Below are 216763 nucleotides of genomic sequence, written 5' to 3'. Positions count from 1 at the left end.
GTACTCCCAGACCACAGAGAGCATCATCTACAGATTCCCCTCCAGTTGTGGACTATCCTAGGCCTCTTCTGTTGCTGGGTCTGAATCCTGGAGCAACCCCCCCCCCCAACCTGCTATGGGAGCGCCCTCACCAGAACAACTCTCTTCAAGGCAGATAATCGTCACTTTTCCACCATGATGCCCGAAACCTGTTGGCCTTTCAGCACATGGCGATGTCAGTGTGGGAATCCTGCCACTGGCACACTCTAGGCTACCGGATTATGTGCTGAGGGACCCACTGAAGCTTGGCACAGCCAATGTGAGGGCTCTGTGGGAAAGGACCGCAGCCAACAGTCGTCCCATTACTGGGCATTGAGGGGCTGAGACTGGGGGTGGGGGGGGGGGGGGTGGTAGAGTAACAACAAGGTGCCACAGTGGTGGTAATAGTGAAAATAGAGTCAAAGAACACTTCAGCACAGAAACAGGCCCTTTTGGCCCTTCTAGTCTGTGCTGAACCATTTTTAACCTTCCCTTGCAATTCAGATCCTGAAGTCCAAGCAACATCTTAGTAAGTCTCTACACTCTATCTTATTGAGATCTTTCCTATTGTTCAGTGACCAAACCTGCACACAATACTCCAAATTTGGCCACACCAGTGTCTTTATTTTGGAAATGAATGTAAGTGTACAGTGATATGAAACTGAGGGCGGGAAGAGACTTTGAATGTTTTTTGTAAAGTTCGTGTGAATAAAGTTATTTTGGGGGGAAAATGAATAATTAAAATGAGGATGGCTGATTTGAGATCACTTCAAGGACTTGGCCACAGAGATGCGATGTTCCATCAGCATTGCTGCATTATACCCCATGCCTACAGCACAGGTTTGGTTGATATTGAGCCAATCTAGCCCAGGGAGTCTTGTCAACAAGCCAAGCCCAGGAGTTCCCTCACACAGGAGTCTGCACGATCAGAGTTTGCTCACAATGCAAGTGAATTATTTGGGGGTAAACTAATATCATGTGGGTTTTGTTTATACAATACCTTGGCTGAGATTGTCGAGCTTTGATTCTGTTGGGTAAGGGTGGATTAGAACTGCAAAAATGAATCCTCTGCCCTACCTACTCCACACTTACAGCCAGTGGGGTTCCTCACGGGCCCAGTAAATAGACTCTTGGTCTTTGGAATATGAATCATTTGGACATGTGGGAGTCGTGGAGAGTTCGCTTGTTGTATAAACAGAAAGTTGTTAAACAGGAGGATAGAGAAAATAGTTAAATGGTTGTAATCTCCCCAAGTGTCAGGTGGTGTATCTGGGGAGATCTATGATAAATGAGATATTAAGAGTTGTGGTGGAACTTCTTAAAACCTACACTCCATTTAAATCCAGCCTCGTCCAGGCACCGTGACTGGGATTACGTTGCTACCCATTACCATTTGAAAACTTGAGACGACTGCTTCCACCTTTCTCCTTTTTAATGGTAAAGGCGATGGGGTCCTTTTCATTTCCCTTCCAGTATTTGTGTATATTTGGTTAGGAGTCATGTAAATATTGAATGTAGCCTTGAAACGAGAACAAAGCTGTGATTGGTGAACAACGAGGCAGCAACTTATCTGTGCTATCTCAATGCCCATCCATGGGAAAGCCTTTGCTCGCATTTTTGATCCGTGGACAATTTGCATTCTGAAGTCCAAATGCTCTTCTCTGGGTAGTGGGGGCAGGACATGCAGCCAAAGTACAGGCTGGGGAGGCCATATATGGGCTGGGGTCCTGGGTTCATCACACCCTGTACCTCGCTGAGCAGAGGGCCAAGCCCCAGATGGGCATTACCTTTCTCTTTAAAATTGAGAGATTGGGTGCTGGGTGAAAGATGGACTCCTCTTGTGTATCCCGGAGGCTGCTACAGAGAGCTGCCTGCCTCCTTTAGATGGTCTTTTGAACAGTTTGTAAAGTCCCTGATCATTTTCAAAACTTCAAATGGATTAATTAGAAAAAAAAATTGGTCAATAATGAATAATTCATACAACATAGCCCAGGCCTCCCCATCTCCCCTGTCCAAGGGTGGGTGGTTTGGTTAGTGTAGCAGTTAGCGCAATGCTGTTACAGCACCAGAGATCAGGACTGGGGTTTGAATCCCACGTTGTCTGTAAGGAGTTTGTACATTCTCCCTGTGTCTGTGGGGGTTTTCTCTGGGAGTTGTTCAAAACTTATCGGGGTTGTAGGTTAATTGGGCAGTATGGACTTGTGGACTAAAGTGGCCTGTTTCTGGGCTGTATGTCTAAATTTTAAAAAAATTAAATGCAAACTTTATTCCAGTGGATGGGTTTACTGGTCCTCCCTGGTGAAAAGCTATGGGCCAATGCTTTGTTACCAGGCTTGATGGTCACCCATTAGGAGCAGATCTGCTGACATCTGTCTTCCATCCTGTATTTCACACACCCCAACTGGGCGACATGGTTGGCGAAGCAGTTAACAGTACCAGCGATCGGGACCAGAGTTTGAATCCTGTGCAGTCTGTAAGGATTTGGTATGTTCTCCCTGTGTCTTTGTGGGTTTCCCCAGGGGATCCAGTTTCCTCGGGAATTGTAGGTCAATTTGGTGGCACGGGTCTCATGGGCTGGAATGGCCTGTAACTTCTGTTTCTAAATCTTATTTTAAAACCTGCAGCCAGAACCATTGGTGTTTCAAGCCCCCCCCCCCCCCCCCCCCCCACTGCAAGTGTTTCAGTGAAAGCCGGGTGAACTTCTGCTGCACTCGTGACGTAAATTCCACTCTGGGGTAGTAAATCCCCCAAAATGTGGCTCTACTGGCATGGTGGAAATTTGAAACTATGCAATCTATCCACAAAGCTGAGCTGTTGCCTCAAACCCTCCGCACATAGGAGCTCTCCTCAGTTTGATGTGCCGAGGCTGCTATTCAAGAAAGCTTAGGCATTTACTGTCTAGTTCAAGTTTATCGGATGACATTAATATAGACCTCCGGTTTCTGCTAGCCCTCTCCCTGTCCTAATTTTCCCCATCCCTTTATTTCCTTTCCTCATGGTCTCCAGCCCCTCCCTCTCCATTTCAGAGCTGTCCCCCTGCTTGTGGATGTCCCCTCCCTCCCTTATCCACCCATTACCTCCTGCGGTAGGACTGTGCCCCTCCCACCATTTTGTTCAGACATTTGCCTACGTTTCTCATACTTTGATGAGGGGCTCAAGCCTGAGACACCAGTTCTGTATCTTTACCTTCTCCAGCATCTTGTTTTTAGACTTTCATGTTTCACTCAAGCTTATTGTCATCTGATTCTACATGAACAGTCTGATGAGAGTGCGTCTCCACACACCCAGTACACACAAATGATGCAAAGTAAATGTGTATAAAAATAATTTACAGGTCAAGTAAGGCCAGATGGTGAGGAAATGTTCCCAGTGGAGCAGCGGAGGTGAATTTGGGGACAAAATGAATGGAATTGTTAAAAGCAGTGCTGGGAAGACGTGCTTGTACTGAACAGTTGGTATCTGCAATGCCCTTTGAGAGGGAGGATTGAAAGCAGGTTCTCTGGAACGTTGGACAGGTGGATGAAAGGAAAGGAGTTTGTGAGGGAACGCTGCTGACTGCAACGTTCCAGGCCGTAGGAATCTGCTGAGGGGCGCACTGAGGCTTGGTGCAGCCAACGCGAGGGCTCTGTGGGAGAGGACCACAAGTCTAGAATCGCCCCGTTACCAAACACTGAGGGGCTGAGACTCCTCTTAAACAATAGGGGAGTAATGGCAAGGTGCCACGGTGGACATGATGGTGTAAATGGAATTGACTAACAATGTACAGTGTTGGGGACAGACTCTGCACGGTTTTCCATTTGTAAATAATTGTGAATAATTTTTTGATTTCAGAAAACATTTGTGTGGTGGGAATTGTATGGTGGATGCTTGTACTCGAGCTAGGATACATGTGCCCCCCTTCCTTTGTGCTGTAATCATTCTGAACCTGATCTTACTTTCACTTTGAGGGATATGTTTGCCAATGGATGAAAGAGGAAATGAGCTGTTAGCTCTCACCGTAATTGTTTTTGTGAAGGTTCTGTTTTGACACGAGCATTAGTTCCTCCGTGTTTGAAATGTGACCCTGGATTCCCCAGAGAGACACGGGAATCTGAAGCTGAACATGATGAGTAGGAGGAACTCTGCGGCATTGGTGGGAGAAAACCAGTGGTTGACCTTTTTTTAATTTATTTTTCACACTATGAACCACATTAACCAAAGTACACACAAACCTTTCCCTCTTGAATATACAGTGTCATTTTCTCCCCTTTTTCCTCCCTCCCTTCCCACCCCCTCCCCACCCACTAAACATCCAACATATACAATACATTAAACCCATTAAACAATGTCATCACACAATGAAAATAAACAAGAAAATTGTGTCCTCTACTTTTACCCACTGGGTCAGTTCATTTCGTCTTCTCCTTCTGTCATTTTAGGGGGGTGGAGGTCCGCGGTAGGACTTCTCTGTTGTGTTCCATGTACGGTTCCAAAATTTGTTCGAATACTGTGATGTTATTTCTTAAATTATATATTATTTTTTCCAATGGAATACATTTATTCATTTCCATGTACCATTGCTGTATTCTCAGGCTCTCTTCTGATTTCCAGGTTGACATTATATATTTTTTTGCTACAGCTGAGGCTATCATAATAAATCTTTTTTTGCACTTTATCCAATTTGAGACCTAATTCTTTACTTCTTATATTACTTAGAAGAAAGATCTCTGCATTTTTTGGGATGTTGCCTTTTCGTGATTTTATTTAATACCTGATTTAGATCTTCCCAAAACGTTTCCACTTTCTCACATGCCCAAATTGCATGTACTGTTGTTCCCGTTTCCTTCTTACAGCGAAAACATCTGTCTGATAATGTTGGGTCCCATCTATTTAACTTTTGGGCCGTGATATATAACCTGTGTAACCAATTATATTGTATCATACGTAACCTCGTGTTTATTGTATTTCTCATAGTTCCGGAGCATAGCTTTTCCCATGTTTCATTTTTTATCTTTATGTTTAGATCTTGTTCCCACTTTTGTTTGGGTTTATAGTTTATTTCATCATTTTCTTTCTCTTGCAGTTTGATGTACATGTTTGTTATAAATCTTTTAATTATCATTGTGTCTGTAATCACATATTCAAAACTGCTTCCTTCTGGTAACCTCAGTCTGTTCCCCAATTTGTCCTTTAAATAAGTTTTCAGTTGATGATATGCAAACATTGTACCATGAGTTATTCCATATTTGTACTTCATTTATTCAAAAGATAATAAATTATTTCCCAAAAAAAAATTCTATTCTTTGATCCCTTTTCTCTCCCATTCTCTAAAGGAAAGGTTATCTATTGTAAAAGGGATTAGTTGACTTTGCGTCAATAATAATTTTGGTAGTTGGTAATTTGTTTTTTTCCTTTCTACGTGAATCTTCTTCCAAATGTTGAGCAGATGGTGCAGTACTGGTGAACTTCTAAGTTGCACCAGCTTTTCACAGTGGTTGACCTTTTGAAGCTTCTTTCCCTCTGCCATCAGATTTCTGATTGGACCATACCTCACTTGTTCTCTTTCTTCGCACGAATTTAGTTTTAAATCTTGTATTTATGGAATTGTGATTTATAGCAGTTTTACACCTGCTGCCACAAAACTAATCTTGTAAAGTTCCTGACCATAAACCTGATCCTGAACCCCTCATCGAGACTTGAAATTTCTTATCCCCACTCAGCTGTTGACACCCCCCCCCCCTCAGAATTTCCCCAGTGGATTTTTCCACCATGGTTCACCAAGCTTTCAGTAACTATTATTAAAACTTTGAAGAGAATTGGGGTGAACACTGTTGTTTGTCCAGAATGAATTTAACATTTTTCCCCACAGGAATCTTCCAAAACTGGTTTAAATTTTAATCCACAATCAATATTTACAGAAAGGGGAAAGGGCGCTATAACTAGTGAGTAATTAGTAAAACCGAGCCTCGCCCTGAGCTACTCTGTCTTGATGCAAGTGCCTGAAGCAGCTCAGAGTTTGGAACTGGTAATGTCTGAAAACTTCAGAGAAAAGCTGGAGTTTTGATATAGAACAGGAATCCTTTCATGTTCCTTTGGATTTCATTCATACAGATTATTTGGTATAAATAACAGTGGAGTGAGGGGAAGATGAGAAGGATGAAGCTGTCCAACTCTGCAAAAATTAAACCAAAGTCCTTGCTTTTGAGGTTTTTGCTTGCCACGTGTTGGAGGTCACACTGAAATCAGTTAATGGTTTATCTCTTGACCTGTCTCTCAGGCACGGCCAGACTGAGCCCACCCATAAATTGGAGGAACAACACCTCATCTTCTGACTGGGCCTCCTCCAACTGGATGGCATTAATATCAACCTCCAGCTTTCGTTACCACCCCCCACCCCCTACCCTGTCCTCTCTCCATTCCCTGTCTCCTCTTGCGCAGACATGGTAAATTCCACCTGGACCCTTATCACATCCAGTTCACACCTGTTGCTGGTCTGGATCCTCCCCCATTGTTTGAATTCCGATACATCCGGCTTCTGCCTTTTCTGAATTTCCTTGAAGGGCTCAGGCCCGAAACGTCAGGAACGTATCTTTGTCTCTTATAGATACTGAAAAGACCAGCTGAGTTCCTCTAGCATTTCGCTGTGTTTTCTCCACCTCCCACATCTCATCACTGGGACCATTCCCCCATCTCCTCTTCTTCTTCCCCCCCCCGCCCCCCCAAAAATGTATGTAATTTAACCTTTTCTATTTTAGTCTTTGTAAAGGGTCCATACCTTGAAACATTGACCATTTCTGCCTGTGGATACTGTCTGATCTGCAGGATCCTTCCACCAACTCTGGCTGTCCATCAGCTACCCTCCAATCCAGCTGTAACATCTGGACTTGGCCGTTTCAGTGCCAGAAATGGAAACAAATCTCTGGGGGTGAGGGGCTGTCTGAAACAGGCACCTCTGATGTGGGAAAGTGAAAATGCAGCATTTTCTTTGGAATGTATGAGCCCTGATTTCAGGTTGTCAGTGTTGCTTTTTCTCCCATTGATACACAACCACCTTGTCTACTTGAAAGTGAGAATCGGGACTGCATCTGAAATAAGTGAAACACAAAAGTCTGCAGACTCTATGATGGTAGTAAAAACATCGAAATGCTGGAGGACCTCAGCCAGTCTCACAGCATCCACACGAGTTGAAGATGTAGATGTTTCCTTGAGGAAAGGCTCAGGCCCAAAGTGTTGGTAACATCTCTACCTCTGATGGACACTGGGAGACCAGCTGAGTTCCTCCAGCATTTCTGTGCATCTAAAATAAAATCAGAACACCATTTTTAAAAAAAAGTCTTATCAAATTGTTAATAGTTCAGCTTGGAATCTTTATTGTGTAAATAAAAGCTTTATAATTTCATTTAACATTCTTTCACCAATTACAATCTAAAATGGAATGTTTATTGATGTCTGTTGTCGAGGGAACTGAGCACCCAGTCCAGTTACACCCAGTCCAGTTACCTCCAGTCCTCTGCTTGGTCAGGACCATGATGGTCATATATTTATCTTTTGCAATGCTCTTCTTTCTGTTTATTCGCAAAGTTAAACTCTTGCAGCAAAAGTTAGCTTTGCGCGCAGTTCCGAGGCAAAAGTTACAAGTTGAATGAGACACCAAGCTGCTGAGATTCACAGTGATGGGAGTGCGATGAATCTCAGCAACATTGTGAGTGAGAGAGCAAAAGAATTGGCGAGGAGCAAGTCCACGAGGTTCGGGTTAGCAGTGAATCACATCAAAGGCCTCTCGAGTTGGAGATTAACAATCAAAGCATACAGACTGTCCAAGGAATCGGGCTGCATGTGAGATGAAAGCTGCGTGTTTTGGGGAGTGAAAGATTTTCTGCCACACCAACTTCTCTGTCGCCAGGCAGGAGCCGCTAATGAAAATTGCCTGAGAGACTGTTGTATTTCAACAATTGTTCAGCCTTTGTTCCAGTTTGTGGCCTTGATTATAAAGCAGGGTGGGTCTGGAGAATCAGCTGAATGCACCCTGGTGTTTCTCCAGACCACGTTGATCAAAGGACAGCTGAAGTTGGATGGTGAATCTCCAATGACATTGGTTGCCTTCACCGTTGAGAGTTTGGAGCTCTGACCATGGTGAACTTTTTGCTGTGTGAATCCACCTTCCTGTAACCATCCAACACTGGCGAGTTCCTGGACAGAGGGCGAACCATGCTTTCGAGGATCCTCGTGCACCTTGGCTGGGTGGGACCCAGGCTCAATCCTGGACGGTGATGCTGGCTCTGTGTAGAATGTGGGTTCTCCCTGTAATTAGCTCATGCAAATAGACCTTGTGCAGGTGCCTGGAGGGAGAACCACTGAGGAGTCCACAAATGCATTCACCTATTTAAGATTTTTGTCAACACATTTGATGTTTCACTGCATCTAACAGGGAAGCTTTGTACTTGACGTGGTCTCAGCTCTTTCAATAAAGGTTATTCAAAATGAAAAGGGGTGTTTGAAAACTTCCTGTCCTACTTTGGAAGAATTGTAGAATGATGTTTATCTCAGTGTAGAAGCTGACTGGAGTGTTGGGCTGAATTCAAACTATGTAAGACTTTAGCAGAAAGATGGAATGTCAAACGGACCAGCAGAGGAATGAGCTGTGCTGAACACAACGCCAAATTAAACTGAACCTCTAGTCTACATACCCCTGTCCATCCATGTAGAAGCCTCTTAAACATTCCGATTGTATTTTCTTCCACCACTGCTCCTGCCAGCCCATTCCAGACACCTACCACTCTGTGTAAAATATTTTCCTGCACATGTCAACTCCATCACCTGAACTCTGGTTTCCTTCTGTCTCCCATGCTCCAGAGAAAATAACCTAAGTTTGTCTACGTCTGCACCTTCTTCACCTTCCTCTCCTGAGAACCTTCTGCACATCAATTCCCTCGAGAGTCTGTCCTGCCATTAACTGCATGTGACCTCCCAAAGTGCGCTACCTCACTTGTCTAAATTAAACTCCATTGGCCATATCTCTGCCTGGATCTGCAACTGGTCTATAGCTTGTATTTTCTTTGATACCCATCTCCACTGGACGACGACACCAATTTTTGTGCAATCTGCAAATTTCCAAACCCACCCACCGCGGGCAACACATTGCACGTGCAGGGAAACATCAGAACTCCATCAAAAGTACAGATTCTGGCCACCGTAACCTTGAAATATGTCAGAATGTTGTAAATTGGGGTCTTTCTGTAAGATTCATTGTGGATCCCATGCATCTGTCCCTTCTGAGTCAGTCTTTGATGTGGAATCCTGTCAAATGCAAATAGATCATTATAATTATGAATTGAGTGAACCTGTGACAGATTTGCATATAATATGTAAAGTAGAAATGGAATTAACTGCCATCATCTGCAGGGTGATATCACATCTTGTTCTGGGTTATTCACAATGGGAGACTATTTCTACATTGCAGCTTCAGGGATCAGTGCAGTTCCATCAAAAGAGACCATGTGCAGTTCCTCGTTCGTTTGGAACATTCCAAAAATCACGAGTACTGGAAATCAGCGCAAAATAAAACAGGTGGAAGGAGTGGATCGGATTAAGTGGGGAAAAGCCATCCCCAGAAGCCTTCAAGGAGCATAAGGCCAATGTTAAGGTCGGGCAGCCGCTGTGGCGAGAGAACTGAGCCGATGGGTCTGCTCGATGGATTCCTACAAATTCAAAGCTGGCCCTTCAGCCCTCCATGACCATTCTCATCGGAATTGGCAGGTGTAGGGGTGGAGAATACGATGGAAGCCAAGTGTGAGAGGCCAGAAGGCAGAGAGATTAAGTGACAGAAAGGGGTGGTGACAGATTGTAAAGAAACTGGTTGGTGGGAACAGCAGAACCAATGGTGAAATCTCTCCTGTTTCTTTCAGTGAACACATTCAGGAAACCTAGTGTCAATATTTGTGTTCCATCGAACAGCCTTGATAAGGCAGGGGGTGTCCTGCTGGTTCTCTCTGGGAGGTACTTGATATTTTACAAGTGACTGGCATAATATTTTTGTTGCTGCCTTCTGACTTGTTAATAATGAACTAAACTTCCTGACATGCGTTTGTGGTGAAATCCCAGTGCCCACTCTCATCGATGGGATGGGGCGGGGGGGGAGGGAGACTCCAGTGATCCTGTCTACCACTCTTATGGTCCTGTGGATTGATCTCCGATCCAATTTTTGATAGTAATCGCACCGCACTGTGATGCTGCCGGCTAGGATGCTCTCAGTAGAACTCCTGTAGAAGGTTAACGTGATGGTGGCCGGTAGCCTTGCCCGCTTCAGTCTTCTCAGGAAGTGCAGTAGCTGTTGCACCTTCCTGACTTGTGAGGAGAGGCTGAGCGTCTACGATAGGTCACTAGTTAAGTTGCCCTGCCGCTGACCAGAGAATTTATAAATAGCTGTGACATTTTACATTCTACCATGTGTTGCATCCAGTTCCAAACTTCCAGATTTATTGCATTACAAGTAGATATTTCAGATGTCCATGAGGACAAGCTGGCTGCCCAGAGATCAAGGGTCCATACCTTTGTATGCACTTGACAAATGGTAACAGATAAAACAAAGGTAATTAAAGAACCAAACCGTCACCATGGAAAGCAGACACAAACTCACTCCTGAACCTCACACGTGTGCACACACTCTCGTGCACACACTCTTTACACAAATGCACGTACACACACACACACACACACACACACACATTGAAATAAGACTTGTTGCCTACACATGATCCACATCCCTCCTTCCCCTGTGCATCCATGTGCGCCTCTGAAGCACCACTATTGTATCTGCTTCCACCACTATGGCAGGCAGGCCCAGTCCAGACACCCAGCACTCACTGTGTAAAAAGGCCCACGTCTCCCTCCTTAAACACGCAAACTCTAATTTTTAACATGTTTACCTTGTGGAAAGGTCCCTGACTGTTGAATTTATCTCTGATTCTCAGAATTTTATAACCCTACCAGGTTTCCCCTCGACCTTCAATGGCAACAAACTAGATCAATTAGCTTCCCCGATCCATACATCAAGGAATCTGGGATTCAGCACATCTGGATACCATTTGGCCCATCCTGTGCATTCAGACCAATGGCTCTCAGTCCACAGGGTGAAGGTAATGGTCCAAAGTCCCTCCAGAGACCTGGAAGAGGATGACCACTTCAGAGGCTGTTTGGGAGTTGAGGTATTTCATTCCTATTTTTTAAACACCAGTCATCAAACTTGCACCTTTCAATGATCCAGGAGATGGTAAATGGGCAGGTTTGAAGAGTGTTCCACAGGATGGCCAGGGCTGACGGCTATGCACCAGAGGTCAGAATGGCTGCAGGGGTGGTTCTGAAGAAGGGGAAGGGCAGATAACACAAGGCTCAGCTTGGATCTGAGCCATTAGCGTAGCAGTTAGCTAATGCTGTTAGACCGCTAGTGACATGGTTTAGAATTCTGCACTGTCTGTAAGGAGTTTGTACATTCTCCCCATGTCTACGTGGGTTTCCTCTGGGGACTCTGGTTTCCTCCCACCATTCAAAACGTACGGGAGTTGCAGGCAATTGGGTGGCACAGACAAGTGACCGGAAGGATCTTTTACTGTCTAAATTGTTAAAAATTTAAAATAAAAAAAACACTGGCAAAGTTCATTCTGTAGCATGGAGGGTCACAAAAGGGTTGAACCATGTCTTTCTATGTGCTTAACCTGCCCAAACCACGTTCAAACAGGTTTTCCCACCCTCAAACTGGCTAACTGATTTGCAGTAATAGTTCGTGGTTATAAACATGACGGCTTCTTCCTGTTGAAATGTCAGAATTGTTATCAGGACAGGTACGTGGGGCAAACGGGTGTCAGACGCCCAATCTCTGCTGGCTGTGCCCAAGTACTTCCCTGTCCAGTGGCCTGACAGGGAGTCACTGAAAACTTTCACTCTTTGAGAATGATCCAGGTTCCAGAACAGGCCAGCCGTCAGTCTGGAAGGAAATCCGACTGATCCCAACAAGCAGGAAACTCTCCGTAAGATATCAGAGTAGAAATAGGCCATTCAGCCCGTCGAATCTGCCCTGCCATTATATCATGAGCTGATGCGAGAGGATGCCGAGGGCACTGAAGGCTTCCTGATCACGTCAGAGGGGCACATCTGGAGTTTGGCTTGCTGCTGGTTCGGACTAAAAACTGTGTAACTGCGGAGGGTGCAGGAGCACTGGAGGTGAATCCACGAACACTCAGTGACTCGGGAAAATTTTGGCTGATAACAGATCTCTATCTGCCTTACAGTCAACCGAAGGAAATTTCATGTAAAATCACGGATTCCTCCCTCTATTCAAAATGTACCAGGTTAATTGGGTGCTCGGGCTCATGGGCTGTGAGGAGCCCCTGTTACTGTGCTGTGGGTCTAGATTAAAAAATAAATAACATTTTGTGAAAATGAGAGTCTCGAACGGTCAGTGTGAGAGGTTCCTTTGGTCGTTCAACATTCTCACTGCCCACGGGAAGAAACTGTTCCTCAGCCTGGTGGGGCTGGCTCTGATCCTCCTGGATCTCTTCCCCGCCAGGAGCAGCTGAAAGATGCTGCGTGCGGGGTGGAAGGGGTCCTCGATGATTTTGTGGGCCCTCTTCAGACAACGATCCCTGTCAATCACATTGATGGGGAGGGGGGAAATGAGACCCCAGTGATCCTCTCTGCCGCTCTTATGATCCTGTGGATTGACCTCACTGCCGGCCAGGATGCTCTTAATGGAGCTCCTGGAGAAGGTTGACATGATGGTGGCCGGGAGCCTTGCCCACGTCAGTCTTCTCGGGAAGTTCAGTCGCTGTTGCGTCTTCCTGACAAGTGAGGAGAAATGTGGTGACGTACCCACACCTGACACTCCCAGAGGAATCCATAAACATCAGCTAAAAATATGTGACCTCCACCCTGTTAAATCTCTTTTATAATTCAATTACGCTGGATGAAGCAATGTCACATGGGTGTTTGGATTAGCTGGTGAGTTGTTAAATTTAGAAACCTGAAAATGCTTGTGCGTTGGGAAGAATCTAGCTCATTCCTTTGATGCCACTAAAAAAGACAGGGTCTGGAGAAAATACATGAAACATTTTGCAGTGGTTTTTGTTTCTGTTTTGGATACAACAGACACCGCCTGCCCGGATTCCTCCAGGATACAACTCCTGGCGAGTTTCTGCCTCAAGCAAGGAAATCAGACGGACAAATCACAAATTAGGAACTCCAACAGAAAATGCTGGAAACACTCAGCAGGTCGAGATGAACTCCAAGTTCAAGTTGATTGTACAAGTACAACCTGATGAAACAGTGTTCTCTGGTCCTCAGTACAATACAACAGGCACACAAGCAGACAGAACACACAGACAAATCATACATATGCAGGATGTATATACATCTATAAAAGTTTTAAAAATTGTTTAATAAACAGAGGGTTTGTAGAAGCAGTCTGCCCATGGGAAGAAGCTGTTCCTCAGCCTGGTGGGGCTGGCTCTGGTACCCCTGTATCTCTTCCCCGACGGGGAAAGATGCTGTGTGCGGGATGGAAGGGATCCTCAATGATTTTACGTTGCGGGTGGGGAGGGAGACTCCAGTGATCTTCTTTGCCACTCTTATGGCCCTCTGGATTGAAGGTACTTGCCCAAAACATCTACAATCCTTTTCTCCCACTGATGCTGCCAGACCCACTTACAAAATTTCATCACAAATGGAGAATTTATGGCGTTTGGTATCTGCTTTAATACAAGCATGTTCCTGCATTTGGCCCAAACCCCTCTATAAGACAGAGAAGCAGAACTAGGCCATTCAGGCCCTTGAGTCTGCCCACCATTCCATCATGAGCTGATCCATTTTCCCACTCAGCCCCACTGCCCAGTCTTTTCCCCGTAACCTTTGATGCCCTGGCTAATCAAGAACCCATCAATCTCTGCCTTAAATACACCCAATGACCCGGCCTCCACAACCACCTGTGGCAGCAAATTCCACAGATTCACCACCCTTGGGCTGAAGAAATCCCTCCATGTTCTAATGGGTGCCCTTCAATCCTGAAGTTGTGCCCTCTTGTCCTGGACTCCCCAAGCCCCTCCAATCTATAAACATGTTGTTATTGTGTTCATTTCTCTAGCTCAGTAACTCATTCCAGACACGGACCACCTCCAGGGTGAAATAATTTACCCTCACATTCTTCTTAAACCACCCCCCACTTTAAACTCATGCCCTCTACTTCTAGAATCTAGAACTTTTCCTGGGGGAAAGACTATGAGCATTCACATTATCCATGATTTTATAAGCCTCTATAAAGTGTCTCCTCAGCCTCCTTCACTCCAGGGAATACTGACCCATCTTTCCCGGGAAACTCAACCCCTGCAGTCCCGGCAACATCCAGGAGAAACTAATGCAGATCCCCAGCCCAACACCACGGTGCAGAGCATGGAATGAGTGGAATTTGACACACCTCACATTCCTCAGTCAGTGGCCCTGGAGCAGACAGCCACCACCTACACCCAGCTTAGGAGGGGACATAGAAGTTGACAGATACCCTATCTGGGTGTGTGCAGAGACCACTGCAGGTTTAAACCAGGGGCTGAGAGCTAGCCAAACTGCTGCCCAGTGTAAAATCATTTAAACCATCAGAATGGAATTCTGGAATTTTAAACACTCAAAGAGAGAGATTATATCCATTTGGGGATGGGTGGGGACATAAAAGAACCATTAAAGATCTGAAAGGCTGAAAGATTATTTTAATCGACACTGGAAAGAGTTTGTGGAGGTTTGGTATGACACCGGAAACCCTGGAAAATTTCGACAGAGGTGTGGTGGAAAGTGTGCTGACCAGCTGCATCATTGTCTGGTATGGGGACACCAATACACCTGAGTGTAAAGCCCTGCAAAAGGTAGTGGACACAGTCCAGGACAGCGCAGGAAATACCCTCCCCACCATTGAGAACATCTACAGTCAACACTGCCATTGGAGAGCAGCAGCAATCATCAAGGATCCACCCCACCCAGCACATGCTCTGTTCTCGCTGCTGCCATCAGGAAAGAGGTCTCGGTGCCACAAGACTCGCACCACCAGGTTCAGGAACAGCTGCTTCCCCTCCACCCTCAGACTCCTTAACAACAAACTCAATCAGGGACTCATTTAAGGACTTACTTTGTATGTTATTGACTTTTTTTCTCTCTATATTGCACAGTTTGTTTACATTTATTTATTTACATGTGTACATTGTGTAGTTTTTTGCACATTGCCATTAAGTGGTAATTCTGCATGGCCTGCAGGAAAAAGGAGCTCAGGGTTGTATGTGATACTGTAGTGTGCTGTCCAAGAGTGGTAGAATAGACTGGGGACGCAGGCTGTTGGCTTGAGTCTCCCAGCAGAGTGTTTATTTAAACTTCACGCACTCACTTATCAGGTCGGCAGTCGGACCGCACATCCGCCCCTCCCCCGCTTGCGTCACACTAGCACAAGCGCACCAACTTGTGTTCTGGAGGAGAAGAGATGGGTAGGCGGCGCCATCTTTGTCGTGACTGCCCCGCTGACTGTGCGTAACAAGCGTGCCCAGTTTGTCCTGACAGAGTTGCTTGCTGCTGCTATATCATGTATGTACTCTGACAATAAATCTAATCGAAGTGAAGGGAGCTAATGACTGTAGGCTCAGGTGGCATCTCTGCAAGGCCGCTGAAGATTTCCTTTCCCTCTAAATCCGTCCATCGATGTGTGGAGTTGGATCTGTAAATTGAGGCATTAGAAACCCAGGAGTGATACTGTTCCTCTTCCCTGGGCCCTATCACATTGACCCTGAAATGGTTCAGACCCCATCTCCTCCCCACCTCCATCTTTGTCCCTCAATCTCTGTCAGCTTCAGACCCCATCTCCTCACTTGCTCTCATTGGCCCCTGGAGACTTGTTTGGCTCACATCCTTCCAAACCCATCCTCTCCATGTACAGTATCTGTCCAATTTTATCCTAAATGTGAGTAGACTTGCTGAATGGAATAAATGTATTACAATAAATATAAACGTGAGAAGCCCATTACAATTTCTCTATTCCTGTTGGCTTCCTCATTTTCAGTAAATACACAGAATTGCTGGACAAACTCAGCCGGTCTCACAGCATCACTGAGAGGTAAAGATAGATAACTGACGATTCGGGCCTGAGCCCTCCAAGAAGGTTATCTATCTTTACCTCCAATGGACACTGCAAGACCAGCTGAGTTCCTCCAGCAATTCGGTGGTTTTTAACTACATTCACTGCGTCTGCAGACCTTCGTGTTTCACTCCTTCATTTTCAGTTCAGCCACATGCTTTGTTTTGTTCTCGATCCAGTGCTCAGTATCCTGGACATTTCCATCAAGTCCAAGGTGATCCCAGTTAATACCAGGGGATTTCAGATTTATTGTCAGAGTAAATATATAGCATCACATACAACCCTGAGGTTCTTTTTCCTGTGGGCCAGGCAGAATTCCCACTAATTGGTAGTGCAAAAAAAAAACTGTACACAGTGTAAAAATGTAAGCAATAAAAGAACTGTAAACAGATAACAAATTGACTGTGCAATACAGAGAGAACAAAAAGTGGACAAGTCAGAGCCCTTAAATGAGTCCCTGATTGAGTGTGTCATTGAGGAGTCTGACGGTGGAGGGGGAGCAGCTGTTCCTGAACCCGGGGGTGCGAGTCTTGTGCCACCGGTACCTCTTTCCTGAAGGCAGCAGCGAGAACAGAGCGTGTGCTGGGTGGTGCGGATCCTTGATGATGGCTGCTGCTCTCCGACGGCAGCGTTCCCTGTAGATGTTCTTGATGGTGGGGAGGGTTTTGTCTGTGATGTCCTGGGCTGTGTTCACTACCTTTTGGAGGGCTTTACACTCAGGGGTATTGGTGCCCCCATACCAGACCGTGATGCAGCTGGTCAGCACTCTTTTCATCACACCTCTGTAGAAATTTTCCAGGGTTTCTGGTGTCATATCAAATTTTAACAAAAAAAAAGTTGAATTCACTTCTATAATTGCTCCTGCACCCATCTGTGACTTACTGATAGGTCGTCTCCTGCTGGTCAGAAGCCCCACAGTACACCCGTAAAAATGCTCACCCTCTTTTTGTTTATCGAGTGAAACACAGAAATCTGCGCATGCTGCGAATGTAGACAAAACACAGAAATACTGGACGGACTCCGTCCTTTAATTCAGACACCTGTTTTATCACTTGAGGAAGGGCTCAGGCCTGAAACGTCGGGAATATCGCTTTACTTCCAATGGATTCCGGGAAACCGGCTGGGTTCCTCCAGCATCTCTGCGTTTTGACTGCTTGTAATGCGTGTCGAAAGAGCCAAAGACTTGTTGGTCCAAAACAAGGCTTTTATTAACTAAAAGACTGGAGCATATCACAAGTCCAGAATGACCTGGTCTGGCTAGGAGCAATCCTTTAAGACCTGCCAGTAGGTGTGGCTACGCTCTCAGTCAATCACAGTCATCCTACACGACCATCTGTACATAGACACATTGGAGATAGAATCTGTACGATCACACTGCTCAGCCCCATGGCCTTCTTTGAAGAGTCTGCTGGGATATTGTCTCTCATTACTGCAGTTAATCTTTAATTCCACTTCCTCTCCTGTAGTCCCCAAATCCCACTGAAGATTCTGCAGCTCAGAACGTTGATTCTTGAGGGAGCGAGTTATCCATCGGGTACTTTCCCCAGAAACTGAGAATATCAACACTAATAGCTCCTTCTGATGTAACAATGTGCAAGTCATGAAGATGTGGATAAGATAATCCGTGAGTCACTGCTGGGATACTGACTGCCGTGACTGAAGACCAGAGCCATATCCAGGAGTTAAGGAAGGTTTGCTCTCATTTCTTGAGAGCTGAGCTTTCTCTTTCTTGAGGCAAACTCCTCGTGATTCCAAGTTTACCTTCCTCCACACTATGCATGATTACATGGCAGGGCTGAATCAATGGGCTGAATGGGCTATTCTGCTCCTATGTTTTTGATAAGGGCAGCACAGTGGTTGTAGCAGTTAGCTTGACACTGTTACAGCACCAGCGATCGGGACCGGGGTTCGAATCCTGCGCCGTCCGTAAGGAGTTTGTACGTTCTCCCCATGTCTGCGTGGGTTACGGGGAGAAGGCTGGGCAGTGGGGCTGAGTGGATCAACTCATGATGGAATGGCAGGACAGGCTCGATGGTCTAAGTCTTTGGAAGTGAGAAGGGGGAGAGGTGGATTACAAGCCCACAATGTCCTTCTCTGACCACTCCTACAGATGCTCAGTACATATATTTCTCATGATTTGGTATCCTTGACTGAAACTTCTGAACTTTGCACAGTTCCGTTGTAACACCACATTCTACCACCCATTCATCTCTCAGAAAACAGCCTGCACCTTTCCCATAGCTTGGTGTCCATGTCAAACATCAGCTTCAGGTCTTTCAGTTAATATAACATAACATAACAATTACAGCACGGAAACAGGCCATTAGGCCCTTCTAGTCCGCACCGAACCAAACACCCCTTTCTAATCCCACCTCCCTGCACAATGCCCATAACCCTCCATCTTCTTCTCATCCATAGACCTGTCCAACCTTTTCTTAAATAATACAATTGACTCCGCCGCCACTATTTCTCCCGGAAGATCATTCCACACGGCTACCACTCTCTGAGTCAAGAAGTTCCCCTCATGTTACCTCTAAACCTCCGCCCCTTAATTCTTAACTCATGTCCTCTTGTTTTAAACTTTCCTCCTCTTAACGGAAATATTCTATCCACATCCACTCTGTCTATCCCTTTCATAATCTTAAATACTTCTATCAAATCCCCTCTCAACCTTCTACGCTCCAAAGAATAAAGACCATCAAAGCATAAGTCGCTGCTGGTAATATTACAAACTATCACCCTCAAACCAAACTTTGCATTCTCTGACTCACTTGTTAGAAATCTACCCTGTTTTCCATGCCCTTTGACCTTGATAGGAGAGTAATTTAACTAATACAGTCTGATTCATCTCCCCTGGAAAAGAGCAAATGCAAAATGACAAATTTGCACCTTGGAATAACTCAAACTGTTTTACACTGAAACTTATCTCAGAAAGCTCAGCTGCCACAGTAGATCTGAAGTGGAAACTCCCTGGGTGACTACAACAGTTGATCTAATTAGAGATATTTAGTTAATGGCTCTTTGGTTATTAAACAAGACTATTTGAAGATCTTTAAGAGGATTTTTGCAGAAAATACTATCAAATCATGAATTAAATCTTTGGCTTGGCTTCGCGGACGAAGATTTATGGAGGGGGTAAAAAGTCCACGTCAGCTGCAGGCTCGTTTGTGGCTGACCAGTCCGATGCGGGACAGGCAGACACGATTGCAGCGGTTGCAAGGGAAAATTGGTTGGTTGGGGTTGGGTGTTGGGTTTTTCCTCCTTTGCCTTTTGTCAGTGAGGTGGGCTCTGCGGTCTTCTTCAAAGGAGGCTGCTGCCCGCCAAACTGTGAGGCGCCAAGATGCACGGTTTGAGGCGTTATCAGCCCACTGGCGGTGGTCAATGTGGCAGGCACCAAGAGATTTCTTTAGGCAGTCCTTGTACCTTTTCTTTGGTGCACCTCTGTCACGGTGGCCAGTGGAGAGCTCGCCATATAATACGATCTTGGGAAGGCGATGGTCCTCCATTCTGGAGACGTGACCCATCCAGCGCAGCTGGATCTTCAGCAGCGTGGACTCGATGCTGTCGACCTCTGCCATCTCGAGTACCTCGACGTTAGGGGTGTGAGCGCTCCAATGGATGTTGAGGATGGAGCGGAGACAACGCTGGTGGAAGCGTTCTAGGAGCCGTAGGTGGTGCCGGTAGAGGACCCATGATTCGGAGCCGAACAGGAGTGTGGGTATGACAACGGCTCTGTATACGCTTATCTTTGTGAGGTTTTTCAGTTGGTTGTTTTTCCAGACTCTTTTGTGTAGTCTTCCAAAGGCGCTATTTGCCTTGGCGAGTCTGTTGTCTATCTCATTGTCGATCCTTGCATCTGATGAAATGGTGCAGCCGAGATAGGTAAACTGGTTGACCGTTTTGAGTTTTGTGTGCCCGATGGAGATGTGGGGGGGCTGGTAGTCATGGTGGGGAGCTGGCTGATGGAGGACCTCAGTTTTCTTCAGGCTGACTTCCAGGCCAAACATTTTGGCAGTTTCCGCAAAGCAGGACGTCAAGCGCTGAAGAGCTGGCTGTGGCATCATTTAACAAAGAGGAGTAGCTGTGTTTGGAATGATTCTGAAGGGTTATAACTGACAGGAGTTCAATGCTGTGGGTTCAGTGAGCATGGATGTTGGGTTCAATCTTCAATCCAGCCAGCCTCCTGGGCCATGTTGCCAATTAAAGAACAGGTGGGGGGGGGGGGGGAATTCTGGACTAGGCTCGGAAACTCTCCAAAGGATTAACGCCTTCTACTGTTTATGGGCTTCTGCTGCCTGCAGATTGATGACGTCACCTTAACAGTGAAGTAGTTGTGCCCAAGGTTTGCAACCCTTCACCAAGGTTCCCATATCTGCTCCATTATTCCTCATGTCAGCCCATCTGCCCCTTCTACAGAGGTAGCTTTCTGCACCCCTAACTCCCCACCCTTTCAGCGGGTGCTCATGGTACTCAGGATAGGTGGAGCTTGCTTTAAGCAAACAACCTGCCTTTCATCTGAAGACTGCTCAAGCCTTCAAGATGCAGGTGTTTTTGGGTTGCAGGCTGCCCAGAGGGGTGACGACCTAGTTCTGACACCTTGGTTCACTGATGTGCTACCAACCCCAAGCTGTGTTTCCGTGTGTAGGTACAGCAAAGGTCAGGCCTGAAGCAACATGAGAGGACGTGAGTGGAGAGATCGTTCCCCAGGCTCCACATGCCCTCGTTAGCAGAAGCTCTTTCAATGTCAATTAAGATTAAAGGGGATTTAGAAGCTCAACATCAGCCAACACACAGTTGAATTCTGACCACATTAGCCTCAGAGGGCTCGTTAGTTCATCCCGTAGTTAATTCTGAAATTGGAAATAAATCCTTTTTTGTGAATTATATAAAGCTCTGTATGTTTTTGAAGAGACTGAGCTGCAGGATGATCGGGATTTGTTAAGGGGTGAAATGCTTTTGGTGCTTTGGAACTTTGTTGTACTGATTTGACTGGAATCGTTTTATTGTCAATGTATTGCTCTCCAGCCAAGAAAACTCAGAGGGAGTCGTCCTAACAAGGCCCTTTTATTGTGGGGAAAAAAGCCAATGTAAAGGTGGATATTCTCACCAGAATAAAATCTTCAATATATTGTTTATCATACAAAACAACAAAGAAAAAACCCCTCCCCCACTTCCTACAAAATAGAAATCCACACACTGTCACATTTATACCATCCATTTATACCAATATAGCAGTATCTGTTATTTTGATAATTGGGCCCCTAAATGGTCCAAATCCAGCTGCCATATCTTGAGAAATGTGCTGTACTTTTATTTAGATTGTATGTAATTGTCTCCGAGGGTTTACAACTATTCATCTCCGCAGTCCATCGTGTAGTGAGTAAGGAGAGGTGGACTTCCAAGTAATTGCAATACATTTATTAGTCACTGCTGGAGCTATTTTGACAAAAGAAATTTGGAATTTTGTTAGTTTGTTACTTATTTGGATTAAATTTCCCAAAAGATAAAGCTCTGGATCGTCTGCGAAGGCCACCCCTGTTATCCTCGTTAATGTTTCAGCAATAACCTGATAAAAAGGCCTCACCTTCACACACAACCACGTAGCATGTAAAAAACGTTCCTATTTCAATTCCACATCTAAAGTGCATCTCCGATGTTTCAGATTTTGGCCTATGTAGTTCATGTGGCTTAAGATATAATTGGTGGAGAAAGTTATATTGAACCCATCCATATCTTGCATTTATAAATGATGTCATGCTATCCAAACACCATTCAGATCAACATTTTTCTGATATTACAACACCAAGTCTGACTCCCATATCCCTCTTAACCTCTATAAACCTGGTAACAAAAGCCAGAGAAGTCGATATTAATGTCAACTGGTTGGAGGAGCCCAGTTGGAAGATGTGGTGGTGTTCCTCCAATTTGTGGGTGGTCTCAGTCTGGCAGTGCATGAGACCATGGACAGACATGTCGGCAAGGGAACGGGACGGGAAATTGAAATGGGCGGCCACTGGGAGTTCCAGGCTATTGCACCAGGCAGAGCCAAGGTCCTCAACAAAGCGATCTCCCAGTCTGTATCCAGTCTCTCTGCTGTAGAGGAGACCAGAACGGGAGCACTGGATGCAGTCGACAACCCCTGCAGATTCACAAGTGAAAAAAAGTATGCGCTGTCCACCCTATCTATGTCTCTCAGAATCTTGTCGACCTCATCCTTCTTCGCTCCAAGCAGAAAAGTCCCTGCGCTGTTAACCTTGCCTCATAAAGACACCAATCCAGGCACCATCCTGGTAAATCTCCTCTGTACCCTCTCCACAGCTTCCACATCCTTCACTTTGTCAACTTGCCCTGTATCCCCTGGGTTCCAACATTGTTCACTAGTTTTTCACATGGGACTTTGTCCACATAGACGACATCAGCCATACTTAGTTATTGATATACTTTGTTTCCTGATCATTTTTTTTAAAGGCATGTTATCTTTAACCAGTCTCTACTTTTCCAGGTGCAGATATATCCTTAGACAGAGAGGTCTCTTCACTTACACTCAAATCCGTTTGCATTAAAAGCCGGCATACGACTGGCCTTCATTGCCTCTTGATTTGACATATACATCTTCAGTGATAACACCAAACACCTTCTGTACACCATAGTCTTCAACCTCTTACCATCAACCACCCTGTTTCTCTGTCAAAAAGATGATACCATCAACAAGATCTATTCATGATAAACAGGGTTCCCAGGCCTTTCTCTAGAAACTCATTTTCAGCTGTGGAATAAGTTACAAGCTCCCTTCTATCAGATTGACCTGCCAATGCTGTAGGGACAGGGTAACACTTGGCCCCTAACTCTGGACAACTAAGATTTTGATTCCTGAACACTTACCATAGAACCATAGGACAATACTTCTGATTGTATTTTATGGAATTTGGGTTGTGGATCACGAAATCACCTTAAAATTTTCCTTTTAGTTATAACCTATTTTTGGGATTCCTGTCATATTTTAAGTCTATTTCAAGCAAACAAAACTTTGTCATTGAAAATTAATTTCCTGCATTTGCACTTGGACGTCTTCCCTGCTGATCTTGGTGCCGTCAGTGACAAACACGGTGAAAGGTTTCCCCAGGACATTGAAACCATGGAAAACCGGGATCAGAGCAACTGGAATCCATCAATGCCGGCCAACTATTGTTAGACACAACACAAGAGGCATCAGATGCTGAGTACAAATGAAAATCAGCGGTAAAACGTTTTTGGGTCAGTTGAACTAACACAATGTGTCAGCTAAATTCAATAAAAGTTAATTTAAATATTCTCCAGCTTCCTACGTGATCCAGCAAATCTGAAATGATCTTTGTGTTCAGCTTGAGGTTGTTTATCATAATCCCCTTTTAATTTTCAGGAAGCGAACCTTTTGAAAGGATTTGTTGTCCAATGTTAACCAACACAAATTGAAATGAATTTGCTTTGTATCTTCTTTGGCTTGGCTTCGCGGACGAAGATTTATGGAGGGGGTAAAAAGTCCACGTCAGCTGCAGGCTCGTTTGTGGCTGACCAGTCCGATGCGGGACAGGCAGACACGATTGCTGCGGTTGCAAGGGAAAATTGGTTGGTTGGGGTTGGGTGTTGGGTTTTTCCTCCTTTGCCTTTTGTCAGTGAGGTGGGCTCTGCGGTCTTCTTCAAAGGAGGCTGCTGCCCGCCAAACTGTGAGGCGCCAAGATGCACGGTTTGAGGCGTTATCAGCCCACTGGCGGTGGTCAATGTGGCAGGCACCAAGAGATTTCTTTAGGCAGTCCTTGTACCTTTTCTTTGGTGCACCTCTGTCACGGTGGCCAGTGGAGAGCTCGCCATATAATACGATCTTGGGAAGGCGATGGTCCTCCATTCTGGAGACGTGACCCATCCAGCGCAGCTGGATCTTCAGCAGCGTGGACTCGATGCTGTCGACCTCTGCCATCTCGAGTACCTCGACGTTAGGGGTGTGAGCGCTCCAATGGATGTTGAGGATGGAGCGGAGACAACGCTGGTGGAAGCGTTCTAGGAGCCGTAGGTGGTGCCGGTAGAGGACCCATGATTCGGAGCCGAACAGGAGTGTGGGTATGACAACGGCTCTGTATACGCTTATCTTTGTGAGGTTTTTCAGTTGGTTGTTTTTCCAGACTCTTTTGTGTAGTCTTCCAAAGGCGCTATTTGCCTTGGCGAGTCTGTTGTCTATCTCATTGTCGATCCTTGCATCTGATGAAATGGTGCAGCCGAGATAGGTAAACTGGTTGACCGTTTTGTGTGCCCGATGGAGATGTGGGGGGGCTGGTAGTCATGGTGGGGAGCTGGCTGATGGAGGACCTCAGTTTTCTTCAGGCTGACTTCCAGGCCAAACATTTTGGCAGTTTCCGCAAAGCAGGACGTCAAGCGCTGAAGAGCTGGCTCTGAATGGGCAACTAAAGCGGCATCGTCTGCAAAGAGTAGTTCACGGACAAGTTTCTCTTGTGTCTTGGTGTGAGCTTGCAGGCGCCTCAGATTGAAGAGACTGCCATCCGTGCGGTACCGGATGTAAACAGCGTCTTCATTGTTGGGGTCTTTCATGGCTTGGTTCAGCATCATGCTGAAGAAGATTGAAAAGAGGGTTGGTGCGAGAACACAGCCTTGCTTCACGCCATTGTTAATGGAGAAGGGTTCAGAGAGCTCATTGCTGTATCTGACCCGACCTTGTTGGTTTTCGTGCAGTTGGATAATCATGTTGAGGAACTTTGGGGGACATCCGATGCGCTCTAGTATTTGCCAAAGCCCTTTCCTGCTCACGGTGTCGAAGGCTTTGGTGAGGTCAACAAAGGTGATGTAGAGTCCTTTGTTTTGTTCTCTGCACTTTTCTTGGAGCTGTCTGAGGGCAAAGACCATGTCAGTGGTTCCTCTGTTTGCGCGAAAGCCGCACTGTGATTCTGGGAGAATATTCTCGGCGACATTAGGTATTATTCTATTTAGTAGAATCCTAGCGAAGATTTTGCCTGCAATGGAGAGCAACGTGATTCCCCTGTAGTTTGAGCAGTCTGATTTCTCGCCTTTGTTTTTGTACAGGGTGATGATGGTGGCATCACGAAGATCCTGAGGCAGTTTACCTTGGTCCCAACAAAGCTTGAAAAACTCATGCAGTTTGGCATGCAGAGTTTTGCCGCCAGCCTTCCAGACTTCTGGGGGGATTCCATCCATACCTGCTGCTTTGCCACTTTTCAGTTGTTCGATTGCCTTATATGTCTCATCCAGGGTGAGAACCTCATCCAGCTCTAGCCTTAGGGGCTGTTGAGGGAGCTGGAGCAGGGCGGAATCTTGGACTGAGCGGTTGGTACTGAAAAGAGATTGGAAGTGTTCTGACCATCGGTTGAGGATGGAGATCTTGTCGCTGAGGAGGACTTTGCCGTCTGAGCTGCGCAGCGGGCTTTGGACTTGGGGTGAGGGGCCGTACACAGCCTTTAGAGCCTCGTAGAAACCCCTGAAGTCGCCAATGTCCGCGCTGAGCTGTGTTCGTTTGGCGAGGCTAGTCCACCACTCATTTTGGATCTCCCGGAGTTTGCGCTGAAGATGGCTGCATGCGCGACGGAAGGCTTGTTTCTTCTCTGGACAGGACGGCTTTGTAAGGTGAGCCTGGTGGGCAGCTCGCTTCTTTGCCAGCAGCTCCTGGATTTCCTGGCTGTTTTCGTCAAACCAGTCCTTGTTTTTCCTGGAGGAGAAGCCCAGTACCTCTTCAGTGGATTGCAGTATGGTAGTCTTCAACTGATCCCAGAGGGTTTCAGGGGACGGGTCCGTGAGGCGGGTTGCAACGTCGAGCTTTGCTTTGAGGTTTGCCTGGAAGTTTCATGTACCTGTTCCTAAAATAAATGGTTAATCCCCAGGTTCTCATGTATTGAATTCCTGACCCAGATAGACAGATTTATTTGTCTAATTCTAATCCTAAGTGTAAACCGTTTGCAAATTAATTTTAGGTGTGCTGACCGCAGAGGCTTCGTAACTGAAAACAAAGACAACAGTCTGCGGAGGGTTGGGTTTGAACACAACATTCACACACTATGTAGGGCCGGGAAATGGCTCACATCGGGGACAGCATGGAGCACATTCAACCTGTGGGGTCTCAGCAAAACTTTACAGGTTTCAGGGTTTAAACAGGAGCTGGGCTCTCTCTGGAGCTCAGATTTCAGACTTATTGTCAGAGGACATACATGACATCACATACAACCCTGAGATTCTTCTTCCTGCGGGCCAGGCAGAATTACTACTTATTAGTAGAGTGAAAAAAACTACACAATATACCCATGTAAACAAACTGACTGTGAAATACAAAGTGGAAAAAAAACAATAAATTGCACAAGTGAGAGTCCTTAAATGAATCCCTGATCGAGTTTGTTATTGAGGAGTCTGATGGCGGAGGGGCAGCAGCTGTTCCTGAACCTGTTGGTGCGAGTCTTGTGGCACCGATACCTCTTTACTGAAGGCAGATTGTTGCTGCTCTCTGACGGATTGAGACACTGCAGATTGGAGGAACGACATCTTATTTTCTGTCTGGGCCCCCTCCAGTCAGGTGGCATGAAATCTGACTTCACTGCTTTCCACCAGACCTGCTCACCTTTTCTTTCCCCTCCCCCTTTCCTGTCTTTCCAGTTCCTCCACCCACTCATCCATCCCTCCTCCCTCTCATCGCTGCTATCCCCTCCCTCCTTTCTCCTCTTTCTACTTCTATCATCTGCTGTCTTTGCCATCCCCCTCAGCTCATAATCTTTTGTTCGGACACCTGCCGACATTTTCTCACACCTTGATGAAGGGCTCAAGCCCAAAACCTTGGTTCTGTATTTTTACCCTTGTTACAGAAAGGACAGAGTTCTCCTGCATTTTGTGTGTTTTTACTTCATCCACGATGTCTACAGATTTTCGTGATTTACCTCCGACGGCAGCGTTCCCTGTAGAAGTTCTCGATGCAGGGGAAGGTTTTGCCTATGATGTCTTGGGCTGCATCCATTACCTTTTACTGGGCTTACCACTCAGGGGTATTGGTGTCTCCATACCAGACTGTGATGTGGTCGGTCAGCACACACCTCTGTAGAAGTTTGAACATGAATGACACATGTGCTCTGTCATTCAGTGATATCGTGGGGGGCTTCATGTTCATGGTGATTTTCAGTGCTGACGTCCTAACTTTGAAATACCTCCACCCTGCAGGGAACCTGGAATATGTGTGGTCTTGGAGCCCATGTAAGGATCACGTAAAAAACCTGGAGAGAGATTCCAGCAACTCTGGGATTGGGTTTGATGCTCTTGCTCCACATTTGTGCACTGATCACCAATAGTTAAATCAAAGTTCGAACCTTGGACCTCCTGGGCAACCAGGAGGTCCGATAACCAACAAAGGTGGGATTGAGGATCTGCTCAGGGCTGAAGGCTCCTCACTAGCAATTACTCAGTATTCCCCACCCTCCATATCCCCATTGACACTTCCTGCTCTCTTGGAAAAGCAGCCAACAAATAAACAGACTTATCCCACCCTAGACACACCCTCTTCACCCCCTTCCTTCCATGAAATTCACGTGTGAGATCATGCACACCTAGATTCAAGGACAGTTCTGTTATCAGACTCCTGAAATAACCTCCCTCTTGTAAAACTGTGTTGCCTTTTCCTTGGTACGAACTGACCTCGCTCTGAAATTTTGTTCCGTGTTTCGAGTGTTGTACTATGTATGGGAAATCTAGCTGGACTGCTGGCAATCAAACTTTCCAATGTATCTCAGTAATCGTGGAAATAAATGTGAACCTGACTGATTGATCTTTCTCCTTCCATCCCCGATCCTCTCCCTTCCCTGCTCCTACCCTACTCCCCACACCCCTCCTCCCTTCCTCACTCTCCATCTGTCTCCAGCCTTCTCCCCATCCCTCCTCCCTCTGCTTATCTCCTACCCCTTCACTCATCCACTCCTCCTCTCCTCCTTTCCCCACCTCTCTTCTGTCCATCCTTCCTCTTCAATGCTTTCTTCCTCCCTCTCTCTCTCCACCCATTCACCTCCTCCATTCTTCCTCCTTTCCCCTCCCTTTGTCTGCTCTCTTCATCTCCCTCCCCATTTCCCCAACCCTCTCCTCTTTCCCCTTTCCCCACCCTCTCACAACCCTCTCAACACTCCCCTCTCTACTCTCCCTCCCCTCTTCTCTCCCTCTCCCCTTTTCCCTTGCCCTCTCCTCATCCCCTCTCCCCTTTCCCTCTCCCCCTCATTATTCCCTTCCCCTTCCCTCCTCCCCACCCTTCATTCCGCATCATCCCTCTCTCTTTTGTCTCCCTTCCCCCCTCCCCTCCCCTCTCCTCCTCTCCCAAGAGCTGACTGTAATCTCCAGCTCCCAATCTCTAATCCCCCTATGGCTCTAACAGTGGGAGAAGCGTCAGATCCTGGTGTTCAAGAGCAGAGAACAACGAGATCCTGTGCCCTGAGCCCCTTGCCCAGCTCCCTTGCCCTGCACCCTGCTCCCTGTACCTCCAGTCCCTGTGCCCAGCTTATTATCCCTGCTCCCTGTGCCCCTAGTCCCTGTGCCTTGCTTCCTGTCCCTATTCCCAACTCCCTGTGCCCTGTTCCACCTCCCTGTGCCCAGCTCCCTGTACCAGCTTCCTGTAACTCTTGCCTCTGTGACCTGCCTGTACCAGCTCTCTGTGCCCTGTGCGCCGGGGCTGGTGCCAGTGGGAGCTGGTGGACAGTGTGGGACGGTCTGAAGCAGCTCTCCCTCGGACCCTGCTGTCCGATGGTTGTGTGGTCCCCGAGGGTCGGCGCTGGCAACCTGGCCATGGGTCGCAAGGAGGAGGGGGAAGGCTGGAAGAAGCAAACCAGTGACATAGCGCACATCTTCCAATTGCTGGAACTGCTGGGGTCGTAAGTAAAACCAGTCACAGCAGTGGGGAGGGAGGGAGAGGAGTGGATGGAGGGAGGGAGAGAGGCAGAGGGAAGGGGTGGAGGGAGAGGAGGGGCAGAGGAGGGGGAGAGGGGAGCAGAGGGAGGGAGGAAGAGAGGTGGAGGGAGGGAGGGGGTGGAGGGTGAGGAGGAAAAGAGGGAGGGGAAGAGGGGGGTGGAGGGAGGGAGGCAGGGTGAGGGAGGGTGGTAGGGGTGGAGGGTGAGATGGAGAGGGAGGGGGAGGGATGGAGTGCAGTGGAGGGAAGGAAGGGAAAGAGAGGGAAGGAGGAAGAGTGAGGGAGGGTGGAAGGGGTGGATGGGAGAAGGTGTGAGGGAAGGAGAGGGGCGGAGGGAGGAAGGTAAGGAGAGTGATGCAGGAAAAGAGGGGTGGAGGGGGAAGGTGGGAGAGGGGTGGAGGAAGGGAGAGGGGCAGAGGGAGAGAGGGAGGGAGAGGGGCGCAAGGTTAGGGATTTGAGTGACCCACACATAGTCCACAGAAAATGGTGGAAGTAGGCAGGCAGCAAGTGTTGGGGACTCTGGTCCTGTGCTCAGGAGTGGGAAAGAAGGAAATGCTGCTCTTCCTCCTGCAACATTGACTGTTTCCCACCCACTACAGACACTGTCGGGTCCTCTGAGTATTTCAGAACTTGTTGTCATGAAATTTGTTGTTTTGCAACAGCATTTACAGGTGCAAATTTACTAAAAATTACATTTAAAATAAATAAATTAATAAATGCAAAGGATGAGAAAGTGAGGCAGTGTCTGGTTCATTGATCATTCAGGAATCTGATGGCGAAGGGGAAGAAGCTGTCCTTGTGCCACCGGGTGCTCGTCTGCAGGTCCCTGATGGCAGCAGAGTGAAGAGGGCATGGCCTGGGTGGTGGGGGTCCCGGGCGATAGAGGCTGCTTTCTTGAAAAACCGCTTTTTCCAGCCTTCAGGCCTTTCCTGCAGTTGTTTTCAATTTCCAGCATCTGCAATATTTCGATTTTCAAAAATATGTTGTCATTTAATGGAAGAAGATCTGAGCACAAAATCCACTCCCACCAAGAGAAGGGACGGGAGCATTGAAACCAGGACGGCCAGGCTGGGGAATAGCTTCTCCCCACAGGCTGTGAGACTGATAAACAGTATTCTGTAACCGTAAATCATCTCAAATATATTTATTTTGATTAGTTAAGTCAAGTCACTTTTATCTGTAGTTCATTCCATAACTACTAATACAATGTACAGACAGGATGAGATCGCGTTTCTCCAGGACCATGGAGCAAATTTGCATAAATAGGAGTTAAATATTAAAATACAATACAATAAAAATCCAAGCTATACCAATACACACCCGATGGGTTGGGGAAAAAACTTGCCCAGTCTGGACATGTGGGCTCGTGTGCTATGGTATCTCCTTCCAGATGGCAGAAGGGTGAAAAGTTACAAGAAGTTGTGTGAAAAGTCCTTCACAATGTTATTTGAATTCCATGTGCATCGAATGTGGTAGATGTCCACTGTGGTAGGAAGAGAGACCTCAATAATCTTCTCCACTGACTCCATTGCCCCCTGAGACCTTTATGTACTGTGTACTGCGAGTTTTTGTGTGTTTTGTCAGGTTGTTTATGTACAACCAGATGGTAAATTTGAACATGAACGTGAACGATTTGTAGACATTTTGAAAACCTCTATCAGGCACATAGATAGAGGGTTAAGGGCTGTGAGGTAGGGAAGAGTTAGTTTGATGCTGGATTGGGTGTATGTGGGTCAGCACAACATGATGGGCCGAATGGCCTGTACTGTGCTGTACTGTTCTATATTCTGATAAAGGGGTCTTACTGAAATTATGCAGGGCCTTAATGAGACCAGGCCTGCAGTGTTCGATGATGGTCCCATTGATGTGTGTCCTGTAGGGCAAGCACAGGAAGGGGCTCCAAGAATGATCTCTGCTATTTGTCTATTAGCCTTTTATTCTCCAACATTTGCAAGGATGAGAGGTGACTTCTTTGAAACATTCACAGTCCTTGACAGGAGCCTTTCCCTTTCCCTCTGTCTTCCTTCCTCCAGATCTCCACCCCCTTCCCTCTCCATTCAAAGAGCCACCCCCCCTTCCCCGTTTGCTGCTGTGCCCTCCCTCCCTCCTCCACCTGCCTGTGGGACCATTCTCCTCCCCCTGCCTCTCCCTTCATCATTTTGTTTTGGCGCCTGCCTACATTTTGCTCAAACCTTGATGAAGGGCTCAGGCCCAAAACGTCGGTTCTGTATCTTTATCTTTCCTCTATAAAGGACACTGTTTGACCTGCTGAGTTTCTCCAGCCTCCTGTTTTTACTTCAACCATGGGGTTTGCAGACTTTCATGTTTCACTCCTTGACAGGATGGACTAGGAGAGGACAGTCTCGACCCCAAATGCATCTCCCCACGATGCTGCCTGCCCTGCTGAGTTCCTCCAGCAGTTCGTGGTTTGCCTCAGGTTCCAGCGTCTGCAGCTTTTGTGCCTCTCCAAGGAGAGGATAGACCCCCAGATTAAGGGATTCAAAAGTCACAATTTCAAAACAGACTGAAATGAGAAGAGAATCTGTCATTGAGATTCTCGACTCTGGAGGGTGGTTGATATCATTAAACCAGAGATGATTGGATTTCTGGATATGAAGGAATTGAGTGGCGGGGATCTCCCAGTAGCCACTCATTTCAATTCCCCATCCCATTCCCTTACTGACATGTCCGTCTATGGTCTCATGTACAGCCAGCCTGAAACCACTGCAAATTGGAGGAACAACACCTCATCTTCCGACTGGGCCCCCTCCAACTGGATGGCATAAATATGAACTTCGCTGATTTCTTTTAAACCACCCCCCCACACCCCCCCCCCCACCGTCACTTCTTCCCCGTCACCTTCCCTCAGTTCAGTCTCTCCATCCCCTGTCTCCCTTCGCATAGACATGATAAATTCTACCTCGTCCCTTATCACATCCAATTAATGCCTTTTGTGGTTTGGATTCCTCCCCCGTTGTCTGAATTCTGAGATTTCCTGCTTCTGGCTCTCATTTTCCTTATTCCTCGAGGAAGGGCTCAGGCCCGAAACGTTGGGAATATATCTTTGTCTCCTATGGACGCTGAAAAGACCGGCTGAGTTCTTAAAGCATTTTGGGGGCGGGGGGGGGGTTTTGTCCTTTTATTTGTTCTGTGCACATTTCCCAAGCCCAGTTCATTCACAGCAGCATTGTGTGTTTGTAGGTCTTCCACACCAGCCACATGTCTCTGCTCCCCAACTGCGCAATCTCTCAGCTCCTCTGCCTTTCAATCAAATGAATCCCGTACCCTGGGAGTTATAACAATGATAGAATATCAAGGTGTCAATCAGTTGTGGATTACTTCGGCTAACCTGTGTTAGTCAGGGATGATCTGCCACACACTCTGATGAGGTAAGATGGGCATGAACTGACCGTCCCCACACTTCCAAATAACAAGAAACTCACTTAATTTAAAAAGAAATGATGCAAATGCTGCTTTTTCAAACTCTAATTGTCAGGATCAGTTTGTAAGCTACTTAACCTCAGACCTTGACTGGCTGCTACATGGTGTTCAGTTGTTATTTCTGAATTAATCCGAATCTTGGCATCAGATTACAGAGATGCAGTTTGCTGATCCACCCTCTTCCATCTAGGTTGCTGGCCATTAAATCATCTTGTAACTAGTGCTTTTCCTCTTAGTGTTTTTTTGTCTGCTTATCACAGATGACCAGTAATTTATACACTAAAATTGACCAACCATTTCACCACCAAGACATTACAAACCGTTTGCAAAGAAATTGCTGGCTGGCTGGGGAGATACTGGGAGGGTAGTGGCTGAAGGAGATCACTAGAGGGCAGCCAGTTCTCACTGGCAGGCCCTGCACCAGGACTGACACGCCGGAGTCTGCTTTCAGATTGCCTTGTAAAATGGTGTTAACCGAGCAATTTAGTAGGTTGAAGACCGAGGTACAGGGCTATTTGAAAGGGCTGAACCGGGCAAGCCTGGTCAAAATCTACCTGGGCCCCAGACCTAGTCAGGGAACCCAGTAAAACTTACCCAGGTGTCCTCCTCAAACTTTAAACAGAAAGGGAACAGAAAGAATATGGGGAACAGGGGATTCCCTGCGGCTGTGTGGCACGTCACTCACCACGTCATCGCAGGGGCAGGATCCCCCTTAAATCATTGGGTTGGCGATTTAACAGGTAAGTTAGGCTGCTATTTGAAATGTGCAGGAGGCACCTACAACCTAGTCATCTCACCTGGGTCCCAGGAAGGCTTCCCAGGTGCTGCAGTTTGAAAATACCTACAGAGATGCAGGAGAAACCCAGCAATTTGGAAAGAGGGCAGAGAAGGTTTACCAGAATGTTGCCAGGGTTACAGGGTCCAAGTTATAGGGAAAGGTTGAGAGGGGATTTTATTAAGGTATTTAAAATTATTAGGGGTATAGATAGAGTGGACACGGTAAGGCTCTTTCCTTTAAGAAAAGGGGAGATACAAACAAGAGGAAATGAGCTGAGAGTTAACGGCAAAAGTTTAGAGGGGGGACTTCTTCACTCAGAGAGTAGTGTGTGTGTGGAACAAGTTTCCAGATGAAGTAGTGGAGGCAGGGGCTCGATATTAGCATTTAAGGAGAAATTGGACAGGAAAGGAATGGAGGGTTACGGGTTGAGCGTAGGTCAGTGGGGATTGGCATGGACTAGAAGGGCCAAGATGGCCTGTTTCTGTGCTGTAGTTGTTATATGGTTATATATATGGTCTCGTAGCACCCGTAGGAGGTAAAGATATATTACCAACGTTTCAGGCCTGAGCCCTTCCTTAAGGTACGAGTGAAAATCTGGCAGGTGCCCACGTTAAAATACTGGGGAAAGGGAAGGAATGGGAGGGGGAGGCGTACAGACCAACAGACAAAAGAATCAGAATCAGAATTTTTGTCACGAGCAAGTCATTGTTTTGCAGCAGCGTCTCAAGGCAAACATTCGTATAAACCACCTCACAGCAAGAAATTAGTGCACGAAAAGTCAAAATGAGGCCGTGTCTGTGATTCATTGATCATTCAGGAATCTGATGGCAGAGGGGAAGACACTGTCCTTGTGTCACTGGGTGCTCATCTTCAGGCTCCTGTACCTTTTTCCTGATGGTAGCAGAGTGAAGAGGGCATGGCTTGGGTGGTGGGGGTCTTTGAAGATAGAAGCTGCTTTTTTAAGACACCGCCTCATGTAGATGTCCTCCTCCATGGAGTAAAGTCAGGTGCCCATGATGTCGCCAAGTTAACAACCCTCTGGAGTTTATTGTCCTGAGAGTTGGTGCCTCCGTACCAGACAGTGATGCAACCAGCCAGACTGCTCTCCATGGTCCACCTATAGAAGTTTTTGAGAGTCTTCAGTGACCTACCAAATCTTGTCAAACACCTCACAAAGTATAGGCGCTGGCGAGCCTTCTTCATGATTGCATCAACGTGGAGGCTCCAGGGCAGATCCCCACAGATGTTGACACCCAGAAATTAGATGTTCTTGACCCTCTCCACAACTGAGCCCTTGATGAGGACAGGATCAAGTTCTCCTGACTTCCTCCTGAAGTCCACAATCATTCCTTGGTTTTGCTAACGTTGAGCACAAGGTTGTTGTGTGACACCCCTCAGCGAGATGGTCTATCTCCCTACTGAATGCTTCCTCATTGCCGCTTGTGATTCTTCCAACGACTGTGGTGTCATTGGCAAATTTGTAGATAGATTGGAATTGTGCCTGGCCACACAGTCGTGGGTGTATAACGAGTAGAGCAGTGAGTTAAACATGCATCCTTGGGGTGCAGCTGTGTTGATGATCAGTGAGGAGTAGATGTTGTTTCCAATTCATACTGAATGTGGTCGTTCGTTGATGAAGTCAAGGATCCAGTTTCAGAGGAGGGTACAGAGGCCCAAGAGATGGAGCTTCTTGACCAGCACTGAGGGAATAATGGGAATAAAAGGTGTTAATGATTGATGGTGGGGCAAATTCTATGGGCTGAATAGCCTATGTCTGGTCCTTTATCTTTTGGTCTTAATGGTTTCTCTCTCTACACAGATTCTACCTGACAGGCTGAGCCCCGCAGATTTTCCTGCCCCGTTGCACATCTGTTTGTGGGTTAAAGTGACAGGACTATGTCTCCAACCAGCCGACCGCTGAGTGTGTTTGTTGCCACAGAGCAGTGAGCACCAGAATGCAAGGTCCATGCCTGTGTACCACGCTCTCCCCACTGCAAGTGACCTTATCACAGCCAATAAAAATATTCCTTGCCTTACAGAGGGGCCTTTTCAGACGTGTATTTGGCTAAGGAGAGAGCGACAGACAAGCTGGTCGCATTAAAATGTCTTCCGAAGAACAAGGACAATGTTGTGTTAGAAAATGAAATTTTGGTTTTGAGAAAGTGAGTAAACTGATGCGTATGATGTCTGTTCCTAACGAATGCAGACGCGGACATAACTGTTGATTCACTGGTTACTTTGGATTTCAGGATTAAACATGAAAACATCATAGCTCTGGAGGACACCTACGAGAGTCCCACTCACTACTACTTGGTCATGCAGCTGTGAGTAATCCTTGCAATACGTGTCCCGCAAATTCCAGGAGCTTCACCCCATTGCAAAATTCCTTGGTTTTATATAATTTAAATTTTATTTCAAATTTTCAAAAAAAATTTAAAGATTATTTACAGCCAATTCCAGACATTTAAACCCGTGCCGCCCAATCACACCCAATTATCCGACAACTACTGTGCGTTTTGAAGAGTAGGAGGAAACCAGAGAACCCGGAGGAAATCTAAACAGAGAGAGAGAGAAGGTACAAACTCCTTACAGACAGCACGGGATCTGAACCTCGGTGGCTGGTGCTGTAACACTGTTGTACTGACCGCTACACTAACCGTGCCAACCCACAGAGATGCGAGTGTTTACATCAACAGCCAATAAGTTGCTCATTTACTGGCCAGAATGTACGAACGCAGAGGATGAGGATGTTGGGAGAAGCAACCAGGTACTGGCTGAAGGGTGGGGCTACCAGAGAATCCCAGATCTTGGATAGGTCAAGTCATGAAGGTTGAGTGGTGGAAATCAGGGATGGCAAGAGGACCAGGCTCTCTCTACAACTGATCCACCAAGGGTGAATGAGTCATTTATAACCACTCTTCCATGTTTAAGAAGCTTCTGGAGAGACTGACAGGCAAGAATCATACAGTATGGGACAGTCCACTCGGCCCAACATTTGAAATGTTTCTCAGCCTAATTAAACCATGCAAAGCAGAACTGACAGTTCAAAATCTTCCCTATTGTTTCTGATTAATCTGATAGGTTATTAATAATTGCCTGTGTAGTTAGTGCCAAGTTCGCAACTGGGTCATAGAATCTCAGAATTTTACAGCCTTTTGCCCAACCCATCCATGCTAATCAAAGTATCTACCTGCTCTAATCCCATTTGCCTGTGTTTGGCATATATCCAGCAACCCTTTCCTATCCATGTAGGTGTCTGAATGTCTTTTAAATGCTATAACAGACCCTGCCTCTACCACTACCAGGCTCTGGTGCCTCGACCACTGACACATCTTCTGGCAGCTGATTCCACATACACAGCACTTGTCATCTCAGAACGACAGGCCCAGCAGAAAAAAATTTGTGAGGCTGATTCGTTCGGATCTGTTACAGTGGGATCGTCAAATATATTTCATGGCTTTATCAATCAGATCATCAGAAATGGAATCGATCAGGATGGATTCTGGATTTATTGGGAAGGAAATTCCAGAGAGATGGTGCGGTGACTTATTAACTTTGATGGAAATCAGGAAACTCCAGAAAATTGAACATAAGAATATTAGAACTAGGAGCAGGAGTCGGCCTGTCGAGCCGTCTCTGCCGTTCAATGGCTGATCTGATGACGGGCTCATCTCCACCGACCTGCCTTTTCCCCATATCCCTTAATTCCCCTACTGTGTAAAAATCTCTCCAACCTTGTCTTAAATATATTCACTGATGTCGCCTCCACTATTTCAATGGGCAGCGAATTCTGGGTATTCATCACCTTCTGGGGAAAGCAGTTCCTCCTCATCTCCATCCTAAGTCTATGACCCTGAATCCTGAGGCTGTGTCCCCTAGTTCTGGACTCCCCACCAATGGAAACCACTTACCTACCTCTATTTTATCTACACCTTTCATAACTTTATACATTTTTATACAATTCCCCTCTCATTCTTCTAAATTCTGGCAAGTACAGTCCCAGATGACTCAATCTCTCCTCAAAGGCCAACCCCCTCATCTCTGGACTCAACCTGGTGAACCTCCTCTGCACCATCTCCAAAGCCAGAACATCCTTCCTCAAGTAAGGAGACCAAAACTGCAAGCAGTTCTCCAGATGCGGCCTCACCAGGACCTTGTACAGTTACAGCAGAACGACCCTGCTCCGAAATTCAACCTCTCAAATGCAGAAAATGGTTCATGTTAAAACTGCTCCTTGCTGCTCCGTCTCTAAGGGCTCTAGGGTTTCTGCTGGTTATGGTTGGAAATTAGAAGAACTCCATCTAGAAAATCACTAAGGAAACTCTCTTATTGACACAGTGCTCAGGCAGATAGAGGTCCTGTTGACCCGTAATGTTAGCAGCACTTTGAATGGACTTTCACAGTTTGATTCCCAGTAATGTGGTGAGAGGATATAGCCACTTTGAACACAAAGTCACAACACATTGAGGTTTGCCAGTGATCTAAAATCCAACACTAAAGCACAGAACAGGCCATTCATCCCTGGTGTCCAAAGCAAATTAAAGGTGGTACAGTTGGCGTAGTGGTGAGCGCCATCCCTTTACAGAGCCAGCCATTGGGACTGGGGTTCAAATCCCACACTGTCTGTATGGAGTTTGTACATTCTCCCCGTGTGTGTCTGTGTGGGTTTTCCCCGGAGGCTCCGGTTTCCTCTCACCATTCAAAACATACTAGGGGTTTAGGTTAATTAGGTGTGATTGGGCGGCACGGGCTTGTGGGCCAAAATGGCCTGTTACCGTGGTGTACATGTAAATTAAAAAAATAATTTAAAATTCTTCTGCTGGAGCCTGATAGATAACTCTCCATCCCCTTCATATCCACACGTCGCTCCATCCCCTTCATATCCACGCGTCTCTCCGTCCCCTTCGTATCCACGCATCACTCCGTCCACTTCGTATCCACGCGTCTCTTCGTCCCATTCGTATCCACGCGTCACTCCGTCCCCTTCATATCCACGTGTTGCTCCGTCCCCTTCGTATCCACGTGTCTCTCCGTCCTCTTCATATCCACGTGTCTCTCCAGAAGCTTCTTAAACATGACTATTTCTGCTGGAGTTCATGAGAACAATTATCAGAATCAGAATGAACGTGTGTCATGAATTTTGTTGTTTTGAGGCAGCGCCATATATTTCCGTAAATACCGTTCATTCAGGAATCTGACGGCGGTGGGGAAGAAGTTGTCCTTGTGCCGCTGGGTGTTCGTCTTTAGGCTCCTGTACCTTTTCCCCGATGGTAGCAGAGTGAAGAGGGCATGGTCTGGGTGGTAGGGTCTTTGAGGATAGAGGCTGCTTTCTTCAGGCACTGCCTCATGTGGACGTCCTCAATGGAGTGAAGACTGAGTTCACAACTCTGTAGTCTTTTTTTGCCCTGTGTATTGGTTCCTCTGTACCAGTGATGCAACCAATCAGGATGTTCTTCACAGGTTGAGTGAGATTGTGTCTGTCGTGGAGCGATTGTGACAATAGGTGAATTGTAGTGGGTCCAGATCTTTACTTAGGTACGAGTTAATTCTGGCCATGACCAACCTCTCAAAGCATTTCAGTACAGTGATATAACCAGGTTCTAGTAAAATCACTGGTGGAAGCGTTCTAGGAGCCGTAGGTGGTGCCGGTAGATGACCCATGATTCGGAGCCGAACAGGCTCCGCTCCATCCTCAACATCCATTGGAGCGCTTACACCCCTAACGTCGAAGTACTCGAGATGGCAGAGGTCGACAGCATCGAGTCCACGCTGCTGAAGATCCAGCTGCGCTGGATGGGTCACGTCTCCAGAATGGAGGACCATCGCCTTCCCAAGATCCTGTTATATGGCGAGCTCTCCACTGGCCACCGTGACAGAGGTGCACCAAAGAAAAGGTACAAGGACTGCCTAAAGAAATCTCTTGGTGCCTGCCACATTGACCACCGCCAGTGGGCTGATAACGCCTCAAACCGTGCATCTTGGCGCCTCACAGTTTGGCGGGCAGCAACCTCCTTTGAAGAAGACCGCAAAGCCCACCTCACGAACAAAAGGCAAAGGAGGAAAAACCCAACACCCAACCCCAACCAACCAATTTTCCCTTGCAACCGCTGCAATCGTGTCTGCCTGTCCCGCATCGGACTTGTCAGCCACAAACGAGCCTGCAGCTGACGTGGTCTTTTTACCCCCTCCATAAATCTTCGTCCGCGAAGCCAAGCCAAAGAAGAAGAGGAGTAAAAACACAAAGCTGGAGAAAAGTCACCAGGTCAAGCAGTGTCCTTTATATAGCCCTTCATCAGGGAATGGATAAATATTGGCAGGATTTGGATGTTTCCAGCATTGTTTTTACTTCAACCATGGTGTCTATGTGTTTTACTTCCTGTCACTTCTACCTATGTCTAAACATTGTCTAGCTAGCTGTGGGCAGAAACATGGTCAGAGTGCGATCCATTCCAGGTAAAACATGCATTATTTCCAGGGTGTCTGGAGGAGAACTATTTGACAGGATTCTCGAGCGTGGAGTTTACACAGAGAAAGATGCCAGCCTTCTGATAAGGCAGATTCTTGAGGCTGTAAGGTACCTCCACAAGAATGGAATCGTACATCGAGACTTGAAGGTAACAGAGAGACTTTATTGCTGAGAATATTTGAACCATCAATCATTAATAAAAAAGTTTAAAATTGACAGGAAAAATTTTATTCACCCCACGTTCTGACAACATGCATTCCTGGTACTCAGTCCCTGCAACATCAAGACTGGGAATGATGCAAATTTCACCTAGCCTGCTTCTGCATTCTGGGGATTAGATGCAAGCTTTTGTGTTGCCGCATCAGGAACAAAAGCTCTGGGTGGGCACTGCTCTGTCTAACATTAACTAGACACAATGGGCAAAACTGTCAGTCACTCATTCATTATGGACCATCAGTAACATCTCTTAGCAGAGAGGCCATACGGTAAAGTAACCCTTATGGTAACAGATCCACTTCGGTTCTTCACCAATCTATCTACAGACATAGAATGACCTGCGTTTTTGCATCTCTTCCAGCTCTAACTGACCCTTAGGAACTGCCAAATGAAGTCGAATCTTTAGGACAATGTTCCAAAAATATTTTTGTGGTGCTTGAGAGACCAAGGGCAGGCTTGGTGTTTCCCCTGGCTGGAAGTCTAGAACCAGGGGTCAGAGTTCAGATTTGTTGACAGAGTTCAGACATGGCTTCACTTACAACTCTAAGATTCCTTTACCTGCAGTAACCGGTAACTGTAAACTGTACTCAAAGAAAGAAGTGTAAACAAACTAACTGTGCAAATGCAGAAGTATAAATATCAAGAAATAAATAACGAGCAAAGTAAAAGTTCTTAAATTAGTCCCTGATTGAGTGTGATGTTGAGGAGTCTGATGGTGGAGGGGGAGCAGCTGTCCCTGAACCTGGGGGTGTGAGTCTTGAGGCACCGAGACCTCTTTCCCGATGACCGTGTGCTGGGTGGGGTGGATCCTTGATAATTGCTGCTGCTCTCTGATGGCAACATTTCCTGTAGATGGATTGAGGCACAGGCTACAGCATAGAAAAGACCTTTTGGCCCAACTCGTCCATGCTGACCAATTTGGCATTCTAGGCTAGATCCACTTGCCCGCATTTGGTCCATATCCTTCTGACTGTCCAAATGCCTTTTACTGTGTTCCTTTCTACAGTTTTCTCTTGCAGCTCATTCCAGATACAAACCATCCTCTGAATAACAGCTTGGTTGTTCAGGACAAAGAAGAGGAAATAAATCCTTCCCATTTACAGTGGTGAATCTGTGGAATTCCCTCTCCAACAGGAAGTTCAAGGGCTGATTGTATTTGAATTGAGTGGACCACCCTTCAAATGCATGGGAAATGCAGCCAACATGCTAAGAGACCCCAGCCAGGCTTTCCTATCCTCACCCCTCCTGTACCCCCCCGCAAAATCCGGAAATAGTGCGAGATCATGCACCGCTACAAGGACCGTTTCTTTCCTGCCGTTATCAGGCTCCTGCATGAAACTCACACCAGCTCCACACTGCGGCCTTTGCTCCGTGCTAACTGCCTTCTCTCTCTCTCCAGCTCCACACTGTGGCCTTCGCTCTGTGCTAACTCCTTCTTTCTCTCTCTCCAGCTCCACACTGCGGCCTTCGCTCCGTGCTAACTGCCTTCTCTCTCTCTCCAGCACACTGCGGCCTTCACTCTGTGCTATCTCCTTTTCTCTCTCTCTCCAGCCACACTGCGGCCTTCACTCTGTGCTAACTCCTTTTCTCTCTCTCTCCAGCTCCACACTGCGGCCTTCACTCCGTGCTAACTGCCTTCTCTCTCTCTCCAGCTCCACACTGTGGCCTTCGCTCCGTGCTAACTGCCTTCTCTCTCTCTCCAGCTCCACACTGTGTCTTATTTCCAGTATGGGATGTGTAAGTGGACTGCTCGGAAAACAAACTTTCTCACTACACCTTGGTACATGAGACAGTAAACCAAACTTGAACTTGACTGTTGTAATGTCACTCATACTGAGATACGGTGAAAAGCTTGGTGGTGTGTGGTATCCAAAGAATTCATTGATATATACAGAGTAAATGAGCAGGGCAGGTGTGGAGGACAGTGTGTCACTTCACGCAGTGAGATTTTACTGGCACAGATCACTAGCTCCTGTTCCTATTTCAGACATCACCTGGAGTACTGTGAACAGTTTTGGGCACCTATTTGAGAAAAGACGTGGTGGCATTGGAGAGGGTTCAGGGAAGATTTACTAGAATGATTCCAGGAATGAAAGGATTAGTATATGAGGAACGAATTTCAGCTCTCGGACTGTACTCGTTGGAGGACAGAGGATGAGAGGGGACCGTATGGAGGCATTTCGAATGCTGAAAGACCTGGACAGAGTAGATGTGGAAAGGTTGTTTCCCATGGTCGGGGAGTCTAAACAAGAGGGCACACTTCAGGATAAAAGAGCATCAATTTAAAACAAGTTGCAGAGAAATTTCTTTAGCCATGGGGTCGTGAGTCTGTGGAACTTATTGCTATGAGGTCATTTAAGGAAGAGATTGGCAGGTATTTGATTAGTCAGGGCATCAAGGGTTACGGAGAGAAGGCCAGGATGTGGGGCTAAGTGGGTGGATGGATCAGCTCATGATTAAATGGTGGAGAAGACTCAGTGGGCCGATTGGCCTCCTTCTGCTCTTATATCTTGTGATCTTGTGGAAGCAGAGATAGTTGAAGGGACTTCCCATTGGGAATACTGAATAAATATTAACACCACAATTGAATTCCAGCCTGAAAATCTGTTATACTTCAACTCTGACGAAAACTCCAAGATCATGATCAGTGACTTTGGCCTCTCCAAGATGGAGGAGACAGGAGTGATGTCCACGGCGTGTGGAACCCCAGGATATGTGGGTAGGTCTCTGTGTATGCATTGAATCAGTGAATTCAAGCACAGTCACCCCGGTAAAGATGCATAAAGACTGTTGTGATACTTTGTGGAGTGGGTGCATCCGAATTTAGATTATTTGTTCTCGGTTACTAATCTTGAAGAAGGTTGAGTTGGAGAGAAAGAACTCGTTTTCTTTGGTAGTCCTGCTGCAAGCTCTCAGCCTGAAACGTCCACCGTCCATTCACCCCCGTAGACACTGCTTGACCAACTGAGTTCTTCCAACACATACCTTCTGGCTCCAGATTCCAACATCTGCAGGCTTGTAGATCTCACAGATTGACATTTTAGGGAAAAGTGAGAGAGATGTTTTAACTTGGGACATTGTGAGGTGGATAATGGGGAAATGGGGGTAGAGGTGGTGAACTGAATGATGAGGACATGGCAGGTGGACAGAACCTGGTAAAATGTGAGGGTGTCATAGCAGCAGAAATAGGCCACTCAGCCCATCGGGTCTGCTCGCTCATCCCACTCAGCCCCACTCCCCTGCCTTCTCCCCATAACCTTTAATACCCTGACTATTCAGATACTTATCAATCTCTGCCTTAAATACACCCAATGACCTGGCCTCCACAGCCGCCCATGGTAGCAAATTCCAGAGGTTCACCACTCTTTGGCTAAAGAAATTCCTCCACATCTCTGCTTTAAATGGGTACCCTTCAATCCTGAAGATGTGCTCTTGTGCAGGACTTCCCAACACGGGAAACAACTTTACCACTTCTACTCTGTCCAGCCCTTTCAACATTTGCTTCTGTATGGTTTCCCCCTCATTCTCCTGAACTCCAAAGTAGAAAATGGAAAGGTGGCGAGAGGTTGAAAGATAATAGTGTTCTGGACCCTGGGTGAGCTCATATGCAAATCATTTGGAGCTACAGGTATCTGGGCCTTATTTGTATGGCACAAGGCTAGTGGCGTCTTCCTGGAAATAAAGACCTTGGGGAGAGGCCAAATATAGATCTGGTTCCTCCATCAAAGGAAGGAGAGCTTGAAAGGCTCAATGCATTGATTCCTGGGATTTTGGGCTTGTTCTGGGATGAAAAATAAAACAAACCAGACTGATACTTAAAATGAAGACATACAGCGCAATTACAGGCTATTTCGGCTGACAAGCCCATGCTGCCCCAATAAGCCTACAACCCCCAGTACGCTTTGAATGCTGGGAGGAAACTGGAGCCCCCAGAGAAAACCAACATAGACATGGGGAGAACGTACCAACTCCTTACAGACACCGCCGGATTCGAACCCCAGTCCCAATTACTGGCGCTGTAATGACATTGCACTAATTACTAAGCTAACAGTGTCACCCGTACTCTTCAGAGTTCTTCCTGAAAGTGGCAGATTAGATGTAGGGATAACATTGCTTGAAGTGTTGAGTAGCGGGGACTGGTCATTCAAAGCAGTTGGAATGTTGGGAACACAGGAGGGTGCTGGATCTTGGAGTAAACACATCTTGCGGGTCGAACAGCGTCCTGATGAGGGCCGCCAATCCGAAGTGTCGCTTTCTCCCACTCGTGCAGACTGAGCTTTGGTTGGAATGTTGAGATAATCTGGGGGTGTTTCACACTCCAGGTCGTTGGGTGTATTTAAGGCAGAGATTGATAGGGATCTGATAGTCAGGGTATCAAAAGTTATGGGGAGTGGTGCTGAGTGGGATAATGGATCAGCTCATGATGAAATGGCAGAGCAGACTCAATGGGCTGAATGGCCTATTTCTGATCCTATACCTTATGGTCTAAGTCTGGGTAAAATTGCTCTTGAAGAAGGGCTTCAGGCTCAAAATGTTGGTAATATATCTCGGAATCAGAATCACAAAATTCGTTGATTTGCGGCAGCTTCACAGGGCAAACATTTATATAAACCATCTTACAACAATAAATAAAAATAGTGGACGAAAAGTTGGTGAGGTCGTGTCTATGGTTCATTGATCATTCAGGAATCTGATGGCGGGGGAGGGGGAAAAGGCTCTCCTTGTGCCACTGAGTGCTCCTCCTCAGGCTCCTGTATCTTTTCCCCAATGGTATTAGAGTGAAGAGGGCATGGCCCAGGGGGTGGGGGGGGGGGGGTCTTTGAGGATAGAGGCTGCTTTCTTAAGATGCCATCTCATGTCGATGTCCTTGACGGAGTGGAGTCTGGTGCCTGTGTTGTCACAGGCCGAGTTAACAACCCTCTGGAGTTTATTCTTGCCCTGAACGTTGGTGCCTCCATACCAGGCAGTGATGCAACCAGCCAGAATGCTGTCCATGGTACACCTGTAGAAGTTTATGAGATTCTTCGGTGACACCAAATCTCCTTATTGCATCTTTACCTCCTATGGACGCTGTGACACCGACTAAGTTCCGCCTGCGCTTCTGTACATAAACTTGCTCACCTCTGGATTAAAGCAATAGAACCATAGAACAATACAGCACAGAAACAGGCCCTTTGGCCCTTCTAGTCCATGCTGAGTCCCACTGACCTGCACCCCTGAGTTAGAGCTGTGGGAGTTGTGTGAGTGGATTTCAACTTGCCACGATGTGAAGGGCTGAGGACTATTCCCACGGTGTGTATCTGTCACCTCTCACAGGCTCGACTCTTCCCAAACTCCCCAGGTGCACACTGAAACACTGTTAAAGATATAAACATTCTGTTTGAATGAGGTGTCAATAGGTTCACAGCCTCATTCATCAGTTTGATATCATCTTATCATCTAGTTTCTTCCTGTGAATTCCAAGAACAATTAGACAAAGCAATGATAGTTACCATGGACACTGACTAACTTTTAACTTCTGTGTTCTTGGTCCCTGTGAAAGACAACTGCTGTTGTTTTAGGACCAACCGTTTCCTCTCTTCCTAGCTCCTGAAGTTCTCCATCAGAAACCGTATGATAAAGCTGTGGACTGCTGGTCCATTGGAGTGATCACTTATATCCTGTGAGTATCTGGCGATGGGCCGCAACACGGACCAGTGTGTTCGAAGTCACCTGTGTGCCGAAGAAAATAGTGATCCACTTTATATTCAATTAAACCACCACCAAGTTATAAAGCCACATCATTAATTTTCTCTATAATCTAATTAACTGAGCAATGTGCAAACAAAGAATCTTCCAAATATTTCTCATGCCACCCCGATTTGTTTTAAATAGAGCAGGTGACTGAAACAACGTTTACACCATGAATGTCTCCAAGATTTCAAGGTTATTTTATTGTCGTGTAATTAAACAGGTGTAATATTTCACAAAATCGCCTTCATAAGGCAGACCAAGATTGGCCATCAGCAGAAAATGCCCGTTGTCCCTTACAGTCCATGGATGCGCCTCCAGTGCTCCCGTAGCCTCTGCAGCCACACTGTTCAATTCGTCGGCCACCCGAGCTCCAGATCCAAACCTCCCACATGATCAGGAAGTCTTCAGTGCCCTCAACACCCTCTTGTATTCCGGTTACGAAACCTGGCACCCCTTTCAGCCAGTCTACAGCCTGTGTAGGTTCCTCACCTTGAGCCACCGACAAACTGCCACCTGTGGGCACTGAGCCCCTCATTGGCCCTCCTTCTCCTTCTCAAATGGGTCTCCCCATTACTGGTACCCTGCACCAGTCCTTTGCTTCCCTGGGGTCTTCATCCCTTTGAGGCAGCTGCTGAACACAGGAGCCACTAATTTGGGCCCATATCCCATGGTCACAGGATATTAAAATAAACCACTGTAGGCTCCTTTAGCATGGTGTTTGAAGCCTGTATGGAGCAGGTGGTTGGACCCCGTGGAGCAGTGCTGCGTCTCCATTTTTAGCTCTCCCTGGGTCCACCCCAGTGGCAGGGCTGCCTTTTTTTTTTAATTTAAATTCAGATTTCTGCTTCTATAAACTTTCTGGTGTAGCTCACTCAAACACTGGTTCTACGTCATCAATACCACATGAGGTAGAGGGGATATGGGGCGGGGGAGGGGTACACAGGATTGCTTTGTAATGAGTGTGTGAATGGGGATTGGGCTTTAATGGATGTGTTTACGGGGATTGGATGGGGTAGGGTTGAGACATTAGCTGTTGCAATCCCAGTAAACCTAAGAGCTGGTAAGACCACATGTTGTGTAGAACATAGTTGTGTCTGTCCCCCAGAGCATTTGAAGTAACAACAATGTGTTCTTCTGGCAGGCTCTGTGGATACCCTCCTTTCTACGAGGACACTGAATCGAAACTCTTTGCCAGGATCTCGAAGGCAGAATATGAGTTCGACTCTCCATTCTGGGACGGTATCTCTGAGCAGGGTAATGGAGTTAATGAGGGAACTCAGGTGTCCACACCTTTCTGATCCATTCTCAATACAACCCCATGATGCAAAATGTAGGCAGATCCTCAAATTATGGCACCTGCCTATATTTTGTTCCTACCTTAATGAAGGGCTCAAGCCCGAAACGTTGGTTCTGTATCTTTACCTTGGCTAAATAAAGGTCACTGTCTGACCTGCTGAGTTTCCCCAGTGTTCTGTGTTTTTACTTCAACCACAGCATCTGCAGACTGTCATATTTTACAGAGGGTTTGAGCTGCCAGTGGCTGAGATGGGGATTTAGGCAGGTACAAGGTTGACGAATATGGGCTGAATGCAGGCAAATAGGGCTAACATGGGTAAACAACTGGGTTGGCATGAACATTTTGGGCTGAAGAGCCTGTTTCCATGCTGTAAAACTCCATGACACCTTCTCACCTCTCATCGGATAAAAACATTTCTCTTGAATTCCCAGTTGGAATTTTAATGGACTTTAGTCCTTCACAGCCTGACCAGTTTCAGTCTGATTTTTTTTATTGTCATGTAATAAAATAAATGTAATATTACATGAAATTGCCTTTAGTCTGCCCTAAGGCAGACAAAGATTCACCTTCAGCAGAAATTGCCCGGCGCCCCTCACAGTCAGAGAAAGAGAAGCTAAAGGAAGTCCCTTCAAAGTCACTGAGAGTCCGTAGATTCGCCTCCAGCCCTCCCGCAGCCCCTGCAGCCGCACAGACCTCAGTCCAAACCATCACAGCCCGAGCTCCAGATCCAAACCTCCCGACACGATCAGGAAGCCTCCAGCACCCGAGGCCCCTTGGGAGCCCTTGGTGCCCTCTCGCAGTCCCCTTCAGCCAATCTCCAGCAGCCCACAGATTGGAGTGAGGCTTCTTCAGTCTGATATCCCATCAATCTTTCCGAACTTAACCTCCAGGAAGTACTGGAAGTGCCAGTAAAATGGTTAGCCTCAAACTGATTGTGTTCACGCAGCCTTTCTCTCTCATTTCCCAAAACAGCGAAAGGTTTTATTCGACACCTGCTGGAGAAAGACCCGAGCAAGCGGTTCACGTGTGAGGAAGCTCTGCGCCACCCCTGGTGAGTCGAGTGGCCATTCCGGGGTCTTGTAACTGTTTGTACTCACTCAAATCCACAGTCAACCGCTGCAAGAACACAGTGGGTCAAGCAGCATCATGGGACTATTCCTCCACCTCCACAGATTCATTCTTGGTCACCTCCACCAAGATAGGAGTTGTTTTACAAGAAATCCAGTCGACACCTCAAACATAGTACAATATATTGCTGTTCGACCCATTGAATTCCTCCAGCAGTTGGTTTTCTGCTTCAGATGCCAGTCTCTGTGGCTTCCTGTGTCTTGAGAAGGGAAGGAGACATTGGGGAAGACAAAAGAAGTAGGATTTCATGTACAAAGTTTTTGTGACCTTGGAATGACTGTAGTACATCAAGAAGCAAGCTTGTTGTTTAGTCATTGTTATGTGGTTGTGCAGAATTCCAACAGCTTCTCAAAGATTTGTATTCCACAGGAATGGTCCACCTAGAGCAGCCAGGGTGATATATGGGCCCCCAGGGGAGGAGTTGGGAGGCGGGACCATTCATCAGTACAGCACACTTCCATTGAATCCCAGTTCAGTACAGGACAGACAAAGGGTCAGTACTAGTGTTGCTTGGTGCCCCTTACATTAAGAGAGGGATATGGTTCAAACACAGACAGGCAGGGCCTTTTTGTACGGGATGGGCCAAAGGGCTGCTTCAGTGCTGTGATCAGGAAGCAAACTGATTAGTTCTGGGAGGCCTGTCATTTAGCACTAACATTCTGGTGATCTTTTCTTCCTCTCTGACTGGACAGGATAGCGGAAAATTGTGCGCCACTGCACAACATCTGCCATTCAGTCAGTATGCAGATCGCCAAGAACTTTGCCAGAAACAACTGGAAGGTGAGTGAGTGACAGGTTGACCAGAACTGTGCCTGGTCCTCCCATTCATGGGGCTTAGTCACGGCAGCAGTCACTCGGGTTTTAATGAATGAGTGGTTGAGGAAATGTGCTTTTTGGCATGGTGTGGATGAGCTTCTGCATTGCTGGAAGATGCCAGACATTCAGGGCGATTGGCCAAATGGTGATGATGGCCCCAGGCAACAGGAGATCCACAGGATCGTTGTGTGGGGCCTTCACCAAGCCTGCAGGGCCAGTGCAAAGGAGAGCTGTTGGTAGTTCACACCCAGACACGGTGAGCCATCTCCAGAGCATCACCACCCCTTCCACAGACACTCAGCCGCTCACTGCTGCAGTTGTAGAGCCTCAGATCTGGATCCTGCCCCTACCCCTCCCTGACGTTCTACTGTCCGCAACACCTCGTCTCCTCCTTCTCTGCACTAACCCCTCTCAAGGACGCAGCCCTACAGACCTTCACAGCATCAAGGACCTCCCAGTGGCTACCACTTCAATTCCACACCCCTTTCCCACCCTGACGTGTCTGTAAGTGTAAAGACCCAACTCGCATTTACTCTGTCTGTACCCCTCGTAATCTTGTAAACCTTGTTCAAATCTCCCCTCATTCTTCTACACTTCAAGGAATAAAGTCCTAACCTGTTTCATCTTTCCCTGTAACTCAACTCCTGAAGACCCGGCAACATCTAGTAAATCTTCTCTGAACTCTCTCAATCTTATTGATATCCTTCCTGTAGTTTGGCGACCAAAATTGCACACAATTCTCCAAATTTGGTCTTATACAACCTCACCATAACATCCCAACTCTGATTTACGGAGGCCAAAGTGCCAAAACTTTCTTCACAACCTTGTCCACCTGTGACACCACCTTCAGTGATCAGTGGTGAGGAAGGGCCCTGGAGGCCCCTTGCAGGCCTGCTACCTTGGTTACCATCCTGTTGGGTCGTCTCCCATGTTTCTCTTCCCTATTTATGGCATTGGCCTCATCTGCTATGAGAAATTGGAGTTGGGGGTGTTGAACCCAGCCTCATCCAATGCAAGGGGGTTGGGTCTGTTGTTCATCTTCTCCCCAGCAGGTGAGGATATTGGCTGTCAACTGCTCTGCTACAACTTCCAAAATGTCTGCCTTCTTCCACGAACGTGGCTTCCCCTCCACCATCATCAACGCAGCTCTCAGTATTTCCCCCATTTCCCGCTCATCTGCCCTGTTCCTCTCTGCCCCATTCGTAGCCAACATAGAATCTCCCTTGTCCTCACCTACCACCCCACCAGCCTCTGCATCCAATACATCATCCTCTGGAATTTCCGGCACTTACTACAGGATCCCACCCCCAGACACATTCTCCCCTCGCCTCTCCACGATTCCTTTGTGTCCTCATCCCTCCAGCACCTTCCCCTGTTCCCATAGGAGGTGCAACCCTTGCGCCTACACCTCCTCCCTCACCTCGGTCTAGGGCCCCAAATAGGCCTTTTACGTGAAGCAACACTTCACCTGTACATCCAGAGGACTGATCTACTGCCTCCGGTGTTCCCTTTGTGGCCTTCTCTACATCGGAGGGACCAGGCGCAGACGGGGGAGATAACTTCGCTCAGCACCTCCGCTCCATCTGGACCCATGACAGTGACCTCCCAGTGGCCAACCGCTTCAATTCCAGGTCACACTCTGAAGTGCCAGTTGATGAAGTAGACAAAGACGATGTGGTCAAACAGTAATCGTGGCTTTTATTAGCAGAAACTCATGGTACAATAATGAAAGACAATAGGTGCATATACAGTTATATCCAAGGGGAGTGTCCTTAACAGTAGAGATAATGCACAGTCAATGTTAGTACAGCAAGGCTCACCAGAGGGGAGACAGGCAGCTTGGCAGAGATTCACCACACACTCCCACGCTCACACGTCTGTCTATAGCCTCATGTGCTGTCCCACCCTGACCACCCACAGACTGGAGCACCCCTTGGGCCCCCTCCAGCCAGATGGCATGAACATTGACTTCACTGCTTTTCACTAAACCTTCTCGCTTCTTCTTTCCCGTCCCCCTTTCCTCTCTTTCCCCCCACCCAGCCATCCCCCTCCCCCTCATTGATGCTGTCCCCTCCCTCCCTTATCTTTTCCTCTGCTACATAAGGACACTGTTCGACCTGCTCAGCTGCTCCAGCACCTTGTGCTTTTACTGCTACAACGTCACCTGTTCACCTGTCCCCACACATCCTGTGCAGTACCTTTTATAATACATTAAAAATGTCAGCTATATGACATACTATAACTTCTGTCTGCAGAGTCGCCGTGACCATTACCCGGCCCCCCCCTAACGATAGGAGAAAGAGAAGCAGAAGAGAGTCCTTTTGGGTCATCGAGTGTCTGTGGATTCGCCTCCTGCCCTCCCGCAGCCTCTGCAGCCCCACAGACTCAATGGCAGCCCAAGCTCCAGATTCGAACCTCTGACTCGATCAGGACGAGGCCCTTCTTGCCCTCAGCCGCCTCTCAGATCCCAGTTCTGATACCTGGTTCCCATGAGCCAGTCTCCAGCTGCCCCCAGCCCATGTGGGGCCTTCAGCTGCTGAGCCCCTTGCAGGCCTGCTACCTTGGTTACCATCCAGTTGGGTCGTCTCCCATGTTTCTCCTCCCTATTTATGGTGCCTGTGGTGGTCCACCACTGGCCTACTGCAGGGGGCAACCTCTGTACCTGCAAGAGTGTAAGGGGACAGGACAACCCCTGGCCAGCTGTCAATCAGTCGGCCTGAAGGGATCAAGCCCCACTTGGTCGGGTGTCAATCACCCTCCGGGATATAAGCCTGCGCCGGCCTCCCGAGGCCTCACTCAGAGTTGCTGCAGCCACAGCCAGCCTGGCTCTGTGAAGTCTTTGTGGATTAAAGCCTGTTGTACAGTCTTTACCTTGTGTGTGTCTGATTCTGGCTAACAGTGCACCACAGTGCCCTGTGCCTGTTTACTGCTCCCCGGAGTCTGCAACCCCTTATGGCCGCTGCCAAGCACAGGGACTGTCATCTTGGGCCCAGACCCCGTGGTGGCAGGATTTTAAATAAAAGTGTGTCTGTACATTGATCTCTCTCTCTCTCTCTCTCCCTCCTCCCATCCCTCTATCACACACGCAGCGGGTAATCAACATTGCAGTAATAGTAAAGCACATGCAGAAGCTACAGGCAACTTCAAAGCAGAAGGTGCAGGACTCCAACCGTGGCCACAGCGACTCCAAACCAGCCTCCTTAGAGATTCCCATCAAGTTGCTGCAAGACCGAGTCAGGCAACTTTCTGCTCCAAATCTTCCAACCAGCACTCCGCCACCAGAGAGTAGAGGCCTCACCCGCAGGCAGAACTCTGCCTCAAACATTGTGGCCAAGGCTCCTGCTCTGCACAGGAAGAGTGAGGGAAGAGCAGTTAGCACGGAGGAAGGGGACACCTCACCCAGCAGCTGTGACCCCATTCCAGGGACACTGGAGGGCAAAGATCGGGCAAACGATGTCGATCGGGCAACCGGATCTCCTGAGCCGAATGAACCTAGTGCTGGAGATCAGTACGTAGACACCTCTTCCGGTTATCACGAGCTACGACAAAGATTCAGCAGAATATAGAAGAGATGGAAGTAAGGGAAGGGATATGGCAGGAGTTGAATTCAAAGTGGGAAGGGTTGAGGGGTTAAAAGTGGAACTTAATGGCAGGACCCTAAGGAGTAATCATGGGGTGTGTCCCTGAGACGGCCTCTCAGGGAGACAGGGTGGTAAAGAATGTGTTAGGTATGGTGTGTCTATCTTTGGCCGGGGATGAAGTAGGAAAGTCGGGAAGTCATGCTGCAGCTGTTTAAAACTGTGGTTAGGCCACGTTTGGAGTAGTTCTGGTCACACCAGTACCAGGAAGGATGCAGAAAGAAGAGGTCCACTAGCATGTGGCCTGGATTAGAGATTATTTGCTGTAAAGAGATGTTTTCACTGGGGTGTCAGAAGCTAGGCTGGAGGGGATGGGGGAGGGGGGGCAGTGGGAGATTATAAAATGAGGGGCATTGATAGGGAAGACAGGCTGGAAATATCACACACGAGAGGCCAGGCAGTGTCGTTGGTCTAGTGGTTAGCACAACGTCTTTACAGCGCCAGTGGCTGGAACCGGGGTTCAAATCCCACACTGTCTGTAAGGAGTTTGTTTGTTCTCCCCAGGGGCTCCGGTTTCATCCCATCCTTCAAAACATATTGGGAGGGGGTTGGTTAATTGGGTATAATTGGGCAGCATAGACTCGTGATCCAGAAAGGCCTGTTGTCGTGAAAAGGAGAAGGCTTTTCTCCCAGAGAGGGGCGGGTGATGGGAATGAGCTGCCCAGGGAGATGGTGGAAACAGATACAATGGCAACATTATTTGAAAGACATTTACACGCTGAACAGACAGTGAATGGATGGAATCCACGTGCAGGCAAGTGGAAGTATTTTGTGGTGGTTGGGGTTAGTCCTCTTCTGTGTTCACTCTTCTATATTCTATGTGCCCTGCCCACTGTAAAAGATCAATGCATTTACAGTCACAGAATGTGATCCTGGTGTGAGGTGAGGTCTCAGCTCTGCCACGCTGACCTCTGATGGAGATGCCTGTCCTCAGGGCTTCTACCTCTCCCCACCACACTTCACCAGGGAGGATACCCCGATGATGTGGCCCAATGATTACTTCTCAGTCGTCTGGGATAGACCCACCCCCTTCCCCAGCCTGGTCCAATCATTACCTCCTGGTGGTCTGGGATAGACCTGCCCCTTCACCAGCCTGGTCCAATCATTACCTCCTGGTGGTCTGGGATAGCCCCATTCCCTAGCATGGTCCAATCATTACCTTCTGGTGGTCTGGGATAGATCTGCCCCTTCACCAACCTGGTCCAATCATTACCTCCTGGTGGTCTGGGATAGACCCACCCCCTTCCCCAGCCTGGTCCAATCATTACCTCCTGGTGGTCTGGGATAGACCCACCCCCTTCCCCAGCCTGGTCCAATCATTACCTCCTGGTGATCTGGGATAGACCTGCCCCTTCACCAGCCTGGTCCAATCATTACCTCCTGGTGGTCTGGGATAGACCTGCCCCTTCACCAGCCTGGTCCAATCATTACCTCCTGGTGGTCTGGGATAGACCAACCCCCTTCCCCAGCCTGGTCCAATCATTACCTCCTGGTGGTCTGGGATAGACCCACCCCCTTCCCCAGCCTGGTCCAATCATTACCTCCTGGTGGTCTGGGATAGACCCACCCCCTTCCCCAGCCTGGTCCAATCATTACCTCCTGGTGGTCTGGGATAGACCCACCCCCTTCCCCAGCCTGGTCCAATCATTACCTCCTGGTGGTCTGGGATAGACCCACCCCCTTCCCCAGCCTGGTCCAATCATTACCTCCTGGTGGTCTGGGATAGACCCACCCCCTTCCCCAGCCTGGTCCAATCATTACCTCCTGGTGGTCTGGGATAGACCCACCCCCTTCCCCAGCCTGGTCCAATCATTACCTCCTGGTGGTCTGGGATAGATCTGCCCCTTCCCCAGCCTGGTCCAATCATTACCTCCTGGTGCTCTGGGATAGCCCTCCCACCCCTTTGCTTTGAACTCTCTCAATAAAATGGAGCGATTTCAATAATTACTCAATTGACCATTTAGCATCTTTTTATCATGGAAGTTCAATTTGTGAGGGTGCAGTGGAATCACTAGGGTGGGTGTCACCCTGTGTGGTAACTCATGGTGTCACCCACCACGACCCCACACCCCCAGGCTCTTCCCGTATCAGACCAGTCAGAATCCTTAGTAAAACGTTTTGTATTAAATGTTACTCGCAATTCATAATTCCCGTATATCACTGAATGTAACTGCAATAGTAGTAAGATAAACAACCAACAAAATTTACATGATATCATACGCCTAAATGGATTTATATTTACATCATTTCATGGGGTTAAAGTGAAAATTTGGTGAGAAAAAATTGAATTTGAAATAAAAATGTTTAGGAACTACATCCTTGTTCAAATACTAATGGACCACAATAATATTGTAGCTAAAACCCCAGAAAATTTGACAAAAGCAGAAATTGTAAAAACACCTGCAGCAACGAAAACAACAGCGCTTGCTGATGGGCGTGTGCCGACGGAATCACGTGATTCAAAGCATCATTGTAACTGGGTAATAATGACAGCTCTGACCAGAGCCCATTACAAGGTTCAAAAAGTAAATGAGCATAGAGTTTTAGCCTTGTAGGTGTATTGATACATGGCAGCTGGGCTTCCAAAGAAATGTTTCTGTTGTTTTAACTAACGACAGGGATATTTTTATAAAAAAATAATAAATTTCTGCTGAAACAGTGCACAAAAATTTTAGAGGCAGTCATTTTGGTGTCACCCCCTCTGATGGTATCACCCAATCACCCACTGTGGTCCGCACCCCCACCCCCCACCTCAGAGACGCCATTATGAGGGTCTGTACACTGAAGCAATGAAAAGGAGATGTTTTTTTTTTCAATTGAACACATTAGGTGCTTTCAAATGGCAGCACCTGGGCAGCCCCCCTTGTACGAGTACTGGGTTGTAGGTGCAGGATTCACCTGTCAAGTCGCGAGCAGACCTGCCCGATAAATTGCCAACTCGGCGATTTAAGGGGGGGGTCCCATCCCCGTGGTGCGAGATGCATCACGCACCACGGGAAGTATCGGCCATCAGTTGCCAACCCCTCCCATCAATCACCACCCCTCCCATCAGTCACCACACCCCCATCAGTCATTCCCCCACCCAATGAAGTACCGCTATCTTGAACAGGGGAGGGGGGAGTGGTTGCTTCTCGACATGAAGTTCTGGTTCTCAGTGATGGCTCGATGTAGGTGTGCAGGAGCAATGGCTGTCTTCCTTACCTAATCTCCCATGCCATTGGAACCCCTGCTCCCTCACTCCCGCACCGAGCTGTTACCGCCAACCAGAGCAGTGTTCACAGCAACAGCTCATCACGACCCCCCACCAATTGTGGCACCAACCTCTCTCCCCTTGGACTTCAGCCAGGTTTCCCTGTGATGGGCGCACCCAACACTGATGTAACCAGAATAACCAGGTCGGCCATTTCCCCGGGTGCATTTTATTGGGTTCGCTGACTACCTCCGAGGTAGGTCTGGGACCCAGGTGGGTTCTGACCGGGATGACCCAGTGGACCCTTTCAAATTGCCACGTACTGGGTCACTAACCATGCAAATTGCCTAGTTAACCCCATTTTACATGGCAGTTTGAAAGGTCCTACTATTGAAACAGCTCACATTGCAGTTCCCAAATTAGCTCAGTTCAAAACACCCAGCTCAGATTTGGCCCCACACCTCTGCTTTGTTATTCCATTCTCAGTCAGTGATAGGCCCCGGCCTCTCCATTACCTTAACTGAGCACCTTCATTCTGTCCACACCAGTGACAGGGATCTCCCAGTGGCCGACCATTTCAATTCAGTACCCCTCTCACGTGCAGTCATGTCTGACCATGGTCTAATGCAGTCAAATTCAAACCACCTGTAAATTGGAAAAACAACATGTAATTCTACATCTGGATACTCTGACCAGTTGGCATTAACATCGACATCTCCGGTTTCTGCCAGCCCATTCCCCATTCCCCTTCCCTTCCCCACCCCTGTCTCCTTTCCTCCAGCTCTCCACCCCCTTCCCTCTCCATCCACCCCCTTCCCTCTCCAACCCCCCCCTCCCCCTGTTTGCTACTGTGCCCTCCCTCCCTTATCCACCTATTACCTCCTGCCTGTGGGACCATGCCCCTCCTCCCCTGCCACTCACCCCCACCATTTTGTTCGGATGCCTGCCTACATTTTGTTCATCCCTTGATGAGGGGCTCAAGACCAAAACATTGGTTCTATATCTTTATCTTTGCTCCAGGAACAACACTGTATGAACTGTTGAGTTTCTCCAGCCTCGTGTTTTTACTCCATTACCTGTTTCTTGACCCTGGTGAACAGAAGGGTGGGCGACCTGAGAAATAGGAACAGGAAGTAATACACGGAAGTCTGAAGGTTGAAGTAAAAGTTCAACACTGGAGAAACTCAGCAGGTTAAACACACAGTGCACTTTATACAGCAAAGGTAAAAATACAGGCTGAGTAAACTGAAGCCTGGGGCCCGGAAGTCAAGGGGGCCGGTCACAACCACAGGGACCCCAATGTAACCACTTGCCAAATATGGGCTCGCGCTAGTCCCGGATCCACCCATCAACCAAGGTTCATGGAGGTACCGCATTCACCTGTCAATTAGCAGCGGGGTCTTGGTCCCATCTATCAATTCTGGCTCCTCCGAACCCAAAGCCATCTGTCAATCAATGCTCGCATTTGTACACGTGTGTGCGTCTGGGGTCTGCCTCCTGCAGCAGAGCTCGGCTCATGCAGGGTCGCTCAAGGGAAGGATACTTCTCTAAAAAAGACTCTTCCCTTCTCCTGTTTCTGTATTAAGACTTTTTTAGAACTGATTTTATTTATACTTTTGTAACTAACAGACTTTTCAAATTATTCAGGGCTGACAGACGACTTCTGTCAGGTAAACGCTTGTTTGATTTTAATGAACTTTTTCCTCCCCTCCTCTAACCCAGCTCGTCTCTGACGGGTGCATTTAGAATATGTGAGGGCATCTCATCCAAAAGCTAATAAATGGAACAATTTCACTTTATTCTAATTAATGAAGGGTGGGGCTGTGGGGTCCTTATTAAAGCTCAGCCTAGGGCCCAGGTGGTAGTTAACCAGCCACTGCATTTTGGGCTTGAGCCCTTCATCAAGGTACGAGTAAAATGTTGGCAGGTGTCTGAACAAAAATAGGAACAGGTAGGTCCCCTGACCATTGCCATCCATCAAGGTCACAGCTGATCTAGTTTATTTATTTACATACAATGAAGGTCCCCATCTAGGAAGCCAATGCGAAATAGAGTTGATTGACATGTTGATTCAGAGGTTGAATTGCTTTTGAACATCACTAAAAGCGTCATCTTTTCAACAGGCCGTCTGCATGCCGAGTTGTGGAGCGTACAAAATGGAAGAGCATTGCACAGGGAGTACCCAGGCAGACTGGGGTGTGCTTGCTCATGTGAAGTGGCCCCAGCAGCATCACAGGCCAGCAGGTGATCAAAGATCTTCTGTTCCCTTCCTGCAGCAGGGCTCCCACTGATCTGACAGAGCCTGATCCCAGTCTGGCCCAGTTTGGCCTCGCGGTCGGACGATCTCCCTGTGACATGGGATGTATTCGCTCTCCTCAGTTAATGGTGTTGAAACACAATAACAATGACTGGGTTGGGTCAGGGGCTGAAGGTGGGGCGGGGGGGGGAATGTAGAGCACATCAAAAGAACCAAAGACTTGTTGATCCAAACCAAGGCTTTTATTAACTAAAAGACTGGACCATATCACAAGTAGGTCGACCAGTCCAGAATGACCTGGCTAGGAGCAATCCTTTAAACCCTGCCAGTAGGTGTGGCTACACTCTCAGCCAGTCACAATCATCCTACACGACCATCTGTACATATACACATTGGAGATAGAATCTGTACTATCACAGGGGAAGATCCATCTTACGCACCAGCCAGTTCACGGACCGGGAGCTTTCCCATCCCTGTGTTCCTCACCCATTTCCCGATCCCCTGTAGTCAGTCCTGACTCTGGTAACACCAGCACCTACACATGCTTGGGGATCAGGGCTGTCACTGAGCATCTCAAACCAAACCCCGCAAAGCCTCAAAAACATCCAACCTCACGCCACAGGTGGACGTGTTATGATTTTCAAATGAGTCATCGAGATGATGAGGGTTTATTGTCATGTACAGTGTACAGATGAACTGGAATTCCTCCTTGTTCCAGCCACACAGGTATTATGTATATACCCCAGCTACTATGGTATCAACTAACTGCCCACAATGTGACAAGACAGAATAAAAGTTAATAAATATCAAGGCATAGTTAAATAAATATTCACAGTTGCAGTTAGTACAAGAAATAAGTTATTCCTTGTTGTGACCTGAACCTCATTGGCAAGGCCAGTATTTATTCTAACTCCCTCCTTTTCCCGGAGAAAGTGGCGGTGAGCTTCAGGGTAAGCAGTGGCCCTGAGATGAGGTGTCCCGGTTTAAACGAGCAGCTCTCCTGGTGCAGAAGGGTATGTGTTGCATGTTCTGGCAAGGCCCAGCTCTGAGGAGTTGCCCCCTTATCCCCGTTGTTTGAACTCTTTGGAGCTTCCCTCACTGAGCAAGCTATTTCTCCTTCCAGGCTGGACAATGGAAGCTCATTAATACCTGGCTCAGGTGGAGGGGAGACACATCAGGATCGAGGACGCAGATAATAAGAGCATTGGGCACCCACGTTATGGTTCGTCCAAGTTGAGTTGGAGCCTGCACCAATGGGAGGAAGCCACTGAAATGAGGCATTCCACAGAAAGCTCAGATTGAATAGAGCAGAGGGCAATCAAGACTGAATGTAAATATCCATCCTGCTCAACTCTTGTTCAACGTTGTCAGTTTGGTTTTGGATTTCCAATTCATTCTTTAGATGGATGAAAAGAACATTTATCCTCAAATGACATTCTTGTATTTCAGATTTTGTTTCTTTTTAATTAATAAAATAGTTCACACGTTGAATTCTCTTTGTGAAGTGATGCCCAGGATGATTTATTGGGAGCTTCCGGTTTAATTGTGGTGATTCCCCCATCTGTAATGTTCTGCAGTGAACAGATCCAACTCCTCACAGATCCTTAGCTCATTATTGAGAGTCTCTGCCTTTGGTTCCCTTAATATTCTACCCCTGAGCTCTCAATAGCCTTGATATTGTGGCTTAAGAGAAACTAGGTGCTCCCGTCTTTTCATAGATCAAGTATCAGTGCTGTTTCAGGGATTAGATCTTCCACAGGAGAGGATGATTGTATCATTAAAATAATACATTGAAAATGCATTACAAATTTATAAGACAAGGTTACCAGAACTGGGACTTATCCCTTTGGAGTGAAGAAGGATGAGAGGAGACTTGCTAGAGGTCAACAAGATTCTGAGAGGCATAGACAGGGTGGGCAGTCAGCACCTGTTTCCCAGGGCAGGATCAGCAAACACCAGAGGACACCTGTACAAAGTGAAGGGAGGGAAGTTTAGGGGAGACATCAGGGGTAGGTGTTTTACACAGAGAGTTGTGGGAGTCTGGAATGCCTTGGTGAGGGTGGTGGTGGAGGCTGGAACATTGGGGGCATTTAAGAGACTCTTAGACAGGCACATGGATGGAAGGAAAATAGAGGGTTATGTGGTAGGGAGGGTTTAGTACTTTATTATGGAATATACTGTACAGATCAGCACAAGATCGAGGGCCAAAGGGCCTGTATTGTGAAGTCATATTCTATGTAAAGCTAACATCTCTACAAATCTTAAATTATGGAGTCAGAATCATACAATGAGAAAACAGGCCTAACTTCCCATGCCAACCACTGTGCCCCACATAGACTAGTCCCACTGCCTGCATTTGGCCTATATCTCTCTCAATCAGCCATTCTCTAAACGGAAGAGGCTATTAAATTTACTGAAAAAAGAAAAAAATTGATATAGCATTTGTGCAGGAAACGCACCTAACTGAAGTGGAACATAATAAATTAAAGAGAGACTGGGTAGGGCACATAGCAGCAGCATCTTATAATTCAAAAGCTAGAGGTGTAAATCAATGCAGGAAATGAAACTTATGGATATATGGAGGAGGCAGCACCCAAGGGAGAAGAAATACTCATATTATTCAAGTAGGCATAAAAAATATACTCAAAGATTGAAATGTTTTTGTTGTCGGCCCACATCCAAGGGAGAGTTAGGAAAACTGAGTATAAAGCTAGAATACTATCTGATCATTCACCCATGTTATTAGCAATAGAACTGGAGGACATCCCACCAAGAACATATAGATGGAGGTTAAACTCCATGCTACTTAAAAGGCAGGAATTTAGGGAGTTTATTGAATGCCAAATTAAAACATATTTTAAAATAAACACAGAATCAGTGAAAGACAAATGTATATTATGGGACGCAATGAAAGCCTTCATTAGAGGGCAGATAATAAGTTATGTGACTAAGATGAAAAAGGATTACAATCGGGAAATAGAGCAGTTGGAAAGGGAGATAGTAAGTACAGAAAAGGAACTAGTAAAAAGGGATGATATAATGAAAAGGACAGAATTGGCGGACAAAAAAAATTATGAAACATTACAAACGTACAAGGTGGAGAAGAACATAATGAAAATAAAGCAAAAGTATTATGAACTAGGAGAAAAAACACATAAAATATTAGCCTGGCAACTTAAAACAGAACAAGCTAAAAGAACTGTATTGGCATCAAGGAAAAAGGACAAACAAATTACATATAACCCAATAGAGATTCATGAGAACTTTAAGGAATTTTATGAACAATTTATATCAAACTGAGAATGAGGGGAAAGATGATAAAATAGAAGAGTTTTTAGCTAAAATTGAACTGCCAAAATTGCAAAGGGAACAAAACAACCTTGAACCAGATAGAAGAAACACAAAACTTGCCAGATTCATGTAAGAGAGCAATAATTACAGAAATACCAAAGACGGGGAAGGATCCATTAACACCAGCATCATATAGACCAATATCTTTACTTAATTCAGATTATAAAATAGCAAAACTATTAGAATACAGATTGGTCACTGTGTACCAAAAATAGTAAAACAAGATCAAACTGGATTTATTAAGAAAAGACGAACAGCGGATAATGTCTGTAAATTTATTAATCTAATTCATGCAGTTCAAGGAAACAAGAAGCCAACAGTAGCTGTTGCTTTAGACACAGAAAAAGCCTTTGACAGGGTAGAATGAAATTATTTATTCAAAGTATTACAGAGGTTCAATCTACCAGAAAAATATATTAATTGGATTAAAGCATTGTATAATGGACCATTGGCGAAGGTAACAGTAAATGGATATGTATCGAACCAATTTAAATTAAGTAGGTCAACTAGGCAGGGATGTCCATTATCTCCCTCACTGTTCACTTTAGCAATAGAACCATGACAGAATGATAAGAAAAGAAAATAAAAGGGATAAAAATAAATGAGAAAGAGTATAAAATCAGTTTATTTGCAGATGACATCATAGTATACTTAACAGAACCAGAAATATCAATAAAAGAATTACATAAGAAATTGAAGGAATATGGAGAAATATCGGGGTACAAGATCAATGCAAATAAAAATGAAGCGATGCCAATGAGTTACACAGATTATTCAGAATTTAAAAAAGAATCACCGTTTAAATGGCAAACACAAGCAATCCGATACCTAGGGATCAGGTTAGATACTAACTTAAGCCACTTGTACAAATTAAATTATCAGCCTCTAATAAAGAAATTGCAGGAAGACTTAGAACATTGGAAAGAGTTTCTGCTAACATTGATAGGGAGGGTAAATTGCATTAAAATTAATGTGTTCCCAAGGATACAATACTTATTTCAATCGTTACCAATTCCCTTAACAGAGAAATTCTTTAATGAACTAAAGAGAATAATAAGAAAATTTTTATGGAAAGGGGGGAAACCAAGGTTAGCGTTAGATAAATTAACAGAGGTACAACCAAGGTGGTTTGCAGTTACCAAACTTTAAAATTATAGAGCAGCACAATTAAGGTATTTATCAGATTTTTATCAGACAAGGGAAAAACCAGACTGGACTAAGATAGAACTAGATAAAATAGGGGAGAAGGTACCAGAACATATACTTTATAAGTGGGATGAAAAGCTGGTGCAATATAAAAACTCACCAGTATTACATCATTTACTCAATATATGGAAGAAGATTCACTTAGAAAGGAAAAAAACAAATTACCAACTACCAAAATTATTATTGACGCAAAATCAACTAATCCCTTTCACAATAGATAACCTTTCCTTTAGAGAATGGGAGAGAAAAGGAATTAAAAGAATAGAAAACTGTTTTTTGGGAAATAAATTATTATCATTTGAACAGTTGAAGTACAAATATGGAATAACTCATGGTACAATGTTTGCATATCATCAACTGAAAGCTTATTTAAAGGATAACTTGGGAAACAGACTGAGGTTACCAGAAGGAAGCAGCTTTGAATATGTGATTACAGACACAATGATAATTAAAAGATTTATAACAAACGTGGACATCAAACTGCAAGAAAAGGAAAATGATGAAACAAACTATAAACCTAAACAGAAGTGGGAAAAGGATTTAAACATAAAGATAAAAAATGAAAGATGGGAAAAGTTATGTTCTGGAACTATGAAGAATACAATAGACACAAGGTTACGCATGATACAGTATAATTGGTTACACAAGCTATATATCACGCCCCAAAAGTTAAAAAAATGGGATCCAACATTATCAGACAGATGTTTTTGCTGTAAGAAGGAAACGGGAACAACAGTACATGCAATTTGGGCATGTGAGAAAGTGGAAAAGTTTTGGGAAGATCTAAACCAGATATTAAATAAAATCACAAAAAGCAACATCCCAAAAAACCCAGAGATCTTTCTTCTAAGTAATATAAGAAGTAAGGAATTAGGCCTCAAACTGGATAAAGCACAAAAAAGATTCATTATGATAGCCTTAGCAGTAGCAAAAAAGTGTATAATGTTAACTTGGAAAATGGAAGAGAGCCTGAGAATACAGCAATGGTACATGGAAATGAATAAATGTATTCCATTGGAAAAAATAACATCTAATTTAAAAAATAAAGTCACATTATTTGAACAAATTTGGGAACCGTACATGGAACATATCAGAGGGGGCTTGCCTCGGACCTCCACCCCCTAAAATGATATGAAGACAAAATGACTTGATCCAGTGGGTAAAAGGAGATGACGCATTTTTTTAGTTTATTTTCATTATGTGATGACATGGTTTAATAGTTTTATTGTATTGTATATGTTGAATGTTTAGTGGGTTTGGAGGGGTGTGGGAAGGAGGGAGGGAAGGGAGGGGGGGAAAAAGGGGAGAAAAAAAGGGGAGAAAATGCCACTGTGAATATTTAAGAGGGAAATGTTTGTATGTACTTTGGTTGATATGGTTCACAGTGTGAAAAATAAAAAGTTATTTAAAAAAAACACCAGCCATTCTCAACAGGGGCTGTACAAATCCCACCCTTATGGGGGCCACAGTCAAAAATCATAAAATATATATTTTTTGTAGTAGTTGGTAGGAGAGAAGGACAGAATTTGCTCTGTGACTTTGCTGCCACAGGCGGCTGTGGAGGCCAGGCCGTTGGGTGCATTTAAAGCAGCGATTGATAGATTTCTGAATAGTTCTGAATAGTCAGGGTATCAAGGGTTATGAGGAGAGGGCCGAGGGAGCGGGACTGAGTGGGAGAATGGATCAGCTCATGATGGAATGGCGGAGTAGACTCAATGGGCCGAATGGCCTACTTTGCTCCTATATCTTAAGGTCTGAACTTGACTGCTTCACAGGGAAGGGGGCCCATAAACTTTGAGCAGGGTCCTAAGGGGGCCATAGCCAAATAAAGGTCAAGACTGGCTGGTCTAAATCCACCCTTTCCATGTATCCATCCAAACATTGCTATAGTCCCTGCCTGAACCCCCTGTTCCGCACACCCACCACCCTCTGTGCCCCCTTCTGGGAGAGTGATAGAATGTGTAGATTTGCAGTTTGATTCCTTATGACATGTTTGCCCATGTTTAGGACTGTTAATCTGTTAAATGACACAACCCCCATATTTTTTTTTGTGAGTGTTAAAGCTGCTACTTGTTCATGTATTGTTTTGTAAACTCCAGACATGTTGGGATCAAGATTCAAGATCCTTTCATTGTCATGTAATAAAACAGAAAATTTCCTTTAGTCAACTAGGAGGCAAAGATTCTCCATCAGCAGAAATTGCCCCTTACAGTCAGAGAAAGAAGCGCAAAAGAGAGTCTCCCCAGAGTCACCGTGTGGATTTGCCTCCATCCCCCGCAGCCACACAGAGTCCAGTCTAACCCAATGGCCACCCCAGACTCAGATCCGATCCTCCAATGTGATCACGAAGCCTTCAGTGCCCTCGGCGCCCTCTCGCTTCCAGGTTCTGATACTTGGTACTCCTTCAGCCAGTCTAGAGCCAGTCACCAGCCGCCTGCAGCCTGCACAGATTCTTCGCCTCGAGTCGGAAACAGCCTGCCGCCTGCGGGACCTTCAGCCGCAGAGCCCCTCGCTGGTCCGCCACCACGGTCACTGTCCTGTGGGTCGTCTTCTTCTCCTCTCCAGTCTCCCCGTTTTCTGGTGCCCTGTGCCAGTCCTCTGCTTCCCCAGAGTCTGTAACCCCTGAAGGCCGCTGCCATCTTGGGCCCAGATTCCACAGTTACAGGATTTTAAAATAAACCGCTGTCAGCTCCTTTAACAGGCTGTTTAAAGCCTGTACAGAACTGACAGCAGTTGGACTAGGCATTTAGACCCTGAAGGGAGCACTGAGACCTCACTACTCACTCTCTCTCTGCGGTTACAGCGGCTCCCGGCAGCGCCGCCATTTAATTTTTTAGGGGGATTCGTTGTCGATGGACAAGTTTGAGATTAGCTGCATGGCCACCCTTTTCTCCTAACTCCCTCTGTTTTCTCTGGTAATAAGTTACTGTTCAGGGAAGAGAGGGTTCTGACCTGGTACGTTCACACCACATCTCTCTCCATGGATGCTGACTGACCTCTTGAATTCTTCCAGTGGCATTTTTATGTAAAATTAATGTTTCAGGTCAAAGTCCTTTCTGGATGTTTCTGACGTGTTCTCCTTCTGAGATGCTGCCTGACCTGCTGAGTGTTTCCAGTATTTTTGTTTCAGATTTTAAAGCATCTGCAGTTTTTTATTGTATTTTTTGTTTCAGAATTTGAAGGATCTGCAGTGTTTTGCTCCAAACTGGTCCACTTCACTCGCAAAATTGTTCTATCATGTTTGGTTTCAATGCTCTACATTAAATAGTCTAGGACAAGAGGGCACAACTTCAGGATTGAAAGGCTCCCACTTTGAACAGGGATATGGAGGAATTTCTTCAACCAGAGGGTGGTAAATCCATGGAATTTGTTGCCACAGGTGGTTGTGGAGGCCGGGTCATTGGGTGTATTTAAGGTGGGCACTTTAAACGAGCTTTACTCAGAAGACAGTTTTGATTCATTTACGATGTATGTGCTTTTGCAAATGTTCTTGATGAGCCAGGGCAACAAAGGTTATGGGGAGAAGGCCAGGCAGTGGGGCTGATGGGAAAATGGACCAACTCATGATGGAATGGTGGAGCAGACTCGATGGGCTGAATGGCCTATTTCTGCTCTTATATCTTATGCTCTTATAGTCACCATGCTAATTGCTCTTAGCTACTAGACGGATGTCCATGGGAGGGTGAAACCTCAGAGATTCCTCTGTAGGGCGAGGCTGTTGATATTGAAGTATTAGTTTTAACTTGCTCTTCCACCAGCGTTGTCTCCGCTCCATCCTCAACATCCATTGGAGCGCTTTCATCCCTAACGTCGAAGTACTCGAGATGGCAGAGGTCGACAGCATCGAGTCCACGCTGCTGAAGATCCAGCTGCGCTGGATGGGTCACGTCTCCAGAATGGAGGACCATCGCCTTCCCAAGATCGTGTTATAGGGCGAGCTCTCCACTGGCCACCGTGACAGAGGTGCACCAAAGAAAAGGTACAAGGACTGCCTAAAGAAATCTCTTGGTGCCTGCCACATTGACCACCGCCAGTGGGCTGATATCGCCTCAAACCGTGCATCTTGGCGCCTCACAGTTTGGCGGGCAGCAACCTCCTTTGAAGAAGACCGCAGAGCCCACCTCACTGACAAAAGGCAAAGGAGGAAAAACCCAACACCCAACCCCAACCAACCAATTTTCCCCTGCAGCCGCTGCAACCGTGTCTGCCTGTCCCGCATCGGACTTGTCAGCCACAAACGAGCCTGCAGCTGACGTGGACTTTTACCCCCTCCATAAATCTTCGTCCGCGAAGCCAAGCCAAAAAAAGAAAGAAGTTTTAACTTGCTCTTCTAACTGTATTTTTTATTGTAAGTTCAAACGTGTCAGTGTTTAGGCTGCACTGTGTTAAGAAAATTAGCAAAATCACATCTGAGAAATGTTTCTTTCCATATAAGGATTAAAGTCTGTAAAATGAAACTTGTCTTGGGTTTCAAAGTGTTCATTTTAACTTGTTAAAACTCTGTTTATGGTTTATGGCTTTAAGGAGGAAGGTGTTGTCATTTCTAATATTCCCCTCCCTGTGGAAAATCAGGTCAGGTCTATGAGATTTTTTTTATTATTAACATTACAAGAGAATCTTTACTGGAACATTACATGAGAGTTTCCACTGGAAAACAACATGAATCATTCAGAATTTTGAACCAAACGTTGACCATCATTTTTCTTCCACGGACACTGCTCGACTCAACACTGCTCAATCCTCCAGCAGAGCGGAATGTGTTTTGTTCCAGGTTCCCGCATCTGCAGACTCTGGTGTCATTCCTGTTTCGCCCCACCCCCAACACATTAGTGACATTTAGTGACCAGGGGAGTTAAGAGGCCCCTTCCAGAAGTATGCTGGAGAAACTCAGCAGGCCACTGGGGATCAATGGAAAGTAGAGGGGAACCAGTGTTTCGGGCCTGAACCCTTCGCCAAGGTCTGAGCAGGAAACGAGGCAGGCACGAGAATAAAAAGCTGGGGGTGTGGGGGGGGGGGGGTGGCAGGAGGTGGTGAGGGAGAGAGGAGGGGGGAAGGGGCAAGTGGGGAAGCACAGACCAACAGGTATGAGGACATAAGTGAACACAGGTGGGAGGGTAGATGAGAAAAATGCTGAGACGTGATGGGGAAGGTGTAACTCTGAATGGAGAGAGAAAGGGGTGAGAAAAATTTAGGTAACAGGCCATTTCGCCCCATGAGCTCGCCACGCCCAATTTACACCCAATTAACCTACAACCCCTGTTTCGCTTTGAATGGTGGGAGGAAACCAGAGACCTCAGGGAAAACCCACGTAGACATGGGGAGAACGTACAAACTCCTTACAGACAGCGCAGGATTTGAACCCTGGTCCCAATCCCTGGTGCGGTGAAGGCATTGCACTAACCACTACGCCAACCGAAAGGAGACAGGGATTGGAAAAGAGAAATGGTGAAAGGTTTAACGGAAATATACAGAAATTGGCAAAATGGATGCTGTCTGGAGACTGCCCAGACAGAATACTTGCACTCCGATCTCAATGCCCAAGTGTTGGTGAGTTAATAATCACGTACATTGTACAACATACACGGGCACCAAAATCCCGATTTTCGGAGATGGGATGCTTGTTCATTTTGATGATGTGGAAACTGAAATGATTTGCACTTTCCACCTCCTGTTCATCAGCATCTCTGCAGAGACCACGCACTAGTGGCTTTTACCCAAGGTGTGTTGGATGAACGAGTGCTGGGATTTGATGAGAATCACCCCATCATGGACTGGACGATTTTCGTCTACGTGTGAAAAATAATCCCTGGAGACTAGCTTGAAGGCTTGTCCTCTCTGCACCAGGGACAGTGGGCTTTGAGACCCCTTATTTCACCATGAAATCTTCCCTCTGGGTTCCTCCCACCTGCATCAATGCCTGACGCTCTTCAGAGGGTGCTGGTCACTGAGTTGAAGACAGGCTTAGAAATGGTTCCAAATCCTCACAAGATCCATTGTCATCAGCCGGTTTCAAATGGGAGGCAGGGAGCAAGCAGTGAAAAATCTCCAGTTATTCCAAAGAACCGCCGCTGCTATTTCTGGAATGTTCTCAACAAGCAATGATCTCCGTAAGTGACACGAGTTCTGATTGGTTTGCATTTATTTCATTGTAATAACTTATACAACACTGTGTTGTGGACAGAAGTAGTTAACCTCCAGTGAAAAGCATTTCATTTCTTTCCCACCTCGAAAATGTAAAATTGAACACATTCCAGTGATAAGATGTAAATGTGCAGGTGAGAACAAAATAGTCTTGGTGAAATCCCTTGGGTCACAGATGTTTCCACACGCAGGAGAATCACAAGGTCCAAAAGAAGCTCATTCCAAGCCCACCTCTTCCCATGCTTCAATCTCCAATGATGAAGGTGGACGAGGGGCAGCCTTGTCTGGGCCCGGTTCCATGTGAACCATTAAGGGATGCACTGGCTGTAGTACCGGGCTTGAGATTCTATGTAGTTCTTGATCTTGACGACTTTATTCTGATAGTCTTCCAGCTGGGCAGATTTGCTCTCCAGTTGCTGATTTCCCAAAGCAAGGTCCTGCTCAATTTCTAAAACCAAAGCACATTCACAATGTCAATAAAATATCCTGATCCTGAGGTATAGGCACATCGACTGGGCAAGCAATGGCCTTTGACAAATGAACACCATGCATGGTATGGTCTTGCACCAATCCTAGACTGAGCTATTACGGGCTAGTTCACAGTTATCAACAAGTCGAAATTCTGCCATGCCCTCAGGAAGAAGAATCTCAGGGTTGGAAGCAATGTCATGTATGGACTCTGACAATAAATTGGAACTTTGAATAATTCCCACTGGAAGAAGCCCTCTTTCTCAGGAGGCACTTTAAACGAGCTTTACTCAGAAGACAGTTTAGATTCATTTGCGATGTATGTGCCTTTGCAAATGTTCGTTAGCCATCAGAGGCAGGCAGATGGGTGTGAGACTGGGAGGTAGCTTCTCTACAGACATGACTTAATCAGTTAATTAATCAGTGAATTGGCAAGTCAAAAGGATAAATGGAGAAAGAGGTCTGGCAGCCATTCCTGAAAAGGGAGCAAATACCCATCCGCTGGAGGAACTCAGTGGGTGGAGCAACACCAACTGATGAATGAGTTCCACCAGTCAACCATCCAAAGGGTCAATGACGTCTTCTTCAACACAGGGTCTTCTGGAGGGAAATGCCATCGCACGTCCACCAACACTCCAGGGGTTGGATGGCCTGTCTTCAGGATGGGTCACCCCTTCACCTCCCTCAACACTTGGAGATGGGGTGGCATCATTCTTCTTGGAATGATCCTTGTGGAGAACGGTGGGATGTGAGACTGGTTTGTCCCGGGTAGGACGTACTAGCTGGGTGTTTCGTGCCACTGGAATTTGGAGCAGGGGCCTATCATTGAGTCAGTGTTTAGTGACACACTCAAAACATACTCACCCCACCCCGGCCACTCTCCCTTCAACACCAGCCCTCTCCCCCCCCCCCCACACCTCCTGTCAGGAAGAAGATTCACCAGTGTGAGATCCCGCTCCTACTGCTGTTATCGGGCTCCTGAATAAAGTTGCCCTGACTTGGTTCCCACTGATTTCTCCCTATAACCCTGCACTGCTTAACCTCGGTGCTACATACGGGTCTGGTTTACCAGTATCATTACAAGACTATTGTACTAACACACCGATGTACTAAAACTTTGTGTGTACAGACACCCAGATGCTCAACTTTCTCCTGAATAGTTTCCACCCATACCTCGTCTGCCAGAGATCATGGGAACAATGGTCCTTTCTGATATTAAAAAGAGGGCCATGTCTCTGCTCTCTGGAACTTCTGCCTCACCTGGGAGAGTGCAGGTTCAACCCTTCCCTGCTTTACTTCCCGATGCCCTTGTCTACACTGGGCCAGTGGCGTGGAACAACCTGAGCTCCTGTTGCCACTTGCAGGTACAAGGCAACTGGGTTTACAGCAGCACTCCCTTTCTCCTTTGTTGGACAACTTTGCAGTCACATGTTCTTAATAGCAAACAACACTCAGTAACTTACTTCCGATCATCTCCATTAACCTTTCGGCCTTGATGACGTAATCGCCAGCCTCATCTTTAACCCGATTAACTCGTTCCAGCAGGTCATTTGGGAGCGGCTCTGGAATCTTATTTCGAAGCTCCTCGTACTGGAAAATGAGTTGCTTCAGTTCCTGGAAAAGGACACATTAGATCAGGATGACTCCAGCAGTTGGTACCAATTCAGTCAATCTTGAGTTTCCAAAACCGACCAAGAACAGTGTGAAGTCAGTGATAACTCCCATGTCAAATCTCGAGAGAAGTAACAGGTGGATTTCTATCATTCCAATAGGATAAAACAGACAATTTAAAATGAGATCTTAAAATAAAAACACGAGGCTGGAGAAACTCAGCAGGTCAAACAGTGTCCTTTGTACAGCAAAGGTAAAACTACAGAATGGACGTTTTGGGCTGAGCCCTTCATCAAGGTGCTAACCCTGCCCGAAACGTCCGTTCTGTAGTTTTACCTTTGCTGTACAAAGGACACTGTTTGACCTGCTGAGTTTCTCCAACATTTCCTTCATCCACAGTGTCTGCCAATTTTCATATTCTGCTTATAATGAGAATTGAATGTTGAAAGGCCACGAAAAGGTTTCCTTTCTGCCTCGTTTATGAATATCTACCTTCTGAGCCTCCTCGCCTGATTCCTGGGCTTCTTTGGCACTGAGATCCAGTGCTGAGGCTCTCTGTTGATTTGCCTTGTTCTGTATCATCATACCACTGATGTTGCCACTGAGACCCATCAGTCGATCTGTCATATCCCACAGGCTTGTTTCTGCACCTGTGAGCATGTCCTCCGTCTGCAGAATAAATACGACAGACACATTACTATGTAGGGGCATCGTTAGAACAGCAGAGGGTCACAGCTCGGAGTACGTCAGGGATTTTGCAGCTCCCCTGTGATGGACTTATGACTAAAGTTGACAAATGTAGGTTAGTGGTAGAAGATTTAGGGGCAGTGTAGACTTATGCAGACGAGGGGATTAGGTGCAGGGTGCAGGGAAATAAGAGAGAGCAAAGATGAACACATCTTTAATGGTGTGAAGATTCGTCTGTAAATTAGAATTGGTCTCGTTCCCATAACTCCAACACAAACGGAATTTAAACGTTACAATTCCAAACTTCAACGTGTGATAAAGTGAATGAAATGCCATGGCATCACCATTTGACCATTAAGTGAAATGTCTGACGGCTTTCTCAGTGCAAACGCTTGCCAATAAAAGGGAGGATACTAACGTGTGCAATAAAACACAACACTGGGGAAACGCAGCAGGTCAGGGTACTTTATAGCACAAAGATACATACCCCAATATTTCGGGTTGAGCCCCTCATCAAGGTGTGAGCAAAATGTAGGCAGGCGCCTGTAGTTATTATCTTCATTTTGCTCACACCTTGATGAGGGGCTCAAGGTATTTTTATCTTTGCTCTATAAGGACACTCTTTGACCTGCTGAGTTTCGACTTCAACCACGGTGCCTGCACACTTGCATGTTTTACTAACGTTGTGTTTGGAGATGGCTTTGGTGAGACAGATGTTAGTGCAAAGGAGAAGGTCTGACCTCATCTTGTTTCTGGGATTCCCTGACTTCCATTCCGGTGAAAGGAGTGTGAATTGATTTACCTGTCTGACACGGTCCTGCGCTGTGTCAATAGCTTCCATGACATCACTGATGCTGTCGGTGACCTTGCCCAGGGCGTTATTGGCATCCAGCAACACGTCGCGAGCCTCACCGGTATTGTTCTTCACCTCTTCAGCTCGGTCCCTGCCCAACCGCACAACGAACAAGACCAAATGAATTCAGTTGTGATTGCAGGTTGTATTTCAAACACAGTGGATCGATCCTCAGATTGCAGAGTTTACCAACACTTTTAGCACTTTATTTAAAATATTGTCTCCACAGTATGGGAGAAGGAAGAGGATATTTAACTTTAGAGGCAGACAGTGAATTTCTGGAAGGACTCAGCAGCACAGGCTGCATGTTTGGGTCGTGACCTTTAACCCACAAAGTGAGTCTGGATAGAGGGTAATGACACCAAACGCCACTGGTCTTTCTTGCCCCACTGAGGCCGTCCACTGCTGATGCAGCGAGTCGTTTGCTCAAGATTCCAGCAGCTGCCTACACCCTCGTTAACTTACTGCACACCGTCCGTTCACTGGGACTGGAACAAGGGCAGTTTCGGGGCAAGAACCCAATCAGAGATGACAGCCAGAGGATGATCCCCCTGACTGAGAATGGTTCCCCCTAGTGAGAGGGTGGTCCAACTCCCATACCCTCCCCCAGGGTGTGGGTGGTCTGCTCCCCACCACCCCCCAGTGAAAGGTGGTCTGCTATCCTTGAGATGGTGATCCACCCCCCCCACTACCCCACAGTGAGAGGATGATCCGCTCCACCAGTGAGAGGGTCTAACCCACAGACCCCTCCCCCAGTGAGAGAGGGTCTGCCCCCCCATCCCCAGTGTTAGGGTGGTCTGCTCCCCGCCCCACCATCCCCAGTGAGAGGGTGATCTGATCCCCCTCCCACCCTACAGAGAGAGTGGTCTGACATGCCCCACCCCCTTCCCCCCCCCCCCTCCCACAGTGAGACTGGTCTCCCTCTGACCCTACTTTCACTGCTGACCCACTACCTGGCTCTCTCTGCCTCCTCCAGCAGGGCCTTGGCCTTGTCCACGTCAGCCTGCGTGTCTGCCAGGATCTCGGAGACATCGGGAAGTTTGGCTGCAATCTCACGCAAGGTGCTGATCCGTTCACGAATTGTCGCTGCATCGGTGGGGAGTTTAAGCGATAGCACATGCTCGCTGATCCTCTGAATGTCGTCGGGGTCCACCTGGGATGCTGTAAACGCAGAGCACACATCATTAAAGACCCCTGGGGGATAAAGCAAAGCTCACTCTTCCCCCCTCCCCGGTATGGCTCTGCAGACCTTCCCTCACCATCCACCACACTAATCATCCATCAGCTCTGCATCTGCTAGCCCCTCAAACCCGGAACCCACCCCAGATACCCCAGCTGATGCCCAATCTGCTCAACCAATTGAAATACTGGCATTTCCAGCCTGAACCCTGTTAATGACACATTCAAAACATGCTCACCACACCCCGGCCACTTTCCCTTCACCCCCTCACACCAATGTGAGGTAACACACCTGTGATATGATTCCTCCATTATATATAGTTATTGTTGGTTACTGTATATATGGAGCTGGCCCGCCCACTGATGACTCATACCCTATGACTCCTCCCCCCGTGGTCCTGGGCCATAAAGGTCAAGCCACCTCTCCCTTCCCGCCATTCCTATACCTGGATCTGGGCCAGCAAGGTTCTTCTGTTTACTAAAGCCTATCGTTCCGTCAGCCTTGTCTTGGTTACTGATAGTGTACTACAACACCCACCACTGTTATCAGGCTCCTGAATGAACCTCACACACCCGAGTAAAATAGCATTGTCCTCACTTGGTTCTCACTGATTTCTCTCTGTAACTCAGCACTGTGATTTTAACCTCGGTACTACATACAAATCTACAATTCCTGGATTATTAGTCTGGTTTACCAGTCTTGTTACATGACTGTTGTACTAACACACTAAGGTACTAACCCACTATGTGTTCTAACACACTGCGGTGCTAACATACTGTGTGGACAGGGACCCTGATGGCCTTCCCCTCGGACTAGGAATCCCTCCTGTCAGGGAGGGGCAGGAACAGCTCCACCCAAGACCACAAGAAACTGTGGAGGGTTGTGAACATGGCTCAGACCATCACACACACCCATCTCCATCTATAACTGACCGGGAAAAGCAGCCAACATGTTAAAAGACCCATCCAACCCCAGCAATACACTCTCACCCTCTCCCATCAGGAAGATGTGGCGCAGATGTGAGATCAGCAGCACCAGATTCACAGACAGTTTCTTTCCCATCATTATCAGGCTCCTGAATGAACCCCACCCAGTAAAACGATATTGCCTTTGCTTTGTCCCAACTGAACTCGCACTTTCTGTGCCGTGTATGAGATGTCTACTGGTCTGCTCGCAAAACAACTTTTACACCTTGGTACATGTGGCAATAAGTTTGAACATGAGGCATCTTTCTAGAGGCTGTGGGTTAACTTAATGGGGGTCTCAATAATTCTGAGAGGGTATAGATAGGGTAGATCTGTTCATTTCCTGCAGCGTGGAAACATCAAACACCAGAGAGCAAAGACTAAAGGTGGGAGGGAGAAAGCTGGATGGAGATATACAAGACAAATTTCACACTGACTGGTGGTGTTTGAAGCGCATCCAACAGGATGCATTTAGACAGGATAGGCATAGACCATGTGCAGGGGGTGGAGGGATACGGACCGTGTGCAGACAGAGGGGTGGAGGGGTACGGACCCTGTGCAGGGGTGGAGGGGTACGGATTGTGTGCAGGGGGTGCAGATAGGGTGTGAAGGGATACAGACCATGTGAAGACAGGGGGTGGAGGGATACGGACCTTGTGTAGGGGGTGGAGGGGTACAGATTGTGTGAAGACAGGGGATGGAGGGATACAGACCTTGTGCAGAGGGTGGAGGGGTACGGACCATGTACAGGGGTGAAGGGATACGGACCATGTGCAGACAGGGGGTGGAGGGGTACAGACCCTGTGCAGGGCGTGGAGGATATGGACTGTGTGCAGACAGAGGGTGGAAGGATACAGATGGTGTGGAGGGGTTGGAGGGATACGGACCGTGTGCGGACGGGGATGGAGGGATACGGCCTGTGTGTGGACAGGGGGTGGAAGGATACTCTGCATGGAGCCCTTTATCAAACTGGAAAGGACAGTTACAACTGGTCAAAACTTTGGGGAACTGCTCACGTACATGTCAGAAAGCCTTTGACTTGGCCGATGAGACTCTTTATGTCTGCAATGTTTTTCTGCATCTGCTCTTTGGCCATAACAACTCGACGTGTCAATCTTAAGGCGTTGTCCTTAATCTGTTGAGCCATTTGGTCAGTGTCTTGGAGCTGGAAGAAAGCACAGGACATCCTGGTCAATGCACAACTTGGTGTTAGTGTTAGACCATTCCTGCTAATGTCAGCCAGTACCAGTCATTCTTCCCAATGCACTTGAGAGGCAGGTTTTTCTGCAAATGATGTTGCTCCAAACAATGCTTACCCTTCTGGAGAGCTCGGAGATTCTGTTGGACACGTCTGGTACAGAAGCACTTCCCCTCTCTGCATCGCCAATCGCTTTCTTTGCCAGCTGGAGAGTTCCCTGGCAGTTGGTGCCTTCACAGAATTCCGGACACACGTCCCCCTGGCATTGTTCTGCCGTGCAGGGGTCTGTCCTGGATCCACCACAGACCTGTAGGGAAGATCACGTCAGGGTGGGTGAAATACAAAAGTCTCCAGACCCTGTGATCGTAATAAAAACACTGAGATGCTGGAGAACCTCAGCCAGTCTCGCAGCATCCAAAGGAGGTAAAGATATATTACTGACGTTTCAGGCCTGTCCTTCCTCAAGATATCAGCAAAGAACAGGAAGGCTTTAGAATAAATTCTGAAGGGGAGGGGTCCAGACCAACAAAAGGTGTTATTTGGATATGATGAGTGGAAAGGTGAGAATTGGTTTTGGCTTTGAGAGAAGATTTTGGCTTGGAAAGAGAGAGAGGGAGAAGGAGGGGGAGAGGCAAAGGGAGAGAGAGTGTGCTGGGGGAAAGAGAGAAGAAGAGGGTGGAGGGTGACCAGATGGATGAGGTGTTGTGCCTCCATTTTACAGGTGGTCTCAGTCTGGCCGTGCATGAGACCCTGGACAGACATGTCAGCAAGAGAATGGGATGAGGAACTGAAATGGGTGGTCATTGGGAGATCCACACTATTGCAGCGGAGCTGAGGTGCTCAAGAAAGCAATCTCCCAGTCTGCGTCCAGATTCTCTAATGTAGAGACCACAGCAGGAGCACTGGATACAGTAGACGACCGCTGCAGATGCACAAATGAAACATTGCTTCTCTTGGAAGGTGCCTGGAATGTATTGCCAGGGTGGTACTGGAGGCTTGTAAAATAGAGACATTACCCTCCAAAATGGAGGGTTGTGGATGTGAGGGAGGGAAGGATTAGATTGTTGTGGAGTAGGTTTACATTGTGGACCAAAGGGTCTGCACTGTGCTGTATTGTTTTATGGCGTACACTGAGCCTTCAATCAGTTCAGGCCAGGGGTCATTCAGTCCCTTATGTCCATATTGGGTGGAGGACAAATGTCAGCACTGAGGGTTACAGCACCAGATGCAAACATCTGAGGGGTTCAGAGCTCTGAGGTGAATCTGGTGAAATGCAGGAGATGTTGGTTAACAGCAAACAGTGAGCACAGATGTAACTGCAGAATGGAATGGGCTGGGCTCTGGATGAAAATAACCAGCCTCCTGATGAGTGTTTCAAACTCTCACCTTTATATCCGGAGGACCTGGGGTCAGAGCATACAAGAACTTTGAGGATTCAACCATACTATTTGGTACAAAAGCCATGGGTGAAGGCATTGAAGGTCTGGTTGCTAAATTTACTGATGGTGCAAAGATAGGGAGGAAAGCAACTGTGAAGAGGGGATAGGGAGGTGACAGAGGGATATCGATAGGTTGAGTGAGAGGGCAGGGATCTGGCTTGGGGAGCAATAATGAAGGAGATCTGAAGTTGCCCACTATAGCTGGGTTGAGGTGACATTCTTTCTCCAGGATGTTTGTAAGGTGTAGGAGCCGTCTTCCTGTAAAGGTAGTGGAATTTAAAATGTAAAAGCTTTAATTTAAATTTACACATATAGTGCACACTGGCTCATGAGTCAGTGCTGCCCAAACACACCCAACTGACCTACACCCCCAGTATGTTTAGGAGGGAGAAAGGAAACCGGAGCACCCAAGTAAAACCCACACAGACAACAGGGATCGTACAAACTCCTTACAGACTGCACTGGATTTGAACCCAAGTCACTAGTGCTGCTATAGTGTTGCGCTAACCGTGCTACTCTAAGCCAGCTGGTTTAGGGTGGAGGTAGATGGTTAGAAACTTATAACGTGTCAGTTTTTCTCTTTCAACATCATATCTGTGCCAGTTTGTTGACGTGCATGGTTCTGAGATCCCCACTGTCACAGTCGTGGTTTTGCCCAGTGCCGTCAGCATCGGTGCTGATCCACACATCCTCCTGCCGAGGCAATGTTTTACCTTGTTGATGAGGGGGCTGATATCTGGGGACTTCAGCTTCTCCTTCATCACCTGCAGCTTGGCCCTGTTGTCTGGGTTGAGGAGCGCCTCAAGGTTCTTTGCAGTAATGCGCGTTTCTCGAGCTTTAAGGATGGTGGGCTCCACTGCAGTCACACGGTCTCTCACTCTCCCAGAGCGTTGATATGACGACAGAATGTTGGCAAACTCACCTGAGAAAAAAATAAATTATCAGGAACTCTGATGGTTTCTGCATTGAAAGTGCTCAGGAGAAGGTGGAACAGAAGACTGGCAGACTTTGGACACAAATTTTCCTCGCGTGGCTATCGGCTGCTAGTGGCTACAAGGTTCCACCACAGAACCATTGAGTTGTTTCGTGTCGGAGGGAGCCCAGTCACTGGCTCTGCTAGAATTAATCCAACCTTTGTTCTAACTTCAAACCTGAATTATTCTCCCACGTGACTTCCCAATTTCTTTTGAAAGTCCTGATTGATTTTGTAAAACCACACAGAAATGCTGCAGGAACCAACATTTGGGGCATTAGCCCTTCTTCAAAGTATAAGCAAAGAACATGAAGGGGTCAGAATAAAGATGGAAGACTGGCTGGGGGAGGGGCCCAGACCAACAATCAAAAGGTGTTTCCTCCAGTTCGCACTCTCTCTCTCTCTCTCTCACTCTCTCTCCTCTTCCCTCCACATCCCCATCCCCCCTTTCCCCTGTCTCCTTTCACAAAGGCACAATCATTTCTCACCTTCCCTCTCATCATAACCAATAAATACCATTTGCTGGGCTGGACCCCTCCCCCCAGCAGGCTTTCCATCTTTATTCTAATGCCTTCCTGTATTTTGCTTGTACCTTGAAGGAGTCAGGTCTGAAACGTCTTTATCTCCCTATGGACATGCAGGGTGGGTTCCTCCAGGATTTCTGTGTGTTTTTACCTCAATCAGAGTATCTGCAGACTTTTGTGTTTCACTGATTGATTTTGTTTCCACCACAGGATGAGTTGTAGAACATCAGCATTCACCGTATCAAAATGCTGCCCTCCCTGTACAAAATCCTAACCTTGTGATGTTGGTCTATGAACTCTCTGGTCATTGGAGCAGAGTCCCTCTACCTACCCTCTCCAAACCTGATACCCCAGTCTGATCTCCTCCCAATCTCTTTTGTTCCAAGGGCACTGGGTCTACTTCTCCAGTCTGACCCTAGAACTGACATCTCTCCATCTCTGGAACCTTCTGAATGTGTCCGCAGAATTAGATCCTCGCTGTGCTCTAATTAGCATGTTGCCCTGTTCCCTCCCTGCCTAGTGACCTTGTCAACATTCATAGATTTATGCCCATCTACACCAGGTCTCTCTTTCAAAATGGTGTCAGTTAGTCTTTATGTATCTCCTTCCCCTTCCTGCCAATGTTTATCAATGTTTGGTCAAATACTCCATCCTAGATATCACTTAGGACAAAGCACAAGAAAATTTTGTTTCAAGATATTCTTCCCTCCAACATGTTCCAATCTCTCCAGAGGGACTTTCCTCTGAGACTTTGGCTCGGATTCAAAGCCTGAGAGTGTTCTTCTGTTCATCTGCATGTCACCCCGTCACAGAGAGGTCCTTGAGTAGGCTGAAGGTGGTGGTTAATACCTTGAGTGCCTGGTGTTCCCTCAGCAAGGTATCGCTCCAGCCGCTCCTTCTCCACCTCCACTTGAGACTCTATGGCTCTCACGTCACTGTTCAACTCATCCAGTTCCCTGTGCAGCCGGAAACTTTGATCAACACCACTGAAGTCAGGGTTGATCTGGTTGACCTCCAGCCTGTAAATGCATACAAACAAATGGGTTACTAGGCAATCTAGACTTTCTGAGGACAACCTCCTCTAGAACAAGAGGGCATTGTTTTCAGGTGAGAAGGCAGAAATTTAAATTATAAATTTAGACATACTGCAGGGTAACAGACCCTTCTGGCCCACGAGCCCTTGCCACTCAATTAACCTACAGCCCCCCAGGATGTTTTGAAAGGTGGGAGGAAAACCCACGCAAGCACAGGGAGAACGTACAGTCACCTTACTGACAGTGGTAGATTCGAACCCAGGTGGCTGGTGCTGTAACAGCGTTGTTGGGACTGGGAAAGGTTGAGTTATAGATGAGGTTGGACCAGGCTTGGCCTGGAGGCTGAGGGGGTGACCTTATAAAATCATGGGGTGTCCAGATAAGGTAGATAATTCTAGAGGATTATTTTAGAGCATTGTGTTAACCACTACGCTATGCTAAGAGGGCGAATTTTTCACTCAGAGGTGGTCTGCATCTGCCAGAAGCAGCTGTAGAAGGAGATACAATTCTGACCTTACAAAAGCATTTGGGCAGGTTTATGGAGAGGAAGGGCTTGGAAGGACATGGACCAAACACAAGCAAGTGGGACGAGTTCAGAAAGTCAACGTGATCAGCATGGACATGTGCCAAAGGCTTGGTCTATGGTCTACAATTATATGACTCTATCTGGCTCTGGTCCAACAGGGAGTGCTAATTGTGGCAAGATTCGACAAGATCCAATCTTTTATTTTCTCCTCTAACCCCACCTTGGAAGCAGCAGCTGTGAGTTATCACATTGACCTGGTGTCAGTTTCTTTACATCAAAGTCCATTAATTTCCACCAAACATTGACAAAGATATAACGATGAGGAGTTTATTGTCAAACACATTGTACAATTCACCCGCACAGATTGGGGACAGTTGGAGACAGGTTTATGGGAACCAGATATCAGAACTGGAATTTGAGATGGTGCTGAAGGCAAGAAGGGCTCGGGAAGGGCCTTGGTCTTGATTGTGTCGGAGGTTTGGATCTGGAGCTTGGGCAGCCGATGGGTCGAGCAGGAGTCTGTGGGTCTGCAGAGGCTGCGGGAGGGCTGGAGGCAAATCCACAGATGCTCAGTGACCCTGAAGGACTCTCTTTTGCTTCTCTTTCTCCCTTACTGTAAGGAGTACTGGATAACACTAGCGGTTACTCTTTGTCTGCCTTACGGCCAGCAGAAGTTGAAATCCATCATGTAGGATATAATTTTAATGTATTATTATGTGACAATAAAAGGATCCTTGAACATATGGATTGAAATACTTACTTGCTGCAGCCAAACAGGTGCTTCATGGAGAAATAAACAACTACAATAATGTTAAACAACTACAATAATACTCATTCAATGACATTAAAAAGAGATCATGAATAGAAAAGGTCGATAGATAATAAGTATTCAGTTACCATAGTGCAGGAAGAAAGTGGTTTTACAATAGTCGTGACCTGCCATTCTCAACGGGGGCCACAGCACAGTTAAGGCGGGGTCATGGACTAAAATCATAAAATATTTTTATCTGTTTAATTTTAATTAAATGTATACATAGACCAGGGTAACAGGCCCTTCAGCCCACAACCCCCTACCACCCAATTAACCTATGACCCCGTTCGTTTTGAACAGGGGGAGAAAACCCACAAAGACATGGGGAAAACGTACAAACTCCTTACAGACAGGGCGGGACTCGAACCTGGGTCGCTGGTACTGTAACTGCGCTATGCCAACTGTGCCACCCAATGTGGTCGGTAGAAGTGCGGAAGAAACCAACTAAACCTGACTGCTTCACAGGGAAGGGGACACAGGAACTTTGAGCAGAGTCTGAAGGGGGCCACAGCCTAAAGAAGGTTGAGACTGGCTGGTGTAGGCAGCCGTTTGGTGGAGTCAAAGCAGCACCTGATTGGAGTAACGAGGGGGAGGTTCAGGAGCCTGCTGGAGTAAGAGTAAATATAAACGATTGATCGGCACCCTACCTGAGGCGGATGTAGTTGTTGTACACCTCTGTGATGGTGCTGTTTCTCGTGGCTGCCTTGCTGACGATTGCTTGGATTTGCTTCAGTTTGCTTTCCATCCCCCCCATCTCAAAGTCATAGTGACTGCCTGCCGGTTCCAGGAACTTCACGTTCACCAGGGCCTTGTGCCGAATGCTTATGGAGCTCAGCTCATTGTCCACAATCTGGAAGCATGGGTGGCACCGCTGGCAATTTGGAAAGTCAGAGCAGTAACCGCGGATCTTCTCACACTCATTGCAATGGGTACCGGTAAATCCAGGCCGGCACAGGCAGTGACCGGTGTTCTTGTCACATCCAATGGCCTCAGATCCACCTCGGTCACAGTTACATCCTGTCAGGAGGAAGGTTCCAAAGATTAAACTACTGCAGATAGAACTGGAGACGCAGCTGGGCAGGGTGGTGGAGAAGACGGTGGCCTTCATTGGGCAGGGTACAGAGTATAAGAGTGGGGATCCCATGATTCAACTGTACAAAACATTGGCGGGGCCGCACGGAGTACTGGATGCAGTTCCGGTCACCCATCTATAGAAGGGACATCATTAAATACAGAGACATACAGCACAGTAACAGGCTTTTCTGGCCCATGAGCCCGTGCCACCCAATCACACCCAATTATCCTACAACCTCTGTCCATTTTGAAGGGTGGGAGGAAACTGGAGAACCCGGAGGAAACTCCCACAGACACGGGGAGAATATGCAAGCTCCTTACAGACAGCACAGGATCCGAACCCAGATTGCTGGCGCTGTAACAGCATTGTTGGGACTGGGAAAGGTTAAGGTATAGGGAGAGCCTGGACAGGCTGGGTCTGTATTCCCTGGAGTGGTCATAAAATCATGAGGGGCACAGATGAAGTGAATCCCAGGGTAGACAATTCTAGAATGAGAAGACACAGGTTGAAGGCGAGAGGGGGGTGATTTATGAGGGGTCTGAGGGGCAACCTTTTCACAGAAGGTGGTCTGTATCTGGACCAAGCTGCTGGAGGGGTTGCATATTTATATTCTGACCTTGCCCGCCCTATAGCCAACGAGCAGCAAAGGATGGAATGATTGGCAGAGGTGACAGCCCTGTATAGATTACAGGTCAGCTGGGGACCTGAACACCAGAACACCAAGGGCGGGGTTACATTGCCTAGTTATCAGTTGCCTCAGAGCCCCGGCACAGTAGAGATGAGCTGGTCGACTACAACTTACTGTCCGTGGAACCTTGCTGTGCACAGTTTGGGGGTTAGAGCGCACCCTACATTCCAAGAACCCTCCAAAGGTCGTTCATTGGCTGTCGAGCTTTTGACCATCAAAGCTTGGAAAGGTGCTAGATAAATGAAAACGTTTCTCCCCACTTATCTGACAGTTCACATTTGAACTCCATTTCATAGCCAGGTCACTAGACGGAGATCCTCAGTGATGGAGTGTGACACGGTTGTCCGAGAACACCCCACACTGACACATTACTTCAAACAGTCTTAAGAAATGAATGAAACATCCAAACAGTGACAGAAATAAAACAAGGGGTTAACAGCAGAACATAAGAACCTCGTGCAGTTGGCCTTTCGGTCCATCGAGTCTGCTCTGTTATTCAATAAGATCATTCATTCCTTTACTATGTAAAAATCTATCCAACTTCATCTTAAATCTATTTACCGAGGTCCACTCCACTGCTTCAATGGGCAGCGAATTCCACAGATTCCCCACCCTCTGGGGAAAACAGGTCCTCCTCATCTCCATCCTAAATCTACAACCCTGAATTTTGAGGCAATGTCCCCTAGTTCTGATCTCCTCCACCAATGGAAACAACTTACCTGCCTCTATCTGAACTATTTCTTTCATAATTTTATGTTTCCTTAAGATCCTCTCTCATTCTTCTAAATTCCAGTGAGTACAATCCCCGAGGACTCAATCTCTCTGCACAGGCATGTGTGGTGGAAAGTGCGCTGAGCGGCTGCATCATGGTCTGGTGTGGGGACACCAATAAGCCTGAGCATAAAGCTCTGCAAAAGGTAATGGACACTGCCCAGGACATCACAGGCAAAACCCTCCCCACCAAAACTGAGAACATCTATGGGGAACGCTACCGTTGGAGAGCAGCAGCAATCATCAAGGACCCACATTACCCAGCACATGCTCTGTTCTCGCTGCTGCCATCAGGAGAGAGGTGTAGGTGCCACAAGACTCGCACCACCAGGTTCAGGAACAGCTGCTCCCCTCCACCATCAGACTCTACAACAACAAACTCAATCAGGGACTCATTTAAGGTCTCTTGCTTGTGCACTTTATTGATTTTCTTTGTTCTCTCTGTACTGTACAGTCAGTTTGTTTATATTCGTTACCTGTTTACAATTCTTTATTTCTTTATATGTTTACGCTGTGTGCAGTTTATTTTTGCACTACCAATTAGTGGTAATTCTGCAGTGCCCATAAGAAAAAGGACGTACTCTGACAATAAATCTGAATCTAAAATCTACTGCTACAGATATGGTCTGTTCAGACACTCACACTCAAGCTATTCTCCTACTCTCTGCGTCCTACCATACATGGTTTCCCCATCTTGGTGCCCTGATTGAGCAAGACCTCATTTTAAAACTCTCATCCTCAGCTGTAATGCTTTCCAATGGGACTTTTCCAGTCCTTCATTCTAGCCTCTTTAATCCCTTCAGAGCTGACTTTCAACCATTGTCACACAAAGTATTTTTCAGTCATTATAAGAGAATAGAGCTTAAGGCATAGGAGTGGAATTAGGCCATTCTGCCCATCATCCACCCCACCATTCCATCATGGCTGATTTACTATTCTTTTCTACCCCATTCTCCGGCCTTCTCCCCATGACCCTGATCAGGAACGTCTTAAACATCCCTAATGCCTTGGGGCCCCCCCCTAACAGCTGTCTGCAGCAATGAATTTCCCACCTGCTTGGCAAAGAAATACCTGCTCATTATGTCAAAGTACAGGCACAATGAATCTCCTCATCACAGGAGCTAACAGCCCATCAGTACTTTGTAAAATGCTGAGAATTCACCAGGAGATGCCTCAGATTAGCCTTCATTATCACAAAAAATGTTGCTTGTTACCACATTATGACATTATTTCAAAATTCTTCTCTGCGGATCAACAGGATAAAGAGAGGATGCAGAGTTGGGCAGAGAAGCGGCAGATGGAATTCAATCCAGAAAAATGTGAGGAGATGCATTCTGGAAGGTCAAACCAGAAGGCTGAGCACAGGGTTAATGGTGGCATACTTAATGGCGGAAAAGAGGGACCCTGGGGTCGAAAATGATATATCTCTCAAGGTCAGTGCACAGGTTGATAGGATACTTAAGAAGGTCTATGGGATGCTGGGCTTCATTATTCAGGGGATTGAGTTCAAGAGTTAACAGGTCATGTTGCAGCTCTATAAATCTCTTGTGACACCTCACTTAAGAGTACTGTGTGCAGTTCAGGAAGGATGTGGAAGATATGGAGAGGGTGCAGAGGAGATTTACCAGGATGAGGTCTGGATGGAAAAATGTGTCTAATGAGAAAAGGTTAGTAGAGTTGGGACTTTTCTCTTTGAAGAGAAGAAGGATAAGAAGTGATTTAATAAAAGTCTGCAAGATTCTGAGAGGCACAGACAGGGTGGATGGCCAGCGCCTTTTTCCCATGGGAGGATCAGCAAACACCAGAGGACATGTGTACAAAGTGAAGGGAGGGAAGTTTAGGGGAGGTGTCAGGGGTAGGTTTTTTTTAACAGAGAGTTGTGGGTGCCTGGATTGCCTTTCCAGGGGTGGTGATGGAGGTTGAAACATTATTAAGAGACTGTTAGACTGGCATATGGATGGAAGAAAAATAGAGGGTTACCAGGTAGGAAGGGCTCCTTTTTTTCTGTAGGAATATATGGGTTGGCAGAACATAGAGGGCCAAAGGGCCTGTACTGTGTTGTAGTGTTCTATATTCTATAATTTTCCGAATCTCTGGAAACAGCATGAAGTGTGAGAGGACTGAAGTATCCTCAGGTAAGCCAGGCAAGCGAATGTGACACTTGGTTACTCACGCACACACTCTGTACCCAGCCTGTAGTAGAAGTCTGGGCATTTCTCCAGGTATGACCCGCTGCACGTTCTTCCACGATTGGCTGTTCTGCAAGGACATTGACCTGTGATCTGAACAACACAAAAAGGGAATAATGAGGCTCCCACCACACACCTTCTCTGTACAGCAATTAAACTTGCTTGACAGGATATTGAAGACCTTTGTCCCTGAGTAAACATTGACCAATGAAGGTCAGCACAGCAGTCTGTGCTGTTCGACAACATCACTCATGATTCACAACACGTCCAATCTCAGCAAAAAAACTGTCAATTTTAAAATAAAAAATGAGAATGGCAGAAAAGCTGGGACTTTTCTCTTTGGAGCGAAGGATGAGAGGAGACTTAATAGAGGTCTACAAGATTCTGTGTGTTTTACACAGAGAGTTGTGGGGCCTGGAAGGCCTTGTCAGGAGTGGTGGTTGAGGCTGGAACATGAGGGGCCTTTAAGAAACCCTCAGACAGGCACAAGGATGGAAGAAAAATAGAGGGTTACGGGGTAGGGAGGGTTTAGTACTTCTTTAAGGAACGTATGGGTCGGCTCAACATCGAGGGCCGAAGGGTCTGTACTGTGCTGTAGTGTCCTATGTTCTACCTACTGGTACCGTGTGGTCCTGCTGTTCTCTCTCTCGCTCCTTTGTCCTCTTGCTGAGATAACGGTCTGATGCATTCTGGGTTGGGGATCGCAAACAGTGCTGATGAAGGAGCCCACGGAGCGGTGGGTCTGGCTTCTCATTCAAATAGACCCCAAAGGGAACCATCAGGGTTCGTCTGATCTAACTTGTAAATAGCTACTTGTATGTTGAGTGCCGTGCCTCGTGGGACGTGGTGACAGTTATTGCTTGTTTAAACCCTCTGCAGTTGAGATAATTTGGAGGACAGCCAAATAGATTTATACATGGGTGTGCAAGTCTCCACATTTGTTCCACTTTGTAAACCAAGTTCAAGGCTTAATACCACCACGTGTACAGGGCTGTCACCCTGAACCCTCCCACCTTGTTCCCCACCACAGACTGGCATTGAAAGCAGGGTTCAGGGAGCGTCAACAGGCAAACAGTAGGGTGGCATGGATGGCATAGCAGTTAGCACCACGCCTTTACAGAGCCAGTGATCGGGACTGGACTGGGGTTCGAATCCCACACTGTCTGAAAAGAGTTGGTGTGTTCTCCCTGGGTCTGCATGGGTTTTCCCCGGGGGCTCCCACCCTTCAAAAACACACTAAGGTGTAGGTTAATGAGGTGTAAATTGAGCAGCACAGACTCGTAGGGCCAAATTGGCCTGTTACCGTGCTGTATGTCGAAATCTAAATTTTACATTTTAAATTAAAAATTAATTTTTTTTTAAAATGTAAATTTACTGTCCTGGAACAGGGCTAACAAGGGCACCATGTGTAGAGGGGGCAGAGTCCCAGGGTGGACCAGCCATAGTACTGAATTAGGCAGTCTAGCCAGCCGTTGGCAGACCATGGCAGGCCATGGTTGGACAGACCTATAAGGAGATGAGATTGGTGTCCCTCCTCAAAGGATCGGGGTTTCCGGGAGGTCAGGGGAGCCAGAGAGGTGCCTCGTGGTTGCAGGAGCCATTCTGATCACCACATCCAAAGAGTGTATCCTGGGAATGTATGTGCTCAAAGGCCAGTCCCAAACCACCAGCCAGCGGCCGATCACCTCTGGGGCAACTCGAGTGAGGGTACTGGTCGTGTCGGCCAGGTGGGGGCCTGTGGTGACTCTCAGCCCGTTGAGGGTGATCAGTACCAGACAATATTAGGTACCCTGGGACCCGAGGGAGATCACATTACCGCTGCTGCAGGAGGGGTCACCCACCCTGGCATTTCTCCCTATAACAGCCCTGTGTGACTTGTGTGGGAGAAGGACAACACGTGGCCTGTGACGGTGAACTACCGGCAGCTAAACGAGCACAATCCTCCCCCTCACAGCAGTGGTCCAGACGCAGTGACCCTTATCTTGGACACAAGGGGTCGAGAGGACCTGTTTTCTAATGGCTTCTGATGTTTTAGTTTACCAGCATCTGTTGGCTTCTTGCTTCTAACTTGGTGTTACAGCTGAACCTCAAGTATTATGCAAAGCTGTCAAATATTGAACAGATCTGTGAACAGCTGCAAACAATTTACACTGTAGAGGTTCTACAATAAATGGGTAGTTGGTCTGCATGAAACGACGGGCAAAGAGCCTGCTTCCACTTCTCTGACTGTTAATGTGTTGGTCTCTACGACTAAGGTTTATCACACAAAACTACATTGGGCTATAAACCACACAAGGCTATGGGCAAAAGTGACTTTCACCACTTTTCAATCACGTCCAACACGAAAGATAATGTTCTACCTTCCCCTCAAATGCAATCACTGACTACACTTGTAATAAGAAGGTTTCAGAAAAATCTTCGCACTGCTGGTTCATTCCGTCTGTGTGTAGGAAATGTTTAAATTTAATTTTTTTAAAATTAAATTTAGACGTTCAGCACAGTAACAGGCCCTTTCAGCCCCGCAAGTCTGTGCCACCAAATTACACCCAATTGACCTACACCCCCAGTATGTTTTGAATGGTGGGAGGAAACCAGAGCACTCGAAGGAAACCCACAGACACAGGGAGAACGTACAGACAGCGTGGGATTCGAACCCCAGTCCAGGTCACTGGTGCTGTACTACTGACCATTGTTTCTCTGTAGTCTGCACTTTGTGTCAGTAACACTATTCCCTGTCCTCTAACATTACACTTTTGTTTGATTATTTCACTACCCCATTGTTCAAAGCACACTGGACAAAACTTTTCACCATACTCTGACTGTGTGTGACAATAAACAATTCAATAAATAACTGTTCGCATATTGTTAGCCTCATTGAAGGGATGGGTTGGTCTCTGGGGGTCAGGGTGTGATGGGAGTTGTAGTAAATACACAGAAATGCTGAAAGAACCCAGCAGGTCTCACAGTGTGTTTAGGAGGCCAAGATATATTACTGGCATCTTGGGCCTGAGGCCTTCTTCAAGGTGTGAGTAAAAAGCAGGAGGCTGGAGAGAAGAGAAGGAAAGGACAGTCCAGCAGATAAAAGGTGTTAATTGAATATGGATGGGACACAGGAGAGAGGAAAGGTGAGAATGGACTGGGAGAGGGAAGGCTGTTTGAGGCTCTGTAGAAGCAAAGCTGGAGGAAATGAGGCAGAAGGAAAAGGGGGAGAGAGAGAGAGAAAGAGAAAAAGAGAGGGGGGGACAGAGGGAGGGAGACATTAGAAAAGATGGGGGGCCAACTAACGGAGACTGGAGAAGTCAATGTTAATGGCATCTGGTTGGAGGGTGACTAGATGGAAGATGAGGGTTGTTGGTTCAATTTGCAGGTGGTCTCAGTCTGCCCATGCATGAGACCATGGACAGAGATGTCGGCAAGGGAATGGGATGGGGATTTGAAATGGGTGGCCACTGGGAAGGTCCACACTATTGGAGAGGACAGAGACTCCTCTGTGAGTTATACTGTACCTTGTCGCAGCGCTGACTGTAAGATCTTTTGGGATCACAGTTGCAAGGGATGCAGCCAAGTCCATTCTGCAGGTTCCAGAAACCCTCTGCACACTGGTCACAGTTGGAGCCCATCACGTTGGGGAGGCAGTTACACTGGCCTGTGGCCTGGTTGCAGCTTCTGTCTGGGTGAGATCCTCGCCCACTGCACACGCATCCTGAAACGAAACACAGGCTCTCAGTGGATCATCCCCATGGGGGAGGGGGGCGATCTCCTGGTCTTGCAGCTCGGGGGCAGCTCTGCCTCATCAACATCTGGCTAGAAATGCAAGCTGCGGAACTTCATTCTGTGACCAGTCTTCCTCATTCCTCAGGCCTTGCGTTCCCCGCTCAGCAAGGTGCCCCTGTCCGTGCTGGGGAATAGTGGTGTTTCCCACCAGGTCACACAGCACAGAATCAGACTCTCTGCTCACCACACCCATGCTGACCATAAGACCCATCCACAACCACCCCATGGACTGTAATTGTTCCCCAGTCTTCTTCCAACTAGGCACCCTCCAATCGGATGGTGTTAATATCACCTTGTCTGGCTTTCCTTAAACCCCCCCCCCCCCCCTACCCTGTCCTCTCTCCATTCCCTGTCTCCTCTTGCGCAGACATGGTAAATTCCACCTGGACCCTTATCACATCCAGTTCACACCTGTTGCTGGTCTGGATCCTCCCCCATTGTTTGAATTCCGATACATCCGGCTTCTGCCTTTTCTGAATTTCCTTGAAGGGCTCAGGCCCGAAACGTCAGGAACGTATCTTTGTCTCTTATAGATACTGAAAAGACCAGCTGAGTTCCTCCAGCATTTTTACTACAATCACAACGTCTGCAACCTATCGTGTTCCTCGCTCTGAGACTATTGACGTGAGGAATTATTGACTTCTTCCCAGACTGTCCCGTCTACCAACAAGCGCAGGAACCCATTGAGTATGTGGTCGCTGTGAAGGGAACTGCTGAGCCCCTATCACTCAGATATTGAATTGTTCTCAGAGATTTACATTAACTTTGTCCTGTTTTCCCTCTTCTTGTTAATTCCCCCTCCTTCCCAGTCACCTTTCTTCAGAAGACTGAAGTGTAATTTGCTCCGTTTCACCGCTGTCTGTTCCACACCACCAGCCCCCACCCCCACCCCCACCCCCACCACCACCTCCCCCAACTACTTCTCCTCCTTGGGGCTGTAGAATTCAAGAGGATGACTACTGGTCTACATTAATGGACTGGAGCAAACCCGAGTCAAATGCAAAGGAAGAGTCCACCACCCATCACAAGGTGGCCTGTCGCAGTCTAATCCAGCTCACACTGCTCTCGTTTGAAGTTTTGAACGTTGTACACTCATTTCAGTGTTAAAGCAACAAGGGGCGTTTGTTCGAAGGTCAGCGGCAGAGAGGATTTGGGACCAGAAATTGTGCTAGCTATTTCCAAGGAACGGCTTGCCACTGAGGTACTCACTCCGACAGCCCACAGGGTTGCTAGCATGCAGCCCGTAGAAGCCAGCTTTACAACGGTCACACCGAGGCCCCTCCACATTCTCCTTGCATTGGCACCGCTGCGTTACCGGGTGACACGTCCCGCCACCAACAGATCCGTTCAGGTCACAGTCGCAGGCTGAGGGCCATCAACAAAACACAGATGTTAGCGGCGAGGGAGCCGGGTAGCCAAGGGCTCGTTTCTGGCCTGAGGCCCGGAGAGCGCAGAGAAAGGGACCGACTCAGGGTCTGCGCTTCGCCGGGGAGTCGGCGCAGCTTTGGGGATTGACCCAGAGTCTGGTGATGGCAGAATCTCGACAGATGGTGAGAAGGTGGCAGGTCTGAGCATCGGTTGGTGAGTAATGGGAGCTTTGTGGTGAGATCCTGGTTCAGTGCAGAGCAACTTGGACAGGAAGGACAAAGAGCATCAGTGGCTTGGACATAGACAGAGTAAGTGAAGGGCAGGAAGGGAGAAAGTTGCTTCTGGATGTGGTTTAGGCAATCAACACAGTCAACCAGATCCAGGCCACAAACACCCAACAATTCCTTGGTCTGATGCCTGACTCCAGAGCCCAGAATGTGGCTAGAACCAAACTGGTAAAATGGCTGGGCAAACCATCCCCATTGGGAGAGGTCGAGAAGGGCTGAGGATTTATTCCTTGGAATGCAGGAGGATGAGGGGTGATCTCATGCAGGTGATTAGATTGGGTATATACAAAGAGTCATTCGCCCAGAGTCAGGAAATGGGTAACCAGAGGGGTACCTACTTTTTCTTTTTTTTGTTGGGTGTGCAGAACAGGCTGCAGGAGGAGGTGGTTGAAGCAGGGACTATTGCAATTTTGATGGATCCATTGATAGGATGGGTTTAGAGGGATAGGGACCAAATGCAGGCAGGTGGGAGTGGTGTGGGAGGGACATTTTGGACAGCATGGGCAAGATGGGCCTGTGTCCATGCTGGGTGACTTGATGCCTCTATAACATTGGCATGGTACTGAAAGATATCCCATGGGGGCTGGGAAGCTGGGCTATGTGTAGACATGCAAACAGAAGTGGGACATCTGCATTGTCTGGGACCAGGTTACTGGCGCTGAGATTGGAGAGAGCCCACTCACCCACACAGGCATCGACCGCAGTGATATCCCGCCGAGGATTCTGGTAGAAGGGAGGTTTGCACAGCTCACAGTTGTTCCCCATGGTGTTATGTTGGCAGTCATCACAGACCCCTCCGCTGGTCCTCCCACTGGCTCGATACACCTCCGCATCAAAGTGGCACTTCTGGGAATGATTATTGCAGTTGCATTCTGCGGAGAAAGCAAGCCCACCAAAATGATGCCCCGTACCACTGGTTCTCACCTGCTGGGATGCAGAGCAGTGCACTGCCTCCCCACTACAAGGACCCAGATTCAAAACCTGACCTTCAGAGCCTTGAAACACTGCCTTTAGAAGGCAGCCAATGTCATGAAGACCCCCCCATCACCCTGGCCACAATTCCTTCTCGCTGTTCCCTTCGGGCAGAAGGTACAGAAGCCTGAAGACCAGCACCTCGAGGTCCAAGAACAGTTTTGTTCTTGAACTTACCCAGACTGCCTTAGCCTGACCATAAACCACTCCAGGACCCCCAGAATATCTGTCTGCACTATTGACACATCACTTTTAGTCTTTCAGCAACTCTGACTGTGAATGTTCATCTTCCATCTGGGCTCCCTCCAACCAGATGGCTTTAACATCAATTTCTCCGCTTTCTGATAAGAACCCCTCCTTCTACTTCCCCATCTCCTTCCCTCCTTTTCTCTCTCTCTCACCCCCCTCCCCTTTTCCCTCTGTCTCCTTTCTTGGAGCCAAAATTAATTCTCACCTTTCCTCTCATCATATCCAATTAACACCTTTTGTCTGTTGGTCTGGACTCTTCCCCCTCCCATTCTTCCCCCTTTCTCTCTTTCTTTGGCTTGGCTTCGTGGACGAAGATTTATGGAGGGGTAATGTCCACGTCAGCTGCAGGCTCGTTTGTGGCTGACAAGTCCGATGCGGGACAGGTTGCAAGGGAAAATTGGTTGGTTGGGGTTGGGTGTTGGGTTTTTCCTCCTTTGCCTTTTGTCAGTGAGGTGGGCTCTGCGGTCTTCTTCAAAGGAGGTTGCTGCCCACCGAACTGTGAGGCGCCAAGATGCACAGTTTGAGGCGATATCAGCCCACTGGCGATGGTCAATGTGGCAGGCACCAAGAGCTTTCTTTAGGCAGTCCTTGTACCTCTTCTTTGGTGCACCTCTGTCTTGGTGACCAATGGAGAGCTCGCCATATAACTCTAGTCTTTAATTAAAGCACCTGCCTGCTTTTTGCTTGTACCTTAAAGAAGGCCTGAAATGTTGGTTATATATCTTTATTTCCCCCCCCCACCCCCCACCCACCCCTCCTCTGGACACTCCAGAATTTCTGTGTGGTTTTGCTATGTTTATTTATCTATCCTTTTAGTGACTTCTTTCTCTGTGGTTTATAGCGTTGTTGTTGGAGTATCTAACGTACCGCATGGCTGCAGCAAGGACGAATTTATGTGCATACTAAACTCATGTATAAGGCAGGGTGACTCACTTTTACACTTGTTGGTGCGGTACTCATCGGCTGGCTTCCACGGTTGGTCATTGTAGAGGCTTTCACACATCTCACAGTTTTTGCCTGCTGTGTGGTGCTCACAGATACACTGTCCGGAAGGCTGAAAGCAACGAGGAGTAAATTACTGGCAAACCCAAAACACTTGTGCATCCTGACTCTCCAGTGTAGAGACACTGCAGCAGGTGCTTAATGCTGTAACCTGCTCTTCCCAGCAGGCTGAACACTTGGAACAACCAGGAATTTCTGTTCCTGAAGGCTGGTAACTTGGAGAGTTGTTTTTATTAGAAGTGTCTTTCAATCCCCAGTGCTGGCTTTACTGTTACCCAAGGGTCAGGGTTAAATTCTGTCTGACAGTGTCAGTCTATGCAACCAACATGTTTAGAGTCTGGCAGAGGAAGGGGTAAAGAGTTGGGGATGTTTGAGCATGCAGCGTCAGGCGGTGAAGGCCGCATCTGGAGGACTGCGTGCAGTTCCGGTCTCCTGTTTCGTGGAAGGATGTACTGGCTTCGGAGACCAGGTTCACCAGGTTGATTCCAGAGATGAGGAAGGTTGGCTCGTGAGGAGAGATTGAGTCAAATGGGACTGTACTCGCTGGAATTCAAAAGAATGAGAAGGGATCTTATAGAAACATATAAAATTATGTAAGGCGTAGATAAGATAGAGGTAGGTAAGATGTCTCCACTGGTAGGTCAGATGAGAACTAGGGGACATGGCCTCGAGATTCAGGGGAGTAGATTTAGGATGGAGATGAGGAGGAACTGCTTTTCCCAGAGGGTGGGGAATCTGAGGAATTTGCTGCCCAATGAAGCAACGGAATGGACCTCAGTAAATGTATTTGAGACAAGGTTGAATAGATTTTTACATAGTAGGGGAATTAAGGGATATGGGAAAAGGCAGGTAGGTGGAGATGAGCCGATCATCAGATCAGCCACAATCTCATTGAATGGCAGAGAAGGCTTGATGGGTTGAATGGCCTTCCCCTGCTACTATTTCATATACCTGAGCACTGTTTAGACAGAGTTCATTCATGTTCATTGCCTCCGCCATGCTGGAACTATCAGAGGATCAAGGAATAGCATTGCATTTCATTGTTGAGGACAAGAATATGCGGCACAAGACAGAGCTGTAGTCTGTCTTTCTGCTTACTGAGATTATAAATGGGGCATAAAATGGCAGCGGGATTCTTACCATGGGTCTGGGACCCCGCGGAGTGAACAAAGAATTGTCTTGTGCAACACATCTGGATGCGTGCCCGTGGCAGAAACAGCTGCCCTGCACCTTCAACTCGTACAAGGCGTAGAAGGTGTTGACATTGTTAAGTTCTTGAGATGAAGGCGACTTGTATGGTTTCAGAAAATTAATCCTTAGATTTGTAAAGGGGGCTAAATCTAAAAAAAAAGAGCATTTAATGAAAAATATAGCAAAGTTCTCACAATTCTGCTCAAGATGCTAAATTTAAAAAGAACATTTTGAAATAAGGTTGAATGAAATTTGTAAAATTACAGCAGACACAAACCATTTACATTGCCCCTTGACTATGAATGGAACTCTCTGCCAGGCCCACCCCCACTGGATAAACATTCCAAGACCACATGCCCCAGTGTGTGACTGTGATATCCTTATTGCCAAAACCGGGGAGGTGTACAGGAGTGAGATAACATTCTGACCAGCTGCATCACTGTCTGGTACGGAGGTGCCAATGCACGGGATAAGAACAGACTACAGAGAGTTGTGAACTCGGTCAGCACCATCACGGGCATCGTCTCCACTCGATTGAAAACATTGACTAGAGGCGGTATCTCAAGAAAGCAACCTCTATCCTCAAGGACCCCCACCACCCAGGACATGCCCCTGATGTATTGAGTTAAAAGAAGGTCTTACTGTTGATCTTGTCGCTCTCTGAAGCGCTGATGTAATCAGACAGGGTGAGTGGATTAAACGTGACCTAAAATCCAACACACAAAGGATCAGTTGAAATTACCCCTTCACCTGAAGGTGAAGCTTATTGTTTCAAAGACTGGAGGTAGAGTGAGAAAGCAGTCCACTTAGTCAGTCCATACATAGTGCAGCAGGGGGGGAGGGGATGTACGGGGTACATCAGGGATTAGACAGGGGGCATTGGGGATTGAATGGGGAAGGGTTTGATGGGGCAAGGGTTTGATGGGGGGAGGGGGTTGGAAGGTGAGATTGAGGAACCGCCAGAGGCAGTTGATTGACAGATGCCAGGCCAATGGAGAGAGAGAGAGAGAGAGAGAGAGAGAGAGAGAGAGAGAGAGAGAGAGAGAGGAGATAGAAAGTGGTCAGGTGACCGAGGAGGGCCGTGGTCTGGGCCCCACTCCCATGCAGGAGGGGAAGGGTCGGCTGATTCAACTGATACCTGCTCATCAGATGGACCTTGTGTCCGGGGTTGCTCTTTGCACCGCACATCATCAAAGTGGTGTGGTTGTCCTGTGGCAACGTGAGGGAAGGAGGCAGCGCAGTCATCAGCGAAGTACCAGTAGGGTTTCCAAGTATGGCCCGAATCCACTGAGCGCTCAATCATCATAGCAGCTGGGCGTGGAGACTGAGGAACCAAGCGAGAGGCATCAGATTTCAGATTTATTGTCAGACCTCACATACCACCCTGAGATTCTTTTTCCTGTGGGCCAGGCAGAATTACCACTTATTGGTTGTGCAAAAAAAACTGTTTTGGAGGACATTGTTCAGTCTCCCAGGTCAGGTCTGTGCACGCAGAACAGAGAATATCTGGACATCCTGCTTGACAGAGAGCATACGTTACCTTGAATTTTAGCATCACGTCTTTCAGTTGGAACTTTCCATCCATGTCTAACTGTATGAACACTTGATCCTGATCTGTAAACATAGAGACAGAAGTAGAATAAAGATGAAACCATGTAAGAATTGGGTCTGATTTTATCAATCGGATCTTTTCGAGGCTTGAAGTGAGAATTATGCAGAGAAGCTATTTCCCTGCCTGATACCTCCACCCAGGACACAATGAGTCAAGCTCCAGGCAGACAGGTTTCCAATCACATCATCCCCCAAGGCTTCAGGTGAAATAATCCCAAGACAATGGAAGTTTTAGTTTACTGTGGAATTTGAAAGACGAGAAATATCGATCTTACCATTTTCTGATTGCCACCAGCTTCTCAAGGAACCCGAGGGAACAATGTTGCTGATGCGATGGCTGTTGGTGAAATACACAGGATTGTACTCATTCCTGGAGTCACAGATGCAGCACTGCAGCAGCTCCTGAGGATCAAAATAAACCATGGACATGGTTCATTCCTTGTTCCTTCAAAGCATCTGTCCTATCCTATAAACTATGACATAGGAGCAGAAATAGGCCATTCAGCCCATCGTGACTGCCCCTCCATTTAACCATTTCCCCACTCAGCCCCACTGCCCAGCCTTCTCCCCATAACCTTGGAAGCCCTGGCTAATCAACCTATCAATCTCTGCCTTAAATACACCCAATGATCTGGCCTCCGCAACTGCCTGTGGCAAAAAATTCCACAGATTCACCACCCTCTGGCTGAAGAAATTCCTCTGCATCTCTGTTCTAAGCAGACGCCCTTCAATCCTGAATCCTAGCGAAAGGAATACTTTATTCAACCCCTTCAAGGGAGTGCTCTGTTTAACTACTCAACTACACCTTCACAGGTACATTTAAAAGACACTTGGATGTGAAAGGAAAGGGTTGAAGGGAAAGGGGCTGTGAAGGCAAATGGAACTAGCTCAGATGGGCAACAGCCAGACTGAACAAGTTGGGCCGAAGGGCCTGTTTCTGTGCTGTACAACTCCGTGACTCTATTACCTCCTGATTTGAAAAGAACATTCAAAGACAATTCATTCTTCAACCCATCAGCCTGACCTGGAGTGACGTTACCCAATCTCTTTGGAGTTTATTCTCATCCATATGAGATGGATTCAAATGTATCTTCAGAGAATGTGGATGTCCATAGAACCATAGAGCATTACAGCACAAAAACAGGACCCTTCGGCCCTTCCAGTCTGTGCCAAACCATGTTTCTGTCAAGTTCTACTGACCTGCATCCGGTCTATAGCACTCCATGCCTCTCCTATCCATTATCTGTCCAAATTCTTCTTAAATATTAAAATTAAGCCTGTCACTGGCGAGACTGGCTACATCAAATGTTAGATGAGTTTTTTGCTCAACAGTCATCGATCAGTGAGATCAGTATTTCAGCCAATATGATTCATACTAAGAGAGGGAGGATATTTTCCCATTGATTGTTTACTCTTAGTCTGGTCTCTCTAGAACCACGAACATCTGCAGACACTGTGATTGTAATAAAAATGCACCAAAATGCCGGAGGAACCCGGCGGACTTGCAGCCCTTCAATCCTGAAAGATGGGAGATAAAGATATGCTGCTGACGTTTCGGCCCTGAGCCCTTCTTCAAGGAATAAACTGAGAATACTATATGTGACTACAGCATTTTGTTTTAAACCGTCATCTGCAATTCTCTCAGCTTAATTTGCATAATCGTCTGCATAATACATACTCCTGTCTTCCTCCGAAGTTAATTAACGACAAATTTACATTTTATTTACAGCACATTGGAAGCCGATTCCAGCCATTTAAACCTGTGCTGCCAATTGCACCCAAATTAATATACAGCCCCCATACGTTTTGGATGGTGGGAAGAATCCAGAGAACCTGGGGAAAACCCCCGCAGACAAACTCCTTAAAGACAGCGCTGGATTCGATCCTGGGTCACTGGTGCTAACAGTCTGGATTTGAACCACAACTCCTCAGCCAGTAAGATGAATTACTCCAATAGTTTCAAGGTCCCAGGTTATTAGCTAGGATAGTAGGGTCAACACCTTGATATGAACTGTTTGATGGAATTTATTCCTGACAAGTGTGATATGAAGGACAAAATAGAATAGGCGGCACCCATTAAACGGTGCATCCCTGGGGAGCGATGACGAACAGAGGGTCCTTAGAGAACATGCCCACAGGTCCACAAGGACAGAGGGTGAAGGAAAAGGCACATGGTAAGCTTGCTTTATCTGCTGCAGTGTGGAGTACTAGAGCAACATGACAACATTGGTTCGGTCACATTTGGAGTAGTGTATCCAGTTCTGGTCACCACATCGTAGGAAGGATGTAGTTGGACTGGTGAGGAAGCAGAGGAGCTTCACCAGCCTAGTGCTCAGAGTGGAGTATTCTCAGCATAAGGAGAGACTGTGGAGGCTAGGCCTATTTCCCCGGGAGTAGAGGGTGCTGAGGCGGTGACCTGACTGAGGCATACTAAACCATGCGGGAGATGGAGTGAGTAGATGCAAGAATCTGTTCCATTTTGGAGGTGTCTGGAGCAAGAGCACATGGGGATAAGGTGGGAGGGAGGAGGTTCAGAGGGGATCTGAGAGCGGTTGGATTTTGGAACACACGGCAAAGGAAAATAAATTAAATATAGACATACAGCACAGTGACAGGCCCTTTTGAACCATGAGTCCGATTATACCCAACCGACCTATGCCCTGGTATGTTTTGGAGAGTGGGAGGGAACTGGAGCCCCCAGGGAAAACCCATGCAGACATGGGAAAAATGTACAAACTCCTCACAGCCAGCGTGGGTTTCGAATTCAGGTGCCTATTGGTGGTGGTGCAACAGGGCTGCAATAACCACCCGGGTCCTCTCAGAACAGTGAAGAAACATCTGGACAGGCACTTCAATCAACAAGAAATCACTGGAATTTGGAGGTAAATGTTGATGCCACCTGGTTGGAATACAAGGTTCTGTTCTTTCATTTACATGTGGCCTTAACCTGGCAATGGGAGGTGGAATTAAAGGGACTGGCCACTGGGAGATCCTGGCCTGCTGTGGCAGATGGAGCAAAGGGGCTTTTCGCTATAATAACACGAGTTGAACAATACTTGCTTTGTACCACATGAGGGGAGATTGTGATGACCATAGAACAGTCCTGTTTGTTTTGTGGTTGTAATCCATTGGGAGGTGATGGTGATGGACAGGGGTGCGTCACCATGGATGGGACAAGCCAAAGGTTCGGCCAAAGGAGTTGGTTTTAAGGAGCTTCTCAAAGGAGTGAGAGGGAAAGGTTGAGTGAGGGGCAGCAGAGGGCAGGATTACCCGCAATGGAGGGGCAATCAGAACCTGAACCATGGGGAGATTCAATGGTGTTATGGACAGGGTGCTGGGGTAACAAGGGCTGAATTGAAGCTTGATTAATGGGGAGCCAGTGAGCTGTCTGGGCACAGGAGTGAGGGCTGACAATGAACACTGACCTGGCATCAGTGTAGTGTGGACTTTGGAATAGGAACAGAAGAGTGACAGTGGTTGGCAAGGATGGAGAGACTGAGGCTACTCAAGGGGTGTGGGCAGATGTGAGGACAAGAAAGTTTCCTCTGGACCCAGGTCAGGACGTCTCAGAAACTTAAACCCTCACCCATTGCAGCAACATTTCCTGACATCTGACAGTCAGATCCACGTCGCGGAATACTCTCAGTACTGGGGGTGGTAATCTCAGAATGATTTGCCTTCTGCTGATGAGGTGAATGGGTTGACTAGCTGCCAGTGAATACACGGTAACATTAAACTTCAGATATGATAGGGACCTGCCCAGACTGATTAAATGGGAGGATGGAGCAGTCTGCTGCCAATGCGGTTGGACTTTGACTCAGGAATATGCAGGGCGAGGCTCCAATCGAGTCCAAGCTGGCAGGAGGAATGCCTCGCTGCAGCTTCAGGGCGTGGAACTAGCAGACTAGAGGAGGTCTCACTTACAGTACCTGGTACAAGGCCAGATGCCCCTTGCCGGATACATATGGCCTCTGATCGTGGGGGATGACACATAACTGTTGAACACAGAACAGCAAAGGAACAGGCCCTTCGACCCATTATCTGTGCTAAACACGATAACAAATTAAACTAAAACTCTGCCACCTGACACAATCTTTATCCCTCCATCCCCTGTATATTCATGTGTCCATCTAGAAGCCTCTTAAATGCTCCACATCTGCTTCCACCACTACTCCCAGCAGGTATCAACCCCTACTCCCACCATTACTCTCAGCAGGAACCCACCACCTACATCCGGCAGGAAACCACCACTACTCCCAACAGGAACCCACCATTACTCCAGGCAGGTACCCACCCCTACTCCCAGCAGGAACCCACCCTTACTCCCAGCAGGAACCCACCACTACTCCAAGCAGGTGTCCACTCCTACTTCCAGCAGGAACCCACCACTACTCCCGGCAGGTACCCACCCCTACTCCCGGCAGGTACCCACCCCTACTCCCAGCAGGAACCCACCACTACTGGCAGGTAGCCACCCCTACTCCCAGCAGGAACGCACCACTACTCCCAGCAGGTACCCACCACTACTCCCGGCAGGTACCCACCCCTACTCCCAGCAGGAACCCACCCTTACTCCCGGCAGGTACCCACCCCTACTCCCAGCAGGAACCCACCACTACTGGCAGGTAGCCACCCCTACTCCCGGCAGGTACCCACCACTACTGGCAGGTAGCCACCCCTACTCCCAGCAGGAACCCACCACTACTGGCAGGTAGCCACCCCTACTCCCAGCAGGAACCCACCACTACTGGCAGGTAGCCACCCCTACTCCCGGCAGGTACCCACCCCTACTCCCAGCAGGAACCCACCACTACTGGCAGGTAGCCACCCCCACTCCCAGCAGGAACCCACCACTACTGGCAGGTAGCCACCCCTACTCCCAGCAGGAACCCACCACTACTGGCAGGTAGCCACCCCTACTCCCGGCAGGTACCCACCCCTACTCCCGGCAGGTACCCACCCCTACTCCCAGCAGGAACCCACCACTACTGGCAGGTAGCCACCCCTACTCCCAGCAGGAATGCACCACTACTCCCAGCAGGTACCCACCACTACTGGCAGGTACCCACCCCTACTCCCAGCAGGAACCCACCACTACTCCCAGCAGGAACCCAGCCCTACTCCCGGCAGGTACCCACCCCTACTCCCAGCAGGAACCCACCACTACTCCCAGCAGGAACCCAGCCCTACTCCCGGCAGGTACCCACCACTGTCTGTATGTAAAAACTGCTCCACACAACTTTCCCTCTCACCTTAAATATATTGTGGCCGTTTCCACCCAGACAAGAAGTAGAATTTGATATGAATGATGCTGCAACTTGTCCTTGACTTCAACAATTTCTCTTTCTGCAGATCCAGGTGTGTCCATGGGCATTCATGTGGCCCCAGCCACACCTGTCCTTTTGTTGTCTTCATGAAACAGTCCTTGTTCCAAACCTAGAATCCTCAATCTCCAGCTCTTTCTTACTACATCAATGGCTGCCCCTCTGACAGAGACCTCGCACGTACCTTTGTCCAATTCCTGCATCATTGCCCCCACCCTCCCTCTCTCTGGGCAGACCCTGGTCTTTCCCCCACTGCATCCAATGTATCATCCTCCACCATTTCTGCCAGCTCCAACATGATCCCACCACCACTCACATCTCCCCCACCCCCCCCACCCCCTCTCTGTGACTCCCTGGTCTACTCATCCTTCCCATCCCTTGGCATTTTCCCCTGCTGTCAACAGAAATGTGACACCGCTCCCTTCACCCCCATCCAGAGTCCTAACCAGACCCTGTAGCCAAGACCAAGATTCTCCTGCACCTCTGCTGACTGGTCTACTGCATTCGGTGTTGATGTGACCTCTGCATTGGTGAAATCGAGCAGGGACTAGATGGTCATTCTGCAAAACAACTGTGCCCTTGAACTCCAAGATGTATGTCAGTTTAAACCTGTCTGTGCTCTGCTTTTGCCTCCCTCTCCCAGGTTCACCAATCCCACACCTCAAACCCAGTCCTCTTTACACCAGCCTCTCTTCTCCACATCTCTAGTCACATGAAGGGTTTTAGCTTGAAACATCCAACATTGCTCTCCCACGGACGCTGCTCAACCCGCTGAGTTCCTCCAGCAGAGTGTGTTTAGTTTGAGGTTCCCAGTGGACACAGTAAATTCTGTATCATAACAGCACTCACACTGCCCACACAGGGCCGTCAGGCAAGGAGACCTGCCCCTGCTGCCCTCACCCTGCTGCTGTCTTCCTCGGAGCACTGTATTAAATATACATTGAGCTTTTCTCTCAAGACACACCAAATGTAATATGGCCTGAGATATTTGTTTGGCTAACTTTCCTTAAAATGTTGCTCTCAGATATTGGAATGGTATATGTGTGAACAGATATAATGTATTGGTGTGATTTGATATATCATCAAAGACCCTTGCAAATTTCGACAGGTGTACTGTGGAGAGAGTTCTGTCTAGTTGCATTGCTGCCTGGGATGGAGGTGCCAATGAACAGGTCAGGATAAGGCAACAGAGGGTTGTTAACTCGGCCTGCGGGATCACGGGCACCAGACCACTCCATCGAGGACATCTACATGAGTTGGTGTCTTAAAAAAGCAGCCTCAATCCTCAAAGACCCCATCACCCAGGCTCCCATTGGGGAAAAGGAACAGGAGCCTGAAGACGAACTCCCAACGGTATAAAAACAGCTTCATCTCCTCCGCCATCAGATTTCTGAACGGACAATGAACCCCTGGCACTTCCTCACTTTCACTCTTTTTGCACTAGTTGTTTATATTTTTTTTAAATCTTATATTTATGGAATTGTAATTTATAGTGATTTTGCATCTTGATCTGCACAATACCTCTGCCACAAAACAACAAATCTCATGACGTGTGTTCATGCCAATAAACCTGATTCTAATTCAGATGTTTAATGGTAAGATCGGACATGTAAGCTAGGTTGATGCGTTGTGAAGGGTTGGTTCACACAAAACAGAAGCAGCTGAACTCCAGGCAGGATTCAGAGACTAGCTAGTGCCAAGGAACAGATGAGGGGAATGGTAATTTCACTCACCCGTCCATGGTACATCTTGGCGGTGCAGTATCTCTCCGAAGCCTGGAGGCCACATGTCGATGAAGCTTGCAGTGTACTTCCTCGTCCAAGGGTTAGATCTCGGGGTTGGGGATAGCATGCGTGTCTGGAGCAGTCCGTCTGTGCTGTTACACAACTGGCAAATGCTGAAATCAGAGCAATGACAAATTCTAAACTATCTATCTCTGCAGCTATGTAGATTATTTGGTCATTACGGGATCTTACTGTGCATATACATTATGGGATCTTACTGTGTATACATGTGCTCGCTGTGATATTGAACTCATTCAAAGAAAATCCTACGGATGCAATAGAGGCTTTGAGAGGTTTTGCAAAACTCAATAGAAATGTAAACCTTCCTTTCTGCAAAAAAAATGGAAGCAACAAACACTGAATATTTTTTACCATGGAGATGGTTTTTTGGGAGAGGGCCTTCCTGCTGAAACACTTCTGTCCATCTCACAGAGGCTGGCCGTTACCGTCATCAGCACGAACATGGATTTGTCTTGGAAGCTTGTCCTCTTCTTACAGTGTTTGAGGTCTGATATTTCACCTTCCAGAATTTTTAAAATTTAAACATACAGCACGGAAACAGGCCCTTCCGGCCCACAAGCCTGTGACAACCAATTACACCCATCTAACCTACAAACCCCATATGTTTTTGGGAGGGCGGGAGGACACCAGAACACTCAGGGGAAACCCACACAGACACGTAGGAGAAAGTACAAACTCCTTACAGACAGCACCGGATTCGAACCCCAGTCGCTGGCGCTGTAACAGCATCGCGCTAACTGCCATGCTATCCGGTCACCCCAGAAAATGTCTCAAGGAGCTTCATTCTGCTACCTGCTCAGAATGGCATTGGCCAATGTTCGCTGGGCTGAAACCCAAGTATTTCTCAGGTAGTATTTCGGATCAACTTCCCCAGAGAGGAAGTTCTCAGTGTTAGTCATGAAACATCACGAAATAATTGGTAAATTGCCATCCAGTGCCATCACCTTGCAGCCGTGATAACAGAGAGGAAGTATACATCCAGCTGGGTTTTGGTCCCATCCTGTTGGTGTTATGGAGCATCAGGAGTGGTGCAGTGCACTGCCAGAAGCTGGGACCAAGGGTGTAAGGGTGCAAGGTGGGAGGAGAACCCTTTAAAAGAGACCTGAGGGAATCTTCTTCACACAGAGGGTGGTGGGTATGTGGAACGAGCTGCCAGAGGAAGTGGTAGAGGCGGGGACGATTAGGTTCCATTATTGTCATGTAATACTACATTTAGAATATAACACACATGAAATTCTTTAACATGTGTCTACTATAAAGCAGACAGAGTCACTGCTTTGTCCAGACCCCTCACAGAAACCTACAGCACCAGGTGTTCCTAGATGGTCTCCCCTCCAAGTAGTGACCAGGCCTGAGCCTGATTAGCTTTCGAGATCAAGCACATTCAAAAGACATTTAGACAGGTATGTGGGTCAGAAATGTTTAGAGAAATATGAGCCAAATGAGACCAGCTTGGTCAGCATGGCAGTGTTGGGCCAAAGGACCTTTTCCCATGGAATAGAACCTTTGACTCTATGGAGATTTGAAATAGTGAATACAATTACTTTGTAGGCTTCAAGCAGATCTGGGGACATTACAATTTCTCAAAGCATTGGATGCAGTTTCCAGACACTTCACATATCACAAAGAAATGGAACCTGCTCCTGCATTGCTGTTTTCCAAAGAAGTGGACAGGTAGAAAACAAGCCAGGTCACCGAACTCTGCATAAGATGCATTAGGCTATGCAGAGATCTGTGACCAAAGAACAGTTTGAAACTCAGTGCACTGATTCATACTCAGATTTAAGGAGGTTTTCTTTAAGAACCAGGACCGTTTCCTGGGAGGTGCCTGATTAGACACCTGACCCCAAGGTAATATCAAACAAAAGATCCAAGTAGACGTATGAGTGACAGATGATTTGGAGCTGAAGGCAGTGGTTTCTGATTCACTAAAGCTGGAACAGTCCTCAATTGTTCAATGACATGAGTGAAGATTCCAATCAGCTGAATATAATTTTGAGAGACCATAAGACAAAGGAGCAGGGATAGGCCATTCAGCCCATCGAGTCTGCCCCACCATTCAATCACCATTTCCCCACTCAGCTCCACTGCCCATAACCTTCAATGTCCTGGCTAATCAAGAACATATCAATCTCTGCTTTAAATACACCCAATGACCCGGCCTCCACAACTACCCAAGGCAACAAATTCCACAGATTCACCACCCTCTGGCTGAAGAAATTCCTCTGCATCTCTGTTCTATGTGGATGCCCTTCGATTCTGAAGTTGTGCCCTCTTGTCCTAGACTCTCCCACCATGGGTAACAACCTTTCTTCATCTACTCTGTCCACACCTTTCAATATTCAAAATATTTCAGAGATTCCTCCTTATTCTCCTAAATTCGAACAAGTACGGGCCATCTTATAGAATCACAGAATGATTGAATCATACAGCACAAAAATAAAGTACTTTCCTGAACTGTGGTATCTATCCACACAAACCCCTGTCTGCATTACAACCCTGCCCCTCCATGTCTTTCCTGTCCATGCACCCCTTACAAATGGCTGTACATGATGTAATTTTACCCACCTCCACCATCCCCTCTACAGTCCCTTCCAGATATTCTCTACCCTCCATGTGGAAAAGTTACCTCTCCCATCTCCTTTAAATTTCTCCCCTCTCACTTTCAACCTGCACCTCCTCGTTCTACCCTCTCCAGTCCTGAGACAGAGACTCTGACTATCAATCCTATCGATGGCCCTCATAACTGTATCAACCTTTTCAAGGTTAGCATTGATTGACCGTTCCAGGTTAACCATGAGCTCAGGTGGTGAGGTCAGTCTCTTCACAGTGGTTTGTGATCCAGGCACAGATTGTGGGAAGCTCTATCCCAAAATCAAGTTAATGAACCAAGTTTCTTAACATCAATCTGGCGATGACTCGGAGAGCATCACTGATGCCACGGATTTACTGAAATGCATGATTTAAAATTCCCAGTGTTGATGGAAGGGCTGAAACTCATGGCTTCCATCCATGATCCCACTCTGAGAAATATCCATTTTCCAAATCATCTGACTGGCCATTCCAAGCTGTGTCTTCCTGCCAGGTATCCCCTCAGCATCAAGTGCCTGTGATTCATGGTGAAATTCCCATTCTGATTTGAGAAGAGAATTCCTGGTCTCAAACATCCTCTGTGTCATTTGGCTGCTTATCTACATGGTGGCTTCCGACCTACACTCCCAGACGGCACTGCCTTCGACCAAGTAGGAGATGGATTTAAAGCATATTGGTCACACACAAATTTTTCTTCTTGAATATTTGAACTATTTTGTCTTAAAAGTAGTGGATTTTTCACCATCAAAATGAGGCAGATCAAGGTTTTAGGAAAACAGGACAAATGTCACTGATATGTTTAATGAACTGTCTACTTCATAGAACACAGAACATTCAGGCCCTTCAGCCCATGATGTTGTGCTGACCTATACAAACCTACTCAACAATCTAACCCTTCCCTACCTCACACCCATAAACCTCTACTTTTCTTGCATCCATGTGCCTGTCTGAGTCTTTTAAATGTCCCTATTGTACCAGCCTTCACCACCACCCCAGCAAGGTATTCCAGGCACCCACTACTCTCTGTGTAACTAACTTACCCCTGATGTCTTCCCTGAAGTCCCCCCCACCTCATCTTGTACATGTGTCCTCTGGTGTTTGCTGTTCCTGCCCTTGGAAAAAAAAGTATTTGCTGTCCATCCTTTCTACGTCTCTCAGAATCTTGAAAACCTCTATTTAGTCTCCTCTCATCCTTCTTCGCTCCATACAGAAAAGTCCCAGCTCTGTTAACCTTGCCTCATAAGACACCAATCCAGGCAACATCTTCTCTGCACCCACTCCACAGTTTCCACACCCTTCCAGTAATGAGGTGACCAAAACAGAACACAATATTCCAAACGTGGTCTCACCAAAGTTTTATAGAGCTCCAACTTTACCTCACGGCTCTTAAACTCAATCCCCCGATTAATGAAGGACATACGTTAAGCCTTTTTCACTACCCTACCAACATGTGTGGCAACTTTGAGAGATCTATGGATTTAGACCCCAAAGTCCCTCTGTTTTTTTCACACTGTGAAGAATCCTGCCATTAACCATATACTCAGCCTTCAAGTTCCAAAATGCATCACCTCACACTTATCAAGATTGAACTTAATTTGTTACTTTTCCATCCAACTCTGCATCCAGTCTGTTTCCTGTTGTAACCCATGACGACCTTCTACACTATCCACAACACTTCCAATCCTCGTGTCATCTACAAACTTACGGACCCACCCCTCTACTTCTTCATCTAAGTTATTTAAAAAAATCACAAAGAGCAGATCCCTGTGTAACTCGACTAGTCGCTGACCTCCAGACAGAATACTTTCCACTTACTACTACCCTCTGCTTTCATCACAGAACTTCGAACAAATCAGGAACAGGATTGTGATCATTTTTAAACTCACCCAGGCTCAGAAAGAGCAGCAACATCTTCTGTTAAAGTTTAACTCACTTCCTCTGAACAGACAACTCCTGTAAATTCGACACCTGAGGGAAAAGCAGAAAACCATGGAGATTTATCAGGCTTTATGCCAACGTTTGGAGGGATGTCTTTGATGCTTGATTTTGTTCTGCAATCAATCTTTCCAGACGTAATTAAAATATAGTTAAATCACAATGTACTTTACTGGTATAAAGTCCTGAATAATTTCATGCCCCCTGAGCCTTTACATATCATCGTTACCTTTCAATCGGCTAAGACTTTGCAAGTAAACAATGCTCAAAACCTCCATTGAATTCCATAGATTTATTTAGCTGAGTTATCGATAATTTAGATGGAAGTATTTTAATTTGTTTGGAAAATACCCCAATCAATCCTGAAATATTACCAGTAATCAAATCTCTGCTTCCCCAGTGTCTGGTCTTGCGATGTGTGGCTGCCCGATGCAGACTCGATTCTGCCTCTACATGTGTGAACTTCTCTTTTAACTGACGACCTCAGCTGGGAGTGTTCAGGTGAATGAGTCTGTTGATGATGAAGGAATGTCTCAAGATTATTCATGCACACACCCTCTGTCATACCTGTCCTCTGGTCTATGCTCCTCTTTTGGTGATTTTCCCCACAATATTAATTTCATTTCTCATGTTTCTTCAAATTGCAATAAAAATATTTTTAAAATATGTTTCATTGTAATTAATGTTTTTAAAATGTGTTCTTATCAGAATTGAGCAGGCAATGCCTAAAACACCCGAAATGTCCAGTGTGAGCCAGTCATAAATTCATAGAATTCTACAGGGAAACAGACCATTTGGCTGTAAGACAGGAGCAGAAATAAGCCATTCAGCCCATCAAGTCTGTCCCACCATTCAATCATGACCTGATCCATTTCCCCACTCACCCCCACTGCCCGGCCTTCTCCCCATCACCTTTGATGCCCTGGTTAATCAAGAACCCATTAATCTCTGCCTCAGATACACCAAATGACCTGGCCTCCACAACCATCTGTGGCAACAAATTCCACAGATTCACCACCTATCTTGTCCATGCCAAACAAGCAAGTCCAATTTCCCTGTGACAGGCCCATATCCCTCTGAACATTTCCCATCCATGTATCTTTTGAACACTACAATTGTCCCTTCTTCAACCCCTTCCTCTGGCAGCTCGTTCCATGCACCCACCTCCCCTGTGCTTGGGCACTGACTTTCAGAGCTGAAGGGCTCTGATGAAATGATTTTACAAGGAAATTGTTTCACAGCCCTTTTCAGGATGAGACTGAGGAGAACTGACCAGAGTTAGAGCCCACACAAACCTTAGGATAACCTCACTGAGAACCACTGCTTGGTCCACAATTCCAACACTGGCTCATGTACAATGTTTTAACGGTTCTGCATTTGGGATGTTTCCTCCAGGAAGGCACCCAAACAGAAGGTGAACTGAGGTGTGCCCCCTGATGTAGAAATTAAAAGTGGGCAGTCCAACCAATCATCTCCCAGAAAGCAGAGTCAGATACAATTATTGTATCTGTCCATCTTTATATATATCTTCCATGAAAGAGAGAAAGAAAACGAGTAAGGGAGAGAGAGAACAAGAGTGAATGAGAGAGAGAAAGTTCAGAGAAAGTGAGACATGAGAGAGGGTATAGGAAGATATGTGGAGAGGTGGGATATATATATATTGGTGTGTGTGTGTTTTTACAGAGAGAGAGCTGTACTAGTCAGATTACTTCTGTGATAAATGCAGTAATAAACTGTTGCGATCAAGTAGTTATCAGCTTGGTTCGGACAGAGTCTCAGTCCGGTCAGTGAGGGGGCACACTCTCCCATGTTGGCTGAGGACTGGAACGGTTGTTTGGAAAGGCATGTCTCCGTGTGGCTACCTGTTGACGTGACCTGTATCCGCGCTCACTGCGTACCGGGAGCACAGGGTTCGGAGCAGGTTTACTGGTCACAGGAACACGGTCATTCTGACAACATGATTTAAGTTGTAAAGGGACAACAAGTTCCACAAGGAGATGCATCATTCTGGGAGGAATGTTAATGAATCTGGGCCCGACCCTTCCGGGAAGTGCGGATGGAGTGGTGGTGCTCGGGATGGGCACAGGAAGTCAGATGGGCCCCCCTCTTTCCCAACCACCTTGTTTATCCTCGATCAATGTCATTGGAACTGATTAAACACATGCTTTGTGGCAGCACTCCAAACCACACTGCCCTGTGACTCATACCACAGCATCCTTGTGGGTCTGTCCAGACAGCCTGCAGACGTGATCAGGTAGACGAACGTCTGACTCACAGGCAAACGGATACTGCCCAGCGGAACACTTCTATCGACCTGTGAAGGTGCAAATTCTGGTGGTAGGTTGTGGGGACAACTGCTTCACCAGTTCGTATCTGGGCAAGCGGCCAAAAGCGAGAAAGAACCAGGGAGTTTGAACTCACACTAGCCAATCTACACCGTGTCCTGAGGGAATGGATCCGATTGAACACACGGTGCAGGAAGGCGATTCACTTCGGGGCTCTCACCACTAACTCCGGACCCATTCCACATTCTTTTACTGCCTTTGTTTTAACCATTTCTGAACATTCCACACTGTCTCTGACACGGCTTTTCTCGCTGGAGAGTAGAAGGATGAGAGGAGACTTGGTCGAGGTCTACAAGATCATCTGAGGCATAGACAGGGTGGACGGTCAGCACCTGTTTCCCAGGGCAGGATCAGCAAATATCAGTGAACATTTGTACAAAGTGAAGGGAGGGAAGTTTAGGGGAAAGGTCAGGGGTAAGTTTTGCACAGAGCTGTGGGGGCCTGGAATGCCTTGCTGGGGATGGTGGTGGAGGCTGAAGCATTGGGGGCATTTAAATGACTCAGACTGGTCCATGAATATAGGGGTTATGGGTGTGAGATAGGGAAGGGTTAGATTGTTGAGAGGGTTTCTATAGGTCAGCACAACATTTTGGGCTGAAGGGCCTGTACTGTTCTGGTATGTTCTATGTTCAGTTGTGAACTCTGCTCAATAACCCACCAAGTGAGTCACTCACCTGAACATCTAGATTTGACCACGTATCACGCTTGCTTCAAACGTCCTTGCCCCAGGAATCATTGAGGGAGCACAGAAGGGAGCAGGGGGCTGGGGAGGGGGCAGAGCCATCAGTCATCACCCCTCCCACCCAATTCCCACCTGGCAAATGGGCAAATCCATTGAGGATGAGGAGGGATGAGGCTACACCTGGAAGTTTATGGTCATCCAGTTAAATAGCACAGAAGCAGGCCCTTTGGCCCACTCCATCTAGGCCGAGCCATGCCCTGGTCATTCACTTACCTGTCCAGGTGCCCTCTGAAATGCTGTCCCAGCCTCCACCACCTCCCCAGGCAGCTCATTCCAAATGCCAACTGCTCTGTGTGCGAAATGTTTAGCTTTAAACCTCCTCCTCACCTAAAACCCTTGCCCTCTCACCCTACTCTGTGAAACTGGGTATTGACTCTACCTCATCATTTTAATCCGGATGGAGGACTGCCAGCATTGTGAGGGGCAGCAAGGCCAGAGCCTGGGGCTAAGGCTGGGGTTCCTTGAGAGGCGAGGAGAGGGTTATCCTTCTGCCTGGCATACATTGGGAATCTCCTACCCCACTGACACGGGAGTCTCACCTCCCTTACACAACTGCGTTGAATTTGATGAAATTTCAAGTTGGGAAACTGATTTATTGGGATTGGTTTAAATATGTTAATGAAGCATACCATCTCTGTACTAACTGCTCTGACATTAGCCACAGTGAGTAGAAGTGTAATGTTCTGGGCTGGTTCACAGTCCTTGTACTTCTAACCCAGTGCAGAACCTCCCTTTCTTTTGACTAAAACATGAAGGTCCGCAGACACCATGATTTTTTTTTGTCTCTTCGCAGCTTTATTACCAGATCCATACATTCCCATTATTGTACATTGTAACATACACTCTCTACACCCTTTCCACCTCTGTAGCACCTTGTCATTACTCTCCCCCCCCACCCCACCCCATTGTGTGCTGGGCTTCCCCTCAGCCTCAATCCACTAAAATGGAAGGACGGTAGACTTCAGTCCTTCCCCACAGAACCCTTAAATATCTTTTTTATATATTTTTTTATTTTTCACACTGTGAACCATAGCAACCAAAATATGTACAAACGTTTCTCATTAAATTTACACAGTGGCATTTTTTCCCTTTTCTCCCCCTTTCCCTCCCTCCCCTCTACCCACCCCTCCAAAACCCATAAATATTCAACATATACAATACAATAAAACTGTAAAACAATATTTTCACACAAAGGAAAATAAACAAGAAAAATACGTCATCTATTTATTACACATTGAATCTAGTCGTTTTGTCTTCTTATCATTTTCATTCTCATTTTAGGGGATGGAGGTCTGAGGCAAGCCCTCTCTGATATGTTCCATGTACGGTTCCCAAATTTGTTCAAACATTGTGACTTTATTTTTTAAATTATATGTTATTTTTTCCAATGGAATACATTTATTCATTTCCATGCACCGTTGCTGTATTCTCAGGCTCTCTTCCATTTTCCAAGTTGACATTATACATTTGTTTTTCCTATCACTAAGGCGATCATAATGAATATTTTTTGCACTTTATCCAATTTGAGGCCTAATTCTCTACTTCTTATGTTACTTAAAAGAAAGGTCTCTGGTTTTTTTGGTATGTTATTTTTTATAATTTTATTTAGTATCTGATTTAATTCTTCCCAAAACGTATTTACTTTCGTACATGCCCAAGTTGCATGTAATGTTATTCCCATTTTCTTCTTACAGTGAAAACATCTATCTGATAATGTTGAATCCCATTTTTAAAATTTTTGAGCAGTGATATATACCCTGTGTAATGAATTATACTGTATCATGCGTAACCTTGTGTCTATTGTATTCTTCATAGTTCCAGAACATAACTTTTCCCATACTTCATTTTTTATCTTTATGTTTAGATCCTTTTCCCACTTCTGCTTAGGTTTATAGTTTATTTCATTTTCCTTCTCTTGCAGCTTAATGTACATGTTGGTTATAAATCTTTTGATGATCATTGTGTCTGTAATCACATATTCAAAGCTGCTTCCTTCGGGTAATCTCAATTTGTTTCCCAATTTATTGTTTAAATAAGCTTTCAATTGATGATATGCAAACATTGTACCATGAGTTATTCCATATTTGTACTTCAACTGTTCAAATGTTAATAAATTATTTCCCAAAAAAACAGTTTTCTATTCTTTTGATTCCTTTTCTCTCCCATTCTCTAAAGGAAAGGTTGTCTATTGTAAAAGGAATTAGCGGATTTTGCGTCAGTAGTAATTTTGGTATTTGATAATTGTTTTTTTTCCTTTCTAAGTGAATCTTCTTCCAAGTATTAAGTAAATGATGCAATACTGGTGAGTTTTTATATTGCACCAGCTTTTCATTCCACTTATAAAGTATATGTTCCAGTACCTTTTCCCCTATTTTATCTAGTTCTATCTTAGTCCAGTCTGGTTTTTCCTTTGTCTGATAAAAATCTGATAAATACCTCAATTGTGCGGCTCTATATTAATTTCTAAAATTTGGTAACTGTAAACCACCTTGATTATATCTCTCTGTTAATTTATCTAACGTTACCCTTGGATTCCTCCCTTTCCACAAGAATTTCCTTATTATTCTCTTTAGTTCCTTAAAGAATTTTTCTGTTAAGGGAATTGGTAATGTTTGAAATAAGTATTGTATCCTTGGGAACACATTCATCTTAATGCAGTTTACCCTCCCTATCAATGTTAGTGGTAATTCTTTCCAATGTTCTAAGTCTTCCTGCAATTTCTTTATTAGTGGCTGATAATTTAGTTTGTACAAGTGGCTTAGGTTATTATCTAACCTGATCCCTAAGTATAGGATTGCTTGGGCTTGCCATTTAAATGGTGATTCTTTTTTAAATTCTGTATAATCTGCGTTACTCATTGGCATCACTTCACTTTTATTTGCGTTGATCTTGTACCCCGATATTTCTCCATATTCCTTCAATTTCTTATGTAATTCTTTTATTGATATTTCTGGTTCTGTTAAGTATACTATGATGTCATCTGCAAATAAACTGATTTTATACTCCTTCTCCTTTATTTTTATCCATTTTATTTTATTTTCTATTCTTATCAGTTCTGCCAAAGGTTCTATTGCTAAGGCGAACAATGAGGGGGATAGTGGACATCCCTGTCTAGTTGACCTACTTAATTTAAAGTGACTTGATACATATCCATTTACTGTTACCTTCGCCAATGACCCATTATACAATGCTTTAATCCAATTTATATATTTTTCTTGTAGATTGAACTTCTGTAATACTTTAAATAAGTAATTCCACTCTACTCTGTCAAAGGCTTTTTCTGCATCTAGAGCAACTGCCACTTATTTTTTATTTCCTTGAACTGCATGGATTAGATTAATAAATTTGCAGATATTGTCCACTGTTCATCTTTTCTTAATAAATCCAGTTTGATCCTGTTTTACTATTTTAGATACACAATCGGCCAATCTGTTTGCTAATAAGTTCGCTATTATCTTATAGTCAGAGTTAAGTAGAGATATTGATCTATATGATGCTGGTGTTAGTGGATCCTTCCCCGTCTTTGGTATTACTGTAATTATTGCTCTCTTACATGATTCTGGCAAGTTTTGTGTTTCTTCTATCTGGTTCATTACTTCCAGGAGAGGAGGAATTAATAACTCTTTAAATGTTTTATAAAATTCTATTGGAAATCCATCCTCTCCTGGTGTTTTATTGTTTGGCAACTTTTTTAATATATCCTGTACTTCCTCTATTTCAAATGGTTTTATTAGTTTGTTTTGTTCCTCCTTGCAATTTCGGCAGTTCAATTTTAGCTAAAAATTCCTCTATTTTATCACCTTTCCCCTCGTTCTCAGTTTGATACAATTGTTCATAAAATTCCTTAAAATTTTCATTAATCTCTGTTGGGTTATATGTAATTTGTTTGTCCTTTTTCCTTGATGCCAGTATTGTTCTTTTAGCTTGTTCTGTTTAAAGTTGCCAGGCTAATATTTTATGTGTTTTCTCTCCCGGTTCGTAATACTTTTGCTTTGTTTTCATTATGTTCTTCTCCACCTTGTACGTTTGTAATGTTTCGTATTTAATTTTTTTGTCCGCCAATTCTCTCCTGTTCATTATATCATCCCTTTTTACTAGTTCCTTTTCTGTACTTCCTATTTCCCTTTCCAACTGCTCTATTTCCCAATTGTAATCCTTTTTCATCTTAGTCACTGTAATGGAGGATTAAAACCATGTACTCAGATGCCTTTTGCTTATGTGGAACTGACGACACTGGGTCCACACGCAGGTCACCTTACTTTCAGAACTAGCAGATGTAATTAAACTCAGCCATGGGGACTTATCTGAAGATACACTTTGAAATGGAATTCCACCGTGAGGCCCAGGGAAAGCAGTTGTCAAATACGACACTCTGAAATTGACGTATTGGTCACAACCTGTCTTGCTCAAGAAGTTTTAATGAGTCCTTGTATCTACGAGATAAACCAGGATATCATAGCATCCTGCTCCATAATAATTAATCTTCTAAATTGTAGAATAGTATGCTCAGCTTTGATTTTGACTGACAAATGTTAGAGGGAGTGGGTGCATGATTAATTGTTTTTGGGGTATAAAAGTCTGTGGTCCTGCTGCTGAAGTTTAGACTCTCCGAGGGGTGGGAACACCCCTTGTCAAGAAGGAAGAACAGCCAGAGTCCGAGCAACGTCCCGGTCGGGGGAGGTGGAGAAGCTGCTACCAGCGCCCTGACAACCTACTACAAGTGTGCAGTTGTTGCCTCGCTTCGGCAGTTGGGACCAGTCCAAGCGTTGATAAGTATAGTTGGGAAGGGCTTGCATATTGTAGTGTGAAATCAGCTTTTGAATTAGTAATAAACATTTGTATAAACTGAACTGCTCTCGGTGTGTGTGTCTATTTTCTTTCGGTAGCCAAAACACTGTGACCAATCTAAAATGAACAAAATGAGAGGTATAAGTTTACCCAAGACAGTCACATAACTTATTATCTGCCCTCTAATGAAGGCTTTCATTGCATCCCATAATATAAATTTGTCTTTCACTGATCCTGTGTATATTTCAAAATATGTTTTAATTTGGTGTTCAATAAACTCCCTAAATTCCTGCCTTTTAAGTAGCATGGAGTTTAACCTCCATCTATATGTTCTTGGTGGGATGTCCTCCAGTTCTATTGCTAATAACAGGGGTGAATGATCTGATAGTAGTCTAGCTTTAGACTCAGTTTTCCTAACTCTATTTCCTAACAAATTAATCCTTGAGTAAGTTTTGTGCCTACTCGAATAATATGAATATTCCTTCTCTCTTGGGTGTTGCCTCCTCCATATATCCATAAGTTTCATTTCCTGCATTGATTTAACCATAAATTTGGCTTCTTTATTCTTTTTACTTGTCTTTTGTCCAGTTTTATCTAACATTGGGCCAAAATTAAGGTTAAAATCCCCTCCTTTCAATATATTTCCTTCCGTGTCTGCAATCTTCAAAAAATATCCTGCATAAACTTTTAATGCTCCTCGTTAAGTGCGTATATATTGAACAAATTCCAAAATTCTGAGTATATCTGACACTTTATCATTACATACCTCCCTGCCGGATCTATTATTTCCTCCTCTATTTTGATTCATACATTTTTGTTAACTAGTATGGCTACGCCTCTAGCTTTTGAATTATATGATGCTACCATTATGTGTCCTACCCAGTCGCTCTTTAGTCTGTTATGTTCCACTTCAGTTAGATTTCTTCTTCAATAAATTTAGTAGCCTCTTCCTTTTAATTTGGTTTTGTAATCCATTAATGTTTATAGTCATATAGTTCAACATGGCCATCTTATATCTTACATAGATCTGTTTTCCATCTCTTTGCCACCTCCATCCCCCTTTTCCCCATTTTCATCTCTTAGTTTTCTCTTATTATACGACCACACATTTAAGACATAAAGTACCCCCACAGTTCCCACATCCACTAATACCTTAACCCCAAAAGTTCCCCCCCTCTCTGAGTTTCTCCATACCCCTTGCCGGGCAACCATAACTCCCCTTTTCATTTGGGTGGCGACCTTGTTCGCAGCGTCAACTGATTTTGCAGTGACAGTTATTCCCCCTCCACCCAGCCCTCTCCAGAAAACACTTTTTTTTAAACACATATAACAATGTTCTCCCTCTTCTTTTTTTTTTTCACAGACACCATAATTGAAGTAAAAACACATTGCTGGAGAAACTCAGCGGGTCAAACAGTGTCCTTAAACGAGCAAAGATAAAGAAGCAGAACTGACATTTTGGGCTGAGCACGCTTGCTTCCATACCCTGATGAAGGACTCAAGCCCAAAGTGTTGGTTCTGCATCTTTATCTTTGCTATATAAAGTACACGGCGCCTGCCAGCATTCAATTGCCTATCCTAATTTCCCTTGAGAAGGAAGCAGAGAGTTGCTCCAGTTCTTGCGGTCTGGGTGTAGGGAGGGAGTTCTTGACTCTAAGCCAATGACAGTGAAGGAACTGCAAGACTTTTCCCAGTCAGGAAGGAGTGTGTTTTGGAGGACAACTCCCGGGTGTGGGGTTCCCTGCGCCTTTGCTGTCTTTGTTCTACTTGGTGAAGGTTGTTGGTTTGGAAGGTCCCGTCTCTTTGGAGCTGGTTTCGATAATGCAGCCAATCAGTTTCTAAATGATTGTTAAAGCAAAACACCTCCGGTTCACCCAATTCTCCATTATCGCTGGGTCTATATCCTGAACTCCCTCCCCAGTAGCACTGTGGGAGCACCTTCCCAGAAGGACAGCACCAGTTCATGGTGTCTCACATTCCCCCCCACCCCCCCCCCCCACCTCAAGGGGTAGGCAATAGAGGCTGGCCTTGCCAGAAACAAGAATATATCACTAATGAACTTTCAAGGGTCTTCGTTGGATTACAAACAAGTTCCATGGAAACTATGGCTTATTACGACAATGCATCAATCCTGTCCTTCAGGGCTGGTATTTCAAACCCTGACGTCATTCATCTGAGCTGTGTTCATGAGGTTCTGTTTTGCCAAGACATGTCAGTGAAATGCTTGCAACAGTAGTTTGGTAACAGCTGTCAGACAGACGAGGGAACGTCACAAATGAGTCACTTAAAATCCAGTCACTCTTTGCGTTTTACATTAAAGAGTGATTTACAGCCTTGGGGCGCCCATGTTAATGGTCACAAGATGATGATCTTGCGATCTGCTGGCATTGGGGCCTGCTGTTGAGGAAGTCAAGAATCCAGTTGTAGAGGGACGGCAGAGTGATTATACTCCTCCTTCTTGATTCCTCGAATAAAAGCAGCAATGCCATAACTCCTCCTCCAGAACAAGCTCGGGTCTCAGGTCAGCAACATGAGACGTGCTGTCTGTCTATGGTCATAAAACCTATCAGTCACCTTTCTTCTTTGGCTTGGCTTCGCGGACGAAGATTTATGGAGGGGGTAAAAAGTCCACGTCAGCTGCAGGCTCGTTTGTGGCTGACAAGTCCGATGCGGGACAGGCAGACACGATTGCAGCGGTTGCAAGGGAAAATTTGTTGGTTGGGGTTGGGTGTTGGGTTTTTCCTCCTTTGCCTTTTGTCAGTGAGGTGGGCTCTGCGGTCTTCTTCAAAGGAGGTTGCTGCCCGCCAAACTGTGAGGCGCCAAGATGCACGGTTTGAGGCGTTATCAGCCCACTGGCGGTGGTCAATGTGGCAGGCACCAAGAGATTTCTTTAGGCAGTCCTTGTACCTTTTCTTTGGTGCACCTCTGTCACGGTGGCCAGTGGAGAGCTCGCCATATAACAGGATCTTGGGAAGGCGATGGTCCTCCATTCTGGAGACGTGACCCATCCAGCGCAGCTGGATCTTCAGCAGCGTGGACTCGATGCTGTCGACCTCTGCCATCTCGAGTACTTCGACGTTAGGGGTGTAAGCGCTCCAATGGATGTTGAGGATGGAGCGGAGACAACGCTGGTGGAAGCGTTCTAGGAGCCGTAGGTGGTGCCGGTAGAGGACCCATGATTCGGAGCCGAACAGGAGTGTGGGTATGACAACGGCTCTGTATACGCTTATCTTTGTGAGGTTTTTCAGTTGGTTGTTTTTCCAGACTCTTTTGTGTAGTCTTCCAAAGGCGCTATTTGCCTTGGCGAGTCTGTTGTCTATCTCATTGTCGATCCTTGCATCTGATGAAATGGTGCAGCCGAGATAGGTAAACTGGTTGACCGTTTTGAGTTTTGTGTGCCCGATGGAGATGTGGGGGGGCTGGTAGTCATGGTGGGGAGCTGGCTGATGGAGGACCTCAGTTTTCTTCAGGCTGACTTCCAGGCCAAACATTTTGGCAGTTTCCGCAAAGCAGGACGTCAAGCGCTTTGATAGCGCATCAATTACATGACGATAAAATAATCGTGAATCTTAAATGTGTCACTGGAGATTATTGACTGGAAATGAGTTTGGCTAAAGTTGCTAAACATTTTTTTCTGATCAAATATTGTGATTCAGAATAGTTTTACCAATGGTGAAACTGGGTGAGAGGTGAGGGTCGGAACTAGCCGCACATTGGCTAGAGAAGCATTGGATTGAGAAAGGTGAGATTGCTCTGGTACCAAAAAAAGTGAGGAAGGTAGAGAATCCTCCAAAATCATGGGAGATCTTCAATTTTCCACCATCAGAGAGATGGTGTTGAGCAAATTTAAGCAGAAGGTATCACTGCTGGAGTTGAGTCAGGGACCAGATCTGTCAAAATTCAAATTACAAAACTGTGGCAATAAATGTTACTTCCTCTACTTTCATATGTGCAGAACTGGCAAATTATTTCCCCAAGTTAGCTTGTGTTAAAAAAATGCATGTGTAAGTGGAAGTCAGAAACAGGAAGGGAGCTCTCACTGTGAGGTATTGGGAGTCATCTATAGGCCCCCAAAGAGCCCTTGGGACACCGAGGAGCAGCGAAGCAGGCAGATTTTGGACTGTTGCAAAAATAACAGGGTTGATGTGATGAGAGTCTTCAACTTCCCTAATATTGTCTGGCACCTCCTGATGGGCCAGAATTTGTCAGGTGTGACCAAGAAGGATTCCTAACCATCTGACTCAAGGAGGGGTCATACTGAACTTAGTACAGGGTGACAGGCCTCTCAGTGGGGAGGCACTTTGGTATCTGTGACTGCAACTCCCTGACTGTCAGAATAATTATGAACAAGGACAGGAGGAGTCAAAATAGTGTTCAATTGGGAAAGGACTAATTATGATGGGATGAGGCAGGAACTGGGGAGAGTAAATTGGGAACAGATGTTAAATTTAGACATACAGCATGGTAACCCCCACCCAATTAGCACCCCAATAACCTACAACCCCCAGTACATTTTGAACGGTGGGAGGAAACTGGAGCCCCCGGAGAAAACCCACACAGACACAGGGAGAAGGTACAAACTCCTTACAGACAGCACAGGATTCGAACCCCAGTCAGGACCTGATTTCTGGCGCTGTAAAGGCGTTCCACCAACTGCTACGCTAACCATTCTTGGGGGAAAAGTGCAGAAGTAATGTGGAGGATGTTTTGGGATCACTTGCACAGGTTCTAGATAGATTGGTCCCACTGAGAAAGGGAAAAGATGGTCGGATAAAGGAACTATAGTTGGCAAAAAAGGTGAGACAGTGAGTTAAGAGGGAGGAAGCCTTGTCATGTCAAGTAGGAAAATCCTAAGATGTTCTATGCATATGAAGAATAGAAGATGATGAGAGAAAGTAGGGCCATGTGCTTCGAGGCGGAGGAGACGGGAGGTCTTAAATTAATAGCTTGCTTCCATCTCCCCAGGGAGATGGAACTTGATCAATGTGAGGTAAATGATGGGGTGATGAATTGGATTAGTAAATATGCAGACGATACTAAGATAGGTGGAATAGTGGATAATGAAGAAGGTTTTCAAGGATTGCAGAGGGATTTGGGCTGCTTAGAAAAGTGGGCTGAAAAATGGCAGATGGAATTTAATGCTGATAAGTGTGAGGTGCTTCATTTTGGTAAGAAGAATCAGAACAGGACGTACGTGGTAAATGGGAGAGCATTGAGGAATACAGAAGAGCAGAAAGATTTAGGAGTAACGGTACATCGTTCCCTGAAGGTAGAAACTCATGTGAATAGGGTGGTGAAGAAGGCTTTTAGTATGCTGGCCTTTATCAATCATTGCATGGAATATAGGAGTTGGGAGGTGATGTTGAGATTGTATAAGACGTTGGTGCGGCCTCATTTGGAGTTCTGTGTGCAGTTCTGGTCGCCTAATTAGAGGAAGGATATAAACAGAGTGGAGAGAGTGCAGAGAAGGTTTACCAGAATGTTACCTGGGTTTAAGCATCTAGAGTATAGGGAGAGATTGGACAGATTAGGTCTTTATTCTTTGGAGCGAAGAAGGATGAGAGATGACTTAATTGATATCTCCAATATTATGAGGCATCGATCAGATGGACAGTCAGCACCATTTTCTTAAGGTGAGAGAACATCTGTACAAGGTGAGGGTGGAGAAAAGTTTAGGGGAGATATCAGGGGTAAGTTTTTTTTACATAGAGTGTAGTGAGTGCCTGGAATGCATTGCCAGGGGTCGTGGGAGCTGGTACAATGGGGACATTTAAAAGACTATCAGACAGGCACATAGATACAAATAAAATAGAAGGTTATGGTGTAAGGTAGGGAAGGTTTAGTTTGTTGAGTAAGTTCTTACGGGTCAGCACAACATCATGGGCCAAAGGGCCTGTACTGTGCTGTAATTTTCTATGTACTTTTTCTATCCAGCAGCTCATGACAGGGAGACTGAGCCACAATACTAAACGATCAAGAAGGGGTGGGCAGTAGTGGAGGTACAGTTTGATTTCTGATCCCAACATGAAGCAAAGGACCCCCCCCTCCCCCAACAAGTTGAGCACACAGGGCACATGTCTCACTGCAAAGCCTGTTTCTCCAATTAGTTGACAAGTTTGATACCTGATCTTGAATTTGAGGGGCAATAGCAATTAAAATGACCTCTTCTTAGCCCTGGGACATTTATTGTGAAAAATATTGTATATTCAACAGAGGGGAATACTGTTTCCATTGGGATTATCTGCTGGAACATAATGTTTGCACCTATATTTAGATGAGAAAACAGGGAACTTACCAAATTGTTTGCCTGTGTTTGAGAGTTGTGCAGAAGTCCAATTTAAATGACCTTTCTCCTCCAGCTTTCGATTCTGTGATGTGGCACTTCGGGAGATTCAGGTCATGTGTCACCCATGCCTCAGCGAAGTGTTCAGAGTCGTGAGGTTTTAGCTTCAAGTCCCACTCCAGAGACCCGAGAGCCAAGAGCGAATTTGACCAGACAAATCTGAGGGCTTTTGTGGGGTCTCGTATTCATTAAATCAGGCCTGCCCACCACTCCCCTTCCATCCTTTCTCACAGCCAGTATTTCAAAGAAGACCAGAAAGGCTCTCTCTTCAGTTATGTTCACAGGAGCAACGCAAGTTGCTGTTATCACATAGCAGCTTTCTGATTTGAAACCGATTTCTCCCCACTCCTGAGATAAAATAAGATGGCAGGTATTGTCAGATGTATAGTATAATACATACAGATGCATTGAAGTTCTATTTGTAGATTTGCAGCTGTCTTCCCAAGATCACAGCAATGACAGAACGGTCTATGATGGGTTTTATGGTGCTTTCCTCTTCTTCTCACTTATTTCTGAATATTTTGTCCAAATTCCATGAAAGGCATCAATGCCATTCACCTTGACCGTCTGTAAGGGACTGTTCCACGTTATCCACACTGCCTCCTGTCAATTCTCCCCTCGATTTCTCTGCTCCCAGAGAGAGCAGCAGACAAGTCCTTGATTTATCACTCGCTGAAAGTCAGTCCTTCAGTGCATGTTGATTGTTGATCCAGAGGTAGCAGTGATGTAAAGTTTTCATGTCTAGAGATAGTTCATCTGAAAATCCTGAGGGTTAATCCTGCCATCAGTGGGATTCACCACGAAGAGTGCAAAATCTTGCAAATGATCACTTTTAAAATGGGCAGTGAGGCTGTTGGATCTCATCAAAATCATTCAGCTCAGCACAGACTCATGGGCCAAAATGTTCTGTTACTGTGCAGTATGTCTAAATTAAAAAAAAATAAAATTATCACCATGGTTTCCCCTCCACCTCAACCTGGTCTATTTCCCGCACATCTGCTCTCTCGTCCTAATCAGAGTTTAACACTCCTAAACAGTGTTTCCACCCAACTCAAGTCAAGTTTATTATCCCAAGTACAACCCAACGAAACAGCGTTCTCCAGTCCTCAGTGCAAAACATGCAGACACACAACCAGACAAAACACACATACAGACAAACAATACATATGCAGGAGAAGTATTCATAAATGTAAATAAATAAATGAATATTGTTTCATGAATACGAGAGTCTTGGATGGTTCAGCGTTGTCGCTCCCCGTGGGAAGAAGCTGTTCCTCAGCCTGGTCGTGCTGGCTCTGATCCTCCTGTACCTCTTCCCTGATGGGAGCAACTGAAAGATGCTGTGTGCAGGGTAGAAGGGGTCGTCGATGATTTTACATGCCCTCTTCTGACAATTCCTCATCCAGAGAATCATTCTTCACAATTTCCAGCAGCTCCAACGAGATTCCATCTCAGACAATCATCCCCTTGCCTTTCCCCACTTCGAAGGGACTAACCCAGTGGTTCTCAACCTTTTTCTTTCCACTCACATCCCACTTTAAGTAATCCCTAGGTCTTCGGTGCTCTGTGATTAGTAAGGGATTGCTTAAGGTGGTGTGTGCGTGGAAAGAAAGTTTTGAAAATTTCTGTTTTAAACGTATCTAATTGATTCATTATGTGCACGGTTTTATAACTCCAAAGGAAATGGGCCAATGACATTTTTCTCAAGCAAAAATATTTCAGTTACAATTGGGTCTAGAGCAGTGATTCTCAACCTTCCCTTCCCTCTCACATCCCACCTTAAGCAATCATTTACCAATCATAGAGCATCGATGGCCTAGGGATTACTTAAAGTGGGATGTGAGTGGAAAGAAAAAGGTTGAGAACCCATTGATGACATTTGACATTCACTGTCCTCACCAACCACTCCCTGGCTTCCACCACTTTCCTGTACAACCACAAGACTTGCACCACCTGACCTTTTACCTCTTCCTCCAACTATCCAGGGACACAGACAGTCTTTCCAGATGATGCAGAGATGCACTTCCACCAGTATGGCATACGACGTACTGAATTCCTACTGTGGCCTTCTCTCCACAGGAGTAGCCAGACACAGACTGGCGGCTCGCTCTGAGAAGTGCCTGCATTCAGTCCACGGAGGCAAGTCAGAGCTGGCTCTTCAATTCTCCCTCCCAACGCTTACTTTGACATCAGTCTATGAAGTTACTAGTCTGATCTCAGAAGCTGAGCAAGCTCAGGACTGCTCAGTACTTGGAGGGGAGACTGCCTAGGAACACCAGGTGCTGTAGGTTTCTGTGAGGGGCACTGGACAAAGTGGAAACTTTCTGTCTGCCTTATAGTAGACAAAAGTTAAAGAATTTCATGTACATTAAACTATAAATAGTATTATGTGACAATAATGGAACCTTTATCTTTACAGTGAGGCCTGATTGAAGCTTGAGGAACAGCAACTCATCTGTCTGGGGACATAAGATCATAAGAAATGAGATGAGGGGGGTTGGCCTTTGAGGAAGGAGAGATTGAGTCACAGTACTCACTGGAATTTAGGCGATCTTATACAAATACATAAAATTTTGAAAAGAATACCTAAGATAGAGGCGGGGGGAGGGGGGAGAGTAGAACTAAGGGACATAGCTTCAAGATTCAGAGTGGTAGATTTAGGGCAGAGATTCAGAGACAAACAGGAGTCGGCCATCCGGCCCATCGAGCCTGCTCTACCATTCAATGTGATCATGACAGATTTTTTTTTCAAACTTTATTTATTGAAAAAAATTATTGGTAAACTTACAACATACACTTCACAACAAAATTTTTATATATAGATGAAAATAAGACCCCCCCCCACCCCTTCAGCCAGCTCTCTTAAGGAGAGAGCCAAAGAAATATATATTTTTAAAAAACTTAAAAAAAAAGAATAAAATAAATCACTCTAAATGCATATATTCCAAATATTATGACCACTTATTAACAAAAAAAGAATAATTATCATGCAAAATATAAGTAATTTTATCCATAACAATATAAGCTTTCATTGCATTATGCCATCACATTATACTAATCACTGTCTTATCCTTCCAAGTACTTGCTATACATTTTCGAGCTACGGACAATGCTAAATATACAAATGCGATTTGAAATTTATCCAACCCCAATCCCTTTAAAGGAATCACATAACCCAGTAAAAAAAAGAGATGGATCTAATGGTAACTTAATTTCTTCTCAAAATGGTTGTACATACATACAAGACCAAACAGCATGTAAAAAAGTTCCAACACACGTACCACATCTAAAACAGGAATCTGAATTACTAAGGCTATATTTTTTCAATTTCTCAGGAGTTAAATATAACTGTTGTAAAAAATTATAATTAACCATTCCATATCGTGCATTTGTCAATCTAGTAATCAGGGGTTTTTACAAGGCTCTAAAAGCTGTGTACGGCCCCTCACCCCAAGTCCAAAGCCCGCTGCGCAGCTCAGACGGCAAAGTCCTCCTCAGCGACAAGATCTCCATCCTCAACCGATGGTCAGAACACTTCCAATCTCTTTTCAGTGCCAACTGCTCAGTCCAAGATTCCGCCCTGCTCCAGCTCCCTCAACAGCCCCTAAGGCTAGAGCTGGATGAGGTCCTCACCCGGGAAGAGACATATAAGGCAATTGAACATCTGAAAAGTGGCAAAGCAGCAGATATGGATGGAATCCCCCCAGAGGTCTGGAAGGCTGGCAGCAAAACTCTGCATGCCAAACTGCATGAGTTTTTCAAGCTCTGCTGGGACCAAGGAAAGCTGCCTCAGGACTTTCGTGATGCCATCATCATCACCCTGTACAAAAACAAAGGCGATAAATCAGACTGCTCAAACTACAGGGGAATCACGCTGCTCTCCATTGCAGGCAAAATCTTCGCTAGGATTCTCCTAAATAAAATAATACCTAGTGTCGCCGAGAATGTTCTCCCAGAATCACAGTGCGGCTTTCACGCAAACAGAGGAACTACTGACATGGACTTTGCCCTCAGACAGCTCCAAGAAAAGTGCAGAGAACAAAACAAAAGACTCTACATCACCTTTGTTGACCTCACCAAAGCCTTCGACACCGTGAGCAGGAAAGGGCTTTGGCAAATACTAGAGCGCATCGGATGCCCCCCAAAGTTCCTCAACATGGTTATCCAACTGCATGAAAACCAACAAGGTTGGGTCAGATACAGCAATGAGCTCTCTGAACCCTTCTCCATTAACAATGGCGTGAAGCAAGGCTGCATTCTCGCACCAACCCTCTTTTCAATCTTCTTCAGCATGATGCTGAAACAAGCCATGAAAGACCTCAACAACGAAGACGCTGTTTACATCCGGTACCGCACGGATGGCAGTCTCTTCAATCTGAGGCGCCTGCAAGCTCACACCAAGACACAAGAGCAACTTGTCCGTGAACTACTCTTTGCAGACGATGCCGCTTTAGTTGCCCATTCAAAGCCAGCTCTTCAGCGCTTGACGTCCTGTTTTGCGGAAACTGCCAAAATGTTTGGCCTGGAAGTCAGCCTGAAGAAAACTGAGGTCCTCCATCAGCCAGCTCCCCACCATGACTACCTTCCCCCCCACATCTCCATCGGGCACACAAAACTCAAAATAGTCAACCAGTTTACCTATCTCGGCTGCACCATTTCATCAGATGTAAGGATCGACAATGAGATAGACAACAGACTCACCAAGGCAAATAGCGCCTTTGGAAGACTACACAAAAGAGTCTGGAAAAACAACCAACTGAAAGACCTCACAAAGATAAGCGTATACAGAGCCGTTGTCATACCCACACTCCTGTTCGGCTCCGAATCATGGGTCCTCTACAGGCATAACCTACGGCTCCTAGAACGCTTCCACCAGCGTTGTTTCCGCTCCATCCTCAACATTCATTGGAGTGACTTCATCCCTAACATCGAAGTACTCGAGATGGCAGAGGCCGACAGCATCGAATCCACGCTGCTGAAGATCCAACTGCACTGGGTAGGTCACGTCTCCAGAATGGAGGACCATCGCCTTCCCAAGATCGTGTTATATGGCGAGCTCTCCACTGGCCACCGTGACAGAGGTGCACCAAAGAAGAGGTACAAGGACTGCCTAAAGAAATCTCTTGGTGCCTGCCACATTGACCTCCGCCAGTGGACTGATCTCGCCTCAAACCGTGCATCTTGGCACCTCACAGTTCTGTGGGCAGCAACCTCCTTTGAAGAAGACCGCAGAGCCCACCTCACTGACAAAAGACAAAGGAGGAAAAATCCAACATCCAACCCCAACCAACCAATTTTCCCTTGCAACCGCTGCAACCGTGTCTGCCTGTCCCGCATCGGACTTGTCAGCCACAAACGAGCCTGCAGCTGATGTGGACATTTACCACCTCCATAAATCTTCGTCCGCGAAGCCAAGCCAAAGAAGAACTCTATCATAACACATATCCATCCAGTAGTCTTCAGGAAAAACAAAAGTTAAGTCATTTTCCCATTTAAACTTAGATTTCTCCCATTCCAACTTGTCCATATTATCTTGTAACACTTGATACATAACAGAAATATAACCCTTTTTAAGCACAGAAGAAATCAAAGACTCAAACTCTGACAATACAGGTAAAACCATCTCTCTACCATACTTTTTTTTTCGACAATGACAGATTTGATGATCAGCTCCTCTCCACCTACCTGCCTTTTCCCCGTATCCCTTAATTCCTCTACCATGTAAAAATCTATCCAACCCTGTTTTAAATATACTTACTAAGGTCACCTCCTCTGCTTCAGTGAAAAGTGAATTCCACAGATTCCCCGTCCTCTGGGAAAAGCAGTTCCCACTCATCTCCATCCCAAATCTACTACCCTGAATCCTGAGTCTATGTCCCCAAGTTCTCATCTCACCTACCAATAGAAACAAATTACCTACCTCTACCTTATCTATGCCTTTTGTACTTTAGTTTGTTTCTATAAGATCCCCTCTCATTCCTCTGAATTCCAGTGAGTACAGTCCCAGACGACTCAATCTCTCCTTATCGTCCAACCCCTTCATCCCTGGAATCAACCTGGTGAACCTCCTCTGCACCGCCTCCAAAGCCAAAACATCCTTCCTCAAGTCAGGAGACCAGAACTGCATGCGGTACTGAATTATGCTGTACATAATCCATCTGTGATGTTGGCTCAGTTTTTCCTGAATTTCACCACATTTTATGTTCATTATTTCCTCACTCTATAACTGTCTTCATTTCATAATTTCAACATTTTTTGCTCTATTTTTCTCTCTGTCACCATTAGCCACCAACCAGTGACGTCTACAATTGACCTCAGCAACAAGGACCTCACTCAGACATAATCCTCCACCCTCCCTGCAACTTTAAATTGACTTGTTTCTTTCTTCTCTGATTCTGACCAAGAGTTTTCAACTTGAAACGTCGACCAAGCTTCTTTCTCTGCAGATGCTGATGGACCTCTAGAGAGCGCCCCAACTTCTCTTCCACTGAGAAAGGACCCAAGCATTATCGTCAAAGAAACATGGCCAGGTCCATCGTAGACTGTGACTTCCCGTCCACTGCAGACATCTATGAGAGTCACTGCCTCAAGAAAGCAGCCAACATCACCCTGGTCACAACCTCTTCTCACTGCTCCCTTCGGGCAGGAAGTTTAGAAGCCTGAAGACCTGGACCTCGAGGTTCAAGTTTATTGCCAACATCTACCAGGCTCTTGAACCTCCCCTTGTTACACTGATCAGCGACTGCTCCAACACCACAAAAGGACCATCTCCACTATTGCAAAGTCACTTGTTTTTGCACTAGGATTACTAAATATTCATTATCCTCTTATTTTTGTCTTTTTGAAATTCAATGAAGTTTACTATTATAAATTATTTTTACAAGTACCCGTTCAGCTGCAGCAGGTAAGAATCCTGGTGACATGTACGCTGAACAATATTTTCATTACCATTATCCTGCTGTTGGATCCATAGCATAAAGAAGATGGAGCAATTCATTTATAAATGGAATTCTAAATTACTATTTATTTATAATTCACCTACTTTGAGCCATTTAATTGAATTATGGAGTATGATAAATGAGGAAATGTCAGGTAAGACACCCTTGTATTAGAATAAACAACTTTTGAAAATATGGGATCAGAAAGGAATTAAGACTGTACGAGATTATTATGAAGCTGGTCATAGAATTACTTTCAAAGAATGAAAGAAAAATCTGAAATACCACAGAGTCCCCTTTTTTGTTATTACCAAGTAAGAGATTTATTATTGGATGATTTTGGACATGTTACCAAGGCAGTCAAAATTTGAAATTCTACTTCTGGAAGGCAGAGAAATGTATTTGTTCTGGTGGAGTCACGTGATGGAGGAGTGGCCAGTAGGGTAAAACCAGCCCTCTCCAGAAAAGAAGAAAACAAGTTAAGAAAAGGCAAAGTTCAATAAACACAAAATATAAGAAATAAAAGATAAAGTTGCAGAGAAGAGAAAGAAAATGGCGCCTAAGAAGAAAAAGTAAAAACAACGGGGAAAAAAGACGCTGGAAAATAAAGGAGAAGGTCTTACCTGCACAAAGGAACAGGGAGCCGTGGTGGCGAAGAGCGCCCGATATCTGAGGTTGGTGTCGGCCCTGCGGAGTCACGACCCCCCCTGACCGGTGGACTGCAAAAATGGCTCTTTAAGCCAAACAAAAGTGCGCAGTGTGCAATCTAAGGTGAAGGAAAACACCGACGGGAGAGGGGCTCAGCCGAGGAACGGGCAACCACCGCGTGACCAGCTGAGGGATGTCCGACACCAGGGCTCTCAGCTGGAAGATGAGGAAAGCGGCAGGAGAGGGGGTAGTGAAGTACCAGGTGAGAAAGAAAGTCAATGGAGTGAAAGGAAAGAGGAGCAGCAGCAGGAGGCTCAACAGATGAGCAGCTCAGAAGGAGAGGACCAACAGCAAGAGGCCAAGCAAGAGGAGGCCCGACAAAGTGAGACAAGCAACTCATCAGAAAAATCAGAAGAGACACAGATACAAGGAAGAGAAGAAGAAGACACAAACACAGGTACAGACACAGAAGAAGAGGAAGAAGAAGACCAAGATCTTCACAGATAGATAGAAGGTAAAATAGATGGACAGAATATAGATAAAGCTTTTTTTGAAGAACAAATGAGAGCATTAAAAGAATGGTCGTCATTAGAATTTAGTCAAATTAAAAGAAAAATGAAAAGTACAGAAGATAAAATACAAAGTTTAGAGCTGGTCATGTCAGAAATAGGGAAAAGAGTAGAGTGTGGAAGAACAAGAAACGGCTGTAGAAATGGAAGTAAACGACTTAAGAGGAAAATTGGAAGAAAGTGACAAAAAAATTAAAGAGACACAAGAGTTGTTATCTCAGAAAATTGATATGTTGGAAAATTATAGAAGGCGAAACAACATAAAAATAGTGGGCCTGAAGGAAGATGAAGAAGGCACAGATATGAAGGAATTTATAAAAGGATGGATCCCAAAGGTTCTGGGAACAACAGAAATGCAGGAAGGAATGGAAATAGAAAGGGCTCACAGAGCATGAGCTCCGAAACCACAGACACATCAAAAACCAAGATCCGTTTTAGTAAAATTTTTGAGATATACGACAAGAGAAAATATACTGGAACGAGCAAGGAATAAAATTAGAGAAGATAATAAACCATTGGAATACAAGGGTCAAAAAATATTTTTTTACCCAGACATAAGTTTTGAACTCTTAAAGAAGAGGAAGGAGTTTAACACAGCAAAATCGATCCTATGGAAAAAAAGGTTATAAATTTATGTTAAGACATCCAGCTGTGCTTAAAATATTTATACCCACGGAGCAAAACAGACTGTTCTCGGATCCAGAGGAAGCGCAAGAATTTGCAGAATGCCTGCAGGACAGAAGGAGAGATGAAGAGATGTAACAAGAACAAAGAACGGCGATAAAATACATAGAAAGATGTAAAAATAATGTATATGTAAGAACTAAAAAAGGGAAGAAAAGTGAAGAAAGGAAGTAAGGGGGAAAAAAAGCGGATGAGCTTTGTTATGTGTAAAAAAAAAAGTGTTTTCTGGGGGGGTTGGGGGGGAGAGAATAACCATCACTGCGAAATCAGTTGACGCTTGCAAGCGGGTTCACAATCCAAATGGAGAGGGGAGTTGTGGTTGCCTGGCAAGGGATAAGGGGCAAGATATTTGGGGTTAAGGGAATATTGGATGGGGGAGTTGTTGGAGTATTTTATGTTTTAAATGTGTTATCATACAATGAGTTTAAAAAGGGAAAACTGAGAGATGAAAATGGGGAAAAGGGGGATGGTGGTGGTGAGGAAACAGAAATGAGGTGTAAACAGGATATGAGATGGTCAGATAACAAATGTGAACTCTGCAATACAGAGAGAAAAAAAATCAGTAAAGTCCACAAGAGTCTGAAAATGAGTCCCTGATTGAGTTTGTTATTGAGGAGACTGATCGTGGAGGGGTAGCGGCTGTTCCTGAACCTGGTGGTGTGAGTCTTGTGGCACTAATACCTCTTTCCTGATGGCAGGAGTGAGAACAGAGCGTGTGCTGGGTGGGGTGGGTCGCTAATGGATGGCAGCATTCCCTGTAAATGTTCTCAATGGTGGGGTGGGTTTTACCCGTGATGTCCTGGGCTGTGTCCACTACCTTTTGGAGGTCTTTATGCTCAGCGGTATTGGTGCCCCCATACTGGACCATGAAGCAGTGGTCAGCACACTTTCCACTCTTTGCCAGGGAGTCTGATGTCATACCTAACCTCAGAAACTCCTTAGGAAGTAGAAGGTACTTGACTTCTCTGCCCAAACCTGCATCCTGTCTATATCCTTTTGCAACCTACAACAACCTTCTACATTATCCACAACACCTCTAACCTTTGTATCATCCACATACCTATTGACCCACTCCTCCATCAACTTCTGAAAATAAAACAAAAATGCAGATGCTGGAAATCTGAAATAAAAGCATAAAATCTGGAAAGTCTCTGTGTTCCCGGCAATCACTGATGCCAAGCCATCTTCCCTTACCTGCAACAATCTCAAGCCATGAACACAGTTTCTGGGGGAACGTTGGATTTTCAAGGATTTGCTATCACTCAACGAAATGAATCAGACTGAGGTAGACATGAAAGTGGTGAAGGCAGATTGTTGTTGGGACTGGTCTTGGCCTCATTCACCACCCAGCACAGAGAGACAGCGGCAGTCTCTGATTTGCCCACTTTTGTGAACATGTTGTTTCCCCAACTATGTTTGTTCCCTGAGATTAATACTTGTGCAAGTTTACATTTTACAGAAAATCTTAGTTAAATTTCATTCCAAGCCAGAAGTAAACTTCACCTTTTTCTGGCAATTATTTTAATTTCATTATTTCAATGAAACGCAACCAACCACGTTGGTGAAATTTCCAAGCAAACTGGTGTGGAGTTCTGAATCTCCTTTCCAATCAGTAAAAAAGACCTCTACTGAATAGTTTGACTTTTCTTGCAACAATGTTCTGACAAGTTCCAAACTGTGGGCTGTGGATTTTGGGGGATGGGGTTGAGGTCAAGGTTCTTCCCCTGAAGGTCAGAACCTGGTCAAAGACGGGCTGAGGACATTTGGCAGCAGCCACCACCACCAGCAGGAAGGGTGAACGGGTTTGTTGACAGCTCCCTGGTGTGGAATGGAAATTCACTGCTGGATTGAGGCAAGATCAAGTTTCACTGCATGAACCTTCACCTACTATTTTTCACTTTCTCAGGGATATACAACCCATTCTGCAAAACATTTATAGCACCAAGATTAAATTAAATCACACTTCCTTTATCTAAGAATATGGAACTGAAAAAAAAATCCTGGAACAGGTCATTTGATGTCCAGCACTTTATTGCAGATTTAAATAGATGTAACCCATCTTTTTAAAAATGTATTGTTTTTATTTATTAGTTAGAACATAGAACCCTACAGTACAGTACAGTACAGGTCTTCAGCCCACGATGTTGTGCCGACCTACATATTCCTACTAAAGATACTAAACCCTCCCTACCCCTTAAACCCTCTATTTTTCTTCTATCCATGTGCCTAACAGTCACTTAAATGCCCCTAATGTTCCAGCCTCCACCACCAAGGCATTCCTACTCAAGCTCTTTCTGAGAGCTGGGGTGAAGGGCTTTGTTGATGGTGAACAAACATGCCACGATAGCACCGTATTAAACTTTGAGCTGAAGGCTCAATGTCAGGAATGTAACACACTTGAGAGCAAAACTAGAATATGCCAGGTGCCGATAAATAAATCTTACTACTTTATGAATGGCACCCAAATCATCCATCTTGTTCTTCAAAGCAAGTTTAAAATGGTTTTTTGTCCAGTTATTACAAAACTGGTTCGAAATAGTAATCATTATTTCAGATTTATATTCATGCAAGAGTCGACCTTCAATTTTTTACCCCAAAAATTGCGTGTATGACCCTTGTAAAAGTTAACTGCCCTATTTTTGACCCAACCACTCATCCATCTGAGGTCCTGAATGCAAATTCTTCCCCCTAGGCCACCCACCCATCCAAGCTCCCAACGCCCCAACCACAGACATACCACCCAGTCCCAGCCATCTGAGATCCCGACCACGGATTCTCCCTCCCGGCTAACCACCCATCTGAGCTCCTGATGCCCTGACTGTGGACTTACCACCTGGTCCCACCCATCCAAGCACCCAACATCTTGGACGACACAGATATTTCACAAGGTCAAAGGTCTGACCCCTGTAAAAGTTGACCCCCCCCCCCCCTCACCTTTTGGCCCGAAAAAGTGGTCCAAAAAATTTAACGATTACATGAGTATACAGTATATGGTAATTCAGTCAGTTATTTCAGTTTTGGCAATCTAAATTAAAACTAAAAGCTTTCTGGTGCCATAACTGATTTGTTTGCAGAATTGGCCTGGAGTTTCTATCAAAAATGATGCCAAGAATCTTTACAAATCAAATAAGACAGCAACTTTTGGAGCCCAGACATTCCAGTTAAATGTGAATATTCAGAAGGAAGTTGTCCAGTTTGGCCAGTGCCTCCAGATTGGCAGTATCTCACCAGAAATCTTGGCAGTAGACAAGCAAGCCCGTCCCTCACTGCTTACCCTCAAGACGAGTTGAATGAGTTAAGCTTAAGCCTCCAGGTGCAAGTGCAGTGAGTGTTGGTGGATCACACATCAGCTGCTGTCTGAGTAGATCTGAGAAGCTGAGTGAGGGGGAAGAAGTTCCCATTCCTAACCTTCTGTCATTACCCGGCTTAACTCACATTCCCTTCCACACATGGTTAACTGTGGGATGACCAGGCAGCTGACCACAGGGTTAAAGGAGAAAAGAATGCAAAGACCCAGCACAGCTGAGACGCTGAACTTGAACACAGCCCTGTCAGGGAGTACCCTGAGAGAGGTAACCCATGGACCATTCAGTGACAGGTAGAGTGATTCTCACACACTCAGACTGGACAGAGGGTGAACCCATTCCTCTGACACGATGACCAGCCAAGTCCTGCACTATCAGGCCCAGGAGACACAATGGAATCCAGGGTGAAACACGGAAGTCTGCAGATGCTGTAATTGTAGTAAAAACACAAAGAAATGCTAGAGGAACTCAGTCAACCTCACAGTGTCCATAGGAGGTGAAGATATATAGCTGAGGATTCAGGCCTGAGGTCTTCGTCAAGGAATAAATAAAGAACAGGAAAGGCCAGAGGAAGTGTTTCTTGGAGGAGTCAGCATGGGCATTAACACCCTGATTTCTCACTTACTCTCCTTCCATTGGGGAGGAAGCAGTGATGAACAACCCTCGGACGAAGCTGTCAGTAGCAAGGGCACTCTGGTGTCAGTCAGTTACCTGGTGCATGTGTGAGCTGCCTCCTGAACCATTGATGTTTCTGTGAAAATTGGGGCCACTCCATGGTAATCTGTGTTTGTCGTGGTTCTACAGGGTCTGGGTGAAGGTGTGGTCAGGGGATGGGAAGGAATGGCTTAGGGTGGTGGGCTTGAGGGAAGGCTGGGGGACCATTTGCAGGTGTGCTTGTTGGTGGTAAGGATTGTCCTCATCAGTTGAATCAAACTCTAATCATTTACTGATAAATTGGTGTGTTGCCTTACTGAGAATTGGTGGCACATTTCAACTCTGTTGCTTTATCTACAGAGTAGAAGAACAAGGAAGCCATGATAACCCTTCCTTACACACTGCTAGTCCACAGTCCTGGACTCCATACTTTGGGGAGTTTTGAAGGCTGCAGATAGGATTCAGAATTCCCAAAGTGATTAAGGGAGTTGGCTAGAGATGTTAGAGTTGCTGTCCTTGGGAGGGAAGAGTTTGCGAGCGGATCCAAGAGAGGGAGATACTGCTCTCATTGATGCAGGAATCAAGACTATGTGGGTAGAGAATGATGGTGACTGGCTAAATCACCATGAGATGAAAGTGAGTGATGGGAATCTGGGTGCCTGGCCAGGTGGAGTGGAGGAAAGTGTACTTGTCATGTTCAAATATCTGAAAGACAAGAACTGTGGGACTGCGAGAGAGGGCGGGGGCATGGGATCAGCTGGATTGGCTTTACATGTGGCCAACATAGTCCAAATGGCCTCTGCCCAGGTTGTGATTCTGTTAACCCTGTGGACAATCCTCTCCTCCATCAATACTTCAATGGACACTGGCCAGAGATCTCCAGACACTAGGCTGCCCTCAGAGGTCTCCAGAAATACTCATCTGGTTCTTCTTGTCTCTTGGAGTTCACCATGTGTCTTCTGATCAGATTTAAGGTGAAGGGGAACTGGTAAAAGGGACCTGAGGTGTACATTCTTCACCTTGTGCTGGTTCTGTGGAGTGAGCTGCCAGAGGAAGCATTGGGGAAGGGGGCAATAGGAATGGTTAAAAGATCATGTAGGCAGGTACATGGAAAGCAAAAGTTTAGAGTGATACGGGCTGAATCCAGGTCAAACTTTACAGAGTACGAGATCAACGGCAGGATTCTTGGCAGTGTGGTGGAACAGAGGGATTTTGGGGTGCAGGTCCATAGATCCCTCAAGGTTGTCGCACAGGTTGATAGGGTAGTTAAAAAGGTGTATGGTTTGCTGGTCTTCATTTGTTGAGGAATTGAGTTCAAGAGGCGCAAGGTAATGATGCAGCTTGACAAATCCCTGGTGAGTAGTGTATTTAGTTCTGGTCACTTCATTACCGAGAGGATGTTGATGTTTTGAAGAGGATGCTGAATACCAGGATTGTAGTTCAGGATGGACTAGAAGGGCCAAAATGGCCTGTTTCTGTGTTAAATGTTATAAAATATGTTTCATGAAGCAAGGTTCACAGAGCTAAGAGCTTTTCTCTTTGGAGCAATGAAGGTTGAGAGGTGACTTAATAGAGGTTTATAAGATTATGAGGGACTAAGATAAGGTGGACAGCCAGCATCTTTTTCCCAAGGGGGCAATAGCAAACTCCAGAGGTCATCTATTTAACGTGAGGGGAGGAAAGTTCGGGGTACATTTTTTACTCAGAGAGGATTGGGTGCCTGGAATGCATTACCAGGGATGGTGGTGGAGGCTGGTATAATAGGGACATTTAAACCGCCCAAAGGCTGAGAGAGAGGGGAGGGTTAGATTCATGTGGATTAGGTTTATATAGGTCAGCACATCATGGGCTGAATGGTCTGTCCTGTTCCACGTTGTGATCTAAATGGGACTAACTGGGTTGGCATGGATGAGTTCAGCTAAAGGCCCTGTTTCTACACTATAGAACCCTCTGATACTTGACCCAGACACAATGTGTCTTGGTGTTGCCCGGTACTGCAGGGTGTGGATCCCATTGCCCCTCCCTTGTCTTTGGTTATTGTATTAATAGAACTAATAGAACAAATAATCCTAGCACACCATTCAGTCCCATTCACCCACCCCCCCCCCCCCCCACCTCGATTCATCTCCTGCCCCACCCTCCTCCAGGTGAGCAGGTTTCGGTACACAGTGGCAGTCTGTTAAACCGAAGGGCAACGTGCATCACTTCCCAATGCATGGTGGAAACAGGGCTGTCTTACCAAACCTTCCTATTCCATGACGAGCAAGGCACTGTTACTCATGTCCTATTTACCAAGCTCAGGCCACACTGCTCACTGATACACACTGATAACAGGGTGGGGATGGGAACAGAGACTGCAGGGGGTGGGGGTGAGGAAGAAAAGGATGTACAAGGTAGGGGAGCAGGGTGGGGGATGATAAAACGAGGATGCAGAGATTGGGGAAGGGGAGAGGGTGTAGGGGATATATAGGGTGCATTGGGAAAGTTGGAGGTAAGGATGGGAATTGTTGAAGTATGGGGTGGGGGATGTGGGGAATAAGGAAGAGGAGTGGGGGAGTCAGGGTTCATGAGAAGGGGCAAGGGAATAGGGGTTCAGGGGGTGAGGAAAAGGTGTGGGGGTTCATGGGGGGGTGAGGATTCAGGAGGGAGTGGGGTTCAGGGGAAGTGGGGGTTAAGGGGGTGAGGATGGGGAATGGGGGCTCAGGAGAAGTGGGTTAGGAAGAGGAGTGGGGGTACAGAAGGGGAATGGGGGCTCAGGAGAAAGGGGAGTGGGGGTTCAGGGGAAGGGGTGAAGAAGGGGAGTGGGGGCTCTGGGGGTGGGGGGAGGACGAGGCAGCGGAGCCGCGGGAGGCCCCAATCTTGCGTCACCGTGCATGTGCGCTGCGTGGGCTTTGCTCCAGCGGGGACGAGCGCGATATAAATTTCGCAGCCGAGCGGCGGTAACAGGAGCCGGAGCCGAGAGGAACGGAGAGAAGAGAAGGTAAAGGCTCCCTTGTCCTATCCCCAACCCACCGGTCTCCCCCCCACCCCCAACAAATCCTGGATCCCCCCACACCCGGATCCCCCTCCGGACCAGCCGCGGCCGCTGTTTGAAGACGGTGGGAATAAACCGGGGCTCCGGGACGGCGATGCCCCCCTGTCCCTCTCACCCACCTCCTTGCACGTCTCCCCCTCTCCTCTCTGCCCGTCTCCCCTGCCCATGTCCCCTACCCGTCCCCTCCTTGCCCATGTCCCCTACCCGTCCCCTCCCTGCCCATAACTTCTCTGCCTGTCTCCCCTGCCCATGTCCCCTACCCGTCCCCTCTCTGCCCATGACCTCTCTGCCTGTCTCCCCTGCCCATGTCTCCTACTCGTCCCCTCCCTGCCCATGACCTCTCTGCCTGTCTCCCCTGCCCATGTCCCCTACCCGTCCCCTCCCTGCCATGACCTCTCTGCCCATGTCCCCTGCCCATGTCCCCTACCCGTCCCCTCCCTGCCCATGACCTCTCTGCCTGTCTCCCCTGCCCATGTCCCCTACCCGTCCCCTCTCTGCCCATGACCTCTCTGCCCGTCTCCCCTGCCCATTTCCCCTACTCGTCCCCTCCCTGCCCATGACCTCTCTGCCTGTCTCCCTTGCCCATGTCCCCTACCCGTCCCCTCCCTGCCCATAACTTCTCTGCCTGTCTCCCCTGCCCATGTCCCCTACCCGTCCCCTCTCTGCCCATGACCTCTCTGCCTGTCTCCCCTGCACATGTCTCCTACTCGTCCCCTCCCTGCCCATGACCTCTCTGCCTGTCTCCCCTGCCCATGTCCCCTACCCGTCCCCTCTCTGCCCATGACCTCTCTGCCCGTCTCCCCTGCCCATTTCCCCTACTCGTCCCCTCCCTGCCCATGACCTCTCTGCCTGTCTCCCCTGCCCATGTCCCCTACCCGTCCCCTCCCTGCCCATAACTTCTCTGCCTGTCTCCCCTGCCCATGTCCCCTACCCGTCCCCTCTCTGCCCATGACCTCTCTGCCTGTCTCCCCTGCCCATGTCTCCTACTCGTCCCCTCCCTGCCCATGACCTCTCTGCCTGTCTCCCCTGCCCATGTCCCCTACCCGTCCCCTCCCTGCCATGACCTCTCTGCCCATGTCCCCTGCCCATGTCCCCTACCCGTCCCCTCCCTGCCCATGACCTCTCTGCCTGTCTCCCCTGCCCATGTCCCCTACCCGTCCCCTCTCTGCCCATGACCTCTCTGCCCGTCTCCCCTGCCCATTTCCCCTACTCGTCCCCTCCCTGCCCATGACCTCTCTGCCTGTCTCCCTTGCCCATGTCCCCTACCCGTCCCCTCCCTGCCCATAACTTCTCTGCCTGTCTCCCCTGCCCATGTCCCCTACCCGTCCCCTCTCTGCCCATGACCTCTCTGCCTGTCTCCCCTGCACATGTCTCCTACTCGTCCCCTCCCTGCCCATGACCTCTCTGCCTGTCTCCCCTGCCCATGTCCCCTACCCGTCCCCTCTCTGCCCATGACCTCTCTGCCCGTCTCCCCTGCCCATTTCCCCTACTCGTCCCCTCCCTGCCCATGACCTCTCTGCCTGTCTCCCTTGCCCATGTCCCCTACCCGTCCCCTCCCTGCCCATAACTTCTCTGCCTGTCTCCCCTGCCCATGTCCCCTACCCGTCCCCTCTCTGCCCATGACCTCTCTGCCTGTCTCCCCTGCACATGTCTCCTACTCGTCCCCTCCCTGCCCATGACCTCTCTGCCTGTCTCCCCTGCCCATGTCCCCTACGTGTGCCCCTCCCTCCCTTCCCCTGCTCAGCACCCGCTCCGGGCCTCCTGCATCCTGCTGGAGGAGTTTACAGCTTCATCGGAGCCCCGGGCTCGATCCCGACCGCAGGCACTGTCTGTGTGGAGTTTGCACGTTCTCCCCGTGGGTCTCCCTGACTGTTCCGGTTAGCAACCACCTCCCAGAGTGTACGTTAATGGGCCATTGATGTGGAACGCGGGGGAAGTTGATGGGAGAAATAGAATGGAGGGAAGCAGGCCCTTAGGCCCAAAGTCCATGCTTGCAAGACTGGAACAAAACCTTTCCTATTGCATATACCAGTCCAATGCTGTGATTGTCCCTTCTTCCACTGCCCTCTGGCCTTTCCTATAGAACATAGTCTGTGCTGAACCATTCTTCTGCCTTGTCCCCCAGTCCATGGCCCTCCAGAGCAGTCCAATCCCCTGTCACCTTGAACTACCCTGGGGAAGTTGTGGTGTTCAGGGATTATCAGTATCCGTGCTTTTGTTGTAGGAGCGAGATGGAGACGGTGAGCGAGTTGATCCCCTTTGCTCGGGAGATGCTGAGCCAGCGACCCAACAGGAAGATGTTGAAGATTTATGCGGTGGGCACGGTGCTGACATTCTTCGGGGTGGTGCTGGGGCTGATGGAGACGATGTGCTACCCATTCACGTCGAGCGAGAAAGGGGAGCAGCCACCGAGAGTCTGCTCGGTCCTCGCTCGGCAGAAGCAGCTGCGGCAGCCGGCCGGGAAGGAAGCGCAGAGCCCAAGATGGCAGCGGAAACATGCCTCCTGACAGAGGCAGCGTGTGGGGCCGCAGGGCGGTCCCAATGACTGAGTCCATGATCTGTTGGAACCCCAGCATGGGGTCCTCCTGTGGGTCTGTTGTCTGCTGCTGAGCAGCAGTTGTTTTGTTACCCCCACCCTGGTCTCCTGGAAATGCGTTTTATACTGGTACATGTATATTTTCACATTCAATAAACTGGCGTTTTTAAATCGACTGTCAATACTTGTCGTAAAAACACATTGCTGGGGAAAATCAGCTGGTCAAACAATCTACTCTATATGGCAAAGATAGACGTTTTGGGCTTGAACCCTTCATCAAGGTGAGGACAAATATCAATAGACTTAACTTCATCGACTGCCTTTTCCCCATATCCCTTACTTCCCCTTTCACGTAAAAATCTATCCCAGCTTGTATTTACTGAGGTCGCCTCCACTGCTTCAATGGGCTGTGAATTCCATAGATTCATCACCCTCTGGGGAAATCCAGTTTCTCCTCATTTCTGTCCTAAATCTTCTACCCTGATTGCTACCTAATTCTCATCCCACCTCCCAGTGGAAAAAAACTTGCCTTCCTCTAGTCTAGGCTCCTCTCTGGACTCAACCTGGTGAACCTCCTCTGCACTGACTCCAAAGCCTCCAGTCAGAAGACCAGAACTGCACACAGTTCTCCAGATGCGCCCTACCAAGACCGTGTACAGTTACAGCAGAACCCCCTTGCTCTGAAATTCAATCCCTCCAGCAATGACGACCAACGTACATTTGCCTTCCTGATAGCCGGCTGTACCTGCAAACCAATCTCTTGCGATTCATAGTAACAGAACAGAAAAGACTTCTAATTTTAGTGGGGTCACTATTCTGTGAGTGTAATGGTCTCAACTCTCCACAGCTAACTGAAGAAGCACCATTACCACCACCCCCCCCCCCCCCCTCCCTGCCCTGGTCTTAACCCAGGAGAGATATTTCCTTTGTTCTATCTATCCATCCCACCACCACTACCTCTGTAAAGTCTCTCCTTTTACTCTCTTTGCTTTTGCAGTTCTGCCTGAGTGTTTCCAGCATGCTTTATTTTCAAACTTCCAGCATTTAAAAGAAATCTTTGCTTCTGTGTGACTGTGATGCAGTAATGGAGTCAAATTAATGGGATTTAAACATGGTCAATTTACAAATAAATTAATGACAGGATTGTCAGGGCATTGACTGGTTGGGAAACACTTGGCCCTCTGCTCCGATTCAGGGAGGGGAGCTCTGCACGCACACAAAGCAAACAACATTTGCCATGTTCCAGACTTGAGTTATTTCCAGATCCTTTTATGCTTGGTAGTTAGAACAAATACAAACCAGTTCACTGATCATGGAGTTTGAACTGTGATGTGAAGCCAGGAGACACAACTCCCCAAATTGTGTAAGGTTTCATGTTGGGAAAAGATCACATCAGGTCTTGCACTCGATTGGGAAATTGCTTAAATTGATTTAAAAATTGATTTTTTTATGAACACAAAGTAGAAAATTATTTGTTTTCTGTATCATTGCAATAAAACTTTGATATACTTAATGCCACGAGTAAAGTTTCCTTAATTCAGCAGAAGAGAACAGTTTGTGCTGTAATCTGTGTGTTGAGTGATCTGTCCCATGGGCCTGTCCCCATGGGTATCTGCCCATGGACACCCTGTCCCATGAGCCTCCGCTGATGCCACGTTCTGTCAAGGAACTGTTGGAGGAATAAAGTGAAACATCCCCTCTACATCCATCCTGTCGAGATTGTACACTTCAAGCCCCCTCAACCAGAATGAAGCCCAAGCTGCCCAACCCTTCCTTGCCTGACAGCCCACCCTCTGGGTAGCAGTTGGCGTAAACCTGCTCTTTCTAAAGATTCCTCACTCTTTCTTGCCTCTGATTGTTAGGAATGAAGACAACAGCAACTTCCATTTCTTCAGCCGATGATATCATTGAGTAAAGTGTCCTCCCTATGCACACTAAAACCGAGTTGGAAGTAGAAATTTTACCCTTTTGTTTAATATCCACATGTTCGTGGTGTATTGAATGCCCCAATACCTTTGTATATTTCTGGTGACATTTTCTAATTATGCATATTATTAGAGGAGCAATATCATTTCAGGCATAACACCATATAACCACTTACAGCACAGAACAGGCCAGTTCGGCCCTACTAGTCCATGCCGTAACAAATCCCCACCCTCCTAGTCCCACTGACCAGCACCCGGTCCATACCCCTCCAGTCCTCTCCTATCCATGTAACTATCTAGTCTTTCCTTAAATGTAACCAATGATCCTGCCTCGACCACGTCTGTCGGAAGCTCATTCCACATCCCTACCACCCTTTGAGTAAAGAAATTTCCCCTCATGTTCCCCTTATAATTTTCCCCCTTCAATCTTAAACCATGCCCTCTAGTTTGAATCTCCCCCACTCTTAATTGAAAAAGCCTATCCATGTTGACTGTCTGTCCCTTTTAAAATCTTAAACACCTCTATCAAGTCCCCTCTCAACCTTCTACGTTCCAGAGAAAAAAGCCCCAGTCTGCACAACCTTTCCCTGGAACTCAGACCCTGAAATCCTGTCAACATTCTCGTGAACCTTCTCTGCACTCTCTCTATTTTGTTTATATCTTTCCTATAATTTGGTGACCAAAACTGTACACAGTACTCCAAATTTGGCCTCACCAATGCCTTGTACAATTTCATCATAACCTCCCTACTCTTGAATTCAATACTCCGATTGATGAAGGCCAACATTCCAAATGCCTTCTTCACCACACCATCTACCTGAGTATCAGCCTTGAGGGTACTATTTACCACAACTCCTAAATCCCTTTGTGGCTCTGCACATCTCAATAGCCTACCATTTAATGTATATGACCTATTTAGATTTGCCTTTCCAAAATGTAACACCTCACACTTATCTGTATTAAATTCCATCAGCCATTTCTCAGCCCACACCTCCAGCCTTCCTAAATCACCTTTTAATCTACGGTAATCTTCCTCACTGTCCACAACACCACCAATCTTTGTATCATCCGCAAACTTGCTTATCCAATTCTCCACCCCTACTTCCAGATCGTTAATATATATAACAAACAATAGTGGACCCAGGAACTCCACCAGTCACCGGCCTCCAATTGGACAAACAATTTTCTATACAATCAGCAACAAATTTCCTTGCAGCCCCTGTTCACGAACTGCGTCAAACTTTGCTTCCTCTGGCTTTTAGCTGAAGGTCAGAGAGCCACAGCAAAGATAGAGAGTGGTTAGTCAGTTAATGGTGGTCTTAGTGCAAAGGAGAGAGATGTCCTGGAATGTAGACACAGTTTTGAGTGGAGATGAAACTTGTGGGAGTGACGTACAGGCCCCTCCAGTAGTAACCATGTCACAGTATAGAGTTTAAAGGAAGTAATAATGGGTGCTTATCAGAAAGGTAGAGCAATAATCAAGGGGGATTTTCATCTAGAATGGAAAAATCAAATGGATAAAGAGCCCGGAAGAGGAAGGTACAAATGTTTATGGGAGTTTGTCAGTGCCCATAAATGCTGAGGTCACCCAGAGTGGTCACTGCTCAGAACTGCAGTGATAAGCTGAGTGAAATGTATTTTTGGTTTGTGGGCAGACAGAATGGGTCCAGAATTTGTATTTTAAACGTCTAAGGAAGTGTAAAGTTCTCATTCTTATTACTCCCTGTACATCCACAGCTATCTGACCAAGTACCACTCCAACTCCATCCATAAATCCAAGCATGACACCTGTGTCACAGGCAGCATCTCGAACAAAGATGAGCCAAAGTACAGTCAAGGGACGTGTGGCTCGGGGCCAAGGTAACAGCCCCTCCCTCAATGTCAGCAAGGCCGAGGAGCTGGTCAGACTTCTGGAGTTGGGGTGGAACTCACTCCCTGGTCCGCATCCATGGTGCGGAGGTGGAGAGAGTGGGAGAGTGGACAATTTTATGCTCCTGGGGTAAACATCTCCAGTAACCTGTCCTGGACCATTCATGTCAGTGCAATGATCAAAAAAATCATCCATCAGCTCCTTTACTCCAGAAGGAAATTTGGCAGGTCGCCTGCATCCCTTACCAGATTCTACAGGTGCACCATTGAAACCATCCTGTTGGGACGGGAACTGCTCTGTCCAAGACCGCAGGAAACTGCAGAGAATTGTGAACATGGCTCAGACCATCACACACCCCTCGCCTTCGTAGAGGCTATCTATAACTCTTGCTGCTCCAGGAGAGAAGAAGATTCCAAGAAGATTCAAAGCCAGTTTCTTTCTCCTGTTGTCAGACTGCTAAATGAACCCTGATTAGTAAAATTATGCTGCCTTTACTCCGTACCAACTGATCTGTCTCTGTGACTGCACCTCACTTTATGCACTATGTATGAGATGTCTACTGATCTGCTCACAAAACAAACTTTATCACTGTATGTTGGTAGATGTGACAATAAACGACCTTGAAGCATTAAGTGCGAAGATGGATGTTGAACAGTGGGCTAGGCTGGAGGGTGTGAGTGGCCTTCTGCTGCTCTAGGCTTACAATTGTAATTTGGATGTAATCAGAAGTTTTCATTGTTGTAATGGAAATAAACTGCAACTTCATTTTGTAATGCACCTCCCTCCATTGTTCAGGAGCCATCCACAGGGCGGTCCCGCACAGAATGCCGTGTGCGGGACAAGGTCGGTTATCCACCCTGATGGGGAAATGTTGAGGTGTTGAGGGCCAGCTGGCTGCAGCTCAGCACACTTGACCACCATGGCTGTGTTGACTTTTTGTTCAATACCCTCTTCGTTGGTCAGGATTCAGACAGGAGACCTCAGTTTATCTGTTCACAATCAGTCCTTATCACACACACAAAGCATAGAATTTGTTCTTCCCTTCCCTTGTAACTGTAGCATGTAGTTGCATCAGCTGAGATGTCAATTGCTCCCATTAGAAGGTTAAAAAAAAGTTTTAAAAAATACAATGCTTAGCAACAATCCAAAGAAGCAGCGCGGTTGGTTAACGCAACGGTGTTACAGCGCCAACTATTGGGACAGGGGTTCGAATCCCACGCTGTCTGTAAGGAGTTTCTACGTTCTCCCCGTGTCTACGTGGGTTTTCCCCAGAGGCTCTGGTTTCTTTTCACTGTTCAAAACATATGTGGGGGGGGGGGTATAGGTTAATAGGGTGTAATTGGGCAGCACGGAAAGCCCTGTAACCGTGCTGTAGGTCTAAATTTAAAATTTAAAGAAGCAGGAGAAGTGCCTTGTGGTTGGTCGTGGTTCTTCCTTTCCCTCAGTGCCTGGTGAGTCTCCTCTCGACTGCCTCCTGTTGCATTCTGTCCAGCACTCCATGTGTGGTCTCACCAACACCTCGTGCCACTGGAACAAAGCCTCCCTGCTCCTAAACTCCAACCTCTTTGCCAGAAAGATCAACATGCCATTTACCTTCTTAACTACTTGTTGGTTTTACCTGCTGTAGTGTGGATAAAAGCTCACACTCGACTGGAGGGAGAACTAACGCTTTTATTAGCTTACAACATAGGTTGGGTTCATGAACAGGCTTCAGAGGGGTTCAGGGTTTAGGCACGAAATCAGGGTTATATACGGGTAGAAGCAAGACCAACTCCCTGGTGGAAAGGGTGAAATTGCTCCATGCCAACCCCACGTAAGCCTACGTTGAGTACCTGGATGGCAGGGAGGACACCGTCTCCATCAGGGATCTGGCACCCGCTGGAACAGAGGATCCATTACCTCCATTACCTAGCTCTTTTTCCCCAACCCCCCCGCCCCACCCGCCCAGGGCCTCAGGGAATCCAGTTCAGGAGAAGAGTGAACCCCACCTCTATTGTCGGAAATGAGCCCCAGCCCACTACCCTTCCATCACAGGTGGACCAGGAGACTCAAGGAGCCCAAGGCCCCCTGGTGCTAAGGTGCTCCAACAGGATCTCCAGATCCCCGGACCACCTGAATCTGTAAATAGTATCATAAATATTTCTCTTCTGTGTCTATTACCGGCCTCTGATCTTTGTTCTCTCCATCCACAGACCCTTAATTCTGAAGGAAGGGATAAATGTAGTGAACTGGGATTCACTAGAAGTGTCCTGCACTGACAACTGGTCCCCCCACCCAACTCCTCCCCTGGGAGCCCGTATATAACCCTGGTTTCCTGCCTAAACCCTGAACCCCCTCAGAAGCCTGTTCATGAACCCTACCTGTGTTATAAGCTAATAAAATGGTAGCATAGATAAAAGCTCACACTCAACTGGAGGGAGAACTAACACTTTTATTAGCTTACAACACAGGTAGGGTTCATGAACAGGCTTCAGGGGGATTCAGGGTTTAGGCAGGAAATCAGGGTTATATATCGGCCCCTGGGGGGAGGGGCCTGGAGGCGGGATCAGTTATCAGTATAGGACACTTCTAGTGAATCCCAGTTCACTACACCTGCAAACTTTTTATGTGTCCTAGCAACCACTTTTTTGGCTCATCTCACTGTCTGCAGAACCAAAGTGTAGCCTTGTGTATAGAAAATAACACATTCCAGCATAGTACTAGCCCTTCAGCCCATGATGTTATGCTGACCTATGTTAACCTACTCAACAAACGAAACCTTCCCTGCCTCACATCAATAACCCTCTATTTTTCTTGCATCCATTTGCCTTAGAGTTTCTTAAGTGCCCCTAATGTTTCAGCCTCCACTACCACCCCAGTCAAGGCATTCCAGACCCAACGACTCTCTATGTAAAAAATACTTACCCCTGATGTCTCCCCTAAACTTTCCTCCCTTCACTTGGTCTGGTAATGTTTTCAGAGGTGCACAGAACATTCCAGCAAAATACATGCCCTTCAGCCTATGATGTGCTGACCTATATAAACCGAACCTAACCCTTCCCTCACACCCATAACACTCCATTTTACTTGCATCATGTGCCTGTCCGTTAAATGACCCTAGGCCACAGCCATACCTGCCCTTTTGTTGGCTATGTGAAACGATCCTTGTTTCATACCTACTCCAGTACAACTCCAACTGTTACCACATTGACAACTGCATCAGTGCTGCCTCCTGCACTCCCTCGATGCTGCCTGACACCCAGTCTTCTCGATGTATTCCACCTGCTCCCTTAGAAAAGCAGTCATCACATTAAAGGACTCTTCCCCCATTCCCCCGCCAGCCACCTTCTCTTCACCCTCCTCCTGTCAGGTCAAAGATTCCCCTGTGTCAGACCACACAACCAGATACAAGGACAGTTTCTTTCCCACTGTTAGACTCCAGAATGAATGCTGCCTTTTCTTTGTTCCAACTGATCTCTCTCCGTAACTCTGCACTCTGTATTTTTGCTTGGGCGCCCGCTAACATTTTTACAGACCTTGACGAAGGGCTCAAGCCTGAAGCATTGGTTCTGTACCTTTATCTTTGCTCTATAAAGAACAACCTGCTGAGTTTCTCCAGTATTGTGTTTTTATTTCAACCACGGTGTCTGCAGACTTTCATGTTTCACTCAGTCCTGTGTTTTTACTGCTGTACTGTGAATGGGTTATCCAGTTAGATTACTTGCAAAATGAACTTCCTCACTGTACCTCGGTACATGTGACAATAAACTTGAACTTGATGCATTGGGCCATTTTGCATCAGTACAGTTCTTTTAAGTATCCCTGGGATAAGACATTACATGGGACTGTTGAATGAAGACATTTGACAGAGGTTTTGGAAATCACTTGGGTTTTGTGGTACAAGGACTGCTGTGTTTCCATTGACTGATCACACTGCAGTCACTTACCCAGACGACCCCATCACCTGCCACACCCGTGTCCTCTACCACCCCATCAAAGAACATGGCCAGAAACTGCAACCGATCCACCCCCATCTGGAATTTGCAGATGCTGAGGTCCAGTGCACCCTAATGTGCACCCATTCCATAACCCTCCAGACCTCTCCCATCCATGTATCAATCCAATGTATTCTGAAAACAAGAGTGAGCCCACATTAACCACATCAGATGGCAGCTCGTTCCACACTCCCACCACTCTCTGAGTGAAAAAGTTCCCCCTAATGTTCCTCCTAAACCTTTCCCCTTTCACCCTAAAACCATGTCTTCTCGAATTTATCTCTCCTAATCTAAGTGGAAAGAGCCGACTCGCATTTACTCTGTCTATACCCCTCATAATCTTGTAAATCTCGTTCAGATCTCCCCTCATTCTTCTACACTCCAAGGAATAAAGTCTTAACCTGTTTAATCTTTCCCTGTAACTCAACTCCTGAAGACCTGGCAACATCCTAGTCAATCTTCCCTGCACTCTCTCAATCTTATACTGATATCCTTCCTGTACTTGAACTGCACACAAAACTCCAAATTTGGCCCCACAACCTCACCATAACATCCCATCTCCTGTACTCGGTACTTTGATTTATGAAGCCCAAGATACCAAAAGCTCTCTTTACAACCCTGTCTACCTGTGATGCCACTTTCAGGGAATTATGTACCTGTATTCCCAGATCTCTTTGTTCCTCCACACTCTTCAGTGCCCCACCATTTACTGTGTACATCCTACCTTGGTCATTCTTTCCAAAATGCAACACCCCACACTTTTCTGCATTAAATTCTATCTGCCTATTTTCTGTCCTATTTTTCCAGTTGGTCCAGATCCCTCTACAAGCTTTGAAAGCCTTCCTTGCTGTCCACAACACCTCCAAGGGAATATCATGTCAGGCCCTTTATTCGCTGTAAGGCAGCAAGCACCTCCTCCTCTTTAATCTCTGTATATTCCATGAACTATAGCTGGTTACCCTTCCTTCCTTATACACTCTGCCAGTTTCCTGAGTAAATAATGATACAAAAAAAACTGTTTAAGATCTCCCCCATCTTTTGAGGTTCTATGCATTGATGACCACTCTGATCTTCTAAGGGACCAATTTTGTTCCTTATTATCCTTTTACTCTTAACGTACTTGTAGATACCCTTCGGGTTTACCTTCACATTATCTGCCAAAGTAACCTCATGCCTTCTTTTTGCCTTCCTGATTTACTTCTTAAGTATTTTCTTACATTTTCTATATTCTTCCAGTACTTCATTTGCTCCTTATTGCCTGTTCTGCTATACACCTCTTTCTTCTTAACCAGATTGCCAATATCCCTTGAAAACCAAGGTTCCCTCTGCCTGTTAACTTTGCCTTTAATCCTGACAAGAACGTGCAAACTCTGCTCTCAAAATTTCCCCTTTGAAGGCCTTCCACTTTCTGGACACATCCTTGCCAGAAAACAGTTTATCCCGATCCACTCAATTCCACAAAATTGACCTTTCTCCAATTTAGAATCTCAACCCAAGGCCCAGACCTTTCCTTATCCATAATTAACTTGAAACTAATGACATTATGGTCACGGGACCCAAAATGTTCACCTACACATACTTCTGTCACATGACCTGTCTGGTTCCCTTATAAGAGATCAAGTATTGCATCCTCCCTCATTGGTATCTCTCCAAATTGATTTAGAAAATCATCCATATCTACTTTCTTGGTAACCTCCTTGGGGGAATCAGCATTGGGTTAAGGTCACTGCCATGTTTCCTGCACACCCTAACCTTTTCGTGTAGTCCTGGCACAGTGGAAAAGGAGCTGAAGTCACACATCTTGTGCCTAAGGTTCTTTTTATTTAAACAGCTGCATGTTTTAAGGCGTGAAACCAGGGCAGTTCCCTCAGGCAGTAGGCAACAATGAAGTGTACCAGAAATCTTTTGCACTGAGGGGCAGAAGACACAGCCTCCACGGAAGACAAGTGTTGGTTGATTTTGGGTTTTTTTTTACAATTTGTTGCTCTCCCACTAATTCTTTCCGCCTTCCAAAAAGTGATAAAGATCTGACACATCGTGGGCCCTGCGACAGGCCACATCCGGCATGAGGCCCTTATCTCTGCCAGTGTGCTGTTGAGATAGAGCCTGCCACCAGGGTGTAACAAACTCAGAGGCAGGGTGCATGAAAAGATGCTTTTCGTTGTGATAGCTGAGCCTCACACATTGCACCAGAGCTCTGACACAGAACCTCTCCCCACAGCTTGCCGAGGTGCTTTCCAGGTGCGGAGTCGAATTTTTTGCAGATCAGCTCATGGTGAATCCACTGATGGAAGGGTGAAACCAAGCAGTCAGCTGTGTGAGGCAGGAAGAAGGCTACAAGTGAGGTGGTTTATTTAAAAATATATATTTCCTGTTTAACGTGCAATGCACTGTGTGTGTAGTGGCTGCTGCACTGGAACCTGAGATTCTGTTGCTCGCACTTCGACGTGAAGATCCAAGCTGCCCAGGATGTTACTCGATCCAAAGTTGGTGTGAATCAGGAGGCAATGTGGAAGTTGCTGATCCCTGGCTTGTAAGCAGTGCGCACGGACTAACTCTCTGAAGGGTGAGTCCACATTCCATGTACCGATATCTGGTTCTATATTCAGGTCGATCTGATGCATGGGTGACAAACAAGAAGCAGGTGCATGTGGCGAGGCCCAGTTGTCTCTGTAAGTCACCGGCATGAGGTAATGCGGCAGGACACCATTGAAAACCCGAATTCAGACACCAATCCTTTGTGACTGACTGCTGGGACTGAGGGAGAGAGAACATCAGAGGAATAATGAAGAGTTGTGTTCAAATGCAAAAGATCCAAATGGAAAAGAAACAGTAGCTTCAGTGAGTAATTGATTACACTGGCCCGAATCAACTCTTGAATGTTCATGTAATTTGTGAGTGATTGAACAAATTTTAATCCAAATTAGGATTCCTGTTGGACATTGCCATTGGGTCCATCTAATTCAGCCAGGGGCTTGAAAAATGCTCTCGCCATCTCATTAGCTTTGACGTATTTACATAGACTAGATCTACTTTCAAGTGCAGGGAGTTTGTGAATCTTGGGATATTTCTGCTCATCACAGATTATTGTTGCTAAGTTACAAAGGCATCATTCCCAGCGTGGTCAGCACGGGTCACCAGGAGGTCCACCCAGCCAGGATGATGGACGTCACTCCAAAGCGGGCTTTGAGCCAAGGCAGTTCAGGCTCGGCCAAGAAGAGGAGGCTGGTGGTTGAAAGTTATGAGGAGAAAGTCGAGCGGAGACACGAGAACCGTCAGAGCCTATATGGGCGAAACAATGTCACCTCATGCCGCAGTCCAGCAAGGCAGCGCCGTGCAGAGCAGAACTCGCGACAGGAGGTGTTCTTCAAACGGAGGAACCTGACAACAAGCGAGAAAGTGGTGAAGACAAAGTCTCCCAGGGGGATGGGCATGGTGGCAGATGACCTCACTGTCTCAGCCTCCACCACAGCCCCAGGTCAGAGTCCAGTGCCAGGTCTGCAGAATCCAACCACTGCCACTCAGGTAAGGCAATCTGCTTCAACCGATGCACAGTTCAGGAACGGGAAGGCCACTCAGTCCTTCACACGTGTTCTAGCATTCAATACAATGCAGTTTGATTTGATCTCCACCCTCCCTGTCTGCTTCCCATCTCATCCATGGTCCTACCTCCACGACGCTGCTTCCATCCCTCTCTGTTCATTGACTAAGGTTTGATGCAACTTAACACCAAGCCAAAAGATTGCGGGAGAACTCAGTCAGTTCTAGCACCTGGAAGTGTAGCTCCCAACAGTTCTGAGCTCGGGTTCCTGACCCAGAACATGAATAGGTTTCTCTCTCCACAGATGCTGCCTGACTAGCTGAGTTTTTCCAGCATTTCTTCAGGTTCCAGTGCTTCCCATTTAACCACTTTCCTGATGTCAGCTGTTTAGCTTGTCAACTTCCAATCCCCGATAGGGTTTGAACATGTTCCTTGCTACCAGCCCCTCATACAGTTACGCCCTGCTCTAATCCATCTCTCCAGTTTGGAATGAGATGCCCAACCTACAGTGAACTAACCAAAGTTCATATCGGTTTCCAGAGAGTGGAGAATGTTACTCCTCCGAACCCTTGACCTGGAGACGAAGGGAATGAGTTGTACCCATTCTCCTGGACAGAAGCTCTGGGCTGCCACACCTTTGTGTGGAGTGTGGATCATATTCGTGTTGAGAGAGGATGGAACCCTTACTGTCATGACTGTCCATGGTCTCATGCATTGCCAGACTGAGACTACCTGCAAATTGGAGGAACAACACCTTATCTTCCAACTGGGCACCCTCAACCGGATGGCATTAACATCCATTTCTTTTTCATTTAAATCTACCCCCTCACTTCTTCCCATCACCTTCCCCCAACTCCATCTCTCCCTTCCCTCTCTCCTTCCACACAGACAAGTTAAATTCTTACCTCATCCCTTATTATATCTAATTAACTCCTTTTGTTGGTCTGGATTCCTCCCCGAGCCGCACTGTCTGAATTTTAAGACTTTCTGAGATTTCCTGCTTCTGGCTTATTCTACTTATTCCTTGAAGAAGGCCTCAGGCCTGAAATGTCGACAATATACACTGAAAAGACCGGCTGAGTTCCTACAGCATTTAGGTTTTTTTTACTATAATCACACCATCTGCAGCCTATTGTGTGTTCACTGGGATCAATATCTACTCTGTTCACTTAATTTGCTCTAATTCTACTGTGAAACAGGATGAATAGGGAGGCTTTGGAAAGGGCACCAAAAAGCTGACCAGAATGTTGCCCCGAGTAGAGAGTATCAGTTCTAAAGAGAGGTTGGACAATCTTTGGTTGTTTTTTTCTGAAGTGGAGGAGACTGAGGGAAGACCTGGTAGAAGTTTACAATATTAGGACACATTGAAAAGGTAGACAGACAGAATCTTTTATCCCAGGGTAAAAATGTCACAGATGACTGGCATTTAAGGAGGGGTGGGGAGGAGAGATATTTAAAGGCGATGTGTAGGGCAAAATTTTTACACAGCAAATGGTGAGTGTCTGGAACAGGCTGTCAAGACAAATGGTGGAAAGAGATATTATTGTGTTTAAGGCAGTGGGTTCTCAACCCACATTTTCTACTCGCATACCATAGGATGCCATAGCTGCTCTGTGGTTAATAAGTGATTATTTAAGGTGAAATGGAAATGGTTAAAAAAAAGGTTGACAACCATTGGTTTAAGAAGTTTCTAGATTAACACGTGAACATGCAGGGAATAGGATAGTAAGATGTGTAGCCAGGAAGGTTTCAGTTTGAGTTTGGCATCATGTTGAGCAGAGGCGTGGGCTGTAGGGCCTGTTCCTGTGCTGTACAGTTCTGTTCTATGTTCAAGGTGGTCAAGGGTAGATTTGGCATTTGGTAAGCTTTTCCCCAGCAAGGAAGCAAGCCCGGGAAAGGAACCCACCTTTTGCCGAGCTGGGTCTCTATGCAGTAACTGTGATGGCCGTGTGAATTTCTTCAGAATGTCGGACAGTATTACAAGCCAAGTCTGTCCAATGTTCTTATACTGTTATGAGGCATTTCACAAAAAAATTTCACTGCTCTGCGGGACTTTTGATGAGATAAAATAATCTTTTCATATACTACTGAAAATATTGACTAATTAGATATTTTCCAAAACAACTGTAGCTTACAGCTTTGCAAAATTGAAGAACAAATTAAAGTTTTGTATACAGTTAACATAGCGAACAGAAGATTTGAAACAAATTTGTAAATAAAATTAAGCTTCAGAGTCAAAACTTTCTTTGTCAATGGGATTTTTTAACTCCTAACCAGTCCTGATAAGTTGAAGTAACACCAGAAATGTTTGCAATGTTAATGCCCATGATTTTGATATTAAAACAGAAAATACTCTGAACTCCCTGCAGGGTAAAACATGAAAGTCTGCAGACACTATGATTAAAGTGAAAACACAATTTTTGAGAAATACAGCAGGCCAAATATTATCCTTTATGTTGCAAAGATAGAGATACATAACCGGCGTTTCGGGCTTGAGCCCTTCGACAAGGTATGAGCAAAATGAGCCCAATTTGGACGCCTGCCTACATTTTGCACATACTTTGATGAAGGGTTCAAGCCCTAAACCAGTGGTTCTCAACCTTTTTCTTTCCACTCACATACCACTTTAAGTAATCCCTATGCTATAGGTGCTCTGTATTAGTAAGGGATTACTTAAGATGGTACGTGGGTGGAAAGAAAATGTTGGAAAACCTCTGTTTTAATTGTACTTAATTGACTCGTTATGTGCACAGTTTCATAACTCCAAAAGAAATGAGCCAATGACAATTTTTCTCAAGCAAAATATTTCAGTAACAATTGAGTCTAAAGCAGTGATTCTCAACCTTCCCTTCCCACCCACATCCAACCTTAAGCAATCCCTTACTAATCACAGAGCACCGATGGTACAGAGATCACTTAAAGTGAAATGTGAGTGGAAAGAAAAAGGTTGAGAACCACTGCTAAACTTTGGTTCTGTATCTTTATCTTTGCTATATAAAGTGCCCTGTTTGACCTGCTGAGTTTCTCCAACATCGTGTTTATCTAAGCTCCCAACATCAGGAGGTGTCTCTGGAGAGAGAAAAGCAAAGAACGTCCTTTCATCAGAATGGTCAGGCTTAGCAAGAGGTAACAGAAATCACAAAGTTTGTGATTGAATTATATTTTAAAGTCACCTTTAGGCAAGAAAGCAGAGCCTCATCTTTAAGAGAATCCACCTTGCAAAATTAGTGGAAAGACAGAAATGTTATTGGTTAAATGAAGGGGCAGATAGATTTGAATGTTGTGATTGTAATCTCAGATATTTTGAATCATAAAAGACAGAAGAGATGATTTTTATAAATTCAGCAAAAAGAGAGCCCAGACGGAGACTGAGCTTGAGTGGGTGGATCATTGCACAGTGATGTACACTTGCAGAGGGAATAACCAGTACTTGTCTATGTCCCAAAAGTCAGTGCACCTGGGCCCATTAATGAGGTTTTCGAGATTAAAAATTTAAATTTAGACATATAGCACAGAACCGCCCAATTACATCCAATTAACCTACACCCCTGGTATGTTTTGAAGGGTGGGAGGAAACCAGAGAACTCAGAGGAAACCCACACAGACACGGGTAGAATGTACAAACTCTTTACAGACAGTGCAGGACTCGAACCCCAGTCCCAATCGCTGGTGCTGTAACAGCACCCACTATACCAACTGTGCCACTGATATTTGCCTAGAAACTGGATTACTAATTTATTAGGTGCTCGAGGCCTAGCTGGGCTTTGCATGAACATGTAATCGGGTTTGCCACAAATACAAGTCGAGGGTGATTTGGCATTAGGTGGTTTATTCCAAAAACAATAAGATCAGCACAATTCCTGATGGGACCTACCATGCCCGTGTATTTGCTGGCACATCTCACCACTCAACTTTCAGACCGCATTGGCACTCTCCCAGTAACCGATCAATGTACCTTTTCCAATCTAATCCCCTGCTCTGGAAACTGTACACCACTGTATGACTCCTTCACACTGTACGAAGTGCAATACACAAAACTGCTGGAGAACTCAGCAGGCTACACAGCGTCCATAGAAAGTGAAAGATATCCAATATGTTCAGGCCTGAGCCTTTCATTGGGAACAAAGAAAAACAGGTAGATGTCTGAATAAACAGGTGGGGGCAGGGGGTAGGAGGAATAGAACACAACTAACAGGTAAGCTACACCTTACCCCTCTACCCTCTCCCCATCACCTCTCAGCTTCTACTCTCCCACCTGTATCCACCCATTACGTCTTATCTATCAGCCTGTGCTCCTCCCCTTTCTCTCTCCTTTCCTCTCCCTTCTCACTCTTCTCTCCTTTTCTCTCCCATCCCTTCCCCTTCCTTCCCCTCCCTTCCCTCCCATCCCCAGAGATTGATAGATTTTTAGAAATTCCATGAATACGGGGTTAGAGCAGTAAAGTGATGCTGAGGTAAAAATCAGTCATTATCTTATGGAAGCAGTATTATCTTCCACCTGGATTATCAACTCTGTGTCTCTCTCCACGGACGCTGCCTGACTTGCAGGTTGTATCCAGCATCTTTTATCTTTATTTCAGATTTCTAGCATCTGGATTTTGGTTAGGACTTGCAAAGATTTTGACAACAGTTCTATGGCTGCCTGAGTTTGCTCTCTTTGTAGATGCCTCCAGAGTTTACCGTTTCTAAGGGCAGCAACCGGCACAGCCAGTGGGGAACCAAAGATGCAAGCCTCACTTCCCCCAGCACCACACTCATCCAAGCCAATGCTGTCATCAGGAAGATTTCCAGAAAAGATAAAGGTATGATCCGGAGGAGATAAAGCACTGGGAATGTGTTTGTGGGCTTGTCCTGGTGCTCAATAGTTCACTTTGGACTGACTGGGGTGATTCAGGAGCTGAGTATTTCCAAACTGAGCCTTACAACCACTCATAGACCTCTGGTTAACATCTCCTGTGGTTCTTTTTTATAGACTTGGTTTTTAAAATATTTTGGTTTTTACTTCATGAATCTACCCTTCCACCCATCATTGCTAATTCATATGTTGTAAAATCTCCATTATCCACAATTCAAGCAACCAGCAAAAAAAAGGTGGAAAATAAATGGTTTATTTGGGTTTAAAATTGGCGTGTCACTGTTAGTTCTTCATGCACGCAACTTTTAGTCTCAAGCAACCAGAAATCTCACTTATCCAACATCTACCAATCCCTATTGATGTCGGATACCAGGGGTTTTAATGTATTTGAACAAAATGAACTAATTCCTGCATTGGGGCCATGTACATCACTTTTACGTCATGATGTACATTTACACTTCAGATTTTAACACCACCACTGGAAGTAGCTCTCACTCCATCCCCTCTCCGCTGCCAGCAGCTGGGGACAATGAGATCACAGGAATGAGGGCAATCATGGTTACAGACACATGTCTGCAGCCCCCATCGCACGCCCACAGATTTTCTTCCCTCTCCGAGCTGCTTTCTAACTGGCGCTTTGCTCAGTGTGTCCACACAATTACAGACCTCCTTTCTCACTCCCGCCACTCCATTCCCCCCCCCCCCCACTGCTTTAAAAGTTCATAAAGGCCATCTCTGAGTACAAGACAATGACACAGATTTCCTCTCCATGATCTCTAGGATTCCTGCTCTTATATTCCAAATCATGAGGCTTGGGGTCAGGATGATCCAACTCCACCCTCGCGGAGCTGCCAGCAATAAAGGAGAGCATGAGGGGAGTGAGGATGGTGTGGGGAAGTGAGAGGGAGTGAGGGAGTGAGTGGGATTGAGGAGGTAGTGAGGGATGGTGAGGGGAGTGAGAGGGGTGAAGGGGAGTGAGGGATGAGAGGCGAATGAAGGGGGTGATGGGAGTGAGGGGAAAGTGAGGGATGGTGAGGGGGAGTGAAGGGGTGAGGGGAGAGGGGATGAAGGGGAGAGGGGATGCAGGGTGAGGAGTGAGGGGATGGGGAGGGAGGTGAGGCTGAATGAGGAATGAGGGGTTGAGGGGGCAGTTACTTGTGGAGTTGGTGCGCCTTGTTAGGTGAGTCTATTGAGTCTGAGAATGTGGATGGCTATTGTTTCAATCACCCTGTATTGGTTCTGATTATATATCTCACTGTGATCACTTTACCTGTGAACAGCTACTCAGGTGCCGTCAGCGGAGAGCGATGAATGTAGAAACATGGGCAGGAAGGAGGCGAGCCAGCAGACTGAGTGAGTACTGACCCCACTATTTACACTGTCAGCCAAGGCAGGCGCTCAGAGTTCACTTGGCTCAGCATCACTCCAGTTAAAACAACACACAGACGTGCTGGAGTTCTTGCTGCTGCTGTCCAAGGGAAAGAGTAACGAGTCTAGCAAACTTCCCCAAGTCTCTGACTTCCTGTCCACTGCTGACATCTGTGTGAGGGCCAGCTGACTCAAAAAGGACCCCTGCATCCTGGTCACAACTTCTTCTCGCTGCTACCTGAAGAGTGGCACCTCCAGCCAGGCCCAACAACAGTTTTTACCCAACAACTATCGAGTTTCTGAAACTCCCCGTACTACCCTGACCTTCACCATAAACTACTCTGGAACCAGCACCAGTTCTGAAACATAATTTTCTTTTCTTGCATGAACTGCAATGATGAATATTTATTTCTCCATCCTTTTAAATTTATTCTCTCTTTTTTTGCCTTGTGTTAACTTAATTTAGACCAACCATTCTCAATGTTTTTTTGGCTAAGCCCCACCTAAGGACTCTGCTCGAAGTTTGGGGGGCCCCCCTTCCCTGTGAAGCAGTCAAGTTCTGTACTTCTGTACTTCTTCTGTACTTTCCCCTTCCCGATTTCAGTCCGTGCCCCCCCCTTAAATGTGCTGTGGCCTCAGGGGGGTCCATATGGGCCCAGTTGAGAATGGCTGATTTAAACTATTGTAGTTGATGCATCTAACATACCTTGTGGCTGTAGCTGGGCAGAATTTTAGTGCACCTGTACATTGTAATAATTTTTCATTACTCATTACACATTGGTACGTAAAAGCAAATAATAAGTATAAATTAAATTAACACAATGTGACAGCACATAAGAAAGGAAAGATAAATATTCAGTTGCAGTTTGAGCAAAACGTGCTGTTTCAATAATGCAGATGAGTGATTCGACATAGAATATATAGATCAGTGAATCAAAGTGGAGAAATGTGATTGTTGTGTTAGCAGTTGGTCCCAACAGAATCTTCATGTGAGATAGACATTAGGCCTTTTTATAGTGAAAAAAATCGATTATATAGACAGAGATTCTCCATCTTTAAATTGCTTCACTTACCTCCATAAAAGGTCTGAAGGTGGATAGACTGGTCGAACTCGCTCCATCTTCCATCCTCCTAGGGGGGTAGACCAAGGTTCTCAACCTGTTTCTTTCCACTCACATCCCACATTAAGTAATCCCTATGGCATCAGAGCGCTGTGATTAGTAAGGAATTGCTTAAGTAATCCCTTACTAATCACAGAGCACTGATGGCACAGGGATTCCTTAAAGTGGGATGTGAGTGGAAAGAAAAATGTTGAGGCCCACTGGGGGAGACCCAGAGGCGGAGGTGGAGGAAAGTCGCTCCACCTCCTCTGTAAAAGGAATGCCACTGAATGCAACTCCAAAGGGGAGGGCTGATGTCGCCGTGATGACGCCATCAGCCCGTGACCTAGGAGTGCGAATTTTAGAAAACCCATAAGGTTAATAGGGAGGATTATGTGGTGCGGGTGATCTGCCTGGGTCCTAAGACTGCTTGCACCGATCTCCACTAGCGCTCGAACCTGCTCTTCAGCCACCATTTTCCAGTATAGGCCACTGTCCCTTTTCGGCGTGTATGTTTGAGGTCATGGTGGTAGGCAGCACTATTGCCCCACTCATCCCACCTCCCTCAGCTCTGGAAGTCGGCTCCTGACTCAGGTCTACATAAAGGCACCGCGGGATCCACATTGCAGGTCGTTATCATAAAAGGTAAATTTGCCTTTTTTCAACTTGAGCCAGCTATAATGTGGCGTTAACCATAAAAAGGGCTAATGATACATGCCTTATGGCTCACTATTCAGCTTATCCTGCAGGAGTGGTGTAACATTTACATGGTTTTTTTAAATGTACAAACATTATTTAAAACTACAACATTACAAGACATAAAATACACACAGGGCTACAACTAAAACCCACCATCAACATGACAAAAGCCGTGAGAAGCAGTAATCATGACCACCTCTCTATTATACAATATTAAACATCAAATTAAAACACAATTTTCACCATCAACCACACACACAATCCCCTGGGGGAAGGGCCATCATTCCCGGAACTCAACCACCATCCCCGCGGACACCACGTGGTCCCGGCCAACACCGTACGGACCTGGACGTAACCCTGAAAGAGGGGCAGGCAGCTCGCCCCACCCCCCCACCGCCCGCCGCCTCGACCCATGAATAGCCAGTGTCGCCAGGCCCAGCGGCAATCCCACAAGAAGATCCACCGAGTGCCAACCCCCCCCCTCCTCACTGGGCGGCCGCAGACCAGGAGGTGGAGCTGAAATGCAACCATGTTAACACTGACTGCCTATCAAATGCCTTTAATGAACATTATATTTTTCTTTACAGATGTGGAGTCACAGTCCTGGATCAGGTAAAGGAAGTTACATCAGATGTCTGTCTGTCAGCTTGATGTCAGTCTATCTATGCCTGTTAGCTGGGCATCAATTCTTCTTTTGGAACACATTTGACCCTCACAACTTTGACCTGTGTTACACCAAGGGAAAAAATGGGGATTCACAAGTAAAAAGCTAACAGACCCAAGGTAGGGTGTGGCTGGAGTGGAAAGCCAGTGTGGTGGCAATGAAATGACCGTAAAAACCCATCCAGATCATGAAATGGCCATCAGGGAAGAGAATCTTCTGACCCTACCTGGTCTGGTCCAATCGCCGAGTCCAGATTCAAACGCCTTGTTGACTGAGAAATGGTCCAAGACCCCCTCAGTCCAGCAGCAATGAGACTCCACACCCACAGCCTGTGAATGGATAAAGCAAACACAGCTATCAATAAACTCTGTACACGACGTACACAAGGAAAGCTCTGAAAATTGATGGTTCGGGGAAAAGGGCAGGATGGGTGGCACACGATGTGTTGTGTTGGAAACCAGGGTGAACTCTTGGTAGCAGGATGGCCCTGACAAACGAACGTAGAACCAGGTGTACAGCATCTGGCCTATCGATGTAATTCAAGATTCTATTATTGTCATGTAATAAAACAGAAAACGTGATATTACATAAAATTTCCATTAATCGACTGTAAGGCAAAGATTCGCCGTCAGCAGAAAGTGCCCACCGCCCCTGTCAGAGAAAGAGAAGCAAAAGAGAATTCCCCCCCCCCCCTCCCTGGGTCACTGAGTGTCCGTAGATTCACCTCCAGCGCTCGCACAGCCTCTGCAGCCACACAGCTTTCAGAACCAACTAGGCGGGTGGACCCGACGGAGGAGCACTGTTTCTCCATTCCTCACGGTCCGTCACATTGTTTTTTTTTACATCAGTACTTAATTTGGTGTCATTCAGGATATTCCTGTATTTTGTGTCTTGCAGGAGATCCAGCAACTGTCGGAGTATCTGAAGGTACTTGTTCACCAGGCTTCTTATGGAATGCAATGAAAATTTAGATAGAATTTCATTAAATCTCTGAGTTTCTATATACCTGTTTGAAGCTCTAGGTAAATGTAGCCATGTGAAATGTCATGCAGTATGATGAGTGAGCTTGTGGGGCGATGACTGAGTGTGAGGCCATCTCTCCCTTGCAGGAAGCACTGCAACGGGAGCTGATGCTGAAGCAGAAGATGGCAATCCTCCAGCAGCTGCTTGCCACGGTGCTGCAGGCTGCAGAGAAATCGTGGAAGGTAGGAATCTCATACCTGCTGGTTACATCTGCTTTTTGAAACCAAGTCCTCTCAGGTGAGGACAGCAGAAGTCCCCATTCCTACCAGGGCTGAGTCATCTCCTTGATGAGATGGACTGTCAACCATGGCACTCCCACAATGGGAGGAAGTTCAGGCAAGACCATAAGACAGAGGAGCTGAAATAGGCGATTCAGCCCATTGAGTCTGCCCCACCATGAGCTGATCCATTTTCCCACTCAACCCCACTGCCTGGCCTTCTCCCCATAACCTTTGATCCCCTGGCTTATCAAGATCATATCAATCTCTGTCTTAAATACACCCAATGACCCAGCCTCCACAACCGCCTGTGGCAACCAATTCCACAGATTCACCGCCCTCTGCCTGAAGCAATTCCTCCACATCTCTGTAATAAGTGGACACCTTTCAATCCTGAAGTTGTGCCCTCTTGTCCTAGACTCTCCCACCGTGGGGAACAACCTTTCTACATCTACTCTGTCCACGCCTTTCAACATTCAACATGTTTTAATGAGATTCCTCTTAAGTTTTCTAAATTCCAAAGAGTACAGACTAAGAGCTGTCAAACACTCTTCATATGATAACCCTTTCATTCCCAGAATCATCCTTGTGAACCTCCTCTGACCCTCTCCAATGTCAGCACAGCCCTTCTTAAATGAGGCCAAAACTGCTCACAATCCTCCACGTGAGGTCCTCCCAGAACCTTATAAACCTCAACATCACATCCTTGCTCATAGATTCTATTCCTCTTGAAATGAACGCTAGCATTGCATTTGCCTTCTTCACCACAGGCTCCTGCACGAGGATTCCCAGGTCCTTTTGCATCTGGGGATTTTCAATTTTCTCTCCATTTAAAAAATAATCTGCCCGTTTATTTTTCTACCAAAGTACATGACCAACACTTTCTGACATTATATTTCATTTGCCAGTTCTCTGCCAATTCTCCCAATCTGTCTAAGTCCTTCTGAAGCCTCCGTGTTTCCTCAACACTCCCTGCTCCTCCACCTCCCTTCGTATCATTCGCAAACTTGGCTACAAAGCCATTCATTCCATAATACAAGTCATGAGTATACATCATCAAAAGAAGCGGTCCCAGCCCCGACCCCTGATTACTAACATGTTCTTTTTCTTTGGCTTGGCTTCGCGGACGAAGATTTATGGAGGGGTAATGTCCACGTCAGCTGCAGGCTCATTTGTGGCTGACAAGTCCGATGCGGGACAGGCAGACACGGTTGCAGCGGTTGCAAGGGAAAATTGGTTGGTTGGGGTTGGGTGTTGGGTTTTTCCTCCTTTGTCTTTTGTCAGTGAGGTGTTAACTCTAATTCAACTCACAGGACATGAATACTGCGGGTAGATGGGCAAACATAGCCCACCCTGACCCTCAAGGATTCAGTGTCGGGCTTACTTGTTCAAGCTTCCCTCTTTTCTGACCGGTTGGTCCATGACACCTGTTAGAGTGGCTCCATGTGAGATTCCCAAACTTGGGTCCCAGTGCTGGGGTAAAACTGGTGGAACCCTCACTATCTGCAGCTGGGATTAACTCCCCAGGGCGGGGGTGTAGTAGTCTGACCACATTCTCCTTCCTACAGCCCTTGCTTATCGGCTGAACCTTCATTTCAGGTGCAACTGGACAATGATTCATTGCGCTGCAAACTGCAGTCACTGGAGACTCAGTTACACACCTGGACACAGGTAGAGAAAGAAATTATTTATTGAGCCGATTCTTAAAACTTTTCGAGTTAAGTGTGTTTTGGTAAAAAGACTGTTACCTCTAAAACTTTCCATTGTTCCACATGGTTAAATATGAAGAAATGAGGAAGGGAAGTAACTGGTCCACATAAGCAGTGTGCTAACAGTGACAGAACAGAGGGATCCAAAGTGTGTACAGCCACAAAATGCAATGGTGAATTATGGGTTTTATTCAGGAGGCACATCTTCCTGATGTGAAGAGATGGAGTGATGCAGAATGTTGTTTGGAATGCCAGAGATAGGAAAGTCAGGTATTGCTCTCTTGACAGAAATGGAGATTGCACAAACTGGTTTCAAAATTATGCAAGCTATTGAGAGCATAAATAATGAAGAGTGTACTTTCCTGAGATCCTAAAAAATAGGAGCAGGAGAAAGCCATTCAGCCCTTCAAGTCTGCTGCACCACCAATGTGATATGCCCCCTAGCCCATGGTCTCTCCACACACCCCAGGATCCCTTTGGCCAATAAGACCATATCCAACTCCCTTTTGAATACATCTCATGAACTGACCTCCACAATGTTCTGTGGGAGGGAGTTCCACAAGTTCACAATACATCTCATGAACTGGCCTCCACAATGTTCTGTGGGAGGGAGTTCCACAAGTTCATGATTCTGTATGCAAAGATGTTTCTCCTCATCTCAGTCCTCAACAGCCGACCCCTTATCCTTAGTCTGTGACCCCTTGTTCTGGACTTCCCCAACATCCTTCCTGTATCTAACCTGTCTAGTCCTGTTAGAATTTATATGTTTGCGTGAGATCCTGCCCCCTTCTTATTCTTCTAAACTCCAGTGAATATAACCTGGTCTTTCCCGTTTTCCTCATCCATCAGTCCTGCCATTCTAGGGATCAGTCTGGTGAACCTTCGCTGCCTCCCTCATTAGTAAAGAATGTCCTTCCTCAGATTAGGAGACCAGTACTCAAGGTGTGGCCATGATACACTGCCAAGGCCCTGTACAACTGCAGTCAAACTTCCCTGCTTCTACATTCAAAACTTCTCACAATAAAGGCCAGCTTTCTTCAATACCTGTAGCTGCATTCCAACCTTCACTGACTGATGCACCATGACCTCCAGATCTCGTGGCACCTCCCTTTTTCTTAATTTGTCACCATTCAGATCATAATAAGCTTTTCTATTACTGCCATTAAAGTGGAGAACTGCACATACTCTTTATTCCGCTTCAGTGGTTAGTGGATGGGGGTGTTTGGGAGAACACTCATTAAGTATTTAGCTGGAGGAATGGAGGGTGGTTAAATCAAGCACTATCCCACCTGTTTCAGAAGTTGAGATGTGCACCAATGATGGAATATTAGGGGAGAACAAGTTCTGTCACACTTGGCTAGTGGCCTTTCCTTCTCTCGGTCTTGTTCACCTGTGGCTGGGGAGAGACGATGGCGGAACTTTGATATGGTCTGACCAAAAGAGCTGGCCTGGTAACTAGATGTGTCGCAGGTCTGCCACCACCTCCCGTTTGGGGTTGAGCTTGGCCCCAGTGCCGTGCAAGTCATTATTCCTTTATCTCACGTAGCACAGCCTCCCTCTCGTTCCAAGAATATCCATTACAGAGCCTCCAGCTGAACTCCGCCCTCGGCCCGTGGCCCTCAGGCAGCTGCATTGCTGTCTGCGGCTCTCTTCATTCTGTGGGAGAAGACATTCTCCTCAACTCCCCACTTATTCTTCCGCCCATCATTTTAATTCATAGTCCATTCATTATTCCAGCATTCTCGACACCCTTTCTTCAGAAACATATGCTGACAAATTCTGTTCATGCGCATTTAAATCAAGCATTTAATGAATTTTCATGGAACTACGTTTTGCACAAAATACTGTTTGAATTGATTAAATTGCAAAGTTCTTTGATATCTCTATCCCCATGAATTTTCTCCAAATGCTCTATTTTCCTTGCACGTCTCAAGGATGATCATGAGCTTGCCACGTAAGATTACCCCGTTACGTAGACAGGTGTCAATGGAACTACAGAGGAGTTAATAGACGCACAAGAGAAGATACACGGCAAGAATTCACAGGAAAGAGGAAGGGGGTGGGGTTGAATACATTGCACTGCTGGGAGCTAGTTTGCACTCGATGGGTAAATGGCCTCCATCTATATCATAATCATTAAGTATCAAAAAATAACGAAAGCTGTAAATGAATGGATTTTCATTTTAATGTCTGTTGAGGGATAAATTTGTCCCTGGGGTGATGTGATACAGCAACGTATGCCTTTCTTCAACAGAATCACACGCAGGACAGTGTTAAGGAAAGCATGATTGAAATGCAGGAACAAAAACTCAAGTATGAGCACATGGCAAAACAATCTCTCCAGAGAGCAATTGAAGAGAAAACTGCAGCAGAGCGAAGTTTTGAGAATGTCCAGGTGAGCAGTATAAAGGTGGGAGAGGCCCCCACAACTCTCTATGTAAAAAAACTTACCCCTGATGTCTCCCCTAAATTTCCCTCCCTTCATTTTGTACACATGTCTTCTGGTGTTTGCTATTCCCCTAGGAAACAGGCGCTGGCTGTTCATCTTATTTATGCTTCTCAGAATCTTGTCGACCTCTATTAAATCACCTCTCATCCTTCTTCGCTCCAAAGAGAAAGCCCCAGCTCTACTAACCTCGCCTCATAAGACTTACTTTCCAATCCAGGCAACATCCTGGGAAATCTCCCCTACACCCTCCCTGTAGCTTCCACATCCTTCCTGTAATGAGGTGACCAGAATGAACACAATACAAAAAGTGTGGTCTCACCAGTGTTACGAGCCCAAAGGACCCCAAAACCCAGCAGCAATAGACATTCACCAAGACAAGTGGTTTTTAAAACAAAAGTTATTTTTAATCAACTTTAAACATGAAAAATAAAATCAAACTTTAACTTTATACTTAACTAACCCTTCTAATTCTAAGCGCACGTGTATGCAATGTGTGTGTAAACTTAAAAGTTCTTTGGTTCACAGTTTAAGCTCACTTCTAATTCTTCCAAGTTCTCTGGTTGCAGGCAATTCTTAGACTGTGCACAGAATTTAACATGTATAAAGTTCACCAGCCTTTGGTGCTCGAAAGGTAAATGTTTACCGCTCAGGAAGGTTCTTGTAGGGTTTGCAGAGAGAGATTTGTTGTTCCAGGATTTCCACAACTGAGGTACCACCATTAGTCACCTCAATGTCTCACCGATGAAACTTGCCCCATCAGCGTTTTCCAGATGGTAACCTCTTTCTTTCAGGTTATCACAGAGCTCCTTCTGTTCCACTTATTCCAAGAGAAACATCAGACAGATAGCACTTCCAGCCATCCACTGCTCTAGAACTTGTCATCAGTTTCAACCAGCTCTTCCTGGCTTGTACTGTTCAGTTGCTGTAGTGTCCCACACACACACACTAGCTGAGAGGGCTTCTCTTCTCTCCCTCCCTCTCTCTCCAACTGAAACTTTCAGCCAAACCATGTGACTCTCTCACTTGCAAAATCCCCACCTTCTTCAGCAAACAACAAGTTCTTTCTTCTGTTCAAGCTGTTGTCTTAGATAAACAAAACCCAGGCGTGACCTTCCTGTAAGCACCCTGCAGAAAGGTACTTGTAACTATCCAGGCTCCTGTTCCAAACAATGGTCATTCATTTTATGACCTCGGTTCAATTAACACCTACTTGTGAAAGGTGCATAACATTCTCCAGAGATCTTCAATATTTCTTCAGTCTTTCAAATAAGATCTGTTTTAAAATCTATGTATGTAACCTACTCTAAATTTTCCCAAATAATATAATCATTACACCAGAGATTTGTAGATTTACAACATGACCTCTCGACTCTTGAACTCAATCCCCCGACTGATAAAGCACAGCCCCCCCTTCTTAACTCCTATAAATTCAGAGGAACTTCATCAGTGTGGAATTCAGATCATTTTATCTGAAGCAAAAGATTGAATAGAACCTGTGAAAATAAACAAAACTGCAGATGCTAGAATCTAAAATTAAAATGGAAAATACTGGGAATAGCCAGTAAGTCAGGCAGTATCTGGGAACAGAAATAGGTTTCAGGGGCAAATCCTTCAACCGGAAACAAGTGGTCTTTGAGCCGAGGCTTGACAGTTTCTCCGCCCACAGATTCTGCCTGACCTGCTGGGTCCCTCCAGCTTTTCTCTGTTGGTTCAGGATTCCAGCATCTGCAATTCTTGTATTTTGCCAGCAGACACGTTTTGGACATCGTGTCACAGAGAAGTCAGCCAGTTAGTGGAGAGAGATGGAATCCAATATAGAGTCTCCACCTGAAACATTATACATAGGAGCACAAATAGGCCATTCAGCCCATTGAGTTTGCTCTGCCATTCGAATTATGGCTGGTGTACATTTCCTCTCAACCCCATTCTCCTGCCCTCCTCATGATCTTTGACACCCTCCTCCGGCAGCCCGCTCCATGCACACCACACTATGGAGTGTAAAAATCTCACCCCTATGGCTTTTGATCTCTTCCCATTCCCTGCCTTCACCCAATCTATTCTTCTCATGATCTTGCTCACCTTTATGAGATCATTCCCCCACCTTCCTGCACTCCAAGGAGCCTGCATATCCTGTGGTTTTAAAAAGCTGTCTGGCAGAGGTGGGTTAACACTAAGCATTTGTGTTTGCAGAGATCATTGAGAACAGCAAAGCAGGAATCTGTTCATTGGAGAGAGTCTTATTATAGAGCAATCTCTGACTGCACTGAAGTGACCACTCAACACGCACAGACCACGGATCGACTGCATGTCATCGAGAGCAAGCTGCAGGTAACTTCCTGATGACGCACCTTGACTCTATAGTCTTGTTTTCCCTCTTTCCCAGTCAACAGTGAATCTCAGAGCTAAACATGAACTCTATTGCTCCTCCCATCAGATCAGCCACGATCTCATTGAATGGCATGCGAGGCTCGACGGGCCGAATGGCCAGTTCCTGCTCCTATTTCTTGCGTTCAATGAATGCTGATTGGCCTGCTGTGTGTTTCTTGCCTCCTGAGGAACACTCAAATGGATATATCCCAAGGATGAAATCTCATTAACCTGTTTCCTTCTCAGGAAAGAAATGAGCTCCCGGACATCTGTGGAGGGGAAGGGATAGCCAATGCTTCAGGTCAAGACCTGTATCCTCTCTCCTCTGCAGCTGGCCCACTTCTCTCTGGCTCCATGTTCATAGTCCAACCATACTAGACTTTGTATTGGCAAATGAGCCTTGACATTGTGGGGTGGGGTGGGGGGGAGTTATTTTGGGAATAGAGATCATTCTTCCTTAAGTTTCAAAATAGTTTGGGTCTTGTACAAAAGCACTAAATCAGGGAGGGCAAATTCTGAGAAGATTAGATAACAGCCAGGGGAGTCATTTTTTTTAGCCAGGGGAGTAAATTGAGAGCAGTTGTTATTGGGCAAGTCCACACTGACATGGAAGTAGTTTTAGGAGATGACAGTTCAGGACTGGCATTTTCCACTGTGAAGGAAGGAAAGGGGTGGTCCATGATTCCCGCCGAGACCACGCATCCTCTCTCCGCTGCAGCTGGCCCAATTCTCCATGGCTCGATGTCAAAAGGTGACTGCTAAGTCAATTCAAGTTTATCGTCACCTGATTGCACAATTCTTTGGCTTGGCTTCGCGGATGAAGATTTATGGAGGGGTAATGTCCACGTCAGCTGCAGGCTCGATTGTGGCTGACAAGTCCGATGCGGGACAGGCAGACACGGTTGCAGCGGTTGCAGGGGAAAATTGGTGGGTTGGGGTTGGGTGTTGGGTTTTTCCTCCTTTGTCTTTTGTCTGATGAAACAGCGTTCTCCGATCCTCAGTGCAAAACATGCAGACATACAACCAGACACACATACAGACAATTAATACATATGCAGGACAAGTATTTAATCTATACAAATAAATAAATAGATTGTTTAGTGACTATGAGAGTCTCCAATGAATATTGCTGATGAATGAAACACAGGGACTGCAGACGCTGGAATCTTGAGCAAACAATAAGAAGCTGGAGCAACTCAGAGGATCAGGTAGCATCTGTGGAGAGAGATGGACTGACTCGTCACTTTGTCCCAAAACAATCCTGAATCACACTCTCGATCCAAAATGTCAGCTGTTTCTATGCCTCCACACAAGCTGCTCAACCAGATGAGCTCTTCCAACAGCTGGATTTTGCTCCAGATTTCAGCATCTGTGGACTCATATTTCTCTACCTCTCTGTTTCCCTCTCCACAGATGCTGCCCAACCTACCAGGTATCCCAAGCATTTTCTGTTTTCATTTCGAGCATCTTCATTGGCTAGCTTTTCATGTGACATCAAAATGGTCGGCTAACTCTTTATACAACTACTTTTTTAAATTCTTTCTCCCTCATCCTTTCATCTCGATATTTTTTCCAGAGAGCAGAAACTGATGGTGTGGTGCTCAGAGATTTACAGAGCAAATTGGAGGCCGTAGAAAATGAAACCCAGAAACTCTTGAACCAAATTGATTCCTTAAAAGAAGAGAATGAACTCAAGCAAGAGCAACTTCTAATTAGCAGAGGTATGTGTGTCTGGGAGAACTGGGAAGGAAGTCAACTGCTCACTGGAAAATCCAACTACTGACGCTCTGTAATACACATAGACATTCAGACTGAATCCTGAAGAAGTGCGTAGATTAATTAAAGTTTTCTTTCAATGTGGGTTCATGGGAAAATGAGCAGAGCTGAAAGACAAGTAAAGGAGAATAAGCTTCAAAGGTACTGAGGAAAGGAGAATGGGGCTGAGGGGATTAATCTACTGGAGCTCGTATGGATCTGATATGCTGAACAGTCTTCTTCTGTACCATAAGAATGTAATAAATAATACAGACAGCAAGATTACTGCTCATGCCACATGCTTGTGAAGCAGTAAGTAGGAAGATAGGGCCGTTTAATGTGTGGAACTAGTGCAGAAGGGGAGGGATTCAGATATTTTAGATCACTGGTTTCTCTTCCAGGGAGGAGGGTCCTGTACAAGATGGGTTCCAATTGAATTGGAGGGGGTTCACTATCCTCATGGGGAGGGGAGGTTTGCTGGTGCTATCAGGGAAGGTTTAAACTAGATTCGTGGAGGTGAGAAGTTGAGCAGCAGGTGGAGGAGCTGAGAGGATGGCAGATTCCGGGGCCATCAAACCTGAAGGGAAGGACAGGATGGGTGAGTGGTCACCACAAGACTGAGGGCTGAAGTGTTTCTTTAATGAAAGGAGGAAGTCTGAATCAGTACTTGGATTTATGATGTTGTGGCCATTACAGAGACGTGGCTGCAAGAGGAACAGAATTGGCAGCTCTATATTCCTGGCTCTCAGGGCTTTAGGCTGGATAGAAGGGGTAAGAGAAGGGTTGGTATAGCATTGCTACGTTGCTAATAAGGGAGAGTGTCATTCAGAGAGGACATATCGGTGGCACAGGGTGAGTCGAGATCAGAAATAAGAATGATGGGGCTGTCCTATCCGCCTGCCAATAGCCACTGGGAGGTGGAGGGACAGAAATGTAGACAGATTGCGGAGATTTACAAAAGTAACAAAGTCTTGTTTAATTTCCCCAACATTGACAAGCACATCCTTTGTGCCTGAGACGGGGCAGAATTAGGGCACCCAGGAGAGCTTCTTGAAGCAGCCTGGAGGAAGCCAGCCATACCAGACCTTATATTGGTAAATGAGCCTCGCCAGTGGGGGGATATTTTGGGAATAGTAATCAATCTTCTTTAAGTTTCAAGATAGTTATGGACAAGGATAACTTTGGTTCTTGTAGAAAAGCATTAAATTGGTGGAAGGCAAATTCTGACAGGATTAGACAGTCTGCACCTGGTATACTGTGTGTAATTCTAGTCACCCCATTAGAAGAAGGATGTGGAGGATTTGGAAAGGTACAGAAGACGCTTCCTGGTTTAGAGGGTATGAGTTATGGGGAGAGATTGGACAAACTTGGGACATTTTTTTTTTGGAGTGTCAGAGGCTGAGGGGAGTCCTGAAGAGGTTTATAAATCATGAGAGACAGTTGCACCTTTCAAATAGCAGCCTAACCTACCTGTTAAATCACCAACCCAGTGATTTAAGGGGGATCCCGCCCCAGCAATGACGTGGTGAATGATGTGCCACACAGCCGCAGGGAATCCCTTGTTCCCCATGTTCTTTCTGATAAAAGTTTCAGAGTGACTGGGTTAGCCATTTCCCCTTTCAAATAGGTGGAGGAGGACACCCAGGTAAGTTTTACTGGGTTCCCTGTCTAGGTCTGATTTTGACCGGGCTTGCCCAGTTTGGCCCTTTCAAATAGCCCTGCATCTGGGTCTTCAACCTACTAAATTGCTCAGTTAACCCCATTTTAGAAGGCAATCCAAAAGGGCCTAGTGATAGGGTGGACAGTGACCCTGACATTGCAAATGTTTTTTTTACTGCCTGCAAGCCATGTTCGGAGTGTCATGGTGCAACCAGCGGAAACACAGCAGAGCAGTACTTCATCACCTTGCTGGTGAATGAGCTGAGGCTTGAGTCGCTGGAACAACCTCCAACCTTCTGCCGTAGAGGCACGAGTGCTGCCCATTGAACCAACACAGCTGATGCTGTTACATTGTGAGTGGAAAATAAAGAGAGACTGCTTTTTCTCCCCTAGAGGAGCTACAAGATGCTGAGGAGCAAAAACAAAGGATGGTTTCTACAATCATTAATCTACAGGGTAAGTGCAGATACCTTCTGCAGCATTGATACCAAGTGTGTATAACAATTGAAAAAGGCTCAACCCACACCAACTCAAACTCAAAACCACAGCCCACAATTAATACACACAGCTGAGGTTTGCAAGTTATACAATGGTGAATGTGCTTGTATTACACCCTTGGCTCATTGGTACTGGAGCTGAATACTTGGGTCATCCTTCCTCACTTTGGGAACAGTTTAGAGCTCGGTTACTACTTCAGGAACCCAAACAAAAGCTGGTCTCGGTGATCAGTTATGAGCTGGGAGCTGAAGGACTAGTCTCAGAGAAAAGTCTGCCGATACTGTGGCTGAAGTAAAAACACAATGTTGGAGAAACATGATGATCGAAACATGAAAGTCGGCACATGAAAGTAAATCACAGAATTCTGTCGAAGTAAAAATACAAGATGCTGGAGAAACTCAATAGATCAAACAGTCTCCTTTATGTAGCAAAGGTAAAAATACAGAACCAACGTTTCGGGCTTGAGTCCCTCATCAAGATGTGAGAAAATGCCGGTGAGCATCAGAATAAAAGAGTGGGAAGGATGGGGGGTGGGGTAGTGCCAGGGGCAGGAGATGATAGGTGGAGAAGGGAGGGAGGAGACAGCATCACGCGGGGGGGAGGGGTGGTGGAAAGGCAAGGCTGTGTAGATGAAAGAAGGGGAAAGGCAGGAAATGGGGGAAGGAGAATGCCAGCAGGTTTAGTGGAAGGCAGTAAAGTCAATTTTCATGCCATCTGGCTGGAGGAGGCCCAGACGGAAAATATGGTGTTGTTCCTCCAATCTGTGGGTGGTCAGGGTGGGACAGTACATGAGACCATGGACAGACATGTTAATGGGAGTGTGACCTGGAATTGAAGTGGTTGGTCTCTGGAAGGTCGCTGTAGTTGCAACTGGAGAGGAGGTGCTGAGCGAAATGATCTCCCACTCTACGATCGGTCCCTCCAATGTAGAGAAGGCCACAAAGGGAGCACCGGATGCAGTAGATCAGTCCTCTGGATGTACAGGTGAAGTGTTGCTTCACATGTTTGGGTGCAAGTCCTGGTGATGACTGATGCTTATTGTCAGAGATAATACAAAAACCAGACACTGAAATCCATGAGCGAGGAACGAGAAGCTGGAGGGATTCAAGCAGATCAGCAGGTATCAATGTTTCAGGCAGGGACCCTGTCTCGAGACTTGGGTCACAATGACCAGATTAGTCACAGTTGCTATTTGCTATTTGCTCCTTTGAAAATGTTTGCTAAATTTAATGAGAAGCTCTTTATTACCATAAATTTATGGAGTTTTAGAGGAACTCATTGTCTCTAGACATTTTTTTCCAATGTCATCACACACAATGACATTGAAATCATACGAAGGCTTCAGGCCATTTTTGGTCGGATTTAAGGAAAGTGTTCAAGGAGACATGTGGACAGCTTCAGGAAGGGTATTCCAGAGCTCAGGAGCTGGTGACAAGACAAAGTGACTGACATGGTGAGTCTCCTACTTCCTGGGAATCTCCCAGTCACTGCCTCCAGAAGGCCATTCAACCATCCTTCAAGCCTATCCTTAATTTCTATGACCCTTTCCTGGCCAAAACGTGGAAATGTGCTTCCGGCCTTTTGCTGAGAAATCCTTTGACACTGAAATGGCTGCAAGGAGTCACCGAGGTTACTGCAATAGTTTGTGGTGGGTGAATACGTATGGTTAGCATAGTGGATCCTGCAATCTATTACACAGTGCCAGCGACCCAGGTTTGAATCTACCACTGACTGCAAACTGCCTGGATGTTCTCCCTGTGACTGTGCGGTTTTCCTCTCATGTTCCAAAGATGTACAATTAGTAGGATGATTGAGTCTATTTGGGCTGCACAGGCTCATGGGCCAGAAGGGCCTGTTACCATGCTCTATCTCTGTACTTAATTGTCCGGTGTGAGCGTGAAGTTCTATGGATAAGACCATTACTCTGCGTGATGGTAACCCTTTTCTTCAAACTGCAGACGTGTTACAGAAGAAAGTCAGTGAGCAGGAAAAAGCTGTGCAGCAGAACGGTGAGTTGAGACTTCACACTAACACCCAAGTAATTACGACTTTCATTGCTTGCATTTTATTCCCAACGTGGACTCTAATTTGTTGTAGATGAGTTTCGTGCCAGGACTGAGCAGCGCGAGGTTGCTCTTCAGCTGGAGATCAGACACCTGACTGACCAACTGGAAAGGCAATCATGCCAGCTCCATGTAAAACAGGAGGAGGTGAGAATGACCCCTCCCCCAGGACTGCAAGGTGCCAGCCCACATGCTCAATGCACACCTTTCACCCAGAATCTCAGAGAAATCAAACTCAAGTCTCACTCTAGGAAAACACACATGCTGAATTAAACCATTCTTTGAAATAATTTCCTTTAAAGGACAGTGATATTTGACATTACTTGCTGGGAATCGATAAATTCTGCTTGTGTGATGTTGAAAACAGCAACATTTGACAAGGTACAATGGAACCCCGATTGAACACAAATTTGGATATAGCACGATGAGTCATTGGACTCGGGCTTCGAGCAGCTGCCAAGTGCAAGTGCGGGTCCTTGGAGCTCATGGTACTTGGGGCTGCAGCAGGGAGCTGCCACGAGCAGCGGGGATGTCAAATGGGGACGGTCAGTTTACTAAAAATTAATTCATTTTAATTTCAACTCTAGCTACAACAACTTATTGAAACCTTGATTTAGCACAACCCTTTTTACGCGATGCGACATTTTGGACCCAAACCATCACGTTATAACGGGGTTCCACTGTACTGTGATTTGAGATCGACTATATTTCCTGCCTTATAATTGGGTGGCACAGTTAACGTAGCATTTAGTGCAACGCTGTTGCAGCACCAGCGACCTGAGTTTGAATCCAACCCTGTCTGTGAGGAACTTGTATGTTGTCTCTGTGTCTATGTGGGTTTCCTCTGGGGCTCCAGTTTTCTCCCACCCTTCAAAAATGTTCCGGGATGTAGGTTAATTGGGTGTAATTGGGTGCATGGGCTCGTGGGGTGAAAGGGCCTGTTACTGTGCTGTGTGTCTAAGTTAAAATTTAAATAAAATAACAAATGTACAAAGAAGAGGAAAAAATAAATAATAACTATCTGCAGTTGTCTGATATGGCGACAGATCCTTAGTAGTGTTGGTGTAATGCTGTCAGTAGCAAGATAGAGATTTTGTAAGAGCTGTGGAGCAATCACTTCTCATTGAAGGACTGATGTATTTTCAGTAGGTACATTGAGGAGGATGTTGAACTTTATCACTGGCAGTTGTTGGAAAGAAATGTTATTTGCGTCTGTGAACTGTTTTATTTTCCTAATTTTTATAATCTCTTCCCTGTCAACCCTCAAGTGCATTGAGCTTCACTCCAAGCTTGCAGCTTTGATGAATGAGCATCACACCTTTAAACACCTGCCGGAGCCTCAGCATGAGCCAGGAAGATTTCAAAAGAGACGTGTTCAGGTGAGGTTCTGAAACCACCTCGTCTCAAAGCAAGGTGAGACATGGCCAAACTAATACCAGAGGTTAACAACTAATGAGCAACAGATACATTCACCCCATTTCCTCGAGGAAGTTGAACATAGAACACTACAGCACTGTACAGGGTCCAGTCCTCGATGTTGTGCTGTAGTGACTAATAAAGCAGTGTATATAAACTAGCCTGGAATTTTTATCATCATTAACAATTTGAGCCATAAATGAATCCAACAAAACTGTTACACAACATCATTTGATGATGCCCTTTTTAAATAATTTGCCAACACTAATTTAAAAAGACAGAGCCCCAAAGATGTTTTGTTGGAATTGCATTGGATACCTGCACAGATACCAAAGTGCAAGATATACTCCATCTGAATCTCCACCCATTCAATCAACATTTCTGTCTCTCTTTTTCATCCTTTCTCCCTTAGTCAGGGTAACTGTTGTGGGATTCATTGGGTTTGTAGTAAATGTATAGCTTGTCTCCTGAGATAAAGAGATCTACAAAGGGGAGAGAAGTGCCAGACATGGTCCAAATGAATTTCAGAACAGGGTGGAGGTAGGTGCAAGGTTGGTGAAATTGATGAGTTCTGCACGGTGCAAGAAGCAGCCACAATGCAGTCACCAGTTTAACAGGGGAGGTGGAAGGTTCAGAGGAAAGACTGTTACATGAAACCAAAAAAAGAGGCAGGAATACTGGGACCCAAGAAGTGCCCAAGGCTACATCTTTGATTTGAAGGAAATGAGACATCAAATGAGAAGTTATTCAGGGTAAGAACATGCTGTGCCAGACAAATATAATTCTCAGGCCCCAGCACTGGCCATCTTTGTCTCTAATCTCTACCCCCCCCCCCCCCCACTGTGTGACTCATCTTCCTCTCCTTTTGTCTGGCATCTGCTAATCAGATGCCTCTGTCAGTCATGCTTTATCAGTCCCTGGTTCACCAATCCCATACAGGGCCCCGAGTCCTGCCCTCCCACCTTGTCATTGTTAAGTGGACTTCTCGACTACATTTAACCAACTTCAATAAAGGGTTTTGGCTCGAAACATTGACCATTCTTTTTCTTCCAATAATGTTGCTTGACTTGCTGAGTTCCTCCAGCAGATTATGTTTAATCCAGTTAGTTCATGGCCAGGTTCTTTACACTGCATGAGAATCTGGGGTAATATTCCATATTTATATTGTATGAAACCTGGAAGTGATCAGGTGACCTTTACTCACGAGACCATCTGGGAGCAAACATTCTAACACTGGCTTCAATCCGAGTTAATCTTATACCCATGATTAAATACTTTAAAGGTCTTAGTGTTTCAGATAAATGATAGAGGCTCTTTGTAAACCAGTATCTGCAGCATCTTCTTTGCTGTACAATTCTGTAGTCAACAGTCAAGCAAATTCCTAATTTACATAAAATTATAAGAAATAGGAGCAGGAGTCGGCCATCCGGCCCGTCGAGCCTGCTCCGCCATTCACTGAGATTGTGGCTGATCTGATGATGGGCTCATCTCCACCTACCTGCCTTTTCCCCATATCCCTTAATTCCTCTACTATATAAAACTCTATCCAATCTTGTCTTAAACATATTAACTGAGGTTGCCTCCACTGCTTCAATGGGCATCAAATTCCAGATTCAGCACCCTCTGGGACAAGCAGTTCTTCCTCATCTCTGTTCTAAACATACTCCTCTGAATCTTGAGGCTATGTCCCCTGGTTCTGGTCTCCCCCACCAATGGAAACAACTTATGTACCTCTGTCTTATCTATGCCTTTCATAATTTTATATGTTTTTAGGATTCCTATGAGATTACGATTTTATACATCTCAAACACTGACAATAACCAGTCACAGTGAAAAAGCCTTTCTCTGCAAAGTTATTTTAACAAACCACCATCAAGTATTTCATATTCCATCCAATCTAAGAACATTAAAATTTGATGGTTAAGGTTTGAAATTCTCAAAACAGAAGCAAATTCAGTGAACCTCTAAATAAATGATTGCATTTTCATGATTTGGGAACTATCAGACAAAACTTTTTTATTTTCGAAGCTTAACTGAATGAGTACTTCCCAAATGAATCAATAATCTTTACAGGTGCTACTTTTGTCATCTCTGGTATTTTGGTGATGACAGTTGCTCAATGTCTTCGCATAATATGACAGGATCAGTGAGAGCAAAAATTCTTGTATTATAGGTAGAAATTAGAACAATGATAAACAATCTGCTGGAGGAGCTCAGCTGGTCAAACAGTTGGGGGGGGGGGGGGGATCGTCTGTGTTTTATACCAGAACTCTTAAGACACTTTTCAATATTCATTGAATCAAAGAAAATGGAGTTGGTTGATGCCACAACAATCTTGCTCTCAATGTCTCCAAGACCAAGGAGTTTAATGTTGATTTTAGGATGGGAGGCTGTGGAACCATGTGCCTGGTTGCATTGATGAGAAGGCAGTGGAGAGTTTCTGCCAGTCCATGTTTCAGATCTTTCTCGGCGCATCATCATATTATCAAACACCTACAGGTGCACTGTGGAAAGTATACTGACTGGTGGCATCACAGCCTGGCTTGGCAATACAAATGTCCAGGAACGCAGAAAGTAGCAAATGCAGCCAAGACCATCACAGGCTCTGACTTCCCTTCCACTGCAGCCATCTATGAGAGGCACTGCCATCAAGAAGGCAGACAACATCATGAAGGACGCCCATCTCCTGGTCACAACCTCTTCTCAGTGCTACCTTCAGGATGAAGGCCCAGGTTTAAAAACAGTTTTTATCCGACAGCTATCTGGCTCTTGAACTTTTTCTGCAATAATCTGCCATTTTCAAAATCACTATTACGCAGAGTAGTTTTTTTATTCCTGAGGATTGAATCCATTGTTTTTAAATCCCTCAGTCACTGTGGTGGGATTCAAGATCCTCTCTCAGGGGAGGTTGGTGCAGATCTCTGGATTATCAATCCAGCAACACAACCACAATGATCTGGTAACTATGGTTAGTTAATCTGGTAACTATGGTTAGTTAATTTGCCATTGAAATACATTTCCAAAGCTTTGTTCAGCAACTAAAAATTCATTTGGAATTATTTATGAACACGATGAGCAGAAATAGAAAATGGTAAATTAGAGGAATAATGAATATCTCCCGACCAACGAAGAGAAGTGAAGTTGTGAGATGTTGAATGAATGTTTCCAGATCAGGGCCTGTTCTGCAGCCACAGGTAGGTGTGTAGATTTTACAGTTGGATGATGTAGTAATGTACCAATTTCATTTTTGATTTTTAATAATAATTTTAATAAAAATAGTAATTTTTCATTCTCTTCTCTAGGGGCGCTGCTGCCGATGTGTGGCCTTCCTCCTGATGGCAGCACTGGTAGTAGGGTTTGCTGTGCTGTGGGCAAATCGGGACAAAATCCCTTTCGAAGACATCTTATCAAACTTGCAAATGCCTTTCATCACCAAACTCCCATCAAATTTGAAATAATGATTCTTTTTTTAAAATATCAATGTACTGGTTATGTGGAATATTGCAAACTAGAGTTAGGCAAATGCCAAGGAGACGCTGCTTGCTCATTTATACCTCTCTGTGCTGAGTATTATTAAACGGCAGCTCAAAGGACCAATTCCTTAGATGCAGCAAGAATTCAACTAGGCCGTGATATTTTCTTCATTCTGCCCATGAACTCATACATTTGAGTCGTAGTAACCAAAGAATCTGAAACTCTAAACTAAGCAAACTCAAATTTATTAATAATACTTACTCTAGCTAAAGGTAAACCTGAACTGACCCAAATGTTAGAAATCCCAATCTAGTTTACCATTGCCTTCGGAAAATAAAATCTGCAGTCCTTACTTAACGTGGACTGGTGTGATCATTAATCACACTCTGGTTTGGTTAAACAAACCATTTAATTGTTAAGACGGTGAATTGCTGTCATGTTGTCAGGGCCAAAAAGCAAGGACATCAATACTAGCCTCATCAGTGAGCCTCACGTCCTGATAGTGAACACATAAACAAAATGGTGTACATTTTGTTGTCTGACTATAAAGTGCACGACATCGCCTCCCCAGCTCCCCCTCCCACCCCTCTAGTGCCGAGACTTGGTGGAGATGGCAAACACCTTCAAATGGGTAATCTACTGAGGCCATCGTACTTCATTGTACATAAAAAAACATTATCTTTTCATAAACAACAGTATCAAACATAATTGAACAAATACCAATGCACAACCCACCTCCCTCCCCCCCCCCCCCCCCCCCATGATGTAATCTACTGGGATCGTTGTCTGAAGAAGGGACGCAAAATCATCGAGGACCCCTTCCACCCTACACACAGCATCTTTCAGCTGCTCCCGTCGGGGAAGAGATACAGGAGGATCAGAGCCAGCACCACCAGGCTGAGGAACAGCTTCTTCCCACAGGCAGTGAGAATGCTGAATGACCAAAGGAACCTCTCACACTGACTATCTGAGACTCTCATATTCATGAAACAATATTTATTTATTTGTAATAGATGAATATTTGTCCTGCATATGAGATGTTGACTGTTTGTCTGTATGGTAAGTTATTCCGATTTGCACTGAGGACCTAAAAATGCTGTTTTGTCGGGTAGTACTTGTACAATGAGATGATAATAAACTTAGCTTGACAATCTTCCGCATACGATATTAGAGTTGGGACATTAAGTTACAACTTTACAAACCAGTGGTTAGTTTGCACTTGGGAGTATTGTGTGCAGTTCTGACTACCACTCAATAGGAAGGATGAGACTGCACTATAAATAGTGCAGAGCATGTGGTCTGATTGAAAGACTTTAGTTATGGAGAGAGATTGGAAAGGCTGGTCTTGTGAAGGAGACCAAGGGCTATGGAGGCACTGCCAGGATAGATAGTCAAAATCTTCCCTAGGGTAAGGGTATATACTGTAAACATGATGGCATAATTTCAATATCAGAGGGTAGCTTTAAAGGGGGTCTGATTTTTTTTACAGAAAGAGTGATTGATATCTGTACTGTGTTGCCAAAGGATCTGGTGGAGTCAGATACGATCTCTATATTTAAGAGCCATTTACACATACACTTAAATAGGCAAGACAGAGGAAACTGATCTAATGTGGAAAAATGGGATTGTGTAGATGAACGAAAAGGTGGGCGTAAATATTGTGGCCAAAGGGACTGTTTCTATGTTTAGCTCAGCTTTATTTGTCATCTGATTGTACCAGTACAACCCGATGAAACAGCGTTCTCTGGATCACAGTGCAGACATACAGATTTTACAATCTCCCATTTTATTTAGTGAGTGTGACTTGGTGGAGTGAAGCAGGCGGTAAACATTGTAAACATGACATTTCACAGAAATGTTGTGCATGGCACCATCAAGTCCCAACTATTAACAAACTGATGTTCTCCATTAAGAACATTAGTTTTTCATTCAGGAAAACCAGATGGTGAGAGAAGTCATGTGATTATGAGTCACATGATTGGGACACTTAAAGAAACAGTATTTTCTGTATTGATCAGCCAGTCATCTGATAAACACAAAGGTGGAATAACTCTGTGAAATGGACAATTCTGTTAATTCTCTTTATCAGGGGAATTATTGAACTACGGTGACCATTGTGTTGGTCATTTTGATGGACCCGTGCCTGGGTTTTGGAAGCATCATGGAATTTTCATTTCCCCTACACAAGTAAAAGGGGAGCTGTGACAACCATTCGAATGAAAGGACAATTCTCTGGAAGCAACTAGACAAGGATTCGTGAGTTTTCAGCAATCTGATCACTCAGTCTCTCACCTCCTTCATAATTACTTCTGGGCATCAGTTCGAAAGTCTAAGTTTCAACACAGGATTTCTAAGACTGAACTTTGGAATCACTTCCAGAATTGTGCCTAAACGGTAATGGTTTGGATATCCCACACACACATTCGCACATAGTTAAGGGTTAAGTTTTAGATAAGTTGTTATATTATTAATAAATATATTATTTTAAAAGAAAAACCATAACAATCTCTTGGTGAATTTCTATTGCTGCTGGTCTGCAACATAACAACAGACAAATGGTACATATGCACAGTATGTATGTACATATATTAAAATAAATGTTCTTAATAAATAATACAATCGTGGAGAGGGGTTTTAGCAGTTGTTCAGCATCTCTCTGCCCGTGGGTAGAAGCTGTTCCTCAGACTGGTGGTTCAGGCTCTGATATTTCTGTATGGTTTTCCCAATGGAAGCAGCTGGAAGATGCTGAGTGTGGGGTGGTAGGGGCCCTCTTTAAACAATGATCCTGGTAAATCACATTGATGGTGAGGGGTGTGTGTGTGGGAGGGCAATCACAGTGATCCTCTTTGTCGATTTTGTGGTCATGTGGATTGACCTCCGATCCAATGCTCTACAGCAACCGTACCACACTGTGATGCAGCCGGCCAGGACGCTCTTGAAAGAGCTCCCACAGAAAGTTGCCAGAATGGTGGCCAGTAACCTTGCTTGACTCAGCCTTCTAAGGAAGAGCAGTTACTGTTGTGCCTTCCTGACAAGTAAGGAGATGTGTGTCCATGATAAGTCACTTCTTAAGTGAACTCCAAGGAACATGGTGCTCTCTGCTCTTTCCACTTCCAAGCTAATAATGTGTAGTGGGAAGTAGTCACCCATGGTCCTCCTGAAGTCCACAATCATCTCCTTCATCTTGTCCATATTGAGATTCAAGTTGTTATTCACGCACCATTTTCCATCTCTCCTCTCTCTAGTCTGAGTCATTGTTGTGGCTGATGAGACCACCGACTGTGGTGTCATCTACAAACTTTGATGAAACTGTTGGAGCTGGATCTGACAATGCAGCTAAGTAGCGCGAATAGGAGTGGACTGAGCACACAGCCCCGAGGTGCGCCAGTTCTCAGCGTGATGGTGCTCGATGTTCTGCTGTCGACCTGGACGAACTGTGGACTTTCCCTGAGGAAGTCCATAATCCAGTTACAGAGAAGGGCAGAGAGGGATGTTGAGTCCCATCAAAGTCAGCTTCCCCACCAGCCTCTGGGGTATGATGGTATAAACACTTGTGTTGAAGACAATGAACAGCATCATTTTCCAGGTGGATCAGTACGGAGTAGAGAGACAAGCATCATTACTGCAATGCGAATTGAAATGTCCAATGCTCTGGGAGGTCCATTTTGATGTGTTCCATCACCAGACACTTGATTTGATTGAGACTGACAGCATGGTAATAGACCATTTTGGCCCACATGCCTCTGCCGCCCAACTAACCTGTAACCCCGGTACATTTTGGAGGAAAGCCTACGCAGACACGGGGAGAACATACCAGATACTTATAGACAGTGCGGGATTCAAACCCCAGTCCCAATCACTGGAGTTGTAATGGCCTTGCACTAATCACTACACCAGCCATGCAACTCGAAGCATCTCACTATGGTGGAGGTCAGTGCTACTGGGCGGTAATGGTTGAGGCCTGTTACTATCGCCTTCTTTGGTACCACGATGATGGTGGCTGCCTTGAAACCCATGGGGACGATGGACTGCTGCAATGATGTGCTAAAGATCTCCACAAGGATCCTCGTCAGTTAGTCTGCACAGTCTAACCAGGTACATTGTCTGGTCCTGCTGCCTTTATGTGATTCTGAAGTTTAGGATTCTCCTTACTTCAGTATCTAATTAATCAGTGATGCAATTTCATTTATTTGGAAACATTGTTAAATTCAGAACAGTGCCATGGGCACTGTATTCAACAAAACATAGAAAAAGGACAGAAAGTCCTGAGCATTTACTAACTTGAAAAAAGTGCCAACTAAAGTTCTTGTACTTTTCGTTGTAAGATGCATATGTAACATTAACATTTTGAGATCATCACCTCTGGTTATTTCTTTCATAAACACATCTTTGCTGGTGCAGGGTGCAGAACAGTAGAGTTGCTGGGCAATGCCTTGGGTTGATGAGTCTCATTTCAGTTTCATGGATGCTGTTGCTCAGTACATTTCTCTCACACTGCCCGAAGGCACCAGGAGTGATCTGGGTAAAGACATCCACTCGAATGTAAAAGAGAAGAGATGAGGAAAGAAAACTGGAAAAGTTGCATCTTTGCAACTATTCATCGATTTAAACAAATTGCTACTATTACCTTAAGTATTGGACTAAGACATAGGAGTAGAATTAGGCCATTCAGCCCATTGAGCCCAAACCAACATTCCATCAAGCTTGATTTACTATCCTTTCCAACCCTTTTCCTGCCTTCGCCCTATAAATCTTGATTCCCTTCCCAATCAAAAAATTATAAAATCACAAAAATTAGAAATTCATAAAAGAAAAATACTGTCAAATTAAGGAGGCTCTGACTTACTCAACACAATTCAGTATGAAAAGATACTACCAATGACTACAATTTGAACAAATATTTTATTTCCAGTAATCTTCATGGATAACTTTGCATCTTGGAACTGAAGTCATAAACTTCAGTCACAAGCAAGGGTTCAATAACTGAGCCACAGCCAAAAACCATTAGATTTCCTACTGACCATAATTACTCCATTACCAATAAACTACACAAAAACACCACTGTCAATCTTTTGTAACAATAAGATACATTAGTGTTTTTTTTAGACACCAATGTTGGAAAAATCCGTGAAAATGTCTACATAAATTAACATACTCACTCATTTTGTGGTCGTTTACACTGCACCGTTTAGGTTCCTGTGCACGTTAGTCCAGGTGCTTTTACGTGGAGCAATGTGGCCTGCATCATCAGCTGGACATCAAATTCATGAGGTGAGTTTTGCGGTAAAATTTAGACTGCAGGCTTCCCCCAAAAAGTAGTAGGGACTTGAAAAATAGTTTAGTGACTGGCTGAACCTGTGCTTTGAAGAGGAAAAGCTCAATTGTGATTGGCTTTTTGGAGTCACAGCAGCCAATAAGAACAGATGGGTGTAGCGGAGCAGCTATTTTGGAGCGGCAGGGATTGAGGGCAAGTGCAGAGGGTTTGGCAACAGGGCTGAGCTGTGCTTCAGGTTAAGATCTTTCAGCTTGCAGAGAGGATGTCAGTCCGGACAGAGGTTTATGTCTCCAGCAGGATGTGGAATATCAGGGAGCTGTGGGTTCAGCTGCACTTGAAATACTTTGTACAATTCTGGTCATCCCATTACAGGAAGGGAGTGGAGGCTTTGGAAAGGGGACAGGAGGTTTCCCAGAAAGTTGCCTGGTTTCAAGGTATGAATAATGGGACGAGCTTGGACAAACTGGGGTTGTTTTCTCTGGAGTACAGGAGGTTGAGAAGTGAAGTGATAAAGGTACATAAACTCATGAGAGGCATTGTGTTAAATTTGAGCCCACATTCACCAGCATGGATTGCTCCACATAGCCAACAAAAAGACAGACTTAGCTGGGGCCCATACAATATCCATCGCTACATCTTTGATTTGGAAAAAGTGGGATGAGCCAAAGGAGAAGCTATCAAGGGTGGAGGGGGACTGGCTAGGCTGTTATCCAGAAGAAGCAGGAAGACTTGAGGCTTTCCTCATGAGGGATGGAAGTGTATAGGAAGTGGCCATCCATGGTAAACATCAGATGGTCCACCCATGGAACGGAACACTTAAAAGTGATGGAGACAGACCAGGTGAGGTGTCCTGGATGTAGGTGGGAAGAGACTGTGCCAAGGAGAACAAAATGGAGATGGGCTATGATGATATCAATGGGCAAGAGCACAGAGAAACGATGAGTCTACCAGGGCAGTTCAGTTTGTGGATCTCGGGTACGAGGTAAAACCTGGTAGTGTGGGGCTGGGAAACAATGTTGTAGGTTGCCGAAGGGAGATTACCAGAAGAGATAAGGTCAGTGATTATGTGGGAGACGGTCACCTGATGCTCCTTGGTGGGGTCCTGTTGAAGAAGTATTAGGAGGTGTCTGAGAGTTATGGTCTGGCCTCAGCAGGGCAGAGGTCTGTGCGCCAAACTACAGCACGGCCCTTGTCTATGGTTTGATAGTAAAGTTGGGATTGGTGCAGAGAGAATGGATGGCAGCGGATTCTGAGAATAGGTACTGGAATGAAGTCAAGATGGTACGTGGAACAACAGAGGTTTAGGCTGATTTGGACATCACGTTCATCACAGGCATGTGGGCAAAGTGCCTGAATGTGTGCTATACCATGCAACATCCTATTTCTTCTTACCCTCCCTATTTATGCAAATTAAAGTTTTTAACGTACAGGGCATGGGTGAGACCACACTGGAAAGCTATCATTACATTGGAAAGGAGACAGAAAAGATCTACAAATGTTCTGCGACTGGCAGGCTGGGAGAGATTGCATAGGCTGGGAAACTTCTTCCTGCAGATTAGGCGACTGAGGAATGGGGGGGGGGGGGGGGGGTGTACCTTACAGAGGTTTATAAAATCAAAAAGGCCTTAAGCAAAGTCTTTATCCAAGACTAATTAAATCTTAGAGCTTAGAGGGAAAAGATTTAAAAAGGACCAATTGGGCATCTTTTTCACACATAGCATGATGAGTACATAGAACCATAGAACACTACAACACAGAAACAGACTCCTTTGGCCCTTCTAGACTGTGCCAAACCATTTTACTGCTAATTTCCACTGACCTGCACCCAGGTCAAAGTCCTCCATACCTCTCCCATCCATGTACCTGTCCAAATTCTTCTCAAACATTAAAATTGAGGCTGCATTCACACTTCATCTGGCAACTTGTTCCACACTCCCACCACTCTCTATGTGAAGAGACTTCCTCTCTTGTTCCCCCTAAACTTTTCCCCATTCACCCATAACCCATGTCTTCTGGTTTGTATCTCACCTCCCCTCAGTGGAAAAGGCCGACCTACATTTACCCTGTCTGCTCCCCTCATAATTTTAAATACTTCGATTAAATCTTCCCTCATTCTCTACACTTCAGGGAACGAAGTCCTAACCTGTTCAACTTTTCCCTGTAACTCAGTTCCTGAAGTCCAGGCAACATTCTAGTAAATCTTCTCTGCACTCTTTCAACCTTATTGATATCTTTCCTGCAGCTTGGTGACCAAAACTGCACACTGCCAGAAGATGTGGTAAAGGCAGGTACAAGTTATAACAGTTAAAAGTCATTTAGACACTTATATGGATAGGGGTTTAGAGGAATATGGTCCAATTCCAGGGAAGCGGGCAGAAAAGTTGGTTGGCATGGACAAGATGGGCCAAAGGGTTTGCTTCTCTTCTGTAAAACCCTGACTCACGATAGCTCAGTACATGTGAAAATAAATAGTTCAATTCCTTCAAATTACATTCTGTAAAAGTCCAAGTGGCCTCTCTTGTAGACATGACCTTCATCAACATCCTGATTACATTGAAGTCGCAGCTGACTGTGGTCTCCTGCTCTAATTACAAAGTCAGTCATACTACAGCAATGAAGTCTCCCGGACTATGCAGACACCTACACTAAATTGACATTCATCCCATTTTTGCCCCACATTCCTCCTTAACCTCTTTAATAGGACCAATTTACAGTGGCAAATTCACATCTTTGGGAAATGAGGGAAACCAGAGTATGTGGGGGAAGCTTGTGTAGTCCCAGACTGTACATGCAAACTCCACTCAGACAGCATTGGAGGTCAGGATTGAACCTGGATGACTGGAGTTGTGACAGTTCTCGCCTTGCTGTGCCCCTGTGCTACCCAGGTACCCAAGAAGAGTGGTGTTCAAGAGAGAGGATTATCAGCACTGCTTCAACTTGTTTTACATTAATACTTTGTAGCTCTGGCAGCAGCACGTACTATAGCAGCTTTCACGCAAGGAACTTCAAAATTGGATTGCCAGCACAATAAGTGTTGTGACAACATGGAACAGATTCCTTTTATTGTACGTCTAACTTAGAAACAGAAATTACATTATAAATGTAAGCACGGATAGATTCTCCACGTTTCGATGAAATTTTGGGAAGTGTCAATGGACTAAGCCAACAGGCTTTTCAAGGACAAAATTAGTAAGAAAATACTGGCGTCTAATATGGCTACTGCCTCTCACCAGGTAATTCGAGATGGACAATAAATAAACTGACATTCTTCCAATTCCAGCTTCCTGAGTTATCCCACCATGGGCAACCTGCTCTCTCCGGTGCCAAGATCCTAAACTCAGGAATTCATTTCTCAAGCCTGTCCATCTCTCCTCTCTTTGTCCATGTTGTTCCCATCAACAATACTAACTTTTTACATGTCATTTTCTTAATGCAAAGTTTTTTGCATCAAGGATGAATGTTGGGGTTAATATTCACAACATAACTGCAGACAGACATACAGATTCTGTTGAAACGCAGAGATGGGAGAACATGGTCTGAGTTTGAAAGTCTGACTGCAGTTCCCTCTGCCAAGTCTTTATAGCGCTCTGCAAATCCAAGTACAGAATATCTGGGACACTGAATGAGTACATTCGATGCTTGAGGTTTTTGGTGATTCTGGGACAAAAAGCAGAGACCGAGAAAGCCCGAAGTGGAGTCATACTTAAACAATTTTCAAAACTCGTGTTAAAATCAAACCAGTATGAAGCAGGGAACCCGAGGAGAAACCCAAACATTGTACAGAGGTTCCACTCTGAAGAGAAAATCTCACTTGCAGTAACCAAACCTGGTTTGCTCTCCCCTGTTTGAATGACCTGCGATTTCAAGTGCTTCCAAATAATATCCACCTGGGCCCTGACTTGTTTTGTCACCCACGTCTCAGCGAGCTGTGGATTCTCTCTGTGCACAGAGACGTCAATGACTTGAACACCATTTTCTTGCAGTGCTCTTTCCAAGTGTTGGATGATTCGGTTTAAATTTATTATTAAGACATTCTCTTGCATGCTGAGGATGTGCAAATTTTCAGAGAGAAGCCCAGTTTGTTGCAGCTCCTGGACATATTCTTGGATCTGTTCTGCATTTGATAAACAATAATCAAATAAGAAAGCAGGCTTTAATCCTGAATCTACAGTTAGGATTTCAGCAAAGAGCTGCAAGCAGCGCGATTCTGAAAAATGTTTCTTTCGATTCATCCTTAAAGACTTCTGAGTGACAAAGATCAGTTGTTCCTTCTGTGCAGCATCCACCATGGTGATAATTACTGTGAAATACAAGAGATACCAGGGATTGCAGATTCTGTAAATTGGAGTTCTCCCACCTCCTGGACTCTCCAATAGTGTGTGGGAGCCTCCCCATGGTCCTGCTCACTTCCAAGTTTCTGACACTGAGCAGGGACCTCCCAATTTCTCAAACTGTTGCCAAATGTTGAAAGGCATGGACAAAATCGAAGTAGAAAGGTTTTTTTCTCATAGTGGGAGAGCCTAGGACAAGAGGGCACAACTTCAACATTGAAGGGTTTCTGCTTAGTACAAAAGATGCAGAGGAATTTCTTCATCCAGAGGGTGGTAAATCTGTGGAATTTGTCTCCACAGGCGATTGTGGAGGCCAGGTCATTGGGTGTATTTAAAACAGAGATTGATATGATCTTGATTAGCCAGGTCATCAAAGGTTATGGGGAGAAGGCCGCGCAGTGGGACTGAGAGGGAAAATGGATTAGCTCATGATTGGGCAGGCTTGATGGGCTCTAAAATGGTTTGCCAACACCACTGGTGTTGGGACAACATAGAATAGTCTTGCACCTTTGCCCCGCTGAAGGATGGAAGTCATTAAACAGGAAATCAGAACTGTGCACAATACTCCACGTACAATCTCACCAATATCTTGGAGTGAAACACAAAAATGTACAGGTATTGTGATTGTACATAATACACAAAAGTGCTGGAGAAACTTAGCTGGTCTCACAAAGTGTCCATAGTATGCAAAGGTAGATAAGTGACATTCCAGGCCTGGGCTGTTCATCAAGGTATGAGCAAAAAACCAGGTAGGCTTTTTGGGGAGGTGGGGGGGGGGGTGGGAAAAAGGGGCAAGTGCTTAGTCCAAGGCCATAGGTGGAATGGACAGGAGGGCAGGAGAGAAAAGCTGAGAATTGATTGGGGTCGGGGGTAACTGTGAAGGCAAAGGAGACATTGCGATAGGGAAAGAGATGGGGGAGAGGACCAACAGAAACCGGGGTAGATGGTGTTAACAACATTAGGCCTCTGTAACTCCTCCAGCAGGTGGTGTTTAGCTTCATTCCAATGGATGGTAAACAGACCCAGGTAAGTTGTGGTTGCGGGGACAGCCTGCCAGAAGAGGAACCACCAGTGACCGTGGCTTACAGAGCAATAGGGCCAGGGGGCTCAGTGATCGGGATAGGGGGGAGGGGGCTCCATGATCAGTTTAGGGGTCGGGGGGTCCGTGATCGGGATGGGTGTCGGGGGGTCGGTGATCGGGATGGGGGGGGTGGTCCGTGATCGGGATGGGGGTTGGGGGGTCCGTGATCTGGATGGGAGAAAGGGGGGGTCCGTGAACGGGAGAGGGGTTGGGGGGTCCATGATCGGAATGGGGGCCGGGGGTTCGTGATCGGGATGGGGGTCGGTGGTCCATTATCGGGATGGGGGTCGGGGGGTCCATGATCGGGATGGGGGTCGGGGGGGTCCGTGATCGGGATGGGGGTCGGGGGGTCCATGATCGGGATGGGGGTCGGGGGGTCCGTGATCGGGATGGGGGTCGGGGGGGTCCGTGATCAGGATGGGGGTCGGGGGGTCCATGATCGGGATGGGGGTCGGGGGGTCCGTGATCGGGATGGGGGTCGGGGGGGTCCGTGATCGGGATGGGGGTCGGGGGTCCATGATCGGGATGGGGGTCGGGGGGTCCGTGATCGGGATGGGGGTCGGGGGTCCATGATCGGGATGGGGGTCGGGGGTCCATGATCGGGATGGGGGTCGGGGGGTCCGTGATCGGGATGGGGGTCGGGGGGTCCGTGATCGGGATGGGGGTCGGGGGTCCATGATCGGGATGGGGGTCGGGGGTCCATGATCAGGATGGGGGGGTCCGTGATCGGGATGGGGGGGTCCATGATCGGGATGGGGGTCGGGGGTCCATGATCGGGATGGGGGTCGGGGGTCCATGATCGGGATGGGGGGGGTCCGTGATCGGGATGGGGGTCGGGGGTCCATGATCGGGATGGGGGGGTCCGTGATCGGGATGGGGGTTGGGGGTCCATGATCGGGATGGGGGTCGGGGGTCCATGATCGGGATGGGGGGGTCCGTGATCGGGATGGGGGTCGGGGGTCCATGATCGGGATGGGGGTCGGGGGGTCGGTGATCGGGATGGGGGGGGTGGTCCGTGATCGGGATGGGGTTGGGGGGTCCGTGATCTGGATGGGAGTCAGGGGGGGTCCGTTAACGGGAGAGGGGTTGGGGGGTCCATGATCGGAATGGGGGCCGGGGGTTCGTGATCGGGATGGGGGTCGGTGGTCCATTATCGGGATGGGGGTCAGGGGGGTCCGTGATCGGGATGGGGGTCGGGGGGTCCATGATCGGGATGGGGGTCGGGGGGGTCCGTGATCGGGATGGGGGTCGGGGGGTCCATGATCGGGATGGGGGTCGGGGGGTCCGTGATCGGGATGGGGGTCGGGGGGGTCCGTGATCAGGATGGGGGTCGGTGGGTCCATGATCGGGATGGGGGTCGGGGGGTCCGTGATCGGGATGGGGGTCGGGGGTCCATGATCGGGATGGGGGTGTCCGTGATCGGGATGGGGGTCGGGGGTCCATGATCGGGATGGGGGTCGGGGGTCCATGATCGGGATGGGGGGGGTCCGTGATCGGGTTGGGGGTCTCCATGGAGACCCTCTCCAATCCGCCGACCGGTTCATTGTCCGCGGGCCGGGTGAGGCGCGATATGTGACCCGGAACTCACCTCCTGTCCCCGGTACCGGCGGAAAGATGAGCAAAGGTCCCGGCGGCCCGAGGGTCAGGGAGAGGGAGCCGCCATACTGGGCCGAGGCGGGCGCGGGGCATTGTGGGACAAGCTGGAGGCGGGGCCTGTCTGGAGGGGGCGGGGCCTGTCTGGAGGGGGCGGGGCTAGTCCCAGAGGGCAGGTCCGGGCGTTCGCTTCGTCATGACCGCCGACGCCCCCCAGTGACCCCTTCACCATCTCAGGCCCCCAGTGACCCCTTCACCATCTCAGGCCCCCAGTGACCCCTTCACCATCTCAGGCCCCCAGTGACCCCTTCACCATCTCAGGCCCCCAGTGACCCCTTCACCATCTCAGGCCCCCAGTGACCCCTTCACCATCTCAGGCCCCCAGTGACCCCTTCACCATCTCAGGCCCCCAGTGACCCCTTCACCATCTCAGGCCCCCAGTGACCCCTTCACCATCTCAGGCCCCCAGTGACCCCTTCACCATCTCAGGCCCCCAGTGACCCCTTCACCATCTCAGGCCCCCAGTGACCCCTTCACCATCTCAGGCCCCCAGTGACCCTTTCACCGCCTCTGCACCCACTGGGGAACCTTAACTGGAGACACTGAGACTGACCATTCCAGATGCAGGAGGCGGCGAGCAGTGATGAGCCACCAACTCAGCATGGAACTAGGCCGTTCAGCCCAGCTCTTCCAAATTGACCATTGCTGCTGGTCTCATTTGCTGGCGTTTGGCCCGTATCCCCGTTGCCATCCACTTCCCGTCACTGAAGGCTATTCCTGGCACTCCCACTACCATTGGCAGCGGTGGAAGACCAGTGGATGGAGGGACAGCTTGTCCTGGTCACTGTGATCTGATGGAAAATCTGCAGACCCCGTTGTTGAAGTAAAGGCACAAAATTCTGGAGAAGCTCAGCAGGGCAAACAGCGTCCTTTATGTAGCAAAGGTACATTACCGATGTTTCAGGCTTGAACCCTTCATCAACGTGTGAGAAATTAAAGGTAAAGGTTCCATTACTGCAACATAATACTACATTGAGAATGTAACATTCAATGCTGGCAGGTGTCTGAATAAATATTCAGGAGATGGTTGATGGAGAAAGGAGGGGGGAACAGGACCAATGAGAGGGAGGAGGGATGGCTGGGTGGGGAAGGGGAAGAGAGGGGAGAACTAGAAAGACTAGTAAGGCGGATGGGAAAGTCAATGTGAACAAGTTTAGTAGAAAGCAGAAAAGTCGATGTTCATGCCATCTGTATTGAGGGTGCCCAGACAGAAAGTAAGGCATTGTTCCTCAAATCTGCAGGATAGTATATCAGGCCATGAACAGACGTGAGTCTGGGTGTGTGAATTGGAATTGAAATGGTCGCAATGGTTGCAAACGGAGCGGAGGTGCTGAGCAAAACAACCTCCCAGTTTGCGACCTGTCTCTCTACAAAGGAAGCAGCAGATGCAGTAAATCAGTCCTGCGGATGTCCAGCTGAAGTGTTGTTTCATGTGAAAGGCCTTTTTGGGGCCCTGGACCATGATGAAGGAGTTGATGTGGGCACAAGTGATCAGATTGTTCTCACCACTCTCTAAACTAAACCTTCCCAACCTTGGTTTGGCTATGCCCGCCTTAGGTCTCCTCTCCAAGTTTATGAGCCCCTTCCTCATGAAGCACTCACATTTTGGTTTCTTCTGTACTTCTACAACAACATTAAAAAATATCAAAAATAGTTTGTAGTTTCAGTGCTGTTGGTCCCTGTTGAAAATAGCTGCCCTGGTGGATAAAAACATAGATAACATTTGATAACACAGCTCAACGTTAAACGACAGAATCACAGGTCATGCAGTCGTTTATCATGGAACAGGCCCTTTGGCCCAACTGATCTATGCTTAACAATTTTGCTTTCTGGTCTAGTCCAGTTTGGGAAATGGATAGGAACTGGGGATATGGGTCGAATGCTGGCAAATGGGACCAGCTGGGGTAGACAGCATGGAAGAGCTTCCCTGAACGACCCTGTATCCATGCTGAAATAGGGGTTCACCCCTGCTTTCTGCCTCCTGCAGCTGGACGGTATGTTCTCTGCATCTTCTACAATGGTGTTTTTTGGACTATCCATAAATCTGTCCCAATATTATTGTACCCACTTGTCTTTTCCTCTGACAGCTTGTTCCAGATACAAACCACCACACTCCTCACACTCCTGTGCTCCAGGGAATAAAGATCCAGCCGATCCAACCACTCACCACCACTCAAATGCAGGCCAACACAACTAGGTCAGAATGGATGAGATGGGCCAAAGTGCCTGTTCTTTGCTGTACTTCTCTAACTCAAGCTCTCTGTTCCTGGCATTTTTTTAAATTGATTTTTAAAATGTAGACATAAAGCACGGTAACAGGTGAGTCCATGCAGCCCAATTTATATCCTTCGGGACTGGGGTTTGGATCCTACGCTGTCTGTCAGTATGTTCTCCCCATATCTGTGTGGATTTTCTCATTTCCTCCTCCATTCAAAATGTACTGGGGGTTGTAGGTGAATTGGGTGTAATTAGCGGGCATAATAGGGCTGGCAAGAGAACTCTGAAATCCAAAAAACCTTCTAAATTGTCCCCATATTCTCAAATTATGTCTAATTATGAGATTATCAGTTAGTTTATATAAAGAAGAGGATTTAAAAAAAACCCTAAAATTTCCAACATAGAAGAGCTTTTAGTAAAATTCAGTTTCATTTCTACCTATGGAGGGTGGTCAAGTTGATTATCGGTGTAATAAAAGAAGCAAATTATGTATATTGATTGCCCAGTAATAAAATCTAAAATTAGGAAATTCCAATCCATCATCCCGTTCATAAACATATGTGGGCTCTTTAGTTAAGTGGGGCAGAGGGGTTGATTTGCCCAAAATTTTATATGGGGCCCACACTATGCCCAGGGACCGAGGGGGGTGAAAGTGGGGATGGGGGTGTGGAACGGGGACTGGAAAAGGGGGTAAAACAGGAACTGAGGAGGGGGAGCAGAGACCACTGGTGGGGGGGGGGGGGAAGAAACAGAGAACAGGGAGGTGGGGAGAGAGGGAGGGACACATTGAGCTCCAGCAACCCAATGGCCAATGTGGCCAAGGCCGAGTGAGGGCATTTGCGTCCCTTCACCTCAGGGAACCACTATACCATTGTCCTCCCCAAGCCACTCACTCACCGGACAGCGCCCCCGCCAAAAAATAAAGACTTACCTGATCGCCGCATGTGGTTGGGTCACTCCGCAAACATATAGCTGCACTTGAGCTGAAATTGTCCGATCCGGACTCTGCCCCACTGTGGTCTGCGCCCTAGGCGGTAGCCTAGTTCGCCTAATGGTAGCGCTGGCTCTGGGCACAACGAGGAGAGTCAATCACTCCAGGGGACGTCAGATATATCCGGTGATAGTCTGGAGTGAGTCAAGGACAACGGTGGATTTCAGTAACAGCCCTGCCACCACCCCTGAGGACATCAGATGCTTTCTCTGTCCGATTGTTTTTTTCTTCTTGCTTTGCCCAAATTTTCCCCACTGTTTTGACCGAATTTTAGAGGGCTGTTTCCCCCCCCCGCCCCACCCTGCCCCTGCTTGTACACCTATGATTCCTTTTAGTTTTTTGAAGATGAGTTTTATTTAAGAGGGGGTGTTTTTCCTCGTCATACATAGGAAGATATAATCAAATCCAATGAGTCAAAAACGTTTTTGGGAATGAAAATTGGTATAGATTGGAAAAGAAACAACAAATTTAGGTAAAATATGTGCTTTAATACAACCACTCATGGACTTGTTTTCAAGGAGACTCACCATCTTCTGAATGACTGTGAGGCACAGTCAATATCAGAAAAATCCACAATAAAATATGCAAAGAGAACCATACAATAAGCACTCAACCAGTAAGTTCTTTGGCACAAACTATGTTGTACATTTTGCGTATGACAAGTATTTTATTGCAATTATGACTGAAATCTTACACAAGGCTGAGCTTTTATAGCAAAGGTGAAATTTTAATGTTTTCACAAAATCATACTGTATATTCCAAACTAAACCCAACTTGCATTTACTTTTGGAAACATTTAAACCTGTCCATCACTCTGGTCAAAACAGCCAGTTACCAACTTAAGGAGTTCCTCTTCCAAGGCCAAGAGATCCTTTTTGTGTCCAGTCAGCTTCCAGAGAGATTTAATAATTTCCCTTTGCTTTTCAAGGATTTGCCTTTCCAAGGTAAAAATGGATGCCAGTTTAGTCTCATTCCCAGAGAATACTGAGGACCAGGAAAAAGAGTTTTAACAGAAGAGTCTCCAAACGATGATCGCTCAAGTTCACAATATTAAATCAATCTTTACATCCTTGCTGCACTTTTCCAAACTAGGAAGCAACTTTCTCTATAAGCATCCATCCTGATTATTCAGACTGCACCTGTATTACTAATGAGTAACCTCTGATCCGTGACAATTTACTCTGCTTGCACGTGGTCACAGGGAACAGGAAATAGCAATGCAATAATGGTTTGCTGTTTGTTGCTGGGCATCCCCTGATCAGCTAGTAAGTTGCCACCAGCCTGGAGTTTCCTCACAGGGGACGTGAAAAAACAATGCCTGAGGAAAGGGGACTGGTTGGTGATTGATTCACATAATGATGCAATTTGCAGGTGGATAGTGTGTAGTTTAATGCTGATAGGATAATGCTTGTCACATGGAAGAAGACCTTTTTGGATTGGCCAAGTCAGATGGCAGTGGGATAGACCAACCAATGTAATTTCCTTGATCCCCTATAGGGGGGAGGGACTTCCCACCAAGTTTGTGTGTAATAGAGGAGTACCAGGAAATGAAAGTGTCCATGTCCTCCATTCCTTATGGTATGTTGACTGAAGAAGAGAGTGCAACCCTGAACCTTGTCAAAGGGGATCGATAAAGGACCATCCAGAACCTATATCCAACTCCTTGCCTTCCCATGACCCTATGAGTACCTGAAATTGGACAATTCAATGTTTATACCAACGGGCTGTGGATTGCACCAGCGGAATACAAGGTGTTGTTCCTGTACCTTGTGTTTGGCCTCGAATTACTGGAGAAGCCCAAGAATGGGAAGGGGGAGCTAAAGAGGCTGGTGAGGAAGTCAGATGCTCTGTCAAATGGTTTTACCTTGATGAAGGACTCAGGCCTGAAACATCAGCAATATATGTTTACCTCCTCTGGAGGCTGTGAGACTGCTGAGTTCCTTCAGCATTTCTGTGTGTTTTTATTGTCAAATGGTTGTCCAGTCTATGCTTAGTCTCACTTGTGTCCCATCCTGAGCACTGAATGCAGCAGAGGAAGTCGGAGGAGGCCTCACCTGTCAGGGCTATTAAGGTTACTGGATGGTGGAAGAGCAGCTGAATGGATGGGTTTCCCACCTCCTTTGGTTGCAACGCAAGTGCTAAGGGATGGCATTCATTTCAAGAGGAATATAAGAGCAGAAATGTAATGTTGAAGCTTTATAAGGTACTGGTTGGACCTCACTTGGAGTATTGTGAACAGTTTTGGGCTCCTCATTTAAGAAAGGATGTGCTGACATTGGAGAGGGTTCAGAGGAGGTTCACCAGGTTCATTCCAGGAATGAAAGGATTATCATATGAGGAACACCTGACAGCTCTTGGCCTGTACTCATTGGAATTTAGGAGAATGGGGGGGGGGGGGAATCTCACTAAAATATGTCAAATGGTGAAAGGCGTGGACAGAGTAGATGTAGAAAGGTCGTTTCCCACGGTGGGAGAATCTAGGACAAGAGGGCACAACTTCAGGATTGAAGGGTGTCCACTTAGAACAGAGATGTGGAGGAATTTCTTCAACCAGAGGACGGTAAACCTGTGGAATTTTTTTTACCACAGGTGGTTGTGGAGGTCAGGTTATCAGGTGTATTTATGGCAGAGATTGATAGGTTCTTGATTATCCAGGGCATCAAAGGTTGTGGGGAGAAGGCCGGGAAGTGGGGCTGAGTGTGGAAATGGATCAGCTCATTATTAAATGGTGGAGCAGACAATGGGCTGAATGGCCTATTTCTGCTCCTATGTGTTGGTTGCTGGATGGTGGAGGAGCATCAGAAGGGATGGGTTTTATACCTCTTTTGGTTGTAGGGGAAAGAGCCAAGGGATGGGGAAAGGTGGGTGGGGAGGGATGAGCAGACCTGGAAATTTCAGAGAGAACAATCCCCAGGGAGAGAAGGGAGAGGGACAATGCGAATGTTGGTGGAATCCTCTCCCCACCCCACCCCCAATCCTCATGCAGGTTCTTGACCCAAAATGTCACCTCTTCCACAGAGGCTGCTTGATGAAGTGAGTTCATCCAGCAGTTTACATTTTGCTCTGAATTCCAGCAGCTGCATTCTCCTGTTTCTTCCAAATGACTCCATCCCAGCAACTCCAAGCAGTTCAAATTCTCGGAGAGAAGAAATTCTTCCTCATCTCCATCACTAGTGAGTGCCACTATATTCTGAAATCTAGTTCTGGATTTCCCAGCGGGCGAATGCAAGAATTTTGGTGCATATATACCTTTATGTGAATGACCAGAAACTCTCATCTTACATTGATGGAGGTGTATGACATTTTCAGCTCAGGAATTGCTACTCTGAGCTTCTGAGTATCAATGAATCATTTGGTCCACAAGCTGAGAGACCTTTTGGAGACACAGGCCTGAGATGTGTCCTTTCCGCTGCTCATAGATTGGAAAAGAAAATGTTAAAGATCTGGTGGCCAGGCGGTGGTTTGAATGGCAGTGACACAGTGGGGGGGGGGAGAGGGGGTGTGACCTGCTGGGGGGAAGGAGTCTGTTTCAAAAGCCCAGATAGGTGCCTGTGGAAGGAATGAACAACCCTCACCACCGTCGCCATATACCCTCACCAGTGCCGAATTTGAGCATATCCTGAATGAATTCATGCAGCTCTGGCTTCACAGGAGCAACGTGCTTCTCCGACACATTGGCTTTGGGTAATAAACCTGCAGGACAGAGGAAAGAAAATAAGGGCAAGAGAAAATGAAGCTGGAAAGGCTGTTTGCACCCCACCAGCTCCTCCAGTGATCAGATCTGCTGATTTGCCTTCTCTAAATCAACTTTAGTTCCCGACATGTACAAAAATTCAACAATCTCTGACTGGAATCTATTAGAGTCAGAAAATTCCAAAGATTGACTAAACTCTGGGTGAAGAAGTCAAATCAAGTCCAGTTTATTGTCATCTGATTGTAGAAGTACAACCTGATGAAACAATGTTCTCCGGTCTTCATTGCAAAAACTTGCAGACACACAACTATACATTTGCACACATACAGACAAACAATATATATGCAGGACAAGTATTTCATCTGTACAAATAAATAAATAAATATTGTTCCATGAATATGAGAGTCTCAGAGAGAAACTTCATCTCTGTCCAGAATTGGTCAACCTTTGCTTCTAGAACATCAGGCAGGGGAAGCAGGATGGCACGGTTGGTGTAGTGGTTAGCATAGCACCTTTACAGCGTCAGCAAACAGGACCGGGGTTTGAGTCCTGCGCTAAGAAATTTGTATGTTCTCCCTGTTTTTCCCAGGACCCCCAGTTTCCTCCCACCATTTGAAACATATCGGGGGTTGTAGGTTAATTGGGTGGCATGCACTTGTGGACTGGTATGGCCTATTATCACGTTGTTGGCCTAAATTTAAATAAAAATTAAATTAAAAAATTTAAAAACTCACGCCTTGTGTGTCAAGTCCCTTCAAACTTGCGTCCATTTCAGTGGGATCATCTCTCTCTTCTCAACAAGAGAATAAAGCTCGTCTGTTTACCTCTCCCTGTAGAACAAACCCACCATCCCAGGAATCAGTCACTCCACTCCCCCAATCGATATCCTACCTTTCAAAATGTACCCTTGTTGGAGGTTATTTGGGATGTTTGGGTGGGCACAGGCTCAAATGGCTGGAAGGACCTGTTAACATACATTTATAAAAAACAGACCTGTCCAATATTACAGGTGTGGTCTCAAAATTTAGATTTCAGATTTATTGTCGGAGCACATACATGACATCACATTACAACGCTGAGATTCCTTTTACTGTGGGCCGGGCAGAATTACCACTTATCAGTAGTGCAAAAAAAAAGTAGTCAAGAAAAGATGTGTAGACAAAAGAGAGAAATGGAAACAAAGAAAGAAATGCAGATAAACTGCAAATACAGAAAATAAATATTCAGTTATAAATAACATGCAAAATAAGAGACCTTAAATGAGTCCCTGATTGAGTTTGTCATTGAGGAGTCTGATGGTGGAGGGGGAGCAGCTGTTCCTGAACCTGGTGGTGCGAGCCTTGAGGCACCAATACCTCTCTCCTGATGGCAGCAGCGAGAAAAGAGTGTGTGCTGGGTGGGGTGGATCCTTGATGATTGCTGCTGCTCTCTGACTATAGCGTTCCCTGTAGATGTTCTCAGTGGTGGGGAGGGTTTTGCCTATGATGCACTGATCTGTATCACCAGTACTCAGTTGATAATGCCTATACACACAAGAGTGTAGTACAGGAGTAGGCCCTTCAGCCCATGATGTCTGTGCTGAACGTGATGTCAATGTAATCTGCACCTCTGTGTGCATGTGCTCTACCACCCTCCAATCAGACACATGAACAAGCAGGATGGACAAGACGGCAGCATTTCCTGTAGATGTTCTCGATGGTGGGGAAGAGTTTCACCTGTGATGTCCTGGGCTGTGTCCATTACTTTTTGCTGGGCTTTACACTCAGGGTTACTGGTGTTGTCATACCAGACCGTGATTCAACCGGTTAGCACACTTTCCATCACACCTCCGTAGAAATTTCCCAGGGTGTCTGATGACATACCAAAACTCTGGAACCACCTGAGGAAGTAGAGGCACTGACATGCTTTCTTCACGATGAGATTAATCTGTTTGGTCCAGGAAAGCTCCTCTGACATAGTGACTCCCAAGAACTTAAATTTGCTCACCCTCTCCACCTCTCATCCCCCAATGATCACCTCTAGTTTTCCTTTCCCTTATAAGAAGCATAATAGCCTGAATACGTCTGATCTCGGAAGCTAAACAGGCACAGACCTGGTCAGTATTTGATCCCACCACCAAACTTATCTTCCCCTGGTGAGGTTCTCCAGCACTTTTGTGTGTTGTACTCACTCTGCAGACATTCCTGTTTAACTTCGGGGGGGGGGGGGGGTCCCCCTGAGCTTTTTCTCCCCATATCCCTCCAGTTGGCAGAGGTGAAAGTAGTTTGCAAGGAGTTGATTGACAATTCCTGGTAAGCGGCTGCTATGCATCCTGAAGATGGTACAAACTACTGTCTGTGTGTGGACGGTGGTAGATGGGATCCCAATCAAATGGACTGCAGTGGATGGTGTTGGAATTCTTCAGTGTGATAGAAGGTGCCCTCGTCCTGGCAATTGGAGATTGACCCATCACACTCCTGACTCGAGTCCTGTAGGTGGTGGACAACATTGGGGGTGAGCTACTTGCCACAGGATTCCTGGCTTCTCACCTGTTCTTGGAGCCACATCGGCTATTCCAGTTCAGCTTCTGGTCAATTATCATTTTTCTTTACAAGTTCCTGTTCAGCTGCACCAAGTAATAAATTTCAGTGCATACACTGAAATTCATAGATTGTACACTGTGTATGACAATAAACTCATTTTTATTAATCTGTGCACTGAATTAGAACAAGAAATAAACACATACCTTGATACGTGGTCCAGAACAGCTCCTGCAAAAAAAACCCGTCATTTATTGTATTAAAAAGAAAGCTGTGGTGTTTGAGGATGGCTGCAATGAAACGGCAGGTTATTGGAAGATCTTACTTGATGCATAGGATCGTGAGGAGGGGACCTTATGGAGGTTTATAAAGGCATGAGGCAAGGACAATAGAGAAGATAAATAGTCTAATAGGTAAATAACATTGGGAAGGGCAGAGATTTAAGGTGAGAGGGGTGAAATTTCTAAAGGGACCTTGGGGCACTATCCATACAGAGGATGGTGGGTGTACAGAAGGGGTTGCTGGAGGAACTGGTGGATACGGGGACAATTGCAATGTTTAAAAGACATTTAGGCTGGTGTATTTAGGAAAGGTCTAGACCAGGGGTGGCCAAATAGTGGCTCATGAGCCAAATGCCACTCTTTAAAGTAATATGTAACCTGTGGAAATGTGTTGTTGTCCGTGACAGGAATCACATGAGCCAGTGCTCACAACGGTAGTGTTAGTGGACGTGGTTTGCGATCACGTGATTGTGGCGCATGTGGCTATGTTGCAGGCAGTGAAACTAGTGGAGTGTTAGTGTGATCCAGCCCACCAGTCCTCTGTAGCTCCCAATGTTCCGACCATGGATAGTCGCCTAGGCCCTGGCTGCCTGTCAACCAGAGATCCCGATGCCCCAAATGCAGACTCTGTTCTTGGCCCCAGCTGCCTGCCCACTGGAACTCCTAATGCCCCAAATGTGGACTTACCAATAAAAACAAAATATTTGGTACATACATGTGTACTTTTTGAAGATAGATTTGTTTATATGAGGCTATTTGTTCTGCCCTACATAAGACAAAATAATCAAATCCTAATGAGTCAAAATAGGTTTTAGGAACAAAAATTAGTAAGGATTGGAACATGAACAAAAATGCAGGTAAAATGCTCATTCTAATTCCATTGATACATTGACATAAAGAAAGGTGTTCATCCCGACAATGATTCTTTCATCTGTTTAAGTAGGTCTAGGAAGTTTTCTTTTAATAAATTCTTGCAACTCTTTGTAATTCCCAAATATTTAAACTGGTCTTAACTAGTTTGAAAGGGAAATTGGCATAAACTGCCAAAGATCCATTAATTGACTCTTATAAAATTTATTATGCACCTGGAAAATTTACTAAATTGAGCAAACAGAGAATAATATGGTTGGTAATGAAGTCTCAGGATTAGAAATAAATGACAATAGATCATCTGCATATAAAGGAATTTTATGTTCAAATCTATTTCTGAAAATATTCCGCAAAGCAGTCACTAGAGGTTCCAAGCTAAGATCAAAAAGCAAAGAGTTTAACAGACAACCTTGTCAAGTTCCCCTAAAAAGTCTAAGAGTTGACTGTTGTGTATTTGAGTGTATTGAAGCTGTAAGGTATAAATACATTAGTTTAATCCAATAAAAATTGGACCAAAATTAAATTTCTTTAAAACTGCAAACATATATTCCCATTCAACCCCTTTTTCGGCATCTAGCAATAATGCACATTCATTCGTTGGGTTAGAAGGACGATGTACTCTTTTCAATAATTGATGTATATAACAATGAGTAATGGTTTTTGATAAAACATGTCTGATCAGTATTGATAATCAATGGTAAAATATTCTCTATTCTATGGGCTAAATTTTAGATAAGATCCTCATATCTACATTAATTAAAGAAATGGTTCTAAGAGGCCCATTTAATTGCTTCCTTCCCCTTCTTCAAAATAAGATATACTCACTTCATTAAAAGAAGGAAGTTTCCCCTCCCTAAACGAGTTGTCCAACACTGAACTTGGATATGGACCCAGCAATTTAGAAAAAGCTTTATAAAATTCAACAGGATATCCATCTGGTCCTGGTGCTCTCCCAGATTGCAAGGAAGAAATAGCTACGACTATTTCCTCTTGAGAAAATAGGAGCTTCAAGACTAACACATTTATATTGTGAAATAGTAGGTAGATTCAAATGGAGAAATAAATCAGACAGAGCAATAATGTCATTATTAAATTCTGAAATATAAAGTTTAGAGTAAAATTTCTTAAAAATCTTATTTATTTCAGCATGATCTGTAGTCATTGTACCAATAATTTCTCCTAATCTTGTTCATTTGCCTTTTAGCTGATAGCCCTTGTAACTGTTCAGCCTTTAATTTACCTGTTTTTTCTCCATGTACATAAAATGGCTCCTGTTCTTCAGCAATTGTTGTGCTTTTGTAAGAAGGTCAAATTTAGTTTTCATTTCTACTCTTCTTTTACTGCCTTGAGCCAGTAATACATCAATTTGTTTGATCTGGTCAGTTATCTCCAGCTTTTCCTTATTCATCTTTTTCTTAATATTAGCAATGTAAGACATAATTTGGCCTCTTAAATATGCCTTCATTTTATCCCAAAGCATCTGATAGATATCATGGGAGAAGAATTAATAGTAAAAAAATGTATTTGCCTCTCCGTAAAACTTAAAAATTATTTATCTACAAGAAACAAAACGTTAAATCTCCATGGTCTTTTTTATAAAAGATGAACCCAGAAAATCTAATGATGGAGTGTAATAGGAGTGTGATTTGATACAACTGTTCCTGGATATTCACATTTCTTAGTCAATCAGTTGGATGTCAATTAAAAAATAGTTAATTCTAAAATACAAATGTATTCTTTTTGATTATTGAAACTAGTACAAATTAACATTTTTAAAATTATATGAATAAATGTATTTACTATTTATATAAAAATTTGGTCACAAAATGTGCGTGTAAGAGTAAAAACATGTAGGTAATATTTTTTCATGCCTCGCGGCTCACAAAAATCTGAAGTTAATTCTATTTGGCTCTCCTGTTTGGCCACCCCTGGTCTGGAGGGATATGGGGTTGGTTGCAGACAAGTGTGACTTTCATGGTCAGCATGGACAGGTTGGGCTGAGGGGTCTGTTTCTGTGCTATTAGAACTCTATGTCTCCCCGAATCTCATGGCTGGGACTGATGGAAACTCAGTTTCAGTTGTAAATCCCAGCATTCTCCAGGTTGCCGCTTCCCATATTCCTCATGACACCTCTCAAATGACAGGCTTGTGGTTACAAGCCTGCACATGGACGAGACTGTGCTTACAAGCAGTGGCTATGTTGCAGGTACCTTGTGCCTTGAACTTTACAGACATGGTAAGTTGCTTTGTGAAGCACAAAATACAGCAGTTAGTTCTGATGCCTCACAGCTCAAGTGACGAGGGTTTGTTCCTCCCAATTCTCCCAGTAACCGCACAGGCTTCCCTGGGTAGTCTGCTTTCCTCCCATATCGCAAAGACTTGGGCTTGGTGGGTAATTGGCAGGTGTAAATTTCCCTCAGTGTGTGGTTGGATCCACGGGTGGTGGTGGTGGGGGGGGGGGGGGGGCGGGGAGCTATCAGAGCATGGTAAGGGAAGGGGAGAAAAAAGGTGCTTACAGTTTGCCGCTCATCTGTTAAACACTCACGAGCCTCTTCTTTGGAGCACAATTCCTCATAGCATTCCCTCTGCAGGTCATTGGCTAGTAGTTCCTCCAGTCCAGTGTTGGACCTTCGAATCCTGACCAGAAAGCTGTTGGCCAAGGGTTTCTGCAGGAAGACTGGGTGGCAGAGGGATTAACAGGATGTAGGGTGAAAACACAGGGCATTCAAAAGCAGTGTTAAAAAGATCCAAATATTTAAACCCTCGGTGGAGCTGTGACACTGGCACTGTCTCAGTTGAGGACTGGCAGGGAGCGGAGCCTCTGCGCTCCTCCGCAAGGTTCTGCCACCGATTCCAACGACAGGTGGCTCCATACAGGCTTTAAACGGCCCATTGAAGGAGCCGATCATAATTTTTAAAAATCCTGCAACTGCAGCCTCTGGCCCCAAAATGGCAGTGGCTCTGAGAGATTGCAGACTCCGGGGGAACAGCGGGCTGGCGCGGGGCACTAGAAAATGGAAAGACTACCTTCCATGGAACTTTACAGCTCAAAAACAGGCCCCTTTGGCCCTTCTAGTCTGTGCCGAACCATTTTTTTGCCCAGTTCCACTGAGCTGCACCCAGTCCATCACCCTCCATACCTCTCCCATCCATGTACCTGTCCAAATTCTTTAAAAATTGAGCCCACATTGTTACGAGTTCCGTTAGCCCCATACACCAGCAGAAATAGAAATACACCAAAGCAATGATTCCTTAAATAAAATTAGTTTAATTCTCTGAGTATAGAACAACAAGATCAACACTGTTATTTACACAATCCCTTCCCCTGACCTAATCTAAGCTCAAGTGTGTCTAATGTGTGTTTTCACGGAAGTCCTTTTTACTGGCCAATCTTCCACTGTCCACGTTTCAAAGGCTACAGTTTCCAGTAATCTTCAATCTTGTGCACAAAATCAAACAGTCATGACATTCAAGCAAACTTCTGTGCTTTAGTTAGAATTAGCAGACAGGAAGGTTGTGGAGGACTATGGAGAGATAGGTGTCGCTTGTTGGACACCCCAAACAGGAGCGGCTTCCAGAAGAAACTCGTCTTCTTTCCAGGTTCTTCTCACAGAGTTCTTCTCCTCTTCGCCACACCGGGAAGACTAGCCGCCGCTCCTGATTTCCATAGAGAGTACACTCAGGCTACCATATTAGAACTCTGCCCAGTCTTGAAAAAGGAGCCTTTTCAACAAGCTCCTCTTCTGTCCAGCATTTTCTCAGACTGCCTCCTGCTGACTCCCCCTCTCTGGTTCTCTGCCCCTCCGTTCCTGATGTTCCAGGCTGGATTTTTTTTGGTTCAGTTTGCAAATGTTGCAATTTCCAGGCTTTACAAAAAAAACCACATGTCTCCATCTCTCTGCAAATGTTTCAGGTTCTGGAGTGTGCTTGCACATGTTGCTCAAGCCCAGAACCTTTTGTTTGCACCTGCCCTCGGAACTCTGCAAGGCATTGTTCTGTCTGTAAAATGCATGCAACCTAACAGCTAACCCAATCCTAATCCCTTTTATATTTAATTAACCTATTGCATCACAGCATTCATCAATTCAGATGGCAAATCATTCTATACTCCCACCACTCTCTGTGTGAAGAACTTGCCCCTCATATTCCCCTTTCACTCTTAACCCATGTCGTCTGGTTTGTATCTCACCTATCCTCAGTGGAAAAAGCCTATCGACATTTAATCTGTCTGTCCCCTCATAATTTTAAATAATTCTATCGAATCTCCCTTCATTCTTCTACACTCAAGGGAATAAAGTCCTAACCTGTTTAACCTTTCCCTGTCACTAATTTCCTGAAGTCTGAGCAACATCCAAGTAAATCTTCTCTGCATTCTTTCTATCTTATTGATATCTTTCCTGTAGTTCAGTGACCAAAACTACACACAATTCTCCAAATTTGGCGTCACCAATGTCTTATAAAATTTTAGCATAGCATCCCAACTCCTATGCTCAATACTTTGATTTATGAATGTGACAAAAGCTCTTTTTACAACCCTATCCACCTGTGACAACACTTTAAGGGAATTATGTATCTGTATTCCCAGATCCCTCTGTTTTACCGCATTCCTCAGTACCCGACCATTTTCCGTTGGTTTGTCCTTCCAAAATACACACCTCACATATCTGCATTAAATTCCATCGGCCATTTTCAGCCTATTTTTCCAGCTGGTCCAGATCCCTCTGCAGCTTTGAAAACCTTCTTCACTGTCCACAATGTCTCCAATCTTTGTCATCTGCAAACTCGCTGATCCAATTTACCACATTATCATCCAGATCATTGATATAGATGACAAACAACAATGGTCCCACCATCAATCCCTAGGTCTCCAGTTTGAGAAGCAACAATCCACGACTACTCTTTGGCTTCTCCCATCCAGCCATTGTCAAATCCAGTTCATTACTTCACCATGAAAACCAAACATCTGAAACTTTCTAACCTCCCTTCAAAGGCTTTACTAAAGTCCATGTAGTCAACATTCACAGCCTTTCTTTCATCAACTTTCTTGCTAACCTCCTCAAAAATCTCTATAAGATTGGTTAAACAAGGAGGAGTCACGTGATGGAGTAGTGGCCGGACGGTGAACTCCAGCCCTCTCCAGAAAAGTCGGGAAAAACAAGAGAAAATACAAAGGCACAGAAATACAAGTTAAAGAAAAGTGAGTATAAAGGTGGAAAGAAGATGGAGACAAAAGGAGAAAAATCAAAATCAACGGAAAGAAGAGAGGAAGAGAAGACAACGGAGGAAAAAGGTGAAGGCCTTACCTGTCCGAAGAGGCCCGCTGTGGAGAGAAGACCCCACTACCTCAGGTCGGTAGAAAAAGAACTACAACAATGGCTCACAGAGCCGAGTAAAAGTGCGCAACCGCGCATGCGCGAGGAGTCGCGCATGCGCGATGCGCATACAAAAAAACACACCGACGGGAGGGGGGACCAGCTGGGGAGTCGATCTCCACAGCCGGCAACGACAGCTGCAGAACACCTGCAGCAAGAAGAGACCACAGAAGACAATAGAAACAAGAAAGAAGAGGAGGAAAGGGCAGCAAAGAAACAACAGATGGTCAACCTAGAGGAAGAAGAAGAGGAAGAGGAAGAGTACAGGGAAATAGAAGAAGAAAAGATAGGCAAGGTAAAGGAGGTACTTGCTCTTGTTAGAGGATACATGGAGTCATTTAAAGAATGGCAAACACAGGAATTCAATGATTTAAGAAGAAGAATAAACAACACAGAAAAGAAAATAAATAAAATGGATATGACCTTAACAGAAATGGGGAAAAAAATGGACAAGATGGAAGAACGGGCAATAGCAGCAGAAATGGAGGTAGAAGACTTAAAAAAGAAATTGGAGGAATCTAATAAAAAAACTAAAGAGACACAAGAATTACTAGCCCAAAAAATAGATATAATGGAAAATTATAACAGAAGAAATAACATAAAGATAGTGGGCCTTAAGGAAGATGTAGAAGGCAAGAATATGAGGGAGTTTATAAAAGAATGGATCCCTAAGGCCCTAGGATGTCCAGAACTACAGCAAGAAATGGAAATAGAAAGGGCACATAGAGCATTGGCCCCTAAACCACAACCACAACAAAAACCAAGATCTATTGTAGTAAAATTCCTAAGATATACTACAAGAGAAAAGGTACTGGAGAAGACAATGGAAAAAGTAAGAGAGGGCAACAAACCACTGGAGTATAAAGGGCAAAAAATCTTCATTTATCCAGATATAAGCTTTGAACTCCTAAAGAAGAGAAAAGAGTTCAATGCAGCAAAAGCGATTTTATGGAAGAAAGGATATAAATTTACACTGAAGCATCCTGCGGTATTGAAAATATTTATTCCAGGACAACAAAACAGACTATTCTCGGATCCAGAAGAAGCACGAAAATTTGCAGAACAATTACAAAAATAGACTGAGGGATGAAGACGGGTAATGAGAGCAAAAATTATCACGATTGATATGTATGTGGGTAAAGACAAAAATAGACTGAGGGATGAAGACGGGTAAGGAGGGTAAAAATGACCACGATTGATATGTATGCGGGTAAAGAGGTATAAGAGTGAATAGAGACAATGGGCATATGTGAAAGTATCTGTAATTAGAGGAAAACATAGAAAGTATAGACAAGAATTAATAAGGGAAGGTAATGGAATAGAGAGAATAAGGAGGGAACTAAAAGAGTGACCTTTGTGACATATAAAAAACGAAATCTTTTCTGGGGGGGGCTGGGTGGGGGGAAAAGAGCGGTCACTGCAAAATCAGTTGACGCTTGCGAGTGGATTCGCAAATCCAAATGGAGAGGGGAGATGTGGTTGTCCGACAAGGGATAAAGGGCAACTCAGGAGGGGAAGGGGAGATTGGGGATAAAGAAGATAGAAATAGGAGAATAAGGAAAATGTTGGATGTTGTAGGAATGTTGTCTGGTAAAGAGTTGAAAATAAGAAAACAGAAATGGAAAAGGAGGAAAGGTAATGATGGAAAAACGGAAAGAGAAGATAAACAAAATATAAAATGGCTACGCTGAACTATATGACTCTAAATATTAATGGAATACATAACCAAATTAAAAGGAAGAAACTACTAAATTTACTGAAAAAGGAAAAAATAGATATAGCATTTGTCCAAGAAACACATTTAACTGAATTGGAGCACAAGAAATTAAAGAGAGATTGGGTAGGACATGTAACAGCAGCATCGTATAATTCAAAAGCAAGAGGAGTGGCTATATTAATTAGCAAAAATGTGCCATTTAAAATAGAAGAGGAAATAATAGATCCAGCAGGGAGATATGTTATGATAAAATGTCAGATATATTCAGAGCTTTGGAATCTACTTAATATATATTCACCTAACGAAGAAGATCAAAAGTTTATGCAAGATATCTTTTTGAAGGTAGCTAATACGCAAGGGAACATACTAATAGGAGGGGATTTCAATCTGAATTTGGATCCAAATATGGATAAAACGGGGAAAAAAATTAACAGGAAGAACAAAGTAACCAAATTTATAATTAAATCAATGCAAGAAATGAAACTTGTGGACATATGGAGGAAACAAAACCCAAAAGAAAAGGAATACTCATACTACTCGACTAGACATAAAACATACTCAAGGATAGACCTATTCCTGTTATCAGCCCACATACAGGGGAGAGTTAGGAAAACGGAATATAAAGCTAGACTATTATCGGACCACTCACCCCTGTTATTGGCAATAGAGCTAGAAGACATCCCTCCAAGAATGTATAGATGGAGATTAAACCCCATGCTACTTAAAAGACAGGATTTTAGAGATTTTATTGAAAAACAATTAAAAATGTACTTTGAAGTAAATACGGAATCAGTGGAAGATAAGTTTATACTATGGGACGCAATGAAAGCATTCATTAGAGGGCAAATAATAAGTTATGCAACCAAGATGAAGAAGGACTATAATCAGGAAACAGAGCAGTTGGAAAGGGAAATAATAAACATAGAAAAAAAATTAGCAATAAAGGAAGATACAACCAAAAGAAGAGAATTGGCGGATAAAAAAATAAAATATGAAACATTACAAACATATAAGGTGGAGAAGAATATAATGAAGACAAAACAGAAATATTATGAACTAGGGGAAAAAACACACAAAATCCTAGCATGGCAGCTTAAGACAGAGCAAACTAAGAAAATGGTATTGGCAACAAGGAAAAAAGACAAACAAATTACATATAATCCAAAAGAAATTAAGGAAAACTTCAGAGAATTCTATGAACAATTATACCGAACCGAAAACGAAGGGAAAGAAGGGAAAATAGATGAATTTTTGACTAAAATTGAACTACCAAAACTACAAATAGAGGAACAAAATAAATTAACAGAACCATTTGGAACAGTAGAAATACAAGAGATAATAAAAAATTTACCAAATAATAAGACACCAGGAGAGGATGGACTCCCAATAGAATTCTACAAAACATTTAAAGACCTAATAATACCGCCCCTCCTGGATGTAATCAACCAGATTGATGAGACACAAAACTTACCAGATTCATGTAAAACAGCAATAATTACAGTGATACTAAAACAAGGGAAAGATCCACTCTCACCAGCGTCATATAGACCAATATCTTTGCTAAACACAGATTATAAGATAATAGCTAAACTATTAGCGAACAGATTAGCAGAACAGGTACCGAAAATGGTAAATTTAGACCAAACTGGATTTATCAAAAAAAGACGCACAACAGACAATATTTGTAAATTTATTAACTTAATTCATGCAGTAGAAGGAAATAAAGCACCGGCAGTAGCAGTTGCTTTAGACGCAGAGAAGGCCTTCGACAGAGTAGAATGGAATTACTTGTTCAAAGTATTGCAAAAATTCAGTTTACCGGAGAAGTATATTAATTGGATTAAAGCATTATATAAGGGACCGTTAGCGAAAGTGACAGTAAATGGACATGTATCAAAGCAATTTAACTTAAGCAGGTCAACGCGGCAGGGATGCCCACTATCACCATTATTGTTTGCGCTAGCTATAGAACCACTAGCAGAATCGATAAGAAGAGATAATAATATAAAAGGAATAAAAATAAAAGACAGGGAATATAAAATCAGTCTGTTTGCGGATGATGTGATAGTGTACTTAACAGAACCAGAACTATCAATAAAAGAACTATATAAGAAATTGAAGGAATATGGAGAAGTGTCGGGATACAAGATAAACGTAAATAAAAGTGAAGCAATGCCTATGAATAACGCGGATTTCGCAAAATTTAAGGAGGAATCCCCATTCAGATGGCAAACGCAGGCAATAAGATACCTAGGTGTGCAAATAAACAAAAATCTAGGCCAATTATATAAACTCAATTACAATCCACTAATGAAAAAATTACAGGACGATTTAGAGCATTGGAAAGAGCTACCACTAACACTGATAGGAAGGATAAACTGTATTAAAATGAACATTTTTCCAAGGATACTATACTTATTTCAGGCATTGCCAATACAACTGACAGAAAAATTCTTCAAAGAGTTAAAGAAAATAATAAGGAGATTTTTATGGAGAGGGGGGAAACCGAGGATAGCACTAGACAAATTAACAGAATGGTATAAACAAGGAGGCTTACAATTGCCAAACTTCAAAAATTATTATAGAGCCGCACAATTAAGGTACCTATCAGATTTTTATCAAACAAGGGAAAAACCAGACTGGACGAGACTAGAATTAGATAAAATAGGGGAAAAGATACCTGAACACATATTATATAAATGGGACGAAAAATTGGTACAACATAGAACTTCTCCAGTATTACACCATCTCCTCAATATATGGAAGAAGATTCATGTAGAAAGAAATAAAATAAATTACCAAATACCAAAACTAATATTGACGCAAAATAAGCTACTCCCTTTTACAATAGACAACCTTGCCTTTAGAAAATGGGAAAAAAAAGGGATTAAAAGAATAGAAAATTGTTTTTCAGGAAGTAGATTCTTATCCTTTGAACAAATGAGAGATAAGTACAATATAACTGGAGATACAGCGCTGGCATATTACCAACTGAGATCCTACTTGAAAGATAAATTAGGAAGCAACTTGAGTTTACCAGAGGGAAGTAACCTTGAATATGTGATTACAGATACAATGTTAATCAAAAGATTTATAAAAAATATGTATATTAAACTGCAAGAAAAGGAAAATGAGGAAACAAATGGTAAAACTAAACAAAAATGGGAACAAGATTTAAATATAAAGATAAAAAAGGAAACATGGGAGAAGTTATGCACTGGAACGATGAGAAATACAATAAATACGAGGCTGCGTATGATACAATATAATTGGTTACACAGACTATACATTACACCGCAAAAGTTAAATAAATGGGACCCAACAGTATCTGATAGATGTTTTCGATGTAAAAAAGAAAGGGGAACAACAATTCATGCAATCTGGACATGTGAGAGAGTAGAAAAATTTTGGGATGATCTCAATCAGATATTAAATAAAATAACAGAAAACAATATACCAAAGAATCCAGAGATCTTTCTCCTAAGTAACATAAAAAATAAAGAATTTGGAATTGACTTGGAGGATGCACAAAAAAGATTTGTTAAGATAGCCCTAGCTGTAGCAAAAAAATGCATTATGTCAACCTGGAAATTGGAAGATAATTTGAAAATACAACAATGGTATATAGAAATGAATAAATGTATTCCATTAGAAAAAATAACATATAGTTTAAGAAATAATATTGAAATATTCGAACAAGTATGGGAGCCTTACATTAAATACAATAGCGAAAACCTACCGGGAACAAACATTACCTAAGTTGATGGAAGGAGAAGAGAAGAAAAGAATGGACTCAGTAGAATTTCTGGTGTATTTTTGTTGAATGACAACATTGTCTAACTGAATTAATGCAACCTAGATTGTATAACTAAAATGGATGAGAGGGGGGGGGGATGGGGGGGTGGCTTGGGAGGAGGGAGGGGGGAGGGAGAAAAAGTCACTGTAAATGTGTGGAAAAGAAAAAGTGTATATCATGGCTATTGTGATTTATGGTGTGAAAAATAAAAAATTAAAAAAAAAAAAAAAAAAAAAAAAAAAAAAAAAAAAAGATTGGTTAAACACGACCTTCCACACACAAAGCCATGTTGACCATCCTTAATCAATTTCTGGCTATCCAAATAATTGTATATTCGATCACTTAGAACACCTTCCAATAATTTCCCAACAACTGACATCAGGCTCACCAGCCTAAAATTTCCAAGGTTATTTTTGGAGCCTTTTTTAAATAATGGAACAATGTGAGCGACCCACCAATCCTCTGGCACCTCACCCGTGGCTAAGGACATTAAATATTTCTGCCAAAGCCCCTGCAAATATCAAATTTTCAGACGAGCCCTTAGATTTTGATCCTCCCATTTTCCCACCTAGATCTGTTTATCGTTGCTGAGGACCCTCTCGTTCTGGACCCTACTCCCTTCTTCTCAGACGCCTCGTCGGAGGTACTGTCCCTCCTTCGGTTACCGCTGAGGTTTCCCTGGGGTTGACCCCTCTCTTCTCGGCACTTCGTCAGAGGTGCTGTCCCTCCTTCGGTTACCGCCGAGGTTTCCCTGGGGTCTATCCTAGAGTCCCACGACAGGGTCCTCACGCCACGACAAAAGCTCTATTCCTGATCTATTACGTTAGGTTTTTTATCCAAACAGGTGTATCCCGTTACACCTGTTACCCAATCCCCACACCACAATCGTAAGTCGTCACTTACCGGTGTCTTCCCGGGGATTGAACCGACACCCTTCTCCTCTCCGTCTTGTCGTGTCACCTTGTCCGGATACCACTCGCTCAAGCCGCCCGAAGCGACGAGCAAGGGACTAGGAGCCGCTGAACTCAGCGGGGTGCACCGCCTCCGATGTCCCTCCTCTCGCCTCCCCTCACGGCCGGAGTGTAGATCCCGGACGAGTCCCCATTTGTCAGAAATAAAACTTCTCACACATGAGTCTCTTTAAAACTGATGACACGACAAGCTTTATTTACAAGTCTGCAGAGTTGGACTCAACTGGCTTCTCACCAGTTAAGCCCCGATACATACAGTGCATTGATTTTTATACCCTTGTTGTTTGCCCTTCCCCTTCTTATTAATACTGTTTTAATTGGTTAGTATTGCAAAAGCATTCTAAGTATAACTGCATTTTTAATTATCACGTTCGTTACGTACGCTGCGAACTCTACATACACTAAATTCTGTTTCTCACCCTTCTTATCAATCTTTTGTCTCCTGCATGTCTCTCACTATGACCATGAAAAGATAGGTTTTAAAAAAAACATATCCAGCTGAACCTTTTGTCCTTGGCTGCTAGTAAGCTCCCTGTCCGTTCTGGCTTCCCTTTTTATGATTAATCATCACATTTTAACTTAAGTCATTTTAACCTAAAATCTCTATATAACGTACACCAGCCTCCCTCAAGGTCCGAGGGAATATCTTGTCAGGCCCTGGGGATTTATCCACCTTTATTTGCTTTAAGACAGCAAGCACTTCCTCTTCTTTAATCTGTATTGGTTCTATCATCTCACTGCTTGTTTTCCTTCCCACAACTCTGTATCCATTTTCTGATGGGGAAAGAAAAATGTAAGATCTCCCCCATCTTTTAGCTCCACACAAAGCCGACCACTCTGATCTTCAAGGGGACCCATTTTGTCCCTGACTATCCTTTTGCTCTTAATCTACCTGTAGAAACCCTTAGGATTTTCCTTCACATTGTCAGTCAAAGCCACCTCAAGTCTTCCTTTACCCTTCCTGTTTTTTTTTCTTGCATTTTTAAAAAAATACTCCTCAAGTATCTCATTTGCTCCACGTTGCCTACACCTGTTATACACCTCTCTCTTCTCCCGAACCAGATCCCCGTTTGAAAAGAAGCAGAGGAGGTGACCCACAGGACGGTGACCATGTGACGGATCAGCAAGGGACACGGAGGCTCTGAAGTTAACTAAACTGTTTTCAATGTTCAATTCTGGAAAGGATTGCCCTTAAGAAATTGTTTCAGCAAGTATTAATAAACCATTGGAGTAATTACTTACAGCCTTTCACCTGGGTGGATAGAAAGAGAAGGAAGAAGATTTCTCTGATCATCAATATTTCATTCATTATCATTTCAAACAGCTTCTTCACTCTGAGAAAGATTCAGAGCAGTTATTGAAAATGATTTTGCACAATTGCAACTGTACATGCATTGTAAATGAGCACACAGTTGTACTTTCTGCAAATATTTAGTTAATCAATAACTGGACAAAGGTCAGTGGAGGGTAAAAATGACAATACTCTGATTCCAGGAAAGGCTATTTCAACATTGTGGACTTTTGGGCAGAGCATTTTTTTTTCTGTAACTACGGGCAGGGTCCTGGGATTCACAGCCTGTGGATTACATTGGGCTCAGTGTGACACTACTCCCTGGGCAATACACAGAGTGCTGGAGTAACTCAGCAGGTCAGGCAGCATCTGTGGAAGGTAGTGGGCAGTCAACATTTTGGGCCAAAATCCTACATCAGGACTGAGTGAAACACAAATGTCTGCAGATGCTATGATTGTAGTAAAAACACACCGGAATGCTGGAGGAACTTTGTCGGTCTTTTCAGCATCCATAGGAGACAAAGATAATATTGCCAACATTTCAGGCCTTAGCCATTCTTCAAGGAATGAGCCAAGAGCAGAAAATCTCACAGTTCAGGCAATGCTGGGGGAGAAGCCTCCTGAAGGGGCCCCCATCACCCTGGTCACAAGCTCTTCTCACTCCTCCATTTGGGCAGAAGGTACAGAAGCCTGAAGACCAGCACCTCTAGGTTCAAGAACTTCCAACAGTGATCAGGCTCTTGAACCTCTCAGATAAATTACCTGGGACCACCAAAAGATTTGTCTCCACTGTTGAAATGCCTCTTTTTTCTTGCACTGAATATTTTGGAACATACTGTAAATACAATCTCACATCCTTGTATTGCCCAAGGAGATCACTTGATCTCAGCTGCCCTCACCTGACATATACCTCCTTATTTCTCCTTTCCAGATACTGATACAATTTTCCCCCCCAACTATCAGACTCTGCCCAACCCCCCAGCCCTGTACTACACTAACTACGAACTACCCCGGGATTACCGGATGTTCTGTTTGCAGGACTGAAATGTCACTTCTTATTCCTGCACTTATGTAACTGTGAATATTTTCTTACCTTATTATATTTATTTGCTTTTTGTCTTGGCGATGTTGTGGCAATTGAACATATACTGTCACAATTGGTGCATCTTACGTACTTGTGTTGGCTGCAGAAAGCAAGAATTCCAACACATCTGTATATGACAGTGAACTCTCATCTCACCTTGCATGTCCCAGAGGCGTTTCCATTTAGATCCGATGGATCAGCCCAAGTAATGAACTTTTACAGACATTCCTTTGTTCTCTCCCCCTCCTCTGTTCATTAGATTGTTTCCTTCTCGCAGATCTGACAGAAGTTTAGCAAACCGCAACACTAACTCTTGTTTCCTCTTCTCAGCTATGGCTGCACTTGTTGAGTGTTTCAAATGTTAACATTTTCGTCAGTGTAACATTTTCCTCGGGACTGGAACCTACAACCTCTGAACATGAAACAAATTTAACCTCCTCAAAGCGATTGAAATGAATGTTTCTCAACTAGCTGGATAGATCATTGTGGGGTATTTGGGAGTTGATGAAAATAACATTGAAATAACAATTTCAAAGGGTGGTGAAACAAAATCTTGGAGAAGACCACAAGATATT

At 45.7% G+C, this 216763-nt stretch overlaps 7 protein-coding genes across 22 annotated transcripts; 3 read left to right on the top strand and 4 right to left on the bottom strand.

The window, feature by feature from the left end:
- The first annotated feature begins 28372 nt into the window (after positions 1-28372).
- Positions 28373-59528, top strand: LOC138765253 (calcium/calmodulin-dependent protein kinase type 1D-like). 2 transcript variants are annotated; one of them, XM_069942276.1, is made up of 12 exons: positions 28380-29037; positions 35331-35453; positions 35541-35615; positions 39767-39905; positions 42569-42692; positions 45560-45635; positions 46848-46960; positions 47976-48054; positions 48824-48911; positions 52037-52455; positions 57899-58019; positions 59156-59528. In XM_069942276.1, exons 1-11 carry the CDS (start codon positions 28532-28534, stop codon positions 57987-57989), a joined length of 1833 nt encoding a protein of 610 aa, XP_069798377.1. In that variant the 5' UTR covers positions 28380-28531; the 3' UTR covers positions 57990-58019; positions 59156-59528. The 2 variants fall into 2 exon arrangements, with proteins under 2 accessions (XP_069798378.1, XP_069798377.1); XM_069942277.1 differs by lacking the exon at positions 59156-59528 and having other exon boundaries at positions 28373-29037; positions 52037-52524; positions 57899-57964.
- Positions 45601-191410, bottom strand: LOC138765252 (laminin subunit beta-3-like). 13 transcript variants are annotated; one of them, XR_011358548.1, is made up of 27 exons: positions 191321-191410; positions 160641-160743; positions 122003-122975; positions 108207-108343; positions 107784-107865; positions 103234-103397; positions 96452-96578; positions 96106-96179; positions 95704-95889; positions 95208-95271; positions 94515-94714; positions 93306-93426; positions 91835-92023; positions 90706-90861; positions 89229-89425; positions 85707-85815; positions 81647-82016; positions 79478-79647; positions 77845-78053; positions 75811-75999; positions 75515-75659; positions 73303-73510; positions 72299-72440; positions 71302-71478; positions 70662-70812; positions 56291-56420; positions 45601-45685 (listed from the first exon to the last, which is right to left on the bottom strand). XR_011358548.1 is itself a non-coding variant. In XM_069942275.1 (26 exons), the coding sequence occupies exons 5-26, from the start codon at positions 107806-107808 to the stop codon at positions 56380-56382; spliced, it is 3414 nt and encodes a 1137-aa protein (XP_069798376.1). In that variant the 5' UTR covers positions 107809-107865; positions 108207-108343; positions 122003-122975; positions 160641-160743; positions 191321-191410; the 3' UTR covers positions 56222-56379. The 13 variants fall into 13 exon arrangements, 11 of the variants coding, with proteins under 11 accessions (XP_069798376.1, XP_069798365.1, XP_069798369.1 ...); XR_011358547.1 differs by lacking the exon at positions 45601-45685 and adding an exon at positions 51039-53417; XM_069942275.1 differs by lacking the exon at positions 45601-45685 and having other exon boundaries at positions 56222-56420.
- On the top strand, positions 137723-141931 carry g0s2 (G0/G1 switch 2). The gene is made up of 2 exons (XM_069942263.1): positions 137723-137828; positions 140107-141931. The coding sequence occupies exon 2, from the start codon at positions 140114-140116 to the stop codon at positions 140387-140389; it is 276 nt and encodes a 91-aa protein (XP_069798364.1). The 5' UTR covers positions 137723-137828; positions 140107-140113; the 3' UTR covers positions 140390-141931.
- On the top strand, positions 150313-181541 carry traf3ip3 (TRAF3 interacting protein 3). Of its 3 annotated transcripts, XM_069942279.1 has the most exons (16): positions 150313-150753; positions 151271-151712; positions 156392-156530; positions 157864-157936; positions 160338-160362; positions 161312-161341; positions 161524-161619; positions 163255-163326; positions 165619-165759; positions 168004-168141; positions 169757-169901; positions 171988-172050; positions 174051-174101; positions 174190-174302; positions 175424-175534; positions 178874-181541. In XM_069942279.1, exons 2-16 carry the CDS (start codon positions 151347-151349, stop codon positions 179027-179029), a joined length of 1719 nt encoding a protein of 572 aa, XP_069798380.1. In that variant the 5' UTR covers positions 150313-150753; positions 151271-151346; the 3' UTR covers positions 179030-181541. The 3 variants fall into 3 exon arrangements, with proteins under 3 accessions (XP_069798380.1, XP_069798379.1, XP_069798382.1); XM_069942278.1 differs by having other exon boundaries at positions 150313-151712; XM_069942281.1 differs by having other exon boundaries at positions 150314-151712; positions 175424-175568; positions 178874-178956.
- c5h1orf74 (chromosome 5 C1orf74 homolog) lies at positions 187794-188609 on the bottom strand. Its single transcript, XM_069942586.1, has one exon. The coding sequence runs from the start codon at positions 188607-188609 to the stop codon at positions 187794-187796; it is 816 nt and encodes a 271-aa protein (XP_069798687.1).
- Positions 190005-191201, bottom strand: LOC138765553 (uncharacterized). Its single transcript, XM_069942585.1, has one exon. It carries the CDS (start codon positions 191199-191201, stop codon positions 190005-190007), a length of 1197 nt encoding a protein of 398 aa, XP_069798686.1.
- A 3650-nt stretch (positions 191411-195060) lies between the features above and the next one.
- On the bottom strand, positions 195061-215500 carry LOC138765552 (uncharacterized). The gene is made up of 6 exons (XM_069942584.1): positions 215423-215500; positions 213746-213851; positions 204474-204634; positions 201013-201037; positions 198191-198286; positions 195061-195577 (listed from the first exon to the last, which is right to left on the bottom strand). Exons 1-6 carry the CDS (start codon positions 215498-215500, stop codon positions 195390-195392), a joined length of 654 nt encoding a protein of 217 aa, XP_069798685.1. The 3' UTR covers positions 195061-195389.
- Between the last annotated feature and the right edge of the window lie 1263 nt (positions 215501-216763).

The sequence above is a fragment of the Narcine bancroftii genome, chromosome 5, assembly GCF_036971445.1.
Source record: "Narcine bancroftii isolate sNarBan1 chromosome 5, sNarBan1.hap1, whole genome shotgun sequence".
Lineage (NCBI taxonomy): Eukaryota > Metazoa > Chordata > Chondrichthyes > Torpediniformes > Narcinidae > Narcine > Narcine bancroftii.
Note: the sequence above shows the minus strand (reverse complement) of the source record. Positions and strands in the feature narration are given on the sequence as shown.

Coding starts and splice junctions, on each gene's coding strand:
- LOC138765253 (XM_069942276.1), top strand. CDS start 28,532: ATGGCTCTAACAGTGGGAGAAGCGTCAGATCCTGGTGTTCAAGAGCAG. Junction 45,636..46,847: donor GGAGTGATCACTTATATCCT/GTGAGTATCTGG, acceptor TTCTTCTGGCAG/GCTCTGTGGATACCCTCCTT. Junction 48,055..48,823: donor GAAGCTCTGCGCCACCCCTG/GTGAGTCGAGTG, acceptor CTGACTGGACAG/GATAGCGGAAAATTGTGCGC.
- LOC138765252 (XM_069942264.1), bottom strand. CDS start 107,808: ATGTTGCTGCTCTTTCTGAGCCTGG. Junction 94,715..95,207: donor AGAGAGCGACAAGATCAACA/GTAAGACCTTCT, acceptor CTTTTTTTTTAG/ATTTAGCCCCCTTTACAAAT. Junction 82,017..85,706: donor GCTGGGTACAGAGTGTGTGC/GTGAGTAACCAA, acceptor TCCTCCTGACAG/GATGTAACTGTGACCGAGGT.
- g0s2 (XM_069942263.1), top strand. CDS start 140,114: ATGGAGACGGTGAGCGAGTTGATCCCCTTTGCTCGGGAGATGCTGAGC.
- traf3ip3 (XM_069942279.1), top strand. CDS start 151,347: ATGATGGACGTCACTCCAAAGCGGGCTTTGAGCCAAGGCAGTTCAGGC. Junction 163,327..165,618: donor AGTTACACACCTGGACACAG/GTAGAGAAAGAA, acceptor TTTCTTCAACAG/AATCACACGCAGGACAGTGT. Junction 172,051..174,050: donor TACAATCATTAATCTACAGG/GTAAGTGCAGAT, acceptor TTCAAACTGCAG/ACGTGTTACAGAAGAAAGTC.
- c5h1orf74 (XM_069942586.1), bottom strand. CDS start 188,609: ATGGTGGATGCTGCACAGAAGGAACAACTGATCTTTGTCACTCAGAAG.
- LOC138765553 (XM_069942585.1), bottom strand. CDS start 191,201: ATGGACCCCCGACCCCCATCCCGATCATGGACCCCCGACCCCCATCCC.
- LOC138765552 (XM_069942584.1), bottom strand. CDS start 215,500: ATGTTGACTGCCCACTACCTTCCACAGATGCTGCCTGACCTGCTGAGT. Junction 198,287..201,012: donor GTTCTGGACCACGTATCAAG/GTATGTGTTTAT, acceptor TCTGTCCTGCAG/GTTTATTACCCAAAGCCAAT. Junction 195,578..198,190: donor TATGCTCAAATTCGGCACTG/GTGAGGGTATAT, acceptor CCTGGTCCTCAG/TATTCTCTGGGAATGAGACT.